The sequence below is a fragment of the Dasypus novemcinctus genome, chromosome 6 (genome assembly GCF_030445035.2).
Source record: "Dasypus novemcinctus isolate mDasNov1 chromosome 6, mDasNov1.1.hap2, whole genome shotgun sequence".
Classification (NCBI taxonomy): Eukaryota; Metazoa; Chordata; class Mammalia; order Cingulata; family Dasypodidae; genus Dasypus; species Dasypus novemcinctus.
In genome coordinates, this window is record NC_080678.1 from 77,465,296 (window position 1) to 77,682,369 (window position 217,074).

Genomic DNA, 217,074 nt, shown 5'->3' on the forward strand with positions numbered 1-217,074 from the left:
TGGCTTAAGGTCCTTAACACTCCTCGGTGACTCCCCACTATTGTATGGCAGGCCCTGACCAATAAGGCCAGAGAATCAAAGTTATACCATGAACAATTTTATTCTTGGACGAAAGAGTTAGATTTAATTCAGTGGATAACAAGAAGCCGATGACAGCTTTGTTCTAGAAAATGTAATCTCAGAGAAATGAGTAGGGAGCTTGGAATGGCAGACACTGACAGACCTGACAGTAAGGAAGCCAGTTAGGAAGGCTTTTCAAGAATCCAAGCAAGAGGGCTAGTGGGAACATGGAAACATAGTGATCAGAAAAGAAACGGATTCAAACTTTGTAACAAATGTTTCACAACAATGCAAGGTGGTGGTGGTGGGGTGATGTATGGGAGCCTTGTATGATGATATGCTTCTTTGTTTTGTAAGTTCACAACTTTTACTATACACTTCTTGTTTATATGTGATCAGGTATGAATGATACACTTTAATAAAATTTTATTTAAAATATATTTTTAAAAGAAAGGAAATAGATGGAGAAGACAGCATCTGCTGGCCTGCTAATGAACTGGATGTGGAGGGAAAGCCATAGGAGAAGTCAAAGATGCTGCAAAGATTTTTGGTAGGGTGGTTGAGAGAGTTGAGAGGGGCATTATCAGAACTGGGAAGACAGAAAGGTGCTGTTTTAAGGCAGCACAGAGAGGGTTGGGGGTGGCTGGCACAAACTGTAAAGATGATGAAAATATACAAAAACACCTAATGATGTCTATCTGGACTGTGCAGGTTTTTAAAATATAGACAATATGTGAATACCATATAGACCACATTTAACAATAATTGCCTAAAAAGGCTTCTTGGAAAGCTTTCCCCCAAACCCACATGTACTCGAAAATTTGATGAAATAGGTAGGAATCAGTGTGCCATCTTAATTAACATTGTCTTCTCTTCAGGTCTTCTATTATGTTGCTTCTTTTAGACCATAATGGTTAACTTTTTTTTTTTCAGGTGATTAGTAAAATATTTATCATTATTGCTGTGGTATCAAAAACGTACAAAAAATAGTTTTCATGGCCCAATATTTAGAAGTTTTGAATTCCAATTTGTAGCTTTTTTTTTCTTTTTCTTTTTTAAGAAGGTCCCAGGAATTAAACCCAGGACCTCATACATGGGAAACAGATGCTCAACTACTGGGCTACATTCGCTCCCCTTAGCTATCTTTTATTTTTTATTTATTTTCTGAATTTTTTTCCACTTTTTTATTTTTTAAAAGATACTTCAATTACAAAAATGTTACAGAGAATATATAGGGTATTTCTATATGCCCCACTCCCCACACCTCCCACATTTTCCCACATTAGTTACATCTTACATCAGTATGATACATTCATTGAAATTGATAAACACATTTTGGAGCATTGCCACTAAGCATGGATTATAGTTTACGTTGTAGTTTACATTCTCTTCCATTTGACTCTGTAGGTTATGGCCGGATATATAATGGCCTGTACTTGTTGTAACGTCATTCAAGATGATTCCCAAGTCCCAAAATGCCCCCCTATTTCACCTGTTTGTTTGTTTTTTAAAGATTTATTTATTTTATTTATTTCTCTCTCCTTCCCCCCCACCCCGGTTGTCTGTTCTCTGTGTCTATTTGCTGCATCTTCTTTGTCCGCTTCTGTTGTTGTCAGCGGCATGGGAATCTGTGTTTCTTTTTGTTGCCTCATCTTGTTGTGTCAGCTCTCCGTGTGTGCAGCACCATTCCTGGGCAGGCTGCACTTTTTTTTGCGCTGGGCAGCTCTCCTTACAGGGAGCATTCCTTGCGCGTGGAGCTCCCCTACGCGGGGGACACCCCTGCATGGCAAGACACTCCTTGTGCACATCAGCACTGCGCATGGGCCAGCTCATCACATGGGTCAGGAGGCCCTGGGTTTGAACCTTGGCCCTCCCATGTGATAGGCAGACGCCCTGTCCATTGGGCCAACTTCTCTTCCCTTACAACTGTTTTTCCCTCTCCCTAACCCCAGAATATCCATGGGTCACTGCCTCCACAACAATGGTATTTCTTCCATTGCTAGAATCACAATAAGTCTATAGCAGAATACTAATAAATTTATTTTAGTCCATAGTTCATTTCCCAATCCTGAGGACTCTGGGATGGTGATGCCACTCCACCACTAATTAAGGGGTGCTTCAGACCCATATATCTGATGCATGGGACTCTCTTGCTTGCAGGTGTAGGTTCCTTCATATGTTGTTTGCCCATCATCTCCTCCAGTTAGTTGTCCTGGGTGAGTTCATTGAACTGGAGAGTAGGTATTGCAACTCTGTTGAGATTCAGGCCTCAACTGGCACATGGAGAACCCAAGGACTTAAATCTCTTGGGTATATACCTACCAACTCTAGTACTAATTATAGGTTCAAATAGAAGAACAGAAGAGTCATGCATAGGGAAACCACTGCTGAGTCTAACTCTGTCACACTGGGGAGCATAAATGCCAGATTAGGACCTACCGGCAAGGGGCCAAATTCCTGAACTATTTACCCTGACTATAGTGTCTGGATGTCTACATATCCCAAAGGAGCTTCGCTATTTGTGGTAGTATCTACTTTGACTGTCAATGAGATCCTGTAGAGATGTGCATAAGCACTACATTTGGAATGCCTCCCGACTCACTTTGAAGTCTCTTAGCCATACAAACTCATTTGTCTTTAGCTTTTCCCTCTTTTGGTCAGGGTCTTTTTTTTCCCCCCAGATGCATTGCTTCTTGGTACTTGGTAGCAATCCCTTGGTGCCAGGGAGGCTCATCCCCAGGAATCATGTCCCATGCTAAGGGGGAGTTATTGCTTTTATATGCTGAGTTCGGCTTAGAGACAGGCCACATTTGAGCAAGAAGAAGGCTCCTGGTAGGTAACTCTCAGGCACCCTAGGTCACTAGGATAAGGTTCCATTCAAGAGCAAAGTCTCATAAGCATAGTCATCAATATTATGGGTCCTTCTGTGGAACATCCTCCTTCACAGTCACTGTCCCTGTACTTGGGGCATTCTTCTTTTTTCCATTAGAGAATGTGGCAGAGCTCCCCCAGATGAGTATTTGATATTCTTTTGGTTATTGTGTGAATCTCCACCCACTGTGACAATGCCATATGAATGTTTGAACACAACACAATTGTTAACTTTTATTGATTTATATTTACCAGGAATAGACATCATATTCACAGATGTCTCATTAATTTCAAAAAGTTCAGGTTCAATATAACTTACCCCATGGAGAACATAAGGTGTTTTTTCCTTTAGTGTAGAGTTTATCCATAGACAAAATTTTAAATATTGTAGATACTATGTAAAGTCACATGAACTAGAACATATTTTTCTTTTATATACATATAAAGTAAGGTATTTTTGTACAACAGAATAAATACCTTAACAATTTCTGGAAGGAAATAGGATAAATTGTCAGTGGCAATTCCTTAGGGCATTGGTATGGAAGAAGGGTGGAGGCGGTATACCCTTTTTTTTTTTTCAAGGTACCGGGGATGGAGATTGAACCCTGGACCTTGTATGTGATATGCTGGTGCTCAACCACTCAGCTACACCAGCTCCCACGAGGTATACATTTTACTTTTCATTTTACCCTTTTTTATACGGTTTGATTTTTAAATTAAATATTTGAGTTAAGATTTAAGATTTATTTTATTTCTCCCTCCCCACATTGTTGCACTTGCTGGCTGCTCTTTGTGTCTATTCATTGTATGCTTACCTTTTTTTTTTTTTTAGGAGGCACCAAGAACTGAACCTGGGACCTCCAATGTGATAGGCAGATGTCCAACTGCTTGAGCCACATCTGCTTCCCTTTAGTTGCATTTTTTACCTTATATAATTAAATCTTGAGAAATTAGTTGAGATAAACATAATTCCTATATTTCCAACTCTAGACATTATATTAAGTACCCTTAGACTGTTGTGAGGTCGAATTTCCCTAACCAATGTGCATCAACTGGGGAAAGTTTTGTAAGCATGAGGCAAAGGCTCATCAGGAGAGCAGGAATTGTAGGAAAGGGCTTCAGGTTTCTCTTTCATTTTAGCTTTAGTGATCTGGTATTTTTTAAAGTAAAAACTAACATTTTCTGGCCATGTCTTTTTCTACAGCTCATCAAAAATCTATACATTAAAATGGTAACACAGTGTACTGAAAAGAAACAGAAGGATGAATATCTGTTTCTCCACTTATTCAGCAAGGGATCTTAAGAATTTTCTAAATATCTACACTTTATTTTCTGATCTGTAAAATTTGGATGATAACTCTCTTCCCAAGATACCATGTGAAGATCAAATAAGATAATTCAGACAAAGCACCTTAGTATGTAACACTAAGACCTAGACCTGAGAGCAAGGTCAGTAAGTCAGTAAACACTTCCTACCTACCTGTGTGCCAGGCATTATGTTAGAAGGTGTAGATATAAACATGAGTAAAGAAAAATTCCTGCAAAGACATTTATAAGAGAGAATCCAGCTGCAAACAAGTAAGTATAATCTGTCATTTACCTATGCTATATTAAGGATATGCATGTAGTATACTGTAAGGTACAAAGAAGGAAGAGACCAGTTCTATAGGAGAGGTGGGGAGATCAGGAAAAGCAAGAGACCTGAGCTGAGCCTTAAAAAAATAAGACTGTGAATGTACTAAATGCCCCTGAATTGTACACTTCATAATGATTAAAATGGTATTGTATGTTATGTGTATTTTACCACAAGAAAAAAAAAAGAGCAGGACTTCGCCAAGAAGTGGTAGGGGAAAGAATATTCTAGAAGATGACTACATCTTTATTTTTTTATTCTTACATACACCTGCCCTGTTGATTTTGCTGTCTGTGTCTATTTGCTGTGTGATCTTCTGTATCTATTTCTCTTTTTGTCTTCTCATCTTTCTCCTCTAGAATTCCCTGGGCTTTGATCCTGGGTACCTCTGATGTGCAGAGAGATTCCCTGTCAATTGTGCCACCTCAGCTCCTGGTCTCTGCTGTGCTTCACACTGACTCTCCTCTTTGTCTCTCTTTTGTGCCTCATCATCTTGCTGTGTGACTCACTTGCACAGGCACTGGATCATCACATGGGTACTCGGCTTTCTGAGTGGGCACTGGCTCACCACACAGGCACTGGCTCAACATGCGGGCACTCGCACGCGCACTCGGCTCATCATGCAGGCACTGGCTCACTGCACGGGCATTGGCTCACCACACAGGCATGCTTTCTCTTCTTTTTCATCAGGAGGCCCCAGATATTGAACCAGGGTCCTCCCATATGGTAGGTGGAGGCCTTATCACTTGAGCCATATCCACTTCCCTGCATCTTTTCTTGAAATATATATATTTTTATTTTTCAAAGATTTATTTATTTATCCCCACCCCCAATGGTTTTGAGCTTGCTGCCCACTCTCTGTATGTTCTTCTGTGTCTTCTTGTCTTCTCTTTAGGCAGCACTGGGAACCGATCCTGGGACTTTCCAGAGTGGGTGATAGGCGCTCAATCTTTTGGGCCACCTCAGCTCCCTGGTCTGTTGGGTCTCTTATTGTCTCTCCTCTGTGTCTCTTTTTTTTTTTAAAGATTTATTTATTTATTTATTTCTCTCCCCTTCCCCCAACCCCAGCTGTCTGTTTTCTGTGTCTATTTCCTGCGTCTTCTACTTTGTCCGGTTCTGTTGTTGTCAGCGGCATGGGAATCTGTGTTTCTTTTTGTTGCGTCATCTTGTGTGTCAGCTCTCCGTGTGTGCGGCACCATTCCTGGGCAGGCTGCACTTTCTTTTGCGCTGGGTGGCTCTCCTTACGGGGCACACTCCTTGCGCGTGGGACTCCCCTACGCGGGGACACCCCTGCGTGGCAGGGCACTCCTTGCACGCATCAGCACTGCACATGGGCCAGCTCCACACAGGTCAAGGAGGCCCGGAGTTTGAATCACAGACCTCCCATGTGGTAGACGGATGCCCTAACCACTGGGCCAAGTCTGCCACCTCTATGTTTCTTTTTGTGGCGTCATCTTGCTGCTCCAGTTCTCTGTACAGGCTACCTCTCCACTTCGGCCAGCTTACCTTCACCAGGAGGCCCCGGGAATCAAACCCTGGACCTCCTATATGGTAGATGGGAGCCCAATCGCTTAAGTCACATCTGCTTCCCTCTTAATATACTTATAATTAGATATAGCAGTGAACGAGAAATTATTGTTTAGAGAACTGGTCTAATGTATTCAATTTATGTGTTCAATTGGTATTTCTTATATAGGCTAATAAGCATCAGAGCTATAATAGTGAATAAATACTTGATTCTTTCTGCCAGGGAGCTTACACTCTAATGGGAGAAACAAATGTTAATTGAATGAGAAATTAATGTAAAATTTAAACTGAGATAAGCGCTTCTGAGAGGAGGTTTAAAGCATGAGAGAAGGCCATAAAATAGGGATTTGACCTAAACAAGAAGATTAGGGAAGGTCTCCTTAAGGAAGCAATGCTTGGTCCCAGAAGTGAGAGATGACTAGGACTTAACTAGGGAAAGGAGAAAGAAAGAGCAGTCCAGGAAGAGCAAATAGTCAATGCTGAGAACCAATGGCAGTCTTCAAGGTCTGATCACAACCTTGAGTGCCTTACTGTACTACACCTTTCAAGCATCAAGAATTCAGATGTCTGCAGGGATTGGGTAGATCTATAAGACAACAGAGGGAGCTGCTGGCCTATGTAGAAATGCTTGCTCTGCCTAAGTTGAAATTTTTCTGCAGATGAGATTTGCTGGTTTACAAGAGCAGAATTACTGATTTGCATCTACTGGAGGAAACCATTGTAGCTGGAGTGGGGAGAACTCAGAAGTGTGTGATGTGAAATGAGATGGAGAAATAGGTGAAAGCCAAATCACTGGCAGCCTTGTAGCCACTGGAGGAGTTTTGTCATTAACCTAAGAGCAACATGAAGCAATTGAAGTGATAAGCTAGAGTTGACAGGATAAGATTTATGCTTCAAAAGATCATTCTGCCATGGCTTGGCTAATGGAAATCAAGAATAATTCCTAACGCAACATGTGGCATAGAGAGACGCATCAGAGTAAAGCAGGTCCCAGCATTTCTCATATGGAAATAAAAGGAAAATAATCAGTGCCTGGCTTTGGTGGTTAGAGATAGTGGGCTACAGTTATAAGCCAAAATATTCAGAGCTGAAGATACAGATTTGGAACTCTGAAGTGCTTGAAGTGCCAAGAAGTCTCAGAAGTAGGAATGGATAGAGAGGCAATGGTGGGGAAAGGAGATGTGGCTCAAGTGATAGAATTTCTGCCTACCAAAGGGGAGGACCCAGGTTTGATCCCTGGGGTTTCCTGGTAATAAAGAAGAAGAGAAAGAACGTGTCGGCACAGTGACCCAGTGCCTATTCAAGTGTCTGCAACGTGAGCCAGTGCCTGCATGAGTGCCCGCAGGGTGATCCAGTGCCCGCACAAGTGAGTCATGCAGCAAAGTGATGATGCATCAAAAGAGAGACAAAGGGGACAGTCAAGGTGAAGCACAGCAGAGACCAGGAACTGAGGTGGCACAATTGACAGGGAACCTCTCTTCACATCAGGGGTTTCCAGGATCAAATCCCGGTGAATTCTAGAGGAGAGAAAATGAGAAGAGAAGACAACACAGAGAGCAAAAACAGCAAGGGAGGCGGACTCACCCCAATGGATGGAGCGTCCCCCTACCACATGGGAGGTCTGAGGTTCAAACCCTGGGCCTCCTTGACCCGTGTGGAGCTGGCCCACGGGCAGTGCTGATGCACACAAGGAGTGCCCTGCCACACAGGGGTGTCCCCCGCGTAGGGGAGTCCCATGTGCATGGAGTGCACCCCGTAAGGAGAGCCACTCAGCATGAAAGAAAGTGCAGTCTACCCAAGAATGGCACCACACACACGGAGACCTGATGCAGCAAGATGATGCAACAAAAAGAAACACAGATTCCCAGTGCCGCTGATAAGGATAGAAGCAGTTACAGAAGAACACACAGCGAATGTATACAGAGAGCAGAAAACTGGTGGTGGGGGGGAAGGGGAGAGAAATAAAAAACAACAACAACAACAACAAAAAACAATCAGCAAGGCGGGAGGAGGGGAAGGGGGAAAAAACAAACAAACAAATAAATATAAATAAAGGAAAGGCATGGTGGGCAGCAGATGTGGTTTAAGTGACTGAGCTCCCGCCTACCACATGGGAGTTCCCAGGTTCAGTTTCCTGTGTCTCCTAAAGAAGACAAGCAAGACAGTGAGCTGCCATGATGGGCTGGAGTGGCAAGCTGATGCAATAAGATGATGCAACAAGAGACACAAGGAGGAAAACAAAATGAGAGTCACAACAAAGCAAGGAGCAGAGGTGGCTCAAGTGATTAGGTGCCTACTTCCCACATGCCTCCTATGGAAGATGAGCACACAACAGACACAGCAAGTGCAAACCACGAGGGGGTGGGGATAAACAAATAAAATAAATCTTGAAAAAAAGAAAGACAACAGTGAAGCATTTTTTGTTGGACATGTAGGAGGAGAATCGGGTAGACTATAGATGACACAGAATTCAAGGGAAAAGACACTTCAAGATTAAGAGGAAATATATTGTAAGCATAGCCTCAGGAGAGTTGGTAAGTTGGAAAAGGAATAAATATTATAGGGAGGAGCAGATGTAGCTCAAGTGGCATGGAAGTTCACAGATTCTGTCCCTAGTGCCTCCTAAAAATGAAAACAGAAAACAACAATAAGCAAACAAATGAAAAAACCAGCTCAGGAGCCAATGTGCCTCAGTGACTGAGCACCAGTTTCCTGCATACAAGGTCCCGGGTTCAATCCCTGGCCCCATTATTGTAGGAAAAAGAAACAGCAAATACAATTTTTTCAGTGAGAGAAATAGGGTTAAATTTAGATGAGGAAGCAAGATCAAGCAAAGGAACCACCTGAACCTTGTAAACATAAAAGACCTATAAACTGCAAACAACAAAGAAGGAACTAACAAATAAAAGGAGACTGAAAATGCTAGAAAGAGGGCTCATTAGAAGTGCTTAAATAAAATAGCATGGAGACTATGGGCTCAAGGGTACAAGTTAATGTATAGCCAGATAACATAGGGAAGAAACTCTTCAAATAAGGAAAGAAACAGCAGCATTGCTAAGGAAGGGAGGTAAAGGGAAATAATCTATTTCTTGAGGGACAGTCTGAGATGTGAGTAGTAGTTTTGGGGGTGAGGAGAATGAAGGCTCAGAACTGGCCCCATGATTGAAAGTAGTTGAGAAGCCCCCAAAATAGGAATTGCTTAGAACAATAAAGAGCTCAGGTTGACTTAGGTGTTAAGATTTGGAGGTGGCTAAAGCTCCCATAGAGTTCTGCTGTAGGAATAGAAAAGATGGATGAGGGAAGCGGACTTGGCCCAGTGGTTAGGGCATCCGTCTACCACATGGGAGGTCTGCGGTTCAAACCCCGGGCCTCCTTGACCCATGTGGAGCTGACCCATGCACAGTGCTGATGCGCGCAAGGAGTGCTGTGCCAAGCAGGGGTGTCCCCGCGTAGGGGAGCCCCACGTGCAAGGAGTGCGCCCCGTAAGGAGAGCCGCCCAGCGTGAAAGAAAGTGCAGCCTGCTCAGGAATGGCACCGCACACACGGAGAGCTGAAGCAGCAAGATGACGCAACAAAAAGAAACACAGCCCCATGCCGCTGACAACAGAAGTGGACAAAGAAGAACATGCAGCACACAGACACAGAGAACAGACAACTGGGGCAGGGGCAGGGGCGGGGGGGGGGGAGGGGGTAAGGAGGGAAATAAATAAATTAATTAATTAATTAATTAAAAAAGAAAAGAAAAGATGGATGATGGAGCAGTAGAACTGAGGTGGGGCTGGTTTCATTTTGAGACTGGAGAGGTTAAGAGGACAATTCAATTAGTGGATTGGTAAGATTAGTATCGAAGTTGGGAAGCAGATTTGGCTCAACTGATAAAGCATCAGCCTACCATATGGGAGGTACAGGGTTCAAAGCCAGGGCCTCCTAACCTGTGTGATGAGCTGGCCTACGCACAGTACTGACGCACTCAAGGAATGCCGTGCCACGCAGGGGTGTCCTCCCATGTAGGGGAGCCCCACGCGCAAAGAGTGTCCCTGCAAGGAGAGCCGCCCCACATGAAAAAAGCACAGCCTGTCCAGGAGTGGCGCCACACACAAGGAAAGCTGACACACCAAGATGATGCAACCAAAAAAGACATACAGATTCCCAGTGGTGCTGACAAGAATGCAAGTGAACACAGAAGAACACACAGCAAATGGATAAAGAGAACAGACAACAGGAGCGGGGGGTTGGGGGGCAGAGGAAGGGGAGAGAAATAATTTTTTTTTTTAATCTTAAAAAAAAGTTAGTATTGAAGTTACTGGAAAATGCATAAATGGTAAAACTGGCCTATTTATGTCATAGAAAACAGGAAAAAACTTTGCACCGAAACAAATTCACTTTGACCACAGTCAGATATTTCTTGATTTGGGTTCTGGTCTTTTCGGCAGATAACTATAATATAAAATATCCCCTTTTTTTTCTTTTTGAAAATTTATTGGAGTATATCACTCATACATAAACATACATAAATAATAAGTGTATAGTAACAGTTGTGAACTTATAAAACTAACATATATAATATCATACAGGACTCTCATAATTCACCCTACCACCAATACCTTGCATTGTTGTTAAACATTTTTAACTGGGAAGCAGATCTGGCCCAACGGATAGGGCATCCGCCTACCACATGGGAGGTCCAGGGTTCAAACCCAGGGCCTCCTGACCAGTGTGATGAGCTGGTCCACACACAGTGCTGATGCGCGAAAGGAGTCCCGTGCCGCTCAGGGGTGTCCCCCGCATAGGGGAGCCCCACGTGCAAGGAGTGTACCCCGTAAGGAGAGCCGCTCAGCTTGAAAAAAGTACAGCCCGCCCAGAAATGGCGCCGCACACACAGAGAGCTGACGCAGCAAGATGATACAACAAAACGAGACACAGATTCCGGGTGCCACTGACAAGAATGCAAGGGGACACAGAAGACCTTACAGCGAATGGACACAGAAAGCAGACAACGGGGTGGGGGAAGGGGTGAAAAAAAATTTTTAACTAATGACTAAAGAGCAGCATCAAAATATTACTACTAACCAAAGTATTTTTCCCACAACCCACCTTATTATTATTATCTTTGTATCATTTATATATGAACATACAGAAACAGTAAGTGTATAGTAAAAGTTGTGAACCTACAAAGCAAACATGCATAACATCATACAGGGATCCCATACATCAACAATCCACCACCACCTCTCACTGTTGTGAGACATTTGTTACAAATTATGAAAGAATATAGTCAAAATCTTACTACTAGTTATAGTCCTTACCTTACATTTGGTGTATTTTCCCCCCAACCCTCGCCACTGTTATTTTTTAAATATATTTTTTAGGACAGAAGTTGTAAACTTATAAAACAATCATGCACATGTGCAGAACTCCCAAACAATACCCCTCCATCAACACACCACACCATGGCAGAACGTTTGTTACAGACAAGATAATATCATCTGATTGTTACTACATCCATAGTATACATCTGGCACACACGTTCCACACTGCCCCATTATCAACACAGCACATCCCTGTCATTGATGCAGGAATACCACACTATCACTGCCAACCACAGTCCATAGGTCATTCCAGTTGTATTTTTCCCAGGCTTCTCCACACTCCCACCACCCAGAAGTAGTGAGGCACATCCACTCTAGTTCACAAAGGACACTCCTGAATCTGTACCATCAACCACAATTCTCAAGCACATCTTGGTTTACTGTGCTGTTCAATTCCTAGATTATTCTCCAGCATTCTGTCAATTGGCATTTACATCCCTAGACTACCATTTTCAGCCATATCCCCATTTACAAACACATAGCTCATTATGTGTTACCATCCACTCTAATACATTTCCACACTTTTACAGTAAAGCTAATTAAAATGTCTACATACATTAAACATCAGGAGTCCATCTCAGTTCTCCTCTTTATCTGCTTTAAGAATCCACCACCTACCACCAGGTCACCAGGTCTTGATGCTATTTTCCTACAATTTCTTCTAGAAGTTTTATGGTTCTCGCTTTTATTTTTAGCTTTTTTATCCATTTTGAGTTAATTTTTGGATAAGGTGCAAGATAAGGGTCCTCTTTCCTTCATTTGGCAGTGGATATCCAGTTCTTTCAGCATCATTTTTTGTATGGACTATGTTTGAGCTGTGTGGATTTGACAGGCTAGACAAAAATCACTTGACCATATGGGTGAGGGTCTGTTTCTGAACCATCAGTTTGGTTCCATTGGTCTATATGTTTGTCTTTATGCCAAGACCATTCTGTTTTTACCACTAGAGCTAGGTAATATGATTTACAGTATGGAGATGAGGGTTCACGTTTCCTTTTTAAGATGTTTCTGGCTATTCAGGACCCCTTACCATTCCAATTAAATTTGATAATCGTGTTTTCAATTTAAAAAATGCTGGTGGAATTTTTATCAGGATTGCATTGAATCTGTATATTAATTTGAGTAGAATTGACATGTAATGATATTTAGTCCTCCAATCTGTGAGCATGGAATGTTCTTCCAGTTATTTAGGCCTTTTAAAAATATCTTTTAACACTGATATGCTGTTTCCTGAATACAAAGTGCTTTACATAGTTGGCTAAGTTTATTCATGACTATTTGAGTTTTATCTGTCATATCTATTTTCACCACTCTTTTTGACACTTTTAGTTACTTTTATTGATCTAATCTTCATTTCTAGACTCTCTTCTAGGCTTTTCTCCTGTGTCTTTTCTTTTCAGGCTCTAGCACACCCTTCAGCATTTCCTGAAAATCTGGTCTCTTGCTTAGAAATTCTCTTAGTTTCTGTTTATCTGTGAATATTCTAAACTCACCCTCATTTTTGAAAGACAATCTTGCCAGATATAAGATTCTTGGCTGGGAGTTTTTCTCTTGTAGTATCTTAAATATATCATACCACTCTCTTCTTGCCTCCATGGTTTCTGGTGAGAAATCGGCACTTAATCTTATTGGGTATCCCTTATATGTTATGCATTGCTTTTCTCTTGCTGTTCTCAGAATTCTCTCTTTGTCTTGGCATTTGACATTCTGATTAGTACGTTTCTTAGACTTTGTGTACTTGGATTTTTTTGGATGGGAGTACACTGTGCTGCTAGGGCATAGATATCTATGTCCTTCAATAGGGTTGGGAAATTTTCTACCACTATTTCTTTAAATATTCCTTCTGCCCCTTTTCCCTTTTCTTCTCCTTCTGGGACACCCATGACATATAGGTTTGCACATCTTTTCGTGTCGTTTAATTCCCTGAGACCTTGTTCAATTTTTTCCATTGTTTCCTTCATCTGTTCTTTTGTATGTTCACTTTCAGAGGCTATTTCTTCAAGCTCACCAATCCTTTCTTCTGCCCCCTCAAATCTGCTATTATATGATTCCAAAGTATTTTTAATTCATTTATTGCACCTTTCATTCCCATAAGATCTGCTATTTTTCAATGTATTCTTTCAAGTTCTTCTTTGTGCTCATCCAATGTCTTTTTTTTTTTGCTTTTTAAAAATTTTATCCCTCCCTTGTGTCTTTTTGCATGCTGTTCTCTGTGTCCATTCACTGTGCATTCCTCTGTGTCTGTATTTATTATTATTTTTATTTCCCCTCCTCCCTTGCGGCTTGCTTGCTGTTGCTGTCTCTGTCCATTCGCTGTTCACTCTTCTGTGTTTTTGCTTGTCTCTCTTTTTTTTTTGTTCTGTCACCTTGCTGAGTCAGCTCTCCACGGCGTCTGTGGGCCAAGTGTTGCTGCATGGTGCTTGTGGGCCGGGCGGCTCTGTGAAGGCCCCAGGACACAAACCCAGGGCCTCCCATATGGTAGACAGGAGCGCAACTGGTTGTGCCATAGCCACTCCCCCAATGCCTTCTTAATATCCTTAATCTCTTTAGCCATCTCATTGAATTTACTAGGAGGATTTGTTTGATTAGTTGTCTCACCCTTTATGTCATCTGGAGGCTTATCTTGTTCCTTTAACTGGGCCTGTTTCTTGGTGTGGATTGTAATTTTTTGTTGATGTCTTGGCATCTGGCATACTAGAGTATTTATTCTGGGTGCAGTTTTTCTCTTTAGTTTAGGGCTTCCTGCCCTTTCTCCCTTGCTGGTTGTGCAGTAGGAGCCAAGGATGTAGTTGGTGGTATAAGCTGTGGAGGCTTAAGCTGCCTTCATTGCCCACAGACCTATGAAGCGTCTCCCAACTTTCTCCTTTGCCAGGGGTAGGGACAGAATCACAGCTGTGTGGAATAATTCAAGCTGTGCAGGCCTACACTATAGTTGCCCAGAGAGACTGATGAATCTTCATGCCCCTCTCTCCCCTGCCTAGGGCTGGATGCAGCTGCAGGTGTGGGCAACAATCTATTCAGTGCGGGTCCAAGATGACCACATTTGCCCTGATAGACTTCCAGTTACTCAGTCTGTACCAGCCTAAGGTACCTGCAGTTACCTGGATAGGCAGGTACAGGGCCCGCCAGGATCCTCCCTGCCAGAGGTGGGGCTGAAGCCTGACCTAGGGCTGCTATCCAATCTGGGTGAAAGAACTGATTTTCGGTCAGCCCTGCTTCCCCTCAAGCTGGGGGGAGTCAAAGTGGTGGCTACCGGCCTCTTTCTGACTTGGACAGATTCACACCATGGCTGTTCCTAAGGTTATACCTTAGCCAGCCGAGTCTACTAATCAGTAGCCGAAATCAGTGGCCAACTGACTCCTCCTTCCCTGTTTTTGGGAAATGGAGCTTCCAAATCCAGCCACAGAATAGCTCCTGGGGTGCCTTGCGCTGCCAAAGGGGGATGATCACTGGCCTCCGCAGTTTGGCTGGTAATTTCCTAGAAAGGCTGTCACAGGTCCTCCCAGCTACCTCCCTGCTGGAGGTGGGTTTGGAGCTTAGACTAGAGCTGTAATCTGACCTGGATGGAAAGAAGCCAGTCCCCACCAGCACTGGGAATTTCAGTCTGCCCTGCTTCCCCTCGTGCAAGGCGTGGAGTTAAGATGGCAGCTCCCGGCTTCTTTCTGACTTGGACAGGCTCAAACTTTAGCTGTTCTCAGGATTATACTTTAGCCTCCTGAATTTACTCATCAGTAGCTGAAGGTGGTGCCTAACCATCTCTTCCTCCCATTTTTGGGAATTGGAGCTTTCAACTCCAGCTGCAGAACAGCTTCCAACGTGGCTTGTGTCTCCAGTGGCGATGGGCACCAACCCCAGTGGTGTGGAGCACTGTACTTACGAATCTTCTCTGCAGATGGGCAGTCTACTCCTTCCACTCCTTCAAGGACGTTGCAGGATGCTCTTCTGGCCTCCTGGAGCCCCCAAACAGGTGCTTCAGCCAGCTCCAGAGAGCTCTGGGTGTTTACTAACTGCCCTGTAGTAGGACCTGACTCTAGGAGCTCCTTACTCTTGCTGGCTGTCCAAAATATCCCATTTTATGATCATAACTAAAATTTATATTCATGCTCTATAGTCACTGTGAAGATATGCTAATTCTTCCCCTTCATTTTAAAATAAGTTTTGGCAATCCCACCTTTTTTTCTCTCAGAATATCAGCTTGATTTCCTTTTCCATCTTCTCCACTGAAGTGTCTTTTTGTTTGTACCTCCTTTGTGTTATGTGTACTCTTCACATTCTTGACAGACTTCCAATTCAACTTAGAAACTTGAGTTAGAATATGTTTTTCGGTTTGGGTCTGCCAATAAATTAACCAGAAAATACCATTTCCTGGAAATTGTACATTCTCTGGTAATTCCTTCTTGGTCTTTTTATTCAAAGCTTTTCTTGCTCTCTGAATTCCTAACAGAATTGACATTAGATCTTTCCCAATGATAAGCTACTGCTAGCTTCTGCTACTGCAGATTTATCTTGCCCTGCCTCCCCAGCCAACTCCCAGGATCTTGTGGATTATGCTCTCCCAGATCACCTTCCCACCTTCCACTCCCACAGGGGTCAATTAACTCTTTCCTACCTACTATTATATCATCTCTCTCCCTTTTCTTCCTCCCCTCTTTGCTTTCTTTCTTATTTAATCCTGACTTCCTTACAGAGAATAGCCAGTCTTCCTTATTTATACCATTTATATTACCAGGAATGTGTACAAATTCTGGTCTCCCTTTATCCTTACCAACACTTGGTATTGTCAAACTTTCAAATGTTGCCCAATGGGGATTATATTGTTTAGGAAGGAAGCTTTATGGAGTTCTATTTTGTTTTCATTGTTTTAAAGGAGAGTATGTACCTTCCCCGCCTTGCATTACTTAAGGGAATTACTAAGCATGGCTGCTAAGATGATTTAGAGATAGAATAAGAATAGAATGAAAAGTAATCTGAAAGGAGGCTCCAGTTATGTTTTTAGAGAGGCAGATAAACACAGTTCAATATCACACAATTTGTATCTTCTCATTTCTTTTCTAGTGAGATAATTGGAAATGAGACAGGAGATTTTGCTTTGTTATTCAGGAAGAATAGGGTAAAGTAGTTGTAAAGATGGCAGGAAATTAATACTGAAGTCTGGAAAGAATTACACTTTTCTTTCCTTCTTGTTGGCTAGACAATTCGGGTTATTATTTAGTTTCCCGTGACTTCTTCAACCTTTTGGTTTCTACTAGGAATATTAGGCTCCTTTTCTGACAGGTTCATATGGCTCCCATATCACTAGCAGATACCAAGATGGCTTTAAGTATCATCTACATGCTGATGAGTCCCAAATTTATATCTTCAAGCTAAACCTCTTTTCCAAATTCAAAATTATGCCATATTTGGCAAGGGAGCATCCTATCTTTTCTGACAGAAACTATCATGGTTTCCAATTTTTCACTTTGTGAAAATCCTAGGCACTATAGACACACTCCCACTCTTCAGGCCCTTTGCACTTGCTCTCTCCTATGTATAAAAATTTCCACCATCTCTTTCCCCTTACCTCTTTTCAGATTTACTCAGTGACGTCATCTTTGATTGCTGTATTGAAAATTGCAACCCTCCCTTAACACTCTGTCCTTTCCCTGTTTTTTTTTGCTCCCTAACACTTATCACGATCTGACACACTATATATTCTGCTTATTTATCATGCTTATTGTCTCTCATCTCTCCCAGATGCAACAAGATGACACAACAAAAAGACACGATGAGGAAACACAATGAAAGACGCAATAAGCTGGGAGCAGACGTGGCTCAAGAGATTGGGCGCCTCCCTTCCACGTGGAAGGTCCCAAGTTTGGTTCCCAGTACCTCCTAAAAAAAGAAGATGAGACACAACAAACAGACACAGAGAACAGACAGCAAGCACAAACAACAAGGGGGCGGGGATAAATAAATAAATCTTTGAAAAAAATAAAAGAATACAAGCTCCACAAGGGCAGAGGTTTTGCTGATTCACCAATGCTTTCCCAGATACTAGAACTGTTCCTGACACATATATAGTAGGGACTCAACTTTTTTTTCTTTTCTTTTTCAGTGAAGGGAATGAGTGCTACTACCATGGATATCTTTGTACATCCTTGTATGATTTTCCCATTTCAATAGCTCCCCACCCCCTTCCTGGGTACAGTGTACTTTATTGATGGTAAGATACGGTAAGACTTTCTAAGTCCATCCCCTTCTTTGGTGGGTCTAGGATAGAAACTCTGTTGACACAGGGAGAGTGTCAGTGTTGGGGGATCAAGTTGGGTCAAAGACTCCCCAGCATGGGAAGCAGATGTGACTCAAGCATTTGGGCTTCCACATACCACATGGAAGGTCAGTTTCCGGTGCCTCCTGGAGAAGGTGAACTGGTGTGGTGGGCAGGTACAGCAAGCTGATGCAACAAGATTATGCAACAAAAGAGACACAAAGAGGAAAGAAAATGAGAGACACAACAAACCAGGGAGCTGAGATGGCTCAGTTGATTGAGTGCCTCTTCCACATAGAAGGTTGTGGGCTCAGTTCCCAGTGCCTCCTAAAGATAAGACAAGCAGATACAGAGAGCACACAGCAAATGGACACGGAGAGTAAACAGTGACCCCCAATGAGGGGGGGGGGATAAATAAATAAAATAAATCTTAAAAAAAAAAAAAAAAGACTCCCCAGCAGCTGACTGTCTTTCTGTTCCTGTCAAGATAGTGGTCCCAGGGCTCCTACTCCTTGGAGGCCATGTAGACCATAAGGTCTACCACCCTGTTGCCTTAGCTATATTCATTGTCATACCAGGAAATAAGCTTGACAAAATAGTCATTGAGAGCATGGCAGCCCCAGCTTCAAAGTTGGAAAAGTAGGTGTCACTGTTAAAGTCATGGGAGACAAGTTGGTCCTCGATACAGTCCAGAATGCTCTTTAGAGGGCCCTCTGATGCCTACTTCCTCACTTTTTTTTAAGGAGGTACCAGGGATTGAACCCAGGACCTCTTATGTGGGAAGCAGGTGCTCAAACACTGAGCTACATCTGTTCCCCTCTCGCATTCTTGATGTCATGGTATTTAGCAGCTTTCTCCAGATAGCAGGTCAGATCCACCGGGTGTGGGGATGTGGAAGGCCATGGCAGTGAACTTCCCATTCAGCTCAGTGATGACCTTGCCCATAGCCTTGGCAACACCAGTAGATGCAGGGATGATGTTCTAGTTTGCTCCATGAACATCATGCCAGTTTTCTGAGGGGCCACCCACAGTCTTCTGGGTGGCTGTGATGGCATGGACTATGGTCATGAGTCTTTCCATGCCAAAGTTGTCATGGATGACCTTGGTCAGGGCACCACAGAGTTGGTGGTGCAGGAAGCATTGCTGACAATCTTAATGAAGTTGTCTTACTTCTCAAGGCTCATGCTTATTGCAGTCATGGGCAGCTTTGGCAGAAGGGGCAGAGACGATGACAATTTTGGCTCTACCCTTCAACTGGGCCCCAGCCTTCTCTAAGCAGTAAAGACACCAGTTGACTCCACAACACCATCCCATTTGATATTGGTGGGATCTCACTCCTGGAATAAAGAGATGGAATATAGGGATGTTAACTGTTTTCCACTGTTAACAAGCTTTCTGTTCTCAGCCTTAACAGTGCTTTCGAACTTGCCAAGGATAGAATCATACTGGAACAAGTAGACCATGTAGTGAGGTCAGTGAAGGGATCGTTGCTGGCAACAACCTCTGCTTTGCCAGAGTTAAAAGTAGCCTTGGGGAAAGCAGTTGTGGCTCAACTGATAGAGTGTCTGCTTACCATATGGAGGGTCTGGGGTTCAAACCCAGGGCCTCTTGACTAGTGTGATGAGCTGGCCCACACGCAGTGCTGCTGCGTGCAAGGAGTGCTGTGCCACACAGGGATGTTCCCTGCATAGGAGAAAAGAACCCCATATGCAAGGAGTGCACCCCATGAGGAGAGCCGCCCTGTGCAGCCTGCGCAGCCTGCGCAGGAATGGTGCCACATACACAGAGAGCTGACGCAGCAAAATGATGCAACAAGAAAAAAAGTGACACAGTTTCCTGGTCCTGCATGACAAGAATGCAAGTGGACACAGAAGAACACACAGCGAATGGACACAAAGAGCAGACAATGGGGTGGGGGTGGGGAGGGAAAGGGAAGAGAAATAAATAAAATAAATCTTTAAAAAAAAAGCAGCCTCAGGGGAGTGGATGTGGCTCAAGTGATTGATCTCCCACCTACTACATGGGAGGTCCCTCGTTTGGTTCCCAGTGTCTCCTAAAGAAGACAGCAAGCTGGTGCAACAGGCAGGCACAGCAAGCTGATTCAACAAGAGGCACAAGAAGAAAAACATAATGAGAGACACAACAAAGCAAGGAATGGAGGTTCCTTATGCCTCCTAAAGAGGATAAGCAAGCCAAAGAGCTGACACAATGGTCAGACACAGCAAGCTGGTACAACGAGATGATGCAACAAGAGACATAAGAAGAAAAACATAATGAGAGACACAAAAAAGTGGGGAATGGAAGTGGCTCAAACGATTAGGTGCCTCCCTCCCACGTTGGAGGTCCCAGGTTTGGTTCCTGGTGCCTCCTAAAGAAACAAGGAATATGAACAGATGCAGTAAGTGCAAACAACAAAGGGGTGGGGCGGGGGGAGAGAAATAAATAAAATAATTCTTTAAAAAAATAAAAAAGCAGCCCTGGTGACCAGTCACCCAACACAGCCAAATCCCTCCACTCCAACCTACACCATCATGTCTCAGGGATGCAGCTTGCACTGAAGAAGCATATAGAGCTGTCTGTCGAATGGAGAGGAGCAACAGAACTCTATTTCAGTACATTTTAAAGTTAATCTATTCAATTAATTGACAAAAGCCAGGTTACTGCTAGTTCTGATAGTCTCTTTCCTTTTGTTCTTTATGAAAATCAAGTTTGGGTCCAAATTTCCCAACATTTCTTTTCATCTACATCCCAGGAAGTTATTTCTGACAAGGAATTAACAGTGAGGCTTTTGGAAGCATTCCCTTTATCAATTTTTTAAAACTTTTTTTTTTAATTAGAGGAGTTGTATGTTTACAGCAAAGTCATGCAAATAACTCAGAGTCCCCATACACCACCCTATTGTTAAGACCTTGAATTAGTGTGGTATATTCATTATAATTGACGGAAGAATATTCTTATAATTGTGCTATTAACTATAGCCCATGTTTACATTAGGGGTCACTGTGTTGTACAATCCTATGGTATTAAAAAGGTTTTTTTTTATATACACCTAAAATTTCCCCTTTAACCACTTTCAAATATATAATTCGATGCTGTTAATTACATTCACAATGTTGTACTACCATCACCACAATCCATTACTAAAACTTTTCCATCAAACCAAATAGAAATGGTATAATTTAAGCATTAACTTCCCTTTCCCTATACCCACTCCAGCCCCTGTTGACCTATGTTCTAGTTTTTGATTCTATGAGTTTGTTTATTCTAATTATTTCATGTCAGTGAGATCATACGATATTTGTCCTTTTGTGACTGGCTTATTTCACTCAACATGATGCTTTCAAGGTTTATCCATATCGTAGCATGTTTCAGAACTTCATTCCTGCTCATGGCCGAAAGATAGACCATTGTATGTACTACATTTTGTTTATCCGTGAAAACTTGGGTTGCTTCTACCTATTGGTTCTTGTGACAATAATGTTGCTATGAACATTGGTGTGTAATTATTTGTTTGAGTTCCTGCAGTTTCTTTGGGTATATAACTAGAAGTGAGACTGATGGATTGTGTAGTAGTTTTATGCATACTTTTCTGAGGAACTGCCAAACTGTCTTTGACAGCAGCTGCATTCCCACCAACAAAGAATGAGTGTTCCTATTTCTTTACATCCTCTCCAACACTTGTAATTTTCTGTTTTGTTTTTTTTTAATAATAGGCATTTTAGCAGATGCAAAGTTGTATCTTTTTTTTTTCTTTATTAAAGAAATTGCGGGATTATAAAACAATCATGCATAAAATACAGGATTCCCATTATATCGCTCTATTATTTACACTTTGCGTTGGTATGGAACATTTGTTACAATTGACGATAGCACATTTTTATTACTGTACTATTAACTATACGCTGTGGTTTAACTTAGGGTTCATTGTGTAATGCAGTTCTGTGGATTTTTGAAAAATTGTATTCTGTTATCATATATACAATATATTTCCCCTTTTAATAGCATTGAGATGTATATTTCAGTGCTGTTAACTCACAGTGTTGTGTTGCCATACCACAAACCATTATCAAAACATTTCCATCATTCCAAATATGAACTCTGTACTTTTTAAACTTTAACTTCACATTTCCTAGCTCCACCCCATCCCCTGGTAACCTATATTCTACACTGACTCCATGAGTTTGCTTATTTTGATTATTTCCAATCAGTGAGATCATACAATATTTGTCCTTCTGTGCCTTGTTTCATTTCATTCAACATGATGTCTTCCAGGTTCATCCATGTTGTCACATATATCAGGACTTCATTCCTTTTAAGGGCTGAATAATATTCCATTGTGTGTATACACTACATTTTATTTATCCCTTCATTTGTTTCAAATTGTGGTTTGGTTTGTATTTCCCTAATGGCTAATGATGTTGAACATGTGCTTCTGGCTATTTATATATCTTCTTTGGGGATATGTCTATTCAAGTCTTTTACTCATTTTTTAATGTTGAGTTGCAGTTTTCTTTATATATTTTGGATATTAAACCCATATGGAAGGAAAAAAACCCATATGGGATACGTGGTTTCCAAATATTTTCTCTCATTGAGTAGGTTGTCTTTTTTTTTTTAAGGCTTATTTTATTTATTCAACCCACCCACCCCCACCTTGTTGTTTGCGCATCTTCTTTTTAGGAGCACCAGAAACTGTACCTGGGACCTCCCATGTGGTAGGCAGGTGCCCAACCACTTGAACCACATCTTCTTCCCCTAAGTTGTCTTTTCACTTTCAAGATCAAGTCTTTTGATGAGCAAAAGTTTTTAACTTTGATTAGGTACCATTCATCTACCTTTTTCTTTTGTTGCTTGTGCTTTGGGTGTAAAGGCTAAGAAACCATTGCTTAAGACAAAGTCCTGAAGATGCTTCCTTATGTTTTCTCCTAGGAGTTTAATAGTTCTGGTTCTTATATTCAGGTCTTTGATCCATTTTGAGTTGTTTTTTGTACATGATATGAAGTAGGGGTTCACTTCATTCTTTTGCTATGGACACTCAGTTTTTCTAGCACTATTTGTTGAGGAGACTATTCTTTCCAAAATGAGTGGATTTGACATCCAAGATTTATTTCAAATGCCACCTTTCTAACTTTTTCCAACCAAGGGACTTTGAGTGTACTGTTGAAAACACTACAGTGCAGTCATCAGTTTGCTCTGTTTGCTAATTTGGAATGTTTTTCTCCTGGACAAGAGACAAATTGTATTCATCTTTGCATGTCTAGATCCTAGCTCTGGAATAAATTTGAGTGAAGCAATCGGTGAGTAAGGCTGGAAAATTAAGAGTCTTTCTCAAAAGAACAACTTGGGTTACTTTCGTTTAAGTGTGTATAAAGAAGGGGAAAAAATTAAGTGTGGAATGTGGGGAATGGATGCTGATAGAATGAATCAGTGCTATTTAGTTGAAGTTTGACCTGAAAGGAATAAGAGCTCCACCAACAGCGTTTTCCTTATCACAACGACTCCATTAAAAATCTGGATTGCCTCATCTGTGTAATGACTGACTGCTGGAAGAAGGAACAGCCATCAAGCATTTAGGGAGAAATTCAGAAGCCCCGGTCAGTTTAATTTTGGCCTAAGACCATTGCTTTTTCCTCCTAAAACTGAAAATTTCTTTCCTCTTCCTGTGTCTTTATTTCTACATCCATACAGGGAACATGACCACTGTAGAGGTACAGGGGCCAAATTAATAACATTTTGATGACCTTTGCAGACATCAAGTGCTGAGTCAACGGGACACAACCCTCTCCGGTTTCCCTCTTGGGTGTTGAGAATGGTTTTCCACTGCCAGCAGAATGGAGGAGACCCAGATATTGCTCGACGGTGTCACCTCCGTCCTTGCACCCCCTTAATGTATCTATGAACATTCCGCTTAGAAACCATAAAAACTTCTTTATTTCAGCCCGAGAGCCCCTCCGGGGATGGTCACCCTTCTCCTTCTCCAGTGCACTCCGGGCGGCGAGGGGGAAGCTGTTGGGAGAGAGACGTGAGGGAGAAGGACGTGGAGGAGGGGAAAGGGGGAGGGTCGGCAGGGGAGTCCAGCTCCAGTTTGGGGAAATCCAGCTCGCATTTTGCCTCTCGCTCTGCGGTGCAGGGTCCAGCGAAGGCAGAGCCCCAGCTTCACTCCCAGAGGTCTGTCCTGGGGAGACACTGCTGCTCCGGGGGGCTGACCTGGAGGGGAGCGGCCGCGCCGTCCGCTCTGGCGCCGCTTTGTGCGCTCAGCCGCTGGCCGGCCTGTTCCTGGGTCTACCCCCCGGGACGACCCCCTGCCCCGCCCCAGTCATGCAACTCTACCTGCCTCTCCTCCGTGGCCCTTCGGAAAGCAGCCGTCCACACTGGGGGCTCGGGCCTTGACCGTGCCGGGAGCCGGTAGGTGTCCGCCCCGGGCCCGCCCGCGCTCCTCGCGCCCTCCCGGGGGCCGCGGGCCCTGAAGTTGTGGGAACGAGCGCGAGTTGGAAAGTTTGCCCGAGGGCTGGTGCGGGCTCCACGCCCGGGGGACGCGCGCCGCCCGCGGAGCCCGAGCGGGGCCGTGGTGAGTGGGGCCCGGGGAGAGGGCGGGGTGCAGGGGACGGGGCGCGGGAGGCAGCGCTGCGCTGGCGCTGGAAGCGCTCCGGGGCTCGGCGCCCGCCGCCTCTCGGGGGCCACACAGGTGGGCCCGCTGCCCGCGGCGACCCCCCTCCCCGGGCCGCTCGGGGCGCTTTTGTTGCTGGTGGTAAACAATGCCCCCGGCCGGAGGTCGCGGCCGCCCGCCCTGGAGGCCGGGTCGCGGGGTGAGGGGAGCGCGGGCGCCTGGGGCTCGGACCCCGGGCTCGGCTGGATCCGGGAGCCGCGAAGGGCGAGCGTGGCCGTGGGAGACCCTTGAGCGTGCCGGAGGGATGACTGCCGCGCCTCTGGGCAGGGAGGTCGGGGGGCCTCGGGGCGAGGAGAGGGAAGAGTTCGTGCAAGCCGCGGGTGGGGAGGCTGGGCTGTGTGGGTCGCCCCAGGGTCTCCCTTGCAAATTTTCTCCTCCCCCACCCACACGCTTTTACTCCGGGCAGGCGGGTTGGGAAAAAACTCTTTGGCGCTTGCCTCCGGGCGCGTTTCAAGGAGGCTGGCTTCGGGGGCCAAACTTTGGGGTGGACTCGGTGGAGGAGTCCTGCGGGAGGTGGACGTGGAGTTCTCCGGGCCGAGGAGGGAGGGACTGAGGAACCGAGTGTTCTGTCAAAAGGGGCTTTAAAAAAAAAAAACCCACAAAACCCTTTTTTGAGCATCCCCCGGTCGCCGAGCGCGCTGGCGTCGCGGTAGCAGCAGCCCCACTTGGACGCGATCCCGGAGCGGGCTCGGGGTGGGCGGAGCGCGGCGGTGGGCGTCTGGGCTGACCGTGCGGCACGTGAGGGGCCGAGGCCGGGTCGGAGGGGGGCGGCCGGGGTCGCCGCCGCCACTTGGAGTGTCGGGGAAGGGACGGGGCTCGAAGCCCCCCTCCCCTTTTCCTCTCTCCCTCCCCTCTCCCGATTTCGGCTTCTGGGAGGGCCGCGCAGTCCCTGCATTTCGACTGGAGGTGGTTTGGAAGGGGGCGGCCGACGCCAGCAACCTTTCCACGGGAGTGCGGAAACCAAATTGGGTACTTGTGACCCAATAAGAAGTAATGGATCTCCGAGAGCAGCAGCCTGAGCTGGGAGTGCGTCCCCCTCCCGCCGCTCGTCCTCCTCCCAAATTAGCAGCCTTGAAGAGGTCACTTCTGAGCCTCTTCCCCTTCTCCCCCGCTCCACTCTCGGGCAGAAAATGACCGCCTAGGACATCATCGGTTTTGGGACAGATGTTTGGAAAATTCAAGCCCTGCGGGGCGGGGAAGGAGCGGGAGCACAGCCTCGCGCCCCGGGGGTTCGCCGCGCGCTCCACCCCGGCCGGGGCTGAGGAGCCACCGCGCGGCGTCCCGGGACCGACGCGGGTGGGTCCCCGGGGGACCCCGCTCCCGGGGGGAAAGGACTACAAAAGCCTTGGTTTCGTTAGGCCGCAGGGCAGCGAAAAAGAAGGTGGAAGGGGAGCTTCTTCACCAGTTAGGGCAAGAGTTATTAAAGGCGTAGTAAGAATGTGTGGCTACTGTTAAGCGAGGGAGAGGTCTGTCCAGAAACACGGCGAGGTTTGGAGATTGGCCCGTCGTGTTTCCAAGGGCTAAATGACGTAGGCTACACGGTGCCTTTGGTGTGTTTCCTGATTTTATCGGAATTGGTTAAACGGGTTAAAACCCAACTTCTCCACACACATCCCCATCCGCCCGTTAAGGGATCTTCATTATGTTGCCAACCTCAGTCTTTAAAACCATGTTTTGATTTCAATTAAACTTCAGAATCAAGATACTCTGGAGACAGCATGCACTGTACCTTTTACTTTGCAGAGATTAGTAGCCCAGATTTACAACTCTGGGACCGCCACTTACCATTTTAATGCGAGTTAACTATCCCTCTCAGCGCTGGTCTCCCGGAATTGATGTGTCTGAGGTTTGGATCACCACCGTTCCTGCCCTTTGTTTCTCTCCTTCCTTCAATCTTCTTTATCGGGTTTGTCCCTCCCCTCCCCCACCCTCCCCCGTGTGTCTGGATCTTTCCTTCTCCACAGTACTTTTTACGTACACTTCTTCTTCCCCCTTGTCTTTTTACCTTTAGTTTTCGGCCTTTTGATCTCAGTTGTCTTTTTATTTTCTAGTTTTATTAAGATAAATTTCTTCCTCTTCTGTCCTTCTGTCTTTGCCTTTTTTCCTCCTTTTTACACATTTTCTTCCTTTTCATGCTTTTTCTTCCTCTTCCTCACAGTGTGTCTAATGTCTGTCTCTTTTTTGGAGGGGCCATTCTATCTCCATTTTAACTTCTCCCTTCCCTTCTCTTGCCCTTTTTGGCCCTTTTCTCACTCTCTGCAGGGCAGCAGGGGTGTTTTACATATGGAAGGAGCCTTTGACTAAATCTGCTGGCATTCTTGTGAGTTTCCCTGAACAGCCTTTCCATGTGCTGAGGGGCTCTCACACTTCCTGTGGGAGAAAAACTATCTAGGAACAGCAAGCAGTCGGCCCACCTCCTCTCCCTTTAGATGTAGTACTTAGTTACTGGAGGAAACTGAACCAGGTGGTGCCTCTTATAAAGAAATGCTTTAAGTTTTGTTTTTCTCAGTCAAGTGCAGTAGCCTTTACATTCTAAGGAGCTTAATGGGGTGACTTATGAAATCCTAGTTTCTTTTTGCAACCTAGCTCTATATATGCAAACACCACTTTTTTGGCCACTGCTGGTAGTGGGAAGGATTGCAATATAATTTTAAATTGACCTGCGGGCTGAATGGTTACATCAGTTAGCCACTTACTGCCCAGGGGACTTTGGGATATCCAGAAAGAGGAGGGAGGGAATTTTCTGACAAGGTACTGTCAGTATTGACTTTCACTGGCAAGTGATAAATTGTAGGAAGTAAGTTTTTCATTTTCTAGGCAAGGTAATTATTTTAATAATTGTTAAAAAAAAAAGTTCATCCTTGGGAAAGACTCTCATCAGTTAGTAAGCTCAAATAATATTGAGGCAAAATTTCTGATCCTATTTGTTGGTCAATATGGTTAGGTATGTTTTGGCAATGGAATTTTTAAATTATGGGTGTATAATTAATTGGCAGACCCAATTTTATTATGACTGTGTTTATTATGTCCCCTCAGGGGCCTACTCTCGACATTTCTCCACTCCACCCTTAATCTTCTTTTTAAAAATTGTGGTGATGGATACATCCCATGAAATTTGCCATTTTAACCATTATTATGTATACAATTTAACTGGTATTAAATGGTCTTAATTACTTTTAAAATGTTGTGCTACCATCACCACTATCCATTACTTTTTCATTACCCAAAATAGAAATTTTTACCCATTGAGCAAAAATTTCCCTATCCCCCCTCCTCCCAGTGTCCTTAATCTTTTAATCTCTATTTTGGGTTAGCATATGTCACTTCATATCCCAAATTGTGAGTTGGCCTCTATCTCCTGGCCTGTAATGTTTGGATCTCATACACTCCAATCGTCTATGACACAAGGACATTGTAGGAAAAAGAAATCCTATTGTGTGTTAGGAATATTGGTGCCTTCTGGTGAAAAGACCTGTTTTTGCATCCCAGTTTTGTTTTTTTTTACCCTTCCAGGAAAATAAGAACTCCTGAGATGGTGGTGTCAGTTAATTGCTCAGGGATTTCCCCCCTAGGCCCATGGTGTATATTTTTTGTTTTTTCCCCCACTATGTATGGTTAATAACAGGTTGCCAGTCTCTTGGTTTTTTATCTGACCATATTATTCTGTGACTCTCCCTGTAGTACCCAGACTCCTGAAATATCCTAGCATAGAATAAAATTGATTTTGAGACATATGGAAACATCAGTTTTCATCATAAATGGAAAATGGGAGTAGAACGAGGGAAGTATACCTAAGGGGGATTTAACTGTACTGGAAATATTTTAGCTCTTAACTGGGTGGTGGGAGCTGAGTATTCATTTGTATTTATACCTTTTTGTATGTCTTAAAAATACTGTAATAAAGAAATGCACTTAAAAGTGGAACGGTGTATTTAATAATGTTTACAAATTTAAAAGGAAAAGTAATTTTAGAAGCCTCTTGGGGGTAATTCCGTAGTTAAATATGGACCTATTTAAATGGACAATATTGTCCCTCCCCTCCCCACACACACACATTTCAAGAAAAGCTTACAGTTCAGCCCTTGGAACATGTTAGTTTATCACAAAAGAAAGTTACATTTCATCCATGAAGCCAAGGGTGATAAAATTAGGGTCTTGCTGAAGTCCTTATTTTGTTTTTTTATTATTTCTTGTTCTTTGGCTGGGAGGTATCCAGTAGGTTCTCCCCTGCAGTTGGGTTTTTCAGGGGTCAATGGCCTCTTTCACAGTCTCATAAAAAGGCTGTTACCATTTAAAGAGGCCGCATCTTGCCAATCCATGTTGCTCAGACCTCTTTTCCATCTCTTTGGCAGGCTCTTTTTTAGGAGATAAGGTTTGCTCGGTAAACATATCTTAATTACAGGTCTGAATTTCTAAAGCACTTCAATTAAAAAATATAAAGAATAGAGAAGAGACACTTTCAGAAGATCCCATGACACCCTCTGGCATATCCAGATTATTTGCCCCCATATTTGAATTTGAATTTTGATGACTGATTGCAATGCCTAGATAATATACACCTATAATTTTTTAGCATTGTGATGCTGATACAAGAGATAAAGCATATTTATAGGGATATTGGATTGCTTTTCGTTATCTAAAAAAGCATCCTTATAAAGATAGCGTTGACTTTCTGGGACTGGAATTGGAATATCTTGTTTTCTAAAACTGTTGGTCCAAAAGAAGTGGTCTTTGGAGGTACTTTCTTACAGTTCTTTACAGCTAAACAGTTAATGCAAAGTCAAAACTTATTTTTTTAATGAAAAGGGAAAAAGCAGGAGGCCAGAATGCCAAGAATTGAAGTATTTTCTGGCCTATTGTTTGTATTTAGCACAGATTTATCAAAATGTTATTTTTTCTGTGGTTAATGTTATCACAACGGTCTACTTAAAAAGTCTTTTTAAAGGCACAGTGATTTGATTTAAATGTTATGCTCTGGGCTGTCTTACGTGTAGTGGGTGACCTAGAGTGTGCTAGGTGGGAACAGGAAAAAAAATCTTAGATTATGCTTTGCAGGATATGGCAAATTGTGTTTGAAACTGGTTCTATAATAACGATAACTACCATTTACCTTCTTTTCTTTATTTTATTACTATTTTTTATATTCTGGATTTATAAACCGTCTTTTTTTTTAGCTCCCATTTATTAAACACCCACATGCCAGTCCTTTTATACATATCATTTCATTTTATTCTGATGGTAACCCAATCAGGGCAGTACTGTTATGCCTCTTATTCCATTTACATATAAGGAAACTGAGGTATGGGGGGGGCAAGGAATTTATCAGGATCACATAGCTAAAAGTGATGTTTCTGAGCTGAGAACTGAACCCAGATCTGCCTATGTCCAAAGTATGTCTTCTTCAGCTCCTCCCCCACTTCCACCTCAGATACCACAAGGATGAAACCCAGGGCACTAAGCTTTCCTTCTAGTAGAAACCCATTGAAACTTCAAATTTGCCCTTTTCAGATTAAGAAATTTGCCCTCTGTTGAAGTTAAGTTGTTTGCTGCAGAACATATAGCTGTTAATCCCAAACTTAGAACTTTCTGATGCAAGACTCTCTGTAGCCACTAAACCAGTAGCTCCCAGGATTACCTGGATCAGTAAAATAAAATAAAAAATTTTTGGATTTTAGGAGGTTGTCAACTTTTTATTTTGTCAAGTAATAGCCTTAAAAAAAAAATGTCCTCCCCTCCTTTCACAAAAGAAAGGACATTCCTTTTTTTTTTTTTTTTTTAACTTGGCGGTAGGAAATGAACCCAGAGGCCTCTTAAGTGAGAAGCCTGTACTCAACAGCCCCTGAGTTAGTTTTTTCGTTTATTTTTGTTTCTAGGGGGCGGAGGAACCAAACTGCGGACCTCCCATATGGGAAGCAGGTGCTCAACTGCTTGAACCACATCCTCTCCTGACATTACTTTTTTAGAAAGGACATTTTAATGATAGAACACAGGAAGACACGATTTCAGGATAAAGGAGAGTTGTTTAAAAGGAATAAATCCAGTTTCATGAGAAACTCTCTATACTGTTTCCCCCACAACCCTGTTTTTTGTTTTTTTGTTTTTTCTTATTTTGACACAGACTTGAAAACTTGGTCACTGACCAGTTTTTTTTTTTTAAGTGTTTCTTTTTGAAGATAATTAGATTATAAAAAATGTTACATTAAAAAATATGAAGTTTCCATATACCCCACCCTCCACCCCCCTACTCCTCCCACATCAATACCTTCTTTCATCATTGTGGCACATTCATTGTATTTGGTGAATATATTTGGAGCACTGCTGCACTGCATGGATTATAGTTTACATTGTAGTTTACAATCTCCCTAAGTCCATTCAGTGGGTAATGGCAGGATATATAATGTCCAGCATCTGTCCCTGCAATGTCATTTAGGACAACTCCAAGCCCCTAAAATACCCCCACATCACACCTCTCCCTGCCCTCAGCAACTACCGTGGCTACTTTCTCCACATCAGTGCTATAGTTTCTTCTATTACTAGTCACAATAGTTCTATTGTAGAACACCAGTAAGTCCACACTAATCCATATTTTATTCCTCCATCCTATGGACCCTGGGATGGTGATGTCCACTCCACCTCTAAATCAAGAAGGGGCTTAGATCCCACATGGTTGATAGATGTGATTCTCCTGCTTGCAGTTGTAGGCACTCTCAGTTCCCTGGTGTGGTGATTGACCATCTTCATCTCCTTATTAGCTGATCTGGGCAAGTCCAAAGAACTGGAGAGTAGGTGTTGGAACTCTCCTGAGGCTCAGGACCCAGGGGACACATGGTCAGTCCAGAGATTCAAGTCTCCTGAGTATACACCAACTCCAGTGCCAATGACAGGTTCAGTAAAAGTGACAGAAGAGGCATGTGTAGAAAGGTCACATCTGAGTCCAACTCCATCACACTCAGGAACACAAGTTACAAAGTAGGGCCCACTGACAAGGCACTGAACTCCAGAGCCATCTACCATGACAGTAGAATTTGTGTGTCTCTGTAGCCCTCAGGAGCACCAGTACCTGGGGTCGCGTCTATTTTTGGCTATCTCTGGGATCCCCTGACCAGTTTCTGGTAACTATTCCCCCACACCATGCTTTCTGAAACTTCAACAACTTGTCAGCTATTAAAAAATCATCTGCGAGGTCTATTGTCACATTCTTGATTCTGTGATCTTTGGAGAGACTATTGATGTATTAGTATGGTGGGTTTTAGATTCCATTTTCATGAAACTTCCTTCTTGCTCATAGCTTGGTCTTATTTCAAGTCAGGGCAGGCAATCTGAATAAATGCAAAGGCAACTGATTATGGCTTTTGGTCAACCTCCTTTCATTTTCTCCTCTTTTCTTGTTTATATTTCAAATATTTGTTTGCTTGGTGTGCTTTACTGTTCTAATTAGCTCATTTTCTCCTTATTTCTGATTTCCTTGCGTTGGCATTCATCACGAGACTTTTGGGACCCTTGGTAGAAGGGATTTTAGAACCAGAAGTCTTTGGATTAAGGCAGGTGAAAGAGAAAAGAGGGACATCATTATTGGGTGTGGGGGCTTCCTCCCACAATGCCTCCCTTACACATTGTAGGTACTCGACAGATATTTGTTGGACTGATGAGGCTTATTTGTATCCTAATCTTTCTGTATTAACTCCCAAGATCTTACAGCTATTGTGTGCTTGTGGAATGCTCAGAATTTGTGGATTGTTAATTGGAATATGCAGGCATCCTCTGCCTGCAGCTTCCTCAAGGCCTAGCTGGAAGCAGTCTTGTGGTTTTCAGAGTGCCTGCCAGCTTCACTCTTGTTACTTGTTGTCCACTCTCTCGTGGTAACTGCAAGGTGATATTATATTGCCACAGCATCTGTGAAACTAGTCAGCATGAGATCTCAAAAAAAACAAAACAAAACAAAACAAAAACCCCTCGTCTTGTGCCTTTACCAGCTGTACTGTCAAGCGGTACCTCTGCCTGCAGGGTGATTTGCTTAGGAAAGAGATTAAGAGTTAATTTTTAAAGTATCCATATTTGTAAAGATTGGGATTTAAGCTTTAAACTACATGTTACTACACCTGAGTTGCGGTTTCCAATGTAGAGAAATCCCCATAGTTACCTTAGTCAACAAACTTCATCAGTTATCAGCAATTAAAGGCGCTTTATGGGGTACTTTAGTATTTTTGTGTCTATTACATTTTTCTTTTGCCTTAAATATTCTCAGTTCTTTAATTTTAATTAAAAATTGCTAGTGAATATTCTGTTTCAAATGGGAGATGCATAGGAAAAAAGTCTCACTTCCCTTTTTCTTTTCTTTTTCTTTGGTTATTATTTCAGACCAAAACCTTGTGGCTGAGCTCAACCATGGGACATCCAGATTCTCTTCAGAAGTAAGACTTTCCAAAGGACCAATGACCCTGTGCCCCATGCCCTATCATTTTTTCCTACTCCGAAGCTATGTCTCGATCCCGCCATGCAAGGCCTTCCAGATTAGTCAGGAGGGAAGATTTAAACAAAAAGAAAAACAGCCAACTGAAGAAGACATCCAAGCCAACCAACAAAAATGTGGCATTGGTCAAGACTGTGTGCCCTGGAAAATTAAAGCCATTAATTCAAGAAAGAGATGTTAAGAAAAAACCCGAACCCAAGCCACCCATGCCAGTCAGGAGCCTTCTGACCAGAGCAGGAGCAGCACGAATGAATTTGGATAGGACTGAGGTTCTTTTTCAGAACCCGGAGTCCTTAACTTGCAATGGGTTTACAATGGCTCTCCGAAGCACCTCTCTTAGCAGGCGACTCTCCCAACCTCCGGTGGTCATAGCCAAAACCAAGAAAGTTCCACCTTCTAAGAATTTACAAAAGCAACTTGAGTGTGATTATAAGGTACTCACTGATGTAGGAGTAAAGACCACAGAAAATGAATCACACCCAATGCAAGACCCCCTAATCCCTCTTGACATAGAGAATTTAATTGGTATACAAAATGTATCTTTAATTAAAGGTGAGGGCCAAGAGACAACCCAGTCTTGGTCCCAAAGGGTTGAGGATTCCAGAATAAATATCCCCACTCACCATGGCCCTGTGGCTGAGATCCATTCTGGGTCATTGGAAGGGGCACATGGTGATGAAGGACTATTCTCTGGACAGACAGTGAATGATACCAGCGATTTCGCTATATGTACTCCTTTGCCCCAAAGAACAGCTCCCAAGGTTACCTCTGAGAGAACCCCCAGCCTTCAGTTGGAAGATTTGGGTTCACGAGTAGAATCTCTTAAGCTATCTGATTCTTATCTAGATCCCATCAAAAGTGAACATGATTGCTGTCCCACCTCTAGCTTTAATAAGGTTATACCTGAATTGGACCTTAGAAACTGTTTGTCTCTTGGTGGGTCTATATATCCTACCTCTTTAATAAAACTCCTCTTGGCTGGCTCAGAACAAGAAACCCTTGGTGCTAACTCAGACCATCAGGAGGCCCTTAAAGCTACCCCATTTCAGCAGGAAATTCCTGGTGCTACCCCTGTCCTGAGAGAGGCCTTCAGTGCTATCCCGCAGCAATGGGAAGTTCCTGGTGCTAATCCATTTTATGGAGAGGCCCTGGGTGAGACGCCAGACCCACCAGAGATTCCTGGTACTATTCTAGCCCAACAAGAGGTCTTTGGTGCTACCCAAGAACAAGAAACCCTTGGTATGGGTGGTGGTGCTGCCCCAGACCTGCCTATCCTTCTTCCTGGTCCTCCAAACTCAGTTGCCATCTGTAATGCTCTCCCAGAATGGCCTGTCTCATATGGGCTTGAGGCCCAGGGTGGTACACAGGTTTTGCCTTTGGGCTCAGGTCACACTCCTCAATCATCAAACTCAGTACCTCCAGCAAAGACTATAAGCAATAAGGAAAAGGAGAAGCAGGCTCATGTAAGCTTTCTGCCAGTAAGCACTCAGGGGTTCATATCAACCCCTGAGAGAGGACTGTACCAGGCTTCTCTGGGTGTTGCCCAGCTCACCCAGGCAGGTGATTCCAACAAATCAGAAGGAGGAAGTTCCCTGCTTAGCACAAGTCCGGTTGATCTTGCCAACCCCACAGTGGGGTCTTTGTCAATGACACTTGCCACTACCTCCTCTTCTTCCTACACAACTTTGCTACCTACTTTGGAAAAGAAGAAACGAAAGCGATGTGGTGTCTGCGAGCCCTGCCAGCAGAAGACCAATTGTGGTGAATGTACTTACTGTAAGAATAGAAAGAACAGCCATCAGATCTGCAAGAAGAGGAAATGTGAGGAACTGAAAAAGAAGCCATCCGTCATTGTGCCTTTAGAGGTAAGCAATCAGTCATGGGGCTGGGAGACACTTGTGAGACTTTGCTTAGTAATCTGTGTGGAGACAAATTTTTTTTTTTAAATTACCATGGTAACATATATATATATATATATATATATAACATAAAATTTGCCACTTTGCTTTTAAGTATACACTTTAGTGGCATTAATTAAAATTACAATGTTATACTACCATCGCCATTGTCCATTACCAAAATTTTTCATCAGCTGAAACAGAAACTTTCTACCTACTAAGCATTAACTCCCCATTTCCCCCCTCCCCACCAATCTGTATTCTGCTTTCTGTCTATATGGATTTGCATATTCCCGTTATTTCATGAGTGAAATCATACGGTATTTGTCCTCTTGTGTCTGTGTTATTTCACTTAGTATGTTTTCAAGGTCCACCCTTGTTGTTAGCATGTATCAGAACTTCATTCCTTTTAATGGCGGAGTGATATTCCTTTGTATGAATATGCTACATTTTGTTTATCAATTCATCTGTTGATGAACGTATGGGTCATTGCCCCTTTTTGACTATTGTGACTAATGCAGCTCTTAATATTGGTGTATAAGTAGTTGTTGGAGTCTCTGTTTTTACTTATTTGGGATATCTACTTAGGAATTTCCATGTCATATAGTAATTCTATGTTAAAACTTTTTGAGGAACCATCAAACTCTTTTCCACAATAGCTGCTCCATTTTATATTCCCACCAAGGCATGAGGTTCCAATTTTTCCACATCCTTGCCAACACTTGTTATTATTTAAAGAAATATGGGGAGCATATGTGGCTCAAGTTTGAGCTCCTGCTTCTCACATGACAGGACCTGCTTTCGGTCCCCAGTACCTCCTAAAAAGAAAAACAAACAGCAAATAAACAAACAAAAAAACAACTCAAGGGAGCCAATGTGGTTCAGTGATTGAGTGCCAGCCTCCCGCATACAAGGTCCCAGGTTCAATCCCTGGTTCTGTACCTCAAAAAAAAAAAGTAAATAAATAAAGCCATCCTAGTGGGTGTGAAGTGATTATCTCATTGTGGTTTGCATTATGTGCTAAGACAATTTGCTTCAATGTAACATTACCTTGCTAAAATGTTGCTTGAAGTTATCTATGTGAATTTGTGAACTTACCTGAAATATGTCTTGTGCAGTGATGCGTTAGTTTATTTTTAGAATTCGTCCTAGAAAACTTGAACAGACTTTCCACTAGAGGATTTGATGAAGACATAGGGAAGTTGCATGAACTATGGTTTTGCAAAGATTTCTACTATGTCTCATTTTGACCAGCTGTATTATTTTTAGAAGTTATAGATTAAAACTTGAGTGAAATGAATTCATTAATTCCCTAACAACTAGAGGAAGTAAACTTCTTTCTTTTTGAAAGAATAAAACTGCATCATTAATCTTGAAACTTTGCCCTGAAGTCATAACAATAATAGAGCTTTTGGCTCAATCAAGGCAAATTTTTACTTGCTGTACATGTCTCATGGGGTTAATCAGAAGGTAAAAATGGTTTGTAAACTTTTCAGTGATATTCAAACATTTGTTCTGATTATTACAATTTGTAAACCTAAGTAGTAAAAGTATCATTTGACCTAGAATTTATTTAAAGGACTTTAAGGAACTGGGTTGAAAGGGTTGCTTTTCATGGGAGCAGGTGTAGCTTAGTGGTTGAACACCTGCCTCGAGTGTATGAGGTCCTGGGTTCAATCTCTAGTACCTTCTAAAGTAAAAAAAAAAAAAAATGGTGTTGCTTTTCAGACTTATAAAAACACTTGTCACATAAAGTGCTTTGATTTTTAATAACTCACTTGAGACTATTTATTCTCTATCTCCTATAAATATAGGTATAATAGAATAGATTGATTATAGAGTATTGCGAGGGGAGCAGGTGTAGCTTAGCTTGGTTGTTGAGCACCTGCTTCCCATGTATAAGGTCGTGGGTTCAACCTCCAACACCTCCAAAAAAATAGTTTTGTGAATTTTAATTCTATCAACATTTCATTTCATTCTGACTTATCTGTCCAAAAATGCTTTGACTTTCTCTTTGATTGAGCAATTGCAAACAAGAGCTCCAGTGTTTAGACAACCGTGTAATTGGTAGACATTTAAGTGGTTTCTGAACTATTTTGTTACTACAAACCTTACTACAATCTTCCTTTACCCCAGACATTTCCCTGATGTAGCTGTAGATAAAAATATGGCCAGTTACTTAATGGTTTGCAAACAAATATCAAAATATTAATACATTCAGTAGTGTTATCTAGCAGAGAGACCCCCCCCCACTTATGAGTTCCTGATTTGTAACATTGCCAACTGACATCATTGCCAAAAGCACTCTATCTTAATAGGTACAAAGAAATTTGTTCTTTTCTTCCCCAAACCTGCTGCTCCTCTTGTCTAATGGCTTACCCAAAATAAATTCAGTGTCTCTTTGATGCCTCTTCACTTGCCCCTCTAGATCCTCTTTTCTATAGGATATGAGTGCTTCTACCTCTTCATTTTCTTGGCCACTGCTGTAAATGACACCTTCATCTCTCACTGGGACAATTTCAGCATTCTCTTTATTGGCAACAAATATTTATTGCACTTCTTCTCTGGACTAGGGCTATGGTCATGGGCAAACTAGCTAGCATAGAAGGCAGAGTGTTGAGCAAAATTTGTCCTTACTGCAGTTCAAAGTTTTCTTTCTGAACCTCTGACCTAAATACATTTAGTGCTTTTCTATATATGTGATTTATCTCATTCAATACAAGAGAAAACAAAACAAAACAAAACAAAACATTTGGTGCCTATCCAGTACAGAGGAAGTCTAGACTCATGAGCAAGGCATCCGAAATTGTCTAATTCTTGACACAGCTGACCCTCTCTCTCATTTACTTCACTTTTCTTTATTTGAGGTGAAGCTGTAACTGGCTTTTTAAATTCCCCAAAGCTCACCGTGCATGTTCCTCAGTGTCCATGCTCATAGTACACCCTTCTTCCTGTCCTTTTCTGACAAAACTCCACCAGTCACTCAACCTTGACTATATCATGACCATGTATATGTGTTACTTTATGTACCATACCAGGTGACTTTTTTTCTCTAGTAGCTGGCTGGGCTTGGCCCAGTGCTATGTGCTCAATAAATATTTGTTAAGTTAAATGAAAAGAGAATATACTTGTAATTCAAATAATCAAGTCTAGAAATTTAGATGTTGGCATGTGGTTTATATTTGTAGCTATGGCAAACAAAGTTTCATTAGTGTGGGAAAAGCCAGTATTTGTTGATAGATGAATGAATACCTTGGCCATTGGTCCTAATATTCCAAATAACCACATTCTTTCTTTATTTTTTTTAAGATTTATTTTATTTATTTATTCTCCCCATCCTCGTTGTTTACACTCACTGTCCGTTCTTTGTTTCTGCTTGTCTTCTCGAGGCACCAGGAATCAAACCTGGGACCTCCCATGTGGGAGAGAGGTGTTCAGTCCTTGACCCACCTCAGCTCCCTGGTTTGTTGTGTCCCTCATTGTCTTTCTTCTTTGTGTCTCTTTGTTTCGTCATCTTGTTGCGTCAGCTCACCTTCTCCAGGAGGCCCAGGAACTGAATCCAGGACCTCCCATGGGTAGGTGGGAGCTAAATCACTTGAGTCACATCCTCCTTCCCACATTCTTTATTTTTAAAAGACAAACCTTTCATTTTGACATAATTTCAGACTAACAAAAAAGTTGCAAGAGTAGTACAGAGAATTTCCATATATGTCCCACCCACGTTGCTCAAATGATAACTCTTTATCATATTGCTTCATTATTTTAATTTTCTTTCTCTCTAAACCTCTCTTTTTGTCTGTCTTTTCTCTGAACATTTTTACAGACCTGATACCTCTTTACCTCTACATACTACAGTATCTAATTCCTAAAAACAAGGTTATACTCTTACACTATTTTCAAAATCAGGAAATTAACATTGAACCAAGAATATTGTCTAACCCACTGACCTTGTTCTTATTTTGCCGGTTGTTGTATTAAAATATGTCTATGCAGCCTTCTTTAATCTGGAACAGTCAAATTTTCAAACAGCTTTATTGTGGTATAATTGATAGACAGTAAGCTTCACATATTTAAAGTGTACAATTTGATAAGTTCGATATATGTATACTGTAAAACAATTGCCACAATAAAAACTCCTTACTCCCCAAAGCTTCCTTGTGCCCCTTTGTAATCTCTACCTCCCTCCCTATACCCTTCCTCCCCTCAAAAACACTGATCTTTCTGTCACTGTAGATTAACTTGCATTTTGTAGAATTTTAAATAAGTATGATCATACAATGTGGACTCTCTTTTTGTCTGGAACAGTTCCTCAATTTTTGTCTTTCATGACATTGCTTGCCCCTGTGGAAAAGTGCAGCTCAGTTATTTGTTCCTCAACTAGGGTTTGTCTAATGTTTCCTCATGACTAGATTTTGGTTATACATTTTGGCAGGAATGTCATATCAAGAGGCACATGCTATCAATTTGTCCCACTGTTCATGATTTTAATTAAAAAAAATTTTTTTTCTAACCTTCCAAGTACTAATTTTTTTAAGGTTTATTTCATTTATTTATTTCTCCTCACCTCCTTGTTGTTTGCATTTGCTGTGTCTGCTTGTTGTGTGCTGGTCTTCTTTTCAGGAGGCACTGGGAACTGAATCCAGAGACCTCCAATGTGGGAGGGAGGTACCTAATGGCCTGAGTCACCTCTGTTCCCTGCTTTGTTGTGTCTTTCATTGTGTTTTCCTCATGTCTTGTGTCTTTTGTTGTATCATCTTGTTGCATTAGCTTGCTGCACCTGCCTGTTGCATCAGCTTGCTGTCTTGCTCATCTTCTTTAGGAGGCACTAGGAACCAAACCTGGGACCTCCCAAGTAGTAGGCAGGAGCTCAATCACTTGAGCTACATCTGCTTCCCCCTCATGATTTTAATTTTTTTTTGATTTATGAATGAAGGCCATCATTCTTCATGGTGACAATGATTATACCTCCACCTCACAGAGCTATTGTGAGGATTACATGGGTGAACTGCAGATAAAGCATTTAGCATGCAGTATGCACACAATACTGAGCACTTGCCACTGATGTACTAACTTTTGCAGTTCACTATGGGAGCCACTACATTATGTAGGTGGGTAAATTTAAATTAATTAAAATGAAATACAGTTGGGAGTGGATGTAGCTCAGTGGTTGAGCATCTGCTTCCCATGTACAAGATCCTGGGTTCAATCCCCAGTACCTCTACTTTTCACCAGTTAATGTGGGATCCACTTCATTTATTTCTTTTCTGTCTCAGTCCAGCACAGTAGCCACTGGCAACATGTGGCTTTTGAGCCCCTGAAAGATGGCCAGCAGGACTTGAGGTGTGCTGGCAGGGCGGATGCTGCAAGGTGATCAGACTCAGGGTCCACGGCAGGCTCGGCGCCCATGGCAGGCTCAGGGTCCACGGCAGGCTCGGCGCCCGTGGCAGGCTCGGCGCCCGTGGCAGGCTCGGCGCCCGTGGCAGGCACTCCACCAGGGACGCAGCTCCTCAACTCACCTCCCTCCACCGGCTCGCCCCTCTGTGGTCATCACGGGCCACCCGTGTCCCTGCCAGCCTATGAGAACCTCTGAAGGCTGTTTTAATTTTGATCACTTGATTAAAGTGTCTCTCCAATGTAAAGTTAATATTTTCCCCTTTGTTCTTAGTAAATATCTTGTGGGAAGATTGTGACTTCATAAATATCCTGCTATGCACTCAAATTTTCCTTGTTTTAGCCTCCATTGGCGATTTGTGCCTAATGGTTGCGAAATAAAAAATTTTAAAAATTTCCATCATTCCATGTAAATCTATCAGTTTTATCTTCTAAGGAATAACTTTTCCTTCTTACTTATGTACTTACTTGTATCTTTCAGTATATTCGATGGGTTATAATACTTTATTATCATTATTTATTTTGATACTCAAATTGCCCCAAATTTGGCCAGGGAGCACTTTTAAGCATTATTTAATTCCTTATTTTCTAGACTTACCTACTTTCTTTCCTGCCTCAGCCCTGCAATCAGCTATTATCCATGGCTGCTTGGTTCCTTTTAGTGAAGAATGGTATTTGAAACCAAGATCTTGGTGACAGGTGGATCATTTTTACAGGAAAGTCAGTCCTATGTTCATCAGTTAATTGAACTAGTTTTTTCTCTCAAATGTGTACATGCACACCCACACCCACACACTCATGAACATGTTGTTCATTTGAAATACAGTTTTAGTTCATTTATTTCTGTTTATTTCCCATTTCAGTGTTATAACATGATGATATTCAGTTAATCTGTCATTCATAGTCCCTCTCTCTCTCTCTGTCTTCCTTCTTCTTCCCCCAAAGATCTCCTTTATTTCTGACAAAGTTAATTCTGAAGCATATCTTAGGCTGTACTTACATTGCACCCTGAAAGTGGATAGATTGTATGGAGAGGCAGGGGAGAGCACAGGCTTTCCTGAGGGAAGCTCATTCTGAAAGAGCAAGGAACAGTTGCATACTTTATGTTCCTGGTTTCTTTCTTCTTCTTTTTTATTAGAGAAGGTGTGGATTTACAGAACAATCATGCATAAGATACAGGATTCCCATATACACCCTATTATTAAAACCTTGCATTGGTGTGGTTCATTTGTTAGAAATGATAAGAACATACGTTTATGATTGTACTATTAGCTATAGTCCATGGTTTAACTCAGCATTCATTGTGTAGTACAGTTCTATAGATTAAAAAAAAATATTCTACCATATGTACAACCTTATATTTCCCTTTTAACCACATTCAGATATGTATTTCAGTGCTGTAATTACATTCACAGTGTGCTGCCATCTCTATCATCCATTACCAAAACATTGCCATTTTTTCTGGTTCTTTTGCTTAAAATATGTTTATGAGATTCATCTATAATGTTGCTTGTGGTTATAGTTATTCATTCTCATTGTGGTATAGAATTCCATTGTATATCAATATATCACATATTTCATTGTATAAATATATCACAATTTATCCATTCTATTGAGTAGTACTAGTGCTTCTGTGAACATTACTATAAGTGTCTTCTGGTGAATAAAGGTATGCATTATATTGGGTATATACCTAGGAATAGGATTTCTAGGTCATGCAAATGTCCAGCTTTCATAGATATTACTAGGCATGTATAGTTCCAATTAAGATTCAATAGCTCTGAATTAGACTTCCACTTGCCCTACACTTCCACTTGCTTTACATTCTTGCTAATGTTTGATATTTTCTGGGTTTTTAAAATCATTTTATTGGATGTTTAATGTTATCACTATAGTACATTCCCTTGATGACTAAGAAAATTGAACTACTTTTTATATACATATTGGCCGTTCATATGTCTTCTTTGGTAAAGTACCTATTCAAGTCCTCTGTCCTTTTTTGAGTTTTTCTGCCTTTCCCTCTTTGATTTTTATGACTTCCTTGTTTTGTTGATATAAATCCTTTGCAATTGTCTTTTCATATTCTGACTTAATTTTTCACACATATTTGTCCTTTAATGAACAGAAATTCTTGACTTTAATATAGTCTAATTTACTAATCTTTCATTTATGTTAGCTGTTTCTGTCCAATGAAAATTTTGTCTGTTTGCCTGTTCCAAGGTCATGAAGATGTTCTTTTTTGTTTTCTTCCACAAAAGTTTTTTTGTTTATTTTTTACCTTTCATATTTACATCTACAGTATATCTGGAATTGATTTTTGAGTATGGTGTGAGAGAGAAGTCAATATTCATTCTTTTTGTGTCTAATTCTGTAGCATGCCTGCTGTCCATGTCTCTAGATTGTATATTTTTCTTGCTTTCTTGTTTCTTAATAAACTCATTATTCCTTTGCCTACCCTAAAAACAAATAAAAACCATGATTCATTCTCTTTCATTTGGATCTGTACTTGCCCTGCACCATTATTGAAATGACTCTCCTTTCTCTGCTGCTACAATGTCAATTTTGTCATAAATCTGTGATTGATTAATTGTGGATCTGTTTCTAGATTCTCTTCCATTGGTCTTTTTGTCTTTTTCTTTGTATGCTGTTTTAAGTACTATAGTTTTAAAACAAGCCTTGCTATCTAGAAGTAAAGTCCTTCAATTTTTTTCTTTAAAACTGACTTGGGCTATTTTTTTGTTCTTTGCATTTTCATGAACATTTTGAATTGACATATAAATTTTCACCAAAAGCTCTGCTGGGATTTGGATTTTGATTATGTTGACTCTATAGATCTTTGGAGAGATTGACATTTTTATAATATGGAATCTTATAGTCCATGGACATGGTATATCATTATCTTACTGATTTCTTTTCAATAATGTTTTATATTTCTCAGTATAGAGTTATTTCATTAGTTGTTTTTTTTTTTTTTTAAGGAGGTACTGGAGATAGAATCCAGAACCTTGTATATGGGAAGCAGGTGCTCAACCACTTGAGCTACATCCACTCCCCATTTCATTAGTTCTGTTCTTTGATATTTACTATTTTTTGGTGCTTTGCCAATGGTTGAATGCTATTTAATTTTTTTTGGAATTACATTTAAATTTTTGTTGTTTAAGTTTTTTGAGATACCAGGCCTGGAGATTGAACCCAGGACCTAGGATGTGGGCAGCTGGCACTCAACTACTGAACTACATTGGCTCCCTCAAGTTGGTTTTTTCATTTGTTTGTTTGTTTTTAGGAGGTACTGGGGATTTATCCCGGGAACTTGTATGTGGAAGCAAGCAGTAAACCATTTGAGCTACATCTGCTCCCATCTGTTTAGTTTTTTTTTTTTTTTTAACATTTATTTATTTACCCCCTCCCTTCCCCCATTGTCTGCACTGTGTCCATTCACTGTGCATTCTTCTGTGTCTGCTTGTCTTCTCTTTAGGTGGCTCTGGGAACTGATCCTGGGACTTTCTGGAGTGGGAGAGAAGTGCTCAATCTCTTGTGCCACCTCGGCTCCCTAGTTTGCTATGTCTCTTATTGTCTCTCCTTTGTGTCTCTTTTTGTTGCATCATCTTGCTGTACCAGCTCTCTTCTCAGGCCAGCTTGCTGTGCAGGCCAGCCCTCCACGTGGGCCAGGGCTCCACTCAGGCCAGTTCTCTGCATGGCCAGCTCTCTGCTTGGGCCAACTTGCCTTCATCAGGAGGCCCTGGGAATTGAACCCTGGACCTCCCATATGGTAGACAGGAGCCTGACCACTTGAGCTACATCTGCTTCCCCATTTAATTTTGATACCTCAGAATATTGGCAAGGAAATATATTTCAAGTATTATTTTTCACATCAGAATAATTTTACTTTTTATGGGGGTGAGAAAGAGAAAACACTTTATAGTGTTTAAATGTTAATATTTGGTAGTTTTTTTTTACTGCTTATATAAAGAAAATTTACTTTTATTAGGAGAGATTTAAAAAAATTATTGTGGCAACATACATATAATATGCGGTTTCCCATTTATATACTTTCAAGTATTCATTTCAGTGGTGTTAATTACATTCACAATGTTGTGCTACAATCAACATTATCCATTACCAAAACTTTTCCATCAACCCAAACAGAAACTCTGTACCAAGTAAGCATTAACTTTCCATTTCCCACTCTCCCCCTCCCCTTGGTAACCTGTAGTCTAGTTTCTGATCCAATGAATTTGCTTATTCTGATTCTTTTTTTTTTTTTTTAAGATTTATTATTTATTTTCCCACCCCCACCCCTGCCCTGCTGTTTTTGCTGTCTGTGTCCATTCAGTGTGATCTTCTGTTTCTATTTCTCTTTTTTGTCTTCTCTTCTCATCTTTCTCCTATAGGATTCAGAGGGATCTGTCCTGGGCACCTCAGATGTGGAGAGAGGTTCCCTGTCAATTGTGCCACCCCAGTTCCTGGTCCCTGCTGCGCTTCACTTTGACTCTCTCCTTCATGTCTCTTTTGTTGCGTCATCATCTTGCTGCATGACTCACTTGCGCGGGCACTGGCTCACCATGCGGGCACACATACAGGCACTTGGCTCACTGCATGGGAACTGGCTCACTGCACAGGCACTGGCTCACCACACAGGCATGCTTTTTCTTCTTTTTCACCAGGAGTTCCCAGGTATTGAACCTGGGTCCTCCCATATGGTACACAGAGGCCTTATCACTTGAGTCACATCTGCTTTCCTGTAATTATTTCATATAAGTGAGATCGTACAATATTTGTCCTCTCATGTCTGGCTTATTTCATTCAACATGTCTTCAAGGCTCATCCATGATGTAGCATGTATCAGAACTTCATTCCTTTTACAGTTGAATAACATTCCATTGTATGTATATACTATGTTTTGTTTATCCATTCATCTGTTGATAGACACTTGGGTTGCTATTTTGGCTATTACGGATAATGCTTCTATGAACATTAATCTGTGAGTCTTTGTTTGAGTCCCTGCTTTCAATTCCTTGGGGTATATACCTAAAAGTGGGATTGTTGGATCATGTGGTAATTCTGTAGTTAACTTTTTGAGGACCCTCTTTTCTAGAGCTGCTGCATAATTTACATTCTCACCAAAAATACATCAGGGTTTCTACTTCTCCACATCCTTGATACTTGCTGGGTTTTTTTTCTTTAATAATAGTCATTTTAGTGGTGTGGGGTGGTAACTTGTAGTTTTGATTTGCATTTCCCTAATGACTAATGATGTTGAGCATCTTTTCATGTGCCTTTTGACCATTTGTACATCTCTCTGGAAAAATATCTAGTCTAGTCCTTTGCCTATTTTTGAATGGGATTGTTTGTTTTTTATGTTGAATTGCAGAAGTTCTTTATATATTCTGGATATTAAGCTCTTGTCAGAGTGTGGTTTCCAAATATTTCCTCCCATTCTGTAAGTTTTCTTTTCACTTTTTGATAATGTCCTTTGATGCACAAAAAATTTTAAGTTTGATGAATTTCCCTTTATCTATTTTATCTTTTATTGCTCGTGCTTTTGGTGTAAAGACTAAGAATGCATTGCCTAATGCAAGGTCCTGAAGGTCCCCTATGTTTTCCTCTAGGAGTTTTATAGTTTTAGTTTTTATACTTAGGTCTTTCATCCATTTTGATTTAATATTTATAGTGCGAGGTAGAGGTCCACTATCATTCTTTGGCGTATGGATTACAGATGTACATTTTAAAAACAGAAGTTAGATTTATTTTTCTGTAAAATATACCTCATGGGGAGCAGATGTAGCACAAGTGGTTGAGTGCCTGCTTCCCATGTATGAGGTCCCATGTTCAATCCCCAGCACTTCCTAAAAACAAACAAACAAATGGATGTAGCTCAATGGCTGAGAGCCTGCTTCCCATGTACAGGGTCCTGGGTTCATTCCCCATTATCACCTAAAAATGTGTGTGTGTGTGTGTATTTATTTATATCTACCCCAAAGGCGTATGCTGTTTCTCAAAATGTTGACTACTGACCTTAGGAGAAGTTAAAGCAACTTTTGGTTTTTTAAAAATTTGGTTGTAGGTTACATTTTTATCTCCCACAATAATAACTTCTTTTTACAAGGGGAATAGATAATCTTCCCAGAGATATATTTTGGCCAAGAGAAGAAAAGCTGTTTATCTTCTGCCAAGCTTAGCTCAGCTTACTGTCCTTCATATTCATATAGATAATTAAAACCACTAACTAATTTTTACAGTCGTGTATAAGTCTGCTCTTGGCTAGGATATTCCTCATGTGTATTTATAATTTAGTATTTTGAGGCATATATACTTCCTGTTTATTGAATAGTGATGGGGGCTTAAAAAAAGGGGGAATACTTTTTAGAGACAGAGTAGTTGCTTTGGCTAAGCAGCACAGTCATAAGTAAGATTTAGTGTTGTTTAACAACAAGAGAAGAAAAAAATGAATATTGGATAGACTATGCTTCTGAGAGTGGGTTATAGTGTAAATTAAGTCATTTTGTCACATATTTAATTAATGTTAATTGGTTAAATGAGCAGTTTTTTTTTAAGATTTATTTTTTATTTATTTCTCTCCCCTTCTCCCCCCACCCTCAGTTGTCTGCTCTCTGTCCATTTGCTGTGTGTTCTTCTGTGACCGCTTCTATCTTTATCAGCGGCACCAGGAATCTGTGTTTCTTTTTGTTGCGTCATCTTGTTGGGTCAGCTCTCTGTGCGTGCAGCACCATTCTTGGGCAGGCTGCACTTTCTTTTGCGCTAGGCGACTCTCCTTACAGGGCATCCTCCTTGTGCATGGGGCTCCCCTATGCTGGGGACACCCCCGTGTGGCATTGCACTCCCTGCGCGTATCAGCACTGCACATGGGCCAGTTCTACACGGGTCAAGGAGGCCCGGGGTTTTAACCGTGGACTTCCCATGTGGTAGGCGGACACCCTATCCATTGGGCCAAGTCCGCTTCCCAAATAGTTTTGAGCTGTTTTGACCAAGGTGAAATAATCTCCCTTATTTACTCCAGTAGTGTTGATGTTTTTTCCAAAATGACGAAAAGATTATTACATGTTTGTTAGATTAAACAGCAGTAGATTAAATAGGCAGCATACCAGATAACTGCAGGTATAAAGGGTGCTATGTGTACTACCATGCCATCTTCTTATCTAATGCAGATTCTCCTGGAAAAAATAGTAATTCCTGCATAGATTATATTTAAAAAGCTATGGGAGCAGATGTAGCTCAGTGATTGAGCACCTGCTTCCCATGTATGAGGTCCTGGGTTCAGTCCCCAGTACCTCCAAAAAAAAGGCTAAAAGTTAAGATTACAGATTGAACCACTGACTGACCACTCTCTTATGGGTAGGTGTTTCCATGTGCTAACAGTCCAGTTTCTAATGTGTTATTTCAGAATTGGTTGACACACTATTATTTTCATTTTTTCATTTTATTATTTTATTTTATTTTTGGTGTTGGTGGGGTAGTGAGACTATCCTCTCTTGGCCACTGCTGTTCTCATGTTTTGAAACATCCGGATCTCATTTTGGCATATGTTGTATAAGCCATATGGAACAAATTTTTGCTACCAACTCCTTTAGTTGTGGGCAGATATTATATGTCTTTAAATATGTGTTTAAGGAATCTCTTTGTATCACTACTACTGAGCATTCAGTAACATATCTCACCTCAGAACTGGCCATAGAAATAAAAAACAAGTCTTTGGGGTCCAGTATCCTTCCATTTGTAAACACCCAATATGCCAACCAAACCACGCTGATCTGAATTCATTGTGACCCACAGGTATTACTTTCTGAAATCTTGTCACTGTGGTTCAAATCTTACCTTGACATTTTGTTTATATCATCTTATCCAGGAAAATATGTGTGAAACAGGCTGACACCTTCGTCTACTGTCGACATAATCTGAGTCATACCACTGGGTAGAACTGAACACTCTAGTATGGTGCATATTTATTTTGTTATAGAGCTTAACTCTGGATATCTTATTGTTGTCCATCCTTTTATTTTTGATTGCACAATAGCGTTTCAAGAGCTGATGGTATGAAAACTGCAAAAATCATTCTTATTTAAAAATAGCCAGCCATGGGGCACTCGAATGGATATGGCACTACTGTTTCAAGGAAGAAGGGGAAATCTTACCTTTTTGCATTATTATCATTCTAAAATTAGGTACAACTTTAGCAAAGGAGTCAAACTAATTTAAGCTATTTAGAGCGTTATCTTGATAATGAGACTCAGTGTTCAAATCAATAGTATCCAGGAGAGTGGGTGTGGCTCAAGCAGTTGAGCACCTGCCTCCCACACGCGAGGCCCAGGGTTTGGTTCCTCGTGCCTCCTGAAACAAACAAGCAAAAAAAACAAGCAAAACAAATGAAAAAAACAACTCAAGGGAACCGTCTTGGCACAGTAGTTGAGCACCAGCTTCCTATACATGAGGTTCTGGGTGCAATCCCCAACCCCTAGTACCTCAAAAAAAAAAAAAAAAAAAAAAGAGTACCTGGAAGTCCTTCTCTCATTATCATCTGCTCTTCATGGATTCTATGAAAGCAAAAAAGAGAAATCTTGCTCTCTTTTTTTAATATTAAGTTAATTTTGCCCCATTAATACTGGTTGTCACTGTATTTAAAAGGTTATGATGTTCTCCTGCAAGCAGAGCAATGATTAGAAATGAAATGCGTAAGTTACTTCTAAAGCCAAAGCTCAGGACCTTAGGGGGTGCCAGCCCCTAATAGGAACTCGACAGATGTGGGCCAAACCAACCATTTGCTCTAGTGAGTAAAGTAAATCTTACCGAGAAATGTAAGGTTCATTCTATTTCCCACTTACCAAGTCTGTTTTTTTTTAAAAAGTGTCTTGTAAAACATTCATTTCATCCCCAAAAAGTATTTAATATACCACTTTTTTAGCTCATACCCCAAAATAACATTTAGGGGTTTATTCGACATATGTCATTTTGAAGTACCAAGATCATGGGATATCTGTAAAAGAAATTCAAGTATAAGGCTTGAGGAAAAGTTTTTTAAGACGGTACAGCGTGCTTTAAAAGTATATGGTATGGGGGGTGTGGGGAGTGGGGTATATGGGAAGCTCTTGTATTTTTTAATGTAACATTTTATGTGATCTATGTATCCTTAAAAAAAGATAAAAAAAGTATATGGTAAAAAGCTATCTGTTGATGCTGTTTAAAAGTAGTGCTGTATGCATTTTTGATTAAATGCATATACAGGGAAGCTGACTTGGCTCAATGGATAAAGCATCTGCCTACCACATGGGAGGTCCACGGTTCATACCCAGGAGCTCCTTGACCTGTGTGGAGTTGGCCCACGTGCAGTGCTGATGCATGCAAGGAGTGCCGTGCCACACAGGGGCTTCCCCCATGTAGGGGAGCCCCATGTGCAAGGAGTGCACCCCGTAAGGAGATCTCTGCCATTCTTGAAGTCCTTTCTCTCACATGGCAGGGTCAAAATGGCGGTTTCCTTTTTCTGTGTCCCTTCTTTTTCTCTTTGTGTTTCTGCTTCCAGTTCTCAGTTTATCTAAGACCCCAGTGGGATGATGTTCCAGAAATCATAAAAATAGAACTGTTTTATTAGAGGTTTTTGTTTTTGTTTTTGTTACCCACCCCCCTTGAGATGGCTCCCTTGTCTTTTTGCTTGTTGTCTGCTTGTTGTTTGTTGTCTGCTCCTTATTTGTTTGTCTTCTTTAGGAGGCACTAGGAACTGAACCTGGGACTCCCTTATGGGAGGTGGGGGCTCAACTGCCTGAGCCACATCCAGTCCCCAGAGCTTTTTAAATGTGTTTTAGTGGTCTGTCATCTAATCCCTCAATTATATGTAACATATTATTGGTATGCATTTTCCTGGAGAGATGGTCAGTACCTTTTATTAGATTATAGATAAATCTAAGTCATATTCTCCAGCCCACAAAAACAAAGCTAAAATAAAGAAGCACACTATTCACGGGGAGTGGACATGGATCAAGCAGTTGGGTGTCTGACTCCCACATGGGAGGTCCCAGATTCAGGTCCCTGTGCCTCCTAAAGAAGACCAGCAAGCAGTTGAGGGAGCCTCTTGGGGTGGGAGTGGGGTGGGGGAATTAAAACTAAAATAAATAAAGAAGCAGCACACTACTTTAGAAAGAGGCTTTGTAAGAGTACAGTTGGCAAGTGTTTCTATGGTTAAGGGGAAAAAAAAACAACAGTTCTACTACAAGTTTAAATACTCCTAGTGTGGTCATTGTTGTGATAGTGGATCTACTTGTGACATGAATAGTCAGACCCGTGAAGCAGAGATACCATGAGAGGAGAGATGATGTACAGAAAGGCCATGGCAGAGTGCCTGCTTAAACCTGGTAGTTATTGTTATATCCTTGAGAAGGTTTGTGTACTCATTTCATTTCTTTCATCTGGTTGCCTCTTGTTGCTTGATTGTGCTCTTTAGAGGAAAGTAACTGAAGTACTCAGAAATAGCCAGTATAGGCTATTTCTCAGTATCTTCAAAAGCATTTTTTTTGCTAGAATATTAAGTTGCATTATGGATTAATCTGTTTCACTGTTCCCATGTGAAGCAGAATTATACTTGTGGTTACCAGCAATATGACTATGCCACAATTGTTTTCCTGTCCTTGTATAATGAGAGGGTTTTGTTTCTGATGTGTTCTAGACATTTACACTACACGGCTTGTTTTCCTATCATAGTTCATATGCAACACCATTTTGTGGTGAGTTTTCTGTTAAAGAATAAGGGTAGACTCAAGGCAGGAGGAAGTGGGAGGAGGATAAGACATGGGGAGCCCACAGTTGAATCAAGCCATATAATTTTTTTTTTAGGAGGTACTGGGATTGAACCCAGGATGTATGTACAAAGAAAAAGTAACTTCAGTTACTCTCCTCTAAAGAACAAGCATCACCTGCTGTGCTCAAACCATGGAATTTTGAATAGAGAAGATATAGGTTAGATTTAGAGACAAATAAATTGTGTGTGTGTGTGTGTGTGTGTGTGTGTATTTTATTTATTTATTTATTTATCTCCCCTTCCCCCTCACCCTGGTTGTCTGTTTTCTGTGTCTATTTGCTGCGTCTTCTTTGTTCACTTCTGTTGTTGTCAGCAGCACGGGAATCTGTGTTTCTTTTTGCTGTTTTAGTTGCGTCATCTTGTTGTGTCAGCTCTCTGTGTGTGTGGCACCATTCCTGGGCAGGCTGCACTTTATTGACACTGGGCGGCTCTCCTTACGGGGCGCACTCCTTGCGCGTGGGGCTCTCCTACACGGGGACACCCCTGTGTGGCACAGCACTCCTTGCGCGCATAAGCGCTGCACATGGGCCAGCTCCACACAGGTCAAGGAGGCCCGGGGTTTGAACTGCGGACCTCCCACGTGGACCTCCCATGTGGTAGACGGATGCCCTATCCACTGGGCCATGTCTGCTGCCTACGTGTGTGTATTTGTGTTAGTTTCTCTTACCCTTGCAAGAATAAGTAACTTGTTGAGGAGTTAATGCAGAATTGTAGGGAGATTTGTCTGCTGGGCAACATAGAAATTAAGTTATTTTCTTTATTCACCTGGCCCCATTTTCCAGGAACCATTTCTAGTACACTATGAGATGCTAACAAAAACAAAAAGAAATAAAACCAGGAAAACCAAATCAAATGGTATTCAACTTTTCTGTTGTTTGTTTAAGAACCAACAAGGAGGGGACTATTGTCTTCCTTGCTAATTAGATGCAAAAGTTTTTAACAAAATTTAAAATTCTTTGACTTTGAAACAGAGGAAGCTGGCAAAGGAAAAGAAAGAGGAAGGAACTTGATGTTTATTGAGGTTCTAATATGTTCCAGACACTGTAATAACAGATTTTATGTTACCATATTCAATCCTGACAGTAATCCAGGAAGTATTAAGTATTAGTATTCTCATTTTGCAGACTAGAACATTGAAACACTTTTAAAAATGTGTTAATAAGGAGTAAAGCTATCTTTCTACTACACTAAAGGACAATTAAACAATCTCACCTTTAAAAAAAAAGTTTTGAGATATGGTTCACATACCATAAAGTTCACTCTATTCAGGGAAGTTGAGGTGACTCAAGCAGTTGGGTGCCCACCTACAACCTGTGATGTCCCAGGTTCAGTTCCCAGTGCCTCCTAGATCAGGACAGTGAGCTGATGTGACAGGCTGGTGTGGCAAGCTGACAGAACAAAATGAGTCAACAAAAAGACACAATGAGAGACACAACAAGCAGGGAGTGGAGGTGGCTCGAGTGATTAGGCACCTCCTTCCAGCATGGGATCCCCGTCAGTTCGGTTCCTGGTGCCTCCTGAAAAGAAGACAAGCAGATAGCGAGTGCAAACAGTGGCGGGGTGTGGGGGGATGTAAATAAATAAATTAAATCTTAAAAAAAAATCCACCCTATTCAGTGCTCTTTATTCACAAGATTGTGCAAACTTTGCCACTATCTAATTTCAGAACATTACAAGAAACCTTGTAATCATTAAGCAGTTACTCCCCATCCCCCAACCTCCAACCCCGGGTAACCACTAACCTAATTTCTGTGTCTATGGATTTGCCTATTCTAGACTTTTCATATAAATGGAATCACATAATATGTGGCCCTTTATGATTTTTTTTCACTTAGTATAATATTTTCAAGGTTCATCCATGTTGTACCAGAGATTAATACTGCATTCCATTTTATGACTGAATAATATTTCATTGTGTGAATAAACCATGTTTTGTATATCCATTCATTAGGTGATGGACATTGCATTGTTTCCATTTTTGGGCTATTATAAATAATGCAACTATAAAAATTTGTGTACAAAATTTGTGTGTTTTAATATCTCTTGGGTAATATATCTAGGAGTGAAATTGCTGGGTCATAGTAACTGTCTAACTTTTTAAGGAACTGTTAATTGTTTTCCAAAGTTGCTGCATCATTTGAAATTCATCTCAGGGTATGAGGGTTTCAATTTCTCCACATATTCTTATTATTATCTTTGATCCTGGCCATCTTTTGGACGTGAAAGGGTATCCTATTGTGGTTTTGTTCTACACTTCCCTAATGAGGAGCATCTTTCCATGTGCTTATTGGCCACTTGTCTATCTTCTTTGAAGAAATATGTATTCAAGTCCATTTTCAAAACTTTTATTTTGAAATACATTCACACTTACAGCTACAAAAATAATACAAATCCCATACAGAGAACTCCAACATACCTCTATCCCCCCGATACCCAAATCCACCAATTTTAATTTTTGCCACATTCATCATATCATTCTTTCTATCTATGCATTTTCTGAACATTTGAGTGTAGGCTGTACACATCATACTTCTTGAACACTTAACACTGCCATGTACAATTCCTAAGATTAGGATATTCACTTACGTAATCACCTTACATGCCATTATTGAATTAAAGAAATTTAACATTGATAAAAGCTTACCATCTGTATTCCAATTTTTTCATATGTCCCAATAATGAATGTCTCTTTGTGTTTTTTCTTTCTCCTCCGTTACTAGATCCCAACCAGGATCATGTTTTTTGTTTATTTGTTAGTTTGTTTTGTTTTCTTTTGCTTTGCTTGGTTTTCATTGTGGGAACATATTGTATTTCACGCATTTGTGTTTAAGGAAGTACTTTAGGAACTAAGAAGTGGAGTTACACACCCACCAAAACCACAAGAACACTACATTTGTAATTACCTGTGTTGTTATTCTGACCCGAGAGCTTTATTTCTTCCTGGAGCTTTGATCTATTGTCTAGTGTCCTTTCCTTTCAACCTGCAGAGCTCTCTTTATAGTAGTGACAAACTCCCTACACTTTTATCTGGGAATGTCTTAATCTTACCCTCAATTTTGAAAGGCAGTTTTGTTGGATATAGAATTCTTGGGTGGCAGTTTTTTACTTTGAGCACTTTAAATATATCTTCCTACTATCTTGCCTCCATGGTTTCTAATGAGAAATTGGCACTTAATCTTATTGAGTCTCTCTTGACTCAATAAGTCAAGAGAGTCTCACGACACATTTCTGTCTTGCAGTTTTCAGAATTCTCATTTATCTTTGTCATTTGACAGTCTGATTATTATATGCCATGGTATGAATCTTTTTTAAAAATTTAATTTTTAAAAAAAATTTCCCCTTCCCCCCCTTCCTGGTTGTCTGCTCTCTGTATCCGTTTGCTGTGTGTTCTTTTGTGTCCGCTTGTATTCTTGTCAGTGGCACTGGTAATCTGTGTCTCTTTTTTTGTTGTGTCATCTTGTTGTGCAGCTCTCCGTATGTGCAGCGCCACTCCTGGGCAGGCTGCACTTTTTTCACTCTGGGTGCTCTCCTTACGGGGTGCACTCCTTGCGCGTGGGGCTACCCTTCGCAGGGGACACCCCAGCATGGCAGGGCACTCCTTGCACGCATCGGCACTGTGTGCGGGCCAGCTAACCACACAGGTCAGGAGGCCCTGGGTTTGAACCCTGGACCTCCCATGTGGTAGGTGGATGCTCTATCTGTTGAGCCAAATCCGCTTCCCAAAATTTGATTTATTTAATTTTTTATCTGTTTGAGTCTATCCTGTTTGGAGTTCTTCAGACTCTGTTTTTCTTCTTTTTGCTTCTGAGATTTAATTATTTCAACTGACATCTTCAAGTTCACTGAATCTTCTGTTAGCTCCAATCTGCAGGATTGAACCCCTCTAGGGAATTTTTAATTTCTGTTAATTTTGGTGTTCAACTTTGTTTGGTTCCTTTTTCGTAATTTTCATCTCATTGATATTCAGTTTGTCTTCATCTTTTCTCCCCTGATTTCCTTTAGGTTTTGTCTATGTTTTCCTTTCGTATGTGAGCATGTTTAGGACCCTTTTTATTTCAAGTCTGTCTGGTATGTTCCAGGGTGTTCCTCCTCATTGATGCTTTTATCTTCTCCTTTCCCTGGGCCATCCCTTTGTCCTTTTTTAAATCGAGTTTTTGTTATTATTGTTGTTTTATGGTACTAGGGCCTGGGAATGAGCCCAGGACCTTGTATGTGGGAAGCTGGCCCTCAACCACTGAGGCTCATCAGCTCCCGTGAGTAGGTTTTTTCATTTGTTTGCTTATTGTTTGTTTTTTGGTGGCACCAGGGTCCAAACCTGGAACCTCCCATGTGGGAAGCAGGTGCTTAACTGCTTAAGCCACACCTGTTCCCCAAGTTATTTGTGTTTTGTTGTTAAGTTATGAGTTCTTCATAAATTCTGGATATTAGGCCATTATCAGCTATATGATTTATGAATATTTGTTTTTATTCTGTGTGTAGTCTTTCACTTTCTGGTTAGTGTCCTTTGAAGCACAAACTTTTTTCTTTTTAAGTAGGTACTGGGGATTGAACCTGCAACCTCATATTATGAAGCAGACACTCAGCCACTGAGCTACACCCACTCTGCAGTATTTTCAATTTTGATGAAATCCATTTTATCTATTTTTTCTTTGGTTGCTTTGCTCAACTCATTTTACTTTTATCTTGTCATCCCAAATTGTGAGTGAACATTACCTTTCACCACGTAGAAAATGTCAATGGCTTGACTGAAGTGCCTAGAATTTTTTTCTCCCCCTTCATTCCTTTCCATATGTAGTGCCTGGCATATATAGTACACATCAAACAAATGTTAGTTGAATGGAATAAAACTGATCATAGAGGTGGAACTAGAATGTAGTAACATTGTTTGATATCTGACAGGGTTATATAACAACTATCACATAGTGAGTACTTACTAAATGTCCAGAACTCCATCATATATTGAGTGTATAATATCCTGGTGTTTTTGTTTGTTTGGCTTATTAAAAATTTATTTTCTCCTGTCTCGTCCTTGTTTGCATTTGCTGTATCTGTTGTCTTCCTTGTTTCTTTTTTTTTTTTTTAATGTTTCCATTTCTTTTTAAAAATAATTTCTCCTCCCCCCCCCCCCCATAGTTTTTTGTGTTTGCCCTCTGCTTTCTGTGTCCATTCCCTGTGCGTTCTTCTGTGTCTGATTGTCTTCTCATTAGGCAGCACCAGGAATCAATCCTAGGACCTTCCGGAGTGGGAGAGAGGTTCTCAATCTCTTGCACCACCATAGCTCCCTGGTCTGCTGCATCTCTTATTGTCTCTCCTCTGTGTCTCTTTTTGTTACATCATCTTGCTGTGCCAGCTTTCTGCATGGGCTAGCACTTGATGCAGGCCAGCACTTCTCATGGTCCAGTTCTCCGCTCAGGCCAGCTCACTGTGTGGGCCAGTTCACCACGTGGGCCAGCTTACCTTCACCAGGAGGCCCCGGGAATCGAACCCTGGACCTCCCATATAGTAGCCCAATTGCTTGAGCCACATCCACTTCCCTTCTTTGTTTCTTTAGAAGGTACAGGGAACTGAACCTGGGACCTGTGATGTAGGAGGGAGGTGCTTACTCACCTCCATTCCCTGGTCTATTGTATCTCTCATTATGTTTTTCTTCTTGTCTCTCTTGTTGTGTCATCCTGCTGTGTCAGCCCACCACGCCCGCCCATTAGCTCACTGTCTGTTTTCAGGAGGCACACCAGGAACTGAACCATGGACCTCCCATGTGATAGTCGGGAGCTCAGTTGCTTGGGCCACATCTGCTTCAGTGCTATCATATTTTGAGTGCACCAACCTGCTCATTGTCTCATTTAATCCTAATAACAGTCATATGAAATACGGAAATATGGATTCTTTCCCATAGTTTATAAACAAAGACTCTGAGGCTTAGAGAGACCAAGTAACTTGTCTAAAGCCACACAGTTGATTTGAGATTAAAACCTATTATTTATTTGGCATGTGCTCCTTTTATCTACTGTGTCCCTAATCTAGAGCAATGAGTCAAAATGTAAAGGACTCGGAGGCTGGAAAGAGCAGGACCAAGAGATGGACTGGTTGAGGGATAGTCACACCTAGATTTGCTGCTGTCTTGACTTGGGAAATGTTGAAAGAGATGTTTTGTTATGATTTTTATTTAACAAAAATCCAGAATTTTAATATCCTTTCTCAAGTTTACAAAATCTGTTTGATAAATATAATATGAAGGAGCTTTAACAGGGTAATTATATAATATTCATATACATAAAAATAAAAAAACTGTACTGAAAAGTATAGCAAAACGATCAGCAGTAGTACCAAAATGAATCATAATTATTAATAGAAATTAAGTTTAATTCTCACTTTATATGCCCCATAGTTTCATATAATCCCTAAAGTAAATAAATATTACCAGTACATCTGTGATTTTAGAAAACATTAAATTTTCTTTTTTAAAAAAATTTTATTGAAATATTCACTCATACATGAACATACATAAACAATACGTGTATAATAATAGTTGTGAACTTACAAAACAAACATAATCATACATGGCTCTCATACTTCACCCTACCAGCAATACCTTGCATTGTTGTGAAACACCTTTAACTAATGATTAAAGAATATTCTCAAAATATTACTACTAAGCAAAGTATTTTTCCCCAACCTACCCTATTATTATTTTTATATCATTTATACATAAACATACATAAACAATAAATATATAGTAAAAGTTGTGAACTTACAAAGCATACATGTATAACATCATACAGGGGTCCAATACATCAATCCTCCACCAACACCTTGCATTGTCCTGAGACAGTTGTTATAAATTATGAAAGAATATTGTCAAAGTTTTACTACTAATTACAGTCCTTATCTCATATTGGTGTATTTTTCCCCCAACCCACCCTATTATTCTTTTTAAAATATATTTTTATGACAGAAGTCGTAAACTTCTAAAACTATCATACATTGTTCAGAATTCCCAAACAGCACCCCTTTATAAACACAGCACACTGTGGTGGAGCATTTGTTACATTTGCTATAGATTAGGATTTAATATCCTATTATTATTAGGTCCATAGTGTACATTTAGCACACATTTTCTATACTCCCCCATTATCAACACAGTACATCTTTGGCATAGATGCAAGAATCTTACGTTATTACTGTTAACCACAGACCATAGGTCACTCCAGTTGTGTTTTTCCCATGCTTCTCCACATCCCCACCACCCTGCAATAGCGATGTACATTTGCTCTAGCTCATAAAGGACATTCTTTTATTTGTACCATCAACCACAATTCTCACCCACCTCTGGGTTTACTGCGCTATTCAGTCCCTAGATGATTACTTAGCTTTCTGTCAGTTGGCATTTACATCCCTAGACTACCATTTCAGCCACATCCCCATTTATATATCAGCTGTTACTTACTATAACATGTTATTATCAGCTCTGTACATTTCTACACTTTTACACTAAAGCTAATTAAAACTTCTATATACAATAACCTCAGTAGTCCATCTCAGTCCTCCTCGTATCTCTGTTAAGAATCCACCACCTACCACCAGGGCTTGAAGATATATTGTCTTCTAGAAGCTTTATGGTTCTTGCTTTTATATTTAGGTTTTTGTTCCAGTTTGAGTTAACTTTTGTATAAGTTGTAAGATAGGGGTCCTCTTTCCTTCTTTTGGCTATGGATATCCAGTTCTCTCAGCATCATTTGAATGGACTGTTCTGCTCAAGCTGTGTGGGTTTGAGAGGCTAGTCAAAACTCACTTGAGCATGCATGTGATGGTTTGTCTGAACCATCAGTTTGGTTCCATTGGTGTATGTGTCTGTCTTTATGCCAGTACCATGCTGTTTTTATCACTGTAGCTAGGTAATATGATTTAAAGTATGGAGATGCTTTTCCTTTTTAAGATGTTTCTGGCTATTCAGGACTCTTTGCCCTTCCAAATAAATTTGATAATCGTGTTTTCCATTTATTTTAAAAATGGTGGTGGAATGTTTATCAGGATTGCATTGAATCTGTTTATCAATTTGAGTAGAACTGATAGCTTAATGATATTTAGTTTTCCAATTTGTGAACATGGAATGTTCTTCCAATTACTTTGGACTTTTAAAATTTCTTTTAACAATGCATTGTAGTATTCTGAATACAAGTGCTTTACATTGTTGGTTAGTCCTGAATATTTGGACTTTGTCATATTTTATTTTCATCCCCCCTTTTGACACTTTTAGTTACTTTTTTAGATACAATCTTCATTTCTGGATTCTCTTTCAGGGCTCTGTCTCCTGTCTTTTCTTTCAGGCTGTAGCACACCCTTTAGTATTTTCTGCAAAGCTGGTCTCTTGGTTACAAACTCTCTCAGATTCTGTTTATCAGTGAATATTCTAAATTAACCACATTTTTGAAATGGAATCTTGCCGGGTATAAGATTCTTAGTTGGGGGGGGGGGGGATTAAATAAATAAATAAATCTTTAAAAAAAAAAAAGATTCTCAGCTAGAAGTTTTATCTTTTTTTTTTTTAGATATATTTTATTTATTTCTCTCCCCTTCCTCCCCATTGTCTGTTCTCTGTGTCCTTTTGCTGTGTGTTCTTATGCATCCGCTTGCATTTTCCAGTTGCACTGGGAAACTGTGTCTCTTTTTTGTTGGTCATCTTGCTGCGTCAGCTCTCCCTATGTGCGGCACCACCCCTCGGAGGTCTGCGCTTTTTTCTCGCGGGGCTGCTCTCCTTTGAGCACACTCCTAGCACATGGGGCGCCCCTACACAGGGACACCCCTGTGTGGCACGGCACTCCCTGTGTGCGACAGCACTGCACGTGGGCCAGTTTACCACACGGGTCAGGAGGTCTGGGGATCAAACCATGGACTCTTTGTATGGTAGATGGATGCTCTATCAGTTGAGCCACATCTGCTTCCCACTTGCAGTGTTTTACATATATCATACCACTATCTTCTTTAGCTCCATGGTTTCTGGTGAGAAATCAGTACTTAATCTTATTCAGCATCCCTTATATGTTATGCATTGCTTTTCTCTTGCTGACCTCAGAATTCTCTTTGTCTTTGGAATTTGACATTCTGATTAGTATGTGTCTCAGAGTCAGTCTATTAGGATTTATTCAGAAGGGAGTAGGTTGTGCTTCTTGGACATGAATATCTATGTCCTTCAATAGGGTTAGGAAATTTTCTACCATTATTTCTTCAATTATTCCTTTTGCCCCTTTTCACTCCTCTTCTTCTGGGACATCTATTACAAGTATGTTTGCACATCTCTTGCTGTCATTTAGTTCCCTGAAACTTTGTTCAATTTTTCCCATTCTTTCCTTTATCTGGTCATTTGTATGTTCACTTTCAGAGGCTATTTATTCAAGCTCACCAATCCTTTCTTCTGCCACCTCAAATTTGCTATTATATGATTCCAAAGTATTTTTAATTTCATTTATTGCATCTTTCATTCCCATAAAATCTGCTATTTTTCTATGCATGCTTTCAAATTCTTCTTTGTGCTCATCCAATGTCTTAATATCCTTAATCTCTTTAGCCATCTCAGTGAATTTATTAAGGAGATTGGTTTGAATGTCTATGATTAGTTGTCTCAACTCCTTTATGTGATCTGAGGCTTATCTTTTTCCTTTAACTGGGTCCTATCTTCCTGTGGATTGTAATTTTTTGTTGGTGTCTTGGCATCTGGATTACTAGAGTATTTATTTGGGTGTAGTTTTTCTCTTTAGTTTAGGGCTTTCTGCCCTTTCTCCCTAGTTGGTTGTACAGTTGGAGCCAAGGATATAGTTGGTGTTATATGCTGTGGAGACTCAAGCTGTCCTCATTGCCCCAGGGACCGATGAAGCTTCTTCAAACTTTCTCTGTCAGGGGCAGGGACAGAGAGCTCAGTCATGTGGAATAATCCAAGTTGTGCAGGCCTAGAATGTAGTTGTCCAGAGAGGCTGATGAAGCTTAATGCCCCTTTTTACCCTGCTTGAGGCGAGGATGGATCTGCAGATATGGGCAGCAATCTATGCAGTGTGGGTCAAAGATGACAGCATTTGCCCTGGTTTTCTCACAATTATTCAGTGTGTGCCAATCAAATGTACCTGCAGTTATCCGGAGAGTCTGGTACAGAGCCCGCCAGCTTCCTCCCTACCAGAGGTGGGGCTGAAGCCTAGGCTAGGGCTGCAGGCCTATCTGAGTGAAAGAAACTGGTTCTTACCATCACTGTGATTTTTGGTCAACCAGGCATCCTCTCATGCTGGGGGTGGAGTCAGTGTCGGCCACTAGCCTCTTTCCGACTTGAACAGGTTCAAACTTCAGCTTGTTTTTGGTAAATGTCGCTTCCAGTTCCAGCCACAGAATAGCTCCTGGGGTGCCTTGCACTGCCAAAGTAGGATGATCACTGGCCTCTGCAGCATGCCCTGTAGTTTCCTGGAGAGGCTGGTGCAGGTCCCCCCCCAGTTTCCTCCCTGCTGGAGGTGGGTGTGGGGCTTAGGCTAGAGCTTCAATCTGATCTGGATGGAAAGAAGCCAGTCCCCTCCGACACTGATTTTCAGTCCTCCCAGCTTCCTCTTAACAGACATGGAGTTAAGATGGCAGCTGCCACCCTCTTTCTGACTTGGATAGGCTCAAACTTCAGCTGTTCATTCGATTATACTTTAGCCCACTGAATTTACTAATCAGTAGTTGAATTTGGTGTCCAACCATCTCGTCCTTCCCCATTTTTGGGAAGTGGAGCTTCCAGTTCCAGTTGCGAAATACCTCCCGAGGTGGCTTGTGCCTGCAGTGGAGGATGGGCACTGGCCTCCATGGTGTGGAGTGCTCTACTTACTAATCTTCTCTGCAAAACGGGCAGTCTCCTCCTTCCATTCTTTCAAGGATGCTGCAGGTTTCAAGGATGCTGGAGGATGCTCTTCTGGTCTCCTGGAGCCCCCAAACTGGTGCTTCAGATAGCTCTGGGTGTTTACTAACTGCCCTGCAGAAGGAGCTGACTCTAGGAACTCCTTACTCTGCCACCGTCTTGTTTGGTGTCCTGGTTTGTTATGATTTTAAAGGTTCATTGTGCAAAAATATACATTTTTGAGAGCTGAGGTGTCTCAGATGATTGAGTGCCTCTCTCCCACATGGGAGTTCCCGGTGCCTCCTAAAGAGAAGAAGAGCAGACACAGAACACAAAGCAAATGACACTGAGAACAGAAAGCAGCCACGAGGGGGAGGGATAAATGAATTAAAAAAAAAAAAAAAAAAAAAAAATATATATATATATATATATATATACATTTTTAAAACATACATCAAATATTTAACTTTTTGAGCTAGCCAGTTCCACTGCTGATATATTTTGATTTCAAGGTACATTTTCCTTTAATTTTTTTTCAGCTCTTCTTCCCAATTTTTAATTTTTTCTTATCATATTTTTATCCTCTTTGCACCTCATTCCCTCTGAATCCTGGCCTGATAATTCTTTACTATCATGATAATTTTTCACTCTCCTCTGCTTTCAAGCAGATAACTTTATATTTTGTCCAACCTTTCTAATTGCCTTCAGCAGGAGAGTTGTTTCAAATTACCATTTCTATTAACAGTGGAAATGAAAGTTTCATATTCTTTTTAAATAATAAATGTAGGATTATGTTATGATGGTATGGTAGAATTAGCACAGAATTAGCATGTCCCCATCTCTTAGGCACCAATATTGTTTAATATTAGAATTATCTGGCGAGAGATTCCAATATCCCAAAATATTGTGTGCTATGAATATCTGCAACTTTTATATTAAGTGATTTTTAATTGCTCATTAAATTGTTTGCTTATACATGGTTTTCTTCATTAGTGACAGCCATGGTTTCCCATTGCTGTGATTGAACCAAATGGAAGTCAGGTATCATATCACATGGTTTTCAAATCCATCAATACACTTAACCTTAACATCATCATTGTCCGTCACTGAGATTATAGGAGATTATAACTTGTTCAAAGTTCTATAGTTAATAACATCATTAAGATTTGAATTTCATCGAGGACATATTGTTCTTTGTATAAGAAAATTTTTATCTATATTAGTCAGGAGGGAATAATACTTTTTTTCAAAACATCCAAAGCCACTTTCTGTCATCACATGCTTGGTAAGTAGTAAAGGGAACTGTCAGGTATAGTGATCCCTTTCCCTGCCCCCGAACCCACTAATCCTTGATTTATTATGATGATTCACAAAAGTACCCCTAAAGAAATATGCATATATTTTCATAAAGTTAGAGATTTAACCACAGTATGCAGTTTGACCTACTCTCTGTTTGATTTATTTTCCAATGATGTGCCTGAAAGAACTCATGTTTGTGGTAGACAAGGAAAGTATCAATTCACAATTTATAAATATAGAGTAAGAAGGTCAAAAAGTTATTCATCAGGAAGTGGCTGTGGCTCAAGCATTTGAGATCCCATTTACCATATGGAAAACCTGGGTTCAATCCCCAGGACCTCCTGGTATAAAAAAGAAAAAAGGCGTCCCATACCTGTACTGTGAAGGACAGGCCCCGCATGGCGAATGACACACCAAAAAACACAATGAATTAACCAAATAGGGGGAAAAAAATTAATTTATTTTATTTTAAGCAGCGGAAGTTGATGTGCCCATTGAATAAGTTTGGAAGTCAGGTATATCAAATAGACTTTTGAAGATGTCACTTTTTCTTAACTAGTCATTAAGAACAAGTATCTATGGAAACAACTGTTACAATTGTTCATGCTAAAACATTCATAATAATGATAGGCAATTTTTTCATTTAAATTTGCACAGCCTACACAATTTTAAGTTGATCTCCATTCCTTCTGCTTTTTAAAGGGGCCTATGGTGAAAAATTACTTTTTTTGTTTTTTTTTTGTTAGGGCACATCTATCCTTTACTGACCTTACCAGGCATCCTAAGGAGGTACACATTGAAAGTCTCAGAAGGATCCTCTTCAGACACAGAAATGGTAGCAATTTAGAAGTGTCTCTAGTAAGAATGTCAGTAACCATATATTTATTTTATTGGAAGCAAGAAGAGTTAATGTGCCCATTGAATAAGTGTTTGGAAATCAGGAAAAAATTTAATTTTAGACTTTCTATTATTATAAATATTATGGGTGCAATGGCAATTTTAAAAAGTATTATTTTTTGTTTCCCCTGAAAAACGTAATTCCTTTCTTCTTTCTAAGTTATGCTCCATAGAAAAGAAGTCTTCATTGAGCCTGAGATCTTCCAGTCATTCAACAGTACTTGAGCATAGTAGGTTTATGTTCTATTTTTGGAATCAAAAGAGCGCATCCCTTTACTTCCAAACATCAGAGTCATCTGTCCAGTACAGAGCTATCCAGCTGAGAGTAACTTGTTTTTAGGCAGACAAATCTTGCACCTCCACAAATGGTGTGAGACTCTAGTAAATGAGTTCAGAATCTAATGACGTTTATCCTTCCTAAATAAACTGATCTCATCTCAACAAAACACCCATACCCACATCATAATACTGCTTTTCTCCCATTAGGACACTTGTATACAGGGTGCTTTCAAGGATTATAAGGATTTTCAGATCTAGGACAAGCTAATCAGCTCTCATTAGTTCTTCCGTATGCAAAGATAGCTGGTATTTGTAATGACCAACTTAATAAGAGCATCATTATTGACTTTTCGAAGGACCAGTTATGAAAAATAGAAGGAAGGAACCAAAATAATTAACATTTCAAACTGGAATCATAGAGAACTAAGCTGATGACAACTTTTTACATGGACGCTCAATGACCAGCCTTACCACCCAAATGATGGCATATCTAGGTTTCAGTGAAAATGTTACTTCCTCTGGGAAGTCTTTTCTGTGCCCTTCCTAGTTTCCTGGGGCTCACTGCATTATGATTATCTGTTTGTTTGTTTGTGTCCTCATGAGATGGTGAGTCCCTGGGGACAAGAATCTCCTTTCTGCTTATATGGTAACACCATGTCTGCATATGGGAGGTGCCCAACATTTATTAAACTATGTTAAGGGTTTCTGGCTATTAAATGGTGAGAGTTATTGTAAAAACGAATTAATAAATTTTAAATAATGCATTTTTGGATGTATGGTTGGGTGTCTTAAAGTCAGTTCAAGAAAATTAAGAAGTTTGTTTTTGCTAAACTTAGGAGATGCCTAGATCTGTCTTTATCAGGGGGAAATTGTGTGTGTTTGCGAGCATATTTGTGAGTGTGTATGTGTAATGCACTGAGCTTTTTAAAAAAACTGATTTTTATGATTTTTCTATTAGATTTGGTTAGATAATTAGATCATCCAAAAAGTGAGCATACAACATTATCTAGAGACGTCTACTTAGGATGAATGACAAAGAGAAGGAGCTCAAAGGTACAGAGCTCTCTTTTAAAAAATCTTATTGATTATATGCACAGGATAGTCTAGCAGTAATAAGAAGCAAATGTCAATATATTGTTCACTAAAGGGGAAAGTGTTCTAAGTATGAACTTCTGTGATCACCGTGTTTCAGGCAAAACCCCCGGCTCCTGTTATAGGTGGTCTTTTTCCAAATTATGGATCTAGACACTAATCAAATTGTCTTGCCAATTTCAAGTTAGTGCTTATAAGAATAGAGAAATGGGGGAGGTGATATTTCAATCTCTTTAGCCTCTGGCATTGTCTATAGTTGTATAATTCTCATTTGGCAACTGTTGAAAATCATCTGCTTACTCCTTCCTTAATTCTTGCCATTGAAGAGCAGCTGTTTTCACCAGGAGTAATCAGGACTGGTAGAGGGGGTGGGGTGGACACCTGGTATACATGGCCACTTGGAGGAAAAGGGGCTGTGGTAGATAAGCCTTAGATAATCTTCTGGGGAAGGAAGGAGGGGAGGGAGGCCAGGAAAGGGCTGTCAGGGGAATCAGCCACCTTCCCTGGCACTATTGGTCAACCCAATCAATCAGGAAGTCACCAAAGTTAGTCTTTTGGGTTCCCATGTTCATAGGAAATAAAACTAAATTAACTTTAAAGTCTCCATTAGCATTGTGAAAACAACGTAATGCCCTTTTCTTATTCTTAATAAAATGGTAGTTTACAAAAGATGGTATCTGGAATGTATTTACCCATATATCACTGCAAAAATTGTAGCTTCCCCCAAATTGCTAGTATATAGAGGGGTTTTGTAGGAGAGGAGTGTGTGGCAGATCTTGATGAATGGAGAATTACTCCTGCAATTAATTTGGAAGAAAACTCCTAGTATGCTACTGCTGATGTTTTAATCTAGGCAGTTGTTTTGTGTCATCTAGTTTCTTATGGATACAGAATTGCTTGTACTTAGAGTCAAAATTTGAAATTATTCATAAATTTAGCTCTGATGACATAAAACATGTTTTTAAAAAGACACACTGAATGTAACATTGAGTAAAATAGTAATCTAGATATTCAAGCTACTAATATCCTCTCCTAAAAGGTGTACCATGTGTCTTTGAAGACATTTAAGATTTGTCTTAGTTTGCCAGAGCTGCTATGACAAAAATGCCACAATGGGTTGACTTAAACAGCAAGAATTTATTGGTTCACAGTTTTAGAAGTTAGAGGTCCAAAATCAAGGTGTTGGGAAGGCCATGCTTTCTCTCAAAGCTGTATTCTCGTCTTTGTTTGCCATCCTTGGGGTTCCTTGCCTTGCATCTCTACCTCCTGTGGCATGACCATCTCTTTTTTCCTTATGTTTGCTCTTCCAGTTTCCACTGATTTCAGGCTTCTTCCTGGGCCTTTCTCTGACTTCGTCTATTTCCTCTTTTTATAAAGCCTCCAATAATAAGGATTAAGACCCTCTTGGATTTACTTGGTCACACTCTCAAGGATTTTCAAGATCCTGTTCACAAATGAGTCCACACCCTGACTCACTTTAACATATTCCAAGATACTGTTTACAAATGGGTTCACACCCACAGAAAGGGGATTAAGAACATGCCTTTTGTTTGGGTGCATGAGTCAACCTAAAGCAAAGTTATTTGGGGATATTTACAAATGTATATTGTGGAGTGTTGAAAATGAAGTGGGGTTGTGAGAGAGCAGTGTGGATGATTAGAATGAGGCCCAGGTCAATTTCTCAGTGGTGGATTAACCTGAGTTAAGTCTTTGAGCCTGTTAACTTTTCTGTAAGTTTCTTTATAGTCATATAATTCTGTTGTTCTTAAAAGAGAAAGTAGACCTCATTTCGTAATATGTGAAATAATATTGAGTTATTGTAAAAGTAATATCAACTCATATAATTCAAAGTCATGATTCCTTGTGGGAAAACAAATAGATTTAAGTGACAAAGGTGGATTCAAAATATTAGGACTACAAGGCAAAGTTTCATGGCTTCTGATCTGAATTTCTCTCAAAAGGATTTTATTGTATGCATTTCCACCTAAATAGTAAGGTAATGAGAATGGCTCTCTTGACCTGTAATCTCTCTGATAGTAATTTCTGATTATTCTCTCATCACAGCTTGTTGTCACCTAAGTCCTGAGTTGAGACCATCAAAGTAAAGGATTTGAAACAGGTGGTCACATCCAATAGAGGTTACCAATGTATTGTGTGTGCAAAGAAGCACACAGCTTCAAGGGGGCATCAGATAGCTACTTGGAGATCATGTTAGTCCTCATATTTAGCTGGGATGAATTTAGGCTTTATTTATTAACTAATTTTACAGAACTGTGCGCACAGATGTTCCAGCTTTGCTTAGGCAGACAAGTGTAATTTTGTGTGGCTTCATGTGCATCCCATGCAGTAAAAATGCCTGTCTGTAGGGTTCTTAAAAATGAACTTGTCAATGTGGATGTTCAGTCTCTGAGTCTGATTTTATTTTATTTTATTGAGGCAAACATATGAATCACTCAGGTAGTGGATTGATTTATAATTTACCATTATGTCATAATATACTCATGGTCACTAAATTAAAAACTGATTAATTGGTCTGAAAAAAAAAAGTTGATGCTTTTTAAAAATTATACTCAAGTATTCAAGGGGGGAGGGGTCGTCTGTAATTGAAATGCAAAGCACTTTGAAGAAATGTAAGGCTAAAAAGGTTTTGCACCCCTTTTCAAAACCTTGTGTATTCGATCCTGGTTTTCAAACCATTTCATGGTTGCTTCTTTACTCACAGAGAGCTCTAGTGCCTTGAGATGACATGGGCTTAAGTGTGTTTGAAGTTGTGCTGGTGGGTGTGGTTATGTCAAAATCTATTGGTTTTGCTATACCTGTTTTAGGAAGAGTCGAGAACACCGCCACACCCCAGTAGATTTTTTTCTTAAATGAATTTTTTAAAAAAATTTTGGGTGGGATGGGTGGGGGCGAGGTAGTTTAAAAGTGGGAAAACATGGCATGCTTGACTTCCCGTTCCAATAAGAAAAGCATGCTTTTGTGGCCAACTGAAAGGCTAGGAATCAAGGGTGATGAAATGCAGGCCTTCCGGTCTTTGCTCTTTTCCCAATTCCTGGTTGTGGGAATCTGTTCTGAATCCAACTGCAAGTGGAAAACCCATCATTGGCTTAACAGACAGGGAGGCCCGCCTGCCAACCCCCCAAATGTGCTGCTGAAACTTTGGCCCTGTAAGGCTAGGTCTGTAGCTGTCTTCCCAAGACTAGTGCAGCTGTCAAGGTGGCTGTGATGGAATTGTGACCAGTCGGCTGCATTGCATTTTGGCAGTGACCTTGAGCCCTGCCAGCTCATGCAGCTGCTCTGTTTCTGCTGCTGCACCCACCCCGTTGCAAGTCATGGAGCCAGACTCCTCTGGTTCTGCCTTTCCCAATGTCTGGGAGATGCCAGTTATGGTGTCCAGCTCTCCTAGTGCCTTGCACCCATTGGGTGTGGGAGCAGTCCAGGTGCGCAGGAGGTGATTACTAGTTCCAGCCCTGGCTCCAGTCCCATTCCTAGGCAAGTGGATGAGTCTGTCTGATTGCCAGCCTGATGCACACCCGGCTCCACGTGGGGGCTGCCTGGCAGCTCTGTGGAGGGACGATCAGTGACAGTTGATGATTTGGGAGAGAGGAACTAAAGGTACACCTTTTGTCCCAAAGGTGAGAATCTGTTCTGATAGGAAATGAAAGTCATCAAAAATACCCAGAGCAGGAGACAGTAATCCCTTCTCTCCAGCCACTCAGAGTGGCCAGAATTCCCCTCTCCTTGTCCTCATTTGGTGCTCTTGCTTGTAAGTGGCTTTATTATTATTTTTTAATCCGCCTTTGTCATTGGGCATTTATTGACAGTAATCAAATCGCTGTGTTTCTGGGCAAAGCGCCTGCTGCAAAGAGGTGTGGTTCCCGAGGAATGAGACACGCAGCCCAACAGCTGAGCCTACACTGTCCTCACATAACCTCCCCGCCTTAAATATCGCCAATATTTAGCCTTGCCTTATAAAGTAAAAATGCACAATACCTTCCAGAGTTTAAGCAAGCCCAAATGGCCCCCTAAGCTCAGTTATATCTCCTGTACGTTGGAGGCAGCGCGGCGCACCCCTCCCCCAAGGCAGACATGCCCTCGGAGCTGCGGAGAGGTTACTAATCAGGGAGACTCCGCCATCGATCCGATTGTGGAGACCTGGGGGATTTGTGTGCATTGTTTTTTTCTGAAGCCTCCTGTGATTTCGGCGCTACCAGATCCTCTGCAGCGAACTCCATGTCGCAGCTTGTGGCTGCCTGTGTCCTGTGGTGAGAGTGGAGCCGCACAGGAGATCCTTTGTCTAGGAAGGGCTAGGCAGAGAAGATCACTTTGGAGTTGCTAAGCTCTGCATTGCCATTGGCTGCACTCTTTGTGGGGCTGTTTTTGCAAAAGGCATGCCCAGCACGTCTACAGTGCTGGCAGGCCAGGGCTGCCTTTAAACACCATGATAATAATACCAAAAAGCAGTTTGCAGAACTGTTCCACTGTAGAGGCTTCCTCTGCAGAAGCAAGCAAGATGGCTACCTCGTGGGCTTCGCTGTGAAGAATGCAGAGGCTAATTAAGACAGACTTTAAGGGGAAAACAGGGTATTTCCCTACTTCATCTTTATGCAAGGCTTTTTTTCAGTGACTTTTAAAGTATACATTTTACATAAGCGCATAGGTTCTGCGTAGCAAACATGTTGATGATTTAAAATGGTATAAGTAGATTTACAGGGAAATAGCCAAAAATTTAGGGGGGTGGAAGCTAATTTTTTTTTCTTAAACAGAGGCTCATCTTGCAATTTGATTTTTTTTAGGTTATAAAGGAAAACAAGAGGCCCCAGAGGGAAAAGAAGCCCAAAGTTTTAAAGGTAATCAGCTATTGATTAAGTAATATGTAATTTTTTTCATTTCATATAGTATTTTGCTGTCACTTGGGGGTAAATTTGCAGTACAGTGGATGTGAATTTGCCCAGATTTTTCAGTTGATAAATGCATTTTCAGTCAACTAAAGTGTTCTCTCTCTTTCTCTCTCTCTCTTTTGATGTGCTGCATAATGTGCATATTAGCATCCTTTATTTTCAACTCCACTCAAGTCTCCAGAAGGAAAAGTTTATATGCAAAGTGTTGTGAATAAAATTTGTTTTTCTTTGTTGTTCCCTTTGTAGCATCTGCATTTGTGATTTTGCAACAGTATGTAAACTTAAGCTCCTTAGGAGAGAGGCACTGTTTGAAGTTGACAGCTATGATCCATTGTGATTTTAATAGACCTTTCATTAGGTATTATTTTAAAATGTGTGATTTTTTTTTCAAAAGGAAAAGGACCTTAGAGCTTTTAGTTCAATTTAAAATGTGTAGACATTGAGATCTTATAGTCAAATTATAACTGCTTATCCCAAGTTACCATTTTATCATTGTTAAATTTTGGGATTCATAGAGCTCTCAGAATATACATGTTTTCATTATTTCCCATTGCTTGCCAGGGGAGTATTTAGTAGTAACCTAAATCGGTTATAAACTAGCACTATGTATTATGTGCTTTGTATGGTATTCAGAAGGGTTAATTTAAAAGCATATGGCATCACTAAAAGTTCAAGGATAGCTTTAGCTTTAGTCTAGCAAATTGGTGCTTATGTGTTAAAGGATTCAAGTGGTATATTTCTATTATAAATGAAAACTACCTAAATCAGTAACCTTTTTAATTCAAGAAGACATATTAAGCAATGAAACTATTAGTATTTAAAATTATATTGTATATAATTTAAAATATTTTAAACTAATCATAGTTTTTCTTTTGCAAATAAAGTTTTAGCACTCAAAGAGAAACAACAGGTTGGACTATGGATGTAGCACAAATTTTATCTCATTTGTTTCCCCAGTTGTATAACTTGAAAATGTTATTGACATGAAGATCCAAACCTTGCATTGCTTTCTAGTTTGTCTGGCCACTTTGAGTTTCTGTTTCCTGTGTATACATAGTATTGCCATGTGCATTTTTCATCACACAGTCAGCAATGTGCTAGGCACTGTGAAATGAATGAAATTGCTTGGCACAAATCCTCACTGAGCCTGGGCGAATTGAATAATAGTTATTTTCAAGATAAGTTAAACCTTCTTCTGTTTTTCTTTTGTATATTGATTCATTCATCCTCTTTTACTCCCTTCCTGCCCCTCTCTCATCTATAGAAGCTTATCATTAAAAGCCCTACTTACACTTCTTTCTTTCCATACTTTCTGTGTTGGGTATATCCATCTAAAGCATTTTGAGACTTAAATTATTCAACTGAAAAATAGGTTTAGTCCTGCTTGTTATAAATGGCTCTCAAATTTGAGTGGGGAGTACAAGGTGGTAGGAGAACAGTATAGACTACATGGAAAACTAATACAGACTAAATGAAACTTGGCAGCTAAAGCTTCTGCCTTTGCTAGGAAATAAAGCTGGGACTTGGGAGTACTATTTAATTCTATGTTTATTTTTTAGTCTGTGGGTATCCTGTCACCTGAAATAAATTTCAGATTTACATATACAGTGTGTTGCTTTTTGGAATCATGCAGTAGACTCTGGGTTTGAAAAAAAAAAGTTTCTATGAGTGGCCAAATTTCATCTGCCCAGGAATCAGAATTGACTTGTTGCTTAATTTCCTCTATAGTTAGTAATCATTGTACAAGAGTAGAGAAATACTCTTCTAAGAGGAAAATTTTTCCCCCTAATTTTGGAATTTTTAAATGCTTTCTTTAATTTTTCATTGGGCAAAATATTTTTGTTTTTCTCCAATAAAATCTTCATTTCTTTCCTCTAAAGTATAAATGTTAAAAAACTTCAGATTTTAATTTCATGTATATAACATTTAGAAAGATCAAAATTTATCTAGAGAATATTATATAACCCAAACGGAGATGTTAACTTGAGGAGACTAAGTCCTAATTTTGGGAGGGAGGGTGGGTGAAGGGTAGAAATTTCAGTTTGAGGTTTTTTAGGAGAGGATTTAAATATTCCAGATGGCTGCTACCCAGGGGATCCAAGATGGGAGTCCCACAGGTTGCAACTTTGTCACCTTTCATAATTCTGTCTCTGCTTTTGGGCATCATGCCAGAAAATTAGTCTGCTTCCTTTGACTCTGACCTCTCAGCTCCTTAAATCCCCTGGGTCCCTTGGTTTTTGTCAGGGTGGTTGCTACAGGTTTCAAGACTGTCTTTTCATCTTGCCATCTTGTAGAAGGTTAGATAGATGAAGAACCTGACTAAAGAAATGAGGCACAGAATTTGAGACTTGTTCTACCCTACTTTGAGCCTGAAAACTAAATATTGAATCCATTTGTGGGGCTGAAGATGCCTGTTTTTCTCACACCTCTCCTCTTTAAAAAAAATCATTCCATTGTAAATCAAGTTTCGGAAGTATGAAGAGTAGTCTGAAATTCCTGACTAGGTCTTCCCCTCGCTGAAATGGGCTTCTCTGTCTGAAGCGGTCTCATGGCCAGAATGAGTACCAAATGACATGGGGGTAGAGTGGGGTGGCTCAGGACAAACTCTTGTATACTGCTAGTACCAGAGAACCAGCTTCCTGCTTAAACCCTATTGATAATCACTAGAGTTATTTTCAAATACAGATGACAGTGTGTGAGCTATGCTATAATTGTTTCTTTTTTTCTTCTTCATTTTCTTTTAAATGTTACATTAAAAAAAAATGAGGCCCCCATATACCCCCCCCATAATTGTTTCTTGACTCTTCACGAGGATAAAAGTATAGATATTCATGGAGTAAAAGCTTGGTTTGAAATCATTATCTAAACATGTAAACATTATTTAGTTACAAGCCTTGGTTCATGAATTCAGGTTCATGAGTAGCGTGGTTTGTAGTTCCTCTTGGTAGAAAACATTAAGGTAAATAAATTCCAGTTTATGTGTGGGAGAGATGGATATATTTCCTTGGAGAAAGTCAATTTTAAAGCAACATTACTTTGGTTAGGTTACTGGTCAGAAAAGGTAGCATAGTCAGTTTGGGGTTATTGAATAGAATTTAATAAAGGATTGTTTTTAAAGGTGTGGGCAGATAAAGAAGGAAAACTGGTAGAGATGGTGATAGACTCAGGTAGGGCTCCTGCCACTCCTAGGCCTGGAGGGAGAGGGGTGGGAGCAGGAACCCAGATAGAGTAATTGTAGCTGAATAGAGGGAATGGCGAAGGTCACAAGGTTGTTCAGCAGGGAAGATGGGGGTGGGGGTAGGTGATAAATAGCTAGCCCTCCAGTCTCCTGTTGTATTCATTGGTTGATCAGGTTTGGAAGTCCGAGAGAAAGGTAGCTCACTGGAGAAATACATCCAGGTCAGCTTCCTGGGGCTGTTAGAGGGGTTGAAGGTGGAGTGGGGACCTGGAGGGGCAAAGAAAAACATAAGTGACCACAGGGGGAATATGGTAGGGTAAAAAGTAGTGTCAGGACCATGGCTAAATAAGAGGCAACCTTAGGGAAGGCTGGGTGAAGGGTACATAAGAATTCTCTCTGCTATCATTGTTCCTTATCTGTAAACTAAAATTATTTCAAGATGAAAGTGTTGCCATCCCTGAGGAGGGGCCCATATTTATATATTCTGTAATCAGATATTCATTCTTGGTTGGTAAGGGACATTATTAAACTATTTGATTATAAAATATTATCAAAGTAGGGAGCAGATGTAGCTCTGGTTGAGGGCCTGCTTCCCCTGTATGAGGTCCTGAGTTCAATCTCTGGTACCTTCTAAAAAAAAAAAAAAATTAAAGTAGTATTGGAAGAACCAGGTGAACAAAACTGTGATTTTCCTGGTAGGTTCTACAATGGCAGCCCTTCTCCTCACGATTTGCATATTTCCTTGATGGCACAGAAAAAGGAAAACAAGTGGTAGTAGGTACCAGCAGAGGTGGGGTAGGGTATAAGATGTCTCACCAGGAGAGAAAGACAGGACACTTGCTTATAGCTAGACCTATGTGCATTTTTAAAATGTTTTAAAATGAGAATCAGATCATAAATGAGTCATATTCATGCTTGGCCTTGATTTGCATGACAGTGATATTCATAATATTTAGTTCCCATTGTAAATGCTAAATAAGTGTTCCTTCCCAAACAACATTATTATTACCATTTGACAAATATTTTGCAAGCACATCCTACATGCTGGGGCTACAATGGTATACAAGACCAATATAATTTCTAAGTTTAAGGAGTGTAAATGCTGCTAAAGAAAGGCAGGCAAAAAAATTAAGAACAAATGAATAAATTGCAATCTGTGATCAATGCTTTGAAGGAAACAACAAAAAAGCCCTGAGTAGGTGGAAAACACTATCTAGGGAAATTTACTTGATATCTTTGAGAACTGTTCCTTTATCTGTAAATTGTTATGTATACTAGTGACAGTTTACAAGTACTAAACCAGATACAATTGAGTTACCTTGTTAATTTTTAAATCCATTAAGCTACCATAAAGGAAGATTAACTGGAGTTGCTAAGGATTTTGTTCTGCACATTTATCTACAACTTTGTTTCAGTTAGTAAAAGAGATCATTGGTACAATGATAAAGTTTTTTTTTTTAACTCTGGTTACAGTGTAACATTCTATGACTTCTAGCACATGTTGCAATTTTAAATGGTAGATCCAATACTGAGGTTGGCTTTTGCTGAGGAAAAACATGCCATTTCATAGATTCCTTCATGGCCTGGGCAATTGATCCCAGACTTTTGGATATAGTGTGGTCCGGTGGAGGGAAATATGGGGCGTAGGGGAGGTGAGAGTATTCACAAAGGAATATCATCCTTTTACAACCATGTAAATTGGAAGAAAAGCTCAGAATACAGACTGTATTTAACAATTTAGTCTTCTGACTCAACTCCTTATTTTCCTCCTTAAGCCATAAACTAGCAAAAACTTTGTCAGAGTATGTGCTTGACCAATCTCAGGGTTTATGCACATGATCAAAGGCACAGGTGGGGCTTCTGGTTTGCATACCCAGTAATTATAATACAGCATTTTGAGGCTGATTTCAGGGCAGGGGTCGCACTAAATCAGCTCACCAACAGTCATTCATTTATCATTAGAGCCGAGTACATTTCCAGTAACTGAAGATTCATGTCCATTCTGTGATTTCTAGGAATGATCCCAATCAGGGAATGAGAAGGAATAAAAGCCAAATGTGGGGTTGGATGAGTTTGCGGAAATTTTCATTCAGGCTACAAAAAAAGTCTGTTGATTTCTTTCTAGTCAACAAAAGAGCATACACTTTGTGTCTTGAATAATTGTTTGTTTGATACAGAACTTGTGTTTTGATAGTGCTGGATTCATAAGGACCATTATCTGAGGTTAGATGCCTTACTGTATAGCTCTCCATATATTGACTAGAATGTATCTCTCAAAAGTCAGGGGAGGCGGCAGACCTGGCCCAGTGGTTAGGGCGTCCCTCTACCACATGAGAGGTCCGTGGTTCAAACCCCGGTTCTCCTCGACCCCTGTGGAGCTGGCCCACACACAGTGCTGATGCATGCAAGGAGTGCCCTGCCACGCAGGGGTGTCCCCCGCATAGGGGAGCCCCATGTGCAAGGAGTGCACCCTGTAAGGAGAGCCGCCCAGCACGAAAGAAAGTACAGCCTGCCCAGGAATGGTGCCGCACACATGGATAGCTGACACAACAAGATGACGCAACAAAAGAAACACAGATTCCTGTGCCGCGGACAAAGAAGACACAAAGAACAGACACAGAACAGACACCTGGGGTGGGGGGGAGGGGAAGAAGGGGAGAGAAATAAATAAATCTTTAAAAAAAAAAAAGTCAAGGGAGTAGGTGTAGCTCAGAGTTGAGTGCCTGCTTTGCATGTATGAGGTCCTGGGTTAAATCTCCCATACCTCCTTTAAAAAAAAAAAAAGAAGAGAGCCAAATAACTGGTAATGAATTCCAATTTTTGTTAACACTTTCAGGCATTGATCTTTTTTTTTTTTTTTTTTAAAGATTTATTTTTCACTTATTTCTCTCCCCTCCCTCCCCCCCCCCCCAGTTGTCTGCTCTCTGTGTCCATTTGCTGTGTGTTCTTCTGTGACCACTTCTATCCTTATCAGTGGCAACGGGTGTCGTGTTTCTTTTTGTTGCGTCATCTTGTGTCAGCTCTCCGTGTGTGCAGCACCATTCCTGGGCAGGCTGCACTTTCTTTTGTGCTGGGCGGCTCTCCTTGCGGGGGCAGACTCCTTGCATGTGGGGCTGCCCTATGCGGGGGACACCCCTGCGTGGCACAGCACTCCTTGCATGCATCAGCACTGCGCATGGGCCAGCTCCACATGGGTCAAGGAGGCCTGGGGTTTGAACCCCGGACCTCCCATGTGGTAGGCGGACACCCTATTTATCCATTGGGTCAAGTCCGCTTCCCTCAGGCATTGATCTTAATTCACTTTCAAGTTATGATTAATTTAGTAATGGAAAATACTTTTTTTTACTACCAAAAAGATGTCATTTATTTTTATGTGTTTGAAGACTTGATAGCATGATTTTCTTACCACAGAGAATTCATACAAGAGAATGAAGTCTTTTTTTTAACCTGTTCTGATGTTTCATAGTTTTAAATATTAAGTCACTCTTTTAGTCATTTTTAAACTAAAAAATGGACTTTATGCACATGAAACAATTTTTAAGGGAGAAAGAGATATTGCTGTTTTTATCGTGTGTGTTTAAAATTTAGGGTGTATATGAATTGATTAACACATGGATCTCTTTTAGAATTCTAGGAAAGCAGACATTAACAATAAACATATTTTAGGAATGAAATTACTTAAACGAAAATATTTTAAATAACTAAATTAGTTAATTAAAATTATATTGTACATGTGTATCATTTCTATATAAAATTTTAATTACGATATACAGATACTCTCACCCTGACCCCCACAAGATCATAGGCTTGCTGTGAAGTTGAATGAGTTATTTAATATATGGAAAGCGCTTAGAAGTGCTTGGTACATAGTGATCTCTAGACAAGTGATGTTATTATTATTATTATATCTAGAGGTATAATATATGCTATCAGGATTGTTAAGCAAACCTTTCAGAAAATGTATATTTTCATACCAGTACATTCACTTAATTCCTTTCATAAAGAAAAACCTTTTCTTTATAAAAATGTCACTTCTATTTTTATTAATTTGTAATAAAGAAATATAAAAAATAAGGCTAAACCTTGAAAATATTAAAATTCTTTACCCTTTTATTTATAAAATGCATCTTTTATAAAATCAAAGTTTCTTAAACAAAGACTAGAATCATCAATATGAAGAAAATGGTCACAGTTGGTGACTCATTTGAATTACAGAACTCAGTTATAAAGATAAAGGTAGGTTGGGCTGAACACATATGAAACAGGACACAAGTCACAGTGATTCTTGCAAGATACATACTTTAAGCATGATTTCTTCCAGACAAGAATCACATCAAGAAATTTTTTTTAAGTTGTCAACACATTTATCTTAATCATCTGGAAGCCTTTTTTTTTTTCTTCTAATTTAGAAGAGAAAATGTTTTCATCTAATATCTGGTGTATGCTATATGCTTTTGATCACTCTAATTAAAAAGTAGCCACACTACACTTATATATATATTTTTTTAACTGAGCCACAGAACTTTATTAGTAACAGCTTTGTAAAGTTTCTGCTTTTCTAGCAATAGAATAAATTCACTTGTGATTTATACATTAAATCCACTAGCAAGACTATATTGACTTTCGAAGACTAATTCTCAAGTGACCTTTTACTATTATCCAGTTTATAACAGGTGAACACCAAATTTGACTTCCTAGGCACAAATAAACTGACAAAGTTAAACACAGATTTCAAAGTTGAACACAAAGTTATGTACAAATTAAAACAGAGAATTTTATACCTTTAACATTTCAAGGAACTCTTTGACTTTAATTGATGGCACATGACGTTTCTTGTATTTTTTTTTTATTTTTTTTTATTGACTTTGTAATAATATTACATTAAAAATATATATGTGAGGTCCCATTCAACCCCACCCCCCCACCCCACCTCTCCCCCCCCCCCAGCAACCCTCATTCCCATCATCATGACACATCCATTGGATTTGGTAAGTACATCTTTGGGCACCTCTGCACCTCATAGTCAATGGTCCACATCATGGCCCATACTCTCCTCCATTCCATCCAGTGGGCCCTGTGAGGATTTACAATGTCCGGTGATTGCCTCTGAAGCACCATCCAGGGCAGCTCCATGTCCCAAAGACGCCTCCACCTCTCATCTCTTCCTGCCTTTCCCCATACCCATCAGCCACCATGTCCACTTTTCCCAATCCAATGCCACCTCTTCTATGTGGACATTGGATTGGTTTACACTTATATTTTAATTGTGTGTCTCCTCATGGTATCAGCATCCCCCAAGTCAGACAGTTCTGTGGTTAAGCCCTACTCTTGTACGTACCAGGAGTGACCTGGGGAATTTTATTGAATTCTCTGAGATCCATCTTCATTATCTGTGAAATGTGAACAATGATCGACCATATTGTTTGATAGCTTACATAATTTAAAATTTATTGAATTTATCCCATACATAGTGTGTTTTCAATAAATGGCAGGTATCATCATCATTATTTTATTTTCTAATTGTTGCTGTAATACCCTTTAAAGGCTATTAATGTGCTTAGATTTTGAGTTGTTTTTATACACAATTACAGATCCTTTAAGGGAAAGCATTAGTCACTTTTGTGTCCTCCATAGTGTCTAACATAATTTTTTATGCCTACCACTCAATAAACATCAGTTTAATGAATAATTGAATTAATGGATATCATGACCTAATTTTAGTCCATTAGGTCTGAATTGTAGAAATTACTATGATGACATCAGGGTATATAAAGAAACTACTTTCTAAAATCATCAGTCCTGCCTTGATAGTCTCTGTAATAAGTTACTATGGAAATCAGGATATATATCTAATACATTTATTTTATATTTTATTACAGTTTTTCTTTAACTTTTTATTTTGGAGAAAGGTAAGCCTACAGAAAACTTGGAAGACTAGTACACTGAAAATATGTATATTTATATGCTTTATTTTTGCTGAGCCATTTGACATTTTTAGCTATAAAGTCTTCAGCGTGTCTCTCCAAATAAGAATATTCTTCTATATAATCACAATATGATTATTAAAATGAAGTTTAATGTTGATTGAATCTAATATAATAGTCCATTTTAAAATCTTTCCAGTTGTCCTCAAAACTTTATTAGCTGTTTTTTCCTAATTTGCATCTAGTCCTAGATCATGCCTTGCATTTATTTGTCATAACTCATTAATCTCCTTTAATCTGGTCTTCCACAATTATGCATGTGTGCCTGTGTCTCCTTCTTGACAGATGATTTTCTTTCTTTTTTTTTAAAAAAGATTTATTTATTTATTTTATTTATTTAATTCCCCTCCCCTCCCCCGGTTGTCTGTTTTCTGTGTCTTTTTGCTGTGTCTTGTTTCTTTTGTCCGCTTCTGTTGTCAGCGGCACGGGAAGTGTGGGCGGCGCCATTCCTGGGCAGGCTGCACTTTCTTTCCTGCTGGGCGGCTTTCCTCACGGGCGCACTCCTTGCGCGTGGGGCTCCCCCACGCGGGGGACACCCTTGCGTGGCATGGCACTCCTTGCGCGCATCAGCACTGCACATGGCCAGCTCCACACGGGTCAAGGAGGCCCAGGGTTTGAACCGTGGACCTCCCATGTGGTAGACGGACGCCCTAACCACTGGGCCAAAGTCTGTTTCCCAACAGATGATTTTCTTAAAGGCCAAGTGATCTGAGTAACTGACAGTAAATTTCAGGTTTCAGGTAGGTTTTCCCATCTAATGGGTCCTGTGTTGAAGACTGTCTAATACTCCCTGCATCCTAAATTCCTAATTAGAGAAGATGAGCAGATTGAAAAAATAAATGAGTTGGGTAAACTCAAGAGATTCATTTGATCTGCCATGTCTACCACAGGTAGAATGGAATGGAAGAGAAAGGATGTCTTAATGGTTCTCTTAAGGAAGAAAGGGAGGGAGGGAGGGAAAAAGGATAGTGATGTGTGAAGGTTATTTGCTGATTAAGATAAACAGAAGCCATATCAAGATGTTAATTTCATCACTCTTCCCATGAAATCTAGTTTATGCCCTCATTTATGAACAGTCTAAGATAGCTGCACTTCTGGTTAGCACATTTCATCAGAAATTTAATCCAGCTGTCCAGGGTTTATTTAAAACTTCTGATATTTGAGCACTTCCCTAAAACAAGTAAGGATCATTAGAAAGTTGAAGTTACCTAGGCCACATATCCTTAGCTTCTCATGAAAATTCTTTTAATAAATTAACATTTCATATGGTAGCATTTGTCTTTGTGACTTATCAAAATTGAGCAATGTTCATTCTAAAATATATCAGTGTTGTAGATGGATGTGGTTGAAGATGCTATGCATTATGATATGCAATACCATTCTGTAAGGTCAGACAGGTTCATTGCTGCTCAGTATAATTTCTTAGGGAAAAATTGTGAAGATTAATTTATGTGCTGTCCATGGTCAGGATAAGAGACAATGTATGCAAATATGTTTTCCTATTTTGACTTTTGGGTCAGAAAGCTTGGTCAGATTTATTAGGCAGTGGTAGTAATCTGTTAATCTCTGAAATGGGAAAGCATGTTGTCTTCCTACTTCTTTCTGGTGGACTTCATTAAACTTTTTTTCTTTTAAAAGTTTTGCCCTGACATAATTTCAAGCAACAGAAAAGCTATGAGTAATACACAGTATGCTTATACACCTTCCACCCAGTTTGTCCAAATGTTAACATTTTGCCTTGTTTGCTTTATCACACGCACGCACACATACACACAGAGATTTTCCCCCTGAATTTTTAAGAGTAAGTTTCAGATATGATGCCCTTTTATACCCTTTTCCCCCTAAATACTACACTGTTTCCTAAAAACAAGGACCTTCTTTTTATATAACTACAGTATAATGATCAAAATCAGGAAATTAATATTGATATCTAGTCTACCTATGAGAACTTTTCAGGTTTCACCAACTGTCCTAATAAGTAGTTAGCAAAAGATAATCTCTGCTCATGTATTTTAGTTTGTTATATCTCTTCAGTATTTACAATCAAATTTTTTCAAAGAGTACTGGTTGGTTATTTTGTAGAATGGGTTTATTTGATGTTTGTTCATGATTCAGGTTATGAAGTTTTAGCAAGAATACCATAGAAGTGATTTTGTTATCCTTCCATGCATCATGTCAGGAGGCACATGACATCAGTTTCTCCCATTACTGTGATCTTAGCATTGATCATTTGCTTAATGTGGAATTTGCAAGATTTCTCCACTATTATGTTGCTCATTTTCCTTTGTAATTAATGTGTATTTTTTGAGGAGATACTTTGTGACTATTCTGTTACATTCATGATTCTTGCCTGAATGAAATATTATGAAGGACTGTGTTTTAGCCAAAACATTGTATTTTGTACTGTGCTACCTTTATGACAACTTGAATTTCTTTGGGTCATGGAAATGACATATGGCTTAGGTTTTAAAAATTAAATGAATAAAACTTTTAAGTAATAATGAAAATGTTATGGCTCTATTTAATGTCCTATTCTACACTGAAGCTGCCTGATCAATTTTGAGAAGGTTGGATTCCAGGGAGACCATATGGTAGAATGTGGACAATAATGTCTTGGATGAGTGGGGGAGAGGGGAGGAGATAATGGAAGATGAGGCTTACTATGCATGGAATTCCATATGAATGTGACAGACTTCATTCCTTCCTTATCTTGCCCTTCCCCCATCCCACTCTTATCTTCCACACAACCCTATCTTACCAAGAGTCTCCTACCAAAGAAAGAAGCTCAACCTAGAGGAACACTCTGGTGACAAATAAGGTAAAATAAAAAAAATAAAATCAGTTAATGCCAACCTTTCTCTCACCTAGTCTAGGAGCAAATATCTTTGAAAAAAAGGAAAAAAAAAAAAGACTGTTATGGAGCAGATTAGAAACAGATTACATGAAACAATTTTTAGGGTATATACAAGAAACAAAACCCACAAATATTACACCTGGGTAAAATGTATAGCTTATCATAATAGTAAAATTATAGTATATACACTGCCATGTACAACTGACATTATGAGGGAAATATGTCAAAGTATAGTCAAGATTAGTTTTGTCAAGGAGGAAAATGTACATAAATTAGTATGATTTAAAAGGAAATCCAGTGAGCTCATTAAAAAATAATTTTTTAAATTAGAAGAAAGAACAGTCTTGAAAGATTAAAACAAAGATATTAAGAAAATCTAAAAGGGGAATGGAAGTGGCTCAAGTGGTTAAGCACCCACCTCCCACATGGAAGTTCCCGGGTTCAGTTCCCTGTGCCCCATGAAAAAACAAGCAAAATGGACAACAAGCAAAATAAATGAAAAAATCAACTAGGGAAGCTGATGAGACTCAAAGGTTAAGTGCTGGCTTCCCAAATACAAGTTCTGGGGTTCAAGCCCTGGCCCCTAGTAACTCAAAAAAAAAAAAAAAAAAAAAGAAAGAAAGAAAGAAAACATAAACGATCCCCTATTTATTCATTATCCCTCCCTATTTTCAGATTCTGTAGCTTCATATCTCAGTGGTATATGCTTATAATAATTTTGTGGGTTTTCTAGATATGATCTATATACATATAAGTTATATAGTATCATACATATATTGACTTATTCTGTTCCCCCTTCAAGCAACTGCTGATCTGATTTCTATCACCATAGGCTGGTTTTGCCTTTGCCTTTTCTATAATGTCTTGAAAGTGGGATTTTATAAAATGTGTTTTTTGGCACCTGGCATTGTTCACTCAGGACATTTTTTTTTCTTTAAACATCTTTAGTTTGTTTTGTTTTTTTAACAGGTTTTTTGAGATATAATTTATATACCATGCATTTCACTCTTAAAAGTATACAATTTAATGGCTTATCAAATATTCACTTTTGTGCATCTACCACCACAATCAATTTTAGAGCATTTTCATAACCCCCAAAAGTAACTTCACTCCCCTTAGTCAACAACCCAATCTCTACACCCACCGAGCCTTATGCAACCATAATTTATCTTTTTTTTTGTCTCTGTGGATTTGCCTCTTCTGAACATTACATATAAATGGAGTCATATCATATGTGTTTTTTTTTAATTGGCTTCTTTCACTTAGCATAATGTTTTCAAGGTTCCATCCATGTTCTACAAGAGATCAATACTTAATTTTTTAAAAATTGTGGTAAAATACACGTAACATATAATTTATCATTAGCAACATTTAGTACATCACAATGTTGTGCAGTCATCCCTACTATATAGTTCCAAAACATTTTTATCACCCCAAAAGGAAACTCCATAGCTTTCTATCTCTAGGGATTTGCCTACTCTAGGTATTTCATATAAATGGAGTCATATAACATATTGCCTTTTATGTCTGCCTTCTTTCACTTAGCCTAATGACCACAAGGTTTATCCATGTTTTAGCAGGTAACAGTACCCCATTCCTTTATATTGCTTAAAAATATTCCATTGCACAGACATAACACACTTTGTTTATCCATTCTCTCCTTAATGGAATTTGAATTTATTCTCGTCTAAAGTTTTTTTGTGGATGTTTTTCATTTCTCTTGAATAAATACTAGGGAGTGGAATTGCTGAGTCACAGATTAGATGTATGTTCAAACATACATCTATGTTTGCCAAACAATTCTTCAAAATGACTGTACCATTTTGTATGACCACCAGCAATTGTGAGAGTTTAGTTGTTCCACATGGTCCCTGATATTTGGTATTGGCAATTCTTTTTTCATTTTAGTGATTTTTTTTTTTTAATTTTTATGGTTACCCATTCTATGACTCTATAATAATGTTTCAGTTTGTTTGTTTTTACTTTGCACATTTAGTTTTTGTTTTGTCTTTTGAGGTACTGGGGGCCAGGGATTGAACACAGGAACTCGTATGTGGGAAGCCAGTGCTCAGTCACTGAGCTACATCAGCTGCCCTGAGTTGGTTTTTTAGTTTGTTTTACTTGTGTTTTATGGTTTGTTTGTTGTGTTTGTTGTTTTTAGGAGGCAATGGGAACTGAACTCGGGACATCCCATGTGGGAAGTAGACACTCAACTGCTTGAGCCATATCCTCTCCCCAAATTTAGGTCTTCATTTTACCTAGGATTAATGGTTGCATACAATCAGATAGTGAGCCTATTTAATTACCAGTTGTTTCATCATGATTTACTAAATGTTTATCCATTGGTGTTCTGGTAAATATTAAACAACTGACTCTTTAAGTGAAAAAACAAACCCTGATTGTAGTGTTTGTCAGTTTCTAGGGTGTAAATACCCCCACCATTGCTGATTTCAAGCTACTCACAATAAGTCACTGAACACAGGATTAGGAAGAGATGAGAAATATTTACATGACTATGTTGTTATTTCCCCCATACAGATAGAATAGGTGTAAATAACATTAGGAGCACAGATAATCATAAAATGTAGCCAAATAATTAGCTAGTATTGAATTTTAGGTATTGATTCAAATATTGATTACTTTTATTCTTAAAAATTTTAAATCAAATAAAATTGATACATATTAATAAGGAGTACAATCCAAAGTGTATAATCAATGGTATTTGGTGTAATTCATACAGATGTGCATCCATCACTTCCATCATTATTAGAGCATTTTTGTTATTCCAATAATAATAATTTTAAAACAAACAAAAAAATATCGCCTCTCAATTTCTCTATGCTTCCCCTGAAGTACATAGCTACTATTCTGTTTCTGTCCCTCTAGTTTGTTTTTTATTTATATTTTGTTTGAATGGAGCCAAGCAGTATGTAGTACCTTGTATGTAGTTTCTTTCACTTAGAATATTTCCTTTTTTTATCCTTAATAGAAAGTTATTAAATATTATAATAACTTATAATTTATTTTTGAATAGTATTTGTTACCTAAAAATAGTAGCATGTGTTAAATTACAACATTTATTTAAAAAAAAAACACTATTGTCTGGAATGATTGCTTGACTTTTGGTTTTTCATGATTTACAATCACTTTCAAAGTGAAAATTCTTGACTGAACACAGATTTTTATGGACAGAAGGGAACATTATCAGGGTAAATGTAATTGTGGAGCTTGAGCCTATAATCATCAGGTGGGCATTTTTTAAATTAATTTTTTAATTAGAATATTTCTATTTTAATATATCATGAAAACATTAAATATTTCTTAGTAAGAAAATAGGTCTCTTGGTCAGACTCATGGTGAAATTTGGTAAATATACAGAGGAAACATTATCCACCTTGCAGTTTTGCCATTGCCTTTAATCTTTGGATTAAAGGATAGATAGAACAGAGAAAAGGAATAGAAGCTCAGGCTATTTTACTGTGGTGTACAAAAGCTCAAAGTTGATCTATAATGAGTTCAGAGTCTCATAGATGGATGACATTGCATAATACTCACAGTATTTGGAAATAAGATCTTCATGGTATCATGGAGTATAGGGGTAGTGCCAGAAAATTAAAAAACAAACAAAAAACCCAACCAAATCACTCACTAAATGGAGCAGTTTCACAAAAGAAGAAATATAAATGTCCAAGAAATATTTTTAAAATAGTCTACCCCTATAATAATTTTTTTTTAAAGATGTATTTGTCTCCTGCTCCTCATTGTTTGCGGTTGCTGTCTGCTCATCATCACTTTAGGAGGTACTGGGATCTGAACCTGGGTCCTTCCATGTGTGAGAGAGGCACTCAGTTACCTGAGCCACCTCAGCTCCCTGGTTTCTTGTGTCTCCCATTTTCTTTCCTCTTTGTGTCTCTTCTGTTGCATCATCATCTTGTGTCAGCTAGCAATGACAGCTTGCCTTCACCTGGAGGCACTGGGAACTGAACCTGGGACCTCCCATGTGGTAGGCGGAAGCCATTTCCTTGAGCCACATCTGCTTCCCTATAATAATTTTTAAAACATAAGAATAAGATTTTTTTTGCCATCTGAATTTGGAAAAGTGAAAGAATAAGGTTACTATATACTAGAAACTGGTGTCAAAATGTGGCAGTTCTGGCATTCTTGGTGAGAAAATAAAGTGGTACTTTCTTTATGGGGAACAGTTTGGAGAAAGTCTTCAAGGTACACATGCCTACTCTAAAGGAAGGAAGATTTTAACAATTGTTGAAATGAAAAAAAAATCAAGTTGCAAAATGACATACATGGAATAGATCTAATTTGTGTTTTAAATAATATAAAATGTATAAGAACTTAAACATAAAATATAGTATATTTCCATACATAAAAAGGAATCTGGTGAACTAAACAGTAGTTTTGGGTATTCTTATATTTATCCTTGTCTATATCTGCTTGGGTTTTTTTTTTTTTCTGTAATGAAATGATAATTTAAAAAATCAAAGGAATTTCAAATTATAATAAAAACACAGATTACATGATTAAAGAGAAGACTGATTAGTCTGCTGAACATTGTGAGAACTATACCATATAAGTAAAAAGTTCCAGTTAAAGTTAAGCCTGGAGGCAGAAAAAGAGGAAGGGCTATGGGCCCTAGGCTAAGATAAATGTATAATTTTTGACATTTTATTTTGAAATCCTTTCAAATTTACGAAAATATTGCAAAATAGTACAAAGAATTCCCTTATACCCTTCACCCAACATCCACAAATGTCAACATCTTACATAACCATAGTACAATGATCAGGACCAGGAAATTGGCACAATATTATTAACTACTCTAAAGATCTTATTAATTTTCCAGTTTTTCCACTGCCCTGTTTCTGGTTGTAAGTATCATTCAGTCTAGGAGTTAGGAGTACTCATTGCATTTAGTTGTGAGTTCTCCTTATCTCCAAACTGGGACAGTTCCTCAGTCTTTTGTCTTTTAAGACATTGACATTTTTGAAGAGTGCTGGTCAGTTGATTTGTTGACTGCCCCTCAGATTGGTTTGTTTTATGCTTCCTTGTGATTAAGTGTAGGACATAGGTTTTTGCTAAGAATTCTACAGAAATGATATGCCCTTATCTGTATATCCCATCAGAAGATGCATGATGTTAATATTTCTCATATCTGAGATGTTAACTTTGATCACAGGGATAAGACATCTGCCAGGTTACTCCACTTCAAAGTTATTATTCTTCCCTTTGTAATTAAAAAGTCTCATGAGGAGATACTTGGAGACTATGCAAATATCCTAATTTTCATCATATTTTTTGCCCACTAATTTTAGCATCCATTGACTATCCTTCCAACAATGATTACTGTTGTGTTTACCAAATAATAATTTTCTATATCCAGTATTCCTGCTATATTTATTAGTAGGAATTTAACTTATATAAGTATGCACTCACATTTATTTTATTCTATGGACAATAATCCATTACTGATATATTTGAAGGACTGAGGAAGAGTGAGTGTTTTGACTTGACATCTCCCGCTCAATGGATATAAAGTAGAATTGATGGATGGGAATTAGGAGTAAACAGTATATGTACTGTTCAGAGATAATGTCTTTTTACTTTTGGGTACTTAAGCAAAGGTTGATGAATCACTTAATAGAGGTAAGGCAGAGAGGAGTTTACACCTGGCAAATGGTAGATGGGCTTGATGCCTTAATGTTTCTTCTAACCTTAAGCCCTTTAAGCAGAAAACACAGATGGCCACTTCATAATTTACTTAACTGCTAAGCTTGTGTAGTAAGGGTTTTGCAGCAGAGCATGTAGTGTCTGGTGTGTTTTATCACATAATTAGTAAAATCCAGCAGACACCCCAGGCAAAGAGCAAGGTGTATAGATGTTCCGTGTAAATAACCTAAAATATGCCAAACCTTAGATATTCCACCATTTTCAGGTAACTGTGTTTTCACATCTGAGAATTAAACATAATGATGTATAAGTTTAGCTCAAAGTGACTTTTACTTGGGGTGTATAAAGGAGATTATTTCATTTGTTGGTTTAGTTGTGCTTTTTCTAGCACCAAGTACATTGCTTGTGATATGTTGCCTGCTGCCAGCTCAGATTCTTTTTCAGCACTTCTCCCTCTGCGTTTCAGCCATGAATTATTTTCCTTAAGACATTTCTATATTTTTTAGCTCAGTTGTATATTTGTCTCTTTTCCTCCCTGAATTCTGAAATATTTCCATGAAACAATATATTTTAACAAAAATATTTTATTTTCTTATTTTATCTTCCTTTAGAATGTCACTGAAATCTCTGCTTTTTATAGCTTGCAGTATTGGTCTTATTTATTACAGCTCCCAAACTTGCTGTTTGCTCTGTTTTTCAATTAATTGTTAAAGTTACATGTTACTTAACAATGTACCGCTCACCCCTGGCAAGGGTCCTTTGTTTACCCTATTTAATCCAGTTTTTAGTCCCTGTGATTGCTCTTTCCCAAGCTCATTGTTTGCATCAGCTTGCAAGTAAAATACCAAGAGGCCTTGTAGGAATTGCTTCATTATTAATGTCCAAATGTATAACATCTGCTGAGGCTTCCTCACACCATGAGCCTTGTGTTCTTGAAACTCCCATTAGTTTTCTCTGCTGTCATCTCATTTGTTAGCAGACACCAGAACAGTTTCTCAGAATAGGTCACAAAAGTCTAGTTGGCAGGATTCCAGCAAGGTGAAGAATAGAGGTATTTTAGGGTCAGGTTGTAAAGCTGTAATTCATGTAAGAGAGGTGAGAAAAATTCAGCAGTAACAGAAAGCCCTCAGTGTTCACACACTAGGAAACCACATCATTTTTCTGGTGTTATTTTGGTGTATTTTCATTAAAAACCTTATATACAACTGTGTTGGTCTTCACAGCCTTACTTAGGTTGTATGATTCTTTTTTATTAACAACATTCTTTTGGGAACTGTGGACTTCAGAATCTAGTCCCCTTTTTCTGTATTTTCATTTTTCATTTTTAAATTTTTGCTTTCCTTTCCTTTTATTGGATTTATATTCCTGGTGCTTAAGATTTTTTATGAAGAACTAAAAGGCAGTATAGTCCCAGATTTGAATATTTCTTTGTAGCTGACAAAACAAATACTTAAAAGGAATTGGGAAGGGAGCAGATGTAGCTCAGGGGTTGAGCACCTACTGCTTTCTATGTACCAGGGCCTGGGGTCAATTCCCCATATCTCCTAAAAATAAAATAAAAAATAAAAAAAGAAATTGTGAAAGTGCCTTACCTCTGTTCTGTATGATTGTTATGATTTATAATTTTACTGTTTTTTCTTTTTTTGCTATGACTTTATTTTTATATATTGCATTTTGTTTGTGATATGAAACACATGAAGCAGTGGTGGCGACATATTTTCTGGTGTTTTAACTTACAAAATGTTTGAGTCCAAGCAGATGTCCTTCTAGACATTTATTTATTTATTTTTAATTAAAATTTTTAAAAGTTTGAAATAATTTCACACAAGAAAGTTGCAAAAATAATACAAAAATAATAGGGAGAATTCCAATATATCCCCTACGCAGTTGCCCAGATTTACCAACTTTTTACATTTGCCTAATTTGTTATATTATCCTCTATCTATCTACCTTCTAAATGTTTGAGACTGGGCTGCATATGTCATGTTCCTTTACCACTTTAATATTCCCATATTTATTTTCTAAGAACAAGGATATTTACTTATGTAAACACATTGAGTACAGTTATTACGTTCAAAAAATTTAACATTGATATAAAGCATACGGTCTATATTCCAATTTTTTTCAATTGTCCCAATAACCCCCTTTTGGACATTTTCTCCTCCATTACTAGATCTGGTCCAGAATCATTCCAATGCTTGATTTTTTTTCTTTGCAAGGAAACCGTTGGCTGACTTCGTATCAATTTATGCAACTCGTTCCATTCCTGGATTATGTGCAGTTATGACCCTGTTGTCCCAAAGGATCAGCTCGTGGAAGACTCGGGGTGGCCTTCCAGGGATGAGCTGAGCCCAGGGTTTCTGGGCTCTTGCTTAAAGGTCTCTCCTAGGCTACATAAGCCTGTCAGAGCAGGGGAGTTCTGATTTTCTCATTATAGCCTCAGTACTGGCCAGGACCACAAGGCCACCTCCGTTTCCCAGAGTCTGTGGTACTGGCACTGCTAACATGTGTCCACTTACTGGAATCACTAGGAGAGATCCTGAGATGTAGGGCCAGAGGTCCTGCGTGAAAAATGGGCATCTTCCTCCAGTTGCAGGGTCAGCTACTTAATTTGTGGGGTGTCCTGAAGGACAACTGTAGCATCCCAAATAGCCACCAACCACAAACAACTTACCTAATCTTTTTTTTTTTAATGACCCTGGCCTGGAAATGCATTTATTCCCTGGTTTGATGCTGGAGGACACCAGGATGAGGTAGAGGAGCTGGCGATCCTGCGATATGACTGGGCTGACTTTGCCGTGGTGATGACATGAACTTGAAGAGGGGCTGGGGAGTTCCTTGGCTGGGATGCTTGGCCCAGCAGAATATACAGACACACCAAACTGGGCTAAATTTAAATTCCACTCCTCAATGAAGGCTTCCACTTCCACTTGGCACCATTTCTTTTCATTTCATAGAATCCTTTCCACCTGGGGCCTGCAGGACTTTGCTGCCAAGCCCTTCACGTTTTCCCATTAATTCATTAGAAAAATAAAAATAAAAGTCCGGTATTTTTGTCTGGTCCCCTCGGGTCCCCACCGGGTGTCCTATGGCAGCCATTTTCCTCACAAGCCAGAGCCTGGGCTGGAAAGTGAAGGCTGGAAGTTAGATGTTTATTTTTAAAATTCTTCAGTTGTAAATTTATCTGCTGTGGATAAATTTACCCACATGGGCCTAGCATTAACAGTTGTCATATTTCAGACCTTTTTTGTTGCATATTCCAGCACATATATAAAATGGTACTGTACTATAATACTGATAGGTCATATGCTTTCTCTTACATTTTCCTAAATTCTGAAGTATATGTACAAGAATGTGTATAAAATGTATTTGTGCAGTTAAGACTCATCACAAAATGAACAGTCTTAACCACCAGTCAGATTAAGAAATAGAACATTGCAAATACTACAGATGCCTTTGTGTGTTGTGTTCCCCCTTCTCGTCTCACTCCTCCCAACCCTCAATCCCTGGTACCGCCCTTGAAAAAAAAGGAAATTTCTCTGCTGACTTAAGGATAATCCTGTCCTTGCTGTTGTATGTAAAGTTTTATCCCTGATAAATCATTTGGGATTCCTATAGGATCAGTTCCTAGAAGATGGGTAAAGGCATGCAGTTAAAATGCTTATATTTTGCCTATAATCTTTTTCTTTCTTATTGCAAAAGTAATCATGTTTATTATAAATTTATTTAGATTCATTACACAAATTAAAATCAAATGTATGATGAAGAAAGTCACCAGTAACCATCCCCACACCAAGTAGCATATATTTTGTTTCTGTTCCTATGAATATCCTAATTTATTATTATTTTATAAAAATGGGATCATGCTATATTGTTTCTTTGTGACTCGATTTACAGTAATATCTATAAATATAGTCAACAACTAAAGGAAATGACTCTGATTTTGATAAAGGAAAAAAATTTTAAACCCTAACTTAAGTGATATATAGTCTTCAAGAGAGATACTACTAAATCAAAGGGAGTCAGAAAAGTTGAAAGTCAAAGGATAGGCAAAAATATTTCAGTAAAATGTAAACCAAAATAGAACCCAGTATTTAATGTTTTGATACTTATTGCCCTTTGAAAATTTAAACTTGAGCCAAAAGCAACAAGTATATCACTTCTAGATATTATAATTGTTATTCTTTATTAATCTGTCATTTAAAAAGTGATTTCATTATTTTAATTTTCATTTCTTTATTATTAATGAGATGAAACATCTCTTCATTGAAAATTTTTTAATGCTGGAATTTGGTGGATATAGCTTCCTAGATTTAATTTTCATTTTTATGCTTTTAGAATTTTTGTTAAAAGGAACAAATTCTAACAGAAAAAAAAATTTAAAATACTAATGTGTGCCAAGTTAAAAGTTGTTTTCTCTCTCCCCTCCTTCCTTTTCTCTGCTTATAAGCAATAACCATGAGTTAATCTACATATAGGTGGATTCTCTACCCCTTTCAAGCTCTTACCTCCACCATACCTCACATCCTCCATGCTCCCCCATAGAAAATGGCATCATATGCTTGAAGATCTTCAGCTTGCTTTTTTTCATGGTAGTTTTTGACCTTTTACCATTACATTACATGATTTTTATAATGTTTTTTATTAGAGAAATTGTGAGCTTATAAAACAATTTGTTTATAGTGTGCAGAATTCCCATATATCTTCCCTCCATCAACACCTTACTTTGTTGTGGAGCATTTGTTACAGTTTATGAAAGAACATCATTAGACTATTACCACTCTATGGGCCATAGCTTACATTTGGCATATTTTTTCCATACAGTCACTATTATGTATTTTTAATTTTTTCATAATTGAGATTTTATTGGTTGTTTTGAAGATCAGCACAGATATTATGAACAATTTGTACACAATTCTTAATATACGTACCAAAAACCTAAAAAGCCATGGAATTGTTTTTCTAAGGTTATTCCAGTGCTTTTCAGCTTAAAATTTGGAGGCAACTTTTCCTTAAGAGAATATCAAGTACCAGTATCTTCAAATGTTGATAAACTGCTACATCTTTAAGTTCCACTAATTCATAATTTAATACCATATGTACTACATATTCACATTTCCAATCTTTTACAGCACATAACAAAGTTATTAGAAAAATTGAATGACCATGACCAAGGGATGTTACAGAGTTCTCACAGGAAGAGTCAAGATCAGGGAGTGGTTTTAAGAAATGTGTCTACTAAAAAACATGGGAATAGGAGAAATTTTAAATGTTCAACACATACTAAATGCATGACTATGATTCCAAATCACCATTTAGTATGTGTTGTATTAAAGGGTATAAAAACTGCCACCCCCAGTGGGATGTTAAGTTGACACCCAAGACAGTCAAAACCTCCCATGATTCAATATCTCACTATTCTCTGGTTGTACCAAAAAATAAACAACCAGCAAATGACTTCCCCTCTTAAAAAAAATATTTACACTTAAAAAATGGGATGAGGTGGAATTCAAATTGCCTTCTTAAAAATATTTCTTCTAGAGCTACTAAAAAACTTGCATTTACAAAATAGCTGATAAAAATATTCCTCTGGATTGTACAAGAAGGAAGAAACAGGGACCACTAATAAGACAAGGTATACCGTACTAACCAGATTTGGCTTCTTTCTCTCCTGTTTCATCAGAGGCTGGACTCTCCTCATTTTTAGTTTCTCCATTTTCTGCAGATTAATCTTTAGTTTCTTGGTTAGCCACTTCAGCTTGTTTTCCCTTTGCTCCCCTTTCCCCTTTTGGTTGCACTTTTTTGTCGGAAGGTTTATCCTTTCCCGCTGCCTTTTTACAGGAGCTGGTTTAGCTTACAGCCTCGTGGACCTCCTCTTGGGTGGCGCCTTCCCTGTGGCCTGGGCGGAGCTGACTTTCCTCTTGGGCATCTTGGCTGTGCTGCGGGGCGTGGCCCATGGAGAGCCTTCTCGAAGCCCAGCTGCTAGCTGCTACTGTTCCTCCCACTGCACGAGCTACTGGGACCACTGGCTGGGATGCCCCCATATTGTTAACATCATTTATTAGTATTGCATATTTGTTATAGTTCATGAGAGAACACTGTCATATCTGTAGCATTAACTCAGTCCATACTCCACCACATGGTTCACTGTGTTATACAGTACCATTAAATACAGGATTTTTAAAGGCTAAATTGAATTTCAATGCATGGACATATCACAGACTTTATTACCCAGTCCTGTAAGGGTTTGAAATTTTTGCTGTTACAATGCAGCTGAAATTAGCTCTCAATAAACACTCATAAAAAATTTTAAATCTTCTTATTATTAAAGGAAAGTCTTGAATTTGGAATTAGTTTTAAAGTATTAGTTGTAATAAAAGGGAAAGTGAAGCAGACATTTCCATCATTGTAGTTACCTTTGGAAATTAAAGGACTGTTAATAAAGAAGTACAACTAAATACACAATCGGAATTAGCTGCTGAAATACGAAGACAATTTCTATTGTACCTATAATCCTACTTGGAAGTGCTTATTTTGGCTTCTCTTCTCGTCATGCCAAGATTGAGTCATGCACTAAAATCAGAGTTTGAGCCTGGTATCTAGAAGGAAAAAGATCAGATTAGGGAAGCAGATTTGGCTCAACTGACAGAGCATCCGCTTACCACATGGAAGGTCCAGGGTTCAAACCCAGGGCCTCCAGACCCGTGTGGTGAGCTGGCCCATACTCAGTGCTGACGCATGCAAGGAGTGCCGTGCCATCCAGGGGTGTCCCCCACGTAGGGGAGCCCCACACACAAGGAGTGTGCCCTGCAAGGAGAGTCGCCCCATGCGAAAAAAGTGCAGCCTGCCCAGGAATGGCACCGCACACCCAGAGAGCTGACACTGCAAGATGACATAACAAAAAGAGACACAGATTCCTGGTGTCACTGACAAGAATGCAAGTGGACACAGAAGAACACACAGCAAATGGACACAGATCAGACAATGGAGGGAAGGGCGTAAGGGGAGAGAAATAAATTTTTAAAATCTTAAAAAAAAAAAAAGACCAGATTAAAGAGAAAGGTATTGTATATAATGGAGCGATAGTGGGTGTCAAAGGAGTCTAGTGATGACTTTAGAGCTGTCAGACTTTTTTTTTTCCAGGAGGCAAGAAAAGATTAGAACAATTACAACACCCAGAAGAGCCACCTTCTAAAAACAAGTATTGGAATAATGACTATATAGAAGAAAGGAGAGGGGGGGCTCTGTATATTCTTGTATTCCAAAGTCATATTTATAAGCGAATACAGGGCGGCGGACTTGGCCCAGTGGTTAGGGCGTCCGTCTACCACATGGGAGGTCCGCGGTTCAATCCCTGGGCCTCCTTGACCCTTGTGGAGCTGGCCCATGCACAGCGCTGATGCGCACAAGAAGTGCCTGCTATACAGGGGTGTCCCTGTGTGGGGGAGCCCCACACGCAAGGAATGTACCCCGTAAGAAGAGCCGCCCAGCGCAAAAGAAAGTGCAACCTGCCCAGGAATGGTGCCGCACACACAGAAAGCTGACACCACAAGATGATGCAACAAAAGAAACACAGATTCCCGTGCCGCTGACAACAGAAGTGGACAAAGAAGACACAGCAAATAGACACAGAGAACAGACAACCGGGGGGGGGGGGGGGGGGCGGGAAGAGAAGAGAAATAAATCTTTTTTTTTTTTTTTTTTAAGATTTATTTATTTATTTAATTTCCCCCCCCTCCCCTGGTTGTCTGTTCTTGGTGTCTATTTGCTGCGTCTTGTTTCTTTGTCTGCTTCTGTTGTCGTCAGCGGCATGGGAAGTGTGGGCGGCGCCATTCCTGGGCAGGCTGCTCTTTCTTTTCACGCTGGGCGGCCCTCCTCACGGGCGCACTCCTTGCGCGTGGGGCTCCCCTACGCGGGGGACACCCTTGCGTGGCATGGCACTCCTTGTGCGCATCAGCACTGCGCATGGGCCAGCTCCACACGGGTCAAGGAGGCCCGGGGCTTGAACCGCGGACCTCCCATATGGTAGACGGACGCCCTAACCACTGGGCCAAAGTCCGTTTCCCATTAAAAAAATATATATATAAGCGAATACAGAGTTGAAAACTCCCCAGATTAAACCACCATGGAAGATCTGTTTCTTTTTTCTGTTAAATTCATTTGTATGCTTATTTATTTACTATTCAAACAAACATTCAACATTTTAAATGAAAGTTTTCAAATATAAAACAATTTGAGGGAGTAATGCAATAATTATCCGATTTTTACATGTGAGACATGAGAGAGTTGTAGGCATCATTCTTAAGTTGAATCTCCAAACAGTAAGATAATACTGTTATTACATACCATACCATTATTACAATTTCTTAATATCTAATATTTAACCTTTATTATGATTTCTCAGTTGTCCCAAAAGTAAAACAAACATTTTGAGCCTAGAGGGTAACCTGTTCTTGGTGGATTACAATAACGTATAGGCAGACATTATTGCACTCAAATAAGTAAGTTCAGTTTTATCTGGGAGATGCTGGAGGATGGATAAAAAATGCTTATTTCTACAGGTCACCTTTAGTGTTTGTTGGACAAATTGGATAGGGGAGGGTTGAATGACCAAATAGCATTCTATGTTGAAGTTGCTATTTGAGAAAAGGTAAGGCTGCTGGAAATAGCCTGGTGCACTTGGCAGGACTGGAAATGAACTGGTGTGGGATAGAGTGGTGGCAAGTGACATGCTGTGAAATTCGGCCAGGGCCAGTAATTGGGGGGCTTGCTTGCTGGACTGGAAGATGTGAATTCTACTCTGTAGGTTAGTGGTACCCTTTAAATCTTTATATGGTTTTCTGTTTTTTTGTTTTTCTTACTTTTTTTTAAACTTAAGGAATTTATTATAATAAATTCTCATGTATTCACAATCCAGATTCAACAATTACCAATTCTTTTTCTTTTTCTTTTTTTTTTTTTAATTTTTTTTTTTTTTAAGATTTTATTTATTTATTTAATTCCCCCCCTCCCCTGGTTGTCTGTTCGCTGCGTCTTGTTTCTTTGTCCGCTTCTGTTGTCGTCAGCGGCACGGGAAGTGTGGGCGGCGCCATTCCTGGGCAGGCTGCTCTTTCTTTTCACGCTGGGCGGCTTTCCTCACGGGCGCACTCCTTGCGCGTGGGGCTCCCCCACGCGGGGGACACCCCTGCGTGGCACGGCACTCCTTGTGCGCATCAGCACTGCGCATGGGCCAGCTCCACACGGGTCAAGGAGGCCCGGGGTTTGAACTGCGGACCTCCCATGTGGTAGATGGACGCCCTAACCACTGGGCCAAAGTCCGTTTCCCTCTTTTTCTTTTTTAATGAGGGAAGTTGCAGGCTTACTGAAAAATAATGCAGAAGACAGAATTCCCATATGCCACCCTATTATTAACATCTTGCATTAATATGGTATACTAATGAACATTGAAAGAACAATGTACAATGAAAGAATTGTAGTATTAACTGTAGTACATCATTTACAATAGGGTTCACTGTGATTTAAAGTCTTTTTTAAAAAAATTTATTCTAGTAGCATATTCAACCTAAAATGTCCCCCTTTAGTCACGTTCAAATATATAATTCAGTACTATTTATTATGTTCACAGTGTTGTGCTACCATCACCACAATCCCTTACCAAAACTTTATAATCAACCCAAAAAGAGAAACTCTATGCAATTTAAGCATTAACTCTCCCATTCCCTACTCCCACCCACCCCCTGGTAACCTATATTCTAGATCTGACTCTGTATCTTTGCTTTTCTAATTATTTCCTGCAGTGAGATCATACAATATTTATTCTTTTATGTCTGGCTTATTTTTCTCAGCATGATATCTTAAGGATTCATCCATGTTGTCACATGTATCAGAATTTCATTCTTTTTTTTGGCTGAATAATACCCCATTGTATGCATATACATTTTGTTTATCTATTCATTGATTAGACACTTGGGTTGCTGTCCTATTTTGGTAACTATGAATAATCCTGCTTAAGAATATTGGTATGCAAATATCTGTCCCTGCTTTCAAGTCTGTTGGGTATATTCCTAGAAGTGGGCTTACCAGTTCTTTTTAGGGTTTGACCCCTAGACCCAGGGAACCTCTCAAGGGCTGGTTTAGAATCTGTGGTTTTCTAACCCGCCCAGGTGATCTTGATGTTTTGCCGAGTGTGGGAACATAGCCTAAGGCAATGAGATTTGCATTTTAGAATGAACCTCTTAGCCTTGCATTGTCTAATACTTGAAATTTAGGTAGTGCTACTAAAGAGCTGATTTTGTGATTTTTTTTTTTCATTTTAATCCATTTAAACTTTAAAATTTAAGCAGTGTAAAATATTTTTGTGTTAAATACAACTTTGTGATTTTGGTACCATTAGATTTTGCTTTAACCATTGAAAATTTAGTATCCAAATTGCAGTGTGTTGTAACCCACAAATACACAATAAATTTCAAAGACTTAATAGGAAAAAAATATGTGAAATATCTCATTGGTGATTTTTATATTGATGACATGCTAAAATGATAATACTTTGGATATGTTGACTTCAATAAAATATTATTAAAGTTAATTTCACTTATTTCTTGTTACTTTTTTATGTGGCTCCATAAATATTTTAAATTATGTATGTGTATCGCTTATCCCTAATGGAGCTAAGCCCTTCCTTAGAAGTGTGAAGGACTGGGAGTTGAACATAGGGGGACCCAATTCAGAGATAAGCCATTAAAGATTAAGAGGTAAAAGAAGATAAAGGTGTAAAAAGGTTTGTTCCCTAACAACTGTTAGAGAGTAAGCCGCATGAAAGTTGGTACCTTGTTTGTCCTGCTAAGCAAGATATCCTCTGGGCAGAGAGCTTGTTGTGGGTACTGGCACCCAGGAGGGATGAAAGAGGTGTTTAAAAAGTAGACTGCAGAACTTGGTGGCTGAATTTGGATATTAAAAGTAAGAGGATTCTGAAAAGACTCATGGCTATTGGGAGTGAAGCAGGTTTGGGGCAAGTGTAGCCTATTTACTTTTTTTTTCAAGGAGGTTCCAGGGATTAAACCCAGGTCCTCCTACATGGGAAGCAGGCGCTCAACCACTGAGCTACATCAGCTCCTCAGTGAGAATTGCTATTTTGTTTTTAGGAGGTACCAGGGTTGAGACCTCGTACATGGGAATAAGGCAGTCAGCCACTTGAGTTACATCGGCTCTCCTGCATTGGTTTTATCATTTGTTTGCTTGTTGTTTGTTTTTAGGAGGCACTGGGAACAGAACCTGGAACCTGGAACCAGAAACTTCCATATAGGAAGCAGGCAGTCAATTGCTTGAGTCACATTTCACCCCCCTCCCTTTTACTTCTATTGATTTTTTTTATGCCCCCCTCCCCAGCTTTTTGCTTGCTGCTACTTCTTGTGTCCATTTGCTGCATTCTTCTGTGTTTTTGCTTGTCTCCCTTTTTTGTTGTGAGTCCCCCGACTCACCTTGCTGAGTCGGCTCTCTGCAACATGCAGGTGAGCCTGCCTTCATAAGGACACCCTGGGATGTGAACCAGGGCCTCCCGTATGGTAGACAGGAGCCCAACTGATTGAGCCACAGCCGCTTCCCTTGACTATTGAATTCTAATGGCCCAGTGAAGATGCCTATTTGGTGGTTGGTATTTGAGTTTTGGATTCAAGAGAGATATCTTGTTTTGGTATGGAGTGTTCAACAAATAGACGTAGGTTGAAGACAAGTAGGTAGATAAAAGGGAAGATTGGTGAGAAGGCAAAAGGGAAGAGCATCATGTGTGACTAGGCAGAAGAGCCTACAAAGGAAACTGAAATAATGACGGGATCCTAAGGAATTGAGGAATAGTTTCAAAAGAGGCGCATCATGGCGAAGGTGGAATTCTAGGTATCCACTGAATTTGGCATTTAGGACCACAGTGGTGAATCTTGAGCCGTTTTAATGGTATCTTGGGGGGCAGAAACCAATTTATAATGGGTTGAGGAGCATATGAGAGACAAATATGTCAGAATTTGAAAGGGGGTTTGCTGGAAAAGCTGCAATAAAATAGCCTTGAAGCTAAAAACTTCTGGAGGGTTTTGTTTCCTTAAAATAGAAAAGACGTTATCCAGTGGGGAAAGGAGCCTGAAGGGAAAGATTTACAGATCTTGCCTCCAGAATACTCTGATTTTTTGTTAGGAATGTGTAAATATCTCTGTGCATGTCTTCCGCAGCTAAGTGTTGACTGGGAGTAAATACTTGGTATTCTTGGAACTTGTGTTCTTAGAAAGCCCAGACAGAAATAGAAATTCTTTTATTTTTTTTCTTTCTTTAAAGCAGAAAACTAGAGGAACCAACTAGAAACTCAAGACACATGGAACAATATGGAAATAACTAAAAGTCAAACCCATATTGATGATCTGTAGGATCATGAATTAACTCTTTCTGATGGCCTTCTGGGTGGAATGAAGCAAGGTTCCTGAATGTTATCTTTGAACATGGGGGAGCATTACAAGGAGGATAACTTGATAAAGATAACTGGAGTGCACTCCAGTGGCCCAGATTTTTTACTGGAAAACATGTCCTTATAAGACAAATCTCCTGAAATCTTGAGGTGCATTTAAATCCTATTGAAAACAAAAACCCAGCATCTTTCGAGCCTACCTATCAATGAACCCTGGCAGTATGAGTGCTCATGAACTGCATCTATAAATTGCAGAACTAGTATAATTGAGCCTTAACTGATTGAATTAGGTAACCGGCCATTTGTATTGTATGTGCTTTACATTTGAAAGTTTAAAATATATATATTAATATGGCAGTTCATATTGTGGCATTATTATACTGATAAAGGTTTCACTGAGTTTTTAATTATATATATTTTTAAATTAATTATATATATTATATATGTTACATATATATTTTTAGAGAAGTTGTGGGTTCACTGGATCTTATTAGTCTCTTAATTATATGAAATTGAAATTTTATAGGAGAAAGTTAAGCAAAATGTGAAAACAGAGTTTTCCAGAAATGAGTAAAGTTATGATCCAAAGGACATTTGGAGAGAAAATAGACAGTAAGTAACCTCAGACCACATTGTCAAGGATTGGGTTCTACCCTAAATTCACCCACATTCCTTAATAACTGGTTGTGAATCCAGTGTTTATACTGGTTTTTGGATACAGAGGTATTTTTTATCTTCAACTTCCCCCGGACATATCAGTTTCCAAAAATAAAATAACTCCGTTGACGAGTTAAATTAGCCTTTTAATTTTTTCTTTTTTTTTAAAGAAAAGAGTAGTGGAAGCAAAACACATTAAATCCTTTGGGTTTATACAATGAGACAGTGACATAGTGACATTAGATGATAATGCTTTGAATAGCAGTGCTATAACCCAAAGTTAATATTCTTTGCAAATGTGAATAAAAGCAGGCCAGTAAATTCAGAAATAATAATTCCCACAATTAAGAAATCTACTACCAAAGGAATCTTGTTTCTTAGTTCAGTAAACATTAGTAACTATTGGAAACAGGTGTAATCTTAATACTGATTGTTTGCTTCTGGATTCTTAGCCTGGAGAACAAAGCCTGGGGTTAAATCATGGACTTTATTGTCTGAGAGATCTAGGTTTGAATTCTGGCATCTGAGCCGTTTTGATCTGATGGTTACTTAACCCCTCAGAATCTTTTCAGAAGAATGGAGGTGTTAATGCTCCTATCTCAGTTGGAAAACAGAATGAAACAATCCCTTTAAAGTGCTCATTACAATGCCTGACAAGTAGTAAATGTTTGATACATAAATATTGCCTATTAGTAATTATTTCTTAAATTGTGACTTTGAGGCAGGAATTATCAGTGTTTTATGTTAAAGGACAAGTAGGGAGCAAAGAAATACCTAAATAATAGCTATTAGTAATTGTGTTTTTTTAAAATTGTGAATTTGAGGGAGAAATTACCAGTGTTTGACATATGTTGAAGGGCAAGTAGGGAAGGAAGAAATACCTAAGGTACATTTTTCTCTTAAATAGTCAGTTCATTGCCAAACATATTAAGATCCAACAATATATGTAAATATGTTGCTTCCATTCAATCCTCACAATAGACCAGCTCAGTATGTGCTATTACTAATCGTGCTTTAACTGGAAACTGAGGCTCAAGGAAGCTCCAGAGAGCAAGGACTGAGTCTAGGTCCACATGATTGGTAAATCGTGGTGCTGGGAGGATAATCAAAGTGGCTGATTCCAGCAGAGCCCATGTTCTTAAAAAATGTGGCATAGCTAAGGCGCACAAAGACATGAAGATTATTGCACTAAATATCAGAGTTTATTATTAAAGCAGTAAGCATGGGTGGGATTGTTTTTGAAAAGTATGAAGATTGAAAAGGCAGTGGGCATTACTGTAGAATCCTTGGGGGACTCCAGAGTTTAAGGAGTAGGTTCAGGGGGGGAAACCTAGCCCAGAGGGACGGAGGCGGAGAGTACGGTCCAGGGGAGACCTGGGCTTTAGAGTGTTTTCGGGGGAAAAAAGGCCCTTTAGGGATATACAAACTAGCAGCTTAAATCTGGCAAAGAGTTTGCATTTTAGGATGAACCTCTTAGCATTGAAAACAAATTACAACCTTGAGGGTAATAGTTGAAAATATTTGAATGAGGAGGGAAGTTGGCAGGATGATAGCTTGAGGCAGAATTGAGGTCTTGAAAGGTGTTTGCTTTTTTGGGAATAAATTGTCCCTGGGGAAGATTCTGTGGCCAGGATACCTGTAACCAGGGAAGTTTGACTTTTAGTAGTGAGTTCTATAATTTTGGAACCAGTCTTCAATTTATGCATTTTTAAAATTAAATAGAAGTTGACCCCTCCCTCTGGTACAAGCCTGCTCATGGGTCCCTTCCTCCCTCCATCCAACTGCTGAGTTAAAGGATTTGCTTTGAGTTCAAGATCCTGTGACCAAATGAGGGTGAAGTTTTTGTCGGGGGAAGTAGTAAACCACTTAGAATAGAAAAGAGAAGGGAACTGGGGAACTTCTGAGTTCTGCCATGGCTCAAGCAGCCCAGGACAGCAAGAACCATAAGACCTACTGCACCAAGGGAAGACAAGTGTGGGTTAGGTCCCTCAGATCCACCTCTCTGGGCTGAATTCACTAAGTGGATTCTTCACTTAGTGGCACTGCATAGGCTGGAAAAATGAGACCAGTTTTGGCAATGGACAGTGGTAATGATAGCACAACATTGTACATGTCATTAATGTCCCTGAATTGTACACTTAAAAATGTATAAACTGGGAAGCGGACATGGCTCAATTGATAGAACATCTGCCTACCATAGATGAGGTCCAGGGTTTGATACCCAGGGCCTCCTGACCTGCGTGGTAAACTGGCCCATGTGCAGTGCTGTTGTATGCAAGGAGTGCCGTGCGATGCAGGGATGCCCCCACGGAGGGATGCCCTGTGCACAAGGAGAGCCGCCCCATGTGAAAAAGCACACACCCCCCCCCCAGGAGTGGTGGTGCACACTAGGATTGCTGATGCAACAAGAGGACGCAACAAAAAAGAGACGCAGTTTCCCAGTGCTGGCTGATAATGCAAGCGGACGCAGAAGATCACACAGCAAATGGACAGAGAGAGCAGACAACAGGGGGAAGGGAAGAGAAATAAATAAAATAAATCTTTTTAAAAAGATGTTTAAACTGGCAAATTTCATGTTGTGTATTACGGTACTAAATAAAATTTTGGGAAAAAATGGAGATCAAGGCAAAGCTCAAAGGATATTAGAACTATAATACTATGCTTGATTATACTTTGTTTCTCTTTACCCCTAAAAAGGAAAACAAGGACTTGACTAGAAATCTAGACTTGTCAGTTTCACTGCTCTAGGAAAATAAGTTAACTATTGTACAGTTCCCCCTTTGATGAAACTTTTTGTTTTTTCCTTCAATCTTTGAGAATTCTCCTTAGGTGAAGATTTATTGGATAGCTGTTTCATCTTTCCTTTTGACTTAAATTTGGTTTTGTTTGCAAGCAGTGGTGGTGTGCATCGTATGGTAGATGGTTCCGGAATGGGGGCTGTACAGTGAGGTTCTTATTAGCATCAGTGTAATGACTTGAAGTTCAGTATCATGTGTGATTGTGTCATCTTGCAGTCAATATATTTTTTTAAAAGATTTATTTATTTATTTATTTCTCTCCCCTCCCCCCATCCTGGCTGTCTGTTCTCTTTGTCTCTTTTGCTGCGTTGTCTTTTTTTGTCCGCTTCTGTTGTTGTCAGCGGCACCGGGAATCTGTGTTTCTTTTTGTTGTGTCATCTTGTTGTGTCAGCTCTCTGTGTGTGTGGTGTCATTCTTGGGCAGGCTGCGCTTTCTTTCCCGCTGGGCAGCTCTCCTTTACAGGGTGCACTCCTTGCGTATGGGGCTCCCCTACGTGGGGGAAACCCCTGTGTGGCAAGGCACTCCTTGCGCACATCAGCGCTGCGCATGGGCCAGCTCCACACGGGTCAAGGAGGCCTGGTGTTTGAACCGCAGACCTCCCATGTGGTAGGCGGACGCCCTAACCACTGGGCCAAGTCCGCTTCCCCCAGTCAATATTAATGGAGGCATTGGTGGTGGTAGCAGATTATGTCTCGGTTCTTGACTATGCTGCAGAAATGAATTTCAAGAACACGTCGGGTGAGAGAACAGGTCGGGTGAGATAGGCCAGTAATTTATTAAGGTAGGGAGGGAAGAGAAATGGGAGAAAATAACAGATCATGGGTCCCAGGTAGAGAGGAAGGGGCTTAAAAGTGATAGAGGACTGATTTACAGACTGCAATTCCCCATTATAGATTATAAATGCCCAGGTTTTACTTGTGTGTTGATCCACGCGGGGGGAGAAAGTGGCCAGAATCAGGGTACAAAAGGAGAGAGCAAGTTCAGGCCTTGTGCCTGCTTTTTGAACCATTAATTATTCTACTCCTTGCTAATGGCAGGGGAGGAGTTTCAGCTGTTTGCTGTTTTGATTGATTACCCCACCCATCAATCCCCCATGAGGGTCCAATGAGAAATTCCTTGGAGAATATCCAGGACTTCTCCTGGCTTCCAGAGGAAATCTTGTTCTGAGTGGCAGAATCTTGTGGGTGGTGGTGATGGTGGGGTCTTCCAGCAGCCATCCTGGGGGTTTTGATGTCCCTGTGGACTCTTTGCTAGGTTCCAGATCCATCTCTTGATTCCTTGTCTTACTAGCCAGCTTCAGTGGGCCCTCCTGAATGTTTTCTTCCAGACAATTTTCAGGCTGATGTCTAGGTTCTGAGGCATCACTTCTGCTTAGGTGTAACTATTTTGTGGGTTGTTGTTTGTTATGTAGTGCATGTCAGTTAACAAAATTACATTTTCTTCAATAGGCTATTTTTTATGCATTCTCAACAAGAGTGAAAATTTCAGGGGGCAGGGAGTAAAAAATATTACAATGGGGCCACAGTACATAAATAGATATACAGTGTTTAGTATTAAATTTTCTTGGGAGAGAGGGATGGGTGGGTGTTAGAGAAAAAATTCCTCAAAACGCTCCTTAGGAAGGGCAAAATGAAAAAAATAAAATGTTGAAAAACACTGATCTGCTTCTAGTAAAGGTCTTACTGGATCATGCCTCTGAACATATTTTGAAAAGCTGTTTATTTCTATGTGATCTGAGTACCTGTTTCTTGATACAGGAGATACAGTATGTATGGAATATGTGTTGGGAGGACTCCATAAATCAGCTTGTGGTCAAAAGGCATAGTTACTTCATAGTAAACATGCTACTTTGCTGAAAGCTACTTGGGTTCCTTTGAGAGTGAGTATAAGAGTATCAAGGTGATAAGAATCAGGAGAAATGAAAAAGTGGAAGAGGCTTGGGAACTATTAGACCCAGACCCAATCAGAGTTCAACATTCCTGTTGTCAATGGAGGGTCCCAGAGCAAGCATAAGTGTTGGGATGTGTACAGGTTTGGAAGGCAGCAAGTTGAGGGTCTTGAATCACTTACTGTCATTTAAACTGTACCCTGGAGCCTCTTGGGATAGTAGAGAAAGAGGAAGGGGAGAAGGAGAGACACAGGTGAACAGGCAGCTAGAGTTTGATGTCTCCAGGAAACAGGGAACTTCAGTGGGGGTAGAACAGCCACCATCCCAACAGGCTTAGAACAATTCACTTCCTTCAGAGAATCCTCTCTGGAGATAGATGTTTAAAGATATTTTTAAGTTCAAAATGGGTCTTTGTGAATATACCATAACTAAGCAGATTAAATGCCAAGAAAAACTTCATTTAAAAAAAATCCTAATGTAGCTAGTAGAACCTATTTCAAATAATTTTTTTAATTTTTTATTTTATTTCTCTCCCCTTCTCCCCCCGCCCCCCATCTGCTCTCTGTGTCCATTTGCTATGTGTTCTGTGTCCACTTGCATTCTTTTCAGTGGCACCAGGAATCTGTGTCTCTTTTTGTTGCATCATTTCTCCATGTGTGCGGTGCCACTCCTGGGCAGGCTGCGCTTTTTTCACACAGGGCGGCTCTCCGTGTGGGGTGCATTCCTTGTGTGTGGGGCTCCCCTACGCAGGGACACCCCTGAGAGGCACAGCACTCCTCATACGCATCAGCACTGCGCATGGGTCAGCTCACCACATGGGTCAGGAGGCCTAGGGTTTGAATCCTGGACCTCCCATATGGTAGGCAGATGTTCTCTCAATTGAGCCAAATCCGCTTCCCTCAAATAGTAATTTTGTTTAGCACAATCAGTGTTGTGGCTGAGCCAGCCACCTTCTAGCTCATGGATGGTGAGCTTCTCTTCACAATTTTTGTTTTAGTGTGATCACATTGGTAGCTTGAAATTCACCCTGGTGGGAATAATTACACCACAGAAATTGGCAACACTACAAAGTAGGGCTTCCAACACCACTTACCAAACTGGTTGTTAACTATGTACCAGCATAGTACTGAATACAGTTTCAATCAGACAAATGTTGACAGTTTGTGTGTCCTTTGGAAATATTTTTAAACAGTTTTTAGCAAATAGATACATACTCTGCACCTCTTCTCTTTATGTTCTAATGTTCTAATGTGTCTATAATTTGATTCTACATAAACTATTCTGCATTTTGCTTTTTTTTTTTTTTTTTTTTTTTTACTTACTATATCCTAGAAATCTTTCTGTAGAGAGCTTCCTCAATTTTGGTTTAATTTTTAAGGTGCTATGTTAAAAATCAAAACAATATTTGATCAGCTCTGTTCCAATAGTTCCCAAGCCCCTTCCATTTTCCCACTGTTAGTCTTGATCCCACCGTTTTTCCTACTTACCACATGTATGTTTCTTTTGTATCTTTTCAGTTTCTTAGTGCAGATATGAATAGATATTTCCCCACACTTTTTATTATATAATAATATATTTTGGACATTTTTCCCTACGAACAAGGATATTTTTGTCATTCGTCAAGTCATTTTGTCATGATGATTGCCATTCTGATAGGGGGAAAATGTTATCTTAGTGTCATTTTAATTTGTTTTTCTCTTCAAGTCAAGCACCTTTTTGGACATTTAAGGGCCATGTAGATAGATGTCTTTTTATTTCAACTTTATGTTCTGGTTCCTACATTCTTATTTTTGTTTTGTTTTGTTCTTGTTCTTTCTTTTCTCCTTAATTTCTGTGTGCCTGCTCTCCTCTCCCCTGCTTTACATAAATGATAAACTCACCTTTTCAAGGTGCTAAAAACTATATTGAAAGCAGTGTAGTTGATTGATTTGTATTTGATTCCAGTTTTTCTATTTACCTGTAGTTAAATGACCTTGGACCTGTTTTCATCCTCAGTGGTTTCATCTTTAACAGTGTTCACCTCAGGTTTGATTTGAGGGTTAAATGAGGTATTGCAAGTAAGGAGTATGAGAGAAGAAAGCTAATATACTTTCAGTTATATCCATGGCAGGTGATTATAATGAAAGTGTGCTACTGCTCTCTAGGTAATAGGTAGAACTCACTATACTAATGAATTTACCCATATTATCTCATCCAACACCAACATAGTCTGTTAACAGTCTCTTATATGGCGGAAACTCAAATTCAGGCTCAGTAGCATGTCCTAGGTTACACATTTCCTCTTCTCTTCCTAGATTTTATTCTCCACAACTTTAACCAGTAATAGCAACTAAGTTTGCTTTTTTCAAAAAAGATGTATCACGTTTCTTTTCATTTTCTTGCCTTCTAATCAAGTTGAACAGCTTTGACCCTTTGGGTTTCCACTTCAGTGAATTGCTTATTCCCATCCTTTGTTCACTATTCTATTGAGTCCTTTTCCTTTTCTTGTTAATTTGTAGAAGTTCCTTTACATTAGAAAAATAACCCTTTAAATGTACTGCAAATATTTTTCTCAGTCTGTCATTTGACTTTTGATTTTATGGGGCTATTTCCCCTACCTATTTTGACTGCCACACACTTCATGAAAGAAAAACATTTTACATTGCAATTCAGTACACAGACACAATACACATAACTTGAAACAAAAACTTCACATGGTAATACTTATCTTGACTAACTGTAGTGCTCTTGTATGTTTTCTATACTGTTCCTTTATTTATTTTTATTTATTTATTTTTTTAAGATTTACTTTTTTTTTTTTTTTTATTTATTTATTTAATTCCCCTCCCCTCCCCCGGTTGTCTGTTCTCTGTGTCTTTTTGCTGCGTCTTGTTTCTTTGTCTGTTTCTTTGTCCGCTTCTGTTGTCGTCAGCGGCACGGGAAGTGTGGGCGGCGCCATTCCTCGGGAAGTGTGGGCGGCGCCATTCCTCGGCAGGCCGCTCCCTCCTTCGCGCTGGGCGGCTCTCCCCATGGGTGCACTCCCTGCGCGTGGGGCTCCCCTACACGGGCAGCACCCCTGCGTAGCAGGGCACTCCCTGCGCGCATCAGCACTGCACATGGGCCAGCTCCACACGGGTCAAGGAGGCCCGGGGCTTGAACCGGGGCTTGAACCGCGGACCTCCCATGTGGTAGACGGACGCCCTAACCACTGGGCCAAAGTCCGTTTCCCTATTTATTTATTTTTAAATGATCCTCACAAAACACTAAATTGATTTTGGAACTCATGGATTATGATCAATAATTTGAAAACCATTATGTTATGGTATCTTTTGCTGTTTAAATTGTTTGAACAATTTCAACAATTGGGTTCAAGCTTTTAAAAAAAGGAAATGGGGAGTGACTGCTTAATATTTATAGGTTTTCTCTTTGGGATGATGAAATGATCTGGAATTAGATTTGGATGATGATTGTACAACACTATGAATCTACTATAAAACCATTGAATAATATACTTTAAAATATTTTAAATGGTGAATTTTATATTATGGGAATTTTATGTAAATTTTTAAAAAGGGATTATACCAGTATTCATTCAGAATAGCAAAAGTGAAAAAAACAGAAGTGCTGCTACTTGTTAATGAGTGTATGGAACCATTGGAACTCTTGCAATTTAGAAATCTCTTTGGATTATCTGCTAAAACTAAGACACAGACACACATTCTATGACTCAGCAGTTCCACTGCTGGGATCATACCCAATGTGTAAATAACGTTCACCAAAGGATATACACTAGCATGTTGTATATTCCCAATAGCCTAAAACTGGAAATAATCCAAATGTCCATCTACCTTAGAACTGTTAAATAGGTTGCAGTATATCATGTCAGTGGAATACTATATGTAATGAGGCTCAGTCAACTATAAATATGTTCAATAACACTAGTATAATTTTGGGTCAAAGAAGATAGTTATGCCAAGATAAAAAAATAAGCAAAAGTGATCTATGATGTTTGATGTCACTCTTGGAGGTGAGCTAATGACTGGACTTGGTTGGGATCTGGGTGTATAGGTCTTAATTTTTTTTTAATTTAACAAGCTACAGACTTATGATTTGTATACTTTGCTGTGTACATGTTCTACTTCCATACAATTTACGTTAAATAATATTGCCGATTGAATGGTGCCAATGTGAAAATATTTTTAAAATGTATTTGGAAAACAAATGAATATACCAAAACATTAACAGGCTTGGGATTACGATATTTTACAATTCTCCTTTTCCCCTACACACCCCCCTTTTTGAAATTTTTGACTTGTATTAACATGAAAAACAAAAACATATTTGTTTAGGTTGTATCTGTGGAGACTTTACAAGTAATTATTGTTGTTAAAATGCAAAGTTCCTGTGATTATTATGCAGATATTCTAAGTAGATGGTATAAAAGTAATTTCTGTATTTATTTTGCAGGCAGATTTTGGCAACAAACCAGTAAATGGCCCCAAGTCAGAATCCATGGAATACAGAAGATGCGGTCATGGGGAAGAACAAAGATTGGAATCAAACCCACATCCCCTTGAAAATGTAACTAAAAATGAAGAAAGCGGGACAGGTATTGAAGTGGAGAAGTGGACACAAAACAAGAAATCACATTTAACTGATTATGTCAGAGGAGATTCTGGTGCTATTGTGACCGAAGCTGAAAAATCGAAAAACTCTGAAGATGACAGGAAAAAGGTCCTACTTACTGACTTCCTTGAACCTCAGAAACTGTTTGCGCAAACTGTAAGAAATGGCATTACAAATATACACCATTTACCAACTGACACCAATACTTCGTTTAAAAAAATCAATATTGAAGAATTTGGCAAGGCACTTGAAAACAATTCCTACAAATTTCTGAAAGACACTGCAAACTTCAACAATGCCATGAGCTCCATTGTGAATAGTGAGAGCTGTGATCATCTCAAGGGGGCAAGTGATGCTTTTGTCTTCCAGAAGCCTGGCTTTCACTGTAAGTCTATTCCAGATTCTGCAAAGTTAAGTTTAAATAGTCACACCAGTCCACACAATGAAAGTGAGCAACCAAAAACCCCCGAGACTATACCAAGTAAAGAACCAAAAGATGGGTCTCCAGTTCAACCAAGTCTTTTATCCCTAATGAAGGACAGGAGATTAACACTCGAGCAAGTAGTGGCCATCGAGGCCCTGACTCAACTCTCAGAAGCCCCATCAGAGAATTCCTCACCATCAAAAGCAGAGGATGAAGAAACAGAGCAGAGAACAGCTAGTCTGCTAAATAGCTGTAAAGCTATCCTCTATTCCGTAAGAAAAGACCTCCAAGACCCAAGCTTACAAGTGGAGCCTCAGAGCCTGCATCACTGCTCATCGTTGGAAAAACAAAATTCATGCAGCACACTAGTATTCAATGGCCAAAGTACCATTGCCAAGACACACAACATCCCAGCTACTAATCCAGCATCCACTAAGTCACAGGAATATTCAAAAGTCACAAATTCAATATCTCTTTTTATACCAAATTCACATTCATCTAAGATTGACACCAATAAAAATGCTGATCAAGGTAGAATCACTCTTGACAACTGTTCCAAGGATCTGCATCAGCTACCACCAACAAGTAATAAATTGGGGCATTATAACCAGTTACTGGACAGCAGCAAAAAGTTGGACACAAAGGATGATGACCCATCATGTCAGGATGCAGCTCACAGTCAAATAGAGGAAGATGTTGCAACACAGTTAACACAACTTGCTTCAATAATTAAATTCAATTATATAAAACCAGAGGACAAAAAATGTGAAAATACACCAACAAGCTTGGTTGCACATGCTTTGCAGCAAAAATATAGACAGGAAAAGGGCATGATACCACAGAAACCACCTTCAAGTGTACAGAATAATTACAGCTCATCATTAACAAAGCAAAAGAACACATCCCAGAAAAAGATAAAATCCACCCCATCAAAAGAGCGCCGGAAAAAGAAACCTGCAGTCATAAGTTGTCAAGAAAATGACCAGAAGCAGGAACAGTTGTCCTATGAGTATAGTAAGTTACATGACATTTGGATAGCATCCAAATTTCAAAGATTTGGACAATTTGGCCCACATGATTTTCCTATTCTGTTGGGAAAAATTCCTCCCCTAACCAAAGTATGGAAACCACTGACTCAAACAAGTTCAGCATTGCAACACAAAAAATTATTCCCTCCACTTGCTCAGATAAAATTTGAGAGATATTATCCTGAATTAGCACAGGAAAAAATAATAAAGGTTGAACCATTGGATTCTTTCTCTGTGTCCCCGTTCAAAACAGAATTCAATGGGCAGGTGTTTACAGAAAAAGCCTACAATTCTCAGGTACAGCCAACGGTGAATGTCGATCAGAAAGCTCATCCTTTGCCCCAGCCGTCCTCTCCCTCTAACCAGTGTGCTAATGTGGTGGCTGGTGATGACCAAACACAGTTTCCGCAGGATTTTAAAGAACAACTCATACATCAGAGACTGCCAACATTGCCTGGTATCTCTCATGAGAGATCCCTACCGGACCCAGCACAAATTCTCAGGAATGTAAATGTAGTATGTTCAGGTGGAATTACAGTGGTTTCAACCAAAAGTGAAGAGGACGTCTGTTCATCTAATGTTGGAACATCAGAATTTTCTCCAGTAGATGGTGCACAGAAAAGTTTTAATGATTATGCCATGAACTTCTTTACTAACCCCACAAAAAACCTGGTGTCTACCACAAAAGATTCTGAACTGCCAACCTGCAACTGTGTTGGTAAGTTTGTTTGTGTGTGTGCTTCTTCCTCTTTAACCTGAATAAATTTCCTCAAGTTATAGCAGAAACAAGTTCTAGTTCATCTTTTATGTATGATATTTTTGGCCCTTTATATTCTAGCTAGGATGGGCTAGTTAATTCTATGCCCATTTTTTGGTGGGACCTCTATTGATTCTTCTCAGTTAAATAGAAAATTCAACTCGTAATTTGGAGAAGACAAAGGTAAACTTTCTCAAGTGAAAAATCTGCTAATTTGTCTCAAAGCCAAATTTCTCTTGAGTTGTTTATTGTACACATCACAAGAATGAATTCCCTTAATGTTTATTACAGTCTGCTTATTCTTCCTTTATTCAGACTTTCAATCTGTAAGACATTCATTTAAAAAAGGTTTTATTGTTGATATAACATGCATACAGAGAATGTAAAAATATATGTATAGTTTAACAAATAACTATAAAAGTATCTGTTTAGTTGCCACCCTGTTCAAGAACAAAAACTGGTTTGTCTATTTCCTTTTCAGCACCTAGTGCTTCTATGCTCTGTGATAGGAAAGGTATACCCATATATGAAAAAATTATCAAATCTTGGCCAGGTGAAGAATTCCCAGACTCTTTTTGAGATTTGAAATGTTGTAATAAATTTTTTTCAATTAATTTTGAATTCCTATTTTTAAAAAATAACCCAACAAGATTGTGCCAACAATTAAGTTGTAGATCAATTTCTAACCAAAGTACTTAACACATTTTGTGGCTTAGGAGCCATGGAAAGAGAACATTCAGAAATGGACAACTAGAAGATTTATCAGTAAGTTAAAAGCCCTTAGAAAATCTTGCTGGGGTAACAATTCTCAGGCAGGCCTTCTGAGAAATTTGTTTAATATTTGAAACTTACTAAATCTTAATTTGATCATATCAAATCCTTTACTGATATTAGTTAGTGCCGATGACTGAATTTCATGTAACACTCAAATATAAGAAGAAATTTGTTGATTCTAATAGAAAAATTTGAATAATTAGGTCATTCAAGTTTGTTAGGCTGTCCCATTATTTCTGCTACAACATCAACTATGATAGGATGGAATTTGGGCAATAACCTGGTTTGAACCCCATCCATCCACATAGATTCAGTTACTAAAACACAAGTCTCACTTAAAATAAGGCTCCAAGTCAAAGACAAAATTTCTCAGCATTTGCCTTGAAAAAGAGGCAGGTTTTGTTTGTTTGTTTGTTTGAAGCAAGTGGTTCATTAGTATATTCCAGAATGGGTAGCTAAAGGATTGTTTTTAGAAGGATAAGTAAGCTATTTTTTTAAAAAGCAGTTTTATTGAGATATACTCACATACCATATAATCATCTCCAAAGTTTACAACCAATGGCTTTTAGTACAGTATTTTGATTTTTGTTTTAACCACAATAGAAAAAATACCAAAGTGTAGAGATGGCTTTTAGATCTTTATTATACAAAGTACATTTGATAGTCTGAAATAACTCCCAATTCTCCACTCATCATCATTCAACACACCTTTTTGACAGCCGACTGTGTGCCAGGCGTATAGGATAGACCTGACCAAAAAGGATCTCACAGCCTTGAAAGGGTGACAGTGCTTTCTGAGTTGGGAATTGGAAGAGAGAGAGGTTATTAGACCAGGGAGAAAAGGGTGTAATAATGGTGACCCCTCATATTATGGAGATCTTACTACAAGTCTGCTATGGTGCTGTGCCCTGAACATGAAAAATCTCACAATAACCCTACAAATGGAGGGCTTATTATCCCCATTTTTTAAATGAGGAAATTGAGACACAGAGAGGTAGAGATAGGCAGTCCCAACTCCAGAGCCTAGGCTTGTAACTTCCACCTCTGTTGTTTTAAAAATTTGCATTGGAAAAGGGAGAGAAAGAGAGAGCTTTTCTGAATATCACTAGAGATGGTTCAAAAGAGTCTTTACCTCAAAAAATAAGTGCCACTGAATTTTATGTTCCTGAGATAGTCTAGTTTTATCATGTGCATGATCCCAATAAGATGCTTGTCTAGTTTCAAGGTACTTTCCTTATACATAGTAACTAGTCAGTGTAGGAGTTAAGATAACCACGAATTCAAAGCTTATTGAGCACCTGCAGTCTATCTACCTGGAACTATTTACATTGTCAAAGGAAGACAAATGTCTTCCTTTAATCATTACATGTGAAGTTATTGTGCTCATTGTGTAGAGCAAAACTGAAAGAAAAATATAAAGGCAGACATCCCAGAAATTGTCCCGTGGGACCATCATATCTAAAAGTAAATCTTTTCCTGGGGGTGTTATGCTCTAATAAAATAGAGTAATTAACCTCTAGATGAAAATTAACCCATTACATTTTGGACCGGATAATTCTTCGTTGGAGGGGGGTAGTCTGTTCATTATAGGAGGTTTAGCAGCATCCCTGGCCTCTACCTGCTAGATGCCAGTAGCACCCTCCCCAGCTGTGCCAACTAAAGATGCCCCCAGAAGGACAAAATCTCTTGAGTTAGGAACCACTGCTCTAGATCTCCGATAAGGTGTTAAAATCTATCCATTATATCTTGTTTAAGAAGCCACAGAAGTAATCCAATGTTGTATTTGATATGCAGTGAAAATGATTAAACAACAGCCTTTTGGCATAGTAAACCATGGCTAGAAATACATTCCCCAGTGATTCTAGTTAGACACGATTTTGTGAGGTCAAATTTTAAAAATGCATTTTCTAATAAATACATAATTCATGGTCCCCCAAATTTAAACATTACAGAATGTGATATGAATGTCTTCTCATAGTCCCATTAAAAATATATAACATAGAGAAGTTATAGGTTTGCAGAAAAATCATACATAAAATAGAGTTCCCATATATCACCCTATTATTAAAAATAGTGAATGTTTCGCAAGTTTGCATGTTATCCTTGCATAGGGGCCATCCTAATTTTCTCTGTATTGGCCCAGTGAAAACAGGATCATTTTAAACATTCTATTTTTGCAAAATGCTTTTTTAACTTAATACAACCTTATGTATTTTTTAATGTTTGTAATTATTGTTGTTTTAATTGCTTTATAGTAGTCTACTATATACATGCCTCAAAATTTATTTAACCTATCACTTATTGATAGATGTTAAGAGTTTTTTTTAATGTTATAAATAATTGTAATACGGATCATTTTTTTGTACATTTACATAATAAATACATACTTAAGCAAAGGTGTAAGTCTTAGCAGTGGAATTGTTGGGTTCAATTTTAATAAGATTCTGAGACCAAGCTTTTTTGATTTATTACTCTTGGATGAGAAGCAGGAGATGGGAGAATAAATATGACCCAGATCTTAAAATATTTTTTCTCCTCTGGTTCTTAGAAGAAGAAGAAATTAATTAGGACCAGGAAAAAAGGAACATTAGCAAATTAAATTCCAGGGCCTATCGTCCTTGACGATCTTACCAAGACCTTATCAAGATTCATGGTTCTGTATTGGGAAAAAATAGTAAAAATATAAGCTCCTCCTTGCCCCTGTGCAATTCTGTAAAGCTTTGGGTCTAATAATCTTATTCCTTCCACAGATCGAGTTATACAAAAAGACAAAGGTCCATATTATACACACCTTGGGGCAGGACCAAGTGTTGCTGCTGTCAGGGAAATCATGGAGAATAGGTGAGGAAAAATGCTTCCCTGTTAAAACCATTCTTTATTGTGGACCTGAGTCAATGCAGATAAATTTAATCTCTAGGAACAAACATGAAGTGAATGGAAAACCTTCAGAAGTATAAATTGGATGTTTCTTAGGGCCCAGGAAAAGAAGATTATCCTGGTGTCCCTACAGAGTCAGTCATCACACAAGCCGTTGAACACTCAACAAGACACTCACAAAGCAAGGCTAATTGTCTTTCTTAAATTCAAAGATACTTACTTTATATTATTATATTATGGTAGAAAGAGTTCAAATTACCACCATCAACACTGCCTCAATCTCTTTGCTTGTCTGGGAGTCAGGCCACCTTAAAAGAGTTATCTTTAAGGATAAGTAAATAGAACTGGATAGCAAATTAAAAAAAAAATCTGCCACACAAAAGTAAATTAAAAAAGAAAAAGTAAATAAATGAAGAGGAAGTGTTTAATTTTGAATTTTTGTAAACCTATTTCTTGTACACATTAAAATGTTAAAAATTGTAGTCTTCAAGTATGGATTACAGCTAATTAGTCTTTTTCCTCCACTGTGTTTTGTACTCAGGTATGGTCAAAAAGGAAATGCAATAAGGATAGAAATAGTAGTGTACACAGGAAAAGAAGGAAAAAGCTCTCATGGGTGTCCAATTGCTAAGTGGGTAAGTATATCCTATTTATAGATTTTTGTCTTCTTTCACTCCACATTTTTGAACATAGATTTGATGGCTAGGGTTCTTGAGACTGGAAGATGTCCTAGGCTGGTGGGAAGCAAGATAGGAGTCTGGCTTCTAGTTGATGACAATGAAACTGTCATTCTGCCTCCATGATTTCTTGTTCCTTTTTTTTTTTTTTTAAATTTTTTTTTTGTGGGAAACATGTATACAAAATAAAATCTCCCATTTTAACCACTTTTAAGTATACAGTCCAGAAGTGTTGATTACATTCACAATCTTGTAGTACCATCAATACCATCCAGTATTAAAACTTTTTCCATCACCTAGGACTTTTTTATTTTTTAGATTTATTTTATTTCTCTCCCCTTCGCCCCATTGTCTGCCCTGTGTCCACTCGCTGCATGCTCTTCTGCGTCCACCCGCGTCCACTCACATCATTAGGTGGCACTGGGAAACTACATCTCTTCCTTGATGCATCACCTTGCTGTGTCAGCTCTCCATGTGTGTGGTGCCACTGCTGGGAGGGCTGCGCCTCCTTCTCGCAGGGCAGCTCTCCTTTCGGGATGCACTCCTTGCACTTGGGGTACCCCTATGCAGGGGTGCCTCTGCGTGGCATGGCACTCCTTACGCGTAATAGCACTGCGCATGGGCCAGCCCACCACAAGGGTCAGGAGGCCCTGGGGATTGAACCCTGGACCTTCCATATGGTAGATGGACACTCCATTAGTTGAGCCACATCTGCTTCCTAGGACTTCTTCATAGGGTTTTCCTTAACATAGAGAGAATTTTTTTTCCTGTTCAGACCATGTTATTTGGGGTTTTCTGTTATGTGTTTTATTGCATTGCTAATCACGGCCTCCTTATCTTTTTCCTGTCTTCAGCGGAATCCTTCCAGGGTGTCCCCATTAAACATGAGTAGTCAGGAAAAGCTCTTCTGGAGAGTGAGTATTTAAGCTGAGTACTGAAAGACAAAAAGGAGCCAACAATGCAAAAGCCAGGGAGATAATTTCCACGCAGGGAAAATAGCAAGTGCAAAGGCCCTGGTCAAGGAAAAGGGCACATTTTTGAATTGTCTAAGAGGAGGTAGAGAGTGGAATGAAGTGAGGCTAAAAAGGTAGGCAAAGGCTTGATCATGAATGGTTTTGTAGGCCACAGCGAGGAGTCTGGGTTTTATTCCATAATAATGCAAAGTCTTTGACATATTTTAATTGGGGATGCATTATCTAGTTTGTTTTATAAAGATCATCCAGAAATACTGATCAAATCTGCATTAGCTTTCTGTTGCTGTGGAACAAATTACCCCAAAACTGAACAAACATGTATTATCTTGCACGGGGTTTTGGATCAGGAGTCCAGGAGCAGCTTAGCAGGGTCGTCACAGCCTTGGCCCTCTTGTGAGGTTACCATAAGGTGGAGCTAGCAGTCATCTGAAAGCTTGACTGGGCCGGAGGATCCCTTTCTTTTTTCTTTTCTGTTTGATATTGGGATATATTCTTAAATATGGTTATGTTATGCATCTTTAAAAATATATATATATATATATTTTATTTCTCTCCCCTTCCCTCCTCCCGCACCAGTTGTCTGCTCTCTGTGTCCATTTGCTGTGTGTTCCTCTGTGTTCACCTGTATTCTTGTCAGTGGCACCTGGAACTGTGTCGCGTTTTTGTTGCATCATCTTGCTGCATCAGCGCTCTGGGTATGTGGCACCACTCCTGGGCAGACTGCACTTCTTTCGCATGAGGCGGCTCTCCATGCGGGCTGCACTCCTTGTGCATGGGGCTCCCCTACGCGGGGGACATGTCCCCCGTGTGGCACAGCACTCCTTGTGCTCATCAGCACCGCGCGTGGGTCAGCTCACCACACGGATCAGGAGGCCCTGGGTTTGAACCCTGAACCTCCCATGTGGTAGATGGAGGCTCTATCAGTTGAGCCAATCTGCTTCCCTCATTTGGCTTCTTAAGTGTCATGTCATAACATGACAGCTTATTTTTCCTCAGGGTGTGATCCAAAAGAAAGCAAGGAGGAAGCCACAATGGCTTTTATGACCTAAGTTTTTGTAAAAGTCGTTACACAGGCCAGCCCAGCAGAGCGTGGTTGGAGCCCGTACAAGGGCGTGAGTACTAGGAGTGGTGTTTGTGGGGCCCATCTTAGAGGCGGGGTACCACGAAAGTCACCATCCATTTTTCACCTAAAAATAATCTCACTAGGTTAAGGATTCCACATTCACAGAACAAAATGTATCTATATTTGCCCCAAAATAGTCACAAAATAATCTTATTAAACATTAGCACTGTTCTTTATGGACTAGAGCAATGGAAAAGTTCACAAAATATAAATATACAGTTTACCTGTAATTACAAAGTGAACACTCACTAAACAACTACCCAGGTCAAAATTAAAACATTGTTAGATTCCCAGAAGCCCAATCATAAAACTTCCATCCTGACTTTTGTGGTAATAATTTTCTTGCATTTCCCTGCCTACATATGTATTTCTAAACATTATAGTTGCATTTTGTGTTGTTCATTTGTGTCTTGCCCCAACATAGTACCTTTTACATTTGCCAAAATCAATGGCAGGAATTGGTTTCCAATATCTGGCACTGGAAATTTTTCGTATATGTTTGTTAGTTATTTCTGAACTTATTTGCCTATTAGGTAACAAAGAGTGCATATATTCTATGACACGGTAGCTGATTTCTCTCAGAGTGAGTGATCCAAAAGAGAGCAAAGTAGTACAATTAAGTGGTGGGAATGTGAATGACTTTCTTGCTTCCTGTCTTACCCGCCCCCTTCCTAGCTTTTTGCGTGCTATCTGCTCTCTGTGTCCATTCACTGTGCACTCTTCTGTGTTTGTATTTATTTATTTAATTTCCCCTCCCCCCTTGCGGCTTGCTTGCTGTCTGTTCCCTGTGTACATTCATTGCGCGCTCTTCTGTGTTTTTGCTTGTCTCCCTTTTTTTGTTGTGTTGCCTTGCTGAGTCGGCTCTCTGCAGCGTCTACGGGCCGGGCAGCACTCTGGGCGTGCAGGCAAGCCTAACTTGACAAGGAGGCCCCGGGACGCGAACCCAGGGCCTCCCATATGGAGCCCAACTGATTGAGCCACAGCTGCTTCCCCCCTGCCTTACTTTTAAACATTCTCTAATGTAATCAGAATGATGACACTGATAAAATTTTGGTGTATACTTTAAGAATACAAATATAAAATACGCAGCTTAAAGGTATTAGTAACAAGTTTTTGTTATGGGTTTGAGTCTTCTCTGGGGTTCTAAGGTGCAAAGAAAATGGTTATTTATCACTTTCCATAAAGCAGCTGTAGCAAAATTATTTGTCCTGGTGGAGTATTTCTTTTCAGAATAAATAGGACAGTTTGGTAGATAGTGATATAATCTGGAATTTTCACTAACACAAAAACAAATCAGAAATAAGGAAATAAAGCATGGTTGCCAAGCAATTTAATGAAAAATTCAGTATCTACTAATGACAAAAGCAGGTATTGATATTGCATGTCAAAAAAGAAATAGGTTTCATCAATGGTGTTATGTGTTAGAAGAATCATAATTTTAGTCGACTTTATTTTTTGCAAACTTTTGAAATTATCCTATTTTAAATACTCTTGCTCATTGTTGGTGCCTGGAGGAATGCTCAGCATATAGTCTACATTCAATAAACTTTTGTTAAGTGAATGAATATGGAGCGTAAATAAGATTATTTTAGAATATTGAATAGTTTGAATTTGAATTGGTATCTTTTTACCGCGGTGTTCATTATTAACTCTTATCAACAGCTTGAGAAATTTGAAGGAGTTAGGGGTTGGTGGCATCATCCAACCCAAACATAACTTCTGATAGAGTTTAAATGAAAAATTATTAAAGTGAAATGATTAGGTCTCTCTAGATTCTAGATTATTGTAAATGGCACTACTGCAGTGGTGTCCTCTATGTGGGTATGTTATGAAGACAAAAAGTAAAAAGAGATGAGAGGGAGGAAACAAAGATGAATTATTTTGAATCCAATAAACATTCAACAAGTAGATTGCATTGCTCTAAATTTACTTTTCACATTGAACTTTCATCAAAACCTTTTTCATTTGTATTTGATATTAAATATTAACTTATATCAAATGTTGTTTAATTTTAGGTATTTAATTTTAATCTCCATGTGCAAGCTTATGTTGGGTAGTAGTTGTTGAATTCTGTCCTAAACTATTTTTATTATGCTGCACTTCTTTCCTTTTCTTGGAGGAAATGTTTATTGTTTCTCTTTTTAATTGTCACGTACAAAAATCCTTACAGCAAATTCTGACTGGGCAGTGGAACTTTCTGAACATTCTTCTTTTTTTGTTGCTTTCAATACTGTTTTATTCTTTTTTTAAATGTTTCTTTCTAGGTGGTCATTAACACTCCCACAGAATTGTTAGACTCTTCTCTCTGCTGTCACTTTGGATCTTGTCAGGGACTAGTTATTTCATTATTAAGTAGATTATGGGGAAAAGGTGATGCAGTTTCTTGTGTAAACATGGTTCTTTTAATTCCTTTGTATTTCTACTTCTTCCCTGTGTAGACTCCCTATTCCACGAATAGGGAAAACAATTCAAACAGCAGGCTGCCAAAAATGGCTGCAATGTTAAAGTAGCTCAGAGTGGCATAGTTCATGGGTTCCCTTCTGCAGGATTGTTCAAAACAGGACAGGTGAGGCAATGAAAATATATAGTGAATGATTTATATATTACTGTGGTCTGATGTGACCAGAATTTGGAGGTGTCAACCAAGCCAAAGTACCCAGAAAGCTTCAATCCACCTTGCTTGGAATTATATATTAATGCATGTCTCCAAACCTTTCCTTTTTTTGTCCCAAAATTCTACCTAATTCCTCCCTTGATTGTCTTTAAGCTGTACTGTGGTGCTGCTTATTTCTATGCCCAAATCAAGAACCTTGTCCTTTTATCACATCAGTATAATACATGTAGTAGGTGGTATCTTTGGCTACTTGTTTGATGTCTATTGTATCTCATGGGCAGAAAGTATATTATGCTTTAGTTATCAAAATTAGGGTAAAGGACAAGAAGTTTCCTTCTTGTAAACCAGATTACGTTAAACTATTGTTTTTTTTATCATCCTTTTTTTCAATTACAATACTTGTCTTCCTACACTTAAGTCTATTATCTTCTGACACTCCATTAGAACTACTGTTATGTAATCTGTAATCATTTATAGGTTCATTTTCTTAGGAACCCTTATTAATATAAATAATATATATTAGTTTCCTATTTTTATAAAAAACACACGCAGAAAAACAGCCCAGTCATACAACACAAAGCGAACATTCCCATGTAACCACAGACCAGATCAAGAAATAAATGTTACCAGCACCCAGAAAACAACTCATACACCCAGGCAGTACCCACCCCCAAAAGTCAAATTTGTTATAACATATGAGTCACATTAAATGATCTTAATCAATGGATGGTTTTTTGTTGTTGTCAATATTTTATTTTTATATTGTATTGTTTTAGGAGGTACTGGGGATTGAACCCAGGACCTCGTACATAGGAAGCAGGTGCTCAACCACTTCAGATACATCCACTCCCCACCATTTTATTTGAAAATTTAACACTTTGTCTGGCACATGGATTTCTTCTCCCCCCCGCCCCCCCCCCCCCCCCCAATTTTTATTGTGGTAACATATATACAACATAAAATTACTCTTTCAAGTATTCAGTTCATTGGTATTCATTATATTCACAATGCTATGTTACCATCTCCACCATCCATTACCAAAATTCTTCCATCATCCCAAACAGAAACTATACATTAAGCTTTTTATTTTTAAGATTTATTTTATTTATTTCTCTCCACACCTCCCCCTCCCCCCCCGTTGTCTGCTCTCTTGTGTCCATTTGCTGTATGTTCTTCTGTGTCTGCTTTCATTCTTGGTGGCACTGGGAATCTGTGTCTCTTTTTGTTGCATCATCTTGCTATGTCATTTCTCCATGTGTGCAGTGCCACTCCTGAGTGGGCTGTGGTTTTTTTCGTGTAGGGCAGCTCTCCTTGCAGGGCATATTCCTTGTGCGTGGGGCACCCCTACATGGGGCATCCCTGCGTGGCACAGCACTCATTGCGTGTGGCAACACTGCACATGGGCCAGCTCACCACACAGGCCAGGAGGTTAAACCGTGGCCCTCCTATATGATAGGCAGACACTCTATTAGTTGAGCCACATCTGCTTCCTGCATTAAGCATTAACTCCCCATTCTCTACCCGCCCTTCATATTCTGTAATCTGCTTTCTGTTTCTATGAATTTGCATATTTCAGTTATTTAATTTAAGTGAAATCATTTAATATTTGTCCTTTTGTATCCGGTTTATTTCACTGAACCTGATTTCCTCAAGGTTCATTCATAGCATGTATAAGAACTGCATTCCTTTTTATGGATGAATGATATTCCATTGAATGATATACCACCTTTTGTTTTTCCATTCTTCCATTGATGCACACTTGGGTTGCTTCCACCTTTTGGGTATTGCTGAGTAATGCTGCTATGAACACTGGTGTACAAATACATGTTTGAGTCCCTGCTTTCAATTCTTTAGGGTATAAACCTAGAAGTGAGATTGCCAGCTGTGTCAAATTGTTATTCTAGAACTTAATGTTCTGAAGAATGACCAAACTTCTCCACAGAAGCTGCACCATTTTATATTCCCATCAACAATGTACAAGGGTTTCTCTTTCTCTGCATCCATTCCCACTCTTATTTTCCAGGTTTTTAATAAGAATATTTATATAACATGTTATCTCATTGTCATTTTGATTTGTGTATATTTCCCAAATAATAGCTAATCTAGGTGAGCATCTTTTCATGTGCTTATTGTCCATTTATATATCTTCTTTAGAGTAATATCTATTTAAAGCAATTTTATTGAGATATATTGACATACCATACAATCCAACCAAATTATACATTCATTGGCTTTTGATATTCAGGTCTTCTGCCCATTTTTAAATCAGGTTGGTTATTTTTGTTGAGTTGTAGGCATTCTTTATATATTCTGATATTGAATCCTTGTCAGATGTGTGATTTCCAAACATTTTCTCCCATTCATAGGTTGTTTCTTTTAAGATTTTATTTCTCCCCACTCCCTTGTTTGCACTTGCTGTGTCTGTTCATCTTCCTTGTTTCTGTAAGAGGCACACCGGAACTGAACCTGGGATGATATGGGAGGGAGGTGCCTAATTGCTTGAACCACCTCTGTTCCCTGCTTTTTGTTGTCTCTCTCATTGTGTTTTTCTTCTTGTATCTCATTATGTTAGCTTCCCACGCTTGCCCTCCATGTCAGCCTTCTGTCTTCTTTAGGAGGCACTGGGAACCGAACCAGGGACCTCCCATGTGGGAGGTGTGAGCTCAATTGTTGGAACCACATCCACTGGACACAGAGGGCAGACAACAAGCAAGCCACGGTGGGGGGGATAAATAAAAATAAATACAGACACACAGAAGAATGCACAGTGATTGGACAGAGTGAGCAGACAGCAAGCAAGCTGCAAGGTGGGGGGGGATTAAAAAAAAAAGTGATGGAGGTTTGAAAGCGAAGCAGTAAAATAAAAATTAAAAAATCAATTGGCCATGGATGTGGAGTTGCTTCTGAACTCTCAGATTCCATTAGTCTATATAGTGTTCCTGGGCCAGTTCCACACTGTTCTGATTACTGTAGCTTTGTAAAAATTTTTTTTATAAAAAGATTTATTATTATTATTTTTATTCCTCCCCCCTCCCCCGCCTAGTGGCTTGCTTGCTGTCTGCTCTATGTGTTTATTTGCTGCGTGTTGTTCTGTGTCTCCCTTTGTTGTGCCGTCTTGCTGCGCCAGCTCTCTGGGTGCAGGCCGTCAACTCTCCATGGGCATGGGCCATCAGCTCTCTGTGGGCAGGTGGGCCATCAGCTTTCCGTGGGCGCAGACCAGCTTGCCTTCATAAGGAGGTCCTGGGTGCTGGCCCTGGGACAGAACCCAGGGCCTCCCATATGGTAGACAGGAGCCCAACTGATTGAGCCACAGCTGCTTCCCTGTAATACGTTTTTATTTATTATTATTCTTTTAATAAAGACAATACTTTGTTTTAAAAACACTCATGTTGTGAAAAATAAAATTTCGTTGGGGCTGTTTACTAAATTTCAAGTCATAGGCTTTTATGTTACAAATTTGAACAGGGTTTGTTACATATGTGGAGAATCCAAACTAATTTATTCATCAAGACATAAATAGGCTGTCTTGGTGAAATGGTCAAGGCACTATCCAGTTCACTTGTCAGATATTAGTTCTTCAAAAATTTTTTTTTCCCTACCTATTAAGACATGGGTGACTCACTAGCTTCAGCAGGGGGAAAGCAAGGTGGATTTTCAAACAAAACATGTGTAAACAAAAGCTTCTTTTGCAGCACAATATAAATCACAGTAAAATATTTCATACTTGCCGAATTCCAGGTTGAAAGAATTAAATTCAGAGGTTGGGGAGGGAAAGCATACTGAGTAGAAAGTGAATACTGGGTGCTTATCGTAAAAGACAAATAAAAAGGAGAAAGCAAACTTAGGATAAGTTTGTCTAAATTGTTGTAATTTTTAAAATTAGGAAATGTGAAGCCTCCAACTTTGTTCCCCGCCCCTCAAGGTTTTGACTCTTTGGGGCTCCTTGTCCTTCCACATGAATTTTTTTTTTTTTTTTTTTTTTTTTTTTTTTTAACGTACTGGGGCTGGGGAATGACCGTGGGATTTTGTATGATCTAAGCTGGCTCCCCAGAGTTGTTTTTCTCCTTTGTTTGTTTTAGGAGGTACTAGGCCTCAAACCTGAGACCCCATACATGGGAAGCAGGCACTCAACCATTTGAGCTACATCCACACCCCTTCCATATGAATTTGATGATTGACTCTTCCATTTTTGCAAAGGCTGTTGGAATTTTGATTGGGATTGCATTGAATCTGTAAATTGCTTTGGGGAGTAGTGACATCTTAACAATACTAAGTCATAATCCATGAACATGGAATGTTTTTCCATTTATTTACATCTTTAATTTCTTTCAGCAATGTTTTGTAGTTTTTCCATGTACAAATCCTTTACAGCTTTGGTTAAATTTATTCCTAGATATTTGGTTCTTTTAGGTACTATTGTAAATGGATTGTTTTCTTGATTTCCTTTTCACCTTTGTTCAATGGTGGTCTCTAGAAACACCATTGATTTTTGTGTATTGATCTTTTATCCTGCCACTTTGTTGAATTCATTTATTAACTCATAGTGTTTTTGTAGACTTTTCAAGATTTCTTTACATGATTATTGGTAGTCTCAAAAGTAATCCTTTTTTGGTATGAGAGACACTTAAGATGAGTGTTGCTTGTAACTGTGATTCTAACCCACATATTTTGTGGAGCCTAGACATTCTAAGTTCTGCTCCTCTTGCCTAAGTGATCTATGTTTTCTGTTCCTCTTGTCATCTTTACGACTAAGATTATATTACCTGGCCCTTGTTTTGTGTGCATGTTTAAAAAATTTATGATTTGGGGAAGTGGCTGTGGCTCAATCGATTGGGGTCTTGTCTACCATATTGCAGGCCCTGGGTTCACGTCCCAGGGCCTCCTTGTGAAGGCAAGCTGGCGCGTGGTACATCAAGATGACCCAACAAAAAGGGAGACAAACAGACACAAAACACACAGCGAATGGACACATAGAGCAGGCAGCAAGCAAGCAGGGGTGGGATAAAAATAAAATAAAATAAAATAAATAAATGGCTAAAAAAATTTGATTCACCTATAAATATGTAAACATTATAAAAGTATATAGCTTTCAAATTAAAACATACACTCATTTCACCCTCTGCCCAGAAATAATCATGTTTGGCAGTTTTGAGTATCCTCAATATAGAATTAGGATGTTAGAACTGTTATTTAAGATAATGGCCAACCATTGAAGCATGTGTAGCAGAAGAGTGACAAGGCAAAAGTGGATTATTCTACCACTTTCTAAATTTCAGCAGAGTTTGATTAAATTTGGGATTGTCTTGGAACAGAATCTGCTCAGGATCATTTTGCTCCTCCTTGCATAATGAAATGGAGTATGTAGCTGAATTCTTCACGTGTTTGGATCCAGTATTAGAAAGTTTAGGGAAACGGACTTTGGCCCAGTGGTTAGGGCGTCCGTCTACCATATGGGAGGTCGGCGGTTCAAACCCCGGCCTCCTTGACCCGTGTGGAGCTGGCCATGCGCAGTGCTGATGCGCGCAAGGAGTGCCCTGCCACGCAAGGGTGTCCCCCGCGTGGGGGAGCCCCACGCGCAAGGAGTGCGCCCGTGAGGAGAGCCGCCCAGCGCGAAAAGAAAGAGCAGCCTGCCCAGGAATGGCGCCGCCCACACTTCCCGTGCCGCTGACGACAACAAAAGCGGACAAAGAAACAAGACGCAGCAAACAGACACCAAGAACAGACAAACGGGGGGGGGGGGGGGGGGGGGGGGGGGGAATTAAATAAATAAATAAATCTTTAAAAAAAAAAAAAAAAAAAGAAAGTTTAAGGAAGACATCCAGGAACTTGCTTAAAAATAGCCAAGCAAAGATAGGTTCCTAAAAATTCATTTATAATATTTGGGGTATCAATAAGCCTTTTTGTTGTTGATAATTAAACAAATATATGTAATATTTGTGTATATGGATATACATTTATACACATAAAATTTAGTGGTGAAATCTTTTGTCACTGTAAACCTGAGGTGTAAGAATTGCTATCTAGATTGAATTTCTGTTTTCATTAGTGAAGTCGAACATCTTTATGTATTTATTAGCCATTTGAATTTATCCTATATATTCCCTGTTCATCATCATATTTTGGTTATTTTACTTTTAAAAGTGAGACTTCTATAGTATTCACCATTGCTAAAGTTTCTTTCAGATTGCTTGCTTGACTGTTAACTTCGCAAAAGAGTGTGAAATTCTTCGCAGGTCAAACCCATCAGTTATTTTGCAAATGGCTTTGGAGATTTTTTTTTTGTCTTGCTGAGGAGGGTTTTTCCATCCTAATATTTTAAAAAGTGCTTTTTCATTGTCTTTCCATGCTTTTAGAATTTTTTCCATGTAAAGAGCTGTCAATTAACTTGTAATTTTTTTCTTTGATTTAAAATTCAACTTCAATTTTTCTGTGTACTTTTTTTAAGTAAAGTTTTAAATTTCAAAGGGCTATTCTCCCTCATTTATTTAAAAAAATATTTTCCTTGACTTAATCCTCATTTACTCTTCCATATGAAACTTAGAAACAAATTAAATTATATATATATTTCAGGGTAGAGATTGGCAGCTAGAATGTACATCTTTTAAATTCAGCCTTCTTATCAAGGAATATGATTCTGTTCTTCCTTTATATTTTTATAATTTTATTCTTATGTCCTTTTCATCTTTATCTTTTTTTAAACCGCTTTATTGAGATATATTTAAATGCATCTTTCTTAAGGTATCCCTTGTTGCTATGTTTAATTCAAACTTTTTTCTATTTAGTAATTGCTGGCATATTTTAAAGCTGCTGAGGCCTACTTTATTTAATATGCAGCCATCAATTTGATCTTTTTAAAAATCTATTAGATTTTACTTTATGTTGCAATTTTCTAGAAAGGCAATTATATCTAAGTAATAATTGTGTCTTCCAATTTTATTGCCACTTGTTCCAATTTTATTTTTAACACATTGTCTGTTGGATTTAGACTCTCATCTTTAACCCTAGTATTCTAAAGCAATAGGATAATCAACCTTTGTGTAACTCAAATATCTGCAGGTACCAGTAAGTGTCAAAATAGTAAAATAGTAATTTTTTTTAAGATTTATTTTTATTTCTCTCCCCTCCCCTCACCCCAGTTGTCTGCTTTCTTTGTCCATTAGCTGTGTGCTCTTGTGTCCGCTTGTATTCTTGTTAGTGGCACCAGGAATCTGTATTTCTTTTTGTTGCGTCATCTTGCTGCGTAAGCTCTCCGTGAATGCAGCGCCACTCCTGGGTAGGCTGGACTTCCTTTTGCGCGGGGTGGCTTCTCCTTACAGGGCGCACTACTTGCACGTTGGGCTCCCCTACATGGGGGACACCCCTGCGTGGCACAGCACTCCCTGCATGCATTAGCACTGCATGTAGGCCAGCTCACCTACCACACAGGTCAGGAGGCTCTGGATTTGAACCCTGGACCTTCCATGTGGTAGGCAGATGCGCTATCCATTGAGCCAAGTCTGCTTCCCTCAAAATAGTAACTCTGATGCAATAAACAAACTGCTGTGTTCAAATAGAAAAACACTTACTAAGTCTATATACCAGTATGGGAATTAGTGATTACAGTGGAAAAATAATTAAATGCTAGCATACTATTCATTAACATAGTGAACAGAGAGGATATTTTTGTACAAATAGATCAAGAATGCCTATACATCTTATATTTTCCTCTGGTTTTTGTAAGTGGGGAAGATTGAAATCTATTTAAGTACTTTGATTTTTGTGTTGCTTCTATAAATATACTCTAACTAGAAGTTAAATTTGTCTATTATAGCAAAAAAAAAACCTCTCTTTGTCTCTGAGTTTCTTAAATCCATGAACTAAGAATATAAGGGAACTGTTACCTATAGTTGCTTCCTGTGAAATTGCAGCAGTAACTTTGTTTCTGATAAGTCTTTTTCCACTAATTTCCCCCACCCCCATACTTGTACCTTTTATTTCTTTTTGAAATTATGGTAACATATATGTAACACAAAATAAGCCATTTTAAACACTTATATATAATTCAGTGATATTAATATTCACAACATTGTGCTATCACCACCTTATATACCCAAACTTTTCCATCGCCCCAAACAAATTCTGTACCCACTGAGCAATATTTTCACATTCACTTTTCCATTCAGTCTCTCATAACTTCTAATCTACTCTCTGTAGATTCACCAACAGTGAATGAAGGTTACAATTTCTCCATGTCTTTACTAACACTGATAATTTCCCAGTTTTCAAAATAATAGCCATCCTTGTGGGTGTCAAATGGTGTCTCCTTAGGGTTTTGATTTGCATTTCCCTAACGCCTAATTATGTTGAACATCTTTTCTTATGGTTATTGGTCATTTGTATATCTGCAGAAAAATGTCTATTCAAGTTCTTTGCTCATTTTAAATTGGGTTGTCTTTTTGTTGAATTGTGGGAGTTCTTTATATATTCTGGATATTAATTTGTTGTCAGATGTGTGGTTTCCAAGTATTTTCTTCCATTCTGTAGGTTTTTTACTTTTATAATAGTTCCCTTTGATGCAGAAAAGTTTGTAATTTTGATGAAGTCTAATTCATATCTATTTTTCTTTCATTATTTATGCTTTTCATGTCATCTAAATGTCTAAGAATCCATTGCCAAATTCAAGGTCATGAAGATTTGACCCTATGTTATCTCTTAAAAGTTTCATGGTTTTAGCTATTATATTTAAGTTCTTTATCCACTTTGAATTAATTTTGTATATGATGTGAATAGGGTTCCATCTTCATTTTGTTGCATGTGGATATCCAGCACCATTTGTAAACGGGATTGTTCTTTACCATTTCAGAGACTTGTCACCCTTACTGAAAATCAGTTGGCCATAGAAAACTGGATTTATTTCTGGACTCTCAATTCTATTCTTTTTTTCCATGTGTCCAGTCTTATACCAGTACCACCCTCTCTTAATAATTGTATCTTTATAGTAAGATTTGAAATGGGAGGTATGAGTCCTCCAACTTTCAAAATTGTTTTGGCTATTTGGAGCATGAGTTTGAGGTTTGACCTTTCCATTTCTGCAAAAGAGGTTGCTAGAGTTTCAATTGTGGTAGCACTGAATCTATAGATCACTTTGGTTAGTACTGACATCCTAACAATATCAAGGCTTTCATCATAACATCATCTTTATTTCAGCAGTGTTCTGTAGTCTTCATTGTGCAGTGTCCATTAGTTTTTACTACGTAGTAATGAATCACCTAGTATTCCAACAGAAAGTCAGAGGTCACCAAGGATGTGCCACAGTATCACTCTTGATCCTGGTCTAACCTGCCTTAAGAGCTCCCCATAAGGAACTTAAATTGTTTGGTCCACCCAGACCATGTTACCAGTAAAAGTTTTTTGTTTTTTTTTAAAGCTTTATTTATTTATTTCTCCCCACCCCTCATTGCTTTTGTGCTCGCTGTCTGCTTTCTGCATCCATTCGCTATACGCTCTTCTGTGTCTGCTCATCTTCTCTTTAGGTGGCACCGGGAACTGATCGTGGGACCTTCCAGAGTGGGAGAGAGGCACTCAATCTCTCAGCTTCCTGTTCTGCTGCGTCTCTTATTTTCTCTCCTCTGTGTCTCTTTTTGTTGTGTCATCTTGCTGCGCCAGCTCTCCGCATGAGTCAGCACCTCTGCTCAGGTCAGCTCGCTGTGCAGGCCAATTTGCCTTCACCAGGGGGCCCCGGAAACCAAACTGTGGACCTCCTGTATTTTAGACTGGAGTCCAATTGCTTGAGCCACATCCGCTTCCCTCAGTAACAGTTTAAAATATAGTTTTCAGAATTATTCATAAACTGTTGAAATATAATTTATAACCCAAAGGGGACCAGGTCATAGAATTGATTGAAATTCTTTTCCTAATGATTTGTTATATTTAAAGTGCTATCCCAAAGGTCACCAATACCTTAACTGCCAAAGAATATCTTCAATCCTTATCATAGTCTTTCTTCAGCAATTCAAACTATCATTTGTGTTCCCCCTTCTGGGAAGTTCATCCCTTCCTTGGTTTGTGTAACTTGGCTTTCCCCCATCAGGTTTTTTGTTTTTTATTTTTAAAGATTTATTGATTTGTTTTCATTAATTTTTAAAATTTTATCTCTCTTCCCTTCCTCCACCCTCAGTTGTCTGCTTTCTGTATCCACTCGCTGTGCGATCCTCTGTGTCCTCTTGTATTCTTGTCAGCAGCACCCGGAATCTTTGTCTCATTTTTTTGTTGTTGTTGTTACATCATCTTACTGTGTCAGCTCTCCGTGTGTGCGGTGCCATTCCTGGGCAGGTTGCGCCTATATTGTGCTTTGTGGCTCTCCTTACAGGGAGCGCTCCTTGCGCATGGGGGTCCCTTATGCAGGGGATACCCCTGTGTGGCACGGCACTCCTTGTGCGCATCAGCACTGCGCATGGGCCAGCTCATCAGATGGGTCAGAAGGCCCTGGGTTTGAACCCTGGACCTCCCATGTGGTAGGTAGACGCCCTATCCATTGGGCCAAATCTGCTTCACTCCCCCATCAGTTTTTAGCTCTTAAGCTTCAGGTTGCTTTCCTCCTAGATGAGTCACATTTTCATTCATCCCCAGGTACTAGTTACTACCAAATGGTATCCCTTCCCTACTTGACCATGGCATATAGGGAGCAGAGAGAGTCTAGACAAGAGCTTTGGGGAGGTATTGACTCTTGAACTACATCTTGAAAAGAGAACAAGCATTATTTTTTTTCAGAGATTTCAGAAATAGAACCAACTGTACATAATTTAAGAAAGTTGGTTGTATAACCACAGAAGCCATTTGGTGTTAACACCGTTGGCAGAATTTCCCCGCCCTCTTATTTTTCTTATTTTATTTTAGGAGGTACCGGGGATTGAAGCCAGGACAACCTCCACAGGTGGGAAGCAAGAGCTCAACCACTGAGTTAAACTCCTCCCTAGAATTCTTCCTTAATTAACATCCTTGCCTCTGGATCCTGGTTTCCAAAAATCTTAGAATTGCCCTTGCACTGTCTCGTCTCTCTTGATAAACTTTGTTTTAGTCCTTGAGAGTCTTTCCCACGAAATCTTACTATTCTAAACCAGAATAAGCTGACTGAACCTACTTTGTATCTTTGTTTAATGTCCTGCTCATACATGCCCCTTATAATGCCCTATATTTCCCCCTAACAATATTACAGTAGAAAAAAATGTTTTATTAACAGTTTGTCCCATTCATATAAATTATATGTATATTCAATTTTGTGTTGATATCTATTTTTCATTTATATTACTTAACCAGCTTCCCAAGTTATTATAAACAATTTGCTTATGGCATAAATAGACAAAATAGTATCTTCTTAATTTCAAAAGTTTTGGACTTGCCTCTTGGCTTCTAATTGATTCGTATAAATTCACATACTTCTTGATTTAGATTGATGTATTTAGGATGCTGTCTAAACCTTAATATATTTATTGTCCTACAGATTTTAGTACTTCTAAAAGCAATTGAAATAAGAAATTAAATTAATATCAAATGACTTACTCTAGGAGTTTACTTTAACTAAAAGGAGATAATTTTGTTTTGTTTTGTTTTTCTTTTACAAGACTTTCCCCTGTTGTTACACAAATTATGCAGGGGCTTACTTCTTGGCTCTTACATTCTGACAGTGGCCTGTTCTTTAAATCTCTTAAGTTGGTACTTTCCATCCAGATGTCTCTCATGTAGCTTGCCCCTTTAGCTAATGATTTAGTGACTTTATTCTAGAACTTGTCTTCCATTATTGTAGGCTGTGAGCACCAAGTCCCAAGCTTGTGTTGAGAATAGAATACATACTGACCCCAAATTTTGCAAGTACCATAGAATTTTTTCTTATTGAGGTGTAATTCACATAACATAAAGTTAACCATTTTAAAGTGAACAATTTAGTGGCATTTGGTATATTCACAATGTTGTGCAACCAGCACCTCTATCTAGTTCAAAAATATTTTCATCTCTCCAAAGTAAAATCCCATGTTATTTAAGTAGTTCAGTTATGCCCTTTCCCCCCGTCCCTGTACCTTGGCAACCTAACCAACCTGCTTTCTTTTTGTATGGATTTAGCTTTTCTCAAACATTCATAGAAATATTTTTTTAATGTTTTATTTTGAAATAATTGCAGATTTACTGAAAACTGCAAGAATAGTACAAAGAACTCCTATATAGCCATCACTCAGATTTACCAAATGTAACTTTTTACTACATTTGCTTTCCTTTCCTCCTTCCTTCTTTGCCCTGTTTTTCTGAACACTTTGTTACATTACAGACATGATGTCCTTTTACCCTTAAATACTTTAGTGTATTTTTCATAAAAACAAGAATATTCTCTTATATAACAATACAGTGATCAAAATCTTACATAACCACAGTACAGTGATAATACAGATACAATAATATTATCTATTCTTCAGGTCTTATTTAGATTGTCAGTTTTCCTAATCATGTTCTTCATGGAAAAAGTAAACAATTGTTTGTCTTGATTCGGTATCCAATCCAGGATCACTTGTTTACATTTCGTTGTCATTTACCACAGATTTTTTTTTTTTCAGTCAAAACTTACAATCAATTAAATTGCCATCAAATACCTGACATGAAGAATCATCATTCACTAAACAGGCTCCAGAAAGTCATCATGTGTTGTTTTTTTTCTTTCAATTTCTTGCGGTATAATTTCTGTAGTGTGAAATACACAAATACTAAGTGCCGAGTTGGATTAATTTTGACAAATGCAGGTGTTTTATACCAACACTGTCAGGGTTCCTGGGTTCTGCTTTCTATAGATTTAATATATACATCTCATCTTCAGGTTCAATGTTAATGGTTAGATGTGTTTTATTCCATTCCTACAGAACAATAATTACCCATGGATTTTTACGGGTTCCCTTCTGTGTAGAGTGGCAGGCTTTTATGCAAATACCATTCATCTACTTCTCTGCAAGTTGGTGGTGGGGATATTAGTAAGGAGCCTCAAGATGATGCTATCACTTATGTACACTGACAAATGGTGTAAGAATCAGGAAATATGCTTTCCTGAAATTATTGTTCATTCATTGTCAAATTGTTCAAAATTGAGTGTGTTGGTCCTCATATTTGTCAATGAATTTGGTTTCAGCGTCAATAATTTTTTTTTTTTTTGCTGAACTTTACTTTTTTAGTTCACTTCTCCAGGAATTAGAGGAGGGAGACATGATTAGACAGCAGCCTCATATATAGCTAGAATTTCTTTGTCAAAATAATTTTAATAATAGATTGGATGAAAATGAAAGTATACAGAATTTAAAAGGAAGGAAATGCAGAAATATTAAGTGACAGCAATGAAATGTGGTACTGGCATATGAAAGAGAAGTGACAACAATGAGGTGTGGTACTGGCATATGAAAGAGAATTGATACTCCAGAAATAAACCATTACATTTATGTTAAATTGATTTTCGACTCAGATAGTAAGGCAGTCAATGGGGAAAAGAATAGTCTTTTCAACAAATTTTTTGGGTTAAATGCATATACACAAAGAAAAGAATGCAGTTGGACCCCAGCCTCACACCACATAAAAATATTACTTCAAAAAGGACAGATCCTGGGAAGCAGATATAGCTCAATCAGTTGGGTTCTTGGGTTCGGTTCACAGTGCCTCCTAAAAAAGCCAAACAGGATAGTAAGCTGATGTAGCAGGCTAGTATGATGAGCTGACACAACAAGATGATGCAAGAGAGAGACATAACAAGGAAATACAATGAGACACAATAAGGAAACACAAAGAGAAACACAATAAGCAGTGAGTGGAGGTGGCTCAAGCAATTGGGCACCCCCCTCCCACATGGAAGGTCCTGGGTTTGGTTACTTGTGACCAAGAAGGTGAACATACAACAAACAGACACAGAGTGCAGACAGTGAGCACAAATAATGCGGGTAGGGGAAGAAATAAATAAAATAAATCTTAAATAAACCAAAAAGGATTGATCTAAATGTCAGAGCTAAAACCATAAAATTCTTCAATGAAAATAGGTATAAATCTTCATGATTTTGGATTTCACAATGGTTTTTTATATATGAGACCATAAATACTGGCAACAAAAGAAAAAAGTAGATAAATGGGAATTCATTAAAATTAAAAACAGGGAAGCGGATGTGGCTCAACCCCTTAGGTGCCCACTTACTACATGGGAGGTTCCAGGTCTGGTCCTGATGCTTCCTAAAAGAAGAGAGGGGAAGCAGATTTGGCTCAATGGATAGTGTCCGCCTACCACACGGGAGGTCCATAGTTCAAACCCAGGACCTCCTTGACCCTTGTGGAGCTAGCCCATGTGCATTGCTGATGCGCGCAAGGAGTGCTGTGCCACACGGGTTTCCCCTGAGAAGGGGAACCCCACGCTCAAGGAGTGTGCCCCACAAGGAGAGCCGCCCAGCGAGAAAGAAAGTGCAGCCTGCCCAAGAATGGCACCGCACACACGGAGAGCTGACACAACAAAGAGAAACACAGATTCCCTTGCTGCTGACAACAACAGAAGCAGACAAAAGAAGAAGACAGCAAATAGACACAGAGAACAGACAGCCGGGGGGGGGGGGCGGAGAGAAATAAATAAAAATAAATAAATCTTAAAAAAAAAAACATGAGCAGATATCACCTCCTGCCACAATGAGCTAGACTCTGCCCCTGCTGCATTGAGCAGATGCCACAAGCCAGCAGACCCTGTAGCCCGTGGGAGGCAGATGCGACTCAGGCTGTTGGACACTCGCTGCTCATGTCGGAGGTCCCAGGTTTGGCTCCTGGTGCCTTCTGGAGAATGCGAGCTAACAATGAGCAGACAGACGAGAGAACTATCTGGGGGAAGGGGGGTTAAAGAAAGAAAAATAAAGTCAATTTAAAAAATAAAGTAAATTTTAAAAATAAAATAAATAAAATTGTTGTGTTTCAAAGTATTCTATCAAGAAAGAGGTGGAAGCAGCTGTGGCTCAAGCAGTTGATCTCCCGTTTTCCATATGCAGGACCTCCTGGTGAAAAAAAAATTAAAAAGGTGTCCAAGACCTGTGCACAGAGGTGGAAGGTCCCTCAGCAGTGAAGTAATGCTCCAAAAACACAATGACACAACCAGATTTAAAAGAGAAAAAAGACAACAGGATTAGAGAAAATATATGCAAATATGCAAATCATATATCTGATACGGGGCTTGTATATAGAATATAAAAACAACTCTTCCATTTTAACAGTAAAAAACAAATAACCCAATTAAAAATTGCACAAAGTACTTGAATAGACCTTTCTCAAAGAAGATATACAAATAGTAAGCACATGAAAAGATGCTTATCATCTTCAGAGAAATATAAATCAAAACCACCATGAGTCTCCCTTGCCTTTTGACGCCAGCTCTCACCTTCTCCCCTCCCCAGTTCTGGCCTTCTTTGCTCTCCTGCCTGGAACAATATACAAGTAAATTTGGAGATTTATCATCTATAATGGGGAATTGTAGTCTCTAAATCAGCCCTCTTTATCACTCTTCAGCCCCCTCCTCTCTACCTGGATCCCAGGATCTGTTATTTTATCCCATTTTTCTTCTCACCATTCCTTAATAAATTACTGGCTAACTAAAAAACAAACAAAAAAACACCACAGTGAGCTATCATTTCACACACTCTGGGACAGTTCCTCAAAAGAGTTAAACACAAGGAGTGAATGTAGTTCAAGTGGTTGAGCACCCACCTTCCACCTGGGAGGTCTCAGATTCAGTTCTTGGTTCCTCCTGAAAAAACAAACAGCACGCAAAATGAATGAGAAAACGAATGAGAAAACCAACCCAGAAGCTGATGTGGCTCAGTGATTGAGTGCCAGCTTCCTACATCCTAGGTCTTGGGTTATTCCCCAGTACCTCAAATAAATAAATAAACAAACAAACAAACAGAGCTACCCTCTGACCCAGCATTTCCACTCCTACCTATATACTTGAGAACTGAAAGCATATGTCTACACAAAAACTTGTACACTAATGATTATACCAACATTATTCACTGTAGCCAAAAAGTGAAAATAAGTCATCACTAATATTGCTCACAGAAGTTTGGATGTAACATTTACCACTTAAAGTAGCTCTGTTATGTGGCCTCAGTTTCAACTGTCTACAAATGAATATATCCCGCCAGTTACAAAATAACATGATTCTTGACAAAACTTTTTAGTTTGAGATATTTGAATCATTTTAAGTTTGCATGAAATGAGTTTCCAACTTATTAGTAGTGAAAATTGCAGTATTTGAAATTTTCATAAAATGCAACCACATTGTTTTTTTGTGGTTTTTAAACATTCATTCAACAACTATTTAATGAGAGCCTTCTATGAACTGAGTTATGTGCTCAAGAGCCAAGTATGCAGTGGTAAATCAAACAGATATAAAATAGTCTCTAACATTTATTAGTTCCTTACTCTGAGCTACTCTAGAAAGGTTAAGTAACATACCAAAGTTTCCAGAGTGAATAAATATTTAAGCAGTTTGTTTGTTTTTAATTTAGGTCAAGGTAAACTTTGAACTATAATACACTTGCAAAATAATGTAGAAATCCTAAGCTCAATGAATTATTATAAAATAGACCTATTCAGGCCATTAGCATCCAACGTTACTACCACCCCCGGGGCACTATTGTGTCTCCTCCTAGATACCTCTTCCCCTCCAAGTGGAACCCACTGTTCTGCCTTCTACCATCATTGAATAATTTTGCCCGTTTTGACCTTTACATAAATGCAGTCTAACAGAATATATTTTTTTGCATCTTCCACTCAACATTATAATGATAGTTGTAAGAAATGTCCGTGTTGTGTGTTATAATTATAGATCATTCTTATTTCCCGTTAGTATTCTATTATACTGAATGGTTTAAAATTATTAAGCCATTTATTAATGATGGACATTTAGTTGTTCCTGATTTGGGACAATTATGACTAGAACTGTTCTGAACTTTCTAATACATATCTTTGTGGAATATATGAATGTTTATGCTTGGTATACTTAGAAGCAGAATCACTGGATCACAGGGTATGCATGGCTTCAGCTTTGGGTAAAACTAATATGCAATTTTCCAAAGTGTTTTTATATTTTTATATTCCTGTGATGAATGTGTAAGAGTTCCAGTTATTCTACATTCTTATCAATACTTGGCATTTTATATCTTTTCTATTTTAATCATTCTATTGGATGTGCTCTTAATCATGGTTTTAGTTTGCTAAGGAAAATTGCAGTTTCATATGCTTACTGGTCATTTGGATATTCTCTGTTGTGAAGTGCCTGGTCTGTTTTTTTTGCCCAATTTTCTATGATGCTTTTAGGACTTATTTGTGGACATTCTTTATGTATTTTGAATATTTTGTCAATTATATATATTGCAAATATATTCTCCTACTCTATTGTTATATTCTTAATCTATTCTCGTTAATATTTTTTGATGAACAGAAGTTCTTACTTTTGCTATAGCACAACTTCAGGTTTTTCTGTATGATTGGCAAATTTTATATTGTGTTTAAATGTTTTTCCTATTCTAAAATCATTGTTCTTTTCTTTTAAAAATTTTGCCATTCATGTTTACATACATAATATACTTCAAATTGATCATGTAAGGTTAGGTTCAAGACTCTTTTTACATTTATCCCTGCACTGATACCAAATTATCTTAATTATTACAGCTTTATAGTAAGTGTTGCTATCTAGTAAATCACTTTTATGTTTTTGTTCCTGTGAATTATCTAATAAATTTCAGAACAAGATTGTCATTTTCCACCAAGAAATGTAGTAATTAAAATGTTTTTATTGTGGTAACATATATGCAATATAACATTTCCCATTTTAACTATTCCCAGTAGGATTTTAAGTGGTATGGCACTGAATCTAGAGGTTATTTTGAGCAAGTTGGTATGATTATACTATTGGCTATTCTACTCCATGAACATGGTATCCATCTCTATTAGGTCTTCTTTATTTTCTTTCAATAATATTTTAGAGTTTTCAATATAATGACCTTACAGCTTTGATACTTAATCAACTTGTTTAACCTGATCTGAATATAGAGATTCACCTCCTAATCACTATGTTTAATTTTTTAATGTTCACTTAAGGAAATCTGGAAAATCCAGAAAGAGCACAAATAAATCAATAAATTGAATTTTAGCATTTCCCATACAATGACTAGTGTGAATATAAATGTTGAAAATTATCTGGTGTAATTTTGTTTGATGTGATATATGTTGTTCTATATTTGAGGATACTTGAAAGCAAATGTATTCTTATTTGGCTGTAAAGGACATATACATACGGAAAAAAATTTAATATAAATAATTGTGTCTAGGGGGAAGGTCCTAAAGCCAACTCTACTCAAGGGATGCTTTACTGAATGCCTTGGTAGAAATGATTGCTAACCATCTGGAGATGACAGAAGAAAATGATATTGGGTAACTAATGTCTTTAAGAAGTTTCATCTCAAGTTTATGTATTATAGCAACAAAAATGGAATATTATTATGCTATTAGTTCATTTTGGTCACACTGGTGGGCAGTTTTATGATGTACTTATTTATATATTTAGGTAATCAGTCTCTCTGCTCTGTAAACTTGTGAGCTATGGAAGGGCAAACTTTCCAGAGGAAGCTTTAAAAAGTTGCTTGGAAAAGCAAAAACAGTTGCTTGGTATTATGTGGTAAAAATATTTCTATAGAACTTTTTATTATGAACACTAGGACCAATTTTTAAATAATTCAGATGCCTTTTAAATACCCCCAGGGGCATGATGCCGTGAAGAAAGTGGATCCGTAATGTTGTGTTTAGCATTCCCCAAGTCAGCAGGACCACCTTTTTCTCGGGAGTAATGTTGAAATGAAACATCCTTGTGATAGTATGGACAAATCATAGAAATAGCAGAGATATGGTTTTACTTATTAATCATTCAATATAGTAAAATCATTTCCCCAGAACAAAAATCTATAACTTCCATAGATGCTAAACTTCAGCACTCAATTTTTTTGAATGTTGGGGGTTTCTCAGTTACTTCTGTCTATTTGGGTTGTCCTGTCAGAATTGAGCAGTTAGTCAGGCTTTTTTGCACTGGGCCCTCTGTATTGTAACAACAATGAAATATAACACTGTCTGCTTTGTGCTTCTTTTACAAATAATAACTATATATCACAGATTTTTGTTCAGCCTGCCGTTTGTCAGTCGTGAAACCTGGGATACTCTGAGATGAGTTGTGTGGAGGCAACTAGTGAGACAAAGGAAGAGTCCTATAGACTTCAACCCTATGAGGAATAGTGATTAAAAAGAAAAATCCATAGTTAATAGAATTGTACAATGCTTTATAAGGAATATCCATTGCACTTGACTTCAGGTTACTTGTTTTCCGTAAGTGAATGCATCTTTCTTTTGTAGGTTTTAAGAAGAAGCAGCGATGAAGAAAAAGTTCTTTGTCTGGTCCGGCAACGTACAGGCCACCACTGCCAAACAGCCGTGATGGTGGTGCTCATCATGGTGTGGGACGGCATTCCTCTCCCTATGGCTGACCGATTATACACTGAGCTCACCGAGAGTCTAAAGTCCTACAATGGCCATCCCACAGACCGCAGATGCACCCTCAATGAAAAGTAATCAAATGCATTTCGTACTGCTTTGCCATCCAGATGTCTATTACATAATGTTAAGTTGTTAATCAACTATAAACTAAGTACATGAAATGGGATAACAGGAATTTAGGTACCACGGAACTAAAAAGAATATTTCTTTTTAAAAAGTCTTAGATTGAGAGTGAATTAAGGCCTTTTAAGAATAACTTTCTTTTGCTTTCCTCTTTAATACTCGCCCCCTTCCCCACTCCCAACCCAGTCACTCTTGAATACCTAGGGTCTAGTAGAACGGAACTTTTGCATTAAGGAAAAGCTCCTCCATTTGGGGTAGTACCATTTTGCAATCCCTCTAGCAAAGTAAGAGGATAACTATTTCTCCATACACTAGTCAGTGAATATATTGTTAAATTTCTGAATAAGTGCCAATCTAATAGGAACAGGTATGAAATGGTATCCATGTAGTTCTAATTTGAATTTTTATTGTGAAATTATGTTTTTTATATGGTTAATAGTCTTTTGCCATTTTTCTTATAAGCCATCAGTTAAGTATTCTAGAGCTTTTTTTTTAGGGTTGCTCCTCTTTTCTCAATTTTTATATATTGGAGCTATTAACCCTTGGTATGCGATATACTTTTTCTAGCTTGTCATTTGTCTTTTTGCTTTTGCTTTTGCTTATGGCATTACAGTAGAAGTTTTATTTTTCTTTTTATTAGAGAAAAAAAAATCATGCAGAAAACACAAAGTTTCCATATACCAACCCATTTATTAACATGTTGCATTAGTATAGTGTCTTTATTACAATTGGTGATAGAATATTGTTATAATTATACTATTAGCTATAGTCCATAGTTTACATTAGGATTCAGTGTTTGTGGTTGGGCTTTAAAAAATTGTTTTCTTCTTATAACATACATACAACCTAAAATTTCCTCTTAGAACCACATTCCAATATATAATTCAATGCTGTTAACTACATTCTCAATGTTGTGCTACCATCAACACCATCCATTACCAAAACTTTTCCATCACCCCAAACAGAAACTCTATATACCTATTAAGCATGACATCCCCATTCCTTTCCCTGGTAACATGCATATTAGCTTCTGACTCTATAAATTTGTTTATTTTAATTATTTCATATAAGTGGGTCATACAGTGTTTGTCTGTCTGTGTCTGATTTATTTCACTCAACATGATGTCTTCAAGGTGGTTCATCCCTGTTGTCACATGTATCAGAACTTCATTCTTTTTAATGGCTGAATAATATTCCAGTGACTGTATATATCACATTTTGTTTATCCATTCATCTGTTGATGGACACTTGGGTTGCAGCCATCCTTTAGCAATCATGAATAATGATGCAGTGAGCATCAGTGTGCAAAGATTCATTCAAGTTTCTGATTTCAATTCTTTTGGGTATATACCTAGAAAAGTAGGATTGCTGCATCATATGGTAATTCTGTACTTTCTGAGGAACAGCCAAACTTTTCTCGACAGCAGCTGTACCATTTTACACCAACAATGAACAAGTGTTCCTGGTTTGCCACATCTTCTCCATCACCTGCTACTTTTCATTTTTTTAATAGTAGCCACTCTGTTGGGTGTGAAATGGTATTTCATTGTGGCTTTGATTTGCATTTTCCTAATGGCTAATGATGTTGAATCATTTTTTCTTTTACATTTTGGCCATGTGTATATCTTCTTGGAGAAATGTCTATTCAAGTCTTTTGTTCATGTTTTAAGTGGGTTTTTTATCTTTTGTTGTTGAGCTGTAGGCTTTCTTTATAAATTCTGGATATTAAATCCTTATCAGATATGTGGGTTTCTTCATTCTGTAGATTGTCTTCCTCTGCCCCTGATGGCTCCCTTTTCTGTTTGCCCATTTTTTGTACTCATTGTCTGCTTGTTGGTTTTTACTAGTGGTTTGTTTTGTTTTGTTGTTTTTCTTGTTTGTTTTTTTTTCTTTAGGAGGCACTGGGAACCAAACCTGAGGCCTCCCAGGTTTGTGGGAGGCAAGCACCCAACTGCTTGAATCACATCTGCTCCCCTGTAGACTGTTTTTTTACTTTCATGATGAAGTCCTTTGATGCACAAAAGTTTAAATTTTTTTCATTGCAACACTGTTTATTATAGCAATAGATTGGAAACACACCAAATGTCCATCAATAGGAATTTCATTAGGTAAACTACTGAATTTCCATAATAAAATTCAAAGTAGCACCAAAAAAGAATAAAGTTCTATGTGTACTGTATTGATGAAAGGTCTCCGAGTTTAAAGTAAAAAAATGAACAAGATATATAATAGTTATACACTACGCTGCAAAAAAGGAGGGGGAATATACACTCTTGCTTCTATCTACTGTATTCATGAAATACCTCTGGAAGGATACAGTAGAAACTAATTAACTTGATTGCCCCTAATAAGGGTGATTTAGGAACAGGAATAAGAGAAAAACTTTTCACTTCATACTCTATTTTACTGCCTTTTCACAAAAATAAACAGAATAATATAGCAGTCCTGCAAGCGACTCCATGGGTCTTACATTCAGCACTGCTGGTGTCATAGTTTCTCAAGGCTTCTGTAACAAAGTACCACAAAGTATTTGGCTTAAAACAGCAGAAACTTATGGTCTCACAGTTGTGGAAGTTAGAAGTCCAAAATCAAGGTGGTCGTAGGGTATGCTTTCTCCGAAAAGTTTAATTTTTCTGGACTCCTATTGATCTTTTTTGTGGTGGTAGTGGTGGTTGTTGTTGATCATGCTTTTGATATAAAGTCTAAGAAACTATTGCCTAATATAAGGTCCTGAAGACCCTTCCCTGTGTTTTCTTTCTAGGAATTATTTATAATTCTGGTTCTTATATTTAGATCTTTGATCCACTTTGAGTTGATTTCTGTATTTTCCATGTAGACAGCCAGTTGTTCCATTTTTTTATTAACAGTTCTTAGAGTTAATGTATTTAATGCCTAAGGATATCCAGTTTTCCCAGCATCATTTCTTCCACATTGAGTATGCTTGACACCTTTGCCAGAAATCAATTGGTCATAGATGTGCAGGCTTATTTCTCAGATCTCCGTTTGATTCCATTGGATTCTATGTCTGTCCTTGTGTCAGTACCATGCTGTTTGAGTACTGTAATTTTGAAATAATATCAGGAAATGTGAATCCTCCAATGTTTTTCTTCTTTTTCAGGATGGCTTTGTCTCTTCAGGTTCCCTTATCCTCCCATAAAATTTTCTTTTTAAGATTTACTTTTTATTTTTCTTTTCTTTTCTTATGCCCTCCTCCCCATCCCCCAGATGGTTCTCTCATCTGTCTGCTCATTGTTTGCTCACCTTCTCTAGGAGGCACTGGGAACCAAACCTGGGACCTCCCACATGAAAAGCAAGTGTCCAACAGCCTAAGCCACATCCACTCTCCATGGGCTGTGGCATCTGCTCATTGTGGCAGGGGCAATGTCTAGCTCATTGTGGCAGAGGCAGAATCTGCTTGTCTTCTTCTGGTGACACCAGTACCCGAACCCAGAACCTCCCATGTGGTAGGGGGGTGCCCAACTGGTTGAGCCACATGGTCTTCCCCTTCCATATAAAATTGATGATGGCTTTTCCATTTCTGCAAGGAAGGCTGTTGGAATTTTGTTTAGAATTACATTAAAGCTGTAAATCACTTTGAGTAGAATTGATAACTTATTCTTCCAACCTATGAACATGGAATATTCTTCCATTTATTTAGATCTTTAATTTGTTTAGCCATATTTCGTAGTTTTCCATGTTTTTTTGTCCCTGGTTAAATATACTCCTAGATACATGATTCTTTTAGTTGCTATTATAAATGGTATTGTTTCTTTATTTCCTGTTCAGATTTTTCATTACGAATGTATAGAAACACTACTGATATTTGCTTGTTGATCTTGTACCAACTACTTTGCTGAATTATTACCTATAGTAGCTTTGTTGTGGATTTTTTTAGGATATTCTATATATAGGATCATTTCATCTACAAACAGGAAAAGTTTTACTTCCTCCTTTCCAACTTGGATGCCTTTTATTTCTTTTTACCTTTAATTGCTCCGGCTAAAATTTCCAGTACAATGTTGAATAACAGTGGTGGTGACAGTGGGCAACCTTGTCTTGTTGATGAGAGGGAAAACTTTGACATTGAATATAATGTTAGTTGTGGGTTTTTCATATATCCCCTTTATCATGTTGAGGAAGTTTCCTTCTCTTCTTAGTTTTCTAAGTGTTTTTATGTAATCAAATATACATAATCAAATATAGCTGTTTTCTTTCTCATTTGTGTCTGGATTTTGAGTCAAAATTAGGAAAGTTTTCCTCTTTATGAAGCTACAGTGTAATTCATCTTTGTTTTCTTTTAGTAGTTGTCTTTTTTCATTTTTTTTAAAGTAAATCTCTTATGTACTTAAAATTTATGCTGGTGAATGGTGAGAAGCTGTCATATACTTTTAGGTTTTTCTACTTACCCCACCACTATTACTTAAGAGTATATCTTTTCCCCTTGACTGGAAATGCTGCCTTTACTGTATTTTAAAATTATATATAGTTATCACTATCTCTGTATAATTGTCCCATCTGTCTTCAGATATGAATACCGTGTTTTTAAATTATAAGGATTTTATTATATCTTTTTAAAGCTAATATGTCTAGGTTCCCTAATATTACTTTTTTTTCTTCTTCAAGGATTTCTTTCATTATTGTTTTTCTGTGCTTCCAAATAAAGTTTATAATAAACTAATCTAGTTCTAACAAACTTGTCTAGTTTTAATAAAAATTTTTAATATTTTAATGAGATTACATTATATTAACAAATTAAATTAAGAAGTGACATCATTGTGATATTCAGTCTTCCTATCCAATAACATGATTTTTCTTTACACTGTTCACTTTTGTACCCATCAATATTGTTATATAGTTTTCCTTAGATAGGTCTCTCTTTTTTTAAAGAAATGCTATTATGAAAAATGTAAAAATATATGTCCTCTCCTCCCCAACTGCCACACAATATTAATGTGTATGCTTTCCAGGGCTTTCCTTTATGCATATATTATAATTTCATTATATTTTTATCTTTCCAATGTCAACAAGTATGAACACATCATTTTTTAATGGCTGCTAATTATTTTATTATAATAATAATACCACTTGTGTGAAGGCAATGTTCTGTGTGATGTACATATATTATCTTGCTTAATCTTTCCCAGTCAATAAAATAAGCATTATTCTATTTCACTTAATGTAGATCTAGCCTATCCTTTAAAAGAAAAAAGAAAAAAAAAAACTTAAAAACACTTCAGGAAAGATGCCGTAGTACTTCAAGGAAGTTCTACGTACCTTCTCTTTGATTCTCCAATTATTAAGCTTTTGTCATGTTGCCTTTATACACATATGTGCAAATACACACAAAACACATATAATCATTAATTGCAGATTTCATGCAGTTTTCCTCTAAATAAAATATCAAGGGAAGGTTCCGAAGAATAAGAGCATTCTCTTACCTAAAATCCCCTTATAATCATCAAAATCTGGAAATTTAACTTTGATAAAATAATTATTATCTAATCTATACATTTATTTATATATCATCTTTCCCAATAAAGTACTTTGCAGTAATGTTCCTCCTTCCAGGCTTCAGTTCAGAACTATGCATTACATTTAGTTGTTTTGTCTGTTTAGTCTCTTAATGCTTTTTATTTTATTTCTTTAAGATTGATTTATTCTTTTATTTTTCTCACCTTCCCCCCACCCCCCATTGTCTGCTCTCTCTGTCCATTCGCTGTGTGTTGTTCTTTGTCTGCTTGCATTCTTGTCAGTGGCACTGGGAATCTTTCTCTTTTTGTTGCGTCATCTTTCTGCGTCAGCTCTCCATGTGTACAGTGCCACTCCTGGGCAGGCTGTGCTTTTTTCACATGGGCCAGCTCACCACCACACAGGTCAAGAGGCTCGGGGTTTGAACCCTGGACCTCCTATGTGGTCGGCGGATGCTCTATCAGTTGAGCCAAATCCACTTCCCTCTTAATGCTTTTATATCAGTCTTTTTCCTGGCATTGACTTTTACAAAATGGAAACAGGCTAGTTTTGTAGAATGTTGTCATATTGCCTTTTCTAATTTTTCCTTCCAATTCAATTGAGCTTATGCATTATTGGTAAGAATATTACATTATTTTCTTCTTAGTGCATAACACTAGGAGCTACTTAAAGCTGATGTTCCCATTACTGGTGATTTTATCTATTTAAAATGATCTATAAGAGCTTTTTAGGTCCTTTTTTTTTTCATATTTTCAGTGTGTGTTAATTTTTAAATAATGGTTAATAGTAAATTAAAGTATGTTTCTCTGTCTTTAAAATCTGGATACTTGGTAATTTTATTTTCCTTCTGCAATTTCCAATTTAATCTAACCCTTTGATTAAATTTACATCCCATTTTTCCATCCTATCAGCTTTCAATATTTTGTCCTTTGAAACAGTATCTCTCAACTTTTTATGACGTTTTAGGGGCAGTCAAATATTTCAATTCGTCCTCTTCCTCCCTTTTTTCCTTCATGGTATAGATTTCTTTCTTTCATACTATCTTGAACAATCTTGTTTACATTCTTTGCTTACAAGAAGTACTATCTTACATACCACACATATTCCTGACCTTAGTAATTTAAAAAAATAATTTTGATCTTTAAATTTCCATATTCTTTGTTTTGTTCTTTTTTCAGGAGGTACCAGGGATTGAATCCAAGACCTTGTACATATGAAGTGCATGCTTAACTCCTGAGCTACTCCTGCTCCATCCATATTCATTTTATCTACTTAAAAAATGCATTTTAGACAAACTTTAGTTATTTGTATTTTTAAATCATTACATAAATACAACATACATACTTTTAAAAATTTTCAAGCAGTGTGCAAATTTGTAACCACACAGTGTACGCTACTTCCAGTATTTCCTTTCTTTTTATATTTATTCTTAAATAATGTCATTCTTACTGTAGCTTCTAATTTAGGGCTATAGAAATATTCCCAAAGGGTTACAATTAACAAAGTTACTGAATGGAACAGGCTTTGCACATCTGTTTTTTCTCTTGTGATATTCATAAAGTCTTGCTTTAAAATTGAGAAATTCATTTCACAAACAAAACATCCTATTATCCCTTATCAGTCTTGCAAAGGATTATATCATTCTCATTTTATATGTAAAGAAGCTGAAATTCAAAGATAGGGAAGAGAACCAGGAGTTAAAATTCAGACTCTTTTATTTTCTCATTCAGATACCTTCAAATCAAAAGAGGGTGTGGATATTTCAGATCTATATAGTTTATTCCACTTACTTTGATTTACAATCTTGAATAAACATTTCAGTTCAAAATTTAGTTAAAATCAAGTTAGTTTTGAGTTGTTAAGTCTAAAATTTCTTTACATTAAATAACAAATAAATTAGATGAGTGTTAAAACCAGTTCATTAACCACCTATACTTCTAAAAAAATATATGAACCTTAAATGTTCTGAGATATTATCCTGCTTTATCAGTTCACTCCCTTGCAATTACCATCTTACAGTCGTACCTGTACATGTCAAGGAATTGATCCAGAGACTTGTGGAGCTTCATTCTCTTTTGGCTGTTCATGGAGTATGTATTTCAATGGCTGCAAATTTGGTAGAAGCCCAAGCCCCAGAAGATTTAGAATTGATCCAAGCTCTCCCTTACACGTAAGTGTCCTTTTCATTTTTGAATTATACAATGAATATATAAGTACATTTCTTTAAAAGTTTCTGAAACATGAAAAAAATTATTTAGAAGTAGTAATGAAATAGTAAAAAAAATAAACAACTAAATAGTTAAAAATTCTAAATAAATTAAAGTCTTGAACTACCAACCCAAATTCCATGTGTCCTTGGCCCCCTTCTCCCACTTCCCCACCCCAGAGAGAATCCTGTTAAAAGAACCTAGCATTTTATACCCAGCCAAAGTAGGAAGAATAAATAAAGTCATTTTCCAACATTTCAAAGACTCAGAAAGTTTACTACCCACAGAACTACTATGAAAGAATTACTAAAGGACGTTATCCAGAAAGAAGATATATGAAACCGGAACGAATCTGTCCGGGACACGAGGCCATGGTGAGCAAAGAAATTAGTCAAACTTACTGTAAAATTTAAGAAGTTGAGTACTTATATTTTTAATTAAAATAACAACCTATAAGTTTAAGTCCATAATCTTACAATTCGGTGGGGGTGGGATAGGCAGTGGGAGGGGGTGGGACACAAATAGGAACTAAATATGGTAATGTTTTTTGCCTTGTTTTGGGTGGGGAGGATTTAGATACTTATTAACTCTAAGATCAGTGTTTTTCAAACTTTGAGCAATGACTAAGAATAAAAAATATTTTATATTGCTAACCAGTACATACATACATATATACACACAAATAATTAAAAAACAACCTATCAGGAAAAAAATACTTAGCCTTATAATATATAACAAAGCTAATTTAAAATATAATAAAAGCTAATCTCAAATATAGTTCAGATTTACTATTTTTTATATATAGAAAATTACAATTCTTTTTAAAATGTTAGTTGTTGTCTACTAGGCTGATTGCACAGTACATTAATGAGTCATGGCCCACAGCTTGGAAGACACTGCTCTAGATTTCAGAAAAACATATATTTGAGGAAGGGTATGTTAAAAAGTTTTAGATGAATAAAATTAGTATATATATAATCTTTGAACTAGTTGTAGAAAAAAATGAAGAAAACATGAAAGAAAGCAATCTATCCAAAAGTTAAAGCAAAGGGAGTTAAAATAAATCATTAGAATGCAGGGTAAATAGGAAACATAAATAAGACAGCAAGAATTAATCCAACTATGTTTAGTACAATAAGTATAACATTTTGAAATAAATTCAGAATTTGTAAACAATGATCCCTTTATAGAGAGAATCAGAATTATTCAGCATTGTATGGAACTATTCAGCACTTCTTAGCCACTGTAATAAAACAAGAAAAGGAAGTAGCTTGAAATGTTAGCGAGAGTGAAAACTATCATTATTTACAGTTAATGTGTTTTCCTAGATAGAACACACAAAATAATCGAATTACAGAATATTATGACTATGTGTGTGTATGTGTGTATGTAGAAAGAGAAAGTCACCTTGTTAGAAACCAATGACTTTCCTATCAGTAATATCCAGTGAGAAACAACAATTTTTAAAAATCTCACTAACATTTGCAACAAAATCTGTATAGTACTTCATGAGATGTAAAATATATTAGACCTGTAGAGAGAAAACTATAAAACTTTATGAAGGACATACAAAATATCTAAATATAGAAGGGCACCATATTCAAAGGTCTGAACACCTGATAATGTGATGGCAGTTCTCTCCTAAAATTAATCAGTTAAATTTATTTTGAAATATTATATGATGGCAATGTCTTTTACTATATAAATATATTAGTAATATCGACAGTAGCATGACAAAATTTTATTCTATAACGATAATACTGTTATGCATTTCATGAACATAGGCTCAGTATTTGATTGTGGTTATTATTAATAATAAGTAACGTCTGTATAGTGCTTACGATACAGGAAGAAGCGTGGCTCATTCCAGGAACTGACAGAGGCCAATATGGCTGAAGCTCAGCAGGCAAGGGAGAGTGAGGTGCATGCAGCAGCAGTGTAAGCTATGTCAACAATTTTGGAAGATCACTGAAGGGCTTTGGAGGAGGAGAGTGACAAAATCACACTTGTCTTTTAAAGAGATCTCTCTGGCTGCTCTTTGAATAATTAATTAGAAGTGGCCAAGATTGGATCAGGAAGTGAGCTAGCTAGCTATGAAAATAGTTCAAGGAGGAGATAATGGTGAGTTTGGAATAGGCTTTTGACATAGGAAATGGTGAGTAGAGGTTGATCTGTAGAGATTTTTAAAAATTTGATACTATAGTATTCCTAAGCATGGAGTTTGCAGGATAGGACCAGGTACATAGAGTGCAAATCATGAATTTAATTTGGACATGTCGGGTTTGAGATTCCTAAGGGGAAATCCAAGTGGGGATATAAAGTCAGTAATATGTATTTGGTGCTCAAGGTATGGTCGATGGTCCACATGGCAATTATAGCCACGGACGTAGATATGATTGTCTTAGATAGCCAGTACAGAGTAGGAAGTGAAGAGGATTGGAAGCTTGAGTACCAATAAGTAAAGGTCTTATAAAAGGCCTCTATATTTTACATGTACTTTCTTTCTAATGAAACAACAAATATGAAAAATCAGCCATATATTTGTAAAATGATACCAGTAGTCATCTGTACAAGCCTTATTTGATTTGTTTCAATTTGCCTACTTTATTTCAACATTTTCACATGATAAATGTAACATATTTCATAAGATGATAAATTACTCGGTCTGACTTGTGACATTGGATGGTCCACAGTAGAGTATATAATACTAAAAAATAGAAGAAAATTATGTAAGAATATTCATAAATTTAAATCTAATAGTGCATAGGAAATGTAGAATTTACCTATGTAAATAAGGCTTTTTCAAAGTTTATATCAATAGCAATATATGGCTATCATGGTTTTCCTGCATCATTCTACTAGCAATAAAATACAATTATCCTCCCCACCAAATATCTCAAATCTTAGGAAACAAACACAAAGTCTTTTTCTTGTGTCTTTAAATAATAACTCAAAAGTTTCCCCCAAATAAATAGAATAAACAATGGGTGACTATAGCTAGGAAGTGTTTTTGAAGTAAAGTTATGACTTTCTTATGTATTATTAAGCTACAGTAAGTATCTGATATATAAGCAGACAAATTAATGGAGTGGACTAATCTAGAAATTCACCCTACGTACAAAAATTTATTGTGTAATAAAATTATCAATATAAATCAATAGGAAACAAAATGAGTTATCACTGATGCTTTACCAAGATTAAGACTGTAAGAAAACACTCAAGAATTTACTTCCTTGTCTACATTGATGTGCGGTTTTGGGTGTTAACCAAATTTGATGCATACCAGTAGGTGAACTGATCCACTGAAGATTTTCTTTCTTGTGTTTATGGCACAATACTAAATAAGGAAGAATCTCAACCCTCTTTAGTCCCTTCTTCATCCTAACATCTGCCCTCTTTCAACTGATTGCCTCAGATGTGACGATTCATTTATCAAGTGTCTGACTTGATTTAGGATAAATCATCTCAATGAAAAGCTACCCCAGTGGTTTTTCATCTCTTCTTGCCTCCAACGTATCTCTTCTCTGCTTCATACTACATATGGTCATCAGTGACATTTTTATAAAGACTCTTTTAATGGTAGTTGTCCTTTGAAAAAGCCTTATATGTCTCCACTATCAATAGCAGTCCAGATTCTTGACATGGTATAAATGCTCCTCACAGTCATACCAAATCTTCCTTCACTTCTAGCCGTCATGGTGTAGAGGAGAGGACACTGGTTTTGGACAACCAGGGCCCCACTTATTACCTTTGATCTTACATCATTTACTTAACCTGTCACAGTCTCAGCTTTAGCTCTTCTATAAAGGGTAAATCATCATGCCTGTCTCATGGTATTACATTGCAGACATATTCTATTTTAAAATCTTTCAGCATAGTATCTAATACATAGTATGTGCTTTATGTATTGTTCTCCCTTTTCTGTTACAGAAGCTTGCCACATTGTATCACAGTTTTTTACTTAGACATCTCCCCTTGCCAGCAGGATCAGTCTAATTTAATTTATTCCAAAAGCCTAGTACTATTGAATAAATATGAAATATGGTTATGATTCTTAGCAACATGGGCAATTTTGCAGCCTACCTCTAATACCATTTGGATTTCTAATAGCTTATAACATAGAATTTTAATAGACTAAATAATACAGACTAACAATGACTAACAATTTAGATTTAGATTAAGAAAAAACTAATAATCACTGCTATTATCTACAGAAGCTATTTTTATCAGGGTAAGTATGAATTTTGTATTATCTACCCATCAACAATGATTTACGATTCAATTTCATACCTTAAACTCATTTTATATGTCATTATAAAACAACTTATGGATACTCTTTTCCTATAGGAAAAAAATCTTGAAGATAATTTACAGAGTTTGGCTACACAATTAGCTCCAATTTATAAGCAGTATGCTCCAGTGGCTTACCGAAATCAGGTATGTTTTGGGTCCTTATCCTGTGCTCTTAAACATGGCTAACTACTATACATATGAAAACATTGCTAATAGATATGCTTAGGAAAACCTGTAAAATTTGGACTTAAATATATATTTTTATTGGACACTTTAAAAAAATGATATAATTCTTTTTTAAAAATTCTTCCTATCATTGCAGTTGAATTTTACCTTCAGGGTGGCAGAAATATTATTTCCACAAGTAAAAACTATAAAATCAGGAGTGCACAATTGATTCAACATATAAAAAACAATCCTTGTAATATACCATATTAATAGAATTAAAGGTAAATATCACATGATCTTGTCAATATATGCAGAAAATTCATCTGACAAAATTCAGTACCCTTTCATGATAAAAAACATCCAATAAACTAGGATTACAAAGAACTACTCCAACCTGATAAGACATCTACAATAAAACTACAGCTAAGATCATACTAAATGGTAAAAGACTTAAAAGTTTTTTGCCTAAGATAAGGGATAAGACAAGGATGTCACTCTCTCGTGACTTATATTCAACATTTTATTGCAGGTTCTAGCTAGGCTAGGCAAGAAAAAGAAATAAAAGGTAACTGGACAGGAAAAGAAGAGGTAAAACTATACAGTAATGGATGGTGTTGATGGTAGCTCAACATTTTGAATATAACTAATACCACTGGATTGTACAATTAAAAATGGTTAAAGTGGGAAAATTGTGTTCAATGTATGTTACTATAATAAAAAATCTTTTAGAAACTATTAGCAGATGACATCATCTTGTATATAAAAAATCCTAATGAATATACATACACAAGTAGACTGATAAACAATTTCAAGAAATTTGCAAGATACAAGATCATTTTCCAAAAATCAATAGTATTTCTATACACTAGCAATGAATAATAAAAAAATCAAATTTAAAAAAACAATTGGACATACAAAAGCAAGAATAGGTAACAAAGGAATGAATTTAAGAAAAAAGGTCCAGACTTGTACTCTGAAAACTACAGAACATCACTGATAGAAATCAAAGATTTTATATTGTTAAGATAGCAGTACTCACCAAATTGATCTATAGATTCTATGTAATCTCTATCAAAGTCATAGCTGGATGCCAATATGGCTCAGTGGTTGATTGCTGGCTTTCTACATATGAGGTCCCAGGTTCAATCCTTGGCCCTGATACCTCAAAAAAAAAAACAAACAAAAAAACCCCAAAACACCTCACATCACCTTCACAAAAATAATCCTACAATTCATATGGAACTGCAAGAGACCCAGAATAGCCAAAACAGTCTTGAAAAAGAAAAACAGTGTTGGAAGACTCATACTTTACAATGTCAAAACTTACAAAAATGATAGTGTGTTCCTAACATAAGGATCAATGGAATATTATTGAACATCCAAAGATAAACCCTCATGATTTATGGTTAATTGGTTTTCCGCAAGGATGCCAGGTCTTTTCAACAAATGGTGCTAGGACAACTGGATATTCATATGCAAAATAATGAAGTTGGACCTGTAACTTTCACCATATACAAAAATTAATTCAAAATGGATCAAAAAACCTAAATGTAAGAAATAAAACTCTTTAAAGAAAACATAGAGGGAAGCGGACTTGGCCCAATGGATAGGGCGTACACCTACCACATGGGAGGCCCTCGGTTCAAACCCTGGGCCTCCTTGACCCATGTGGAGCTGGCCCATGCGCAGTGCTGATGCGCACAAGGAGTGCCGGGCCACACAGGGGTGTCCCCCACGTAGGGGAGCCCCATGTGCAAGGAGTGCACCCCGTAAGGAGAGACGCCCAGAGCGAAAGAAAGTGCAGCCTGCCCAGGAATGGTGCCGCACACATGGAGAGGTGACACAACAAGATGATGCAACAAAAAGAAACAGATTCCTGGTGCCGCTGATAAGTATAGAAGTGGTCACAGAAGAACACACAGTGAGTGGACACAGAGCAAACAACTGGGGTGGGGGGGGAGGAAGGGGAGAGAAATAAATAAAAAATAAATCTTAAAAAGAACAAAGTAAAATATAGATATAAATCTTTGTCATCTTGAATTTGTAGTGGTTTTTTAGATATGACTCCAAAAGCATAGACAGCAAGAGAAAACATAAATTGGACTTCATTAAAATTTAAAATTTTGGTACAAAGGACACTATCAAGAAATGAAAAACTAACAAAAAGGGAAAAAATATTTACAAAGCATACATCTGATGAGGGACTTGTTACTAGAGTATATAAATAACTCTTACTACTCAGTAGTCAAGAGACAAATGAACTCAAAGTTATAGGTAAAGGCGGGGTCCGGGACTGCTCTGTACCCCTCAGCCCCAAGCCTGCCTTCTAGGTCGCTTCTCTCATGCCAGCCTACCTCACTCCCTGGCCATATGATCACCAACCACACCCACCTTCACAGGCACTGACCCCAATGCCAGGAATAGTGTTCAGGTTTTGTGGCCATCAGGTAGTGGATCCAATTTTTCATTAGGCTTTTTTTTTTTTTTTTTTAAGATTTACTTTATTTATTTCTCCCCTGCCCCATATTGTTTTCCCTCTCTGTCTTCATTAGGCTTTGATAAACCAAAAGAACACCTGTGGGGAGGAACAAAATGGCCTCTAGCAACTTTGGGACACCTGAAGGAAATCCTCTTTCTTGGGCAAATTCCAAGAGAAGATTCTATTTTTTTAATCCCCTCAAGTTGTAAATTTCTTTTTTGGTTTGTTTACTTAGAAAAAAAATCAAGTACAGAAATAAAATATAAATCAATATTCTCATTACATAGAATAACTGTTAACATTTTTTCCCAGCTCCTGGCAACCACTAATTTGTTTACTGTTCCTACAAGTTTGCATTCCCACTGGCAATGTTAGAATTCCAGTCCTCCCACATCCTTGCCATTACTTGATAATGTCAGTTTTTCAAATTTTAGCCCTTTTAATGGATGTGAAGTAGTAGCTCATTGCGGTTTTAATTTGCATTTCCATTATGACAAATGATGTTGAGCATCTTTTCATGTGGTTAGTTGGCATCTGTATTGTTTCTTTGGTGAAATGTCTATACAAATCTTTTTACCATTTTCCAATTAGTTTGTTTATTTTCTTACTATTGAGTTTTGAGAGTTCTTATTCAATAAAACAAACAAAAAACCCCACTCATCTTAATGCACATGCAAAAATCTTAGTCTTTGTATCAAGATTATGTTAGTGGGGAAACGGACTTGGCCCAGTGGTTAGGGCGTACGTCTACCACATGGGAGGTCCACGGTTCAAACCCCGGGCCTCCTTGACCCGTGTGGAGCTGGCCCATGCGCAGTGCTGATGCGCGCAAGGAGTGCCCTGCCACGCAGGGGTGCCCCACGCGCAAGGAGTGCGCCCCATAAGGAGAGCCGCCCACACTTCCCATGCCACTGACGACAACAGAAGCAGACAAAGAAACAAGACGCAGCAAATAGACACACAGAACAGACAACTGGGGGAGGGGGGTGGGGAATTAAAAATAAATAATCTTTTTTTTTAAAAAAGATTATGTTAGTAAGGGAAGATTCTGAATCATCTGGACCCCAGAGGATGAACTCTTTGAAGTAAGCACTAAAGACTTCTTAGATCTGAAGAGAAGGTGATATTCATGAAAATGCAGACTTAGACTTATAACCCTACCTGGGACAAAGTCAAGAGAAATCCTTGCCATCCATAAGAAGCCCACCTGGTGGAAAGTCCAGCCTAGTCCTGGGTTAACTACAACTGTCCTGAATTCTGTCATTGTTTATTTTCTTCATGACTGTGAGCTGCACAACTGGAGCCTGACTATACAGCTTTTGGATTTTTTTCATTAAAAAATAAATAAATCGGCACTTTACACTGGCTGACAAGCAAAGCTGATTGCTCTCATGCAGAGGGTGGCTTAGGATGTACAATCAAACTGACTGGAACTACAAGTAGCAAGCAAGGGAGGTGAATCATAAAAAAAAGTGACTCTTCCTCAGGGAATTTGTCCCAAGAGGCATTTTTTCTTAGAAAATAATTTGATATATGCATGATGCTGGTACCTGACCATGAAATGAAACTTTCATCTTTAAAATGTGTGCTATACTAAACAATCCTTGAGTATTGCTTAAACAATATATAAATTCTGGATAAAAAAATATATAGGTAAAGTATTAAAATAGGCATTTCTCCAAAAAATATATACAAATGGCCCATAAGCACAAGAAAATATGCTCAATATTGCTTGTTATTAGTGAAATGCAAATCAAAACCACATTGAGATAATCAAAAATTCTAAAAGCAATATGTGTAGAGTATGCAACTTCGATTAGAGAACATTCAGGGAGAAGAAAATATTTTAGAGACGAAAGGTTTAAATAAAGGAAAGGAATTTTTAAAATGGAACAAAAATCATTGGAATAGGGTTGGGTACCCGTCTACCACAGGTGAGGTCCCAGGTTTTGTTCCCAGTGCCTCTTAAAGAAGCATAGCAAGACAACAAGCTGGTATGACGGGCTGGCATGGCAAAATGGTGCAACTAGATGATGCAACAAGGAAACACAAAGGGAGACACAATGAGCAGGGAGCAGAGGTGGCTTAAGTGATAGGGCTCCTCCCTCCCACGTAAGAGGTCCTGAGTTCAGTTCCCAATACCTCTTTCTAGAAAGAGGACAAGTAGACACAGTGAACACACAGAGAGCAGAGAGCGATTGCAAACAATGCGGGGGGGGGGGGGGGGAGTAAATAAAATCCTAATCAGAAGGGTTTATAGAAAAATCATGACCTCATATTGTTTTTTTAATGTAATATTTTTACAAAATCAATTTAAAAAAATAAATTTAAAAAAAGAAAAAAGAAAAATCATGCAAAAAGTACAGGATTCCCATATACCACCCTATTATTAACATCTTGCATTGTGGTACATTTATTAAAATTGATGAAAGCACATTTTCATAATTGTACTAGTGTGCAATTATATAATTATAATTAATTTGAACTCATTGTGCTGTTAACTATAGTCCCTAGCCCATAATCGAAAATACTATTTGTGTTGTGCAGCTTCATGATCCATACTTTTTAAAATTTTTAAATTTTTTTGTTTTATCATGAATGACATGTTCTGTTGAATTTCACTACTCATTTTTTTAAAAAATCTATTTATTTATTTATTTAATTCCCTCCCCTCCCCGGGTTGTCTGTTCTCTGTGTCTATTTGCTGCGTCTTGTTTCTTTGTCCGCTTCTGTTGTCGTCAGCCACACGGGAAGTGTGGGCGGTGCCATTCAATATAAATTCACTTTCCAGGGGAGTATATGTAACTCAAGTGGTTGAGTACCTGCTTCCCATATATGCGGTTCTGGGTTCAATCCCTAGCATCTCCTAAAAACAAACAAACAAATGAAAAAACGAACTCTCCTTAAGAACTAACCTCCTTAAAAATAAAAAAGGAAGCAAATGTAGCTCAAGCAGCTGGGCACCTACCTACCATATAGGAGGTCCCAGGTTTGGTACCCAGGGCCTCATAAAGAAGATGAGTAAGGTAGCAAGCTGATGGGCTGGCACAGGGAGCAGATGTTGCTTAAGTGATTGGGCACCTCCCTCCCACATGGGAGGCCCTGGGTTTAGTTCCTGCTGCCTCCTAAAAAAAGACAGCGAGCACAAAACAATGAGGGGTTAGGGATAAATAAATTAATGAAATTAATCTAAAAAAAAACCCACTTCCCTTAATGCCTCATTAAATGTATGTATGCTTACTTTTTAGTAGTCATTGAATACTTCTATACATAGAGAGTACACTCTATTAGTCATTTTTTCCTAATTAATATTTTAGGTCACTGCTTCCTTATCCACCACCCACAGAAATTGTCTGGCCCTGCGTTCTGCCATAGTTCCATGGATGTTGTTTTATTCCATGTATTCTCAAACTCTTTACCCTGAATGTTACTAAACTACACATTCACTATAATAATCCATTGTAATCTTAGAAGTCAAAATACAAAGTATAATTCATCTAGGAACTTTGCTAAGAAATGGTTTTTATCTTTGCTGAAGATCATTATTTCTAACACTTAAACATGAGTCTCATCCTTTCTTTTCAGGTCGAATATGAGCATGTTGCCCGAGAATGTCGGCTGGGCAGCAAGGAAGGTCGTCCTTTTTCTGGGGTCACTGCTTGCCTAGACTTCTGTGCCCATCCCCACAGGGACATTCACAACATGAACAATGGAAGCACTGTGGTATGTACCTAGGAGATCTTTGATTCTCTTGGTTCCATCACCATATGCTTAGGCTGTGGTCCTGAAATATGACTGGCATTGCTGTGACAAATCCTATTTTGTGTGCTGTTAGACATAAAATTGTCTGTAGATAGTATGTATTAATTTTATTATCAGTGCACTTCCAAAATTTACAGAACTAGCCTTAAGTAAATATGTTGTGGAAAGACTTGAATTATATATTTATTTGTGATATGTCTGCTGGGAAATAGTAATACATGATTATTTAAAGCAACTTTCAAACTGGTATCCATGAAGTTAAGCAAGTTACTCAATGTTCCTTTTTGCCACCTGGACCTCAGAGTTTTTTTGTAAGTCAACTGTGGCAGAGGTATCATCATGTTTTATGCTTATTGGTCACTTAATGCCATTGTGTTTGAAGTAATATTGGTATTCCAAATTTATCAGCAATTTTTGCACTCAGGTGTGCATAGCATGTTGCCAGCTGTGAAATAACCACAGGCCCATAACCCTGCAGTCAATGTAGAGATGCTTAGGTTAGGTAGAATACCCAGTGAAAAATCATGCAATAGTCTTTAGTCAGGGAAATTTATACTGCTTCAAGAAACTGTCGTTTCTTACCTAGTCAAAAAGAGAAAATGATTCCCTCTATTAAAATACTGTACTAATTTGTTTGATCAGTAATTCTGAAGTCTTCATTAAGATAGCTACATAGGCATTTACAGTGTGACTGGAATTCCATCATCAGATGTTATCAAAAGCCAGCTTCCTTCCTTGTTTCATCAATAGACATCTATCAGTGAAAGATTAAGGAGCCAAATGACTTCTTTTTTTTTGCATATTAGTCCTCTTCACTAATGTTGAGACTGATGTTATTTCCAAGTGTTCAAATCTGTCCTGGTGCTTCCAAGCTGGGAGTGGTCATCATCATCACTTGGTCAGTACATGTTACCTGAATTATCCTCATTACAGAGTATCTGTGATTGGCTAGCAGATGGTCTGGATGAGGTTTAGAACCAAACTAATTTTTGGTTCCTATTCTCTGCTACTCTGGTTACTCATACATTGAGGCTCTTGCCCTGAAACTTGTTATCACTCTAAATTTACCCAGCTCTGAAATCCTGAAGTCTTAAAATTCTATCACTCACTTTCTTTCTGCTGTTTCTCCAGTCTTTCTGATTATGCTCCTCAATATCTAATCTTGTCCCATTTTTAGTCTCCCTATGTACAAAATGATTGAAATAAAAATTTATTTTCCTATGATTCTAATTTTTAACATGTTTTGTTTTTTAATTATTAATAAGAGATTACACTCAGGGGAGATCAGTATTTCAAGCCTTCCTGGTAAATATAGCTTATAGATATTGAGGAAATATGGTGATTAAAAACACTCTAACCTTCCTAACAAAGGCATGTCTGTGGTTTCCTGTCCTTGAACACATAAGAATTGCAGGCAAAGTGGACTTGGAAAAATCTGGAGCCAGCTTGCTTCCGCGGAGGCTCAAGATCACCTTTACCACATAGAAAAGTTTTAAAAAACAAAAACAAAAAACACTCTAGCTTACCTTGATTTATCAAATTCTATCCATTAAGTTCTATCATGAAATACAAAATTCCTTGAAAATCAAATCCATCCATTTCATTTAATTGCAGTGTATAGCTTCTCTGCTATCTGAGAAAGCACTCTTAGCTTCAGAAGAAATGCCTTCAATGAAAAATAAAGAATTCAATGGACATGTTTCTGATGGATTTTAATGACATTTGAAAAGTAATTACAATAAAAATATTAGTTTATAATGCAGAATATTAATATTAGCTATTTAAATCAAGAATTTTCTGGTTATAGTTCTTAATTTTCATTTCACTACACTGAACAAAACTTTTTAAAGTAAGAGGGGTGCTAAAGGTAGGCTATATTTAAGAGCAAATATTTTTAAAGATGTCTTATTTCAGGTCCAAAATACAGGCAGGAGAACTTACTGACATAGCTACTCACATGGAGCAGAAAAAGAAAATTCTTCATCAAGCTAAAACATTTGTTTTAAAATGTTTAACTAAAATGTAAATCCTGATGAGAAGAGAAATCTCTTGTGCCTCTTTCTTTGCTTCTGATATTTCTCTTCATTTAAGTGAAGGAAAAAAAATCACTAAAAAAAGGGCAAAAAAAAAAAAAATCCAATGATAAATCCCACTTAAAAGCAGAAGTGAAAAAATCCTAAATGAAAACCTAGCAAATTAAAATAATTTATCATGATCAAAGTTCCCTTCCCTCGAGGACTGTGATGTTAGTTAAATAGTAAGAAATGATTATTATATAGAATAAAACCATGTCTTTGTGATAATATTTTTTAGGAGGTACCAGGGATTGAACACGGGACCTTGTACATCAGTGCTAGGTACTCAACCATTGAGCTACATCTGCTCCCCAATAATTAATATTTAATGAAAAGACAGTGAACACAACTGAATAGATATTCCTTAACTTAGGCAATGCAGTATGGTGGGAATGCAACAAGAAGAAATCTTAATATTAAAAGTGCACGTAGGGAGCAGATGTAGCTCAAGTGGCTGAGCATCTCCTTCCCATGTATGAGGTCCTGGGTTCAATCCCCAATACCGCTTAAAAAAAAAAAAAGTACACATAGTATAAATTACTTACTTGAGAATCAACTCAAAATTATACCGGTCTGCTTACAACACAACTAATAGGTCATTAGAATTGAGTGGAGTTGCATAGTTTAATATGTGGTATTTATTTAAAATTAATATGCTAGCAAGAATTGAATGAAAATAAGATGGGAATGTAGATCCTTTTATAATGACAACAAGAAACTAGGGATAACTAACAGTAAATGCAAAGGACCTATATTTCCCATTTCATGTTTTCTTCCTATCAGGTTTGTACTTTAACACGAGAAGAGAACCGTTCACTGGGTGTTATTCCTCAAGATGAGCAGCTCCATGTGCTACCTCTTTATAAACTTTCAGACACAGATGAGTTTGGCTCAAGGGAAGGAATAGAAGCCAAGATCAAATCTGGGGCCATTGAGGTCCTCAAGCCCCGCCGCAAAAAAAGAACACGTTTCACTCAGCCTGTTCCTCGTTCTGGGAAGAAGAGAGCAGCGATGATGACAGAGGTTCTTGCTCACAAGATAAGGGCAGTGGAGAAGAAACTCATTCCACGAATCAAGCGGAAGAATAATTTGACAGCAAACAATAGTAAAGCCTTGTCACTGCCGCTTTTAGGTGAGGTTTATGGAATCTGGTGATTTTCTGTGTACAACTCTAATTGGCAGAGGGTTTGGACTTCCTATGCACCTTATTTTTCTCTCATAGTTTTTGGTGCTCCCTTAGGGATGAGGCATTATGAAAAGAAACATTTTAGGAAAGAGATATTTGTTAATTATTCTTGAATCTCACTTATCTTTATTATTATAGGTTCTTTAGAGTTAATACCAAGACACCTTACACATTCCAACATATATGCCAAAACTAAAAACGAACAAAAAAGTGACTGGTCAATATTTATTTTTCTATTTATTACTTAAAAAGAAAGAGAGAGAAAGGCATGTTCTTAACATTTTTTCTTTTGAGTTCCCCAACTCTTTTGGAAGCTTTCCTTCCTGAGCATCATTTTAAGTAATCCAGTTAGCAAACATTACTGAGCACCATTCTGAACCACTTTTGAACCATTCTAGGTGTTGGGAAAGCAGCTATGAATGGATTCTATTTAAATAGGGTTGTTGGAGAAGGCCTCACAGGGAATGTGATATTTGAATAAAATTATGAAGGAAATGAGAGAATCCACAATGTGGATATTTGGAGAGAGAGTATTCCAGACAGAAGAAATGACAAGTGCAAAGGTCTACAGGAATTTTTCAGGAATTTACCCTGAATGTTTGCAGCAAGCAAGGAAGCCAGTACAGCTGCAATACAATGTGAAATAGAACAGTAAGAAATATAAAAGAGGTAAGGGGGGTGTCTAAGTAATTCAAGAAGGGCTTTTTATACCACTGTCAAGACTTTGACTTTTATTTTGAGTGAGAGGAAAGACTTCAGAAAAGAGAAGGGATATAGTCTGACTCAAACCTAACAGACATGAGTTCTTGGGTGGAGACTAGAGGAGGCCCAGTGAATAAAAAAGCCCAGAGACCATAAAGAGGCTATCCAAATAACCTATGAGAGAGATGATGGGGCTTTGACCTGGGCTGCTAATGAGGAGATGAGAAATATCTGATTTTAGACACACTTTGAAAGTAGAGTCAACAGCATTTCTGATAAATTAAATCTGGAGTACAAGACAGAAAGAAGTGTCAAGGATTACTGTAAGTTACTGGCCTGAGGAAAGTGGAAGCATGCAGACACCAGTAACTGTGATGAGGAAATCAGAGATAAGAGCGGGTTTGGAAAGAAATTGGGGGAGATCAGAAGCTTAGTTTTAGATATAAGTTCAAGGGGCCTACTGGAAATTCCAGTGGAGCTGTTAAATAAGCAGTTGAATAAAAGAATTGTGTTCAGGGAAGAGGTCCAGGCTGTAGATATAAATTTGGTGGTCAACAGCATAGAGATAGCTATGAGAACCAATGAGGTGACCAAGGGACTAAAGGAAATTAGGAAAGAAATCCAAGGACTAATCCTGGGAATTCCTAATTTGTCGAGGTCTTGGAAATGGGGGAGGAACCAGCAAGAGACGGAGAAGATCTGGTGACTTGGGTGTGAAACTATAAGAGTAGTGTTTTAAGGAGGGAAAGATTGTGTCATATGATGCTTGTGTTTCAAGTGAAGACTGGAATTTGACCGTAAGATTTGAAGGCTATTAGAGGCCCTGTTAGAGCAGATTCAGTAGAGTGGTAAAAAGGAGAATGAATGAAGTGGATTCACAAGGAAATGGGAGAGAAAGTGGGAGTAGCTCTTGAGGTAATTAGCTATAAAGGGGATCAGTGGAATGCAGTGAAGGTTCTAAGGTTGAAGGGTTTTCTTAATGGAAATTTTTTAAAAATATACAAAATAGAATTGTATAATCCCTCCTCCCCGCTTATATTCATAGTCCAGCTTAAAGTTTTCAATACATAGCTATACTTGTTTCAACTCTACCCTTATTCAGATCAACCCCCTAGATTATCTTGAATTAAACTTCAGAAATCATATTGTTTTATCCACAGATTCATCAGTATGTCAATAAAAGACAAGGAATCTTTATCACCAAAATACCTAAATAAACAAACAAAAAAAGTCCATGATGCCTTAATAACAATCAGTGTTCATATTTCTCCAGTTGTACACTCCTTTGCATCACATCAGGAAACACAAACCGATGTTGTCAATTTTTGTGATGTTAAGCGTGATCCATGGCGCAGGTGTTGTCAGCCTAATTAACTCATGTTCCCTATCTGCTTTTCCTCTAATGGTTTTAGGAACTCTCAAGATCATAATTAGGAGTTTCAAGGCCTATCATTAGTTTTTCACTTCTTAGTTCATCTTTTAAAAAGAAATATTGTTCTTAATAACTTAGTAATTCTGGGCTATAGTTCATACAAGGAAGCCAGGATAAATGCTTAATATTTGCCTTTATTCACGGTTTTCAAAATACTGCTTGGTACCCAAGCATCCTCCAGTGTGATTGATTTTTTTAAAAATTTTAGTATAATTATGTTTTTCACACTGTTCATGTTTCAGTGCATTTCTGAGGATTTTTCTTTTTTAAGCTAAACTTTAAAATACTTTTTAAATGGTCAAATTGTCTCATCTTTGGCCAGTTGGAGCTCCTTCAAGCTGACTTCTTGATTCTTTTGTCATGACCCTAATTTTCACAGATTGCCTCTTAAAACGAGATGTTCCAGCTCATTTTATGTATTACCTGCCCCATATATAAAGTTAGCTGTTTCTCTAAGGAGCCTAAAGATTAAAAAATTAAAAGTATATATATCAATTTATACTGATATTCAAATTTAGGATTACTGAGTTTTCCTTAACTTTTTTGACTTTTGTATTTTTTAGGAGTTTTGTTTTATTAGAGAAATGATGGTGTAGACAAGGCAGCGAGAATTGTCATCGGTAGCTCCACTTTACAGATAGACAATTTAGGCTTATTTTAGGGTTCACATCTGTGAACCACATAAATGCTTGTAAACAAAAGCAACAATATTGTCTTCATCCTTCTGTCATTCCCAACAGCATCCTTACATATAGTAGGTGCCGGTTAAATGCTGATTTAAATATAAGTTATTTTCAGATATTATTGTCCAGCTATTTTCCTTTAGCATATATGCTACTGGTAGCCATACAGACAATATGTAGTCCATAGCCTGTTCTTTTGTAATCTTACTCAACAGAATTTTTTCCAAGGTTTATCTGACTAAACAGAATACTCGTAATTCTTTTAACCTTTCCTTTCCATGATTTAAATTCTATTGGCACCTGACCTCCATAAAAATAGACACAGCCTCAGAAGGTAGCAGAGGCCTCTTGATGTACCACTACTTGGTCTTACATATATGTTCTCTATAGAAATAAGGACTGTCATGTCTCCAAGTTGTATTGTCTGAGACAAGAATTGCAGCTCTTCTGAAGTAGATCAAAGTTTACTGTTACATTATGAATTATTCTAATACAAGTCTTCATTACTTTATGGCACTTCCAAATTTTTTTTTTAGAACTTCAAAATGAATAACGTCCTCAAGAAAAATCTTTCTATTTGATTTGAGGTTTGTGTATGTCAGATCAGATTACCACAGATGTCAATGTGATGATAATGATCTAACTACTTAGTGAGAAACAGAGTTTAAATGCTGTTTCTGAGGGTCACAAATGTTTTATTTTCAACTAAAAAATTGTAAATGCCTTCCCTTTGCTTAATAATTAACTTTACCCATTATGATGTTTTCATTATTCAGAAATATTTATGAACTATAGCTTATTTTTACTTTTTCAAAAATGAGGTCGTGCAAGACCTTAAATATATCTAAACATCACTTTGGGTAGTTAAATATTGCTCTTGGTCATCATATTATTGCCTACACATAGTATTCCATAGTATGGTTCTATTTACTTTATAAACAATTAGGTCATTTCTACTATTTTGCCGTTTCAAACAATGAACATCCTTCTGGCTAAATCTTTGCACTTAGGATTATCTTCCAAGGGAGGAAGTCTTTATGGAAAATTGTTGCGTGAGAACATATACCAAACTATATACAATTTTTAATACTTTTTGTGACTGTGCATGTTAAAGACAACTACTAAAAGTGGTTTGCATTTAACTTCCCATTTGGTGTCCTTTTCTCTGTTTAGGGAGTAAAACCGAGACCTTGCAACCTGAAATAAAAAATGAACCTGAACCACATTTTATCTTCAAAGGTTCAGACAACACTAAAACCTACTCACTGATCCCATCCATTCCTCACCCATTAAAAGAGGCAAACTTACCTCCAGGCTTCTCCTGGTCCCCTAAGAGTGCTTCGGCCACAACAGCTCCATTTAAGAATGATACAACAGTTTCCTACGGGTTTTCAGAAAGAAGTAGCAATCCCCACTGTACAATGCCTTCTGCAAGACACAGTGGTGCTAATGCAGCTGCTGCTGGGGAATGCACTGGAATTGCACAGCCTGGTGAAAGGACTCAGAGGAGCCCTCTTTCCACACTGTCTACTCCCATGACAGATTCCTTGATTTATTCTGAGCCTCCCACTGGTCCAACTGAGCAGCTAACTTCTATCCAGCCAAACCAGCAGTCCCCATTCATCACCTCTCCTCATGAACTTGCTCCTTCTCTGGTGGAAGAAGATGAGCAGCATTCTGAAGCAGATGAGCTTCTCTCAGATGATCCCCTATCAGATGAGCCCCTGTCACCTGCTGAGGAGAAACTGCCCCACATCGATGAGTATTGGTCAGACAGTGAGCACATCTTTTTGGATGCCAATATTGGTGGGGTGGCAATCGCACCTGCTCATGGCTCTGTTTTAATTGAGTGTGCCCGACGAGAGCTTCATGCTACGACTCCTGTCGAACATCCCAACCGGAATCATCCTACACGCCTCTCCCTTGTCTTCTACCAGCACAAAAATCTGAATAAACCCCAACACGGATTTGAACTAAACAAGATTAAATTTGAGGCTAAAGAGGCTAAGAATAAGAAAACAAAGGCTTTGGAGCAGAAAGATCAGGCAGCTAATGAGGGTTCCGAACTGTCCCCTGCAGTTAATGAGTTGAACCAAATTCCTTCTCATAAAGCATTAACATTAACCCATGACAATGTTGTCACCGTGTCCCCTTATGCTCTCACACATGTTGCAGGGCCCTATAACCACTGGGTCTGAAGGCTTTTCTCCCCTTCTTAATGCCTTTGCTAGTGCAGTGTATTTTTTCAAGGTGCTGTTAAAAGAAAGTCATGTTGTCGTTTACTATATCTTCATCTCACCCATTTGAAGGCTGAGGTAAAAAAAATAAATAAATGGGGTGGGGATTTCTTAACTGTGACTATATTTTGACAATTGGTAGAAGGTGCACATTTTAAGCAAAAATAAAAGTTTTATAGTTTTAAATACATAAAGAAATGTTTTGGTTAGGTGTTAACCTTGATAGAATCACTCAGTTTGGTGCTTTAAATTAAGTCTGTTTACTATGAAACAAGAGTCATTTTTCGAGGATTTTAACAGGTTCATGTTATATGATGTAAAATCAAGACACACAGTGTTAACTCTACACAGCTCCTGGTGCTTAACCACATTGACACATTTAAAAATAAGCTGAATTATTATTTCATGGTGCCATTGTTCCAACATCTTCCAATCATTGCTAGAAAATCAGCATATTCCTTTGAAATAAACCAATGAAATGTTTTCTCTCTTAAACTATTTCTCCTGTATAAAATAATTCATAATTGTTAGTAATGGTTGGAGGCTGTTCATAAATTGTAAATATATATTTTAAAAGCACTTTCTATTTTTAAAAGTAACTTGAAATAGTATAGTATAAGACTCCTATTGTCTGTTGTTTGTGCATCTTTGCATACAAGAGAAATCATTTATTCTTGCTGTGTAGAGTTCCATCTTGTTAACTGCATTATGTATGCTAATCATGTATATGGTTTGTGTTTTTTTCAATGTGTCTTATTCAAATATTAGCTACTTATATAAAATAGTTAGATAATGCAAAAATTGTTAATAATCTCTAAAATTGGAATTAGGAAACATATGGCCAATACTGATTAACTTTTTCTTTGGAACTAAAAGTGGTCTCTTCTGATTTTTTGAGCAACAGTGACTCCAAATTACTTTCATCCCAGCTTTCTCAATATAATCCATCAAAGGTGTTTCTAAAAGGAGATTGGATAGAATAGGATTCAGAAGAGTCAAATGCTTCCAATGTTTCAAGATGATAAAATATAAAAATAAAGTAACCAGAACCCTACCCACTCCAAATTGCCTTATTCTGAAGGTCATTTCAGTGTAGAATAAGAAAAAAAATTTCTGTAGAAATCTTCTGTAAACAAATTCCCTATTACCATTATACTTCTCACACTCAAAACAAATAGTAGGAATGGTATTATAAACATGGTTTTATCCATCATGCACTAATCCAAAATAGTTTATTTTAGCATATTAGTTTTGGGAAAATTATAATTTAACTTTTCTGGTATTTGTTCTAGGGAACAGGAAAATAAGGCATTCCATTTATTTCAGTTCTCCCATTATTTTTCCCGTTACTTTGACTAATTTTATAGCAAAACAAAGATTGCCCAAACAAAACGTTTAGAACAAGAAATTTCCATGAAATACTTGATTCTGTTAAAATGCAGAGGTGCTATAACATTCAAAGTGTCAGATTCCTTAGAAGTATGGAAAACCTAACGGTGCTTCACCCTTGGAAATGCCATAGGAAGCCCACAACCGCTAACACTCACAATTTTGGTGCAAAAGCAAATGGTTCTAGCAAGCTCTCCACAGAAAAACTCATTGTAACTCACATGAAAATAATATATGGTGCAAAGGATAAGTTTCAAGCTTTTGACTAATCTAAGTAAAGGAATATGAAGGGATTGTAAATAAAATGTCAATTGATAGACCATCACCTTGTACAAGTAGATTTCTGCTTTTTGAATATGTAAAATAGGGTAACTCATTGACTTGTTTTAGTATTTTGTGTGCCTTAGATTTCTGTTTTAAAACATGTATATTTTTGTGAGCCTAAGGTTTCTTATACATATAAGTATATAAATAAGTGATTGTTTATTGCTTCAGCTGCTTTAATAAGATATTTACTAGTATTAGACTATCAGGAATACACCCTTGTGAAACTATGTTCTAGATTTTAGCTCCCACTAGAAATTATTTCTTCACCAGATTTAATGGATAAAATTTTAAGACCCTTTATCCATCCACCCATCTATTCATTCTATTCTAGAAACACTTACTGAATGCTTGCAAAATTCAAGCATTACTTTTGTTTTTTGAATTGTCACCTCTGAAGAATTAAAATTCTAAAAGATGCCCTTACAAATATTTTTAAAAATAAATAGCAAATTTCCTTCAAAACAAATATTGTGATATGTCTGCAGCAATTCAAACCAGTCTATTACTAACTTAAACAATTTATTTAAGTTTCTTAATCTAAACTCAAAATGCTAATAATATTGACTTATAGGAATATTGGGATTTTTGAAGCCTGGTGCAGTTTACCAAAACAATTACATGAAAATATGTGTCTCAGCTAAAATGCTTCCATTCCATTGTTATAATTAACATCCTAAATGATGATGGACTCTCTCAACTGATAACCCCACTGTGGGAACCACACATGATTCCTACTTTGATTCTTATTTCCTAAGTTAAACTGTTTACCATCCCATTCTCTGCCCTGTGAGTTTAAAAAAGCTTATGCAATGTTCTGCAGCATTGTGATTGTATGCTAGCTACACTGCTTTTAAAATGCTCTTTCTCATGAAGCAAGGAAATAAATTTGTTTGAAATGACATTTTCACTGAGAAAATTGGTCATCTAACATTATTTCTACTACTCTGTTATGTTTTTCTGTAATGATCACCTTTTATTTCACCTCTTATAACACCCAAATTTAGTTTTATCTTTGTTCATGGTATAATAATTGGTTTCACTGATACACCGTCCTCTATTTAGCCCTACCTGTTCATAATGTGACCCCTTAATAAATATGCTAGTATAATTCCCGCCTATTGAAGAACCCTTTACCCTGCCACCCTTCAAAATACTTTTACATTTATCTTAGGCCATTGTTGAAATTTTTCCCCATTGTACCTGTGAGCCTCACCTATATCTTGTTTCCAATTCCTCCACAAACTTATAAGTAGACCATATCTTAAACCTAGTTGAAGTATATTATTTAACGGATGTGAGGCTATCTGAAAACATACAGCTATAAGTAAATTTTACATTAGAAAAATGTTTGCATCTTAAACAACTTTCCAACTATTTTATTACATAATCTGCATGCGAATGAAATATTTTCATTTGTTAAATACAGAATTTCAACTGATGAGTCCATAAGCAATTTACATAACCACAATACATAGTTTACTTAATGCAGATCCTTGTGTAAATGAGCTACTGACTTAATTCATATGAAGTAAACTACTTTCCAATGCTTTTATTTCAGTGGACTCCTACTGATTATTTCACTACAGCATGTATGAAAAATCCCCGAACAATTTAAGTTTAATCTTTTAAAAACATTATATTGAGATTCTTTTATCTGGGACAAACTTGTGACATTATTGCATGACAACTTCCACCAATAGTGGGCACAGCATTTCCTTCAAAAGTGCCAACTAAATCAGTAGCTGTATACCACGTTTAATATAATACTACCTACCTTCTGTTTCACCCTTTAATGCATGGAAATCTTTTTTTGTCTATGTTTAATACAACTGTGAATTTTTATCTTTTGTAGAAATTTATGATGAGAAATTGTGAAATAAGATAATATGGTAGTAGTCTCTCACAATACTGGAAACCACCTTAGAAATCACATAGTTTATTCACTTGGGCCCAGAGAGCAGAGGTTAATATGTTTGTAATTAGAATTTAAACAGCCAAATGAGGCCATTTTGTGGTTAGGAGGGCTAGAGAAAAACAAACTTGATTTGTTCACCCAGGATGTAATTTATCACTAGGAAATAGCCTTATTTTAGTACAAGTCAAAAACTAAATGACTGGGATTTTTTGGAAAGGTTCAGGGAAAGAAATTTTAAAGTGAAATTGGATCACAATTCCCCGGCCTGCAGAGTTTTGTGGGCCTTGTTTGGGAACCCTAGCTGACTTTTGCCTATACAGTTGTCCTGTTAACTCATTCTATAAAACGTAGCCATTGTCTTATTTGATATTTTAATAAACAAATATTAACTGTTTATACAGTTCAGGTCTTTATTTCTCCTGGACCTAGTGTTAGGCATATAAAAGGAATTAGAAATGATTGAAATGATTGGGAAAATGGTATTTCCACTGTACATACTACCTATTCATGCCTTTTTAATGTATAGTCCACTCATATCTCTTGCCTGGTTGGCCTCACAGTTAAGTCTCAGCATTGTTAATTTTGATGTGGGTGTCTATACATTATTAGAATACTGTTTTATTATGCTCAGCTCCTAAACTGGCCATTAAGTAGACTGAACTTGTAATCTTGATATCAATAGTATGGCACTATTAACGTGATCGCATCAGTGCCTAGATTGCTGAAGGAATCTTCGGATTTGTCCAAATTGAACTGTGCTCCATGTTGAGCTTTCTTCTCACAAGTTTAGAAAATGATGCTGTCTGAGCTCTGGACTGCAATTCAGAAAGTCAGAATCCATATGTCCTTCATGGGAACCTGAATCTCTATACAAAATGTGTTAAAATTTCTCTTGGTAGTATGAAATATTTAATATTCCTAGCTTTAAAAGTCCTATACTAATTTCTTCTGGTTAGCTCCACCCTTACTGTAATATTCATGATCCTGCCTGGGTGACAACTTTTCTTTTAGTCTGTTCAGCCATACCTGCCCTCCAAGTTAAAGCAAAACTTTGTCCAAAGTAGGAATGTTATTGTCAGATGTTAAATGTTAGTTGATTTCACTGTTTTATGTTAAGTGCAACTTTGAAAACCCTTGGTTAACAATGTAAACCTAGTTTTCCTAAAAATAGAAGTTTCGTCTGAAACAGCTGTTTCGAAAGGCATTCTCTCATCTTGTTCATAAGAAAAAAATTTTGCAGCTGTCAGGAACATTTTCATTTTAGGAGAAACAATATTGGAAAGTAATTTTTTTTTTCCTATTTGGCAAGGCACAAACTTAAAATCCTTAACAAGAAACTCCGCTTGTTATTTTTCTTCTTTATTTTACTTAGGTTGCAATGTCACTAAATGCACTTTGATTCTTTTCACAGATTTTATTCTTTCCTCCTATTTTCTTTAAATTAAATATCTATTGTTTCCCCCTCTTTCTGTCTTGTTTCCATTTCCCGTATCCTCTGCATATGTATACTTGGTTCATTCTAAGAATAACAATGATCTCAATCAACTTGTCTTTTCCTGTCTTTTAAATCATGTTTCACTAGTTCTTCTAGGTACAATACAAAAAAGAGTCAAGAGCTTTTGTTAGCCCATTTCAGTTAGAGGCAAATTCAGTTTTTAAGAAAAGGTGGTAGTCACAGTCACAGGTTAACATCGAATGCTCTCTCTACAGTGTAACACTCAACTTTTTAAGAAAAGGTGGTAGTCACAGTCACAGGTTAACATCGAGTGCTCTCTCTACAGTGTAACTCTCAACTTATCTATTAATATTTAAATGCTTTACAAAAGACTGTATATGAAGTTAAATTCCTAGGACTATTTCCATATGGCTATGCTATTTCCTTATACTGCATCTCACTAATTATAAATTGGCTGGCCAGTCACTTTGATTTAATAAAGGGTCTGACCTATAAAATAGTATTTCTTTGTATGTTTTCCTTCTTATCTCCTCACCCAATTTTGTGGATTGTATCTACTTTTTAATGGAAATTTCCCTCTTTGTAATCCTTTGATTGTTGGCAATAATAGGAACTATTTGACAAACTGGGAGAGAACAGTTAAAAATGAACTGAAAGTATTTGGAAGAGTTCTTAAAAAGGTGATAAGTAAGTCATCTGAAGGTCTTTTGAGTGCAATATGGGAAGTTAAGAGGCAAAAAGGAGGGAGAATGGTACTCTGACACGTCTGAGGGTTCATTCTACCAACTCAACTCCTGGCATACTTTCAATATTGCTTCTCCCAATGCCACACCAATTTTATCCGAAAGGCAGCTGCTAAAAATGAGAAACCATTTTGAAAGCGAATGTGGTAGTGATAAAAATAATCCTTGGACTTTATAAGCTTTAAGTTATTATCAAAGTGCTCCTTCCTTATGTACTCCATTTTCTTCCTCACAATACTGAAGGTTGGACAGGGAACATTGATTCCCATCTTACAGATGAGGAACCTACAGATAGCAAAGAGGGTAAGTGGCAGACTTCAAGACACAGCAAGCCAACCAATCTAAGACTAAAACATTTACTATCTTCAGACTTCAGACTTTACTATCAATGCATCATGGATTATGTGACTCATAAAGTATTACCAAGTAGAAATTTTGTCAGACCTGATCTAAAAATAATATAAAACCTACTTCTTTTATGCAAAACATGCTGCTGAAGTACTTTTCTTCCCCTATTTATTTAGCCTGCTATTTTGTCATGCATGTTGAGGAATATCTCATTGCATTCCCAGGACTTTTACATTAGGGCTTAAATTAATGAAGTTTTATTTTTTCCCCTTTAAAAAAAAAAAAGACCCTTTATATAAAGAATGTCCCTTTACTACTGAAATGGGAAATTCTCCTAAATAATAATTTTTTTAAAATACTTTAAAAAGATTGTCAGTATCTCACAATCAAAATTTAATACATTTGTTATATCCAAATGCAAACGTTTCTTTAGTTCAAGTTAAAGCAAAAATGTTTGGCATCCCTGAGATATTACTATCTCCCACTTACATGAATTTGTGTTGTTTTTCTGCTTAGTTTCTAGCCACATAAAATCTCTGGATCAGAGGTTAAATATACCTTTGGCAGATAGTTAAGAATAGTAATGAGATGTATTTGTGAAGCTTTTTAGAATATTTTGACAATCTCATCAGTACAATTTGGAAGAGTAAAAGAAATGCCCAGGCCAAACAGCCCTGAATATTTAAATATATGCTACCTTGGGTGATTCAGTTCCCTAACTGCCTATCTTCACCAATGCCTGTTTGTGATATTATAAAATGATTGATGACATAGGACTTTACCAAAACAGCTCTTAAAAATAAGATTAAATATTTTTTATCACAATGTATGGTCATTTTTTTTTAACTTTTATGATATAACATTGTGATAGGTGCTCTGAGAAAAATATTTTTCCAGAAATGGTTTTATAGTAAAAACCAAAGGGCAGCTTTTGCATTGTGAAATATGGGTGGATGATATGGTCATCTTTGGGTTGCTCAGACTTCATGAAGTGTTCCCTAAGAGAAACTTAAAAGCCAGCTTGGCAGAAAGACATTAATTTCTGGCTAGTTCATTTTCTCATGCTATATGGTGACCTACCAAGTAGATTCACAATTGTATTAATACTGTGGTTCAAAAGAGGGGCAGAGTGATTACTATTAGTGGGAGTAAAATATTCACAGGTTTCTCACCATGGTGAAATAGAGTAGTAGGAAATTCCCAAAAGAGAAATATCAGTTTTATCAGTTAATATTACTATCTCTACTTTACCTATTCTTTTTTTTTCCTCTTTGGGGTGTATTTACTATTTATTTATACCTTTGATTTTCTGTTTTGAGGGATTTATTTTTACCTATTGCTGTCCTACTGTATTACTTGTCCCATACAAAGAAATGTTAGTAAGGAAAGGTTTTTAAAAATCCACAAATATCTGTTTTTACTTCTTAGCATATGGGGAAACAGTTTAAAGAAAAAGCACTTCACCATGTAGAAGAGAAAGAGAAAATCTTAATTATGATTTCAATTCATGGTCAACTTTTAGTCCTCTGCAGACAAGGGAACACTTACTAGCAGTACTTGAAGACTTGTGAGTTGGAATTGCATGTTACTTGAAAGACCTAATTAAGCTAAATTTTGGTGCACAGCAGTTGTATGTGACTTCATGTTTATGTAGCAAAATGCATTGAAATGTACTAGTATTGAAACATACATGTAAAGATAGTTGTGGAAATTGTCTATTATATTTTCCTTGTGTGTCTCATTTGTTTGGAGCATAAAATTTTTTTTAAATTGTTCTAACTGAATAAGGCTAAATGAATACTGTAATTGAAAATATATTTTAAATCTTTGTCATGAGTTTTTAAAAAAACTATTGCAAATTGTATCATTCCTGATTACACAGAACTTTGTGGGTGGTTTTAAATAAATTTTATACTTCTATTTTGCACCTGGTAGTTAATTTTTCTTTCCTCTTCAAAAGTGTAATATACAATAAAGGCCATACGTATTAATTACAAAGGCCTATACGATTTAGTTTTTGGAGAGACCAAATGTATAGACTGTGTTCAACACAAAACCAAGATAATAACAGCTAACATTTATGGAATCCTTCTAATGTGCCAGGAACATTGCATTTTATGTGAATTATCTAATTCCCACATCGATATTATTAGGTGGGAAACGTTTGTCATCCCATTTAATAAATTCTGAAGCTTCAAGTAGTTAAGTAAGTTCACACCCCTAATAATTGGCAGAGCTGTTACTCAACCCAGGTCTGACTGACTCATACCCTCCCTTGGGTTTATCACTATTCCAGTAAACAGTTCTAAACAGAGTATGCCAAAGACATTTTAAAGTTGACAACCTAAAAGTTGTTTTTTTTAATGTGAACTGAAAAAAATGCATTGACAATAGGCTTTTAGTGACGTTACAGTAAATATCACAGAGTAACAACTTTAAATTCATCCAGTTTGAAATCCAGCTCCCCTACTGTAGCAGCCTGGTAGTTCTTTTCTCCCTTTTACTAATAGGGGTATCCTCCCCCCACCTCCTTCTCAGGTTTAGCTAGGCAGGGGATCAAACTGCTGGGTTCTGGCTCTGAAGGAAGCTAACATGCCCTCTCCTGCCCAATTTTCCCTTCCTTCCTGGCTAGTGAGAAAGAAGGCATGGTCATGGGAGCCAGGGTGCACGTACAGGCAAGGACAACACCCTAAGAAAGGGAGAACAGCAAAATAGAAGGAAGCTCAGTCCTTGGATGGCCTACTCCCCTGAACTACCTATCAACTTGGTTTTTCATGTGACAGAAATAAGTATTCTTCCCTATTATTTTGCTCTCGGTTAAAAATCTCAACCAATTCCCTAACTAAACATTCAGCCCCTGAAAGAACCATAATCTTTTTTTAGTCTTTTCTAGGCCAAACATACAGTTCCTTCAATGTTCCCATTGTGATATGGTTTCTAGAACCTATATTTAATTAATGTCTAGACAACAACCTGAGTAATCTCTTAAAAGCAGAGCTCGACCCATGACATTCCCTTGCTTAAAACAGTCAAATGGCTTCCCATTGTACTTAGTATGAAACCAAACTCCATACTTGGTCTGCAAAGATCTGCGTGACTTGGTTCCTACCCACCTCTCTGTCCTCATTTTCTGTGCTGGAGCACAGGCCAAACTCTTCTCTGACTCAGAGCCTTTGTACTTGCTGCCTCATTCTATCTTTTTTTTTTTCTCTCTCCCCTTCCCTGCCCACCCCCCCCGCCCCGGTTGTCTGTTCTCTGTGTCTATTTGCTGCGCGCTCTTCTGTGACCGCTTCTATCCTTATCAGCGGCACCCGGAATCTGTGTTTCTTTTTGTTGCGTCATCTTGTTGTGTCAGCTCTCCGTGTGTGCGGCGCCATTCCTGGGCAGGCTGCACTTTCTTTCGCGCCGGGCATCTCTCCTTACGGGGCGCACTCCTTGCGCGTGGGGCTCCCCTAGGCAGGGGACACCCCTGCGTGGCAGGGCACTCGTGTGCATCAGCACTGCCCATGGGCCAGCTCCACACGGGTCAAGGAGGCCCGGGGTTTGAACCCCAGACCTCCCATGTGGTAGACGAACGCCCTAACCACTGGGCCAAGTCTGCTTCCCTCATTCTATCTTCAGATTGTCATGTGGTTTCTTATAGTTCCTAAATCAGTTCAAATGTTGTACCATTTTTAATAATCATTTTTACTGAAAAATATTCATAAACCATCTAAAGTGTATAATTAGTGGCATGTGATATAATCAGGGTTGTGCGTCCATCATTTCAATCAAAATTAGAGCATTTTCATTATTCTAAAAACAAAACAAACAAAATCCTTACCCCTTTGTTGTCACCTCTCAATCTCTCTATCCTTCCCCTGCCATATATAACTGCTAATCTATTTCCATCTCTATAATTTATTTGTAATTACACTTTGAATAGATGGAGTTGAACAATCTGTAGTATTTTTTGTCTACTTTCTTTCACTTATCATACTTCCTTTATTTTCTTTTACTGTTGATGGAAGATTATAAATACATTACTATACTCCAATATCTATAGTTTGCTCTGGTTGTATTTTTGCTCAAATATTACCCTGTTATTAACATCTTATAACATTAATGTACATTTGTTCTGTTTCAGAGATAAACATTCTTATATATACACTATTAACCATACTCATTTTTCACAGGTGGGTTTGCTGTGCTATACAATCCCATGGTTCATTTTTTAGCTTTCCTTCTAGTGATATACATGGCCTTAGACTTTCCCTGTCAACCACTATCATACCCATATACTACTGATGCTAATTACAAACACTATGATGTGCTTTCACGGTTTTTATTCATTTCCAAACTTTTTACCAATTACACAGATTAAACCTCATTTTCCATTCTTTAACCTCAATCTATCTTCTGGTGACCTGTATTCTAGGTGTTAACTCCATAAGTTTGCTCATTAAATTTAGTTCAAAATAGTGAAATCATATAATATTTATCATCTTTAATCAATTTTGTTGAAACATTCATAAATGATATGCTACTTCTAAAATGTACAATCAATGGCATTTGGTATAATCACAGAGTTGTACATTTATCACTTCAATCAATATTAGAGCATTTTCATTTCTTCAAAAAGAAAAGAAAACAACAAAAACAAACAGGGGAGGGGAGCAGATGCAGGTCAAGTGGTTGAGCACCTGCTGCCTATGTGTGAGGTTCCAGGTGAAATCCCTGGTACAAACTAAAAAATGAAAAAAACAACTCTCATTGCAGAGCGGATTTAGCTCAGTGATTAACTATTTGCTTAGGAGGTCCTGGGTTCAATCCCCAGTACCTCCTAAACAAAACAAAACAACAATAAAAAGCCCTACTCCTTAGTAGTCACCTCTTAATCCTGTCATATCTTTTTTTTTTAAATTTATTTTTAATTCCCCGCCCCCAGGATGGCTCCCTCGCTTATTTACTCATTGCCTGCTCATTGTCTGCTTGCTTGTTTTTTCTTTAGGAGGCACTGGAAACCGAACTTGGGACCTCACAAGTGGGAGCTGGGAGCTCAACTGCTTGAGCCACTTCTGCTCCCTGGTTGTTTTTGCTCAATGTCTGCTTGTTGTATTGCTAGTTGTTTTCTTTTTTGCTCATTGCTTGTTTGTGTGTTTGTTTTGCTTGATGTCTGCTCGGTCTTCTTTAGGAAGCATCAGGAACCAAACCCAGGACCACCCATGTGGGAGGCAGGTGCTCAACTGCTCGAGCCACATCTGCTCCCTAATCCTGTCATATCATTTTTTTTGTTATTTTTTATCTGTCATACCATTTTTAATAGCTGCATATGGATGTTCAATAATTCTATCACTCTCTCTTATTAAACATTTTGATTGCTTCCAGTTTTTTACTATGATAAGCCCTATAAACAACCATGTACATTTAAAGGTTAAATTGCTGGATACTGCATTTTATATAATTATAAAACTTTAATATCTAAGACATGCCATTAGTACAAAATTTTAAAAGTACAAAAGGCATTAGAGGGGAAAGTTAATGCTCTTCCTATCTCTGTTGCCCAGTGTTTACAAGCAACAAAATAATCAACTAAAAGGGAATGAAATTATAATGCATTTTTCTGACATAACGAGGTCCAGAGATAAGTGAATCCAGGGTTAATAAATTCAGCAATTCTATAATATCGGAGATCCAGATCTATTTCTCTGTAATTCTGTCAGCTTTCCCTCATGGTCTCAATCCCCTCCCCACAAGGTTGCCCCAGGCAATAACTGATCTGATTTTTCCTATAGTTTTTGTCTTTGAAATGTTATGAAGAAAAAATGGCTGGTTTATTTCACTTAGCATAATGTTTTTGAGAGTCATTCATGTTAAGGATAACCAGATGTAGCCCACACTGATTTCCCAGCCCCCTAGTGGTGAAGTCATTCTCCAGAAACTGCTTGATGGATCTAACCAGAACTAGAATAATGATTATAATAGCTAACCCTAAGTATATACTAGCAATACATATTGTCATTTAATCCTCAATCAGGACATAGGCACAAATTAAGTATTGAATAGCCTGCCAAACATCCCACAACTAGTAAGATGAGGACCAGGATTTGAACCTAGGCAATCCAGCTCCACAGTCCCACCCAGCTCTGCCCCATCTCAGGTGATGCAGAGCAAAGGAGCTGCTCTGCGATTTGTCTTGATCTGTACCTCTCCACCCTGCGGAGGTGTGCCTCCTTCTTTCATGCCCAAGGCTGATATAGAATTATAATGATAAGTTTTCCTTTCTTATTTAGAGCACTGAGATGTGTGTGTGTGTGTGGGGGGTGTTTGTTTGTTTTTAAATCTTTTATGGGGGTTTTCTATTCCTAACAGTAATACAAAGTAGTGAGCATGCCAAGATTTTCATGACAGAGTACATAATATAAAGTCTGAAGAAAATGTTGTGTTTTTTTCTGTCCTTGGTTATTAAATATAAATTATTCATGGGAAGATAATAGCCTAGGCCTTGCTATTCCATGCACACCTAGACACAGGTTTTCAGTTCCATATGTTCATAGGTGAAGAAAGCACAGTAACGTGGAAAATGGCCAAGAAGTCTTTCTACCTACTGAAGCTGTATTGTTCAAAACTCCCCCAGCATCCTGGCAGAATCCCAACTCTCATTTTTTTAAAAAGGCAGTTACAATGTCACAATCACTAGTATGAAATGGGCCTGCAATACTGTTTCTCTAGTCCATTCAATCTGTGTACACCTTTGAACTCCATCTTGTCTTAAATGTTGTCTCAGCCTTTTTCCTCAGAGAGGAAGTAGAAACCACAGCTGGAAACTCCTTCCCTTTGCTCCTCTATACTTTGTAAATCTACCTCTACCTGCACCCATCTTTACCTGCTTCCCACTACAATGAAGGAAGTGTCCTTTATCCCGTCAAAGGCTAATCCCTCTATGTGTACTCTGGTTTCTGGCTACTGTACTGTCTTGTCTTCTCAGGGACTTTACCTCTTCAGATATCTCCTCTCTCCTGTACTTCAGTCTGTCCTTCAATACTGAATCTGCCCTACCAGTATTTAAATATACTCTAGTCTCTCCCATCATAAAACAAATAAATAAAAACTGCCCTTCAACCCCACATCCCACTCCAGCACCATTTCTCTCTCCTTTCCTTTTTTTTTTTTTTTAAGATTTATTTATTTCTCTCCCCTTCCCCCCCCCACCCCGGTTGTCTGTTCTCTGTGTCCATTTGCTGCATCTTCTTTGTCCACTTCTGTTGTTGTCAGCAGCACGGGGGATTCTGTGTTTCTTTTTGTTGTGTCATCTTGATGTGTCAGCTCTCTGTGTGGACGGCACCATTTCTGGGCAGGCTGCACTTTCTTTCGTGCTGGGCGGCTCTCCTGACGGGGCGCACTCCTAGCGCATGAGGATCCCCTACGCGAGGGACACCCCTGCGTGGCAGGGCACTCCTTGCGCGCATCAGCACTGAGCATGGGCCAGCTCCACACGGATCAAGGAGGCCCCAGGTTTGAACCGCGGACCTCCCATGTGGTAGACGGATGCCTTAACCACTGGGCCAAGTCCGCCGCCTCTCTCTCCTTTCAATCACAGCCATTTCTTAAAATGGTTATTAGACAAATTCCTTCCATTTTCTTAAATCTGGGGCCACATCTAAGCACAAAGAATTTATGAACTTTCTAGGAATCCGTGGAAATATTCTAACCCTGAAAAAAATGTATTAGCTCAATAATACCAAAGGAAGATTAAAAATTAAAATTAGTATTTAATTACTTCTAAGCTCAAGTAAAAAAGCATGTCAACATCTTTGTTAATTTTCTAATTTGCTATTCAATAATTTCTAACCATACACAAAGACTGAAGAGAAATTTTAGTTGATAATAAAGTAAATGAGTTATTTGTGGCAAAATAATTTCCAAAGAAAAACTAATAAATCCTTCAAAATCTTATGTTAAAATTATATATATATAGTATATTAATTATATTAGGATATTTGAGTGTATTTAAAAATGTTTATATAAGAGTGACATCATCAACCTGGCAACATAAGACATTCCCTGAAAAAGTCTCCCCAGAGAATTAGCCAATAAAAGGACAAATTCTACTTGCTTATACCTCTGGAGTATGGTAGCATCTGGAGAAGGACTCCACAAATGCTGAATCAAATAAAGATAAAATTATCAGGTAGGAAATTTCCATCCAGTCAGCCCCCCCCCCACCCCCACCCTTCACTCAGCCCTGCAAAGCTTGGAAGAAGCAGCAGCCTGGGTCCCTCCAGGCACAGAGACAGACTATAGAGCCACTCATAGCAGCAAGTCAGAACCCATGCACAGCCAGACATCAGCAAAAAATTGCAAGCCATACTAAGACACAGGAAGATGTGGCCTAGTCAGAAGAACAAATTAAAAAGTCAGAAGAATACAGAATTTGTAACAACTAATCAAGATGTTCAAACACATCTCCTAAATTAATTTAATGAGATGAAGGAAAATATGACTAAACAGAAAAGGGATATTGAGAAGGCACTAGATGAGCATAAAGAACAATTTGAAAACATGCAAAGAAAAATAACATATAGGAATGAAAGGCACAATAGATGACATAAAAAATACATTAAGGGAAGCAGATGTGGCTCAAGTGATTGGGCACCCATTTACCATATAGGAGGTCCAGGGTTCGATTCCCAGAACTTCCTGGTGAAGGCAAGCTTGCCCATGCAGCGAATTGGCCCAAGCAGAGTGTTGCCCGCGCAGGAGTGCTGGCTGACGTGGACAGCTGGTGCAGCAAGAATGACGCAACAAAAAGAGACACAGGAGAAACAATAAGAGACATAGCAGAACAGGGAGCTGAGGTGGTGCAAGAGAGTGATCACCTCTCTCTCACTCTGGAAGGTCCCAGGATCTGTTCTGAGACAAGAAGACACAGAAGAACACACAGTGAATGGACGCAGAGAGCAGACAATGGAGGGGGGTGGGGGGAGAAATAAATAAATCTTTAAAAAAAAAGAGAGACATATACAGAACACTATATCCCAAATCATCAAGTTATACATTCATGGATTTCTCTCCAGGATAGACCACATGTTGGGTCACAAAACCTATCGCAATAAATATAAAAAGATTGAAATAATACAAAGCACCTTCTCAGATCATAATGGAATGAAGCTGGAAATCAATTAATAGGTGGGAAACGAATAAATTTACAAATGTACGGAGGCTAAACAACAAACACTCCTAAACAATCAGTGGGTCAAAAAAGAAATTCTAAGTGAAATTAGGACATATCTCAAGACAAATGAAAATGAAAACACAACTTATCAAAACTTATGGGATATAGCGAAGGCGGTGCCAAGAGGGAAATTTATAGTGCTAAAAGCCTACATTAAAAATAGAAGGTAGATCTAAAATCAAAGACCTAACTGAACACCTGGAGGAATTAGAAAAAGAGCAGCAAAGCAATCACAAAGCAAGCAGAAGGAAAGACATAATGAAAAGATTAGAGCAGAAATAAATGAAATTGTACAACCACAACAAAAAAAGTGGAGAAAATCAACAAAATCAAAAGCTGGTCCCTTGGGAAGTTCAATAAAACGGACAAACCCTTAGCTTAACTAAGAAAGAAAAAAAGAGAGAAAATGAATATAAATCAGAAATGAAAGGGGGAGGGAGTTACAACTGACTTAACAGAAATAAAAAGGCTCATAAGAGGATATTATGAAAAACTATATGCCAACAAATTAGACAACCTAGATGAAATGGACAAATTCCTAGAACTACAGAAACGACCTACACTGACTCTGTATTAGTCAGCCAAAGGGGTGCTGATACAAAATACCAGAAATTGGTTGGTTTTTTATAAAGGGTATTTATTTGGGGTAGGAGCTTACAGATATGACCATAAGCATAAGTTACTTCCCTCACCAAAGTCTATTTTCACATGTTGGAGCAAGATGGCTGCTGATGTCTACGAGGGTTCAGGCTTCCTGGGTTCCTCTCTTCCAAGGTCTTGCTTCTCTCTGAGTTCAGGGTTCCTCTCTTGCTATGGCTCGCTTCTTCCTGGGCTCAGGGTTCCTCTCTTCCTGAGGCTTTCTTCTGTTTCTTCTGTGAGCTTACTTCCCAGGACTCCAGCTTAAGTCTTCAACATCCAACTCCAACAGCAAAACTCCAAAAGCAAAAACCCCTTCAACTCTGTCCTTTGCCATGTCTTTTATCTGTGAGTCCCCATCCCTTGGTGGGTGGGGACTCAACGCCCTAATGACATGGCCCAGTCAAAGCCCTAATCATAACTTAATCATGACCAGGTACAGACCAGATTACAAATATAATCCATTATCTATTTTTGGAATTCATAACCATATCAAATTGCTACAGACTCTATAAGAAATACAGGAACTCAACAAACCAATCACATTTAAAGATATTGAAACAGTCATTAAAAATCTCCCAACAAAGAAAAGTCCAGGACCAGATAGCATCACAGGTGAATTCTTTCAAGCATTTTGAGAAGGATTACAAAACCAATCCAGCTTAAACTCTACCAAAAAAATTGAAAAGGAAAGAAAATTACCCAATTCATTTTGTGAAGGCAACATCACCCTAATACCAAACCCAGATAAAGATACTACAAGAAAAGAAAATTAAAGACCAATCTCTCTAATGAGCATAGATACAAAAATTCTCAACAAAATATTTGTAAGTAGAACCCAACAGCATATTAAAAGTATTATATACCATGATCAAATGGAATTTATTCCTGGTATGCAAGGGTGGTTCAACACAATAAAAACAATTAACATAATACACCACATTAACAAATTGAAGAAAAAGAAACATACATGATCATCTCAATGAACAAAGAAAAGGCAGTTGACAATATCCAGTATCCTTTCTTGATAAAAATACTTCGAAAGATAGGAATATGGGAAATGGATGTGGCTCAAGTGATTGGGCTCCTGTCTATCACATAGGAGGTCCAGGGTTTTTGATTCCTGGGGCCTCCTGGTGAAAGGCAAGCTGGCCCGTGTGGCGAGCCAGGCCGAGCGGCGTGCTGGCCCACGCAGAGGGCTGGTCTGTGCAGGAGTGCTGGCCCGCACAGAGAGCTGGTACAGCAGGATGACGCAACAAAAGAAACATGGAGGAGAGACAATAAGAGACACAGAAGGTTGCACCTCTCTCCCATTCCAGAAGGTCCCAGGATCGGCTCCCAGTGCCAACACAGAAGATACAGAAGAACACACAGAGAGCAGACAGTGAGCATAAAACAATGGGGGGCGGGGTTGGGTGCAGGGGTGGGAATAAATTAAATATTTTTTAAAAAGAAGACAGGAATATTAAGATAGTTCCTCAATATGATAAAAGGCATTTATGAAAAACCCACAACCATCATTGTTCTCAATGTACCTCTAAGATCAGGAACAAGGATGCCCACTGTCACCACTGTTATTCAACATTGTGTTAAAAGTTCTAGCTAGAGCAATGAGAAAAGAGGGGAAAAAAAGTCCCCAAATAGGCAAAGAGGAAGTAAAACTCTCACTATTCACAGATGACATGATCCTATATTTAGAAAATTACTATTTCGTTTTAGTATTCTAAAGTTGCTCAATCAGATAAATTGCAAAGCCTAACCAGGATTTTATTACTTGATAAGTAAAAAATTTTCCTTTTTTTCACCAGAAAGAAATTGTAAGAGAAAATCTTTCACTTCTGTGAAGTTAATTGGCAGACCAGAGAATTATGCCACCTGATTTTAGTTTTATACCAATAAAACACATCTTGGGACCTCATTCAAATAATGATTTATATTTCACTGTTTTGGGTGGGTGAATGAAAGAGTAATCTTTTACAAAAGAAAATCCAAAATACTAAGTATTTGTCAACTAGTCAGTCCTGGCATTTTCCCAGTTGAATTCAAGTTTGAATTGCTAATTATGCAAATTATCTAAACGATATATGTACTCCAATAATGCCCAAATAGTTATTCTTTCCTTTTCACATGGAGATAAAACTCTTGATTTTTGGCTGGGCATGTGTCTTCCAGAAAAAAAGACTACATTTCCCAATCCACCTTGCAGGTATGACTGTATTCTGGTCAATGGAATATGAGGGGAAATGATATGTGTCCTTCAAAATGGTGTTGTACCCATTTTTTGTCCCTTTCTCCATCTTGCTGTTTGGAATGTAAATCTGGTAGGGAGCCATTTGGATTTTGTAGATGAGGAAACACCCCACTGTGCAAGAGAAACAAAATAGAAGGATCTTAGGTCCCTATACAACTTTCTGGAAAAGTGCCACCATAACTGTTTCCCTTTTTGTTTATGAATGTGCTAAAAATACTTAAAAGGCTCCTTTATTTCATAGCTATTCTAAATCTTAGTTCCTGAGTAGAGTCCAGAGAAAACTTTGATAATCAACAGAAATTTTAATACATGAATATCTACATTTAGCCATTTCTGTTTAGCTATTAATATGTTTTTTAACATTGGTACTCATGATCAAGTAGACAAAACCTCAAAATTCTCATTATTCAATATGCTTATATGGCACATATAGGAAAATATTTTGTAAAATTTCTTTATTCTTGCTATCAACCAAAGTTGGTTGAGTAGTGGAGGAAAACAGATTTTTAAAAAATATGAAAACATGAAAAAAATGAGCCAGAGCCTTAAGGAATGAATTGATTATATTTTTTAAAATTAACACTCATATAAAATGTTTTTTATTACTTTTCAAAAAAAAAAAAATAAGTGCTGATTTCTCATCAGAAACCACGGATTCAAGAAGGCAGTGGTATTAGGGGCCTCCTTGCTTCAGCTTCTGACCTGGTTCTAGCCTCTGGCCTCTCTCTTAGCCTCTTGGTATTTCTCTTTCTGCCGTTGTAGGCAATCCTGAAGTCTTTTCTCACATGGCAGGGTAAAATGGCAGTTCTCTTTCTCTGTGTTTTCCTTCTTTCCTATATGACTCCAGTAAAAGGATTAGGACTCACCCTGAGCCCAGCAATCTAAGCAAAGACTCTTAAATAAATCAATCTAATTAAAGGTGATCTAATCAAAACATGACTTAACTGAATCTAACCAAGAGGCCCCACATAAAATAGGCTCACATGTACAGGAATGGGTTACTTAACATAATTTTCTGGGGTCCACAAAAGACTGAAAGCAGGACAGATTTAAATGCAAAACAGTTATAAGAGACAAAGAAAGACATTACATATTATTAAAAGGGGCAACCCACCAAAAAGAAATAACAATCATAAATGTTTATGCACCTAACCAGGGTGTCCCAAAATATGTGAGGGAAACACTGGCAAACTGAAGGAAGAAATAAATGTCTCTATAATAATAATTGTAGACTTCAATATACCACTCACATCAATGCATAACGCATCCAGACAAAGGATCAATAAGGAAACAGAGAACTTGAATAATATGATAAGTGACCTAGGCCTAACAGAAAGAACAGTGTAGTCCAAAACAGCAAGAATATGCATTCTTCTCAAATGCTCATGGGGCATCCTCTAGGACAGACCACATATTGGGTCATGAAACAGGTCAGAATAAATTTTTTAAAACTGAAATTATACAAAGCACTTCCTCTGATCATAATGGAATGAAGCTGGAAATAAATAGGGTGGAGGTTAAACAACACACTCTTGTTTTAATGTATCCATTTTGTTGATACATATTAATAAAGCATACAATTCACGCAGAGTGTACAATCATTGGTGTTTGGTATAATCACATAGTTGTGCATTTATCATTTCAATCCTTATTAGAGCATTTTAATTATTTAAATAATAATATTAAAGAAAAGACAAAGACAAAGAAGAAAATTCTTCACCTTTCAATCTATGTTTCCCCTGCTATACATAATTTGCTATTTCTGGCAATTTATTAAGTAATTTTATTGAGATATAGTCACATATCATGTGATCTATCCAAAGTGTATAATCAGTGGCTTTTAGTATAATCACAGTGTTGTGCATTCACCACCACAAAAAATTTTAGAACAATTTCATTATTCCAAAAAGAAAAATCCCACATCCCTTAGCATTCCTTCCCCAGCTCTACATAACCACTAATCTAATTTCATCTTTAAAAATTGATATATATTTACATTTTATATAAATGGAAATATATAGTATACAGTACTTTGTGTCTTGTTTCTTTCACTTGCATAATGTTTTTTTGGTTTGATACTAACATTTTGTAGTATTAAAATATATTTGTTCCATTTCAAAGTAAAACAGTCTTATAAATCCAATTTATCCATATTCATATTTCACATGTGAACAACACACTCTTAAACAATCAGTGGATCAAAGAAGAAGTTGCAAGAGAAATCAGTAAATATCTCAAGATGAATGAAAAAGAGAATACAACATCAAACCAGACTAGTGTGGCAAGAAAAAGAAGTAAAAGGCATCCAAATTAGAAAGGAAAAAGTAAAAGTTCCATTTTTGCAGATGACATCATGGTACATATAGGAAATCCCAAAATATCTACAACAAAGTTACTAGACCTAATAAATGAAGTTCAAGATCAACAAGCAAAAATCAGTAGTGTTTCTATACTCTCATAATGAGTAAACTGAGAAGAAAATCAAGAAAATTCATGTACAGTATTCGATTGCAATACTGATTACAAATCAAGCCCTTCTGGGAAGATGGAGGACTAGAAAGATACAGGACTCTCTTCTCCAGAAAAAAAGCTAGAGGACAGGCTGAAATAGTCTGGAAAAAGATCTTCTAGGGCTTAGGACACCAGGCGAAGGCTGGACACCGCCCAGAGGAGAGAGGGACAAAGGAGGGGAATCACGATTGCAGAACAATGAGTTGAAACCAGCAGCTACTGCTACTGGCATCAAACCCCACACTAAAGACACTTCAGAATTCTCAGGCCTCTGGGCTGGTAGCTACAAAGAGGGCTCAGGGATCTACCACCCCAGGAAAGGGGAGAGAGAGGGGCACAAAATAAGGCTGACTCAGCTTTTGACCCACAAATTTGATCTGCTGTGTACCACCAGCACTTCCAGGCTTGGCAAACTGTGCCATTGTTTCCCTTGGGGGCCAACATGGAACTGGAGAAATCCAACCCTCTCAGTCTTCCTCTTTTCTAGCCAGGACTGATTATTGAGGATGCACCTTCCCAGGAAAGGGGAGAGAAAGGGACATAGCCTAAACGTGACTCAGTTTTTGACCCACAGATTTGGTCTGCTATGTCCAAGACCCCTTCCAGGCCAGGTGGGCCATGCCATTGTTTGTCTTGGGAGCCTGAAGGGGTTAAAGAGATATGAGCCTCCAAATATCTTTTTCTACTAACCGGGACTGATTGTTGAGGACGTGAGGGAAGTGGAAATATTTCCTACATGGGAAAAGGGAGGGGGCTGCCTCTGAAAAAGTTTTTTTTTTTAAATTTATTATTATTATTTTTTAATTTCTCTCCCCTTCTCCCCCTCCCCTACAGTTGTCTGCTCTTTGTGTCCATTCGCTGTGTGTTCTTCTGTGACTGCTTCTATCCTTATCAGCGGCACCAGGAATCTGTGTTTCTTTTTGTTGTGTCATCTTGCTATTTTGTTTTGTTTTTTTAATTTATTTCTCTCCTCTGAGAAAGTTTTAATTACGAGGTTCTTAGCCTCCAGCAGGAACCTCTATCATATTGATCCAGTCTGTGGTGCAACAAAAACACTCCAACCAGGCATTGAACTGGAACAGGCTGCCCATGAGAGCCATCTGCTGGCAGAGCAAGGAAGCAGATGTGAGATCATTAAAAATAAGAGAGGCTTTTATCAGCCTTTATAGCCTCCTTCCCCAAGGTCCTAGGAAGTATGTCTGCAGCCAACACTGCAGTTTTGAGCAACTAACAGAGACAATCCTAAGGATCCAGGTTGAACCAAGAATCAAAGAGCAGGGAAGTGGATGTGGCTCAGGCAACTGGACTCCCACCTACTACATGGGAGGTTACTGGTTCGGATCCTGGAGCCTCCTAAAGAAGAGAGTGAGCTGGCATGATGGGCAGGCATGGCATGCTGACACAATAAAAGACACAAGAAGAAAAAATACGAGAGACACAACAAACCAGGGAGTGGAGGTGCCTAAAGCAATTAGGCACCTCCCTCCTAGAACAGAGGTCCCGGGTTCAGCTACTGGTGCCTCCTAAAGAAACAAGGAAGATGAAAAGACACAGAAAGTGAAAAACAACAAGGGGTGGGGAGAAATACATAAAATAAATTTTTTTAAAAAATCAAAGAACAGCAGTAAAACACAGCATCCCTCCAATAAATCCTTACAAAAGAGAAAAAAATTGACCATCTGAGTAAACTACATCTAATCAGATGCCTACACATCAGCAAAAAAATTGTAAGCCATAGTAAGAAAATGGAAGACATGACCTAAGAAATGACCCAGAAGAGACATAGGTTTTGAGAGAATTAATTAACAAGGTGAACACAAATTTCCTAAATCAAATTAATGAACTGAAAGACAATATGGCTAAAGAAATAAACAACATCAAGAAGACACTGAGTGAGCACAAACAAGAATTTGAAATAGTGACTAGAAAAGTAACGGAGGGAAACGGACTTTGGCCCAGTGGTTAGGGCGTCCGTCTACCATATGGGAGGTCCGCGGTTCAAACCCCGGGCCTCCTTGACCCGTGTGGAGCTGGCCGTGCGCAGTGCTGATGCGCGCAAGGAGTGCCGTGCCACGCAAGGGTGTCCCCCGCGTGGGGGAGCCCCACGCGCAAGGAGTGCGCCCGTGAGGAAAAGCCGTCCAGCGTGAAAAGAAAGAGCAGCCTGCCCAGGAATGGCGCCGCCCACACTTCCCGTGCCGCTGACGACAACAGAAGCGGACAAAGAAACAAGACGCAGCAAATAGACACCAAGAACAGACAACCAGGGGAGGGGGGGAAATTAAATAAATAAATAAATCTTAAAAAAAAAAAAAAAAGAAAAGTAACGGAGCTTATGGGAATGGAAGACACAATATGTAAGATCAAAAACACATTAAAGGCAAACGACAGCACTCAAAATGATGGAACAAAGAGTAAGTGATACTGAAGACAAAACAGCTGAAATTGAAGAGAGAAAAGACCAGAGTAAAAAGAATGGAAAAAATTGAGCAGGGGCTCATAGAGTTGAATGACAACATGAAATGGAACAATATATGTGTCATGGGAGTTCCAGAGAAGAAGAGAAGGGAAAAGGGACAGAAAGTATTGGAAGAAATAATAGCTGAAAATTTCCCAACACTCATAAAAGAAATGAACTTGCATGTCCAAGAAGAGCACTGTACCCCAAACAGAATAAATTTGTATAGACCTACTGCAAGACACATACTACTCAGAATGTTAAATGTCAAAGATAAAGAGAAAATTCTGATAGCAGCAAGGGAGAAGCAAACCATCACATACAAGGGATGCCCAGAAAGACTTAGTGCAGATATCTCATGAAAAATCATGGAGGCAGGAAGACAGTGGTATGATACAATTAGGAGACTGAAAGAGAAAAACTGTCACTGAAGAATTCTTTATCCAGCAAAACTGTCCTTCAAATACGAAGGTGAGTATAAAATATTCACAAACATAAACTAAGAGAGTTTGCAAAAGAGAACCTTTGCAGGAAATATAAAAGGAAACCCTAGAGATTGAAAGAAAAAGACAGGAGAGACAGGCCTGGAGGAGAGTATAGAAGAAAGAATAGCAGAAAGGAAAATGAAAGGAGTATATTTAAAAGAGACAAAAGTATGATATGACATGTGAAAAACCAAAGAATAAAATGGTGGAAATAAAGAGTGCATTTACAGTATTATCACTGAATATAAATGTTTAAACTCCTCCCAAAAAAGATACAGGCTGACAGAATGGATAAAAAAACATGAGTCATCAATATGCTGCTTACAAGAGACTCACCATAGACTGAGGGATATGAACTGGCTAATAGTGAAAGGTTGGAAAAAGATACTCCATGCAAATAGTAAACAAAGAAGGTCAAGGATAGCTACTTCTCAATGGGAGAAAATATTTGGAAATCACATGTCTGATAAGGGTTTAATATCCAAGACCTATGAGAAGATGTTGCAACTCAACAATAAAAAGACAAATGACCCAAAAAATGGGCAAAAGACTTGAATAGACATTTGTCAAAAAAAGAAATATAAATGGCAAAAATAAGCACATGAAAAAATGCTCAATATCATGAAAGGTTAGGGAAATACAAAACAAAACTACGAGATATCATTTCACACCTATCAGAAATAGCCCTATTAAAAAGACAAAGAACTACAAGTGTTAGAGGGATATGGAGTGATAAGAACACTAATTCACTGTGTGAACACAGAATGGTACATCCATTGTGCAGGACTGTTTGGCAGTTCCTAAAGAAGTTGAATATAGATTTGCCCCGTGACCCTGCAATATCATTACTGGGTATATACCCAGAAGAACTGAGAGTAGTGACACAGACATCTGCACACCTATGTTCATAGTGGCATTATTCGTGATTGCCAAAAGTTGGAAACAACCCAGGTGTCCATCAACTGATGAATGGATAAACAAACTGGTGTATTCACACGATGGAATATTATGCAGATGTAAGAAGAAATGAAGTAAAAAAGTATATGACAACATGGAAGAACCTGGAGGACATTAATGTTGAGTGAAGCAAGTCAGACACAAAAGGACAAATACTGTATGATTGTGTTACTAAAAATCAAATATATTGTGTAACATATGGTGGGATTCCATTTACACAAAATGTAAATATAAAATCAATTTATAAAGTAGTTATGTAGAGCTAGGGAAAGCATGCTAAGGAGTGTGGAGTTTTTCTCTTTAGAGTAATGAAATAATTCTAAAACTTTTTGTGATGATGAATGTACAACATGGTGATTATACTAAAAGCCATTGATTATACACTTTAGATACATTGTATGGTTTGTAAATATATCTCAACAAAACTTCCTAATAAATAAAAAATAATTGTGGGGAAGTGGCTGTGGCTCAAGCAGTTGGGCTCCCGTCTACCATACAGGAGGCCCTGGGTTTGCGTCCCGGGGCCTCCTTGTGAAGGTAGGCTCACCCGCACGCTGAGGAGCACTACCCGGCCTGCAGATGCTGTGGAGCACCAACTCAGCAACGTGACACAACCAAAAAAAGAGAGACAAGCAAAAACACAGAAGAGAGCCCAGGGAATGGACACAGAGAACAGACAGCAAGCAAGCCACAAGGGGAGGGGAAATAAAATACACAGAAGAACACACAGCGAATAGACACAGAGCAGACAGCATGCAAAAAGCCACGGGGGGGGGGGGGATAAAAAATATAAAATAAAATAAAATTGTGGAAGAATAGCAAGAAATAGCAGCTATGTACAGCAGGGGAAACAGAGATTGGGGGGTGAAGATGTTTCTTGTTTGTTTTTTGTTTATTGTTATTATTCAAATAAAGAAAATGCTCTAATAAGGATTGAAGTGATAAATGCATAACATGATTATGCCAAACACCACTGATTGTATACTTTGGATGAAATGTATGATTTTTTTTTTTGAAAAATTCAATGATATTGACAAATATTTAGCAAGAATGGTAAAGAAAAGAGATGATACAAATAACCAAAATAAGAAATGAAAAGAGGACATTAATACTGACCTCACTGAAATAAAAAGACTACAAGAAAGTAATTAGAATACCTGCACAAAATTAAATTAGATAACCTCAATGAAATGGACAAATTCTTAGTAATAAACTACATACATTAACTCAAGAAAAAGAGAGGATCCCATCATTTGAAAAATGGGTTTACTTTTACGATGGGGATGTATTAATTTACAAGCATATAATTCTGAGGCTGTGAAAGGGTGCAAATCAATTAATCCAGAGATGCTTTCTCCCTAAGTTACAGCTGTGCATGTTCAGGAACATGCCAGCATCTGTGGTCTCTAGATTCTCCTCTGGGTTCCATTGCTTTCTGATGCTGGCTTCAGTGGCTTCACCTCAGTTTCTGTGACCTGTTGATTTCAGGTCCTCACCCCCATGGCCTTCTCTTTCAGCTTCTGGGAGTTTTCTTCTGTGTCTCTGTTCTCTGTTGATTCTGCTCAATATTTGACCAAAAATATTGTATTTCTTCAGCAGTTGAGGTAGCACTACGTCTTAGATAGTTTTGTTCTTCTTTCCTTCCCCTTACCTGATGAAGCTTCTTTTCTTCCTGATGGTGTGCTACAGTCTCGTCATCGATAACCTCGGATTTTCCTTCCTCCTCTTTCTCCTCTTCCTCGAGATGCAAATAATTCTGCCTAAGATATACTTCCAATGGGGCATAATGATTCTTCTTGATAGCTAAGAAATCCATCACATTTCCTTGAAGATTTGCTACTGGCGGGCAGGGACGCCGGCGGGGTTCCTGAGGCACGGGCGAGCGTCTACGCAGCCCGCCCATGCCCATGCCACGGCCACACATCACTTCCCTCGAGCCCTCCCTAGTCCCCTGTATGCTTTATTAATATGTATCAATAACATTGATTTGGGGAAAAAAAGAATCAAATATCTAGGAATGAATTTAACCAAAGATGTAAAGGACTTGTACACTCAAAACCAGAAAACATTCCTAAAAGTAATCAAAGAAGACCTAAACAAATGGAAGGACATTCTGTGTTCATGAATTTGAAGACTAAGTATTATTAAGATATCAGTTCTACCCAAAATGATTCATAGATTCAACACATTCCCAATCAAAATCCTAATATCCTACTTTGCAAAAATAGAAAAGCCATTTATCAAATTTATTTGGAAGGGTAAGAGGCCATGAATAACCAAAAACATCTTGAAAAAGAGGAACTAAGTTGGAGAACTCATATTTCCTGACTTTAAAGCTTATTACAAAACTACAGTGGTCAAAATAGCATGGAACTGGCACAAGGTTAGATATATTAACCAATGGAATTGAATTGAGACATCAGAAATAGACCCTCACATATATAGCCAATTGATTTTTTGAAAAGGCTGTCAAAAATTGGGATGAACAATCTCTTAACAAATGATGCTGGGAGAACTGGATATCCATATGCAAAAAAATGGGGAGAGAGTTTAAACTATAATGTGAAGTATAATCCACACTTAGTGGCAATGCTCCAATGTTTTCATCAATTTTAACAAATGTACCACACTAATGAAGGATCTTGTTAATGTGGGAAAGGGTGGGAGGGGTAGGGAGTGGGGCATATGGGAATCCCCTACATTTTTTATGTAACATTTATGTAATCTAAGAATCTTTAAAAAAATTTGTTTAGGTATTAAAAAAAAAAAGAATGAAGAGGGCTCCTATCTCGTACCATATATAAAAATTAACTCAGAATGGATCAAAGACTTAAATATAAGAACTAGGACTATGAAAATAAAATAAAATAAAGGGAAACATCTTCAGGAACTTGTGTTAGGCAATGATTTCTTAGACTTTACACCAAAAGCACAAGCAACAAAAGAAAAAATAGATAAATGGAACCTCATAAAAATTAAAAGTTTTGGTGCATCAAAAGACTTTATCAGGAAGCAGATGTGGCTCAATCGATTGAGCTCCCACCTACCACATGGTGGGGGGGAGGGGGATAGGTCCTGGGTTTGGTTCCCGGTGCCTCCTGGAGAAGACAAGCCAGAACAGCAAGCTGGCGTGACAGGCAGGCATAGTGAGCTGACACAACAAAATTATGCAACAAGAGGACACAAAGAGGAAAGACAAACACAACAAATCAGGGAGCTGAGGTGGTTCAAGCAACTGAGTGCCTCATTCCCACAGGGGAGCTCCCAGGTTCAGTTCCCAGTGTCTCCTAAAGAGAACATGAGCAGACACAGAGAGCATACAGCAAATGGACACAGAGAGCAGACAGCATGCACAAACAATGGTGGGGGGGGAGAATAAATAAATAAAATAAATCTTTAAAAAAAAAAAGATGTTATCATGAAAGTGAAAATACCACCTATTAAATGGGAGAAAATATTTGGAAACCACATATCTGATAAGGGCTTAATATCCAGAATATATATATATAAAGATTAATTTTTATATATTTCTCCCCCCCTTCCCCTGTTGTCTGCTCTCTGTGTCCATCTGCTCTGCGTTCTTCTGTGCCTGCTTGTATTCTCATTAGGCGGCTCCAGGAACTGATCCTGGGACCTTCTGGAGTGGGAGAGAGGCGATTACTCTCTTGCGCCACCTCAGCTCCCTGTTCTGCTATGTCTTCTTATTTTCTCTTCTCTGTGTCTCTTGTTGTGTCATCTTGATGCACCAGCTCTTTGCATCAGCCAGCATTCCTGTGTGGGGTGGCTTTCCCATGTGGGGAGGCATTCCCTTGCAGGTCGGCAGTCCTGCGTGGGGCCGCATTCCCACATGGGCCGGCACTCTGCGTGGGCCAGCTTGCTATATGGGCCAGCTTGCTCTCACCAGGAGGCTCTGGGCATCAAACCCTGGGCCTCCTATATGGGAGATGGGAGCCTACTTGGTTGAGCCATATCTGTTTCCCCAAAATATATAAAGAAATCCTACAGCACAACAATAAAAAGACAACGCAATTTAAAAATTGGCAAAAGACTTGTATACACATTTCTCCAAAGAGGATATACAAATGGCTAAAAAGCACGTGAAAAGATACTCAACATCACTAGCTATTAAGGAAATGCAAATCAAACCACAATGAGGTATCATTTCACACCCACTAAAATGGTGTATTATTCACCTAAAGAAATGCTGGTGCAAAATATCAGAAATCTATTGGCTTTTATAAAAGGTATTTAATTTTTTTGTGCATGCTTTTTTGTGGGGGTATTTCTTTTCTTAAACTGTATTTTGTGTATTTAATAACTGAAAATATAAACAATTAAAAACTAAAAAGATAACACAGTTGAATAAAAACATACATTTCTCACTTAAATGTACTGGATACTGTGATGGTTAGGCTATGGTATCAATTTGGCTAGGCAATTGTGGCCAGTTGTTAGGTCAAGCAAGCACTTGGCTAACTGTAACACAAGGGCATTTATGGACTTTAGTCACCATTGATTTACTGCAGTGGTAAATCACAGATAGCTGGTTATAATCACATCAGTCAGGGAGAATGCCATTAGCAATGAGTGATGCTTAACCCAACCAGTTGATTGCCTTAAAAGGGGTAGTGATTCCAACATTGAGCGACAATTTCCTAGCTCATCTTCGGACAGCCAACATCTCCCAGAACTCATCAAGAACCTTCACTGAACTTTCATTGCAGCCTGGTTGCAGCCTGCCTGCGGAACCTGGACTTGCATCCCCACGGCTGCGTGAGAGACTCTTATAAATCACATACTACTGACAGATATCTCTTGTTGATTCTGTTTTCCTAGAGAATCCTGACTAATATATGTTATACAATATATTTGGTTCATAGTAATGCAATCATACAGTACTTGTTCTTTAGTCTGACTTGCTTCACTCAACATAATGTCCTCCAGGTTCATCCATGATGTCATATGCTTTATGATGTCATTTCTTCTTAAGCTGCATAATATTCCATCCTGTGAATAGACCACAGTTTGTTTATCCATTCATCTGTTGATGGACACCTGGGTTGTTTCCAACTTTTGGCAATCGTGAATAATGTTGCTATGAACATCAGTACATAGATGTCTGTTCACTGCTCTCATTTCTTCTTAGTTTATACCCAGTAGTGGTATTGCAGGGTCACATGGCAACCCTATATTCAACTTCTTTAGGAACTGCCAAACAATCCTTCACAATGGTTGTACCATTCTGCATTCCCACCAACAATGAATAAGTGTTCCTATCTCTCCACAACCTCTCCAACACTTGTAGTTCTCTGTCTTTTTAACAATGGCCATTCTGATAGGTATGAAATGATACCTCATTGTAGTTTTGATCTATACTTCCCTAATCATTAGTCATGTTGAGTATTCCTTCATGTGTTTTTTTGCCATTTGTATTTCTTCTTTGGACAAATGTCTATTCAAGCCTTTGGTACATTTTTTTAACTGGGTCGTTTGTCTTTTTATTGTTGAGTTGTAACATCTCTTTATATATCCTGGATATTAAACCCTTATCAGATATGTGTCTTCCAAATATTTTCTCCCATTGAGTTGGCTGCCTTTTCACCCTTTTGACAAAGTCCTGTAAGGTGCAAAAATGTTTAATTTTGAGGAGGTCCCATTTATCTATTTTTCCTTTTGTTGCATGTGTTTGGTGTAAGGCCCAAGAAACCACCACCTACTACAAGGTCTTGAATATGTTTCCCTACATTTTCTTCTAGCAGTTTTATGGTCCTGGCTTTTATATCTAAGTCTCTGATCTATTTTGAGTTGATTCTTGTATAGAGAGTAAGATAGGGGTACTCTTTCATTTTTTTGGTTATAAATATTGTTGTGGGAAACTGGCTTACCAGTTTGTTATTATAAATGTTACAACTGTTGAATGTAGCAGTTGTTAGATGTTGTAGTTGTTCCCTGTTATTGTAAATGATGTTGCAGTTCAGATAGCAAACAGCTGCTTGGTAGATGGGAAAATGAGGGTAGAGCTCTCAGTTTCAGAAGCTGAGAGTCCCCTGGTCCCAGGTTTGTCTCCCCTCTCATGTCTCTACCTTTATTTCTGTGTTGTCTTCCCTTCAAGCCAATCTTTTGTGAGCTGAATGCAGCAGATATCAAGTTTTCCCAGCACCATTTGATTAAAAGACTGTTTTGTCCTATTAAAATTAACTTGGTAGGTTTGTCGAAAACCAGTTGACTGTGTAAGTGAGGGTTTATTTCTGGGTTCTCAATTCTATTCCACTGATCAATGTGCCTATCTTTATGCCAGTACCATGCTTGTTTGACAACTGTAGCTTTGTAATGTTTCAAGGTCAAGCAGTGAATTTTCTCCTATGTCACTCTTTGTTTTTAGAATGCTTTTGACTATTCGGGTGCACTTTCCCTTCCAAATGAATTTGGTAATTGCCTTTTCTAATTCTGTAAAGTAAGCTGTTGGGATTTTCAATGGTATTGCATTGAATCTATAAGTCAGTTTGGGTAAGATTGACATCTTCATGATATTTATTCTTCTAATCCATGAACACAGAATGTCTTTCCATTTGTTTAGGTCTTTTTAAATTTCTTAAAATTGTTCTGTATTTTTCTGCATATAGGTCCTGTACTTCTTTGTTTCAATTAATTCCTAGGCATTTGAGTTTTTTGTTGCTATTGAAAATGGAATTTTCCCCGATTTCCTCCTCGGGTTGTTCAGTAATAGTGTACAAAAATATTACTGATTTTGCATGTTGATCTTGTGTCCTGCCACTTTGATGAACTCATTTATAAACTCAAGTAACTTTGTCATGTATACTTCAGGATTTTCTAAGTACTGGACCATGTCATCTGCAAACAGTGAGAGTTTTACATCCTCTTTTCCTATTTGGATGCCTTTAATTTTTTTTTTCTTATCTAATTGCCCTAGCTAGAACTTCTAGTATAATATTGAATAACAATGGTGACAGTGGTGGGCACCCTTGTCTTGTTCCCGATCTTAGAGGGAAAGCTTTCAATCTCTCCTCATTGAGTATGATGTTGGCTGTGGATTTTTCATATATGCCTTTTACCATATTGAAGAACTTTCCTTCTATTCCTATCTTTTGAAGTGTTTCTTATCAAAAAGGATGATGGATTTTGTCGAATGCCTTTACTGTATCAACTGAGGTTATCAAGTGGTTTTTCCCCTTCAATTTCTTAATGTGGTCTATTACATTGATTGATTTTCTTATGTTGAACCAGCCTTGCATACCAGGAATAAATCCCAGTTGGCCAAGATGTCTCAGTCTTTTGATATGCTGTTGGATTCGATTTGCAAGTATTTTTGTTGAGAATTTTTGCATCTATGTTCATTAGAGAGATTGGTCTGTAATTTTCTTTCCTTGTAGTATCTTAATCTGGCTTTGGTATTAGGGTGATGCTGGCTTCATAAAATGTGTTGGGTAATTTTCCCTCTCTTCAATTTTTTGGAAGACTTTAAACAGGATTGGAGTTAATTTTTTTTTAAATGCTTGGTAAAATATACCTGTGAAGCCATTTGGTTCTAGACTTTTATTTGCTGGAAGATTTTTGACGATGGATTCAATCTCCTTAAATGTGATTGGTTTGATAAGTTCTTGTATTTCTTGTAGCGTCAGTGTAGGTTGGTTGTGTATTTCTAGGAATTTGTCCATGTCATCTAGGTTGTCTAGTTTGTTGGCATACAGTTTCTCGTAATATCCTCTTATGATTCTTTTTATTTCTGTGGGGTGGGTTGTAAATTTCCCTATCATTTCTGATGGTATTTATTTGCATCGTCTTTCATTTTTCTTTGTTAGTCTAGCTAGGGCTTTGTCTATTTTATTGATCTTCTCAAAGATCCAGCAGCATATGGATGTCTCATGTTTTTTAATCCATTCTGTCAGCCTGTATCTTTTGATTGGGGAGTTTAATCCATTCATATTAAATGTTATTACTGTAAATGCACTATTTACTTTCTCCATTTTATTCTTTTGTTTTCATATGTCATATCGTATTTTTGTCTGCCTTTTTACTCTTTTGGTTACCCTTTCTGCTATTCTTTTTTACTCTCCTCCAGGCCTGTCTCTCCTGTCTTTTTCAAAAATTTCAGGTTCTAAGGCTTCCTTTAACATTTCCTGCAAAGGTGAATTCTTTTCTGCAAACTCTCTTAGTTTCTGTTTGTGAATATTTTACACTCATCTTCATATTTGAAGGACAATTTTGCTGGATAAAGAATTCTCAGCATTATTTTTCTTTCACTCTCCTAATTGTATCATATCACTGTCTTCTTGCCTCCATGGTTTCTGAAGAGAAATCTGCGCTAAGCCTTACCGGGTATCCCTTGAATGTCAGTTTGCTTCTCCCTTGTGGTCTCAGAATTTTCTCTTTATCTTTGACATTTGACATTCTGAGTAGTATGTGACTTGGAGTAGGTCTATTTGTATTTATTCTGATTGGGGTTATGTTGTACTTCTTGGACATGTAAGTTCATTTCTTTCATGAGAGTTGGGAAATTTTCAGCTATTATTTCCTCAAATACTCTTTCTACCCCTTTTCCCTTCTCTTCTCCTTCTGGAACTCCCATGACATGTGTGTTGTTGCATTTTTTGTTGTCATTCAACTCTCTGAGCCCTTGCTCAATTTTTTCCATTCTCTTCTCTCTCTGTTCTTCTTTCTCTTCAATTTTAGCTATTCTGTCTTCAGTATTACTTATTCTTTCTTCTATCATTTCGAGTCTGTTGTTTTATGCCTCAAATGTAATTTGATCTCACCTATTTTCTTTCATTCCCATGAGCTCTGTTTCTTTCCTGTTCAGGATTTCAAATTCTTTGTACTCGCTCAATATCTTCTTGATGTCATTTATTTCTTTGACTATATTGTCTTTGAAGTCATTAATTTGATTTTGGAAACTTACACGCATCGCATTGATTAATTCTCTCAAATTCTGCATCTCTTCTGGGGCTTTGATATAGTCCTTTCCTTAGAATATATCTTGTCTTCTATTTTCTTAGTATGGCTCATAATTTTTTTGGTGATATCTAGGCATCTGATTAGGATGTAGTTTACTCAGACGTTCAATTTCTTTCTCTTTTGTAGGGATTTTGTGGCAGGAGGCTGTGTGTTACCACGTGTATTAGTCAGCCAAAGTGGTGCTGATACAAAATACCAGAAATCAGTTGGTTTTTATGAAAGGTATTTATTTGGGGTAGGAGCTTAAAGATACCAGGCCATAAAGCATAAGTTAATTCCCTTACCAAAGTCTATTTCCATCTGTTGGAGCAAGATGGCTGCTGACATCTGTGAGGGTTCAGGCTTCCTGGGTTCCTCCCTTCCTCAGGCTTCCTTTTTCTTGGACTCAGGGTTCCTTTCTTTCTGGGGCTTGCTTCTGTTTCCTCTGTGAGCTTACGTCCCAGGGCTTCAGCTTAAGGCTTGACCACTAAACTCCAACATCAAAACTCCAACATCAAAGTCCTTCCAACAGGGAAGTAGACTTGGCTCAACGGACAGAGCGACTGCCTACCACATGGGAGGTCTGTGGTTCAAACCCAAGGCCTCCTGACTTGTGTGGAGATGGTCCACGTGCAAGGAGTGCACCCCATAAGGAGAGCCACCCAGCGCAAAAGAAAGTCCAGCCTGCCCAGGAGTGGCACCACACACACGGACAGCTGATACAGCAAGATGATGCAACAACAACAACAAAAAAGACATAGATTCCTGGGCCACTGACAAGAATAGAAACTGTCACAGAAGAACACACAGCTAATGGACACAGAGAGCAGACAACTGGGGGGGAGAGAAATAAATTTTAAAAAGCTCACAATAAAACTTCCAACTCAGTCCTTTGCCATGCCCTTTATCTGTGAGACCCTATCCACCAAGGGTGGGGACTCAATGCACTACTGGCACAACTGATTACCTAATTAAGTAAACCTCTGAATCCAATATAATCTAACATACTCAGAGGAAAAGATCAGTTTACGAACATAATCCAATATTTCCTTTTGGCATTCACCAGTAATATCAAACTGCTACATCACTGCTCTTTGATTCTTGGCTTGACCTGGATTATTACGATTGCCCTGCTGTACTCAAAACTGAACACTGGATCCAGGAATTGGTTATAGAGTCACTTCCTAGGGTCTTGGGGAGGGAAGTTATAGAGGCTGGAGAAAACCTCTCCTATTTATTTTTAATTTTCTTGCATGCACTTCCTTGGTTTGTTAGCAGATGACATTCTTTGGCAGCCCTCAGTTCAATGCCTGATTGGAGTGTATCTGTTGCAACACAGACTGGATCAATGTAATAGAACTTCTTCTCTGGAGGCAATGAGCCTCGTAATTCAAACTTTCTCCCAGACAGTTCTCTAGCCTTTTCTGGCAGCCCCCTCCCTTTTCCTGGGTTGGAAATATTTCCACTCCCCTCTGAGTCTCCAACAGTCAGTCCCTGTTAGTAGAGGAGGAGATGAGGAGAACTGTTTATCTTTAGCCCTTTGGTGGCTCCAAGGCAAACAATGGCAGAGCCCTACCCAGCCTGGAAGGGGTCCTGGGACATAGCAGACCAAACTTGTGAGTCAAAAGCTGAGTCAGCGTTAGGCTGTGTTCCTCCCTCTCCCCTTTCCTAAGGTGGTTGAAGGTCCAGAGTCCTGAGAATTCTAAAATGTCTTTAGCTGGGTGATGGTGCCGGCAGCAGCAGCCGCTAGTTTCAACTCACAGTTCTGCAGTTGTCATTCCCCTCATTTGTCCCTCTCTCCTCTGGGTAGTGTACAGCCTTCACCTGGTGTCCTAATCACTAGATCTTTTTCTAGGATGTTTTAGCCTATCCTCTAGCTATTTTTCTGGAGAAGGGATTCCCATGTCTTTCAAGTCTGCCATCTTCCCAGAAGCCCCAATTTCTTTTTTCAGAGTATTTATTTGGGGTAGAAGCTTAAAGTTACCAGGCCACAAAGTATAAGTTACTTCCCTCACCAAAGTTTGTTGCTACGTGTTGGAGCAAAATGGCTGCTAATATCTGCAAGGGTTCAGTTTCACTCTTCCTCTGAAAGCTTTGTGGTTCCAGCTTTTTCTAATATCAGCTATAGGCTGACATAAGTCTCGTCCCTTTCCCGGGGCTCATTTCTCTCTGGGCTCAGCAGCTCAGGGCACTGCTCTCTGCAACTGCAAAGTATCAAGTGAACAGCTCGCCTCTCTTCCTGGGGCCTTTGCCGTGTCTAATGGAGCCTTCTCCGTTTCCTCACATATCTGCTCCTCTGTGTTCTTCTCCTATGTGTTTACTTCCTGGGGCTCCAGCTCAAAAATTCTCACTCTATTCTCCGCTGTGTAGTTTTCTCTGAGTCCCTGCCCACCAAGGGGGTAGTGCTGCTGCACTTGTCCCTTCATCATCAAAAGTGGGCAAGGAGGACCAAGAGACATCCTGCCCCCACTGCATAGGAACAGTACCACCTCCTTTTGATGATCACAGGTCTATTACCTCTGCCAAGATCGTGGCTCCTCTTCTTGACTGCTTGTCCCTTAACACAAAGAACTCAGAGTGCTTATGTGGCAGCTGTGGCTTAAAGTTCAATACAACCTTTGTACCTCCTGATAGAAACAGTCACTCTTGGGGAAACAATACCTCTAAAATCACAAAGCCAAGTTGTGGTGACAGGAAGCACATATTCTCCAAATAGGTCCATGGAAACAATTATAAATGGGATAACTCCTGTTCCCACCCACTGATTTCTGGACCCATGTATACCCATGTATATTACCTATGAAGGACCCAACACCAACCATATAATGGTATTGATTTAGGGTATACACATTGTCCTGGAGGATAACACCCCACCCTTACAGGATATCAACTCAAAGTAGGTGCTTCAGTTGGGCCTTAATCACGCTATCTGGATGCCAGTATTTGTGTGGCATGGTGTGGGATAGGACGAGTGGATCTCACGGTGTAAGTTATATTGAGTGTTCACCCACCAAGAGGTAGGGACTCAACGTCCTACTGATGTGGCCAAATCAAAACCCCAATCTTAAATTAATGAAGTAAAAGTAAAACCTCTGAATGTAATACAATTTAATAGGCCCAGAGGAATAGACCAGTTTACAAACATAATCCAATATCTACTTTCAGAATTCACAAATAGTATCAACCTGCCACAGCAATCTTGGGGACTTAGCTGAAGAGGTTTCCAAAGTAAACTTGGAGAATGCGGCTTGGTTTCTCCTTGCAGCTTATAGCAAAATGCTAAAAAAAAAAAAAAAAGAGATAAGCCAAGAATTGAAATATTGGGCACAAAGAAATAATAGACTGATCCCGGAAATTCTAAGCCTCTGAATATCAAGCCCCCAGACAACAGTGCCACATTTGAGGAATTTACTAAACTTAGAACTTGTCAGAATTGACTTGGGGAAAGTCTTACTCTCTAATGGCTTAGACCCATGCTTCCTACACATTAAACCAAGCTTCATGAGAAAGCTCTATGAACAAAACTACTGTCAACTTGGACTAAAAGTGACATGGAGGGGACAGATGGAAGGGAAAATAACTTTAAGAAGAAAATCATGGAAGCTGAGGTCTGGAGCTAAGACATGTTCTTTGGGCCAAGAGAAGGACTCCACACTTGTTTACGGAGAGGGTGAATTTACCCCAGCATTTGAAGAGAATGGATGTTCAAGTCCCACTGTTTGGGTTAAATTTTGCTGCCCCAGGCTACAGAGAGGGTGAAGCACATTCTCCAAGGGTTGGGGAGAGTGCAGTCAATACTTCCGTGCTCTGAGAAAGGTGGACTTGTTCCCCATAGGTCAGGGAAAGTGTGCCTATCACCCCAGTGTTTGTGGAGGGTGAGGTCTGGAGCTCAGTCACCACTCAGATGCTTGATGATGTTTGGACCAAGAAAATGGCCACTTGGCAAGCCTGTGGAAAGGGTGGGTCCCCATGAGGACTAATGAAGTATGTCCCGCAGGTTTTCGGAACTGTAGAGAACCAGTGACTCATGTTTCCCTCCCAAATTCTCCTTATGGTAATTCAAATTTGTCTGTCCCTTTGTATATAGGAAGTAGATATGTTGTTCTGTAAGTTTCAGAGGTCTACAGCCAGATGGGACTTTGCCCTAAGACAAACTGGATTTCATTAAACTGATTGTGATGTAATATTGCACTTAGCATTGCTAACTGAAAGGATTTAAGGGTTTTTTAATATTGTCTTTTTTGGAATTCAGAGGGTGGAGGGTAGCAGTTTGATATTATTAATTCCAAAAAAGATATTTGATTATGTTTGTAAATTGGTCATGTGCCCACTGCTGTAATTCTACAATGTGAGTTCCTCTGATGTTATATTATACAGGATTTCATATCAGTGCATAAACATTCTGTAAGCCCTCAGATAGTAGTGCTGGCCAAGGTCCTCTGGGCATGAAAGGTATACTGATATCTAGAATGAGTTGATTCAGTCAAGATAAATCGCTACAATTACAAAGACCAAATATGACAAATACATGCAAGGACACACATAGATAAATTCACACACTCTCTCTCACACATGCACATGTACACACACACACAGGATACAACATATACTTCTAAAGAACAGCCCATGTTGGCTTGGGAACATCACATGAGACATAACTGGGTTGGCTTCCACACATCATCCTCTCTGCTGCCAGCTTCCCAGTTCACAGAGGATGCCTGGGGAGCAGGGGATGAACCAGGCATCTGTGTGCAGGAAGGAAGACACTCCTGTTTCCTCTGTCAGCTCTTCTCTGCCCCAATCCCAACATGGAGCTCAGGGGCTTGGGAAATCAGACTTCCCCACTTCCTAGAGGTATGTGGGAGGGGCCAGAATCACTCTCGCCCTCCCTGCCCACGTAAACCTTTGGCACTTTTTTGTGTTATGTATAGCACCTGCAGCTACAGCATGAAGCCAGCTGACCCACTGCAGTCAAATGATGACAAGGACAGAGAAGAGATGGGGAAAACAAAGATCCTTTGGCATAGAGGAGTCAAGCAGTTCAAATGCTGCCTCTGCAACTGTAGTTGTAAACCTTCAGCAGGTCACTTCACCCCTCTGAGCCTCAGTTAACACATCTGCAAAATGGGGAATATCAGACAAGAACAGAAAGGGGGTCTCAAGAATGGAATAAGTGGATGTCCTCGCTCCTGCAGACACCTCTGCCAGGGATTCAACCCCGGGACCTCGTATGTGGGAAGCTGGTGCTCAACCATTGAGCAACATCTACTCCTCTGAGTTGGTTTCTTGTTTGTTTTGCTTGTTGTTTAAGTTTTTTTAGGAGGCAACTGGAACCGAACCCTGGACCTCCCATGCAGGATGCAGGCACTCAGCTGCCTGAACAAGCCACATCTGCTCCCTCTCTTTCATTTCTGACCTTTCAATTTCTTTGCTCCTGAAGCTACTTTTCTCAGTCCAGGTTTGGCTATCAGACACCCTAGCGGGGCAGTGGGAAGGTGGTTGTGGCATCCACACATTTAACAGTGGGAATGAGGTTAGAATTGTTTCACAAGGATAAGCAATCTGTTCAGGATTTACTATGTTCCTGAAAATCTAGCCTCCTGTACAAACCTGGGTAGGAGTTGGGGACAGGACTCAAAGAAAAAAAAAAGCCACATGGGAAACAGAGGGGCTATAAAGTGACTTCCAGGAAAGTAACTTGGCCATATCCAATAAAAATTTAAATATTTATATTTTTGGATGAGGCAATTTCTTAAATAGGAAACTATCTTATATAACAGACACCAGTTTATAAGATTTATAAGTGCAAGTGTGTTTATTGCAGAACTGCTTGTAATGCCAAAAATCTGGAAACAACCTTTGCATTCCCAACAATAAAGGAATTGTTGAATAAATTGTGGGCCACCCATACAATGTAAAGTTATGCAGCTGTTGAAAAGAAGTTAGCTATATAGTCAATGATCTGAAATAGTATCTAGGATAATATTGTTAAATGAGAAAAACAAGATACAGAATAATATAACTAATGGGTTCTTAGCTTTTTGTAGAAACTTTTAAAAAATCCTATTTTCATATGTATGCTTTTAAACATGAAGTTTGCTAGTATTAACTTGCTGGTGAAGAAAAATGGCGCAAAATTATAAGGAAGTCCAATTTACATAACCTTTATTTTTTTTAAAGATTTATTTTATTATTTATCTCCCCCTCCGCCCCGTTCTTTGCACTTGCTGTCTGTTTTCTGTGTCTGTTTATTGTGCACTCATCTTCTTTTTTAGGAGGTACCAGGAACTGAACGCAAGACCTCCTGTGTGACTAATTGCCTCTGCCACCTCTGCTCCTTGCTTGTTGTCTCTCTCTGTGTTTCCTTGTTGTGCCTCTTTGCTGCATTATATTGTTGTGTCAGCTTGCCACACCAGCTTGTCAAGTCATCTCTCTGTCTTGCTCATCTTCTTTAGGAAGCACTGGGAAATGCACCCAGGACCTCCCATGTGATAGGTGGGCACCTAACTGCTTGAGCCACATCCACTTCTCTACATAACTTTTCTTTTGATGCTTGTACTTTTTGTGTCCTATATAAGAAATCATTATTTATTGATTTACAAATAAACTTAAATGATTAAAAAAAAAAAAGAAATCATTGCCTAACCAAAGGTCACTAAGATTAACACTATGTTCATTTATAGTTTTAACTCTTATATTAAGCTCTACAATCCATTTTGAGTAACTTCTGTATGGTAAGGTAGAGGTTCAGTTCCATTCTTTTGCATGCGGGTATCCAGTTGACCCAAAAACATTTGTTGAAACAGTTATCCATGGAATTGACTTGGTACCCGTGCTGAAAATCTATCAGGGGAAGCAGATGTGGCACAAGCAGTTGAACACCTGCCTACCACACAGGAGGTCCTGGATGTATTTCCCAGTGCTTCCCAAAGAAGGTGAGCAAAACAGCAAGCTGATGTGATGAGCTGGTACAGCAATCTGATGCAACAAGATGTCACAACAAGATGACACAACGAGGAGATAGAATGAGGAAATACAATGAAAAACACAGCAAGCAGGGAGCCGACATGACTTAAGCAACTGGGCATCCTGAGTTCAGTTCCTGGTGCCTCCTAAAAAGAAGAAGAGCACACACAGAGAGCACACAACAAACAGACACAGAGAGCAGACAGCAAGTGCAAACATTGCAGGGGGGGAATAAATAAATAAAATATAATTTAAAAAAAAGAAAGAAAATCTACTGGCCACAGATGTGTGGGTTTATTTTGGCATCCCAGTTCTATTCCACTGATATGTATGCCTATTCTAATCCTTTTCTACACCGTTTTTGTTTTGTTTTGTTTATTCCTTCCCCCTTGCCACCTGCGCTTGCTGTCTGCTTTCTGTGTCCATTTGCTGCACATTCTTCTGTGTCTGCTTATCTTCTTTTCAGGAGGCACCAGGAACAGATTCTGGGACCTTCAATGTGGGAGAGAGACACTCAATCACTTAAACTGCCTCAGCCTCCTGGTCTGCTGTGTCTCTCACTGTCTTTTCTCTGTCTCTATTTGTTGTGTCATCTTGCTGGGCCAGCTCTCTGCAGTGCAGGCTGTTAGCTCTCCGTGGCATGGGCCGTCAGCTCTCTGTGGCACAGGCCAGCTTGCCTTCACCAGGAGGTCCTGGAAATTGAACTCGGGGCCTCCCATATGGTAGACAGGAGCCCAATTACTTGAGCCACATCTGCTTCCCTCTACCCTGTTTTGATTACCGTAGCTCTGTATTACATTATAAAGTTGAGAAATGTGAGTTCTCTAACATTGTTCTTATTTTTAGAGATTGTTTGGGCTATTCTGAGTCTCCTGCACTACCATATAAGGTTTAGGATTAGCTTGGCAATTTCTGCAAAGATGACAGCAGAAAGTTTGATAGATATTGAGCTGAATCTGTCAGTCAAATTGGAAAGCATGAACATCTTAACATTATTAAGTCTTCTAATCCATGGACCCGGAATGTCTTTTTATTTATTGAGATCTTCTTTAAGTTCTTTCAAAAAGTTTTTAGTTTATAGTATATATTTCTTGCACTTTTTTGGTAAATTTATTCCCTTTGATGCTATTGTTAATAGAACTTTCTTAATTTCATTTTCAGATTGTTTACTGCTAGCATATAGCAACTGATTTTTGTATATTGCTTTGTATCACTTACCTTGTTGAACTTGTTTATTAGTGGTAGGACAACTATTTCAAAGAGTTTTACTGCATGTTGCAGTAAAGAAGTGGAGCATTAAATGGTATGAGGGAAGAGGGGTTGTCCTGATTTGAGTCTTTTATGGACCCCAGAAAATTATGCTCTTAAGCTAACCCATTCCTCTACTTGTGAACCTATCGTATATGGGACTTTTGGTTAGATTCAGTCAAGGGACCTTTTGATTAGATAATTTTTTATTAGAACACTTCAGTTAATGTCTCTGATTAGATTGCAGGACCCAGGGTAGGTCCTAAGCCTTTTACTGGAGTATTATATAAATGTAACACACTGAAAGAAAACTGCCATTTTACCCTGCCTTGTGAGAGAGGACTCCAGGATCACCTACAGAGCAGAAACACAGAGAAACCCTGGGAAGTTGAGAGAGAGAGGCCAGATGTTAGAATCCGTGGAGCAGCCTGAAGTTGAAGAGACATAGTCTGGGGAGAAACAAACCATAAGCCTGATTGCCCACAGCTAAGCTCAGAGAGAAAGTGAGCCTGGAGAAGAACACATAGTCTGGCAGCCATTTTGCCTTGCTACGTGGCAGGAGTCCAGCATCAGAGACGGTGAGTCAGCAATCCTGATGATTCCTTGATTTGGACATTTTCACAACCTCGGAACTCTAAGATTTTACCCTAATAAATTCCCATTATAAAAGTCAATCCATTTCTGGTATTTTTGCATTGGCAGCCTTTAGCAAACTAAAGCAAAGATCAAGAGTTTTTTTCAATATGTTAGAAATTTTGTATGCTGATAGGAGTAGTACGATGGAGTGCAAAATGGATGATGAAGAAGAGAGAGAGGAAAATTACTAGAGCAATAATCTTGAGTAGATGAGATGGGAAGGGTTGTAGTAAACTAGAATAATTAGCTTTAGGTAAAAGCATAGAAATTTCATCCATGGTAACAAGTGGGAAGGCAGACTATATGGGGCAGATGCTTAGAAGTGGGTATGAGGATGAGAGGGTGTAAAAGTCTTCTGATTAATTTTCTCAGTGAGGTAGGAAGCAAGGTCATCAACTGAGAATGAGGATAAGAATGAAGATGTTGTAGGTTGAGGAGAGAGAAGGCATGAAATAGTTGGCTAGAAGAGTGGTAGAATGAATGGATTAGGAAATAAGCCTTGACAGCACTGACAGAAAATTGACATTCTTGGTCCTGAATTATAAATGAAACAATTACGTGTTTGTGACTAGTCCATCTGAACAAATGCTATGACATAATAGGAAAATTTTGTTTTTAACCTAGATTCTTATCATTTTCACATATAAAGGGTGCAAAAGGGTCAAGAGTGAATGCAAGATAGTAATTATGATTATTGAATTTAAGATGGATAAGAAGAGCGTAAGGACAATAAAAAGGGTGATGGGGGAAGTGGCTGTGGCTCAATCAGTTAGGCTCCTATCTACCATATGGGAGGCCATGGGTTCACATCCCGTGAGAGCCACTGGCCTGCAAGTACCACAGAGTGCCACCTGGCCCGCAAGCGCTGTGGAGCGTCAACTCAGCAAGGTGACGCAACAAAAAGGGAGACAAGTAAAAACACAGAAGAGCGCATGGCAAATGGACACAGAGAGCAGACAACAAGCAAGCAGCAAGGCAGGGGGAAATAAGTTAAAAAAGGGTGATGGGCAGTTAACCAAAGTGGGATGAATGATTTGGAAGTCCTAATGTGATCAAAGGATCGTTGGGGTCACAAAGGTTAGAACAACAGATGAGAGGTGGTCAGAATGTGATGCATGAAATAGACCATGGAGGGACTGTGGTTATTGGTAATGACAAGTCTAGGATTTAAACGTGAGTGACTAATTGAGGAAAAAAACAATTAAAAATGGGCAAAAAATTTAAAAAAATTTTTAAATGCGCAAAACACTTAAAGAGCTAGTTCTCCAAAGAAGATTTACAAATAGCCAATAAGCACATGAAAAGATGCTCAACATCATTAGCCATTAGAGAAATGCAAATCAAAACCACAATGAATATAAATGATATACTACGATAAAATAAAAATTTTAAAAATCACTGTGAGATATTATTTCACACAAACTAGAATGACTACTATTAAAAGAACAGAAAATAACTAGTGTTCGAGAGAGTGTGGAGAAATAGGAACACTCTTTCATTGTTGGTGGGAATGTAAGATGGTATAGCCTCTATGGACTACAGTTTGGTGGCTCCTCAGAAAGCTAAGTATAGAATTACCATATGATGCAGCAATCCTACTTTTAGGTATATACGAAAAAGAATTGAAAGCAGAAACTCAAACATATTTTCACACTGATATTCATAGCGGCATTATTCATTGTTGCCAAAAGATGGAAGCAACCCAAGTGTCCAGCAACAGATGAATGTATAAACAAAATGTAGTATACACATACAATGCAATATTATTGTCATTGAATGAAGTTCTGATATACGTAACATGGATGAACCTTAAAGATACCATGTTGAGTGAAATAAGCCAGACACAAAAGGATAAATATTCTATTAGTTCACTGATAAATAGTTAGAACAAGCAAATTAATAGAGTTAGAAACGAGATTACTTGTTGAGGTGGGGGTAGGGAATGGGGAGTTAAGGATTAATTAGTATAGAATTTCTATTTGGGACTATTGGAAAATTTTGGTAATGACTGAACATAATTAACTGCACTGAATTATATACATGCCTGTATAGTAACATATGTACAACCTAAATAGATTGTATATTTACTAGAATAAAAATATTTTAAATCATAAAACAAAGGACTGTACAATAGTTAGCCTTAATTTAAACTATTGACTACAATTAACAGTATAATTATAATAATATTCTTTCATCAATTGTAGCAAAGGTATCCCACTAATGCAAAGTGTTAATATAGAAAACTATTTTAGGGAGGTATATGGGATCTCTGTATTTTCTGCATAATTTTTCTGTACATCTACAATATCTCCAATAAAAAAATTAATTTAAAATTTAAAGTTAAGCATGAAGCTAGAAGATTTCCATATTTTGTGGACTGCAAGTGTTAACAGGATTAGATTTTAAATCAAAAATTAAATACTTTTGTACCTCAAAGGACTTTGTCAAAAGGGTGAAAAGACAGCTGACACAATGGGAGAAAATATTTGGAAATCATATATCCAATAAGAGTTTAATATCCAAGATACATAAAGAGATGCTACAACTCAACAGTAAAAAGACCAAACACCCAATTAAAAAATGGGCAGAAGACTTGAATAGACATTTGTCCGAAGAAAAAATACAAATAGCAAAAAGCACATGAAAAAATGTTCACTATCACTTGCAGTTAGGGAAATATGAATCAAAGCTACAATGAGATATCATTTCACACCTATTAGAAAGACAGAGAACTACAAGTGTTGGAGAGGATGTGGAGAGACAGGAACACTTATTCACTCTTGGTGGGAATGTAGAATGGTACAGCCACTGTGGAAGGCTGTTTGGCAGTGCCTAAAGAGGTTAAATATAAAGTTGCCATGTGACCCAGCAATACCACTACTGGGTATAGACTCAGAAGAACTGAAAGCAGTGACACAAACAGACATCTGCACACCAATGCTCATAGTGGCATTATTCAGAATTGCCAAAAGTTGGAAACCCAGGCATCCATCATCCCATGAAAGGATAAACAAACTGTGGTGCATTCACACAATGGAATATTATGCAGCTATAGAAGGAAAAGAAGTCGTGAAGCATATGACAGCATGGATGAACCTGGGGTACATTATATTGAATGAAGCAAGCCAGACACAAAAGGGCAAATACTGTATGAATGTACTATTGTGAACTAAAGATATTGTATAATCTCATGGAGTTAATAACTTCAATATGGGTCACCAGTAAAGAGAATGAGGTTAGAAAATGGAAAGCTGAGGGTTAACTTGTGTAGAATTAGTAAAAAAGGTTGTTTGTTAATCCTTGGAAATGAAGAGAAGTTAAAAAATTTAACGTGAGAATGTATAGCATAGTAAAACCTCATGTGAAGTATGACTATGGATAAAATTGCATGTATTTAAGACTGTTTTTCTTTGAAACTGAACTAATAAATGTCAATACTATAAGATGCTAATATCAGACAAAAAAACCATTATGCTAAGTGAAATGAAACCAGACACAAAGTACTACATGGTATATATGATTCCATTTATATAAAATGTAAGTATAAATCAATTTATAAAGATGAAATTAGGTTAGTGGTCATGTAAGTCTGGAGAAGGATAGAGGGATTGAGAGGTGACTGCTAAGGGGTTTGAGGTTTTTCTTTTTGGAGTAATGAAATTGTTCTAAAATCTTTTGTGGTGATGAATGCACAACATTGAGATTATACTAAAAGCCATTAATTATACACTTTGGGTAGATTGAATGGTATGTGAATATATCTCAATAAAACTGCTTAAAAACAAATAAATAAATGTGTAAGAAGAGCCAAACATAGCAGCTATGTATGCCAGGAGAAGCATACACAGATTGAGAAGAATTTTCTTGTTTGCTTTTTGTCTGTTCTTTTTTTTTTTACAATAATTATTGTTGAAATAATGAAAATGCTCTAATAATGATTGAAGTGATGAATGCACAACAATAGGATTACACCAAATACCACTGATTATACACCTTGGATGAACTATATGCTTTATTAACATATATCAATAAAATTGATTTGTTTAAAAAAAAGGTTCAGGATTCATAATTACTTTAAAAAAAGAAACTAAATATTTAATATATGAAAACACTAACATTTATAAATATATACAAAGCACCAAGTAAAAACAAATCTATATAACATTAATGCTTAGTAAAAATATATTTCAACATATAAAACACTAAATAAAAATGAAAAAAGTTAATCATAAACAAAAGTAAAATGTTTTTCTCTTTTAAAACAAATATGACTTCATTAATGAATATATTTTTGTGCAAAATTTCTGAAAAAGCATTTTCTGACACTACATTAGTAGAATTATAGCTACCTTTAAAAATCCTCTGACATACTTGATAACTTCAAGATCTTTTTGAACACCTTTTTTTTCTCCCCCAGAGATTGTAATCTTATCATTAGTAAAGTGGTTTTGGCTCTAAAGAGCTTTGGAATTTTCAGTTCATCTTTATTTCTTTTTGTTTTATCAAGTATAGCTGGAGATTCCTATGTATACTTAAACGTAGCAATTTAAATATTATTATGTTCATAGTTAACTTTTTTGAAAAGTCTATGCTCTACGCTGCACTTTTCAATATGGTACCTTGTAAGCACATGTGGCTATTTTAATTAATATTAAAATTCAATTCCTCGGTTACACTACACATATTTTAAGTGCTTAGTAGCCACACATGGCTAGTGGCTACTGTATTGGATGGTGTAATATAAGACATTTTATAAAGTTCTGTTGGATAGCCTGTTCTAGAGTAAGAATTATTCTTGCCACTGAAGCTTTACAATGGCACAACTGGTTACTTATAGCAAGTCTTATGTAGAGTTGTAGACTGTACATCACATTATTTTTTCATAAAAATTAAATAATTTATATTTAATAATGATATAAATTTCAGATTTATAAAAATACCAAATTAATGGTGTCACAAATACCTCTCAAGAAAAAACCAGCATTTTAGTACAACAAAAAAAGGAAGCTCTCAGTTGGTCTTGCAATCACTAGTGGAATTGTGATCTAGTTTAAATCTGTAGAAATCATATAAGGAATAGAGTGATTAACTGTTACAACAAAAACTGGTTTTAGAGTCTAAGAGGACTCTGAATGCTAAATAATTTGGATTTTTATCTTTTGGTCCCTGGGCCAGTATAGCCAACTTACTCTTCTGCCTCAGGGCCTATTACACTTCCTGCTCCCTAGTCCTGGAAAGTCAGCATGGCTCATTTCTCAATTCCTCTAGCTATCTGCTCAAAGGTCAAATGGTAGCCTCTTCAGCCCATATCCTTTATTTTTCTCAATAATACTTCACACCTCCTAGGGTATTAGGCATTTATTAGTCTCTTATCTTATTTCAAGCCTTAGGCTATAAACTCACCTGGCTGGTGAGTTCGTTTTATTCACAGTCCTATAGCCAGTGCTGAAAACATTGTTTCACAAAATAGATATTCAACTACCATGAAATATGAACAAATGAAATTATTTGTATAGTAGAGACAAGAAGTAAAGGCCTAAAAATTTTTATATCCAAATTTGTAGCCCACCACTGTCAAGTAAGTATACCATTGTAATATAAATACTACAGCTAATTCAGCACTACCTATACTCTACATTTTCCTTTCTCATTTTGCTTCCACTTTTGGTATATGCTATCTTTGTGTATTTCAGGCATCCTTCCGAATTGCCTTAAATCCTTTTTGACACATGGTAGAGTAGAAAAATACATACACTGTGAGACACTAGCTTATTTATTCAAAGAGCTGATGAAGTGTATTTCTCTGCCTCTTTTTATGTAGGTTATCAGGTCTAACGGCAGAAAAAAAATTCCAATATGTTATTTTCACATACAGCAGATAGAGAAGGCACTTTATGATATTCTTTTATAATAGCCTGCTACAACAGACCTCTGTCTTGACCAATATATTGGACTCAAAACCAAATGGAGTAAATCAGTGAAACTCTAGAAGTCTGTCCCACCACAAAAACAGCAAAAAAAAAAACCTGACAAAAACCATCAGAATCAACTTTATCAGAACTCTGGAAACTAAATGTTTACAGCTAACAGGCAAATAATCAAGGGAAAACAAAAACAAAACCCCACAGCAAAAAATTGATAAGAGAGCTTTGTGGCACTTTAACTTACCCCGGCCCTGTCCAAGGCTCTCCCGCTCAGCAGTGGTCTTGAAGACAACAATCCGCATTTCTGGTATAGATTTCTAGAACTGGAGAGAATAAAATGGACCTTATTCTCAAAGAATGGTGATTGTTTTGACAGTCAGGTGGCTCCCTAATGGACTGGCTCAAAGGACTTGCCTTTATTTCATCTATCTCAGAACCTTCCCAGGGCTGAGATGGCTACCTGGGGGGCATTCAGTCAATACTACTGAAAGGCAATAAAAAGTATTATGTACTTTGGATCAATCTTGAATACATGGTAAGTGAAAGAAGCCGGACAACATGGGCAAAGATTGTATGATTCCACATGACATGTCCAGATAGGCAAATTCATAGAGACAAAGTACTTAGTGGTTATCAGGACGTGGGTGGGGAGGGGGAAGGGCAATTGGGAAACGGGTTTCTCT

General features: G+C 38.3%; 1 protein-coding gene, 1 long non-coding RNA gene and 2 other non-coding genes across 4 annotated transcripts; 2 read left to right on the top strand and 2 right to left on the bottom strand.

Annotated features, from left to right (window-relative positions):
- Positions 1-23,615: 23,615 nt before the first annotated feature.
- Positions 23,616-24,165, bottom strand: LOC111767075 (uncharacterized). The gene is made up of 2 exons (XR_002798975.3): positions 24,038-24,165; positions 23,616-23,713 (listed from the first exon to the last, which is right to left on the bottom strand). It is a non-coding gene; the product is annotated as an uncharacterized lncRNA (long non-coding RNA).
- On the top strand, positions 23,866-168,779 carry TET1 (tet methylcytosine dioxygenase 1). The gene is made up of 13 exons (XM_058298936.2): positions 23,866-24,275; positions 32,733-34,709; positions 70,150-70,203; positions 110,187-112,515; positions 116,079-116,169; positions 116,747-116,840; positions 141,022-141,233; positions 148,774-148,924; positions 149,249-149,335; positions 153,309-153,398; positions 159,487-159,624; positions 162,522-162,870; positions 166,915-168,779. Exons 2-13 carry the CDS (start codon positions 32,853-32,855, stop codon positions 167,937-167,939), a joined length of 6,477 nt encoding a protein of 2,158 aa, XP_058154919.1. The 5' UTR covers positions 23,866-24,275; positions 32,733-32,852; the 3' UTR covers positions 167,940-168,779.
- LOC111767083 (U6 spliceosomal RNA) lies at positions 115,395-115,497 on the bottom strand. Its single transcript, XR_002798983.1, has one exon. It is a non-coding gene; the product is annotated as a U6 spliceosomal RNA (small nuclear RNA).
- On the top strand, positions 161,020-161,148 carry LOC111767085 (small nucleolar RNA SNORA38). Its single transcript, XR_002798984.2, has one exon. It is a non-coding gene; the product is annotated as a small nucleolar RNA SNORA38 (small nucleolar RNA).
- Positions 168,780-217,074: the final 48,295 nt, after the last annotated feature.

What these genes read in the sequence shown, in the direction of transcription:
- TET1 (XM_058298936.2), top strand. Translation starts at nt 32,853, where the DNA reads ATGTCTCGATCCCGCCATGCAAGGCCTTCCAGATTAGTCAGGAGGGAA. An exon ending in GGTGTCCAATTGCTAAGTGG is followed by an intron (nt 116,841 to 141,021) that starts GTAAGTATATCC and finishes TTTCTTTTGTAG; the next exon opens with GTTTTAAGAAGAAGCAGCGA. An exon ending in AGATGCACCCTCAATGAAAA is followed by an intron (nt 141,234 to 148,773) that starts GTAATCAAATGC and finishes ACCATCTTACAG; the next exon opens with TCGTACCTGTACATGTCAAG.